Source organism: Hippoglossus stenolepis, chromosome 10 (genome assembly GCF_022539355.2).
Source record: "Hippoglossus stenolepis isolate QCI-W04-F060 chromosome 10, HSTE1.2, whole genome shotgun sequence".
NCBI lineage: Eukaryota > Metazoa > Chordata > Actinopteri > Pleuronectiformes > Pleuronectidae > Hippoglossus > Hippoglossus stenolepis.
Window position 1 is genome coordinate 2,510,454 of NC_061492.1, and position 255,000 is coordinate 2,765,453.

Sequence of the window (255,000 nt, forward strand, 5' to 3'; positions counted from 1 at the left end):
AAGAAAAATGTCCACCGCGAACCGAACGGCTTCATCTTTCTCTGTCACTTGTGGTAAAAACTGCATCAAAGCTATTTGTTCATTTTCTGATCGTCATTGTCTCACTTTACATTTGTGGAGCGTTCATCAGAGAACCTGAGCTGTAAAAGACACCAGAAGGAACAACGTCCAAAAGTCCAAAACACAGATTGTGCTGTTCTGTGGTTTGTTTCTAATTCTCAGGTCACATGTCAAATTCACATCAGTCCTCTAAATATGTCTGATTTGCTGAAACACCTTATTCCGCAATGTTAAAGAAACAATCCTGGATTTCTTGACTATGAAAAGCTGGACTATTTCTGGCATGTGGAGTAATTCTGTGAAATCCAACCGTCTGAGTCAGTGTGTGTGTGTGTGTGTGTGTGTGTGTGTGTGTGTGTGTGTGTGTGTGTGTGTGTGTGTGTGTGTGTGTGTGCGTGCGTGTTGTTACATCGAGATCTGAACCGTAGCCGTCTGAATGCAAACTGTTGCAGAATGAACACGACTACGATTCCCACACTTTCCTCCCAGTACAGATGCATCAGATGCATCAGATGAGGAAGAGGGAACTTGTAACGATGCATTTAGCAAAGTTGACTTTTTATTACCGCAGCTAAGAAGGTTATGTTTTGTCTGTTATTTAGCAGGATTACACAAAAACTACAGAACAGATTGTTATGATTCCCCTGTGCTTCAGGAAAGAGTCCATTACATTTTGGTTGCAGATCCGAATTAACCGGCCGATCCAGGAGTTTAGTTTCACTTTCTCTGCAGCGTTTCCCTCAGAGTTCATTCTTTTTATTTCATTAATGGAAAACACTGATTTGATGCAGTGATATAGGACATTAGCAAAGAATCAATACTAAATCAAATGTAGGGGACTGATACCGAGGAGTTTGTGCAAGCTGGTAATGGGACCGTTGGGCCTTGGTGCTGGTCTGTGTGTTACAAACACAAAACAAAGACTGAACGATGTGTAATTATTCTTTCATCATCATGAGACTCTTCAGGTCATTTCATCAGATAAAACTAAATACTGAAAACATCTGTGCTTGACTGTGACAGATTCCGTTTAGTATTTAAAATGGTAAATAAACTATTTGCAATTAAAATCAACTTTCCCCTGGTAGATGTGCAGCTGAATCAGAGCAAGAAGAGAGAACAGTGGCCCGTCTCGGTTCTAACGGTTTAAAAGAGTTTATACCTTGTGTTTTAAAATGGTTCTGATGGATTTGTTGCAGTTCCGCTGATGTGAGAGAAGGTGCACGACTTCAGTTCCCAGAGAAATTCCACCTGACGAGCGTTTCACACTGTGAACAGAAAACCTGACGATTCCCAAGAGCCAGAGTCACATGGTGCCGTACAGTACACACACACACACACACACACACACACACACACACACACACACACACACACACACACACACACACACACACACACACAGACTGTAAGATTTGATTCCAGATCTTCGTACTTGAGGTTCCTGGGGGAAAGTGTGTGAATAGATCCTGACCCGTGTTGCAGAGTAGCAGTCGAGTGTGATGAAGAAAACACCTCATGTTCATCAGTGGAGAACACACACACACACACACACACACACACACACACACACACACACACACACACACACACACACACACACACACACACACACACACATTCAGTCTTGGATTTTTGAATTTCAAAGCATCTCTGTTCGTTACCATAAATATTAATAATAAGACACTTTATTTACATTTAAATGGGAATAGAGAGTTAACTGTGATGACACGGTGTCCTGGTTCTGGTTCTGGTCCTGGTCCTGGTCCTCGGCGACGCCCTCGTGATTCCATCAGTTGAACCTTCTGCATGTTTCTATGTGTGACTCCTCCCATCGAGCACAGAGGGAAAAGAGAAGCGTCCGGACGATGTGACTAAAGCAAACATGTTGGAACTTTATCTTCGCCATCGTAATAACTGGAGATGTGGTCACGTCCCGACTTTGAGGTTTTGTCGAGTTCACCAAAGCGAATTAGTTGTGTTAAACATTCCAGTAGTAGCGAGTTGTGTAAGAAGCTTAACAGCGAACGTGGACGTCACGCTTTCCTCTCGGCAGCGTCGGAATTCTGTGTTCGTGCATCGAGCATCGTTTCATTCTCCACGGAAGCCGGACAGAAGACGGCTGCAGCGACATTCTGTCACTTCACAACATCTGAGCTGCATTGATCTACTATCAGGGTCTGAATGTGTGTTTGTGTTGTTTTGTGTGTCTCTTGTTCTGTGTTGATGCTGCAGAGATACTTATTCATCATCATTAGTGAGTCGTCCTCAAACACTTCTACAAGGAAATGTCACTTTTTAGTGTTTGTGTGCCGGACGTCGCGTGCAGAGCTTCATGTGCACGTCAAGGTTAAGCTTAGGTTTAGGATAAGGTCAGGATTAGGATAGGGTTAAGGTTAAGTTAAGGTTAAGTTAAGGTTTATGTTTAGGTTGAGATAAACTATTATTTTAGGGACAATAATTAAATTGAAATTTAAAAGGTCACAAGGTCGGCAAGGCCGAGGGAAAGATTTGGGTTAAATTGGGTTTAGGCTTAGACGTGTGTGTGTGTGTGTGTGTGTGTGTGTGTGTGTGTGTGTGTGTGTGTGTGTGTGTGTGTGTGTGTGTGTGTGTGTGTGTGTGTGTGTGTGTGTGTGTGTGTCTTGCCATCATTCCAGTTGCAGCACTCAATGTACTGCTGTATTGCAGTGAATTGATATTGTTGACCTGAAGGTGTGTAACTAAAATCAGTGATGAAGGTGATTACAGTTTGCTGCTCATCATGTGACGACCACATGAACGACCTCTAATTACCTCTGCAGCTTTAATTATAATTAATTTGAGAGAAAATTAGATTCCACCGCCGGCCGCTCGGCCACAGTGTCGCTCTTGTTCCTGAACTTTAATTCGTTTTCAGCCAAGACTCACAATCATCACAATCATCATCATCATCATCATCATCATCAACAATTTATCATGTGAAAACCAACTAACATAAGTTTTTTATATTCTCAAATCCTGCAACGCTTCGACTCATTCCTTTCTGAAACAACTGAAATGTGGAAAACAACCTTGAGCTGAAATATTATTAATAAAATAATGAAGTTAATTATCAACAGTTTTGATGATCGATTAATCACGTATGAAGTTTAAAGTTTCCTGCTTTTCTCACGTCATCATAAACTGAATATTTTGGTGCTTTGGACAATTCAGTGAGATATTTCCCAGCACCGGCACCAGTGAGTTCAGATTAATGTTTGATTTTGAATAGAGTTGATTTTGAAGTGAACCAGAGAAGAACCTGTTTCCGTTTAGTGCCGATTATTAGGTTATGTTTTGATTCCTGTTTATTAGTCAGCAGGATTACTCAAAAATGACTCAACTGATTTCCATTAAACTTCAATGGCGGAGTGGAGCATGACCCGAGAAGGAAGTGATTAGAGTTCAGGATGGATCCAGTAAATGTCTAGAGTCTAAAGTCTCTGAGTTTCCGTTTAGTTTCTTTATTAATATTTAATCATTTCATTAATCCATTATTTGACCATGGGACCCAGGATTGTTCCAGTTCATCATTATGAGTCTTTCAGCAGTGATAACTTTTGAATTTGTTCCTCGTTGCGTTCGGTATTTTGTTCTGTCGCCGAGGAGACGAGATCGTGGATGTAATGGTCGAAGTGAACCGAGCGGATTCCCCAATATTTCAGATATTTTCACACCAGACTGGGTTTTACTATAATATCTGACCACACATGATCTTCAGTGTTGATTGCAAAGTCCAATAACGTTAAGACCTTGGTGCAGAAATACTCATGTGGCATAGTTTGGTGACGGTTTGTTGTTTGGTGATGGTTTGTTTCTTTGCTCTGCTGCCAAAATAGTCGTTTTTCTAAATGTCTCCACGAGTTCTTTCCATGATTTTCCATCTTTAATTAGTTTCTCTGTACGACGAGTTTTGTTTCGAATTGACCCGACCTCTAACTTCCCCCGTGTTTCCCCTTCCAATTAGCGGGTCCACGTGGTCGAGGGGTCACGGCCTCTGCAAGAACGCCGCGCTACAATCCATCACGTCGGCCGGTCTGTCCCTCTGTCCATCTGTCCATCTGTCCGTCCTCCAGTCAGTCAGCAGGTCTCGTCACGAAAAACAACATACCAGCAGATAATTTGTCTCCCTGTGAAGAATGAATGATGCCGCTTCCAATCGGTTTCTACGTGAGCGCGGGTGTTTGGGTCAGTTCTCGGACCTGCACTGGAATCTGCACTGATCTGAGCGGAGCTTGTAAATCACTTACAGATCATCGCACAAACAGGAATGTGTTCTTCAGTCTCGTAGCCTGTCGGACACATTCCTGCATCGGCCTTCATCAGGAGAGAAATTACCCACAGTCACAGGACAGGAAGTCCTGTTTTTAACCCTGTGTCACTTACACACACATGTTGTTTAATTCTCTCCAGTTTAAAATTAGGCCTTTTCCTACTTTTTGACATTTTGATTCATCTTTTGCCTTAAAAATCGTCTGTTTACATCAATGAATCAGTGCTAAACTCACTTTATATTTCTATAGCAACTAAAAAAAAACATAAAACTTCACATGAAATACAGAATTTTAGGAGGAAGTTGTCGAGAAATAAAAAACTAAATAACATAAAATAGTCCTGGAACGATTTGACAATTAATCAATTAGCCAATTACCAGAAAATGTATTTATTGGTCAGATAATTTCATTAAAATATTTCTCATTTAAATAATTTTTAAAGCAAAAATACGGAATGATCGTTTGTTTCCAGCGTCTTAATTTAGAGGATTCAGTGTTTGTCTTTTTATATTTATATTATCATATTTATATTGTTTGTGATCATGAATCCTCGGTTTTTATTGGACAAATCCGTCTGTTTGTACTTGATGTTCAATGTTTTCTGATATTTTCAAGGCCAAACAATTGATTAATTGACGTGTTTGCATGATGGACATAGTTTGTACTGTCGCTGTCGAAATACTGACGTTTTAGCAGATTGTTTATAAAGGCAATTATTTATTCTATGAATTAGTAATTTACACTGCACACTAACTAGTACTAGTAGTGTGCTGCTGTATCCATCCCTCCGTCCGTCCCTTTGTTTTGCAGCAGCTCTCCGTTGTTGTTCTGTGAGTTTTTGCTGAGTCAGCCTGGTGGACGGAGGCTTCCTGAGCCAAACACCGGTTTTACTGCGCCGCAGAAAACCAACGTCTGCCTGCAGAGAAACATTAAACCCAGACTGAGGCTCCACAGGATTCATACTGTCCCCACAGCTTCAGGTTCACCTTCACTGAGTGCTGTGTCATCTGAGGGTGATGGATGGATAGATAGATAGACAGATGCTCTCCTCTCGTGTTTAAGTGGAAGCTGTAGCAGTGGTTGTGTGCAGACGTGCACGTGTTGCTCCTCCTCATGTGAGGCCACTCCCTGAACTCGTCTCACCGACATCGACTGTAACTCTGCTCCCATGGAATGAGATCGATCTATCTATCTATCTATCTATCTATCTATCTCTCCGTCTATCTGTCTCTCAATCTATCTGTCTGTCTCTATCTTCTGTCTATCTATCTATCTATCTGTCTGTCTGTCTGTCTGTCTGTCTGTCTATCTATCTATCTATCTGTCTCTCCACCCATTCGTCTCTCTGTCTATCTGTCTCTCTGTCTATCTATCTATCTATCTGTCTCTCAATCTATCTGTCTCTATCTATCTGTCTCTCTATCTATCTATCTATCTATCTATCTATCTATCTGTCTCTCCGTCTATCTGTCTCTGTCTATCTGTCTCTCTGTCTATCTATCTATCTATCTGTCTGTCTATCTATCTATCTATCTATCTATCTGTCTCTCAATCTATCTATCGTCTATCTGTCTCTCTATCTATCTATCTGTCTCTCTGTCTATCTGTCTTATCTATCTGTCCCTCATTCTCTATCTCCGTCTCCGTCTCTATCTGTCTCTCTGTCTATCTTATCTATCTATCTGTCTGTCTATCTATCTGTCTATCTCTCTGTCCTCTATCTCTCTGTCTCTCTATCTATCTGTCTCTCTGTCTCTCTCTCCATCTATCTATCTGTCTCTCCGTCTATCTGTCTCTCCGTCTATCTGTCTCTCTGTCTATCTATCTCTCTGTCTGTCTATCTATCTGTCTCTCCGTCTATCTGTCTCTCCGTCTATCTGTCTCTCTATCTATCTATCTATCTATCTATCTATCTATCTATCTATCTGTCTATCTCTCTGTCTCTCTATCTCTCTGTCTCTCTGTCTCTCTCTCCATCTATCTATCTGTCTGTCTATCTCTCTGTCCCTCTATCTCTCTGTCTCTCTATCTCTCCGTCTGTCTCTCTCTCCATCTATCTATCTCTCCGTCTGTCTCTCTGTCTATCTGTCTCTCTGTCTCTCTGTCTGTCTGTCAGACCCACACAGATGAACACAGAGGAAATGCAGTAAAAACAACAACTCATGCCTTGTCATGTTTTATCTGTGGTTCTATCCCTACATGTGAAGTCTAACCAGGGTTGATGTGTGTAAATATCTCCCTGTGTCCTGGAGCTCGTATCTGATACGTTTCTTTTCCTACTTACCAGTGTTTATCTTTGCAGTTTCCTAAATCAACTAACATGTAAACACACAAATAAATAGTAAAAGGCATGATTGAGTCTCCATGGAGACTCCGTTAATTGAGTTTTCCACGGAGCAGCCATGTGGGAAGCTTTGTGTTGTTGTTAATTAGACTAATTACAGACAGTAAATGACATTAAATGGTATTTTATTAGATTATTTCCATTTAGTGAGACTTTTACATCTCAGCGTTTTTCTGACAACACAAGTAACTAGAGTTCAAACGGCCAAACTGCTCCCTGAGCATCTTCTGAATTACATCAGGTTCATAGTTTGATAATTTGCACTTTTAACATTCGAGAACATTTTGCAGATAATATCAGTTTTTTTTGTCACAGATCATTTTTCCATCGGTTCTTTTAAAGTAGAGCTTTTTATGCAGCTGCAGATCTGCAGCAGAGGAGAAGGTGAAACACGAGGTGCAGCTTCTCTCTCAACACTTTCCTCGACTGGGACGGTTTCCAGTGAACTAAGTGACTCTCGGAGGAACCGTGTTGACCCACTGGAACAACCTGTGGCTCTTATTTCAGCAGGAAGTGCACAGATCAGATCAGATTCCCTGCATCCGACTCCGGCTCCTAGTGATGCAGCTGCAGAGACGCCACACGACATCATCAACAAGCACCACAGGACACAATCTGCACAGTCATGCTCACCACCAGCACACTCCTGTCTTTACTCAAAACCTCCTGCAGGGGGCAGCCTCTGCTTTCGTTTGACTCCTCTGTCTTAAGTGTAAAAAACACAACAAAGGGCTCGTTGTTGCCCTGAGCTGAGACTCGCAGGCTGAGCCCGGCCTGTAAGGACCTCTCCTGGTCAAATGCTGCAGGTTTTACATGTTGAATGATGCGTCCACATGACGTCGGAATAGAGAAAATGACTTCACGACAATTCACTCGTAGTCGGAACAACAGCTCTGACCTCATCACATATTAACCATTAAACAGCATTAGCTCTAAATTGTAGATTTTAATGTCGGATGTTTCACTTTTGTCATTTACAAACTACTGTCTATGTTTATAAGCCATTCAGATGTTTTTTATGAACAACATGCTCATTATTATGCATATTTCTTTAAAGGGGAGTTAAGGTTTTGTTTAAACACATAAATACAACACGTTTTGTTTACAGCCTCCGTGTTTTTTACACATTCCGACATTACAGCAAATGAAATGAAGCCGTCAGAGGTTAAAGCTTGGGTTGGTAATCTCAGACAAGAAGGCAAGAGCCGGCTACAATGAAAAATTAAACCGAAACATCCCACCTCCTCCTCTTCGTAGCTAATTCTCCAGATTTTACCCACAGGTCATGTCTGAAAACGGCCGATCAATTTATCCGGACTTAATAAAGTGATTGGTCGTGTTTGTTACATTCCTGTGAGGCCGCTGGCTTTTTATCTCTTCACCTAAAGCCCTGGAATCTCCTCGTCTTTCCAAGTTGACGTCTTCGTTTTCTGCGTGTACGGCTCCTCTTCTTCATCCTGAGATAATTGTGTTCGTCCAGTTTCACGTCCTCTCGCTCACTGGGAAGCTTCCAGACATTGTCCTGCTGTTTTCTCACATGGACTCACGCTGACATTTTACAAGGGGGCTGACACTTCTCACATTCAGACCCTCTGGATGATTTCAGGAAAACGTACAGTGCAGGTCTGAAAGCAGCATCAGGTTCAGTCCGGGGGTTAAGCCTTTCAGAGAAGGCAGGATTTTACTGAAGCCTGAGAGGAATGTTTGCCTGTGAGGCAACACTCAGGGCAGAAAACAACAGAGCACCTCATTGTTTATGCATGGCTGCGGCACAGGCATGTTTTTATATGTTTTAAGAGGTTTGCCGGAATATTAAACGTGTAATTATTAGTTTTATTGTTTGTCTTCTTTTATATCTTTGACCCAACAAACGACACAAACCAGTTCAGAGTGTTGTTGCGTAAATGGAATGAAGACTCACACCGTGAATTCATTTTCTTTTACTGTGTCATTGAATAAAATCTATAAAATATTCCACAGAAAAATACAATACATTATTAATTATCCTCTCATTACCCAGCATCCTTCAGTTACATGTACATCATCGTCGTCAACAACACATAGCTTGTGCTTTAAAGACCCAAACAATTATAAATAACTCTGCAGCTTTCTGCTGGTTCGATTCTTTCTGTCTGATAGATTATGTAAGTGGGGGAAAAAAACAGCAGGTCTTTATTTCGCAGGCTGAAATGCAGCTGATCCACACACTGTCTGTGCATCAGGAGCGAAAAACAAGTTGTTGTTGAGGCAGCAGCCCGCTCCTCCCACGCCTCGTGTGATTGGACCCTGGTCCGAGTTCGGGGCAAAACAAGCTTGAAACTCCTCCCACTGAGCGAGTGACGCAAGTCTCCACCTCCTCCGCCTCCTCTTCCTCCCACCTCCTCCTCCACCACTGCTTATTTTTCCCTCCTGGCCCGGGCTGCCACCTCCTCCCTCAGCTAGTTCACTGTCAGCCTGTCAGGATGCGTTAAGCTCATACGCCGGCAGTGTTCAGTGAGCGCAGAGAAAAAACAAAAAGGGCCGAGAAGAGGCAGGAAACAATGACGGTTCTGAGGCTCGGTGCTTTTACATAACACCCCCCCCACTGTTCTTAGGTTGGTTTATCAATGAGGCTGGAGCCCAGACGGCCACAAACGGCCCAACACAAATAATTAAAAAACAGTAGTAAGGCACATTGTGGACATGAGACCAGAGACGAAGACGAGGACGGATTACTTTGGTCGTCCAGCGTGGCGTTGGATTATCGGCCCAGTTCACAAACAATGAATTAAACAGCTGTAGATGGTGTCCACCAGTAACACAGAGTCACAGGAGTGTCCAGGTCAACTGACATACGGAGGTAGAACAGGAGTAAACCACAGGAAGTGAAGGTCGAGCATCTTGACTCGTCGCGACCTTCTGATCTCTTCATCTCCTCTGCCGGACAGGAGACGTGAGTTTCAGGTAGAAACACATATAAAAACATTGAACAATAAAAATTCACATCACCAAGGCCATAAAAAGACATAGGCATCTGTTGTCATTTACAATTCTGAGACATGGCGAGCTCGTGGTTGACTCGAGGCGATCGTCTCCTCGGTCAGAAGCAGACATTTGAAATACACGTTTTACGCTGCGTTGGATTTAAACACCAGCTGCCGACGAGGAGTAACTGTTCACGTGGCGTCGTCATGGTGACAGGATATTACTTGTACAGTTTGTCCCGAGCGGTGCCACAGGAGGGGTCACCAAAAGCAAAATGGCCGCCATCACGCCGCGTAAACGATAGGTTACAGTCGCACCCAAAGCACAAATAAAATCTGCTGCGGTTTTTCATTCATAAATAAGGATGAGAATAAAGCCAGTCCAGGTCCTCTTGTGATTGGACGTGAGCGTGGCGTTCGGTGGTTTGAGTAGACGGTCGTTTCTGCTTTAAAGATCCTACACGGTGCATTAAAGTCCCCGAGCTGAAGGGAAACCCAGGCCTTTGCCCCCCCGTCCGGCTGAAGCACACCCTCTTCAAGTAATTGAAGGGATTTCAATTAATAATCAACCCGGGGCCGGTCTCACAGCCGGAGTGACGCACACACACACACCACGGCTTCTCAGGTTCCTTCTTCCTGAGCAGCGGATTCACTCACTAACACAAAAACTTAATTTAAAAAAACAAACAAACAGAGAAAAGTGACATTAACACTTGAGACGTTTCAGTTTCAACCTGCGTTTGTTGATTTAGGGGGAAAAATCCACTTTTGACATTTTAACACTGTCAAATGGCTTCGAGCCGACGTTACGACACTTCCCTCACGAGTGCTGCAATACTCCTTTTTCACAGATTACTCAAAAGACAACCTGAAGCCGGACTTTCTGTCTGCTGCTGTAAAGTGACAATTATAGAATATTTTCTTAAATAACTGATTCATAATTTGGTCCAGAAAATATCAGAAGAAAGTGTAAAACAGTATAATACAGAGAAAAGCAGCAGATTCTCTCGTTTGTCTGATTATTCTGGATTTTCCACCTGAATGTTTGTTCTGTTTCCACCGTTTGACGCCACAACCACAGTGCAACGTGTTTTAAAGTGGATGTTTCCTTCACAACAGATGAAGCTTAAAACTCATTTTCATGTAAAATGTCAAATGGAGCCTTGGATGGACCGTCATCGACCCTCACACCAGTGTTTGAGAAGCTGCTCGTCCTTGATCGGTCAAGTGTCGTAAACGTCCACGACTTCATCCTGGTGGTCAAGACTTCACCAGGATCTCCATGATGTGGTCCAGCTCATTCAGGTCCATCCGACACGACTGCAGACTCCCAGGTGAGACGTGGCCTGGCGAGCGCATTTTCACGTCCTCGTCCGCCCATAGCGACACGCTGACGGGCCACAAGGAGCCCGTCGCCCAGGCAGAAGGCAGATCTGAAGTCTCGTACATTGACGTGTCAATGTCCTCAAAGATGTCGTCCAGGGTGAGGTCGCCGAGGTAGCCCATGGCGTTTACTGCATCACTAAAAGCACTGATCGTGGCGGCGGGCGGCGGTTTCTGCTGGTCGGCCGAGCTGTTTGCCTCCTGAGAGGGGAACTCGGGGGACAGCGGTGGAGACAGGGGCAGGTCGTCCCTGTCATCCTCTGCACACCCCGGGCATGTGACCGGCACGTCCTCCCTGATGTCGTCCCTGAGAAGACGAGACTCAGGGTGGACGCCGTGGAGGGGAGCGTCCGGGCTGCAGGCTCCAGCCCCGTCGCTCTGTATGTCCTCCTGGATCTGCCGGAGCGTGTTGATGAGCAGCACCGAGCGGCGGAGGCTGAGCTCCATCCCGGCCTGGTACCGCTGCAGCTTCTCCAGACAGAGGCCGAGCACCAGCTGACGCTGCTGCAGGTGGTTCATCTCGGATTTGGACGGCGCCACAACGAGCTCCACCTCCCCATGCTGCTCCTTCTCCTCCGTCACTGCAGCGGGGACCATCTCCGCCTCCAGCTCCTCCAGGCAGCTCCACTTTCGCTTCACGCCACGACCCAACATCGACCTTCATCAGAGAGAGTCCATCAGTTAGAATGGGATCAAAATACCATATGAAGACTGATGTAAAGCAGCTGATACCACAACTAATATTAAACTTGTCAGAATAAAACTTGAGTAGTGAAATAAACTCTTTAAGACAAACTGACTCATTTGAACTTAATCAGAAGAGAAACATCAGCTCAACTTAACAAGATTAGTTTTAGTTTAGTTTATTTCACACAACTTAAATACAAAATACATAAATGAAAAGTTAAAATACGTTTTGGGGGGTCGGAACATAACACAAAGCTGGGGACACAATTATTTTCATGATCAATTTCTTTGTAGATAATTTCTTCCTTTATTCATTTTGTGCGTGCGTATTAAAACTGTAGGTAATAGGATGTATTTATTAGACTAAACCTTGAATCCCCTTTAAATCCGAGCACCAACCTTTCAAACTTCGACTCTCCCATTCACTTTAAATACTAACCAACCAAGTACTAACATTAAAGTACAGTTTCACACAGATATTCATATGACACAGACGTTTAGAAGGTGGGTGTGAAGATCTGAGTCACAGTCAGAGACAGACTGGCTTTACTCATCTATGACACATCACTGTCTCACACACTTTACTCATGACAAACACAATTAAACCCTTTTAATGACAGTTTCTCACGTGAGCAGAATCAAGCTGTGACTTCATATCACGACACATTCAAATGTATGAAGAACAAACTCAGTCCTTCACTTTAAAGCCTTTTTAAATGAAACGATAAGATAATAATTCAACTCTTACTTATATATAAACTTAAATACAATATTACTTATTGTACTCAGGATCCCACAGAGCGACCCCTGACGCCTGAAACAGACTTCAGCTCAGAGTAAAGCTCCAGGAGGAGAAACTACTTTCAGATGATAAGAAAATAAGAATAAGGTGTAAAGTATTATCAGGTGTAAAGTATTATCAGGTGTAAAGTATCTTCATGTGTAAAGTATTATCATGTGTATAGTATCCTCAGTTGTAAAGTATTATCAGCTGTAAAGTATCATCAGCTGTAAAGTATCATCAGCTGTAAAGTATTATGTGTATAGTACCTTCAGATGTAAAGTATCCTCAGATGTAAAGTATATTCAGTTGTAAAGCATCTTAAGATGTATAGTATACTCAGATGTAAAGTATCATCAGCTGTAAAGTATTATCATGTGTAAAGTACCTTCAGGTGTAAAGTACCTTCAGATGTAAAGTATCCTCATGTGTAAATATCCTCAGGAAGTATCTTCATGTGTAAAGTATCTTCGGATGTAAAGTGTCCTCGTGTATGAAGTCTCCTCATGTATGAAGTATAATAAAGTATAATCATGTACAGAGTACACAGTCCCGTGTCTCCTCCGTCTCGTCTTCTCTTCTTCTCTGAGAGGAATGTACTGTACACATCGAGGGGGCGGGGCCTGAGCGCAGGGCCGCCGCTGATTGGTGGACTCTGACGCTGATCAAGCCTCCGCCCCCGCATCTCACGGGGCAGCGAATGTGCGGCCGCTGCGTTCAGGGGCGTCCCGGAAAAACCAGCATCGCATCTTCACAGAACACGTGAGCGGCCTGAGTGGAGGAATATGATGCAGGGAAATGTTGGTGTTTCTTGCATTGCCTGTGTTAAAAAACAGACTTAAACATATGTATGATAGGTTTGGTTTAAGGTCATTTAAATAATAGTTCGGCCCGACATTCAAATCCAACTGAAACAGAAACAGCATCATGTTTTTAGACTAAATGACCTTTAAAATTACATTTTAAATGCTTTTCTTGCCCTGTTGGTGTGTTTGAAGCTACTGGTGCACACATTTCCTTTGGGATCAATGAAATATTGATCTGTCTGTCTGTCTGTCTGGTTTAATCTTTAACTGTGCTTCATATTTTATAACCTGATTTCTGTTTTGCATGCAAAACCATGATCTAAAGAGAAACTTATATATCTTAGTGACGTAAATAGTGGATTCAAACGTGTAATATTTACCCCTGGAGTGTAAATAAATAGAGATATAGAGCAGCAGGAAATAGAAATAGTCAAGTTAAGTAAAGTAAATATAATCACAATACCAAAGCGATTTTGGATTGAGCAGAAATTCTAAGTGAAATGTGTTGGAATCCTCGTGTTTTTCAAATGTGTTCAGGCTTTAAAGCAACATCAGACACGAGCTGAAGTGTCAGTGAGTCCCTGAACGCAGCGTTTTAAAGAGACAGATGACTCAGAGGGCCGGATGTGACGGAGGAGCGGGGGAAGGCAATGACCATATATGGAAACTGTTCATTCACAGTTTTTCTTCCTCTTCCTCTTGAACCTGCCACAGACTCGAACTTCTTCTTTCCTCTTCTCCTCAACAGAAAGTAAATGTTCAGCTGCTGCTTCGTCGTCTGCTGAGCGACAGTTACACACGTTGTAGGAACACGACTGCAGGGCCACTCAAATACACCCTGAAAAACAGAAACACAAAATACTAAATGTGCCAAAAATACAGAATTATGATAATTTCACTTGTCTTTAAAACTGCTGCTTTTCTTGTATTGTCTTTTAACTGGTTGTGCAAACAGGTCTTGATAAACACATTTCTTTGCACTGTTTGTTTTACAGATATGGCTCGAATGATATAATCAATAAACTTGAATCTTGAAACCGCACGTTTTCCAATATTTCTCACACACGAACAAATAATAAAATGGATGTTGTGTCGAGGTTTGACTGCAAAGAAACTACAGAGTCATCCTGGAGACACAGCTTCTTAGTAGCATCAATTCATTATTGGCTTCACAGAATTACAGGCTATCACCACTTTAATGTGTCACTGAAGAGCTGGATCATAACTTGTGTTACGTCTCATTCAGAGCAATCGATCACTCACTGAGGTAATTCATCGGAAATAATGAGAGTAACTTGGCAGTTGTGTGGAGAGAAATTCAAAGTGTGCTGTATTTATCTACCACCACAGAAAAGTTTCTCTGTTAACTCCCACTGAGTGAATACTGATTAACTGAACAGTCGATTAGTCAAACACGTTTTACTGATACTAACCTGATTAAGACAATAGTCTCAATAAGACACTGATAACAGTAAACAGCATTTTCTGATTAACTGAATAAGATCATGTTTGGAATATTCCGACCTTAGTCACATGTATACGTCTTAAATTAATTAGAACGTCCTGTCGGAGTTTTCATGGCTTTTCACAACATTGACAATTCTGGCAAGAACGACGAACGTATGACGTAGTGGATGTAATTTTCATGAATATTGTCCATTTAAAAAGGAACCATTGCCTTTGATTAGTAACATTATTGTATTGATCAGAAGGTATTTGATAAAACAAATGTATTATTATATTTCAATATTCCAAGGCCACCTTCATATCCACAGCTATGTCTGCAGTCCCAGATCAGTTGGATTGGAGTTGTCCCTCCAACATGTGAGTGATGTCAAACTCCTGAAAGTGAGTCGTGCCTCGGCTGCAGTGAGACCTTTGTCCTCCTGCTCCCTCACGTGTTGACGCTGGACCGTGAGATTCTGCATTAGATATGCAGAGTCACAATGGATTCAACCGAACGGGACTATTGTCTGTGGGGCTAGTGCGCACAGACAACCTGTTCACAGCAGAGCAACACTAAACCCATTTTAAACATGGTCTTAGTAATGAATGGCCCGGTTCAGGAGAGCAGAGAGAGGCTCTTCATATTCTCAAACATGTTGCAATGAAATAATTTTTCGCATAAACTCTTGTCTGAATCAGTCAAAAAGGTATTTGTGCATAAAATTGTGGCTTACTCTGCATGTTGGCCGGCCGCCTGGTCTTGGTTAGACTATAGTTAAAGATTAATGGCCCCTTAGTGAGTCAGCAAAACGGCAGCCGGAGGGAAAAGACTCGAGAGAGAGAGAGAGAGAGAGAGAGAGAGAGAGAGAGAGAGAGAGAGAGAGAGAGAGAGAGAGAGAGATTGAAGAAGCAGCACCGGTGAAAACAGGGTGAACGTGATGCAGAGGATCCGTGCAGGGTTTGAAAATGTGCACTAGAAACACAACTGTTCCACCATGTGATGTCCCAGTGGGCGTGTTTCTGGACTTCTGACATGTCTGCAAGCGATTCACTCTGAGCTGCATGATAATAAGAACATGCTCTGCTCACAGCACGTGTGTTGTCTGTTTGTCAGAGGACGAACCTGCGTAGAAAACGTGAGTCTTCAGGGTTAATGAGTAGTGACAGGCTGCTGCTCTCGTGGTGCCTTCAGGTGCTTCTCAAAAACTAGAGATCTGAAGTCCACACGACCGTTTGTCACATTCAAAACGAAAACAGTTTGGTTGAAAATAAAATACTCACAAGTAAAATGTTTGAGTACTTCCTTCCCCACTGCTTATTTCCAACTTGTTTACCTGCGAGCTTAAAAGGTGTAGATCTGATTTACAAATCAGATCTACAGTTGTTTCAGGAAAAGAACGCAATTTAAAAAGTTCAGTATATATTTGTGACCCCATTTCTAAAACTGTTCTGCAGGTTTAATACTTTTTAAGTAGGACAGATATGAAGGAATAGTTGGGTCACGAAATAACTCACACTTCCTCTTAACTGAAGATAAGGTGAAGGAGAGAAAACCCTGGAAACACCACCTTCAATAAACATACTTTAGTACGTGCACATTTTGTACGAGAGGTTTTAAGACACTGCAGCAGTAGAAAGGAATCGGCCCGAGTGTTTTAAGACGAGTTAACTCATTGATTTGGGGATTTTGGTGACAAAAGTATATTATCAGCTTCAGCTCTCGAAGCTCACTCACATTAATTGCAGATTAAAATCACACCACACAGTCTATAGTTGCACCTTTTATTATAAAAAATATTTACAAAGATGCTACAATGTTTTTTCCTTAATATAAAAAAATGCATACATTTTACAACGGTAATTAGTCTTTGAAGTTCTAGCTCCCATTCAGACCAGAGTGACATCCTTCAGGAGTGTTGCGGTAAGGTATTAAGCGTGTCGTAATACTGTATTTTATTCAATACATTTTGTTTGCCTGAGTTAATCTCTTCATCACGATAAGGAACAATTTTGAAAAATGCATTTGATTTTCCACATCTTTAGGAGAAAGGCAACTGTTTGCATAAAGGAATTAAAGGACATTTGAGTCGTATACAATCATTTTGAAACACGTATGACAGAGCTGCATAGTGATTTGAATAGAAACCCGGTTGTTGTTATTACTAATAAAAAAAAAAATGTGAGGAATAAATAGGTACTGCATTCAAAGCGGAGGGCGAAATTTGGATAAATATAATTTCATCGGGCCAATGACGTCAATATGGCATGTCTGTACCTAGATATAATAAATACAATAAATAAAACAATAAATTAGATGGGTTAACACAAAGAATTCTTCATTTGTTGTAATTCGAACAAATGAGAGAAAGAAATATGGCTTCTTGATGCAGTTATCACCCGGGGTTTCTCCAAGCGCTTCAGAAAAAAAGCTGCTATTATTATTGTTATTAGATCTGTGAAGAAAAAAAAAAAAGGGCAGGAAACCACCTTTCATTCGTCCTCTGACTCTGACGTCAGCCAGCGTCTGGTTGGCCGGCCGACGGTAAATCCCCTGCCCCGCGTAAAGCTTTAGAGAAAATGAAAGAACAGCGCCTATAAAGTGTGACCACGACACCTGTTGCAGTTGACTTGTTATACCAAACCATGGGAAGACACTGTCTCGAGTCTGGCTACATTAAAATTTTAAAAATCCTGGGAGGGAAAAAAATAATAATATCAAATGATACTTGCAAAATCCCCCAGCTGTATAATGCAAAAAATATATTTCTATATACACATACGTACATATACATATATTCCATTCATAATTGCTCAAATCTTTAGGAAAATATGCATTGATTCATAGATTTGGATTTACAATTTGTTCTGGTTTCTGATGCATGTAGTGTGATGAATTGTTCCTCAGTCCATGTAACAATAAATAGAAATGGACAAAATGGCAGAGAGTACGACCAGAGGGAGGAGCTAGTATGACAGAATGAATGACAGACGTAAACATGGAAAATACGTAAATAAGAATGCATCATGGTATAGGTAATTATCTTTGCCCTCTCACAGGTGTTGCAGAGTTTTGGATTTCATCAACAGAGTAGGAAACTAACTGCGTCGCCCACAGGCCAGGGAGGCTTGTGAATCCCCAAATTTATTGATTTCACCCTCAGCTCCTCAAGCGCCAATTGTTTTTGTTTTTTTGTTCAGTAAAAGACGAAGGCCCCAACCCGCAGCTGCCGACTTGTCTAAGTGGCCGTCAGAGGAGACTGACTACGTCTCCAACAGCCGGTCCCCCATTCTACTTGGCTTGCTGTTAATTTCCCAATTTGTCCCAAAACCCCCAACAAAGTCTGTGTGTAACAACACCACATACAGAACATGCACGTGTAATGTGCATAGTCTGTTAAGAGTCTGTGGGATCAGTACAGGCCGGAGGAATGTTCGGTTTCAGGATCCCACTATGATCTCCATGATGTGGTCCAGTTCGTTCAGGTCTGACCTGCAGCTCGAGCTGGAGCTCAGGGCCGTGGGCCCGTGAGAGGAAAGGCTCTCCAGCAGATCGTAAGGCCCCATCTTGGGGGAGCTCTGCATGCCTGTCAGCACCGTATCGAGGTCATAGTAGGACGGGTCCACATCGGAAAACAGTTCCTCGAGTGCGGGGTCAGGGGGCGGCGCCGGGTGCTTGATCTCAAAAGTCCCAAAAACCTGCTCCCCTGTCCTGGAGTCTGCGTTCAGGGTGTCCCGGTCCCCCTCCTCTCCCTCCGACACACACTCCTCGCTGTCCTCCTCCTCGTCCTCCTCGCACTCACCATCGTCGTCTTCCTCCTCCCAGCAGGGCCCCATGCCAAAGGGTCCGGCCAGGTAAGAGGCCGAGGACAGCTGAGGGGAGACTGGCGACAAGGTGGACATGGTGACCTCTGTCTCCACGTCTCCCTCCATCACCACCTCCTCGGCGTGGTAGCCCTCCTCGAGACCAACCACCGAGAAGGGCTTGGGGCTCTGGCCGGCCTGAGCTGCTGCGTCAGTCTGCCGGCACAACACCTCTGTGGCCACCAGGCGGTCGGCGGGACACTGGGCAGCTGCCAGGGCCTGGGTCATTATCTGCCAGGTGCCGTCCTGGGTCATCTCTTCCTGGATTTGCCGCACCGTGTTGGCGATGAGCACCGAGCGGCACAGGTTTGGCTCCACCAGCATGTGGCAGAGCTGCAGCTTGATCAGCGACATGTCAAGCAGCGACTGCCGCTGCAGGCTGTACGAGGACGTCAACGTCCGAACCGCTGCTGCAGATGATGCCGCCTGGCTCTGGTCGGCGCTGGAGACTGGCTCCTCCCCGGGGTCGGAGAACTTGCGCTTGGTGCCCTTTGGGAACATGTTGTCTCTCTGATGATGTGAGGAGACAGAAACACAGTCAGACACACAACCACGACACTCAGCGACAAATTGATCACACTGAAAAACACATTAATGCCTAATGTACTGAATTTTCACTAGCTAGGGTCAGAGTGAAAGAAATAAGTACCATGTAATTAATAATGTAAATGTGTGATGTAATGAGGCTATGTGGTGTGATATTTGTGTATGGACGTGAGGGAGCTAGCTCTACAATCTGCTCAACAGCAGCTGTGACTGTATAAATAAGCTCTACAGGTTTTAACTCTTTGTAAACTACAGTAAACAGTACATTGTTTGTTGTAGTTGTTTTTTGCTTAAAGTTTGCTATACCTTTCCTGTTGAGAGGCACAGGCAATAGCAATGCAGCTTGGTCCCGGCTGCAACGCTTCAAGTACTTTTGTACGAGCGACAAGCAGCTTTTGTTCAGCACCAGTTCTGCCCATTTTAGGCCAGTCTGAAGCAAGACTCCTGCTGGGCGGAACAACCACACTTTTAACAGACCACTGAGCCACCGAAAATAGCATGGTTACCAACTAAATACGGACGCTGCATCAAAGTAAGCACAGACCAGAGAGACCTTTGTCAGAAAACAAAAAAACAGCACTCAAGTTACATGATCAGTGCACTCACTCTCTCCACTGCCACCTGTGATCAAGAAAATCAAAAAGAGATCCTAATCAATAAAGTGCTTTTAAGGGGGTAAAGGGGAAAATATGAAAAATAAATAGCATTCAAAACATTCACAATACATTGTACCACCGTGAACCGCTAATATGTACAAGGGACATCAGGCTTCCAGGTCTACACACACACACTCACACACCAAGCTTCAAAAACTAGTAGAACGAGATTTTCACTTTCTCTTCACTGAGGAGGGGAAGAAAAGCGGAGTCAACTTCCTTGTTACACACCACTTCGAACACACAGATGTCTTACAGGAACACAACAACACTCGTGCTAGCGGTAAAGCCCTCGGACTCCCAAAATAAATGGGATGCAAGTGAAACTGGGCGACGGGGCTCTGAACGGCAGCCTGTGGCATTTAATTTTCCATCAGACAGAAAAATAGCGTGCAGTGTCCGGCTGCGTCTCCTCAGTGTAAAACCTGTGGGCCGGGCAGTCAACGTGAGGGACTCCACTTTCTTTCGCTGATAAATTTGAAAGACAAATCACAAAAAGTGTCATCAAAAGGTACAATGAAAATATCTGTCACACATGTTGGACTCTAAAGCATCTGGGTTTACAAAGTAGAAAATAAATAAAGAGTTGTTAACAGTTTCACAAAAAACCATCCAAACGTCTGTGGAAACCAGGAAGAAGCTAAATACACTCGACACTGAGGTTATTGTCACAAATCATCTGCAAACCAACAAGGAAGAATTTGTTTTTCTTTAAATTTTAATCTCATGACACCAGACAAAACGAATGCCAATAAATCGAAAGCATGTTAAAATTAACACATTTAAGAGTTTATGGCCAGAAAACAACACCATATTCTTAAACATTTACACAACATAATCAAACGTGAAATCAAAAAGTGATTTCTAATCATTAGGAACAAACTAGACACTAGAGTTGTTTCTCTGAATGAGAGAGAAGGATTAAATTACTGTCTTCACCTGACTGATCAGATGATTTGACTAAATCAGCAGCACATTTTCAACAAGTCACAATCCATACCAAATCGAGAGAGGAGAATCTAACGGACACTTGGGAGTCGGGAGGTCTTTGAGTCCCCGCTTGCATAGAATTACATTTCCTGACAGTGGACAGAATAGGAAAAAAAATAGAAGTCATTTATGAAGGTGCCCGGACATCTAAAATACAAAGAGTGAGAGAACAATTGAAAATGGACATGTGTCGTCTTCTTGTGTTGTGCATGTGGTGCTGGCCCCTGTCAAGTAAGAGTCACACTAGAGAGCACTATCTCCCTAAAGGAAAAACAACTTGTAAAAAGTGTGATATGAAAGCAGCAGGAAGAGCGACATCCTGAGAGAAAACACACTGCACACAGAAGAGAAAACAGTTTGTGGACATGAGATTTGTTTGACAGGTATATTGATCAATGCTTCTGAACACCCCCCCCCCCCGATATTTCAGCATTCTGGGGTTAAATCTCAAAAACTGGAAATTACTTCTAAATACCATAAATCGACAGAGTATTGGCCAGTGTTTTTAAATTATCTTTATTGTAAGAAATAAGACTCAAAATGGCTTTTTATTTGGATCGCTGCCATCAAACATCTGTAGGAGACGAGTGTTACATCATACAACTCACACACGCTGCTTTCCAGACAGTGGAGATCTGCTAGAGATACTCCAACTATGTGGAAGGACATTAATATCCAAAAATCACACGGATACTGCTTCTTTACTCTGTTTATCAATCCTTACATGTGTTTTTCTTGTTTTTTTAATACAAAATATTAAGGGAAAACTGTCAAATGTGATAAAGTTCCAGCCTCTAACACGAGACGAGTTGTTGCTTCTCTGTGTGTTTCACTTTTACGTTTCATGTATTTATCATTAACAACTGAATCTTTGTGGGTGTCTTGACAGAAGACATCTGAGTGCATCACTTTGATCCCTGGGACGTCCCCATGAATCATGGACATTTAACAGACTAACGTGTAATCAACAGAATTATTTGCACGTCGATCAATAAGGAAAAGGATAAAAAAAAAAAAATGACAAGCGTTAGTTGCAGCTCTGTATTTCGCAACGAATTAAGAATAATTTGCAGCAAATTCCCAAAACTGATGGAGACATTAAAATGAACAAAATGTCAATAACAAAACACCAATAACCTGAAATAACAACAAAACCAGAAAGTGTAGGAAAAACCCCCCCATTAGACATTACAAACTTTAATTGTACTTTTCTGTGTATATATACAACTTGTACTATTCAAGCTCCAGACGCTGAATTGTAGTGACTGAAGTTTCCTGCTCATTAAACTCATCCTTCATCTGAACCTCACTTTGCTGCTGTGTCCTCGGCAGGGAACTAAAAAACTTCAGATATCAGGAAATGAGGGATCGAGTGTGAGAAGAGGAAGAGGAAGAGGAAGCTGGTTGAGTTCTCACACACACACACAACCAGATGTTCCACTGATAAAGGAGTGAATACAGATGTTCATGTGTGAATATGTCGGATCCAGAGTTGGGATTTGAACCGAACACTTGTCCTGTTCCATGCTAGGAGCCTCGCTTTACGTCAATGGCTGCTAGCATGACCCATCCCCCACTGCACTGAAAACCAGCACTTCCACAGCTAGCCGGGCTAAATTAACAATTCAGCCCAAAAACACGGCGGCTCGGACAAACCCGAGTCCTCCCTCCGGTACCGACGTGTGTGTGCGGTGGGCGGTGTGGCCGGGGGAGTGTGGCCGGGGCCCGGGGAGGCTCGGCCCGGGGCTGCTGGCCGTGACTGCCGCATGCTTTGTCTTTTCAGCATCGGAGCCACCGAGCGACAATGAGGCCATTTTGCGCTAGTAGCTAACAGCTAGCCGGCTAGCTAGGCTACGAGCCGCCGCTGGCTAACCGGGCTGAACGTGCTCCCTGAAACGGGGAAATCGGCGCCTCGGCGGGGCGAGCAAACGTCTGGCAGCCGGTTCACTTCGGTTATTTCCTCCCGCTCCGCTCGCTTGTTAAAAACACCACATGCTAACAGGCTAATTAGCCCAAAGAAGCGCCCTCCCACCTCCTCCTCCACCGCCACCCATCCTCCGCGGTCCTTCCTCCCTTCGAGCCTAAAAACAAGAGTTTTCGCCGCGGCTCGTCTCCGTAAGTTCCCCCGAAAAACAACAGCCCGCCGCCCGCGGGAGGAGCGGCCGCCGGCGGACGTGTCGTGTGGCCGCACTCACCTCGTGTTTTGCGTTATTCGGGTCCCGTCTCGCTCATAGGATCGACGGCAGGGAAAGCGGAGATCAGGTTCAGATGAGATCATTCATGCCACGGCTCCAGAAACTGAAGTGGCTGCTGTGTCCTGCTGCTGCTGCGGAGCGGACGGCAGGAGGGACGGCTCTGAGGGGGGAGGGGAGCCGACACCAGCAGCCATATGCCCGGGATTCCTCCCTAATGATTCCTGCCTGCTCCGCGCACATCCGACGGACAAGTGGAAACCTGCGGTCCGCTCGGCGAACACAGAGAAAATGGCTGAAATCATTACGGATGTTACAGAGTATTTGTAACATGGGGCACGTGTACTTTTACACACACACAAAAAATCTTCACTATTTCTTACAGAACATTTACTTTTAACACTGTATATTTCTACACTGTAATAATACTTCTTTATACAATTTAAATAATAAAGTACAATAATCCTACAATTACCTCAAAAGTATGCTTTAGTACAGTGAGTTACTTTGGATTGTACTACACTTATTCAAGTAATTTACTTTGGTATTTCCTTTTTATGATACTTCTCACTTCAACTATTTGCATTACTACTACTAAAGAGTATTTCTTCAGCTAAAGGCACATTACATTTTTACTCCAATTTATGTAAAAATAGAATTAGAACAATAAAAATTAGTACTTTTTGTACAAGTAATAATACTACTACACTATAGAAATACTCAGTTAGAATACTTTATGTTATATGCTATTACACTACAAGTGGTAGTTGAAGAAGTACCCAGGTCTTTATTAGTAATGGTCGAAAACGTGTGCAGTTACATAACATTTAAGTACTCAAGTACCTTACAAGTTGAGTATAGTACTTATATAAGTTTACGTAGTAGGCTAAGTACCACACAAGTACTCTGCTGAGGCAGCCTTTGAGGTAATTGTACTTGACTTGAGTATTTCGATTTTATACTATACTTTATACTACTTTATAGCATACTAAACTATACTATACTTTAATACTATATACTTCTACTCTTTTACATGTATTTAATATTCAATAGTTACATGCTCCTTGTTTTTCTTGATGAAGATTAAATCACTGGTTCCAAACTGTTTTTGTATAAGTAGTAATAACAATGTGTATAAATACTTTGTTTCAAGTATTATATTGAAAATTAGTATCAGATTTCTTTATAATTTTCATATGTTGAAGCAATAGTGGAAGAAGTACCGTGTTCTACTGGCAGTAGAAGTGTGAATTAGCATAAAATTGAAATACTCAAGTGTATTACAAGTTTCATTATTGTACATAATTATAGTACTTGAAAAGAAGTTAACTTAGTGAGTTCAATCACTCACAGTACTGTACTTAAGCAGACCTTTGCAGTAATTGTGCTTTACTTTAGAACATCATTTTTTAAATATAATTTCTTATAATACACTTCAAACCTAGTACATTTATCCAGTTATACATAAGTCACATGCTCCTTCCCACATTAAGATTACTCCTCTGAACTACTTTGTAAAAGTGGTAATACTACAGTGTATAAGAATACATTTTTAAAAAGAGTGGTGCTGGAATTATTGATCCTTTACATCAGTATAACAGTACACTACAACAGTTGTGGAAGAAGTACTCAGGTTTTTAACTTCAATTAATGACTACTACTACTACTACTACCAATAATAATAACAATAATAATAATAATACACCAATCATAATAAACAAGTGAATGTGTTTTATGCATCATTGTAGGATTATGTATTTTAGGTGTTGGTTAAATTATGTTTATGCCCCTTTATGTTTGTAAATTGCAGTTGAAATAATGAATCAGTAAATACTGTTAATCAAGGCCTTCTGTATCAGTCGTCTTATTTCTCTCTAACACCACGACCCCCCCACACAGCACTCTTCACTCTGACTGCTGTGATTATCAGTAATTATCAGTGCTGGTGATGGTAATTACCTCTGTCACGGAGGTTTTTGTTTTCAGTCCCGGTAATTAATCTAATCAGCCCTCCTATTAATGATTTATTTCAAACATAACAACCGATTGAAAAATTTGTTGGAAAACAAAAAAAGAGCTCATTAGTCTTCACTGTTGTGAAATCCAACGGGTTCCGTAATTATGCTTGACACCAGCCCTGCAGGGGGCGCTGTTTAGGGTCAGATATTTGATTTCACTCAGTTTAAATTATCAAAATGATATCGAGCACGTTTTATCCATCACAGGTAACTTAAGTTAGTTTTATTGACAAACTGAAACACAATCCTCCCTGACCAGTACCAGGGATTAATGACATGATCCCAAAGTTTTTTAACAGTGTATTTTACCTTGAGCCCTTCAAATTGATTGATTGATTGATTGGATGACTGATTGATTTATTGATTGATTGATTGATTGATTAATCATATGTCTGTGATAAGAACTACTTAAAATGAAAAAAGAATGTATTTAAATAAAATGTATTTGACGTGTACTTTGACTTTTTTTTATTCAAGTCTCATCTGCTAACATGGAGGAGGTGGGGTTTCTGGAATGTACTGCAGCCTTCAAGGTACTTTTTAGATGTCATCATTGTTCTTACTAAAATGAATGTATCTGAAATAACAACACCTCTCTAACTTTCTTACCTTTGTTATTGAACATACACATAATACTCACAGAGAGGGTTAGGGGTTACCGACCTGTAACATTTCCCATATTCTTTTTTATTTGGACAGTCTAGATTCATCTGAAGGTTGACATGATAATCCTAATGGGTAAATATCATAGTCTCTCTCACTCTGATCCCGCGAAGGTCATCCATGCTTTTATTTCATGTTGTTCAGATGATTGTAGTTCATTGTATTCAGGGGTGAGCCAAAAATAAATGTCACGCCCTCAGCTGGTTCAGAGCGCAGCTGCTCGGCTTTTAACAAACGCTGGAAGACAAGATCATGTCAGGCCCGTTTTAGCCTCTCTTCCCTGGTTAGCTGCTAGTTTTAGAATTGATTTTAAGGTTTTACTGATGACTTTTAAAGCACTTCAGCTCCCAGCTACATTTCTGAACTGCTGCTCAGGAGCCTCAGATCCTAGTCAGGGCCGTGCTGACTGTCCCTAGGTCCCGGCTCAAGGCTAATGGTGATTTGACATCTTTTAAATCACTTCTCAAAACATCTTGTTGGGGGTCTTATTTGTTGTTATATTGTTCTTTATTTATTTTTTTAAATAATTGACAGATTATATTTGAATCTGTCCTGTAAAGCACTTTGTAACGTTTTGAAAAGTGCTGTATAAAGTTAGTTTTTTAAAAAGAAAACAGGTAAATAAGGGCTTTGCAGCACTTTTCTTAATATGCATGTGTTGTAACCTTTTTGCAGCGCATGTCATCAAATTGATAAAGTAGTTTTCTTAATTTTCAGTGCGCTGAGAACTCTCGGCTTACGGAATTATTATTCTTATTTTCCTTGTTATTCGTATTTTTCTAATTATCCTTTCAAGCCTTTATACTCGGTCTGTGATTAAAGCCACAGACTGCGAGCCCGCTTCAAAGGACTTCCGGTTTGACGCGGAACCTTTCTTCGGCAGAGGAAAGAGGACATTTTCTCCCCCTTCCACAAGGTTCCGGTTCCAGCACTTTCTGCGCACGGCCTACTAACGCGGGAGCACCGCCCCATAGCGCCCGCAGCCACCGGAGGCTTCTAGAAACAACGTGCACCGGGACACTCACCGGCGAACTCACCGGCTCCCTGCTCCGTTACTGTTCAAAGCGTCGCTGACCGGGCTCGATGGCGAAGTGGGGAGAAGGGGACCCTCGCTGGATCGTGGAGGAAAGAGCCGATGCTACTAATGTCAACAACTGGCACTGGTGAGATGTGATGAGAGGACACCGACTGCTAGCTAGCAGGCTAATGCTAACACACACACACACACACACACACTGAGCTGGTTTTATTCTCACACTGCAGCTGCTGTTGCCTCCAACTCGTCCCGCTGCTCAGACCTGATGGTGTCACCACCTCCTCAGCGTCACACGTTCGATACCCGTGAATCAAAGCGCCTCGGTGGAAGCTGTTAGCCGCGATTAGCTCACCGTAGCATCCCTTTCAAGTTAGCTTCGCGTGTGGCTAGCTGCTTTAGCTTCTTGTGCATGCACCGAGGCGGTGGAGCCTTCGGTCGTGAGTTCAGGACACAACAGACGTGTCTGTGCCTCACGCAACACGTGTGTTCGTGTGTCACCACGTGTGGAACGAGCCTCGTGTTGATGTCAGTAGGTTTTCATATAGAATGTGTGGAGAACACGTGAGGAAGCCCCATGCACAACGTGACTGGCGGGTTCTGACTCGCAGCTCGCGGGATGCGATCAACTATTTTACTGCTTCAATAGTTTGAACAGTTCTAAGACTCATCTGCAAATGAGTCATGATGTTTGTTTCAGTGACTGAAGCAAAACGGGCTGGATAAGATATAATTTATTCATTTTGATTTACATAAGTTTATTTCATTCATTAAAAGCAAACGCATAATTTCAAATGTTGAATGAAGACAACTACATCATCCTGATGTGGTTCATTCATTACATTTGATGTAATGTCCAACATTGTGTAGTTTCACCTTAAGTATCATATCTACGTGCACAGCATTAAACTGAATGGAGATGAAGTGAGACTGACAGCTAATCAACATGATTCACCTTTTAAAGAAGGAAAGAAAGCTGTGTTTGTGCTGTTTACCTGTTTGGATCTGTGTGTGTTCATCACTGTGAATCTCTGCCGGACTTTTCAGGACCGAACGAGATGCAACAAACTGGTCGTCGGACAAGTTAAAATCGCTGCTCCTGGGTCTGAGCGTGGAGAACGACGAGGGGATGTGCGAGGTGACCGAGGTCAGCAAGGTGGAGGGCGAGGCCTCGATCAACAACCGCAAAGGGAAACTCATCTTCTTCTACGAGTGGAACCTGAAAGCTACTTGGACTGGTGAGGGCGCTGGTTCCTGTTAGGATGTTCAGTTTGAGTCATGAAGTGGATCGTTATTCTAACAATGGAAGGAAACTAACCTCATCACCCGTCTACTGCAGTTGGTCGTGTCTTTATATCTCACTTTTTAAAATGCATCAGTGGCTCGTACAGGAAAGCAGCGGATCCAAAACATGCGTCTTCACATCTTTGTCGCGCTCGGTATGAAATAAAAAGAAGCAGCTTTGATTCTGTGCTGACGCTTCTTCCCTTTGTTTCACCAGGAGAGTCGAAGTCAGGAGTCAAATATAAAGGAGCGATTGAAGTTCCCAACCTGTCGGATGAAAACGACATGGAGGATCTGGATGTGAGTTCCACAGCATTGTGTGTGTGCAGTGACTGACTGACAGCGGGGGTGTGCGCACCGTGTGCTGATGCTTGTCATGTGACCTTTGTCCAGATTTCTGTGTCGTTGAACAAAGACGAGCCCGACACGCCTCTGACCAACCTGATGAAAACAAACGGAGCTGAGAAGATCCGTGAAGTCCTGGGAAGCTACGTGGGTTTCTTAAAAACCGGTGAGTGAAATCAGACGTGGAGTTTTGCTTCCATCTTTAAAATTCATGTGATGTTTGTATAAACTTGTAATTAATGATTGGAAAAGTCAGTGATCATTGATATTGGTCTTGATAACCCTGTATTTTCACATTATCATCTTTTTTCATTGTGATATAAAGTTTTATAATTAAACTCTTTGTATTTGATTGAAGTTGAGTTGATGGAGACGAACTTGCTGTGAAGCTGAAGTGTTTATCTCCTGTTATTACAGAGTTCACACAGGGGATGATCCTGCCGACAGCCAACGGAGTGACCAAGCTGCAGACCACGTCCCAGTCTAAAGCCAAGCTGAACAAAACTCAGGTTCGTGCCGAAACAAAAGACAAACAAACAAGTGTAACAGAAACCTCGTGGTGTTTTACAGTCTGTGGTGCTGCAGATCTTCACCTGACCTTTTACTTCTGGTTCCGTCAAACAGATTTCCTCCTCGAGCGGCACAGCTGCCCCAGTCAACACCGGCGTCAAGATCCCCACCTGTAAATTCAGCATGAGAGAAAAGTTCCTCACGTCTCCACCGGACCTCTACAGGGTCTTCCTCCACCAGGAGGTGAGCGTCACCTGCGAGTCCTCAGGCTGCAGCCATGCTTTAAAACTAAAACTAACCTCCATCCACACCAGCCTCTTAGCTCCACATCAGAAGTAATACTAACACCTGAAAGCATGAAACACAGCCCCCCCCCCCAGTTTTCAGACTGAAACAAGGTCAGCTGGTTCAAAAACTTCTGTTTCAGGAGCTTGAAAACTCCTCTAGTGTGGACAGCAGGTGTAACCATAGCAACAGGGATGAGTTTTTAAAACTAGTATATAGTGATGTGGATGTAGCCTCAGTTTCTCCTCCTGCACTGGTTCAGTTTTCAACAAATGTTCACTTCATTCTCTCGGACAATGAAAGAAGTTAACGGATACAAATCTGAAAGTTACACAAACTCAACACGGATCTGATTTGACTTCCTCCGACCAGCAGCTGTTTGATTTCAGCCGTGTGATTACATGTGTGTGTGATTACATGTGTGTGTGCTCACAGATGGTCCAGGCGTTCACACACGCTCCAGCCTCCGTGGACGGAGAGAAGGGAGGAAAGTTCCGTCTGCTAGAAGGAAACGTGTTCGGTGAATTCACGCAGCTGGTGAGAACAAACGTCCACTTCTAAACATGAGAATAAAGAGGATTAGTCAGTGTCACAGATCATTTAATTAAGAAGCTTTTTATTTCATATTGGTTGACTTGAAAATGTGTTTTGCCACCAGGTCCCTGATGAGAAAATAGTCATGAAGTGGAGGTATAACAACTGGCCCTCTGGTATGTTCACTCTGTTTTATATTTAGGAGACTTTTTCTAATGCAATCACTGTTTTCTCTCTTTTATTTAAACAAACAGAACTTAATGAATATTTAATAAGTGACTAATGCTTAATTAAGCAATTAATCATTTTACTGACCATTTCAATTTGCAGGTTTTATTTGCTTTGGTTATCTTTGATATTCTTATTTATAATTTGGATATTTTGGGAGTCTTTGACAGAATATATATTTTAATCGTACTAATCCAGTGAATGTTCTGAACGGGCTGTTCTTTTCTCTTGTGGTGACGCTTGTGGCAGCTTTTCTTTCTGAAACAGTCGAAGTGACCTGCAGTAATTGAGCCGCTGCAAATAAAGAGCTGCTCAGTGAAGCTCACTCAGTATTTAATGTCCAAATCAAACCAAATTCAACTCTTACTTCCTCTTGCCCGTAGCAATACACATGAGAAGTGAGAAGCTGATAAGATAAAGACAGATTATTATTAGTAGACAGACGCGTTGAGGCAATTTTTGAAATATTATTTGCACATTTTATATATTTGACAATGATTCTACAATTTTAAAATAAGAAATGACCTCGACTGCTGAGTCATGAATCAGTGTTCTGTAACAAAAATAAAAACTTTGAATCAACTGAAATAAAAAATGTTTCCTGTCTCAGTGCCGAGGTTTTTAATAGATTCTATTTATGTTGTATTTGATATTTAACGTCCTTGGCTGCTTATTAATAGTCTTTACCACAACGTTAGTCACTGACGGTGGAGTGACTGGTTTTCTCCACAGAGCATTACGCCACAATCACGATGACCTTCTTGGACCGGAGCAGCGAGACGGAGCTGAAGGTGGATTGTCGAGGCGTCCCGGACAACGAGGAGGAGCGGACGAAAGAGGGCTGGAAGAGATACTACTTCGAAGCTATCAAACAGACTTTTGGCTACGGAGCGCGGCTCTTCTGAAGACGGTCGGCTGTTTGTCTTCTGTCCTCGTGTCCTCAAACCTCTTGATTCTCTCTGGCACCAGGCGTCCCATTTTAAAGTCGAGCAAACGAAAGAGACGGAGCTAAGGTGAGACCAAACGCGTGTCGCCTGTCTGTGAGTGTAGATGTTTTTAATTTCTGAACTTATTTAAATTTAGGGTTTTTCGTTTCCCTCTTCAGTATTTGGGTCAGTTCGTCATAGGAGTGTAAATGGACTGTGCCTTTGGATTGAAAATGATTTGAATAAAGCAAAGAAGAATTTATTGAACCACTAATGCAAATTGGCCTCCACTTCTATAAATATGTAATTATCGCAAGAGTGACAAATTAAATGTTTTTTTCTTTTATTTGAAGTAAAAAAAAACAACAAAAAAATGTTGCTTTGAAAATGAACTTATTTTACTCTTTAAGTGTAACTGTAGTGAAGATGCTTTCAGCCACGATGCATGTTAGACGGAGGAATCACCGCCGGATCTGAGCCGTACTCGTCAAGTCCGTCACCTCTAGATCAGTACTGTACTTTCTGTTATTTCATTCACGCCTGATTTCATGCACGTTGTCGTCAGTCTGTGATCGGAGCAGCTTGGTCCTTCAGCAGGAAATTCAAATGTTAAAAGTGTCAGAACATCCACAGTTTCGGTTCCTTATGCAGCAGGTAGCTAGCGTAGCAACTAAAGAGACGTTTCACTTTATTTGGCATCAAAATGTACATTTCCATTTTATAAAATGCTTTTAGTACGAAGTGCATCTATTTATTCCTCATTTCATCCGATCATGATGTAAAAAGATTCGTTTCTGGGAATAAACCGACTCCTGTATGTTTGTTTTTATTTATGTGAGCACATCTTTTAACTTCTCATTAAATCTGTTCAATCAGGAAAAGTTGAAATGAAGTTATTTATTTAGACTTTTTTTTTTTTTTACATTTCATCTTCAAACGTTTCCTGCCTTTTTTAAAACATTAATTTACAAGCGCTTTAAAAATCAAACGCTCAAAATGGAAACCACAAGAGGGCGCTATACAGCTAAACAAGCACTTTGCCTAGTGTCGCTGCAGGTCACATGTTTGCATCTTCCACAACTGGAAAACAATAAGATAAGTAAAGAAGAAAAAAATATCTCAATATGATCAATCACATGAAAATATCAAACATAAATAACTTAAATATTTTATACCCAAAAAAATAACGTTAATGTTGACGTCAACAGCTTCCTCTTGTTTTCTCACAGTCATAAACAGATGTAGAGCTCCGACTCCTGCAAGAGGAGGAGGAGGAGGTCAGTCACAGTCCATAAATAATAATACATTTTGTTTGAACGGTGCTTTTAGAGGAAAAGGATTGAAAGATTACAAAGAATGACTAAAAGATAAAAACATGTCGCACATTGAAAGCTGTTGTGAAGAGGTGAGTTTTGAGAAGGGATTTAAAAGTCTGTGCACTGACGGACTGGGGGAGAGAATATAATAATGATAATAAAATATAAAACACAAACATTGAAGTTAAACAACATGACTTTTCTTTGATGCTCAGAAAGTAAAAATAGTGTTTTCTGGAGTGTAATGAACATTTTAGCCTCATGGGGGCGCCACACACAAACAACCTAATGCTGAAGTGTTTGATCTGTGATCTTATATTAATGTAAAAAGATAAAACATCTTATTGTTTGGTTTGTGTGTGTGTGGGGGGGGGGACAATGAGGATACGTACACTGGAGCTGGAGTCGAGGCTCCTTCTCGTCACCGTGTCGACCACATCCGGCTTTTTCTTAACAGAAAGTTCACTTTGTTTGGTCCTGGAAACAATAAGAATAAAATGGTTTAACAGAAAATCATGTTGATAATAATTCTCAACTAATTGATAATTGATTAGTAATTAAAAGCTGCAGATGAATCAATAATGAAAATAATTATCAGTTAATATGATAAAGCTTTATCCCCAGTGTCCAGTCTCTACCTGTATAACGGCCACATGCTCAGGCCTCTGTTGTCCCTCTGAGCCGTCGTAGACGTCGCTTGCTCCGCCAGCTCCTTCAGGAAGTGGAAGAGCTTCTCTGACTCGATGCACTGCTTCCTGAAAAATAACATCATGTTCTTCATATACACACGACTCAAGTTCCATATTCTGAAAAAACAGATGCTGCTCCTGATTCTTACTACAAACTAAAATAAAAGACAGAAGTAAGTTAATTCATTTGTAGATTGTAAGAAATGTTGATTCTGTTGATTTTGGGTTTTGTGACAATCCAGTCAGCACAGCTGCAAGGGCAGAGCAGAAACACACAGGAACAGTCAGTCAGTGTATATATGTAAACACTGCATGAGGTGAAGTAAACTCACGGAGCTGCAGGGGACGGAGCTTCGTCTTGTGCTCAGCTGCACATGATAATAAACAGGCACAGCAGTGTGACGGTGGAGCAGCGGACGTACTCACATGTGAGCCACAGACACCACGGTGCTGTGCTTGGACTGAGTTATCAGACAGGTCTTGGTCAACAGGGACTTCAGGAACATCTCCAACGCCCGAGCTGATCTCTGAGGTTCAGGACGCCACCGCTGCACGACTGAGGCCACACACACACACACACACACACACACACACCACACCACAGGGTCACACCACACAACAGATTCTATCGCCTGCAGGGACGTTTTTACCGTTTTTGGTGCTAAGGCAGATTAAACAGCAGATCCAGGACTTTTACTATATTTTATGGAAAATAAGTAATTTAGGTTATCAGACCACTTCATGTTTTCTTCTATATTTTTACTATAAAAATGCGTTTTATTAAATTGCTGATTGTGAGGTCTTTCTTTTAATTTAAGTCTCATTTAAGATGTTGTATTTTACTGAGTGAGGACGGAACTTTCACTGCTTCACAGAGCGACAAAAACTGGGAAAAAGAAGAGTTAGTGAGACTTTTAGTTGCCAATAATAATTCCTCACAAATGTTTAACTGTAAAATATGAAAACAAACAAGTAGACTAATAATCGTACATTCAGCAAACCGTTCAGAATAAGCTTTGATTGGGTTTATATTGAATATTAGAAGATGTTGCACGCCGACTACAACTCCCAGCATGCCTAGAGGTGCTGAACCTGCAGGTCTGAAAGGATACAGATGATCACGGGAACCGCCGACGCAATCCTCCCCACCTCTGTGTCCTTCTGCATGATCTTCTTGATGCGACTCTGCGACAAATAACAAAAACACAGATTCTCACACCCACCTTAAAAACAAGTTAAGATGCTGCATTTGTGTGCTCCTCGTAAACTCCTGAACTCTGTTTGAATTGTCTCATTTAGTTTGTTCCTAACTGAGTGAAACGACCCAGAAGGAATTCAGCAGCCGCCATAACAAGAGCTGTTTGAATTCTCTAAATAAAGTTTTATTCTCCTGACATGATCCATAGATCCTCCTCCTAAATAATTACAAATATAAAAGTTACTTCAATCCCCCTGATTGGAGAATGCACACAAAGATTAATCCTCTCCACTTATTTAAGGTTTTCTCCACATATACTCCTCACATTATTATATTATTTCCACATGTCAGTCCTGTTTGTTATTTCCTGTGAGTAGCTGATGGTTAAATGTTCCCTCAGGACGTGTGCTTGTGTTCTGACTCTTCTCTGAGGAGCCGGACTCAACGTGTCGGACCTCCAGCTGTGAACAGATTCATAAAGTGAAGCTATTATTACTAATCAGTCCATTTTGCCTGATTTTAATATGAACGCATGAAGCTGGAGGAGATGATGAACATGACGAGACAGAAGTTAAGTATAAAAGACTTCAGATCACTTCTCTTCAACGCTGGAGGTAACAACACGAGCAGCATCAGTGAATCTGTGACAAACACCGAACCTCCCTCCGCTGCTGATGTGGATTCACCTCATTGACTCAATAAAGTAAAAGACTGTCTCCACCACCACTGACATGTTTTTACTTTGCTTTGTCTGGTCAACAATCAAGACTTCCCACTGTCCCTGAACGCAGCATGAGCTCCCTCACTCGGTGCTAGCGTCAGTTAGCATGTTAGCATGTAGCCGGTTAGCATGTAGCCGGTTAGCTCCGGCGGTTTTCTTCCGCTGTAACGCAGGAAGGAAACAAACACTCACCGGGGGGAATCGAACGTTGTACTTCCGCTTGTGTCCGGGCATCTCGGTCGCTTCAGTCCGAACCGGACCATCGCATTTCTCATGTTTTCACCGAGAAGCTCCGCGGAGGCCATTTGTTTACCTGCGGCAGGAAGACACGTGACGAGGGGTGACACCTGAGGTCAAGGCCCGTGACCCCCGACGTGACCCCGTGACCCCGGGAGCTGTTTGCATTGTATATTTCATACACACATGGTTTTTAACACTGTATATATGTGGTTCACATCCCATTTACTTTGTTTATATCCTGTTCACATTGTACATATATATTTTATATGGTATAGATATCATGTTTACGTGGTGTATATATGTTTTTTATGATTGTATTTATCATATTTACATATTTCTTTACTTATTACTCTTTTACCAACTCATCTTATTTCCACTGTCCCCTTCACTGCTGCTGTGAAGTTTGTGAGACATAAAAACGGATTTTGAGATTAAAGATTTATCTCATCTTGAAATATTTTAGATAATGTAGCGTTTTTAAGTTTTGATAAATGCTTTTACATTTAAATGAATTGTGTTTGAACAGTAACTGAGTTAATTTGATTAAATAAATAATCTTTTTATTTGTTTAACGGCCTCTTTAACGACTTGTTCTATTTGCACAAGCAGGAATAAGGAGGTAGAATCCGGTGCAGATATTGTTTGCACTTGAAATCCTGATAATCTGCAGTTTATTACTCTGTCAACTCGTTTTCTTTTGCTTGCGGCTTCAAAGGTCAAAGATAAGACTCATAATTATTCACTGCAAAGGTCACACGACATTAAACCGACCCGACCAAAGTCTCTATTATTATCCCTCTTTTTCTGTGATTGGGAGAAAGACGCAGTCATGCTGCTCTGGCTTCTGTGTGTTTTCTGTGTGTTTGCCACTCGTCATGTGAACGGTAGGTGATTAAATACACGTGTGACTGTTTATGTATTTTCTTGTTCCTGCCGGTGAAACTCACTTTTAATGACTTCACCGTGGATTTAAACCAGTTTTTGAACAGAATCTGTATCTAAATGTGTAATTTCTCTCTCACAGGCCAAACGCTGAGCGGAGGAGAAGACGTCCTCAACCAGGTATTCTGATGCGTCTCCATCCAAACCGCCGCTGCTGCGAGTCAGTGTGGACACGTTAGATAAAACCAGTCGAGTTGGTAGAGGACACAGGTTTCATTCCATTAGAAGGTCGACTATTTCACTGGTGGGCCGATAAAAATCTGACGATATGAGTCTTTCGGTATCAGCGTCTGTGTTCGCAGATATGAAAACGTTTTTATTTTACAAAATAGATGATGCAGAAAAGATATTTTAAGTAAAAAATATGTTTATTTTCCTGATTCGAGTTCTATATGTTTGTTTGCTTTTGTGTTTACTTTTTTATTTTGAATTAGGTTCATGGTTAAATTGTAGTTCCTGTAAATCCCAGTCGTAGAGCTGAACAATCTGTGCAACGTCCTCTGCTCTTCTTTGTTTGGTTTGATAACAAACTCTCAGGAATCATTGCCAACGTTTTTAAAAATACATAAATCTACAAGTATACGAGTATAAGAATTTAGTTTACTCCTGAATATTGGTGTCGTCATTTGCCTCAAACATCCAGACCTGAAGTGAGCTCCAGACATCACAACGATAAACAACACAACTAATTAATGTAAAATCATGAATGATATTTCACATAGAAGGATTTTATCTCCTAAAAACTATTTTTTCTTTTGGTCTTTTTCCTGCAGGATGTTTCTGGATCAGATTTCCTCCGGCGTCGTCTTCATCCTCTGTTTCACTGCGCTGACGTGAGTCCGTCTCCAACCGTCCCCTCCTCAGGTACCTGTCTCCTCTTATAACATCTGTGGGGTCGAATCCCTTTAAAGTGAGAACAGCTGCACTGCAGGTTTACATCCGCTGAGAAAAGTGACTCCATTGTTTTATGTCTGTTTTTTAATAATTTATGTGTGAGTGTGAAAAAAGCGCAAAAGAATCTCTGAAATTCAGATAAAAATAGAAATATAAACCTTTGTTTTTATTCCCTACAGACACCTCATGCTGGATTTTTATCAGGAGAATAACTCTGCTTTATTTTTTAGGATTTATTCTATAATGTTTTTAGTGCCTTTGAAGTTTTTTCCTTCTGTTTCAGTGGAATTTGTCAAAGCTGCAGACGTGAAAGTCATCGCTGCTCTGGGAGACTCTTTAACTGTGAGTGAACAGACAAATGTATATGATGTTCAATCATTTTAATGGGAGATATATAATTCTAATTTGTATTTGCATAATAATATTTCTCTCTCTTGTTGCAGACGGCTATTGGAGCTAATGGCTCCACAATTGCCTCGGTACCTTTTGAATTTCGCCAAGTTTCCTGGAGGTAAATCTGAGATCTCTGTGTTTTTCTACCTGTGAAACCAACAACTCCTCCTTTCACTTGAATATCCTGTCAGAGGTCAGAGGTCAGAGGTCAGAGGTTATAGTGACATAACTCAAACGAATCCAGTTTGTTTTACAACTGTGTTCAAGTTCATTTCCCTTCATCTTATCTAATCAGTCAGATTAGAAATACTGTTAATTAGAAAATTTGTTTTCTATTATTAGGACTCTTGTTATGGTTCCGATTTACAATCCCTGTCGCTTTCTCTTCTTTCTCTGCAGCATCGGAGGTTATGGGACTTTTCAAAATGTCATTACACTGGCAAGTAAGTTGTAGTGAGTGTGTGTTTAGTGGTTTACAGAATGAACAACTCAAAGGTTCACCAGAGCAGAAGTAATCAAGGTTCCAGTGTCTGAAGCCCACAGACCACAGGAAGTCATCTTTATCCTGAAATCTGTTTTCCCTCGTCTCTGTTTCCAGACATTTTTAAACTCTTCAATCCCAAACTGTTGGGTCCGGCCCCGATGATGACGATGCACAGTCGACCCACGACCGTCAACGAGACCGGCTTCAACTTCGCCGTCACCGGCCACAACACGCTGTGAGATCTGTTTTTACCTGTTTCTCTCTTTTTGATATATATATATAATATAATATGAGCCTCACTGAGGATATATACTTATTTTTATTACAAATTTTTTAGACCAATGTTTCAGCTGGATATACTTTTTAACATATCCTTATTCTTCTTCTTTCTATATATATTGTATTTTTTTTCTTCATATTTCTTATATTTCTATTCATAATTCTCTAGGTCTTTATATATTTCTATTTTTGGTTGAAGCGTCTGTAAGAATCCCAAATTCCCACACAGTGATAAATAAAGTATTTCTGATTCTGATTGTTGAGTTAATTCAAATCAAGTCTGAATTAAAAGAATAAGTAAATAATTCTGTGAAAGTTGCAGAGAATAGGATTAAAAAAATATTCTAAAATAGAAAATGTTAACATTAAATTAGATCTAAACTGATGGATGGTGGGACAGGATCTAACGTGGGGCAGCAATTGGGTTAAATCCCAAAACATTGAAAGTGAGCTGGAGGAAAATAAAGGATTTATTTTGCAGCATTGTTTTAGTTGCAGTTGAGAAAATCCTTCAAGATATTTTAGCTGAGACTAATTACAGCTGCAAATCATTTGATAAATACATGATAGAGTTTTATTGACGTGAATAAAGCTGGTGACTCATCACCGTGTGTCTACAGGAACGTCTCCGATCAGATAAGACACATGATTCACACGTTCAAGTCGTATCCAGTGAGTATCAAGGTTCAGACGTTTTTAATTTGACGATTAATATCTCGTAAACGTGAAAATGAGAAGTTTCTCCTTCAGGGTCTGAACTTCCTCGAGGACTGGAAGGTGGTGACGATGCTGATCGGCATGAACGACATCTGTGATTACTGTAAAAACAAGGTGCTGACAGTTTGACCTGAAATATATGATTATTATTATTATTAATCTCCTCTTCTACTCCTCTTTATTCTTGTGAAACTAAATATGATAAAAATGTTTATTTAAATAGAGGCAGGAGACAGAAAATGGGATATTTATTAAATGTTATAAATTAAAAGATGTGTTTTAAGAAAAGTTCCCGATGTGTTCGATCTCTCCACAGATTTTATTCTCACCCGACAATTTCATCCGCCACATAACAGAAGCTCTGGACATGATGATGAATGAGGTGAGATTTAATAAAGATATCAGTAAGAAATCAAAAGCATCAGAGGGACGATATTAACCCTTCACGTACACTTCGCTGTACACGCAACAATCAGACTTATTTACTATGGAATAAAACAAAAAAGCTTTAATTTGGTCAGAAGGAGGTTTTCCGAGATACAAGGGAAAGATAACAAAGCTTTAATCAGTATAATTCAGCCTCGTAGTCACAGCATTCAATTACCATAATTAATAACTATAACAGCTGAGCAATGTATTTGGAGTTTATTTAGCAAATGAAGCCAGATACTGGGCGGCTGTGGCTCGGAGGTTGATATATAATAATATTGATAATGATGATGATGATAAGAAAGATAATATGAAAGAAATGATCAAAAACAAACAACATCCAGTTAGAAATCAGGCATCAAGAGGCTTTTAATGCTTAAATTATGTTTGAAGAAATGATTTAAAGAAAAGTAAAGAGCTGGAAAGTAGTTCCAGAGTCTAATGGCACAAACTCGTTACCAGTCTTGACTTTAGGACTAGTTAGTGTTGGTTAAAGATCTTGGTTTATGGTTTGGAGCCCTACAGAGTTAGTGTCTCTGGGGTCCCGACCTTGCTGGGAGAGCAGCTGGTACGTCAACTGGAGGGTCGGTAGATCCCAGCTCGTCCAGTCCCCAGTTCCCGAGATTCCCTGGGCAAGAAACTGGAGCCCAAGTTTTACGGCCGAGCCTGAAGCTCTGTGTGAATGAGTGAGTTACAACTGTACTGGGAAGAGCTTTAAATACCTTCCACTCAGTGGGAGAGACGGCCGCTCTGAGAAACTCCCGATATCTCCATTTCAACACGAGCATAACAACATGCTTTTGTGCTCTTTTGGAGGCAGCGAGTGAAAAGGTCGGGAGGTCGACGACACGTTTAGGATCCAGCCTCGGGGGATCACTGACGTCTGCAGCAAATGTCAAGTCAGCACGGCTCATATTTGTCAGGATATTTTCAGGCTGGACCAACGACCTCGACTCTAAACTGACTAAAAATACACAAATTAACAGATTCATTCAGCCGGTGTCACAAATCAAACACACACACACACGAGGTTCTGTGGAGGATCTCTTTACTCACTCTCTATGGTTCAGATCTTACACTTTGTTCAGTCTCTTACCTGGTTCAATACACACTCTCTATGGTTCAGATCTCTTTACATCTGGTTCAGATCACATCTATGGTTCAGACTCTTACACACTCTATGGTTCAGATCTCTTTACACACTCTATGGTTCAGATCTCTTTACACACTCTCTATGTTTCAGATCTCTTTCACACACACTCTCTATGGTTCAGATCTCTTTACCACACTCTATGGTTCAGACTTTCACACTCTCTATGGTTCAGATCTCTTTACACACTCTCTATGGTTCAGATCTCTTTACACACTCTCTATGGTTCAGATCTCTTTACACACTCTCTATGGTTCAGATCTCTTTACACACTCTCTATGGTTCAGATCTCTTTACACACACTCTATGGTTCAGATCTCTTTACACACTCTATGGTTCAGATCTCTTTACACACTCTCTATGGTTCAGATCTCTTTACACACTCTATGGTTCAGATCTCTTTACTCACACTCTATGGTTCAGATCTCTTTACACACTCTCTATGGTTCAGATCTCTTTACACACACTCTATGGTTCAGATCTCTTTACACACTCTCTATGGTTCAGATCTCTTTACCACACTCTCTATGGTTCAGATCTCTTTACTCACACTCTCTATGGTTCAGATCTCTTTACACACACTCTATGTTTCAGATCTCTTTACACACACACTCTATGGTTCAGACTCTACACACATCTCTATGGTTCAGATCTCTTTACACACTTCTATGGTTCAGATCTCTTACTTACACTCTCTATGGTTCAGATCTCTTTACACACTCTCTATGGTTCAGATCTCTTTCACACCTCTATGTTTCAGATCTTCCTCTCAACACCATGGTTCAGATCTTTACTCTATGGTTCAGATCTCTTTACACACTCTCTATGGTTCAGATCTCTTTACACACTCTCTATGGTTCAGATCTCTTTACACACTCTCTATGGTTCAGATATCTTTACACACTCTCTATGGTTCAGATCCCCAGAACCATCGTGAACGTGGTGCAGATTCTCCCCATGAAGCCTCTGAGAGACGTCCAGAGACCGACGCTGGGATGTCAGCTTCAAAAGTTACGAACAAAACAAACATTCTCTTCTTCTGGTTCAACCTGCTAATCTTGATTCAATTATTATATCATGTTAATAAGGTTTGACTAGCTCCCTTATAAAGATTGTTATTATAGATAAGTCTCTGTTTAATCACTCAAGCAGCCGCTTAGCTTCATTTCCCTCAAACTTAAAATCCTATAATCTTATTCATGTTCATATTCAACCAGAACCAGCAGGAAATCATATTTACCTTTTTAAGAGAGTTTTTTAAATAAAATATTTTAGAATATACTGAATTGTATAGCATGTATTTACGTATTTAGATGGTATTATTTCATTGTATCCATATTGTAGTATTTATATTTATTCTTATATTTATGTCCATTTTAACCGCATTTCATTATTTCATCTTTATACTACTATTTGTATATATCATATAATATTTATGTATTTATATTGTATTATATACATCCTGTAGAATTTAATCATATACATGCTGTAGTATTTAATCACACAGTGGTATATATTCAGTATTGTAGTGTCCAGGATCTTTACTTCACCGGCTTCATGTCAGAGTCGAAGACGACAGCTCATACCTGATAATCTGATAATCTGATAATGTGACAACCTGATGAAATGATAATCCAGTCGTGTGATAATCTGATGAAGTGTTAATCTGATGAAGTTATGATCCAGTCATGTGATAATCTGATTATCTGATCACAGGAGATTCTGCTCGTGTCTCGTTCAACCTGAAGAAAACTCCACTGAGCTGAAGGAGCTGGTTGAGATTAACTATGAATTCCAGGTGAGTCTCTGTTCAGTGACGTGTGAGGAGCCGCTGCAGTGAAACGTTTGATAAATATGATCAAATCTCGAGCAGGAGAGTGGAGCAGAAATATTAATACTATCCATAATCTGTCATTGTGAACCAATAAGATGAATTCATATATTAGATTCATGACATGTTGCCTTTTTTAACATTGATTCTTTCCAGAGACGATTAGAGAAGCTTCTGCACAGCGATCGCTTCTTTAAAAACGACTTTGCTGCTGTTCTGCAGCCGTACTTAGAGAACGCAGAACCACCCAGACTTCCTGTACGTCTCACACAAACACACTAAGTTTTCTCTTTTTAAAATAACCACCTTTATGAACTAAAAACCTTCTGTCTTGACTTCAGGACGGGACAATTGACTTGAGCTTCTTCACGGCAGATTGTTTCCACTTCACTGTGAAGGGACACGAGGAGCTGGCGAAGGGACTGTGGAACAACATGGTGACGCTTAAAGATTTTATATATATTTATATTATACTGTGAAAGTAACGTTTATTTAGTACAGCACCTTTCACAGAGCTAAAAAAAAAGTACAGCTGTTAAGATTAAACTAGAAAAGAGTGAGACAGGCCCAACAGTCTTATTATGAAATCCACATTTAAATCCACTAGATCCAGATTTTTATTTGGATGCAAACTGAATCTCACACTCTGATAAATATCAAGTTTATTTGTCATATTAAAGTTGACACAGGGTCAATGGTGCAATGAAAAGTGATGGACAGGTCAGCTGGGACTGTAATGACCTCTCAACTCCATGTGAGGTCACCTGGAACAAACATGAGACCACAGCAGGTTGCTCAGACTAATATATCCATGTTTGCATCAGAGGTTGTTTTAAAGGTGAATTTAAAATCACACAAACTGTTTAACTATATAAAAACTCAACATGAATTGTTATGACACTGACTGTTTCCTTAGTTCCAGCCTGAAGGAGCCAAAGAGACGATCGAGACGTTTACAGACCCGTTGAAACTCATCTGTCCACCAGAAGTACGAGACACATGAGGAGTTTTTCACGTCTGTTCGTGAAACACGTTGATGTGAGCATGTTTTTATTTATATTTGTATTTCTCACTCTTCTGCAGGATCATCCTTACATCTACACCAGACCCACAGGTGCATCGTCTGCTGCGGCCCTGAGTCGTGTCTCCGTGATGCTGATGTCTCTGCTGTCTGTGTCCCTCATGTTTTATTTACTGTAATTCAATATAATACCTGGATTAAAGATTTAAGATCCATAAGAGCCTCTGACCCTAAATCATAAACACTCAGGGACGTTTAAAAGGGAAATATCTGATTTATCTTTTAGAAATAAGACATAAGAAAAACAAAAGTCAAGTAATACTATATTTATAATGCAGATTTATTTTGAAATGAGTAAATTCTGTGGTCATGATCTGATCTTTGCTGACAATTTAAATTTTAAATTAAATAAAGAAGTTTCACTCCACAGTGAGACAGATGTGTCCAAACATCCACATCCTGTTATTAACCTGAAAACCTTATTTCAGAATAACTGAATCTTCTCGTTTACAAGCTGCTGCTGTTGATCAAATCTCTAAAATATAATTTTTTATCCTTTAATATCTTGTCAATGTTGTTGTGTATACGTGCGGCTGAGTTGTGTGTCTGCCGTCATTGTAACCAGGACAAACTTGACATTGGAATATTCTGTGGTGCAAATGATCTGAATAAACTCAAAGTGAAATACAACCGTGAGGATCAATTGGTATAAGAAGCAAAAAAACGTATTTTTAACTAATGATACAGTTTAACTGTAAATAAAATACAATAATCAGTTAGAACTTTTAACTTTATACCTTTTCATCAGTATTTCAAATTCATTTTATTTCAGCACATTTTATGTTTCTTTCAACTTTTTTTTCTGACAAACTTATGAGAAAATAAATCTATAGATAGATAGACAGACAGAGAGACAGAGAGAGACACAGAGATAGAGACAGACAGAGACAGAGCGACAGACAGAGACAGACAAACATATAGACATATAAATAGACAGAGAGACAGAGATATAGATACATAGATAGACAGAGAGAGAGAGAGAGAGAGAGAGAGAGAGAGAGAGAGACACAGACAGACACAGCCAGACAGGAGAGACAGACAGACAGACAGAAGAGAGAGAGAGAGAGAGAGAGACAGACAGACAGAAAGATCAAAAGACAGAGAGACAGACAGACAGACAGATAGAAAGATCAAAAGACAGAGAGACAGACAGATAGAAAGATCAAAAGACAGAGAGAGACAGACAGAAAGATCAAAAGACAGAGAGACAGACGACAGACAGACAGACAGAGAGACAGACAGAGACAGACAGAGGACAGACAGAGAGACAGACAGAGAGAGAGAGACAGAGAGACAGACAGAGTGACAGACAGACAGACAGACAGACAGAGAGAGACAGAGAGACAGACAGACAGACTAGAAAAACAAACCTCTAAACACACATGATTTAGAGTGTGGGCTGTAGTAGCGCGGTGTGGCCGCCGGCGGCAGCAGAGCCACTGTTTACAGGCAGAGAGCAGCAGGCTGCACGAGCTGTGGACGCGTGGAAACCGGAGGTCGCAGGAGAAGCTCGTGTAAAGTTGGTGAAACTCGCGGGTGAAGCGGTTCGGGTCGTGCGGGTCTCATGGTGACACTCTACCGGCTCCCTGGTAACGACTCGCCGGCTTCAGAGCGTCGATCCGGGCGGTAAATCGCCACATTCCGCCCGCGGACTCCTGCACGCTCGCTAGCTAGCTAACAGCTAGCTGCAGGAGCTACTCGGCTAGCTGGCTAGCGAGGTCCAGCCCCAGAGAGGAGTTGTTTACCCCAAGTTGTGGATGCGGTCGCCCCCCGAGCTGCCCACGACTTTTCTCCGGGACCAGAGGGCCAGGACCCCCGCGGCACACTGGATTTAACACCGCGAGCTGTTAGGAGACCAGCAGGATGTCCGCAGAGGTCGAGAGCAGCCAGGTCGACTCCGGTCTGACAGCGGAGAAGAACCAAAACAAGTCCGAGGCGCAGAGGGAGCCGCCGGGGCAGAGGGGCTCCGACAAGCCGCTGCAGGGCGGCTCCGAGGCGGACCGGAGCCCCGCGGACACCCACAGGAAGTGCAAGGAGAACGACAAGGAGAACGACCAGAGCGGCGACGCGGACGCGGCTGTGGAGGCGGCGAAGAGGAACGTTGTGGAGGCGCCTCCGCCGAAAGTCAACCCGTGGACGAAGAGGACCACGGGCAGGGTCGCCATCAACACCATCAGCTCCCAGGACAAAGGTGAGGAGGAGGGGAGAGGGGGGGGGCTTTATCCCATACACGTTACAGTGGAGCAGAGTGAAACTTTGTACAATGTTCGGACGGTCCGGGTCGCGGCGGCCGGAGCTGAGCACGTTGCTGCCGCAGCGTGTGACAGCTTCTCTGCGGGGGTGGGGGTCCTCCTGAACCCACCCGGGCCTGTCCCACTTCGGCCCGGGTTCATTTCCACCACAGCCCCGTGCACTCATTCGACTGTCAGCTCGGTGCTGAGGTGTAGCTGGTGCCATGTTCGCCCCATCCCCCTGCTCGGATTGCTCCCTGAGCACCACGTGTTGATTGCTGACAACTGCTACTTCTTTAGCCTGCGAGCTCCCACCAGCTACCCCCACCCCCCCACTCGGCTCCACACAGGAGCTCATCGGCGTTAAAAGCAGCACATGGTGGGGGGGGTGTGGGGGGGTTATTCTCGTGGAGTGCTGTGTTAGTGCTGCAGGGCTCGTGTAGCCGTGTGGAAGCTAGTCAGGCTAACGGCTGCTGCTGTAGAGACACGTTGTGCATGTCCAATGGCCTGGCTGCCTGCAGGTCCTCCCACCAGCCTGCTCCCACCAGCCTGCTCCCACCAGCCTGCTCCCACTGTCACCAGTTCAGAGAGCGTGGGCGAAGTGGCCGGACAGGTGGAGAGGTGCTGCAGGAGCTGGTTCAGTGGTCATCAGACACAGTGGATGCACTTTAGATTACTCTTATTATTTAGTTAATTGTTTAGTTGGATTAAGTCTCCACCATGACACACTTTGCAATTAAGACAAACCAGTGGCAAAGCAAATAATGACTCTCGAAGGGATAGTTCAGGGAAAAGTGAAACTGTTTACACTTTTTGTAAACAGTGTTACAGCCAAATACAATTGAAGTAGCTGGGGACAGATAAAAACACAACGTTTCTCCATATATTAGATATTATATATTAGATATATTGACATATATTCCGTTACATAACAGAGAAAATTACCAAAGTGATTAATTTACAGTTGAAATGGCGACGAATCCATTAATTTCCTCTGATTAACAACCGAAAACTTAAATACATTAAATTTGCACTGGTGCAAAATGGAGAAAAACAACAAATCTTCCCATTTGAAAAACTGCAACTAATAAGTATTTATTTAGTTTTATTTAATTAAAATGAGTTGTTTGTTATTAGTTTATAACTTAAATCTTTGTATTGAAGATCTACTCAATCGATAATAGTTTAAAAGTTAATTATTTAAAATGTATTTGTACTTTTTTAAACTTAACCAGTAACAAAACTTAAAGGACCACATGAAGTTCTGTGAAAGTGTCCCTGGCATCATCAGAGTTAGCTTAGTTTCAACTCCAGGCTTTAAAGCAGTAACTGAAGACCTGTGTTACAAAATGTACAGTTTGGGCGATGGTAAAGTAAAACATTGGGGGGGGGGTGGAATCCTAATGGTAGGTGCTGTTGCATTGTGGGTAATGTAATAGGATCCATGGTTTTTGGTTTGTGACTCATACTTGGGAGTAAAATCCCGGACGCTGCCCGTCTCTCCTGCTTCGTGTTTTCTCTTTCGCTGCAGCCTCAACTTGAAGTTTGCCTGAACTTGGGAGTTTGATGTTGACAAACTTCAGATTGATTAAACTTTCAGTGTGTCTGATTAACCCATTTATTCAACACCTCATCGTTTCCCCTGCCAGTTTAAATGTTGAAACAATTCCCCCGGATACGTCCACTCGTTCAGATGTAAAAACTGTCAAAACTGTGGTGGTGTTGAATTGAGCCTGAATCTGAGTTGTGAATGTGTGGCAGAGCACATAGCGACCGGAGGAGCTATATTTGAAGCGTTCCACTCTGGCAGGAGAGCAGGCATCGTTTTACAGCGCTACTGTACAGGCAGCTCTGTGGGTGGACGTCTGCGGGCTCGCTCATGCATACACCCAATTTGTATGGAAGCCCCGGCCCCTGCGTCGCTTATCAATCCGACCATCCCCTGCCGAGCGATAGGGACTGTCAGGCTGCAGCGGGCCACTCCCAGCGTGCAGCTGCCTGCAGAGACGCAGCCGCATACCGCTGCTGGCTACACACAAAACACCCTCGACTCGTTCAGTCGCTCAGTCCCTTGGGGGGAGGAGGATATTTATTCGTTCTGTACTGACAGAAATTCCCTGCGCTACACACACACACACACACACACACACACACACACACACACACACACACACACACACACGACGCACTGAGCAGGGCAATAGTACATGACTCAACTTTCTGACTCCAGCGTGGAGCAACCTGCTCACCTGCGCCAAGACTGGAAAAAAGGGGGATTTAGATTTGACTCTGTTCTGGTAAATATGATGATGTCACTTTCACTCACTGACTCTGTGTCTGCAGATCAACAAAACGCTCTGAAAGTCGTCCGAGCCAGCAAACCCAGGACGAGAAAGTCCAGCAAGGTAACGAGGATCTTTATTCTTTTGTTATTTATTCCTTTTTCCAAATCTGTTTGACATTAAAGTTGTCACAAGCCGGAGCCTCCAGAAGCTGCAGTCAGGAGTCGTGGAGGCGTTGGAGCGGCTCCTGTCACCCACTTGTAAATAAACCACCATGTTTGAAGTGATCACATGTTCCTATATCACCAGGCTTAAGTTCTGCCTGCTGGTGAAATGCAGGATGGGAAATCAACATCTGCTGCTGGCGGCTTGTTTTGTTTGCTTTTCTTTGTCATTTCAGATAATCATGTTTCTCAGAAAGTTTTCACAGGTTTTTCGTCCCTGGCGCTACGACAGCCTTGACACAACAGCACAATTACCACAATATTAATTCATGTTTTATAAATGTATATCACAGTATTTGCAATATCAACATTTAAAAACAAATTGTTTTCTATATGTGAAGCAGAAACTTATTATTGATGGTTTGTAAGATTGTGAAAAAATTATCAACATAGTTTCCCAGAATCTAAATTAAACTCTTCAACTGTCTTAGTTCAGAAACCAAAAGACTTTCAGTGTAGAGCTGAAGCTAATAATTAAATTGATTAATTTTGCTTCTCGCTTCAGAATCATTGATTTGGATGAAAAAGAAAAGTTCACAAAGTCAAGAAAGAAAGACAAAATATGAGTAAAACATATAATCATCTGATTTTTGCAGTAAATACAACTTGAGTAAGTTAAGTTTACACTTTCTAAAATATATTTTTTTAAATTGTAGCACATGTTTTGCAACACATCACTGACTGCACAATGTTCCACTGACCAGCAGGTGGCAGTAATGTGCCACCATCTGCAGCAGTGCACCAGCAAAGAAGCTGAAGAACAAAGTTACTTTTAAACATGGACATAAACAAAGCTGGATTTAATAAACCTTTCAAATATGATATATAACCAAATAGTTTAGGTAGAAGGAAGTTAAACTATGTTCCAACTTAAGGTTCAACACACGAGTTCTGGTGAGAAACAGTGAACGATAACGAGCTTTGTTTGTTGTAAGTAAACTTTACATGCAGCTTTACTAACCAGTGAACTGATTGTAAACAAAACTCAACTTAACACATGAAGCAAGACTCTGCCTTTTCAATTTAAAGGTCTTTTAACGCATAATCATGAATATATAGAAGTTATTAAGATTCACCGATGCTGGTTTTATTTGTTTGGAATGAAAAATGGTCTGTAAAAGATTCCTATGGTTTCTGTTGTTATTTGACGATCACATACATTTAATTCTCAATTTGTGTGAACTAACCTTTTGATTAAGTTACTTCCAAGTGAAGGAAAACTTCTGTCACTTCACCTGCATCAGTTAAGAGTTTTTAAAAAGCCAAAATACCCTTTAAACATCCTTCTTGTTTCCAAAACCACTTTCCTCCCTCTACTAGAGCAGCTGTGATCAGAATATATCAGGATTATTATTTTTCTGACCCTCGTCCTTCTGACCCTGATCTCGTATCAGATTTCCCAAATTTACATCATCCACGTTGCTGGAAAGTGGCTCGGCCTGTTTATCGGTGTTTGCAGTTCCTCCGCAGACGGAGCACTGACCTCTTCCCTCTCCTCCTCCTCCTCCTCCTCCTCCTCCTCCACCTGCTCCACACGCAATGTTGATCTAACCAGTGGAGGTGACAGGGGTCGACTTGTGAAAACTAAAATATCGATCTGTTGTCATTAATGCATGTGTTCATTTCTCTTCATTTTACAGTCGAGTGACTTCAGCGATATCACAAACTGGCCCACACCCGGGGAACTGGCCAAAGAGGTGCGTCGTGTGTGTGTCTGTGATCACGTGTGTGGCCGATGTTAGTTCAATACAACGTTGTGTTAGTTCCCTGCTGCTTTTCTACCAAACACACTGGTTGACTGACACACAGGCTTTTCTGATATGTGCTCACCAGACGGAGCATCAAAAAACACGCAGCCATGTTTTAACAGTCCTCGGTGCTTATTTGTCTCTAAAGACAAATACGAATTTGAAAAATCGTGGTAGTAAATATCCATTAGACTCTTTAAATGAATCCAAGTCCAACAGAAACAACTTATGTTCAGTAGTTAAACTAAATCATTCACAAGAAAAAGGCAAAAGTATGAGTAAAGAATAAAAAAAATGTATACTATACAAGAAATGTTCTTTTATTACTTTATTTTTTTGCGATTTGTCAGATTTTACTTTCCTGATACATTACATTACGTTGTTGGGAAGTTCTACATGAAGTAAATTCACTTTTTAAGTTTCAGAAAAGTTAAAAAAATATATCATATCTACATCTGGTAATCAATCTTTAGTACTGGATTTTACCGTCCAAGCAGATGTTTAATATTTGGCGTAGGAACCAAAAATGTAAAGGCAAAATTAGATTTTTACAAAGGACACAGAACAAACAGATGCAACCAAATTAAAAAAGGGAAATATTAAAGAATACAAAGTTGAATTGTTATTGAATAAAGCACAAATATAACCTGGTGCCTGTCCGTCTCCGCAGCAGCAGCAGAATGTCCTCAACAACGGAAAGAAGCCCAGCTCCTCTCGCGGGGAGAAGGAGAAGACGAGCGAGCGACCGGACAGGAAATCTGAGAGCAGCCACGACGGGGGTGAGAGCAAAGAGAACCAGGAGGCTCAGCCCGACCCGCTGGGAGAGCTGCCCAAAGACGGAGAGTCCAAGACGGCACCGGACGCCAAGAGCGCCAGCCTGAAGAAGAGAGGAGGTGAGGGTGAGGAGGCTTTTCTTTCTCTTTTGGGTTCAGCGGGTTCAGCTGCTGCGGTCCTGGTTTGATTCATTCACGTTTCGTCGCTGTGTCGTGAAGATAAATCTCCAGAAGAAACAACCTTGATCTAAACTTTGTGGTAGAAAGTGTAATGTACGTAGTTCTTGTATTGATGCTGCACGTCTTCCACCGCACAGCGACGACTCAGATCTCTTCTGCATTGAGGGAGCATGTCAATAACTGTATCGATCATGATTGGTTGCATGTTCTGCTGTAATCACCTATTTGCTGCACTTCCACTGATTCACTCCCACTTCATCAAGTCTGAAGCAGAGATAAAGTTAGGATACTGAAAAATACTACAAAACTCCCTTTTAAACCTCTTTTTGAATATTGGACGACTTCATTAATATCAGTTCATGATGTATTTAGACAGTTGGGGCTATTTATTAAGCTCTATATGCTTAATAGATAAAAGGGTTAATATCATATGTGCATATACTTGTACTGTGTATATATAGATATAGACAGCAGCTACTTGTTTTAGTTTTGCATGAAGTCAGGAAACAGGAGGAAGCTGCTGATCTGGTTCAGTCACCAGCAAAACTGATGTTCACAAATTTACATGTTACATCTCGTGTAATCTTTACCGTGTTAATTAAACACACAAAAATATCCATAAATACACATCTTTTCTACATTTTCTATCCTTTGAATATAAGTCATATTGGCAAACATACAGACTTATTCATAAATCTGTCAGGCTCCAATGATTCATCAAGCATATTCCTTCATTTTATATCCAGTTGAGTTGCATTAAGAAGAAGTTTCCTCATCGATTTGATCTTTATATTCGAGTCACACTGAGTTTTATTTCAATTTCAATTTGTTCCAAAATGAAAATCCATTTGGGAACAACCCTCTTGAAGCTCTTGTTTCCGGTTGTGCAATCATCGCTAGGTAACAAACGTAAGTGGGTTTCTCTGCCGCTGGAGGAAGGGTCCCGGGACGACGGCGGCCGCGGCGACAAGACGCCCAGTGGGGCCCACACACGCTCGGACACGGAGCCCAACAGCGACTCCCCCGACCCCACGTCGCCCAATCACACGCTCCATAATAACAGGCCGCATGATAGCAGCAGGAGTAAGTGGCCAGCGGCTCCATGTTTTCTGTGCACGCCTCAGTCTCTGTTTTGCTTCTTCACTCGTGGGTTTGCAGCGTCTCTGTGTTTCTGGGTGTTCGAGCTTTTCTTTTCTTCAAACTAACACGTGGCAGAATGAGAGCATGGTGTAGAAACACAGCGGAGATCAAACTGACAATTCAAACTCCGGTTCAGAGCCTGTGACGTCTCGCTGCTCGTATCACTCTGGAGGTTTTCTATTAAAACTCCAAAAGGCACCAAAATAAATTGACCTTTTTTAAATCCAGTAACCTGGGTTTTTATTGTCATAGTTTTATTTATTTCTATTGGTTATCATAGCATTTGAAACACCCAACTTTATATCTGAGGTTTAAGGAAGTCAGATATTCACTCACGTTGTAAATTAACAAAACTAAATCATTAAGATAATACCTGATGGGGGGGGGTACGTGCGGACAGTGGACTTGAACGTTTTGTGGTCCGCAGGTTGGAGAAGTGGGCCGCGGGACTTCGGCGACGAGGCCGCCAGCGTCCGAAGTGACAGTGGGAGCGTTCGTGGTGGAGTACGAGGCCGAGGGAAAGGTCGTGGGCGCGGGAGAGGTCGTGGACGAGGTTTGTTTTTTAAATACTTTTACACTGGTTTACGTACAAGTCCCACAGTCATAGTGATGGTGCTATGTTTTGTTTCGTATAGAGAAGCTTTGAGTTTTATTTCGGCAGCTTTCCAGAAAGTTTTTCATCACTTTCTTTTCCATAAAACAACGTTTCAAAGCTCTCTTGTTATAATCACTGCACAGATGAGTTAACCATCTAAAAACTTTTCGTTTCTTCTGTTTCTCCTCTGCTCTCTCAGGTCGTTATGAATTCTCCCAGAGCTTCAGAGACTCTCAGTCGTCCGACGGCTCTGCTCAGGCCGACTTCGGCTCCAACATGGTTTACTATTACGACGACGGCAGCAAGGTCCAGATGTACACGGTGGATGAAAAGCTCCTCAAGGAATACATCAAACGTCAAATGTAAGAAAATGACAACTCTCTCCTTCCCTGTTCTTTTAAATCGTGCAGGTTTCAGTACGTTTACCTAAACAACCGACTGGGCGACATGGGAGCAGAAAGACGCTGAACGCAGATCGGAGGAATTGATTCAGATTCTTTTTTTCTTGCCACCATCACCTCCTGAAATGTCCAGAACCTAAATGAGACCTGTTAAAACACAGCTAGCGCACGTTATTGAATAAATAGCTTTCTATCATTTTGAGTGATTCTCACTGTAGGTTTCATTGACTCTCCAATTCTAAAAATAAATAAATGGATCCTAATCTTTGTAATACCACTTATTAGAATGAGACATTCACATTATTTATGTTTGGTTGTATTTTTACAGCTGTTGAGGGATGAATGAGTCACTCAATTGTAATTGGCTCTTGGAAGCTGTGATTAAAGTTGTGCTCCACTTTCTGCTGTGGTTTTAATCAAAACAGGGAAAATACCCTTTGAATCAATAAGTAATGAAAATAATCATATGTAAGAAACAAAAATTAACCTCTTGTCCTTAAAATGTGACTTTTCATAATCCACTTACATTGTTTAAGCTGCTAAAACAGGATGTGCATCAGCTGCAAAAGGTCAAACTCTGGAAATGTAAAAATACTGTGACTAAAAAGAATCTCCTCCAAGCGTCAGTTTCAGAAACGAGTATTTATGGACGTGAGAAGCTCTGAAGTGAAGCGAGTCACAACACGTTGGCCTCAGTTTTATCAGTACGATGGAAAATTATACCTGCAAAGGTCAAGGTGGGAATATTTTTAACCGCCGGAGAAGATTGTGTTTGTGCAGCGCAGCTCCGAGGTGTGAGCGAGTGAAAGAGCGATAACAGAAGTGCAGCGTCGTAAATCTCCCCTGCAGGTCTCCCTGTGACCTGCAGGGGGCAGCGTGCACTGCCCGTCTGACTGACAGCTCTGGCCTCATTACTGAAGCAGACTCAGAATAGTGGAGGGTGAGGTGCGTCCTAAATATAGTCTGAGTGCTGCTGGGGGGATGGGGGGTGAATTATATGCAGGCCTGTGCAAGGAAATGTAGAAAAACTTTTAGGGAGGAGGGAGAGGAGAGAGGTATAAGGGGGGGCATTCTTGTCTTCTCCTCTCTCGTCTCCTTCATGTTATTCAGGCTGCTCACTCAGCCGGCGTTACTCCACATGAAGCAGCCCCTGCTCATCGCCTGCGGGCCGAGCCTGACCTCCGTGCTCGTGTTTGTACGTGCACGCGAATGCGGGGGGGGGGGACTTAAAGTGCTGTGACAAGTAAAGGAGATTTCCGAGATTTCCCCGTCTACAGATTCTGGTTCACAACTCACGAGTCGACGTGTAGAATAGATGAGAGAAATCCTTCAAATGATGAATTATGAAAATAGTTTGATTAACTTTAAATCGATTGACAACGTGGTTGATGTCCAGATTGTTTCAATTTAAGCACTATTCATATATTTAGGAGTGCTCGTATTTAACTGTGCTTCCTTCCTCCAGCGAGTACTACTTCAGCCTCCACAACCTGGAGCGAGACTTTTTCCTGAGGAGAAAGATGGACGTGCAGGGCTTCCTCCCCATCTCCCTGATCGCCAGCTTCCACCGAGTCCAGGCCCTGACCACCGAAGTCAGCCTCATCGTGGAGGTAACGTCACATCGTCCGTCTCCGAGACACAAACTCTGCAATCGTGCGTTGCTCTGCTGCGTCTGGGGATTAGTTTAATTTCATCGTGGCTTCAGGTCAGAAGGAAATCGAGGACGACATCTACAGTCGTGTATTAAGCTTTTAATCCCATTTTGAGAAAAATCAGGTGGAGAACATTTGTAGCGATGCTTGGTTTGGAAGAACCACCCGTGTTAGAGAAAGTGATAAAAACTCCTGGATCCACATCCTGATCCCCTCTCTTGGGTCCTGCCCCCCCCCCTCCACAGAACTTGATGGAAATGGGTTCAGTAGTTTTTAAATATTCCTCCTGATGAAAACGTGACCTCCTCTGTGGAGGTTACAAACACAATAAGACAATTGAAGGCAGTGAAAATGCTGCCACACAATTCATGGATACGAGTGTGAACGTCCTTGTACTAACGCTTCCTGCTCCCCAGGCCCTGAAGAGCAGCACGGAGGTGGAGCTGGTGGACGACAAAGTTCGCTGTAAAATTGAGCCGGAGCGCTGGCCCATCCCCACCCCCCCCGTCGGGGGCTCCCCCCGAACCGACTTCTCTCAGCTCATCAACTGCCCCGAGTTCGTTCCTCGTCAGACTCTCAGCTCCACAAACTCCGGTCAGTGTTCAACTCCGTCCAGCACCAACGTGAAGTCTCTTCATGTTTCTTTATTACGTGTTTGTGTCTTTATTCCTCTGAGCTGCTTCTATTAAAACACATGAATGAGCTGCTCCATTCACCTTCAGCACTATAAACACACACTGTGGTTTGTTTTAACTCACACACACCGTCCGGCCTCCTGAAAACTGATAAAGATCCACTGCTGGAAACAGTCTGATGGTTTAATGTTCATAGTTATGAATGACTCTCTTTGTGGAGGATGAATTAGTGCTAAATCAATTATTAGTGGTTTATTATTCAAGCAGTTGAACAATGAAATTAATTGCTCACAATTTTGACACAAGGAGAATCTGTCACATCATATTTTAAAGCAAAACAGCTAAAAGGGGTTCCATCTTTAATGTAAAGATTTGCTGCTTTTCCCTAAAATCACTGTCAATTAAATATATTTGGGATTTGAAGCAGCGTTCCCTCTTTGACTTGTCACGGTTGTTGTTGATCGACTTTAACGATGAAGAGTTGAGATTCCAGACGTTAGCACCTTGTGGCGCAAATGAGAACTGACAGTGTGAGGTGTGATGTATTTATTTTAAGTGTCGCTAAAGGTCGTCTCCAGTGTTTTTACGATGCCTTTATTCTTTCAGCTTCATCGCCCGTGAAGGAGACTCCTCCTGAGTCTGCCGAGTCTCAGGACTCAGCCGAGGCCGACTCCTCGAGCCAAGAGGAGCTCCCCACCACAGACGTCTTTGAAGACGCCGCCGCCCCCAAGCCGGACCCTGACGCCTGGATCCAGGTGGAGAAACGCCACAAGCAGCCGTCAGCAAAGGCAAAGGTACTGAAAGGGAAAGAGCACTTGGGCATCTTCAGCCCCTCAACACGAGCCGTCACATGCTCAGACAGGTCGTAAACAAACCCTCAGAAAGGACAACTTGGAAAATAATGTTAAAACGTACAGGCTGATCTTCTGCTCGAACTTGAGAACAATGTTAAAATATACCTTAGCTATTTTGAAAAACAAGACGACACTTGAGAAACTAGAAAACGGTTTTGACCGTAGTTGCGATGCAGAGCCACTGTTGAGCGTTTATTTCCTGGTTTCCTGTCGATGTAGTGAACCGTGGTGCAAGAACAGGAAATGACCAAATACTGCCCAAAGGAATCTTGGTTTTGCGTCAGGAAGTGAGTTGGTGCTGCAACAGGAAATCTGAAATTCCTGGATCGTCTTGTCAGCAGGAAACCAAACCACAATAAAATACTTATCACAACTCCGAGAATATTACATTTCAAAGCAAAACACAACCAGGAGAAAAATTAAACACATTTAAACCTCACATGTCTATTTTCCATCCCTTCCATCATCACTGTGTGTTTCCATTTGCCTGTTTCCTGTCTTCTCTCCTTCATCATGTCTCCTCCTCTCCGTCTGTCCCCTCTGTTTTTTCCTCCTCCATCTTTCCACCGGCAGCATGTCAGTGATGATGTGTGTGTTGTAGCCTCCTCTCCTCCCTCAGCGCTCCCACCCGATCTCCTCCCCTCCTCAGTTGAGTACTTCCCTCCTCACTCGCCCCCTCTCAGACTTTCCTCCCCCCCCCCGTTCTTCTCATTTATGTCTTGTCTCGTATTAACTCAACTAAAACAGCCTCGTTCATAATGTGCTGTAATAATTCAGTCATGTTTAGTAAGTCACCAGACCTTTGCTTCAATGTTTAACTTCATTTACAGACTCACACTATCCAAAGTACAACAACTGAGCCGTCACTAATATAATAACATGAGCAGCTCAACAAATGTGTCACGTTACTTCATTATAACTGACGTCGGCTGATTTATTTTTGGAACAGTTCTGTTGGTGCAGTTTTTTTTATTTCTGCAATCTCACATCCTGATTCTTCTCCTGTAGAAACAGGGCGAATAACATAACACTTCAAGTTACATACCAGTGATGTTGTTGTTATTATGGATCTTCTGGTCCTTTTTATTATAACAATATACAGGTTGAACAGGTTTAATTGCTTTTCATTAGTGGTTTTGTGACAGAACCAGGATCTTCACATTGATTTATGAACCAGAATTTGCTCTCAGGAGTTTTGGACATCATCATCGTGCGGTTTAATAAACGTCGTCACACCCTGAATTTAAAATGTGCTTCTGTGTGTTCGCTGTCTCATCCAGGGCGACAGTAAGACGCCTCCCAGCAACCAAGCTCCTGCACCGGCCGTGCCCGACCAGGAGGAGCTGGACTTCCTATTCGACGAGGAAATGGAGCAGATGGCGCCCAGGAAAAACCAATTCACCGACTGGTCAGACGAGGACAACTCGGACTACGAGCTGGACGACCAAGACGTCAACAAGATCCTCATCGTCACCCAGACTCCTCCCCACATGCGTAAACACCCCAGTGGCGACCGGACGGGCAACCACGAGTCCCGTGCCAAGCTCACTACCGACCTCGCCAAAGCCATCAATGACGGGCTGTACTACTATGAACAGGACCTATGGACGGGAGAGGAACAGATCGAGGTCATCAAGGTAAGAAAAACATAGATGCAGATCAGTCACAAAAAGATGAACTCTGACGGCAGCAAAAACACGACCAGGACGAGTGTTTCCTTCCAACGTCTGATTTGTTCTGCCACAGTTTCCTACTGATCTCAAATCGAGAGTCTTTCTCACTCTCGCTGCGTCCGTGGTCTGTAAAAACATCCAAAAGGTTTTCACCGTCCTCTGCAGACGGGCAGAATCCTGCATTAGTTTGGTTGATACGATGAAAACACAAAGGATTTGAAGTTGTTGGAGAACACTTGCTGCTCGGCTTATTGAAATTCAAATACCCTCAACTTCATTGTTTCATGAAGGGAAATCTGCAGATGAGCTGCACAAATAAAACCTGGTGAAATATTTATATATATTTATAAAAACCGTCACGCCACAAGATTAGTTTTAACGTTTCTGGAGCTTACACTTGTATTCACTGGATTTTAATTGTTAAAATGTCAAAACAGAGCTGTTAAACCTCACAGTGAACAGGAGGACAAAAATAAACTGTTCATCGCCCACGATCCTCCAGACGACACACGTGTCACACAGCTGCTTCCAGAGCTCAGCGTCCCACACGGGGCGCGAGGGCCCGGGGCCGGGGAACCTCGTGTGGAGTCACTGGTCTTCTGCTTAGTAAGAGACAGACGCTCTGCTCTCTGTGAGGTCAAAGGTCAATTTCAGTTCAGAAGTCAGAACAAATACAGATGTTGTGATTCTCTATCAGATGATGAATGAGGATTTCAGCTTTAACTCGAAAGAACTGTGACGTCAACATGAGCAGTTATTATTATTATGTAGTGTTTGATCTTTCCCCTGAAACACAGACCACGGAGTTAAGAAATAAACAGAGAGAAGAATTTCAAAAATGTTCCTGTCCAGTGAGAAAAGTTAAAGTCCTGCTGTCGACATTAATATATAATAGAAACAATACGTTTTGAAATCTGCTCTGTATCGTCCTCTGAAAATTTCATATCGACTCTGACCTTCAGTCAATATTTCAAGTCTCAAGAGTAAATATCTTTCAAATAACATTATTTACTCCGTGTAAAATCTTAAAATGTCAGCGGACGTCTTTTTTCTTTTTTTCTTGGATGTTTTTTCAGTGTGTTCAGCTCATTCTGGGCTCAAAGGTCGTCAGCGATGTCGCCACATGTGGGAAACGTCACGCCTGAACACACACACACACACACACACACACCCCCAAGGTCGCCTGTGTTTTTCCTCCTCCTGTTGCTGATGTGTAAAGTTCGAAGTCCGACTCACGGCTGCTGAGTGTCACACCGGCTGCAGCCGCTGCCAACATCATGTATTTTTACCACCATGTCTCACTGTTATCAGTTTAAACAGCATATTTCAAATATTACATAAGTGTGGCGCAGGAATACGGTGATTGTTATTGTCGATTATATACTTTTTTTTCTTCACAATTACAGAGAAAAACTAATTAAAACTCTCAGTAAACATTATAATTTTACCATAAATTGCTTTTGTCCAATTAAAAGTTAGATTCAAAAATATAAATTTCACTATATTGTACAACAAAGAAAAGCACAAATTCCTCACGTTTGAGAAGCTGGAATCAGCAAAATATAGTTTTTTCTTAAACAAATTACTTAAATCATAAATTTATTTATTTTTCTAAAGTTGGCTTATTATAGGAAATCAAATCAGAACCTTGTGAATTGTAATTCAACCGATTTTACTCGTGTTTCTGTGTCTCCGCAGCAGGAAGCGGAGAATTTCAAGAAGCTGAGCGTCATCACTAAAGACGAGTTTGACACTCTCGCCCCCAAAGTGCCTGTTGACCCGAACCAGGAAGTGCCACCTCCTCCGATGCCAGGTGGGTTGACAATCCACTCAGGAGCAGAACTTTACATGTCACATGTAACTTAACAAATGTCCCAGTATTCCCAGTGACAACGATCAGTGGACGATAATCAAGATGTGTGACTAAGATCTTCTCTGGTAACGTGTGTTCTCAGTGGACAGCGCCGCAGAACTGTCCCACTCTCTGCCCACAACGGTCCCAGAGTCGCCCAGCACTCACGAGCCCCGAACCCCCAGAACGCCTCGCACCCCCGGACGCCAGGACCCTAACAAGGCGCCGCGCTTCTTCCCCGTGATGAAGGAGAGCGGCACCGTCGACGGACAGGTGAGCCGGTTTCAGGTCACACGGGGTTTACCTGATTTAAACAAAGGTTTAACAATATGAACGTACGATTATCATGAATGTGTTGTTTTCCTTCCAGATGTCGAGGAAGAAGAAGACACGCCACAGCTCCAACCCTCCACAGGAGGCGCACATCGGCTGGGTGATGGACTCCCGTGAACACCGGCCGCGCTCCACATCCATCAGGTCCGACTGTTGACTTGTTTCTGTTTAACGATGAGATGGAAAAGAAGAACACGGACCAGCCACTGCCGTCTTTCACTGTCTTTGTCTTCTATAAAGAATATAAAAATAAAGATGTGTTTTTAGAGAATAAAGGAGAGAGGTTTTTAAACATGACACTCACTCGATTCTTCTTCGTCCTTCCACAGCAGCTCCAACGCGTCTCCATCAGAAGCGGCGCCGCTGTCGGGAAGCTACGGCTGCACCCCCCAGTCTCTGCCCAAATTCTGGCATCCATCCCACGAGCTGCTGAGGGACAACGGCTTCACCCAGCAGGGTTACCACAAGTACCGCCGACGGTGCCTTAACGGTACAGAACCAGAACCCCCCCCCCCACTCAGTCACGTTTTATTTGATTGTTGCTGGAGATGAGAAGGCGTTTCTGACATGTCTGATGTTTTCCCAGAGAGGAAACGGTTGGGAGTCGGTCAGTCACAGGAGATGAACACCCTGTTCAGATTCTGGTCCTTTTTCCTGAGGGACAACTTCAACAGGAAGATGTACGAGGAGTTCAAACAGTGTTCAGTGGAGGACGCCAAAGACAACTACAGGTGAGGTGGTGGGAGGAAGTCGCTGATTAGAAACTGAGATTCCTTGCAAACATGTTTCTGATGATTAATAAAGGCTCCGATAGTTACACTGAGCAAACGTCTTAAAGCTCTGAAGCTTTTTGTTTTCCGTTCCCTTGTGAACACAATATCTAGAGAACGGCTTGAGGGAAATTCTTCAAATTTTGTTCAAATGTTCACTTGGACTCAAAGATCGCCTGATTAGATTTTGGAGGTCAAAGGTTGAGGTGACTTCACAAAAAAACTGTTCGCCTCATGAAGACAAAGTGGAATTTATAGACTCATTAAGTTCCAGAGAATCCTTTTACAAGTGGCACAAATGTTCACATGAGCTGCTTTCAGACATGAACTGAACCCTGAGATCCTCAACAGACACAAATATAAAAAACAAACAAATGGAACAAATATCTCGGGATGCCGTCATTCGACATGTAGAAGAAATCCAAAACATCAACGAGAGCTGTTTGTGTTGTGTAAACGCGTCTAAGTGGAGAATCTCCTGCCGCGTTGTTAACGTGTAAAAGAGACAAACTCTGGAGAAAGTCCAGACTCGATTCTGGGAACATTCTCCAGAGTTCATGTGTAGAAACATCCCATAATCTCCCTGATATGAAGAGAAGCTCGTCCCCTGTGGTGTGTGTGTGTGTGTGTGTGCAGACAGCACAGGGTTAACAGCAGGCGGCCTCCCTGCTGCAGCGTTCGCCAGAAGCACATTCGCACATCTGCCAAACCCACATTCTTCTCTGGATAAGTTGACAGCAGTTGATGTAGGAGCAACTGCAGTTTCAGGGTGTGTGAGCTGACGCGGTGACTCCCCCATCAGCTGATGGTGCAGCCGCTGGTATGGACTCCGTCTAACCGAGGACTCGTCCGTCCGGTTCCCCCGTCGGCTTTATTAGACTCATTAATAACCCCCGACACAAAGCAGCTCCTGTTTGGAGACGCGTGTGAGAACAGACGACCTCCCTGTGCAGACACCACACATCTGTCTGTGTAAAGATTCCCGTGTCCAGGAGCCAGATGTGCAGCCGAGTGTCACTGTTTATTTGTCAGTGAGGTCAGAATGCAGGTAAACATTTGTTTCTCTCTCTCCCCCCCCCCCGCAGGTATGGACTGGAGTGTCTGTTCAGATACTACAGCTACGGTTTAGAGAGGAGATTCAGGTTAGATCTGTTCAAGGACTTTCAAGAGGAGACGCTCAGAGACTTTGAGAAAGGTAAAGAAGTCCCCGAGTCAAACGTCACCTCACTTCCCCTGGAGGAAACAAACTGACTTCACACATTTCATCTTTCACTCGTCAGCTGATTCAAGAAAAACACTTTACACCTTACACTTCAATCAACAGAAAAATACAAGATTAACATATAATTTAGTCACATGTTTTATGACAGAACAATCTCATCACATTATTATATATGTTGACCTTTTATATACAAATATATTATAAATATTTGGGTATGGAAGAACCACACAGATTCACTGATCAAGCCAAAAATAAAATAAAATTACATTTCAACTGATTTTAATAGTAATAATATTTGAGTAACCTTTATTTAGTGTTTATAAGCAGATTCAAAACAGTGAAATAATGTTTATAAGAATATTAGATTGTAGTTTTAATCAGATGTAAGGACTTTAAGTGTTTTTATTATGTGATAGCTAATAAATTTATTTTATAATAGCTGATGAATGATTTTGTCTTCAATTTTACAACTACGCAGTAAAACTTAAATGATTGACAAATGATACATGACTAAACTTTGCAGAATTTAACTTTAATAAATGTTTAAAAAGTAATTTGATCCTTTTACAGCTACATTACAAATAGTTTATATATTGTATATGAAAAGCAGAATTCAAATTGAGTGTTAATTCCTCTTTAAACCTGCTTTACCCGACTAAAGCTCCTCTAGGCTGAATGTGCAGTTGAGTAAAAAAAGAACAAGACACGATTCCTCAACCCGTTGAACACTGAGCGAGTCAGTGAAGCAGAACGGACGATTCTCAGTCCTGACATGAGACACTTATTTCCAGTTAAGTTACTTTGGTGTTCGGTCAGAAACGTTTTGAAACTCCCTCAGACTGGAGATCTGAGTTCTGTGCAGACGCAGACAAAACCAGAACAAACTGTCTCCACCTCTTACTGGTGCATGAGCCTCTAATCTCATCAGACGAGTTCATGGATCAGTGGTGAAGTGTTAAATAACTTCTAAATGACATAAGCTTAATATTTGACTTTTAAAATTATCTTCCTGAGTTTATGGCCTGAATTCCCTCAGCATATGTAAATGTTTTACTGTTCACACATTTAGATAAAATCATAAACAATATTCACAACTGAAATGTAGAATGAGAGAGAAGGTTCTGGTTTATCAAGTCAGATAGAAACTTTCAGAGGAAACACTGAGCTGTAGATGATGTTCCTCTCCGTGTTCTGGTGAAACCTCCAAGTCCTCGTGTTGAACCCGTCTCTTCCTCCAGGTCAGCTCTACGGTCTGGAGAAGTTCTGGGCCTTCCTGAAATATTCAAAGATGAAGAACCAGCCCATTGACCCCAAGCTGCAGGAACACCTCTCCCAGTTCAAGAACCTGGAGGACTTCAGGGTTGTGGTGAGTGAAAACCAGTTAATACGTGAAGCTTATAATGGTTAAATGATTAAAAGGCAATGATTTAGAATAAGAGCCAGAGTTTTCAGCTCTGGTGGTTTTTATTTCTGTTTCTGCTTCATAGACATTTTAGTGAACGTTAGGTTTTTCATTCAGGAGGTTGTTTTTAAACCATGTTTAGTTTTTAGGAAACTTCATTCGAGGACGCCTCAGGTCTCTGTGATAAACCTCCGTGTTTCTGTTTTCTCATGTTAATCCTGACCTTTGACCTGTGTCTGCAGCCCCCGATGGGAGAGGAGGGAGGCAGGAGGAGACGCCACTCGTCCTCGGCCGGGGACGAAGGGAGGCGTCGGCGACATCCTTCCAACACTACCTCAAAGCCCACGCAGGCCTCCAAATCCTCCAGTGCTGCTGCTCCACCTGCCGCCGCCGCCGCCACCGCTGCTGCTGCTGCACAGAACGCACCCAAAGACAACGCCCAGAAATCCACCGCAGGAGCGAGCGCCCAGGCGAAGAAGACGGAGTCCGGGGCCGGGAAGAAGCAGAGCGCTGCACCAAATAAATGAAGCTCCCTCCCTGGAGGCGTGGGTTTGGACAGAAGAGAAGCGGCGCGGCTCTGAGCTGCGGAGTTTGCTCTTGTCAGCGGGCAAACCGTTAGGGTATGAAGAGAGACTGAGCGTGGTTGACTTCATTTGATTGTTTTTATCAGTGCATTTCATTTTAAAGCAAGCAAGCATAGGCAGTGAGCTTGAATTTGTGCAGCTCGTTTATGTTTACAGAAAGAAAAAAAAAATGCATTCCCTGCATTTTGCCTTTTGTTCTCTCAGATGCCAAACTCTTCAACAAGTGTGTCGATCTGCACGACCTGTCGACCGCTGTGGTCTGTGACGAGGTGTTGAACTGTGATTCTAGTTTGCCAAGATAAGAGACGCTGCAGATTGTCTTGTGTGCCTTAAATCTGACTCACCAGGACGACTGGAGGACGATTGGTGACAACAAAAAAAAAAAGTCCAAATTCTGCTTTTTAAAGTCTTCCCAGCTGATTATTTTTGGGGTTTTAATGTTTTTTCAAAGTGACACCACTCACATTTTTCTATTTTTTATTTTTGTCATGAGGCATAAATATCTTCATCGTCTTCATCGTGACAATCAAAGTCGACATCTGCAGTCATACAGTTTCTGGGCAGCCCCTCGAGGCTGCTGCTCCGGGACAGATGTGCCCTGATGTTTTTCAGTCTGACTGACAGACATCACAGCTGAAACCATCACATCGGATTTTAATTAATTTAATTAAAAACCTGGAAAAATGTTAAATTCATCTGGGAAGCTTTACTTACTTTAAGTCCCATTTTACACCCAGAGGTAGAATAATTTATTGTTTTTGTTTTTATTTTTCCTTTTACTTGATTGATGAAATAGTCTTAGGTAATCGATGCAGTTTTAAATAGCTTTTGCTATTGAATATGATATAAAAAATTTAAAAAAAGTTAAATATTTCTGCTGGAACTATGGGTGTGAGCTAGCTTCATAAAAAAACTACAGTATATTTTAGCTTGAAGTTTACTTCATATTATATTTGAGGCTTAGTGCTCTAGAGCACTTTAATCATTAACTTTCCTTTACTTCATCAGTGGACTTAAAGAGGATTTAGAGTTGAATTTAAAGAAAAAAATGTAAATACTATAAAAAATCATTTGCTATTCAGTTATCCTTTTGATTTTAAGAAGTGATTTGTTTTATCGGTAATGTGGTTTTTTTGTTTTGAGTGTGTTTTAGGACAAAGCAATGCATGTCGATGAATTGTAAAATGCAAAAAAATATATAAAATAACACTTGATTGTACGAGCTCGTGTTTGTGTCGTGTGATCTGTTGTTCTGTCGCTCGTCTGTCAAACTCTGCAGATTCTGTCTGTTGCGAAGTGTCGTCAAACCTGATCGGCCGGTGAGCGCCTGAGTGGGAAAGAGCAACTCAGGTGACGCGTGAGCAGAAAAACAAACAACTAATGATGTTAAACAGGAGATGAACATATGTTCTGATCATAAAACGATCAAACGACGTTTTGTTAAGAAGAAAATGACATCAGTTGTTTTAGAAAAGCAGATTTTGAGCCAAAATAGATTTATCGTTGCATCATCTCGTTTTAAAAGAACCTAAGAGGAAGAAATGAGTAAATAAATTCAAGCTGTGTAATAAATAATTAAAGATGTTTGAGTTATTTTAGTTTTAATTGACATTTAATTCGCCTTTTCTGTCTACGGGTCGCGGCAGAGGGACAAAAAGCCCCGGGACTCGAGTCTCGGCTCACAACAGAGGTAGGCGGGTGTTTTGATGCCTTCACGTGTTCCTCGGAAATCCCAGCTTCAAAATACAACGTGGCTCCACAGAAGACTTCCTTCACTGAAGTGCAGCGACTGTAAATGTTAAATGTGTCTCCAAATGCATTTCTATGGGAATTCGTTCACTAACGTTTTCTGTCCGGTCGTCGGTGGATTAAGTTTGTAAGAAGCTTTTATTCAGTTTGGTGCTGCGACAAACTAACAATAACACAAATGAGACATAACAACTGGGGTGTAACACACACGCAAACAGACAATAGTGAAACAATAACAGACAACAGTTAACAACAGACAGTTGTAAAAACACAATGTCAGACGAGATGTGATTGTTGAGAACAAAATGTCCTCACATTCCTGTCCTTAGACTTTTTTTTTTTATTGAATATGTATTCAGTGTTTGTAAAGGCTGAACACACGAGCTCAAAGTAAACATCACTGTGTTGATAACAGTTTTTTATAAAGTTTGTCCTTTTTTACAAAGAGGGCACGAGAACATGAGCACATCTGGGCAGAGGCAAGTGAGAGACCCCTCCCTCCTGAACACAACCTCCAGACTAACACACAGACACATTGGTGTGTGTCTCTTTGTGGTCATTCTGCACCTATTTGTGACACTGTTGTGTTTACTCCTTTTTTAAAGTTTTGTCTCTTCTTGAAAGTTTTGTGTCTCTATATTCTCATTGTGGTCTTTTTCAGGTCTTATTGTGTTATGTCAATAAAAGTGTGTTTTTTTTTACATGGAGGAATGAGGAACTGGCCAGAGGCAAACCAAAGACATCATAAAACCTCCAGACTGAAAGAAACTAAAAAGTTGAAGTTGTTTTGTGTCTCGTTTTGGTATTTTGCAGACGTCATTAACATTTTTGTGTCTCTTTGTTGTTCCTGTGTGTATCGCACATATAAGATAGCAAATGAAAGCAGACACTTGAGTGATGTGTAGATTGTGCAGATTCAGAATTTACTGTTTACTGGTATTTTACCAACAATGATGAACTGATGGAGAATGAAAAGAATGTGATCATCAGTTACATCTCTAGTAGTGGTAGGTTATGGTTTGTTTTTTATCTTGTTGTCATGTTGTGTCATGTCTCATTTCTTTATTGTTGTTTTGTGTCTTTGTTGTCAGGTTGTGCTTCTGTTTCATAGTTCTATAGGAGTTTATTGTCTTGTTTTTGTCTTTTTCATCTCTTAGTTGTTGTTTTTTCTGTCTTTTAAACATATTTGTGTGTCTCTGTTGTTGTTCTGGTCTGTTTTTCACCTATTTCTTGTCATGTTGTTCTTCTTTTTCACAGTTTTACAAAGTGTAGTGTCTTGTTTTTGTCTTCTTCATCTCTAAGTTGTTGTTTTTTTGTGTCTTTTTGACATGTTTGTGTGTCTCTGTTGTTGTTCTGGTCTGTTTTTCACCTATTTCTTGTCATATTTTGTGTTTTTTCTCATCCACTTGTTGGTGCTTTGTTCCAATGTGCATCCCACACATTAGATGAGACTTTTAAATCACCAGCCTGGAACCAGTGATGTGTGGATCTAGCAGATTCTCTGGTGAAAGAACCGGTCTCCTTCCTGGGTGAGTCCACAGGCGGAGGTAGGTTCCTCCCCCTGTCGCTGGAGCGGAGCTGATGGATCAGTTCTCACCGAGAACACGATGTAACAAAGCAGCCGCGGACTCCCCCAGCGAGTGTGTTCTCTCCCACGGTCCGTGGAGGCAGCAGCAGGGGCGTGCAGTATGGCGGACGATGGAGACACTTGGAGCGGACCCGCGGACGCCAGCGGCGGGCAGGGGGCAGCGGAGGAGTCGGACGGGCTCGGCCTCGGCGGGATGTTGCTGAACGTCGGGCTGCTGGTGGCGGTGGCCGCGGTGTGCGTGGCGGTGTACCGGCGGTGGGCCAGGCGGCTCGGCCCCGACGCGGCCCAGGGCGTCGAGGCCTCGGCTCTGCCCAAGATGAGGAGACGGGACTTCACGCTGGAGCAGCTGCGGGAGTACGACGGGCTCCTCAACCCGCGCATCCTCATGGCCGTCAACATGAAGGTGTTCGACGTGACCAGCGGGAGGAAGTTCTACGGGAAAGGTGAGCGGCCGGCGGGGCGAGCCGCGGCCGGGCGGCGGGCTGGGTTAGCGGGCTGAGTTAGCGGACACGTCCCGCACAAGGCGAGCCGTCCCGAGACTCACATTTGGGCGCTAACCGCTGGGGTTAGCTTAGCTCGGATGCTTTTTGCCTGTGTCTTTGAATGGGCTGCGGGGCTGTCAGCTAGCTAGCACGGCTGCGTTCAGCTCCCTACGCGTGCCATGACGTTCACGCACGTTTAAACTTTAACACTCACGCGCGTTTAACCTGTTTTTAAAACTTTAAGTGTCGGAAGTTTACACCTGGGGGTTGAACCCGAGCTAGCTTGTTAGCCAGCTAGCTTGTTGACGTGCACGTAGACGCGCCGGCTGTCCGGACGTGTTTACACGGGTCAGACTCGCCGCGCACGGACACAAGACACATCTTTAACTTCCGATGCTACTTAGCTTAGCACGTCTGCTAACGTGGATGCTAGTTTTGTGCAGAAAACACGTGTTTTTATCCAGCGGGGGGGTCAGCGAGGAGGAAGAGGAAGTCTCGGGCAGGACAAGAAGCACATGGATGGATAAACACACACATATCCACTGTATTCATCCAGCAGCAAACACAACAGCATAATAATAATAATAATAATAATACACAGTCAAAACGAGTCCATGATAAAGTTCACTGCAGGGACATGAAGGTCCAGCAGCCAGATGTCCCACCGAGCTGTCACTGGGGAGACGTCATGGAGCTAATGGAGATATTCACAACACACATATTTTGAAGTATAAAGACACCAGAGTGTTGAAGCCGAATATAAATGCACATGTAAAGCTGAGTAACTGAAGCTGTGCATGAGACAGACAGCCGGTGAAGTGATGGTGACTGCGAAAGTAAAACTGAAAATACAAGACCTGCGATATATAAAAGATATAAAGATAAGTACAGGTGGCAGCCCTGTGACCTGGTTAATGAGTGAACATGTCTGAGAGGAGCTGTACAGTCGGATGATGAAAGACCTCAGTCACCATATAATCATTTTGTGTTTTTTTGATTATGTCCTCCTGTCTGTGCCGAGCGGGGACAGCCGGCTCGTCCACATTGTCTCTGACTCGCACCTCAACATGCAAACATTCTCAGCTGCAGCCTCGTGTGTCACGTCCGCTTTTCCACAGCAGCAGCAGGTCTGAGCCAAGTCGGCCTGAACCTGTGCAGCTACACACACACTCACACTCACACAGACACACACACACACACACACAGCGTATATCTTTATCTGTGGTCGGTCGGTCACATCGACCTCGATCACTGGACATTCAGGTCCAATGAGACTGGTTTGAATAACAAAATCAAATATTTTCGAGGTTTTCCTTCTGGGAAACGAGGATTTGTTGCTTTACCTTGTTTTTAATGTCGTTGTGAATTAAAAACCTCATTCTCAAGTCAAAGTAAACTTACTTGTCAGTTCTGCCACATGTACGGGACCGATGGGATTGAAATGCCGTTTTCCCTGAGCCCAGAATACGGTGGCAGAGAGAGTTCGACTCGCTACGAATTAAGAAAACAACTTCATCGGTTTGACGACACACGTGCTGCAAATAGTCACAAGACATTTAAAGTTCAGCTCCGTCCCCACTGACGAGCAGCGGACTTCACCAACGCCACAAAGCGTCGAACTGCAGCAGCTTCCTCACTTCTCCCCGGGAAACGTTTCCGCTGTCGCTATTTGCAGAACACGTGTCGTCAACTGGATGAAGTTGATTTCTTAATTTGTACGTGGGTTTTTTTCTATTTGCGTGTGTTGTCTTAAATTCGGCCGCCATACACCACAGTAAACAAGTATACAGATGGGTACACGACATGTGATTATGGAGTAGAAAAGGCCCGTGGCTGATGGGATGTGAACTGCAGCGTTTGAAAAAGAGACGAAGCAGTGAAAATACTTAATGTGCAGATAAAGTAGAGTTGTGATGTTTATCCACAGGATGAGTATTAAAGCAGCATTAATAGAAACATAGGAGCAGATGTAGCGACTGGTGCGTGTGCACGTTGTAAAGAGATCAGCCGGGTTTCAGTAAACGTCCTCAAGACAAGAAGCTGAAACTTTAGCATTTCTTGCTCTTTATTTTTGACCCAGTTATGAATTAATAAAGATCGGATCTATTGGCTGCAGCTGGACTGGCAATATGGACAAAAGCATTTTCACATCAGTTATTATCACCGATTATCACGATAAATGTCACATTGTGATGTATTGCTTTTCCTTAGTGAAGTTTGTGGTTTTTAACTCTGTTATAACTCCTCGCTGTTCTTGCACAATGCACAAGAAACATATCGATATAAAACTTCTCCTAATGAATTTTATTTCGCAATAATGGGCGACGTTGTTTTCTTGCTCAGCCTCTGAGCTGCAGCTCTGCTGGTTGGAGAAGAATCTGGAGGAGTTGACTCTCTCGCATGTTTTCAGATATTCAGGTGTAAATCTGGCTCCTGCTTTGTTGTGAAAGTTTCAGGATTAAAAAAAACCCAAACACTATGGCTCCAATAATCAGCATTAAAATAAAAGAATCAATAAGTTGCCTCGTCCTCAGGTGCCCTGCAGGAAGAGCTGTTTATCTGTGAGTTACCGTAAGTAACAGCACATCTAATCTTTGAGGTGATAAGGGGCCTTTGCTTCACGGGCTCTTTAACGTGGCTGTGAAAACCAGACTGAGTTTGTTCTGTTCCCTGTTGCACAATTAAAAGCAGAGAACCTGAGGGCAGCGCGGCGTTCACATGCTCGTCAGATGATTTTCTTATTGGAAGATGACGAAGGATTTAAAGGACTTTGGGGGGGGGGGACCTGTGATAGAGGCATAATATCACCAGTGTCTCTGAGGGGATGTTCAAATATTGTTCATCTGTAACTGGAATTTCCTGAATGTGACGCACGTCGTCTCAATGTGTTGCTCTGTGTGAAACCCTCTTCTGCAGTTTGTGGAAATATTAAAACTATTTGTACAGAGTGTTTCTTGGCAAACGTTTGTCAGGACAGGAACACGTGATGAGCAATGTTGTACAAAAACAAATATCATATTTTTTTTCAATGAATGTCTCAAGATTGATGATCTGATATTTTATCTACAGCTTCAGACTAAAAGAAAACATTTTACTGCAGAGCGAGACGGATAAATGAGGCTGTGTAGATACATGTCACAGTTTGCATCAGTGTGTGTCGGCTGATAACAAACCATAATACTAACATGTCAGTCAGAAGAACACGTGCCTCATACACTCAGAGATATCATCTGATTTTAATCAGAACAGTTCCAAACGCTAAGGGGTTCCTCATGGGCCAACACCCCCGCTTCTGTCACCTTTAAATAATATTCAGTTCAGTCGTGTTTGAGTAAACTTCACAGACAGAGAATGAAAACGAAACATCCACGGCTTGAAATGTTACCTTATTATAAATTAATTTGACTTTCAAATACACACACAATGCATTCTGGGTATTTATTACTATGAGACATTGCAAACAGAATGAATGTTGTAGCTCTTATAGTTTTGTGTCTATGATGGATTTGAACCGGATCCTGTAAACAACTATCTCCTGTGGGCAGTGGAGAGAAATCCCCTGGTGCCACCACCCGCTTTACCACATTCGCACCATTTTGCTAACTCACTTTCTCTGCACTGCATCCAGTGGTTTTACGTATTTGGCGGCTCTGGGAGGTTTTTAATGTGAAGCAGCAGCGTCAGTCACTTGATGTGGGTTTGACTTTTTGAACCACTTATGTTTCTTCTGTAGATCTTTTTAAATCCTTAAAAGAATCGACACCCGGCACAGGAAAGTGACTCGTGTGTCCGCTGGCTCCAAACTCGCTGGCAACACACGACACTTTCAGAACGATTGTGAAGCTGCAGAGTTGAATATGAAAGAAAACAACTACTCTGCTGAACTTTGAGTTAATCCTGACGTTTTGTGTTTTTTTTCCCCAGACGGTCCTTACGGCATTTTCGCAGGCCGGGATTCTTCGAGAGGCCTGGCCACCTTCTGCCTGGAGAAAGACGCCCTGAGGGACGAGTACGACGACTTGTCCGACCTCAACGCTGTACAGATGGAGAGCGTGAGGGAGTGGGAGATGCAGTTCAAGGGTAGGCAGAGTTTCACCAGAGAAAACTCTCCTGAGATATCGATTTGGCTCCGATTTCACATGCGTGGTGTTTTGAACACCTGAACCGCAGCGTCTCCATCTACGTCTCAGTGTGTTTACTCAGACTGAGGATCCAGACACAGACAGCGTTTCTGTTACTGAAATGGAAGAAATCAATAATAATAAAACTTTTATTTCTACAGCACTTATCTAAACAAGGTTAAAAAGGGCTTTACGAATTACATGGGAAGCAAAACAAGACAGGACAAACATTGAATAAAATGAAAGCAGTTAACAAACTATCCTTCAGTTTGCTTTGAATCCAAATATAATTTTGGTGTTTCTTCATCTTCAAAAACAAATCTGCGTCTCGTAGTTGAGAAATAAAAAAAACCTTCCAGATCAACTGCAGGACTTGAACTCACGATTTATCTGCTGATTATTTTCTCCATTGATCCATTGATGGTTTTTTTCCCTGTTCAAAGTTTCCCAGTAGGAGGATGTTTAAAGTGTCGTCATGGTGAGAATCCTTCAGTTACAACAGAGGTTTCAGCCCAGAGACGACTTCAGAAGTATCAAACCTGATTCTAGTTTATTTTACAGATGTGAACACTTTTCTTCAACCGACAAAAGGAGACAAATAAAATGAGGTTTCAGCTGAAATGGTTAATCGATTTAATCAACAGAAACAGAAATATTTAATAACTAATAATTATATTTCAAACTCTTTATCAAACACTTTGTTATAAATGTGTCACAGTGGGTTTGAAAAATTGCTGATGGACTTTTTCCCCTTTTTATAGACTGAAGAAGTAGTAATTCTAAAAACTGTTAATTCAGTTTCATGAGAAAATCAGAAAATATTCACATTTGAACCAGTTAAACTGATCTTTTATCAAAGTAGTTCAGACATATTGATTAACGGAGCTTTGTTAAACATGTGCAGATGAAACGAAGAGCAGCAAGTGAATGTTGGACAGATGAACCCAAACTAATAACTTCTCCTGCCGCCACATCTTCTGTAAAACAGAAACTGAAACCACATGCGTCACGTGTTTAGTTTTCCAGTGCTCTGATGTCAGTCGAGGGTCGTGTGCGTCTAAGTTTGGACCGAATCCCTCTGAGCAGCATCAGGTCGCTGCTTCTTCAGACGCCGACAGTGAGCACAGTGGATGACGCGTGTAAAGCTGGACTGGGCAGCTTTGGAAGTTGGCTGAGCCCAAGCGGTGACGGATTAAATCATGTTCGAAGATGCCAGTGAATTACTCGCTGCGTGTGGTGGCAGTTGGTGAGATGAGAATCGACCTCAAATCAATCTGCAAATTGTTTTTAAACTATTACCGACAGCGACAGCAGCGCGTGTGTCACCGTGTTGAAATGTGGTTCACCTGCCTCAGTGAGGAACCAGCACAGATTTGGTCGTGAGTCATTCGGCAGGTGTTGATCTGTCGGGACAGATTTTTACCCTCAACTAACGTCACAAACCACAAATAGCTTGAGTTCTATGATTAGTTCAATCGTGGATATATAAAGATGGAGAGAACATGAGCATCTTGATGTCCCCCTGGTGGCTGGATGCCATACTGGTTACAAACCCTGCCTCCTCCATGTTTGCAGATGGGACATGGACCAGACACCACATCCTTCCACCAAGTTTCACGGGAATCCGATCTGTAGATTTTGCCTAATCTTGCTTATAAACAAACCAATTAAATAACAGACGGCCGAAAACATAACCTCCTTTATAAGAAAGTGTTAAAAAACAAATTACCAACCCTACCTTTAATTGAGAAAATGGCAGGAAGATTAATCGATAATGAAAATAAGCTCTGGTTGCTGCCTTAATAATCCTTCGATCAGCTTAATTATACAATTACTAATTGTTTCATCTCTAACATAACGTCAGTGTGGATTTTTTTCATTGCCATATTGTTTTTTTAACACATTTTGTCGATGTGTTCCAGAAAAATACGATTACGTCGGGAGGTTGCTGAAGCCGGGGGACGAGCCGTCGGAGTACACGGACGAGGAGGACATCAAGGACCATCTGAAACACGACTGAGCGGTTCCATCACACCGACCAAAGCCAGGAGCCCCAAACAGCTGCGACAGACACCCCCCCCCCCCACCCCAGACCTCCTCCTGCTCCTCTCACTCCATCGACCTACCTGCCGCTGTCTTGACCTGCCCTGCTCCCCGACCTCCTCCTGAATCTGTCCGGTGCCGCGGCTGTTCTCAAAGGACAGGACTCAAGTCTCACCGCCCGGGCCTCCCTCCCTCCCTCATCATCCACCAACAGAAAGCAATTGGAAACCTTTTGAAGAGTGTGGTGGGGGGGGGGGTTTTCTAACGACGGCAGACATGTCTGGGGGCAGAGAGGTTGATCGATTTATTGAAACAAAACCACAAAATATTTAGGGGGGAAGGAAGGAAGGTGATGGGGGTGAATGTGGTTGTTGTGGTCGCCGCTGGGTGGAGGTTGGTCGGAGTCGGTAAGAAACCCATTGGTCGAAGAGGACCAGTGGATCGGGACGGGGAAACGGATTTCTCTCTCTTTTTATCTGTGGTTTAGTCACATTGCAACTGAAACTGCTTCAGCTTCGGACAGCTTATCAATCAATCAAGCGATCGTTCATTTCTGTGTTTTGTTTCAAATCAGTTCCCACCACTTGTTGAGAGGGCAGTGTTGTGGCCTAACCAAAGGTAATTGACGGGGATGGCGCATTTTCCTGTTGTGTTTGTAGTGTATGCACTACTAGTTTTCTTCGTTTGTCACCATGTGATTGTATTTGTTGCGTAGCATAGAGGGAGGGGGGGGAGGAAGGAAGGAAAGCTTCAATTTTTATTTTTTTGGGATGCGTTTATTGGGGGTGGTCAAAGGTCCTTGCCATATGATACCTGTTTTCAATCACATCGGATGGACTGAATCAGTGATCGGGAATACAAAGGGAAGGTGATAAGGCAGTCCTAATCAATCGACTCAATTGTTTACATGCCTCACAAGCCAGCTGCAAGTCTGTAGATTCCCCTGAAAATGGTCCAAGTATTAATTGTGCCTTATTTTGTTTGTCCTGACTGGTCTGACCGGAGGTGAGCGAAGGGACGGGGGTGTTGGTTTCTCCTCGGCTCGGTTCCCCAGACTTAAAGAAGGCATAAGTTCTGACAGTCGTCCGTGCACAGACTGTAATATTTCCCCCACTTCACCAACTTTGTAAATAGACCGTATGAATTACTCAGTGTTACTGCCATATTTATGTAGTTGATGAACTCCATACACGTATAATGCTATGTCGTATTGGCCAAAACCCCCATGGTTTGTGTTCTTTATATATATTTTTTTTCAGTTCTGAACTTCCTTTTAAACGTGTGTGAATTTCCAAAAAACAATAAAATAAAATTGAAAAAAAAAATGACAAAAGGAGCGTTGCAAAGTGCTGCAGGGCGGGACCGGGAGCTGTTTGTGCGAATTTCTTTCGGAGACGTTGCTTATCCTGTAAATATATCTATCATTTTATTAAAGCATGTGCAACAACAAAGTCAGCTATGCCGAATTCCCACCACGTCATGTATTTAAATGTTGGGTGTGTGTGTGCGTGTGTGTGTGTGTGAGCGTGTGAGTGTGCGATCGAGGCAGGAAGGGATTTGTTCATGCATAATAAATCGATTTGGTTAATAACTGAAGATGTTTGGAATTTATTTGCCTGTGAGAGAAGTTGTGATCCGAGCAGGAAAGTTCATTCGTTCTAAAAGTTAATGTTTAAAGGGCTGTTTTACTCCAAAGTGAAAAAGTTAATATATTAAAGATGTGAACTTGCAAAAGAAAAAACTGCAACATGCAAACTTCTGGCTGACGAATATTATTAAAAGCAGATGTTGAGAAGCACTGAAGCAAATCGACAAGAGAAGAAAGTTTGAAACTAAAATGATTTACCTGATAACGATGAAGACGTTAAGAGCAATGTTATTGTTTAGACGCCTTTTTCTCGTACTATTTACTTTCTGTTCGTCACAATGTGTTTACACAACTGAGTAAATACATACAGAAATTTAATAAAAGCATATAAATAGGAAATACATTGATTGTAAAAATATTAATGGAGTACAGACGAGCGAGAATTCATAATTTTTAAGATTATATATTTGGAAAAGGTTACATTTATGTAGAAAACAATGGTTGCAAATATACAGATGGGCAATGTAATATAGAAATCAAGTAAAGTATAGAACATATTTCAATACAGAGAAATAAGGACCAAAAATACATAAATAAAACATACTTAATAAATAAGTAAATACACGTATAGCCCATTTGTAACCTTTTTTGCCAAATCAAAATTTATGAATTCTTCGTTGTGTGCCACCATGAAATATAGTGAATATTTTGAGGGTTTACATTTTACAAACAGGTGTAGTACAGTTAATGCAGTCTTACTATAAAATGGGAAATAAGTATAAACAAATACTGTTTTTTTTTCATTTATGTTTATTATCAGTTTTTTCCCAATTTATTCTGGTTCCTTATTCATTTCTGTATTCATATTTTTATACTTTTGTAATAATATTTATTTAATTTTCATTAATTTCCATGGTAACAAATGAGTTGAAAGAATTTGTATCTTTATATTTACTGGCTCGTCTCTGATTGGTCAACATGTGGAGACGCCTGCAGCAGCTCGACTGCGCCATCAGGCTGCTCTGGTTGATCCTGGAACTACACCGTCTGGCTGAAGGAGCCCTGTGCGTGTGTGTGTGCGTGCATGTGTGTGCGTGAGTGTATATGTGTGTGTTGCGTGCATGTGAGTGTGCGTGCGCGTGTGTGTGTGCGTGTGTGCAGATCAGCAGCAGCGACCTCCTCCTGGATCACATCGTCTTTTTATCCGCTGAAGATCCGACGTCCATTTCACACGGACACACAACGAACCAGCGACATCTTGGCTCCGGGTTCCGACTGAAAGAAACCAAAACTCACACAAATCAAAAATCACAAAAGGCTGAAACCTTCCGTCTTTTGTCCGGATCCGAACATCTCCGCAGTTCGTCCAGTCTCCGGTGAGTGATGATCCGGGAACATCTGGATTTGTTCCTGTTCTCAGAGTTGAGTTAAAGATGCTGTGTCTCCTCTCAGGAGCAGTGATGGCTGAACATCTGTCCCAGAGCGAGCTCGACTACCCCTTCAAACTTCTGGAGTATTTCAACGGGTTCAGGGTCTCCAAGGTAAAACCTGTTCGTTACTAAGAGTCCCTCAGCAGTGATGGATCCTGGCTCCACGGACTATTCACTCATGTTCCTGCATCTGTCTTCTGTTTACTCTGGTGATGGAGGCTTCTCCACTTCTTCTATATACAGGAATGTTCAGCCACTCACCAGGACCAGTGTCACTTTGAGTTTCACGCTCTGATGGTTGATAAGAAAATGTGTTTTATTTTAAAATACAGGACAAGATGGTGAATATCTCTTGTACGTTCGAAGGTCTTCTGCACAATTTAAATTACCAACCACCAGTAGATGTCCTCAGGTGTTAGCGGTCACCAGCAGATGTTAGGGACAGAACCTCAGTCGTGCACCTTAGTGTCATCAAGTGTTTTAAAACGTGTGTAACCGACGATACAGGTCGACCTCGATGGAACGCTGAGGCTAAAGGTCAACCTGGCTGCTGGCTTGTATGGCAGCACTAATGAATGTTAACGCTTTTTAAATTATTTGACCTTGTTGTCCAAACCAAAGTCTTACTGAGATTCTGACCTGATGGCGCCAGATTCAGAGGGTCACCAAAGTTACGACCCCCTTCCCGTCCACCAACATGGAGGAGGCGGGGGTGTATGACCCGCCGAGGTGCTGATATGTGGTCCAATCCCTCCAGGTGATATTTTCGGCGTGTGAGCTCGGCGTGTTCGACCTCCTGCTGACGTCCCAGGAGCCTCTCAGCGCGCAGCACGTGGCCCGGGAGCTGAGCACCAGCGTGGACGGGATCGAGCGGCTGCTGGACGCCCTGGTGGGCATCGAGATTCTGGAGGTGGAGACCAAAGATGGGACGGGTGAGGAAGAGGAGTAAATGATCTCAGACAGTCTGAACTACCACATTAACGTAGCATTATGAACTTCACGCAAATATTACAACCATGTCACAACAGGACTTTCTCTATTGACACAAATTTGAAATCATGCTGTCGTCTATTATTTAAACCGTAGAATTAGGACATGTCATCACTGGAACTAAGGGACTTTGACTTGACTCAATGAGGACAGCTTCCATTACTTTGACTTCATTCTTGTCTTTGGAAAAAGGAGCTAACGTCCATGTCGTAGCTTTTCTGGAGCTTTCAATTTGATTCGTGTGTTTTTTCGTAAAACAGCTGTTTACAGCAGCACCGATGTGGCAAGCCTTTACTTGGCCAAAGGCAGCGCCAAGTCTCTCCACGACATGATCGCCTACCAGTCCCAGACCATTTACCCTCTGTGGAACAACATGGTGGACGCTGTCAGGTCTGTGGGTTCAAAGGTCACTCAACTGAATACGGAGCCGACATGTAGCTTTCAAAACAGCAAGAGCAGAAGATCTACGATTTTTATGGTGTAATTATTTTTCGATTGAAACTGTGAAAGAGACGAATATGCATGTCTCAACATATTAAAGTTAATATTGTATTATATTAAAGTGAATAGCCTCAAACTCTGTTCTTAGAATTAAACCAACTCTGAATAAACAGAATAAAACTAAGAACAAACTGCATTTGAATGATCCCTTTCATGAGTTGAGTTTTCCAACCACACAGGGAGGGGAAGAACCAGAATGAAAAGACCTTCGGCCTCCCCTCAGGGGATATTTTCAAAGCTATTTACAGGTTTGTTGCTATAGTTACGTCATTCTATAATTTCATCCCTCAGTCGTCGAGTTTAAAAATTCTGTGTTTGATCCTAAAATCTTCCAGATCGGAGGAGGAGATGCTGAAATTCATGGGTCTGATGAACTCCTCGTGGGTTCTCGACGGACACGACATCGTGACAGCGTTCAACCTCTCCGGCTTTCAGACAATCGTAGATCTCGGAGGTAAGAGGCAGCGCCACCGACTGTGGAGTCGAGGCTGCATAATCAGATCTAATCTGTGTCACCGGAGCCGATATGAACTCAACCAGCAGGTTATTAATTTACAACATCAGGAGTCGATCCATTATTCATCTAAAGAAAGTTTTAGTGGAGCTGTAAGTGAATCTTTATCAAATAAGACTATTCAAAGACTAAATGCAGTGAGTATACAGTTAATGTGTATAATGTTACCATGTGCAGCTGATCAGTGGTTCGCATGTTATTTTATGCAAATGTATGAATTCTGGTGTCCCTCAGGGATCCATCCTTGGTCCTCTGCTGTCTTCTACTTTCTAATTCTCTGTATTGTTTCACACTTAGTTAGGATTAAGTCTCCATTGACTTCTATGTAGATGACACCCAACTTAAACATACAATCAAAACATATTCAAAGGATATGAAATATATAAAAGTAATGAATATACAAACATGGAAATATGATTTATTAACGACCATAAATATCTTCATTGGTATTTTCAGCATCTGATCATGTGTTTGAAACATTTTTGATTTAACACCTAGCAACAAAGTGACATTGTTCTGTCTCAACACTTCCCAGGGTGCACCGGGGCTCTGGCTCGAGAGATGGCGAAGGCGTATCCGTCCTCCTCCGTCACCGTGTTCGACCTCCCGCAGGTCGTAGAGACGGCTCAGAAACATTTCTCCCAGGAGGACGATACCGTTGTTTTTCAGACCGGTGAGATTCGTTCAGCCTCATTCATTATATCAATAGTTGAGTTATTACTGAGAGGAGATCAGAAACAGAAAAATGCCTAATTAATCAAAATTGTAACCCTAACCCTAACTAGCAACCAGCAGTGTTGAAAAAAAAAAATCTCACCACAAGGTTCATTTAGCCGTAGCAGTTTTGGTAACTTCTCTCACATCACATCATCGTCATCACTTTGCTCAGTTGTCAACAAAATCTAAGCACAGTTTGTGAAAGGAGGATTTATTGCAACAAAATAAACTGTAAAGTGACGTAAACGCTCTGTTTTGCAGGAGATTTCTTCAGTGGAGAGGTTCCTGCTGCTGACCTGTACGTTCTGGCCAGAATCATTCACGACTGGCCTGAGGAGAAGTGTGTGACGCTGCTGAAGAAGATCTACGACACCTGCAAACCAGGTGAGTTTACTGCACGTTCACTTCTCCACAGGGAATCTTTTATGTGTCTGTTAACTCCACCAAGGTTTAAACAACCATGTGCAGGATTGTTTGGCCTTGGCCGGAGGTATTCGCTCCTATGCTGCCTTTCTAGTTGTGTCTGTATGTAAATCTATGGCCCCATTATTTTATCTTTCCTGTATTAAAATATATTTTCTTTATTCAAGTTACATTTACACTCATCTCTTGTTAGCATTATTTAATATGAGTGCTGTTAATATATTTAGAACTTTTGAAATAGAGGAGATGATGGAGGATTATCGACTTTCTATCACGCTTTGTTTTTCAATTTTCCACCGATCGAAGGAAGCGTAACATTAAGAAAATGCACATTTGACGCTTTTCCCTCCTTGCCAGGTGGGGGCATCCTGTTGGTGGAGGCCATGCTGTTTGAGAACCGACGAGGCCCCATCATGGCTCAGATCTTCTCCCTCAACATGCTGGTGCAGGCGGAGGGCCGCGAGCGCCCCCCGTCCGAGTACACCCACCTGCTGAAGATGAGCGGCTTCCTGAACGTTCAGGTGTGTCGGACCGGGAAGTCCTACGACGCCATCCTGGCCACCAGATGAGCTCGGGCTGGATCAGCCGAGAGAAGCGCTCCTTGAAAGTCGGGGGAAAGTAAAGAACATTTAACTCAAACATTTCAAGGCCTTGAAAATGTATAAAGAATTTCTCAGTGTGACGAGAAAAGTGCGTCTCATGGATGTGTTCGATTATCTCAAACCAAGATTCTGCTGAGTTCAGGTTCCCTCGTAGATCAGACGTAGCAGAACCCTTCCAGACAAACCTCAGTTTACCTCCGTCATGTCTCAGCTGGTGTTCTTATACAGTTCTCTTTATGTTTTCTCTGCCCGTCACAGTGTGAAAAATCTATTTACTACTGTTTAAAACTGGTGCTTGGTGACGTCTGTTCTCATTCTGCTGTTCCGTGTATTTTATTTTTATCCCTGTGGACAACCATGATGCTGCGTTACCTCCAGATTTTGGTGACGTCACACAGACGTCTCACCATCTATCATTCATATCATCTCATGGCTGCTAAGACGTTTGCATATTGATGACTCAGTAGAAAACTGTGTGTGAGAGATCAGTGAGTTTATTTTTGGTTTTTGTGTGATTTGCATGTTATCGATGACGCAATAACTCAAACTGTAGAAACGTATAAAAACTTCTTTCTGTATAAAGCACAGACTGTAAATGAAGATGGACGCCGGGTCTCAGGTGGAGCGATGTCATCAAGATCCTGATAAACACACTTGACCTAGTCTCAGCTGTCAGTCATGATTTGTTTTATACCATCAATTAACTAATTAAAACCAAACTTATCAGAAACACTTGAGCAAACATCAGTGTGATAAGAACTTTATCTACCTTATGACCCATATTGCAACCACCTTTATATACAGTCTGTAAACACATGGTATCATAAGCTTGTTTTCCGTCCTCTGGTCGTTCCACTAAACATCTTTACAGCATGTTTCCCTCAGATTAAATCATAGACACATAATGTTTACTGTCTGCAGATGGTTCATTTTTTATTAAAATGTTTGAACTAAAAGATTTGCATGTGTAAACAACTCTGGTGTGGTGGAGTCTGTTCCAACCTTGTTGTGTCCAGCTGAACAACATTCCTGTGTTTCTCCGTGTTGTAGACGTGATGTGTGTAAACATGTGGTTAACGTGATGTGTGTGAACATGTGGTTAACGTGATGTGTGTGAACATGTGGTTAACGTGATGCACGGAGACGTGATCAGAGAGTTCAGGGGAGACACTGAACAAATGTCAGACGTGGGTGTGAAGCCTTGAAGAATCTGCAGCAGCAGAAAAGATGAGAGAGTCACAGGGACGACAGTGGTCATACATACGTTCTCTCTTCTTTGTATTGCACATGATATTTATTTATTCTGTTTAAAATCAGAGGACAAAGCTCATTAATAATTCTGTAATTGAGGCAGTTTAGCCATTCTTCAACTGTGGTCCCTGGGCAGGTGTGCAAACATCTGTACCTTCTCACTGGTATCACACAACCACCTCCCACCACCTCCCACCACCTCCTAGCACCTCTTACCACCTCCTTCCTCTTCCTACCACCTCCTACCACCTCTTACCACCTCTTCCCACCTCCTTCCTCTTCCGACCACCTCCTTCCTACCACCTCTTACCACCTCCTTCCTCTTCCTACCACCTCCTTCCACCTCCTACCACCTCTTACTGACCTCATGTGTCTATCATCAGTGGTCTTATGCTTGATAAAAGAGGGGGAGGAGCCAATCTGTGAAGAATCCTGTACACAAGACAAGCATCTGAAAATTTGATGATATTGTCTCAGCTCAGTAAATAATGTTTCTATTTTTATCTTGTTTATTTTTGGATTCTTATTCCATTCGTCTTTGTGCTGCTATGTCGGATTTCATTTCTCTACAGGGATCAATGAAGATAGATATCATCTCATCTTATTAACATTGATCATATGTTTGTTGATCATATTATTGTTGATCAGATGTTTGTTGATATGTTTGTTGATCAAATGTTTGTTGACATGTTTGTCCATGTGCATCCTGGCTGATGTAACCATGGAAACATTGGGCTCCGGGAGCTGTGGCGCCCTCCAGCGGGCCTGAGGCGCAGCTGCGGCCGGGGCAGGGTAACCTCCCCCCGGTGTGTGTGTGTGTGGAATGCGGCGGGTCAAGCGGAACTCTCGGCTCAAACTGCGCTTCACATCAAACCCTGACACCTGCTCCACCGGCCCGACGTGCTCTGTACGTACCGCCCGCTTTCTCTCACTCTCTGTCCGGGTTCGAGTCCCGTGTGTGTGCGGCTCCCGACGGGCCTTTAGGTTGTGTGTTCCCGACACCGTCATTTAAAATGGCGCCAAAGATTAACCAGTGGATCTGTGGCGGAGCTGCCTCTCCGTCCCGCCGGGTTAGCTAACCCTGCTCACCGCCCTGCTCCGCACCGTCCGCCCGCGGGTCCTCTCCGGCTCCAGGTAGCTTGTGTGGGTCGATATGTGATCCCTCACCTGTGGAGGAGAGCCGGGGTTGGCCGAGGGGCTCAGCGGGAGTCAACACGGAGTTAGCCCCGCGGGCTAATGCTAAACACAACCGTGGTAGTTTACATTAGCTTAGCCTCCAGCTAACCAGCTAGCCGATGTTGCTAACCACCAACGTCAGGCTAACGCAACGTGCATTCTGTAGGAAACAACCCATGAAGTGATTTTATGAGGGTTTGAGAGAACAGCTCGTCTTCATTTCATAAACATAGTTAATCATTTTTTAAATATACTCGTAACATTTTCACATTTTCGTGGAAGGGCCCGCATGTTGCATAACCAGTGGGAGATTAGCAACCAGGCTAACGTTAGCTAGCCCGAATCTGCATTTTGCTTTTAATAATAAAACCTCAAACATCGTGTTGTGTCGCAGCTTTGGACCGAAACTCTGAGCACATCGTAAACACGCAGCTTCTCGGTTTGGTTTCTCAGCACCGGGGGCTAGTTGCGGTGGCCAGCTGTTAGCTAGGAGCTAGCCGCTACACGGTTAGCTCTCTGCTGCGCTGTTTGCTGGAAGAAAGGGCGTCGCGCTAACTAGCCTGCTGCTAGCCCGCTAAGCCAGAGTTAGCATCGCCCCCTCCACCACCACCCCCCCACCCCATGTGCACGCTGGCTGCAGCGGACTCAGATGTTTCTAGTTCCTGTTGATGTTGGTGTGCACGTTGCATGTGGAGCTCACGTTGTTTCCTGTGTGCGTCGCATGTGCCAACTTGTTGTTGTCATCGCTGGGGACTGTGGAGTGTGTGTCTGTGTGTGTGTGTGCACGCACATCGCTGCAGGGCTCGTGTGCTGTCAGATCAACAAGGAAACATGTGGATCAGTGTGTGGCTTTGTTTTGCACTGAGCTGTTTTTGAAGAAGAGACTCAAACACAGACAGATCCTTGTTTGTAGCACTGTTGGTAAAGACTGTATTTTAAGTTATTTATATTTCTATTTGTTTGCAACTAACTTCATAGTTCCTTGTGTATCGTTAGTGTGTGTTTTAAAGTTGTTGTTATTGTACTTATCCTCAACACAAACTGCTGTACGAACATTGTCTGAGACAGTCTGACTTCTTGTCTCATTTTGAAGTGTGGACATTTTCTAAGTCCCCACTCTTCTCCCTCCTGTCTGGTTGCAGTGTCCTGAGGCCGGAGCTCCGCACACAGACGACCATGAAGAGAAGCCGACTCCCCAGCAGCAGCGATGACTCTGACAATGAAAGTAAGCAAATATATTGTTTCTGCTGACTCCTTCATACCAGGACCAAATTTAGACGTGAATGAGGTCAGCGCAACCCGCCACCATCCTTCCAATTCACAAGTGAAAGTGCAGCGCAGAAACTTGTTTTTTCACAAGTTAAAGGGACATTTTCCGGGGGAATTTGGATTCGCAGTTTCTTTCCATCTTGTAATTGTCGATACGTTTATACTTGAGGTGAAGAAAAGAAACAAAGAGACAGAAAAAGGAGGTCGGGCAGCAGAGGGACAAAGAGAAGCAGGGACAGGGTCAGGCAGACGCTCTCATATCTGAACCCAGCGAAGACTTTCAAAACTGGTTTGTGGCGTTTGTTTCATTGTCCCAGATGCATCAGGTTTTTGCCACATTCAACAAAATGTTGGGGCAAGTTCTCAATTACAGAAATTGCATAACATAACCACAGTCTGTCAGATGTGCTGCTTAATTTCTGCTGATGAAACAAACTAGAAAGTGGACGTGAAGTTTTTTACCGATTAAGTCAGACGAGGGAAACTGTCTTTTACTTCCGTAGATATATTCTGTTATATGTAAAACACATCAAAGATAGATTATACATTGTTCTGCAGCGTCTAAGTAAAGATTTGAAGTAACAATACTTCCGTGTAAATGAAGGCTCTGTGTTTTTTAAATGTTATTACACTGGAGTTGCACCTTCACTGATGTTCTAATAAGACAAAGTCAAACTAGTAATGAAACGGAAAAACCCAAATTGTCATTTGCACAACTTTGTTTATCCAAGTGAGTTACACATGTTTGATTGATGCGGGAAAATCCACACTTGAGTTTGTTCATTAGAGCAGAAACAGACGAAGAAGAAATGCTGCGTCCTTCTTAACTGTGTGGTTTCTCCTGCAGGTAACTCCACCTGCTGGTCCCAGCATTCATCACAGCCGAGGAGGGGCACTGGACAGAAACCCTCCGAGGTACGTCCGTCCAATCAGAATCAGATTTATTGGCGATGTGTCCCTACACATACGAGGAATTTGAAGTTTGTTCGTTGCTCAATGTTCAGAAATAGACAAATAACAGGACAACAAAGCAGAACAAGGTTCAGCATCATCAGGACGGTTAAGGATGATTATGTTTAGATAAACACATAAACAGTTACTGAGTCATAAACAGTGTTCTGCTTTCACTTTGTGTTCTGGTTATTATTTGATTATAGTTTCATATAATGTGTCTTCAAAGATAAAACACTTTAATTTGTTCAATCATTAATAAATATCAGTAAAATTACTCTTTATTTTAAACATTAATTTATGTATTTGGCTGGATGAGTGGAAACTTTTCTCTTATCTGCTGCACAGTCTGCAGGCCGCTGTGCCGTCGCCTCCCTTTTGACCAGGGGCCAATCAAATTAAAGCAAAACAATGACTCTGCCCTTAGCAGCATCCTGATTGGCTGGATCTGGTTCAGCTGACTGCACACAGCCTGGTATCTCTGTGTAAACACTGATATACACAAGCTTTATGGAGACGAGACATTTAAAAACATCTAACTCATTAGTAGTTACATAACTCTCAATTGATTGATTTATAAATTTGGTCTTTGAAACATGTTTGCTTGAGACAAAACGATTGATTGTGATTTATCAGAGTTAAAAGAGTCAGCTTCTCATGCAGCTGCTCCTTGTGTCTGACTGTTCTCAGATCAGCACTGTAGTGACCAGTCGTTGTCACATGCCGTGAATTACAATCATAAATTCAGTGATGTGTTAAACTCATGTGTGAACTACTCTTGTTATTCGCTGCAGGTTTTCAGGACGGACCTGATCACGGCCATGAAGGTTCACGACTCGTACCAGCTGAACACAGAGGACTACTACGTCCTCGCCGACCAGTGGAGGCAGGACTGGGAGAAGGGCGTCCAGGTCCCCGTCAGCCCCCAGTCCATCCCGGAGCCCGTCGCCAGGTAGGACAACAGACGGGTTGTTCAAAGTCTCACAGGCCAGTTCAGCTGCTTTCTTGTACCGTCAGTGTTTAGTAGGTCTCAACATCTCTGTGCTGTGCAGGGCGTTGGCAGAGAAAGGGAAGGAGGTGATGTTTGTGAAGCCAAAGAAGCTCATCCGGACGTCGGGCGCCGAGGCGTTGGGCTATGTCGACATCCGGACGCTGGCGGAAGGGATGTGCCGCTACGACCTGAACGAGGAAGACGTGGCCTGGCTGCAGAACATCAACGAGGAGTTTGCAGAGATGGGTGAGTCGCGGACCAGATGATTCTTAGGTCTGATTCTTCATGTTATTTCTATGTATTTGACAAAATCACATAGAAACCTGTGACGCAGGTCGACTCATGTTTTGTTTTAAGAGGGAACAAGTGGAAAAGATTCGTTCCACTGGTTTTATTTTCATGCTTTGTTCGGCCTCAGTTGGGCGTTGATTTTGAAATTGAATCTGTTCAATGTGAAGCTTGTGAAGCAGAAAAACAAGGTTCCTCAGTTTTAATTTTATCATCATCTCGAGTTACAAAAACAGACGCAGACTTACGCGGTCAGAAAAAGTCATCAACACAATAGTTTGATTCCATAAGGGATCACAGAACTTCAATCTTCTCAAGCTGGAATCACTGTTTGTATCAGGAAGTCTAATGTTCTCAAAGATCAGAGTAGAGACTCCTGATGTTGTTCTGATTCATTTCAGGCTTTGTGTTGCTTTGAACACGTCTTTGTTTAGATGCACGATATCATCTGCAGCGTGGAGCTGGTGTCACAGTGAACTGAACATATAATTAAGTGTTTTGTGGCTAAAAGGATTAACTCCAAACTCGCAGCTGTAAAAGAAAAGAGAAATTATTGTTTTGAGTTTTTAAAGTAAGTTTATTTTTGGTTGAGTTCATTAGTTCAACTCTTAAATGTCGTACTTTAACTCCACAAGTGTGACATTTTCAGAAAAGCACTTGATACTTTCATACAAATAAGATTTAAATGTCAAATATTAAGAAAACCAGACAAATTGTACAACTTTGCCTCCGTCTCTGTGCAGCGATGCCGCTGCTCGACGAGATCACCATGGAGCGGGTGATCGAGGAGTTCGAGCACCGCTGCCACGAAAACATGACGCACGCCACGGAGACGGAGGAGGGTTTGGGTATCGAGTACGACGAGGACGTGGTGTGCGACGTGTGCCGGTCGCCTGACGGGGAGGACAACAACGAGATGGTGTTCTGCGACAAGTGCAACATCTGCGTCCACCAGGTCAGAGGTCAACACACGGACTCCTAAACTCACTCAACACGAGGGAGAAAACAATCTCACTACGATGACACGCTTCCTTTCCCTCTCTGTTCATCTTCTATCGATTTCTGTTTGCTTCATGAAAGTTGAGACGCCGCCTGTTTGCATTTCTCACCAGGCGTGCTACGGCATCCAGAAAGTCCCGAAGGGCAGCTGGCTGTGCCGGATCTGCGCCCTCGGCATCCTGCCCAAATGTCAGCTGTGTCCCAAGAAGGGCGGAGCCATGAAACCGACCCGAAGTGGAACCAAGTGGGTCCACGTCAGCTGTGCCTTGTGGATTCCAGAGGTGAAGACTAATCTTTTATGAAGTCTTCAACATCATGTGTTTTCTTTAGAATCAAAAATAATTATTGTACTTTAGATGCAGTTGCTTCCAAGCAACAGCTCAACACATTAAAATAATGTTGAAAGAAATAAACAATTCAACAAAACAGAAATTTCAACATTTAGATTTTTCTGTGAGACAAAACAATTGTTTTTGCAACTTGAAAGATTTGAAGCTTTGTGTTATTAATGGCTTCAAACACTGATTATTTGTGTTGTAAAAGAGCAAACACAACAGGAAGTCAGATGTCTGGCTCGGCACGTGGAGCAACACGAGTCTTAATCCTGTGTTTAATGTGCAGGTGAGCATCGGGAATCCAGAGAAGATGGAGCCGATCACCAACGTGTCCCACATCCCCAGCAACAGATGGGCTCTGATCTGCTGCCTGTGCAAAGAGAAGAGGGGAGCGTGTATTCAGGTGCAGTCGCTGCTCATGTTTCTCCTTCTCACACACACACACACACACACACACACACACACACACACACACACACACACACACACACACACACACACACACACACACACACACCTAATGAGGCATGAAAAGCAAAGCGTGACCGCGTCCAGTAATTCAGACGCTGCAGTTTGAGATGAGTGTTCACAGCAGGCGATGCTGCGTCTGTTTCCTCTGCAGCCAAACAAATGAACTCATAGATCCTTTTCTTCTCCTCCTCCTCCAACACATCTCACTGAGCCCTGGGTCTGAATCTTGCTGTTTTCATTGTAGTTTTCCTCAATGAAACGCTTCTGTAATCTGCTTTTTTATTTCTATTATATTTCTCTCCTCTCTTAGTTTGTCAGTCATAGTCTAAAACTTTATTAAAAACTTTTTTTTAGGCCAAGACGGCTGACAAACAAAAAAACACAATGCACTTCACCCTTCCTGCCAGTATTTCAGCGAATCACAATGTATTTGAAGTCTTAAACTTGTTTTTGCTGCAGTGCTCAGCAAAAAACTGCCGGACTGCCTTCCACGTGACGTGCGGCCTCCACGCCAGCCTTGAGATGAACACCATCCTCACTGAGGACGACGAGGTCAAGTTCAAGTCGTACTGCCCCAAGCACTCTGGGCTCGAGGGCGCCGAGTCCAGAGACGGAGACTCGGGGGACGAGGAGGAGAAGGAGGGTGCCAGAGACAAGAAGGGCAGGAGGAGAGGCAGGGTGAGAGGGGAGGAAGACGCCGCCTCCTCCTCTTTGTCGTCCTATGTGCCTCCTCAGCTCGTGGACAGAGCGTCCAGCGAGGCGGAGGCCCTCAGCAGCCGCCAGCTGGAGAATAGAGTCAACCTCCGCAAGCTGAAACTGCAGGAGATGGAGGAGGAGTTCTACCAGTTTGTGGAGGTGGAGGAGGTGGCCAGTCACCTGAAGCTGCTGCCGGAGGTGGTGGACTTCCTCTACCAGTACTGGAAGCTGAAGCGCAAAGCCAACTTCAACCAGCCGCTCCTCACGCCCAAGAAGGACGAGGAGGAGAGCCTGGCACGCCGCGAGCAGGAGGTGCTGCTGCGACGCCTGCAGCTCTTCACGCACCTCCGCCAGGACCTGGAGAGGGTAGGTTTCCACTTCACTGGGAGCACTGGGAGGAGGCAGCGACTGAAGACACAGTTCAAATAAAGTCTGAGTGAATTTCAATAAAAACACAACTCAAAGTCATTTGAAGACTAATTGAACAAGTGTATAAATAATACAACGTGGAAAAGAGACAAGTCCGATAAGAAACATGACGACTATCACATCCAGTCTTGGTTTTTCTTTACAAATCAAAGCTTGTGAACAGGGAAGTTGCATCAGTGACTGTGTGTTAAAGTGTTTTTTTTTTTTTAAACTGTGTGTATTGATTTGTGTTTCTGCCGTTGGGCTCGTCAGGTTCGTAACTTGACCTACATGGTGACTCGGAGGGAGAAGATGAAGCGCTCGCTGTGGAGAGTCCAGGAGCAGATCTTCCAGCAGCAGGTGAAGCTGCTGGACCACGAGCTGCTCACAGGTCGGTCCACGAGAACCACAACTGAAGACAAGACACTTTCTATTCAATGTGGACATGCAGATACTTTTCTTTATTAAGTTTGAAGTTTTCCCGCTACAAACTGGATCAGAGTTTTTAATTGTTGTAATTAGGAGCGTATAATCATCCGTACTGTAATAATATTAATCAAACTGTCACATAATGGCAAATATATGCAGGATGAAAGCTTAATGAAAAGGGAAACTTCATAAACTGGACTTTGATTTGAAAGAGAGAAAGTAGGTGAAGTTAAACATTATAGCTTCATACTGTCACACTACGATTCCACTAAAGGTTTAAATGCTGTGTGTTGCAGGAGACCCTTCAGCGAAGGACCTGGAGGAGCTCTTCTCTCTGGGCTGGTTGAACTCTCAGGGCTCCAAGTCTCGCTCCTCCTGGAGCCACTCTGGACTCAAAACCAAACGAGGCTCTTTGAAGCAGGAGAGAAGGAAAAGCACCGACAGGAGGAGCTTCTCTGACTCGCCACACATTCACAAGAAGGAGAATCTGAGCAAACAGCCGGAGACCAAGGACGGTAAAAGCTCCAGAATCAAAGAGGCGGCAGAGGCTGCGAGCGACGCCCACATCCAGAACTCTGAGATCAGTCAGGAGTTTCTTTTCCCAAAGCTTCAGGAGGCCATCGCTGTCAAGCTGCACAAACCTGAGAGCAGGAAAGGGCCCAGGAGAGAGCCCCCGGGGCCCGAACCCGAGGCGCCGCCCAGAGGGAAACGAGACGACCACGAGCAGGAGGAGAGGAGGAGGAAGAGGAGGAGCGAGGTGGCAGAGAACTTCTCCAGTCAGGTCAAGAACAAGTTCGGGTCCAAGCATCTGGAGAAAACCGTTTCCATCCGGCTGGTGGACATCAGAAGCTCCGACACCGACGACTACTTCATCGACGAAGGATTGAGCAGGAGAAGCCCCGCCTCTCTGGATGTGACAACCAACACTAAGTTTAACAGAGCCGGCGTCGGCTCGGACGCCAAAACCAACGGGTGGCTGAGGAGAACCCAGGCGAGCGGCTCCCACTCGTCCCACGGAGCCGTCGGCCACATCAGAGGCTGGGGGAAGTTCAGGATCCCTAAAAGGAGCGAGAGACCTCTGACGATGAAGGAGGAGGAGGAGGAGCAAGGCAAGCCGCTGCTGAGGCCGCTGACCAACACGCCGGAGCCGCCGTACGCCAGAACGCGACTCCGCACGGGGGCGGAGAACGACGGCTACGCCTCCGACTCCAAACCGAGCGACGGCGAGGTGGAGCCCTGTTTGAAACGGTGCCACTCCCACCAGCTGAGGGGCGACTCGTCTCTCAGCCGCCGCTACGGCTCTGACATCATCCGGCGAGGCGTGCTGGCCTCCTGATGGAGGAGAGACACTGAGAATAAGCTGCACTGTTAGTGGAGAGAGAACGACGGTCGCTCTTTGTACCTTTATTTTTCTCGATGAATCCTAAAATGCCTAGATTAAAAACAGAGCTGATATTTATTTTTTATTTGTAACATATGTAAAACTGGGAAATATTTTACTTTCTACTTTATTTTGAGCTAGTTCTTTGACTATTCTTTTCCCCCTTGAAGTAGAAAGATGTCAAGTTGCCACTTAAACGCTCGCTCAGACTTTTACAAGCAAAACCATCAACTGGGAAGAAGTTGTGTTTGTTGCTTGGGACCATAAGCTTGCAATGTTATTTGTTTTTGGCAAAGTATTAAACTCGGCCATGAGTCAGTTGCACTTGATCGATTAAAGCTGAAACAGATAATCCTCATCCCGACACCGGACTGTGTAGGTTTCTTTTTATTGAGCTTCACCTGCGACCAACAGGGAGTCAAACTGCCCTTTTATCCATATTTAAACTCCAGCCGCCATCGTTTGTTCCGTCTCAACGCGACGAGAAGCCACAGAGAAGGAGAGAGGAATCCAGGCGGACGTTTGACTCGTCAGCAGCACTTAAGTGTAATTGAACTGCGATCGTATCGTACCCATCACGTGCCTAACTTTTATTTGAAGCGTTTGCACTACGAGAGGACGGCACAGGCGTGAGGACGGTAGAGTTATTTTTACACTGAAAAATTGAATAAGCATTTTGTACCCTCGGCCACTGCTGTACTACTACTGTTATGCAAAATGAAACTTGTTTTGTCTTTTGTCCTGAAGAGGAATAAACACTCAGCAAGACTTCAGGCTGTGTCCAATTCTGCTTCTACACACAGAGTCAAACTGTCCACATGGGACGTTCAGAGAAGACGCCGGTTGAATGTGTTGTTTTTGAGCTGAACTGATTTATTACATTATATTTCAATCAAAAACAGGTTGTTCCTGTTTGATCAGTTATATTATTAAAAAAAGGAGTTTCAGTCTACAAGTGTTTTCCATATTCAGTTATTGACCTTCGACCTCTGGAATCTAATCCGTTCATGTTTGAGTCCAAATGACAACTGATTAAAACGTAAAGAAATTTCCCTTTAGTCAGATTTGAGACAAGTTCAAAAAGCCACCGTGACCTTTGACCTGCAAATTCTAATCAGTGAGTGTAAGGTTTTGTGCCAAATTTGATAGAAACCAAATCCCAACTTGCATCATCTTAAAGCACGTTCCATTAAAAACGTTTTACAGTTCCCATAACGAGCAAAGTAGAATCCTGAAGGTGAGGTCACAGTGACCTTGAAATTGTTTAAGTTCATCTTTGAATCAAATTGTTAATGTTCATAAAGACCTGAAAACATAACGTCTCCAGACAAGCCAGCACAGAACGTAAAGGACGAGTCACCTCAAGTCAAAATGGTTCAGACGATTGTTTTTGAAAACAATTGTCTTAGTATTTTAGAAGATAGTAAAAAAACTAAGATCCATTTTACTCTAACTAAAAATAAATTCAATTTTAATTATAATCAATAGATTTTCAAAGTAGTTGCCACTTCATTTTTTCCATCAGTTCAAATCAACTTCAGAGATAAGTTTAGTGCAAATTAGTTAAATCAACAAGTTGAACAAACACCCATTTCTTTAAGGCTTCAATGTGAATTTCAAATCCTTTCAATTAATTTAAAAATGGTGATAAAGTAGTTTCATTTGTCACAAGTTAAACACCAGCGTCAGATAAAAGTCCAGTGGATTCGGAGTAGATGCACGTTCCATCACTTTTTATTGCACGAATCAACAGACGAGTGAGATCCTGCACAAAAGTGTTTTTCAGCATCAAGAAAAAAACAAACAAAAAAAAAAAAAACATACGTCAGAGAACTTGTATGATATTTACAATAGATGCATCACTATAACCACTTATACATTATGTACATATTAGTCTCTGGTTTACTATGACAGTAGTTACAGAATGAAACCCCTACGCACACGTTACACTTCAGCTCTACAGGGAATTACAGTGCTTACAAAAACAACTGGCTGGACTACATCCACTCAACACACATTAGGGTTAGGACGACGGTCGGAACGGAGGAAGTCGCAGAACGCGCCTCAGGACGCGTCCCGCTCACGTGACCCGGGAGAAAAAACAAAAATACTCAAGATAAAACCCAAAAGGTGCAGTTAAAACAAAACGAAACCTGCTGTCGTGTGAGTTCAAGTCAAATCCTGCTTTCGGGAGATGTGGAGATCACGGAGAGGAGCAAAGCGACAGCGAGTTAAAAACTAAATGATTCAAGATTCCAACGTTTTTTTTTGTGTTTTTTTTTAAAAACCAAAGTCAAATATGAAATTAAAGATACAAGAAACGTCTGTAGCCTCAATGTTAGAAAATATCTTATAACCGACGAAGAGACAAACAAGTGAAACTGTTCATGATTTGGTTTTTGACACAGGATAAGCACAGTGAGGAATTCTGGGTAACGACGCGGCGTCTCCACATTATTAAACGTGCGTCGCTACGTGCGTGAAACTCCAGAGAAGCTGTGAAAATCCTCTGGTGTTTATGTCTGAAAACTTCTTAACGTCTTTCAGTTTCTTAATTTCCAAATAAACGATTAGAAGATACATGGGTTCAATACTGAAACCAGGAATTAGCCTGAGCCACTGGTCACAGAGGATCTACAGATGTGACGCCGAGCTTCTGTAAACACGGAAGTGGAAAGTGAAGGAGATGAGTTATTTCTGAGTGAAGGAATTAGCCAGTGTGTCGTTAGCTTGTGTTCGAGTATCAAACAACAAGATGCAGTTTAGAGACTAAAAACCTCCTGAGGATTAAAATAACGAAAGGCCGAGGTCTTGAGGCTGTTTTCAGACATTGACTGAGTCCAGGTGAGAAAACAGAGAGACACTGGTCCCAGGAGGAGGAGGAGGAGGAGGAGGAGCCTCACACGGAGAAGACGAAGTGGTCAACATGGAAAAACGAGATTCCAGAGATTTTTGATGTGCTGTAAACAAAACCATGTGATTTCCACTGTCAGGCTCCACCCCCTCATCTGATCATTTTTCCCTGTTGTGAAAAATCAGGAGAAAGTCTGGACCCAGTTGTTCCGGACGTTCTCCAGAGGTCATGTCTGAAAACAGCTTCTCAAAACCTCGGCTCCAGATGAACGACTCAGTGATTACCATGTTGTCTAAGTACCTTGGTTGGTCAGATAAATCAGTGGAAAGCACCTCGATGTTAGCACCAAACGCTCAACGTAGGAAAAAAGGTTCAAGAGCTTCGCTGTCGTTCCTTCATTTTCTCTGTTTTAGTCGTTGAGCAGAAAACGTCAAAAACCTTTAAAACCTCCCAGTAGTGTTTTTTTTTTTTTACATCAGTTTCTGGGTTTCTAACACTTCCTCTGATCCCTCGTTCTCCGGACATGCAGGTAGATAAAAGGTTTCAGGCGCCATCGTTCAGCATCCTGATACAAAAAAAATAATCAAATCTAAAAAGGTGAAACTGAGCTAAAACAAAATAACAGGTTGTAAAAAAATGTCTACGGTTAAATGTAACCTATGGCTACGGTATTAAAGTAAAGAGGTCATCTGAGGCCGATCCATAGTGTCTTGGTGTTTGATATTACATCTGGAATATATATACTATATATAAAAATAAAAGCGCTCCATTTGGCAAACCTGTCTGATGTCTCACAATATTCCAGTAATTATAGTTTTGGTCTTTGATAAACACGTATATAGATATAGCTCTAAAACTCGTTGAAGACGGTCCACGTGGAGTGAGGGGCGGTGGCGGCTGAGATTCAAGTGAGCGACGCCGCTCGCCGCTCCGGGTTCTTTTCAGCAGAAACCAACGGGCTCCTTGTGTTGGTTTGAAAACTCAAGTCAAAACTAAAACAAAATAACAAAAAGGCAGTTTGGTTGGTGGAAGAGTTAGAATCCGCAGCTTCCTGACCTGCGCTCGCTCGGCTGCTTTGTGCCTCAGTGCAGACAAGTTCAAAACAAAACCTGAAAATGGTTAAAGATGAAATGAAGAAACGTTTGAGCGGCGGAGCTGGAGCTCGTTGCCGAGCACGTGAGATATAAGCGGCTTTCCCTGACGACGAAGATGAACAGTGCCTTGGTTCTTGTGATCTTGAAGACGGTATAACGTGGGGTTTATATTTGTTTATAACGAGGGGAGCAAGTGTCAGAGTCTGGTTTGGTCTTTTGGCTCTCGGAGGGGTCAAAGGTCACTCAGGCCTCTGCTGCTTTCCTCTTAGAGCCCTTTGTTTTGGCCTCGGCTCCGTCTGCCTTCCTGGAGCCTTTGGGAGGACGGCCGGCGACGACGACGACGGCGGCGGTGGCGGTCGATGCCGTTGCCTCCGAGTTGATGCCCGGATCCTGGCTGTCGGTTCCCTCCAGCTCCTCGTGCTCCAGACAGCACAGCTGCCCTGTGGGGGGCCACGGGCGCAGCGCCCCCTCATGGTGAGCCTTGCAGAAGGAGTTTGGGCAGAGCTGACAGAAAGCGTCCGAGTTTTTCCCGCAAACGTCGCAATGGTGCCAGGGGCAGTCCCATCGTCCTGCAGGGCGGGTCCAGAGGAAATAGACAATTAGTTAAGAATAGATGGCTTTAACTAACGATTACTGTCATCATCAATTAATCAGCTGATTATTAGTCTATAAAGTAAAACAAAGTAATGTATAAAAACCCAAAGATGAAGAATTTACTCTCATGTCACAAGAAAGCAGGTCTTCACATATGAAAACCAGATTTATAGTCGAAAAACAATTATTTATTTATTAAAATAGTTCCCAGGTAAACGTGGTTATCACCCGTGTTAATAACCTACGTGCTGCAGTGTCTGAGGCGTCTCTTACCGAAGGGCCTCTTGGTGAGGTTCAGACAGGACAGGTGATAAGCTTTGGTGCAGGCCTTCTTGCCGCAGAGCACCAGCTGACCTCCGTCTCCACAGCGGAAACACTCGTCCTCAGACTTTTTCTTTCCCTCGCTCTTCCTCTTCTTATACTTTCTCTTCAACCTCTTTGCTTTAGGATCGGCTGTTTGGCCGTTCGAGTTCTGTGGATCAGATGCAGAGATGGAATCAACGCGAGCAAGAAAACACACATCTGCATCGCTATAAAAATACATACAGAGGTATTCTTTAATTAAGGGTGTAATTATTCTGTGTCTCCATCCATGTTCCAGACTTTAACATGATTGTATCCGTGTCCCATCGTTTGGAAATTGCAGTTGTGATGATAAAGATAAGAAATCTCACCTTAGGCCGATCACCGAGGAAGCCGCTGCAGTTCGGGGCGTCGCAGCGACAGACGGTCTTCTCGTTGCCGAGGCAGTCCAGGTTGTAGTTGAAGGTCAACTCGGTCCCTGGGAACAAAATAAAAAGAATAAAGTGAATGAACGTAAACATGAGCAGGTTAGAGCTGGAATAAATAAAAACAAACACAACAAGCTACATCCACGAACATAAACGCTGATAGAAATCTGTAAAAATCAGATTGTTATATGTGCAATTATTCTCGAAGCTCCACGGATCCTTCACTTGGTTCGGGACTCGTCTCACCTGCTGGGATGTCGCGGACGGCGAACAGGCCGACTCGCGTGTCTCCGTTCACCGTCCACTTCTGCGTCTCGCAGTTGGGCTGACAGCTGTGGTTCATGAAGCGAGAGTAGTTTCCCTTCGGCCCCGCGTCGATGATCCGATCCTGGAAAAGAAACCGTGATTTAGGGTTTAAAGACACCGCAGATACTGGAAAAGATGGTGTGAGGGTCAATCCGCCGGATGTGGTACCAACCTTGTCTATGGTGAGCATGTAGAAGTCAGTGATGTTGTTTTCGTGGGCGTACTTGATCCTCGCCCTGCACTCCTCCTCGTCGACCAGCTCGCCAATGTATTCGTTCACAAACTCGCCCTGTTGGAGAAACGCAACCTTCAGACCAGATTCACACTCCTCGAAACGTTTAAACGTTTTTTAAGAAGAATTCACTATTTGATCGATATCTTTCATGTCCCTCCCTCTCACCTTCTTGATGTCCCGCAGGGCGACCAGGCCCCAGCCCTTGCCGGGTGTCTTGATGATCTTGGTCTCTGGGTAAAGACGTTTGGTGAAGTCCTGGTTACAACAACGCTCGCCGCTGGGACACACCTGAGGGTGGCACTCGTACTGCAGCATGCGGTTCAGACACTCGGACTCGAACCCGCACGGCCTCTCGTCCGTCGGCTTGCAGTTGCACTTGGGGATCTCAGAAATGTCTGCGGTGTAGACCTGAACTTTGCCGAAGGGTTTGTTGACCTGAAGGAGAAACATTGTTCAGTAAAACATCAATAAAAAGGTGAATTTTATATTAAATTTATGCTATAACATCTATTCCAGAAGAAGATAAAAATAGCTTGATACTATTATCAGCAAGATCTTCATACTTTAGAGACAGAAACATGGGATGTCCCACCTTGATAAATTTGTATGGCGGCGGTTTCCGACTGTTCTCTTGCGCTTCCTTCGCCTCTCGTTTTATTTTGATCTCCTTGAATCGAGCTTCAGCCTCCAACAGAGCTGAGGAAACACAAGGTAAAAACGCTCATAAGATTTCATCTCAACATTAAACATTTAGCTCAAGATGATGCTACAAAACTTTTCTATAATGTCAAAACATGATATTTAAATTAGGAAAGCTATACTGGTTCGGTGAACTGTACACAATATTTAAAAAAATCCTGATTCCCGAATGGAGACAGACTGAACTTCTCTCTATCCCAACTTTAAATGGAGAAACAACCTCTTCCATGACTTTCATTGACCAAGGAAGTGACTTAGCAGCTCTACCGTTCTTAAAGACTTTGCCGATTCCGGTCCTCTGGTGCTTGCTGCCTCGGTCTCCCTCCATGTAGGGAAACACGCGGCCCTGGTGAGTCCAGAAGTAATCCTTGGATCCGAAAAAGAAGACGGGAAACTCTCCGATCTCATGGCGAAGGTGCTGGATGTTGGTAGGGATGGTCCTCGGGTTGTAGATCTCTGCAGGCCACCATCTGGCGAGAGGAAGCAGCGGAATGAGAACCAGAGGGTACAGAACATTTTTGAAAAGGAAAAATCTGCATCTCAAGCACTTTCTCTCACCTGTATGTTCCGAGTTTGACCCAGATGATGTCTCTGTACTTGGGTTTCTTCCCAGCTCTGCAGTCGTTGCAGAACCAGCTCCCATCAGGCATTGCGATGTTCAGACAGTCGGGGTGAAAAGCTGCCGGACAGGACTCGCAGCACAGCAGCTGTCCCCCTGCGACACAACGAGAAACCACATGAAACCTTCAAGACGAGGAAGCAGCAGCAGTGAAACTAGCAAGTGAGCTGATTTACAGTCGAGTCTTCTGCACGACGGCGATAAAAACAAACACAATAAAGTGTAAATGTTCAGTCTGACAGCCGAGGGGGAAAAAATCTGCATCATACATTAATCAACACATTGTTTGTGTGTGTTTTTGTCGTTAAGCTGAAAGGAAACACACGACTGCAAAACGTCTAGCAGGTAAACATTCACGTAAACAAGAAACCAGTGATCCTGGCTTTGTTTCTGCGTTTCAGTATCATCTGACACTAATTAAAAAGCCGTCTCTACAGAACTGGCTTTTATTTCAAATGAAAATTGACTCAGGAACTGTTCAGCGTTTCCTCAGCAGCATGTGGGATTTATAGCTCCACACGTGCTTCAGCAACGTGAGGAGACGTTAATCATAGTTAGACTTCACTCTGTTGCTGTCGAAGGAAATCTACAACCTTTGAACTTCACACAACTCTTTCTGTTACATCATATACAGTAGGGACTGTAGCAGTGTTTGACAGAATTGGTCCAATTTGATCTGTTAAAATAATTTGATCAGATCAAGTGTGCAGTTTTTGGGATGTGATCTGGTTATAGCAGCACTATAGAGACTGTTGTGGTTGGATAAGTAGTTAATATATTGTTATTATGTAGCTGCTGGTGATTTCCCTCCTTGTAGGTGAAATAAAAAAGAAGCAGTCTCGAACCTTTGGAGCAGACGAAACACCAGCTGACGTTGACGTGACTGTGGTGGCTGTAGCCCTTCTTGGCGTTGAAGTGGTTGGTGCAGATGATGGCGGTGTTGGTGATCATCTCACTGCCGGCTGCCACACACAGGTCACCAATGTGGTACGCCACGGGGCAGCGCAGGCAACGCATTAACCTACCTGCAACAGGGACAGCGGGACAAACGGGTTACGACAAAACTTTCTACAAGTGAGTTATATTCCATCAGATCACCTCTCTTTCCCAGTTCATGCTTCCAGCTACACTTTTACTATAGAGATCAACTTTTCCATCAGACCAACGGCCAGAACCTGATACTTTATACAGAAAGTCTGACTTTACCGTTTCCATGCACGTAGAAAGTATGTGACCTTGAGCAAAAATATTTCTATAATGCTTATGAATTTGTCCCCAAATGAAAAGGAATCCAACTGTAAACAATAGTGTGTGACGTCCTCACCCTTGGTGGACTTGTGCTTGGCGCGGCAGCCGTAATGGCAGCTCAGGCAGGTGTGGAGTGGGCAGCGGATGCCCTTGTTGTCGAACAGGGTGAGCGAGTTGAGGCGGACGCACGCCTCGTGGTAAAACTTGCCGCAGTGCAGGACGTGGCAGCGAAGCAACTTGCCCTCCGACTGCTTACAGGTGAAACACGAGTGAATTCCTGAGAAGAGCAGCAAGGGAAGGAAATGTCAAACAGCAGCAACTACAAAGTGCAGCAGGAAACATAAAACATCTGCCCAGTGAAAGTTTCTCAGACAGAAAGTGAACTTCTCACCGGTGCTGCACTCCTGACACAGCAGCTTGTCGTCGGGTTTGAACGACAGACCCAGACAGTGGAGGTGAAACATGCCACAACATTGTCCTTCACAGGGAAGCAGGTCCTCACCAGCCTGCTCACACATCTGTAGGAACAAACCAACAAGGACACATCAACACACAATAAAAGAACATGAATATCTCTATCCCACATTATAAAATGATGGAGACTTGATTCAAACAAAACTTTAAATATCTTTTCCATAGAAACAGAACCAGTAGAACATCACACTACTGGCCCCTTCAAATTAAGAGCTTCCCCTTTGCCCAGAAGTACAAGATGATGTTAACGATCTGTTCAGATAAACCTCGTCTGACTGAAAGTTGTGCAGCCATCATAGAGGTAAACTAATGTATGAATGCATCTGATGTTTTATTATCTTAACAAACCTACCTGGCAAACAAATTCTTTCTTCCGTTCGCCCTTTTTTGTCCCGTCCAAGCTGTCGCTCGGAGAATCAGGACGTCCTTCACTCCCAGAGCCCTGCAGCAAACAGCGTGTGATGAACAAGACATTGGGGATTGTGCTTCATGGAGGAAACTGATCACATCTGGAAATGTGGTGTAGTTACTTTAAGAGTTCTGCTAACAAGTGGAAAAAGAAGCCGAGCATTTTAAACCAAACCGGTTCTCTATACTTGTTGAATTAAATTCAGTTGGGGACTTGTAACGTTGATGACAAGCTTGTGTAATTTAAGATGGAAACACCCTGAGGTCATTTCCTCTCACCTCAGGATCAGGACACGGAGAGGCCCTTCTCTTCTTCGTCTTGGCAGGTGTGGCCTGGTTCTCTCCATCCTGTTTCCTTTTCCTCCTGCGCTTTGGTTTCACTGCGTCTTGATCATCTGTGCACAGTCAAAATGTACAACCTATAATTAGCAGGTGCTGCAGTGGCCACGATAAGGTCGCTAAGATGCGAGTGAGGCCACAGGACAGAGCACAGAGGTGTGAATGAAAAAGAGATGCTCGTCGTTTACCAGCCAGAGGATCTTTTGACTTTTTCTGTCGTCTCTTGGTTTCCTTCACTTCTACGTCAGTTTTCTTCGTTCGTCTCCGCTTTTGTTGCGTTCCCTCCGAAGTCGAGGCCTGAGGACGTAATAAACAAGGAAATAATTGAATATCTCCAAAGTGAGGTGTTTTTCAAGCTCAATCATTACTATTCAAGAACCGGTGCAGTTTTGTGTCGGACGTGACATCAAACCAAATTTAAACAAACCTGTTTCTCAGCATCTTTGCTCATTTTGCGTCTCTTAGGCGTCTGCTCCTTGTCGGCTGCGGAGTCCGACAGCTTCCTTTTAGGCGCCTTCTTTCTCTCCCTCTTAACTGGAGACATGGTTGTGAAGAAAAATATTAAATCATCTTAATTCGGTTGAGAATCAGACCATTTCTATTTTAGTCATAACAGCAAATATAAAATCTTCTCTTGTGTTTTAGAATTAGTGAATAAAAGATTTCCTGCCAAATGACTCACCTGAGGAATCGGTCGTCTGCTCTGCAGGAGTCGCTCTCTTTCGCCTTTTCTTCACTTTGTCAACTACGACAACAAAAGGCTCAAATTAAATTAAATGAATTGACATATCTACATGATTGATCACTTCTCAAATGTTACAAGTACTGTTACCAGCTTATTTTAAATATTCTGTAATTTATAAATAGGAAAATAATGAGCAACCAAGGGCCATTCGAATATTGCTTTCCACATGATTATCAAAGCAATTGGGAAACGGCATTATGGGTAAATTCTGTGTCTCTAAGTTCCAGTGCTGTGAAGTACAGCTTTCTTGGATCTTGCATTCTCTCATCATGAAGTTACCATTGCTCACCAACCAGGAATGGCCCCATTAAGTGATGAATTCTACAAGAATCCGCCCACATCACTACTTAATTGGCCACATACGGAAATTTAAAGCATGAGATTCCACCGCACTGTTAAAAACACACACCAGCCACAACCAGATTTAACCAGCCCTCGATTGATGGCTAGAGTTGATCCGCCACCCGGGGTTTTAACTTTCAACCAACCTGGAACTGGAACTGGGGGTGAGACGAGTTCTGAAGCGTCGTCTGTTGGAGACGCCAGCTTTGGTTTCCTCTTCTTCACCGGATCGGCAGAGTTCTCCACTGCAGGTTTTTTCCGTCTCCTCACCGTCTTGGTTGTAGACGGAGTCTGTCTGGGTCGTCTCTTTTTCTTCTGAGGTATGACTGGTTCAACTGGTTCAGAAGAAATGGGACCCTGCAAAGACAACAGATCATCCACTGGTAAAGGTCTGCTCAGGCTGTTTAAGTAAGATCATGGTATTATATTATATGGGTTTTAAAAACATGTTTTACTCCAATTTTTTTTCTTCTTCTATGTTTCTTTGCAGAGTTTAAAAATATTTTGGGCTGTGGGTATTTACCAGCAGGGAGGGAAGATCTGGGCTCAGGCGTGACACAGTTTCCTGGTTCATCTCTTCGCAGAATTTTGGCTTCAGTTTCTCCAGGATCCCGAGGTTCAGGCGAGGCCCGTCTTCGTCATACTGAAATGTAAAGTTCGTCATGCGCTCATCCAGCGACATGCTGAGGGCCTCCTTGGCCTGAATGATGCCCATGTTCCACTGGGCCTGGAGCTTGCGGGGTACGGATGGAGTCGTCTGCAGGACGCAGAGGAAGCAACAAGGTTAAACCGCAAGTTACTGTGGTGGCAATTGTGTTGGCTGAAGAAAAGGGTCAACGCTGCAGGCGGACTCTCAACACATCACGTATATGATGAGAGAACAACACAATACGGTAGAGGTGTCTTGTCATTGTGTTGCCATCAACAGATATTTGTTTTACACTGTTGGCAATATTTAGAAACAAGATTGCAGAAGAGATAAGATTCATGAGGAAGCTGTGTAAGAGAAAATTTGCCAACAAAAAACCTCAAGAGTTACTCGCACAAATCTACAATTATGGTTCCTTAATTGTTTGTTGGTGAAAAGCAGCTAAACTGAGCAAGTTGGCTGAGAGAAATAAAAACTAAAAAAAACAAGTAACATTTGATTGACGAGAGAGAACCTTGTGTAAAACGTTTTGAAGAAGTTCAGTGTTTAAATGCTGAACGGTTTCTTAGCGACAGCAGAAAGACCACATCCCCCACTGAGGCAACATGAAAGAAGCAGATTTTTTACCTTTTTGTGAATGTTGCAGGAGGCTGCTTGTTTGTTGCCCAGGCTGAGCTGCTGGTATTGATCCTCTCCAGTGAACAACACCATGTTCTTCTCAAAGATGTAGCCTCTCTCCGGGGCATCTCCAAAATACTGCACATGGTAAAGGAGGCCTGACCTGCTATTGGCCGCTAAAAAACAAAACAAACCAGAACAATAGAATTAAACAATGGTGTAAAAATCTGACTTTAAAAATTGAAATCTGGCGTTTTTCAACCTTTACAACACATCACTTGAATTTGAATGTAGCAGGCGGTTGTGGGTGTAACTCACCTTTCTGTTTGAAGTGATGGCTGAATTCTGGGTCTGTGGTCACCATGCAAGGCCACCAGGGGTACCCCGACACCTTCGTCCAGACCAAGTCACCAACAGCAAACCGGATCAGCGAGGGAGACTTCTCTGACGCCTCCGCCTTCACCTCAGGGAGGAGATTGAGCTGGAGGAGAGAAAGAAGAATACGTCCATCGATAGATTAGAATTTAAATACATCAAGTTTCATTTCCACGTATAAAAGAAGTTACTTTTCCCACACACTATTTTAGACACAAAATTTGTTCCTGCAAATATTGGTGAATAATTAAACACATCTGATTCTTTGTGGGAGACTCAGCAGCTCGACGTTAACTTGCAAATGTTCAAACTATTTATCAATTTCTACATCTATGGAAATCCTTGCTTAAAATTTTGCGTAAACATTTAAATGTGACTAGATCAAAGTCAAGCGTCACCATGAAATCAGATGTGGATCAGAGGCTTAGTACAGTTTGATCTCATTAGTATGTGTGATCCTTTTGGCTTAATATCATCTGTCAGCAAATAGTACATCATTGTTTTAAACTAGTATTAACTAGACAATGCAGTTTATTGTATTATATTACCACAGGAGAATACAAATTCTAGCTTCTAATTGAAATGAGTTAAAAATTAAAAACCTTGTCGTCTGCTCCGGTTCCATCTGCAGCATTTGTGTGGTCCACTTGCTCCAGAGGGACGAAAGAGGAACTGTGGTTTAGCTGAGGTTTTGGTTTGACAGGTCTCCCTCCTCTCTTCTGCACGTCCTGTCTCTTCTCGGGACCAGATATTGTACCTTCGGTGGCTGTGGCCAAACTGGTCCCGTTGGCACAGCACGGTTCAAACGGCGGCTGCTCTACCGCCTGGGGCACTGTCACCTTCAGTTCAGATTCCGTGTGAGGGCTGCAATTGTGCTGATGGGTGCCGTTGGTGGCCGGGGCCTCGGCACCCTTGAGCATGGGAGGCTCTGGAGCACAAAGCTTGGGCAGCGGGTCTTGGTCGCCGTTCAGCACACGGGAGGTGAGGTCTTTGAGCCTCTCGTGGCTGTGGTTGTTATGACTGTGGCCGGCCATCTTCTGGAGGACGCCGTCTTGTAGTTTGGCGGCCAGCTGGGCAGCGGCTTTGTCCATAAGCAGAGCCGGGTCACTGCTCATGTCCCCCCGACCTTTCCGTACGCCGAGGGACTCCGGCGGCTGCTTCATGCTGATGGGGTTGGCTGGTTCGGGCATCGAAGGCAGAGAGCTACCTTTAGTGTCCATCCCACCTCACCCCCTCCAGGCTCGCTGAGCTGCACAACAGGGGACACAGAAACTTCTCATTCCACAGGTTCAGTCACAAATCATTACCACCAGGCCCCACGCAGTCACTTTCTCACACTGGGATTCGTGGGATGTGAATTCTTTGAGCACAGCGTTGTACAGTTTACAAAATGGCAGAGGGCAGAGAGAGAGAGCTGCACCTGTCACATAACGCTCCAGCCTGGATGTGTTGTAGGAGACAGTGTGAAGCCACAATGGAACAGTCCAGTGAAATAACACTGAGATCCAAACACGCGTGAATGAGGTGAACCCCCGATTGAATCCAATGCGTGCGAGGAAAAGCTCCCCGGCGGGTGGAGAGCATCTTACCCGGACTAGTCGCCTCTCTCCTGGATAAAGGACTAGCTATGGCTGCTAGCTGCAGACCGTGGAGGAGGAGAAAGCAGCCTGCAGCTCCACCGCATGCAGCGAATGCCCGATGAGTGGGTGGCCGCGTAATCACCGCATCACCGGCGAGGAAAGCCGCGGAAATGGAAGCAGCTGACAAGTCGGTGTAATGCAACTGGCGTGCGGATAATTGCTGGAATTGCGTGCATCCTGCTCCGGATAAAAGCTAACACGGTGCATGGTGATTCGTGTTATGTTACTTGGTTTAGTTGCAACGCATCAACAACACGGTTGAACTTACACCCCCCACACCCCCCACCGACATAAGCATCTGTAACATCCGTTTTTAACTCGATCTCTTCTGTTCAGCAACGTAACACATCCAGCTCGCCAGCAGCCGCCCTGTAATGTCATGCATGAAATGGGCTCCGACTATAATCTGAAGCGGAAGCCACGATGTGTGGATTCCAGCTGCGGACAAGCGTTCACCCCGAACCGCATCTCTGTCAGAGCTCCAGTCAGCCATTACGCCGCATTCCAGCAAATAGACAAAGCCGCCACCCAAACGCTAAATTCACTAAACCCACCCGCTAACTAGCCTCCTAGCTTGATGCTACCGGGTAAATAAATAACCGGGATTGTCGCTGGATGACTGCGGCGGCTTGTTTTTAATGTTTTCCTATTCTTTCACTAATATGCTCAGTTTGTAGGCGCCATGACAGCTTGTTTCAAAAAGGCTAGCCGTGCTAGCCAAAGCTAACCATCGTTCCATTGAAGCCCAGTCAAAGGGCACACTCAAAGTTAGCATAGTTAGCTAGCTCACTAGCTAGCAGCTCCTCTCGCTAAAATGGATGATGGGCCCGAACAAGTGTACCCGAGCGGACCCGTGCCGGCTCGAAGCCCCGGGGCGGCCTGCCCCGTGGAGGTTAGTGCGCGGTTACCTGTTGAGGTCCTGTCGGCGGTTAGCGGGAGAAAGTGTCCGGACTCATCCCGTCAAACGGAGCCTTTCATTCAGGTCGAGGCTGAAGCAGCTTGCGGGAAAATCAAACACTGCGGCCAACAGCGCGAAAAATACTCACTTCCGATTGGTCGGGAGCGAAGCGAGGATCCAACCGGTCCGTTCAAAAAACCAACCGCAGGAAGTGAGTGACCCGGAGAGTCTTCATCACCTTCATCATCTTTAACATATTAATCATCACCTTCATCATATTTATCACCTTCATCATCTTCATCATCTTAATCATCGTCTTCATCATCGTCTTCATCATCATCTTCATCATATTTATCACCTTCATCACCTTCATCATTATCATCATCGTCTTCATCATTAACTTCATCACCTTCATCATCTTTATCATATTAATCATCATCTTCATCATATTTATCATCTTCATCATCACCTTCATCATCTTTATCATCATATTCATCATCTTTATTATCATCTTCATCCTCTTCATCATCTTCATCTTTATCCTCTCACCTCTTCATCATCTTTATCATCTTCATCTCCATCTTCCTTATCATCTTCATCCTCTTCATCTTTATCCTCTCCCCTCTTCATCTTCTTCATCTTTATCTTCTTCATCCTCCGTGTTGTATATGGTTATTATTTGTTCATGCTAATCATTAAAGTTTTGAAATGATTATTTTTCTAATCAAAGTCTCAGTAAACACATTTAAAACATAAACATATGAAACAAAAAGTGTAAATATGAATATAACCTCAGTGACCTTGTCTTGTTTCCTTGTATTTAATGATATTATAAATACTTCATAATAAACTCCACTGGAGAACAATATAAAACAATAAAGGACTTAAAACCGGATTTTGACAAAGGAACCTGGGGCTTCTCATGGTTTGGGGGGGCCCTCATGGTTTGGGGGGCCCCTCATGGTTTGGGGCCCCTGTGTAGTTGAGCATTTTGCCTGGAAACAATACAAATACCAGGTTCGATCCACAGTTACACACAGTGTGGACAGAAATACATCAGGTGCCGGTGAAACGTTTTCTGATTGATCATGTGATTGTTTAAAATAATAACACGATAATAACACGTCAAATGAAAAGTGGACAGTAAATTCAAACATGAACCTGCAGTACCAACAAAAGAAGCTAGGAGGTGTAAAACCTACTGGAACAATACAACCCCTATTTCCGGTAGTTACAAAAATATTACTAATGCATTAATAATAATAGATAATCAAAGTAATAAATAATTAAATAATAACAAAAGTCCATGTCCTTAATAAGACATTATTGAAGGATGTGGAACTGGGGACCCTGGAGGGTATTTTAAATAACAAGGGGTCAATTGATTAGAAGTTACTGTGATTTCTTCCCTACTATAGAGTTCATATCTGTGTTTTTTTATTTTGCTGTAGAGTATAACAGTGTAATAGTATATATTTGCCTTACAAACTTTTTCCAAAACTAAGAATGTCATTGCAGTGATAACTTTGTGTCTGCATAATTCAATAAAGCATTTGAATAGAATTGAACTAAATGGAAATAAAGAGACTTGAAGTAAAGTGAATTAAAGTAAAGGGAATTAAAGCAAAGTAAAGAAGAGTAAAGCAAATTAAAGTAAAGTAAAGTAAAGCGAAGTGACGTGACGTGATGGGACATGAATTGAAGTAAAGAAAATTGAATTGAACTCAAACGAACTTGCTTGAATTTGACATCATTTTACTTTATAAGCTCACCGGAAGTGTCTGGTTCCCCCTCACACCTCCGGTCGCTTCACAGAGGCACTGACAGCGGTGTGACGTCACTCCGGAGCCTAGACCCGGCTCGCTGTCACCGCGGAACAGAGAAGAACCTATGGGGAGGATCAAAGACGAGAACCAGAGGATCAAAGACGAGAACCAGAGGATCAAAGACGAGCGCCGGAGAACGACAGAGGAGAACCGTAGAACAATCATAGAACAATAACAGAACAATAACAGAACAATAACGGACAATCATACAACCACCCAACCACCGAGGAGACCCACAGAGGCATGTGATGACAAGGAGTCAGATCTCTCCGTGTTCACGTCCACCTTCCTCGTAGCCCGTTAATTCACCTCACGGGACCTCGGGAGCGTCGTAGCGGCTCAGCAGCGGCTCCTCTCCGGCCTCCAGCGCTCCAACACACCGGTGCTAAGTGGCTAACTAGCCTGTGAGTAAAGTGAAACCATTGAGGACAGAGAGCCTCCCGCATGGCGTTAATCCTGCTCACCAGGTCCCGGGCACCTTTGATGAAAACGTCCCGGTCTTTAAAGAACGAGTTCCGGAAAGGTAACTATGAGTTTGATGTGTTTTGTTTGTTGCTGTGGAGCTTTGTTTATTTTGATGACATTGAGCTAGCCTAGCTTCGGTGTTATTAGCATGCGGGGGTGTCATGTTTTCTCCGGTCAGTGGCTGTGTTGTTGTTTCCAGGAAGATGGTGACGGTTCCCAGCAGATAACTGGATGAAACGGAACCAAACCAGACCTGTCATTCAGTGTTTTAATCCATAAATCAATAACCAACCCGGGTCAATCAATGCTGCTGTCGGTCTGTCCGGGTTTAAGGTCATCATCCCGCATGAATCAGCGTTTTAAGGGCCTCACAGTTCTGAGAGGAGCACAACATGATTTGGGATTCAGGTTATCTGAGGACAGCCATCTTCTGTCCAGCCCCCCCCTCTCTGCTGCAGGATGCTTGTTGCCATGGGAACAGGTTTCCCTGTGTTCATTCAGCATCCCCGTCAGAGCAGTGGGTTTTAAACATGAATGAAGCTGAGCTCAGGCTCTGTCATGTGCACGTTTCTATTTAATTCATCACAATGTCAAAGTGAACTTTATTTGTCATTCAGACCATACAACAACAGGAAGTGCACAGCAGAACGGATTGGGCTACTCCCATGTGCAAATATAAAAAGGCGAGTTCAGTTAACCCAACAAAAACAGACATAATAGACGAGACCCTTTCACAAATAAACATATATGTCTGTGTTTATGTTTGCCGATATGAAAACGTTGTTTTACCGAATAAATAATGCATAAAAGATGTGTATTTATGTTTATATTCTACCTAAAGAATTACAGAACATTTTAAATTACAGTTCTTTATATTTGGTTGTATTTGTGCCTGTTTTATTTAGTTATTATTATTATTATATATATTATTTTAAATCTTTAACATATGGTTAAACTTAAATCATCGATTGGATGGTTGGATCATTGCAGTTACATTGAGTGACAGTAAATGTAAACTTGATCCTGGTGAATATTACTAAGGTGCTTGAGTGATGAAGATATGAGATGTGAGTTTATATATGAGCTGAATGCGTCTGTCTGTGTGTTCATCAGTTTTTCTCAGTCGTCTGTTTGGACAACGTTGTGAAATCATGAGCCGCGGCATAATGGTGATGCATTGTGGGAACTTTGTGCTTCTCCCTTACAAGCTTCTTCTGCTGACATTTTAACTCATTTTTGCTTCAATTAGATTGTTCCATCGATCGATTCATAGTAAAATCCAGATTTTCATAGTTGGGTTAATGGCACTTTAGGATTTTCTATATCAGTCACACTCTAGAATAATCATTACCTTAATGGCTGTAATCTTAAACCAAACTGCACTCATTCTATTAATGTCCACCCTCTTTTAAGAGAAGTGATTTTATTTTTAGTTGAACCATCTTTCCTCTGGTCTTTGCTCAAACAGATTGTGGCTCCAGAACAACTCGCTATCCTGTATTTCCATATCACTGCAAGTTCTTTATTAGCCTCGCACTTTACCTGTTATATAACCAGTGTAGATATGAAGGTGATACGTCTCTTTGCACTTTCATTGTTTGGTTTCTAGGTGTGTCATAGCCGCTCAGGGGCCGTGGAGATTAATGTCTCAGATTTCTTTCTCAGGAAATGTTTGTATTTGAGTTGGTGCGTTATAGCTGTGCTTCTAAATAGATGATTGGCTCATGACGGGGATTTGTCCGTCAGACGGAGACCGTGCTCTTGGCTTTAGGCCCAGATTATCAGACAAATTGCTGTGCTTCCATGAAGAAAGGTCACTGCCTCTTATAACTCCACCTGAGTAAGACTGGAGTTAATTCTCTCATTACTTATTCAGCTGGAAGCAGTCATGATACAAGAGTCTCATGAAAAAACAGAAGCTGGAACATTTACATAATAATCAGTTAATGATAATCCTTGCTCTGATCGAGTAAAATTCAAAAACCCTCGACTCAGGTTGTGACCCTGACCAACCACGGCTGCTGTGACTCCTGAACATTGACCACCATGCCAATGGAAGCACAGCAGTCATCAAACAGGCTGTAGGTCAGTTGTAGTAAAGATAAGAGCGTTATCTAACACAGCATTAAAGAAATACGACAGAAACCTAGTTCCAGTTGTATCGGTGTGTGTGTGAAGGGGAATCTAGAACAACATATGGAGCAATATGTTTAAACACTGCAGCATTTACTGGTTTTATGTGGTTGGTGCAGCTGAGTCCTCTGTTGTTTGGACTCATTTCACACTGAAACGGCTGACAACGTGAGTCTCAGTTGTCTGCACTAATCGTCAGTATGTCTGAGAGCTGAGTCCCAGGGGAAATGAAACTAAAATACCATATTTTACTGGATACAGCTGGAGATGCCTGATACCTCCTGATCTACGTACTCAGAAGGCTCGGCTGTACTCTTTGTCGTTCTGGATTTTACGCTAAGAACCATGTGTGACGGGAGGTGTCCAGTTGATAAACCGATTATGCAGCCCTACCAACTGTCCTGTTCTTGTCTTGCCTCCACGTCAGTCAGATTCAAACACGTGAGCCGACGCTGCTCATAAAACAAAGGGTAATTCACCTAAGATCCAGTATTTTGTTAGATTTTTGGCAATAAATTGAAAAGCAGCATGTTTTGTATGCAAGGCTGCTGCACCGATGTTGAAAAAGCTGAGGCTACAAGGAAAACGGATCTCAGGAGCACGTACAGGAACTGAGCGTCTCTGTGGTTATTTACTGCTCACAAGGTTAATGATGGGAGTTTTATTAGACTTCCATTTTACTATTTTACTGCTGCACGGAGCCCTTTGAGCTGTGGGGTCACTCACAAGTTAGCTGTGGTTTCCAGAAGTCCAGCAGGGCGTGGGGAGCGTGACCTAGTTCTGACCCTCCATGACCAGACCTGGTTTATTCTGGGTCAAGATTAAGATCAAATCAAGTCCATTGTAAAATAAGTCGTATCGAATGTTCAGTAAGTTCAAGTTGACTTTTTCTGTCTTTATTCTCGTAAATGGCTGAAATTTTCAGTATTAATTTCACAGACGTGTTGATCAGAAGTTAGTTCAATACACGCTGTGGTTTCTTTACTTTAGGCTAATTGTTGACTTGTTCTCCAGTGGAAGATGACAAAAATACCAAGTTCCACAGAGAACTGGAAAGGCGGCATTTATCAGTGACTACAGGTTGTAGTTGAAAGCTTTACTTTTACTGAAATCACTGTGAGGACGAAGCAGTTTTAGTTTTGCATGAATGAGGTTTTATGCATTCCACAATAATCCATGAGCACATTACAGATTACACAGAAATGAAAGTCATGTCATGTTTACTTTTCATTTAAAGTAAAGTCTCTGTGTGTAAAACAACAAACACATTGTAGAAATGTCACACAGATTACTTTCGTAATTTTATATATCTGTTCTCTGCCACATTTTCATACCATAACATTCTGTTATATTTGTTATTAAAATTATTTCAACAAACATGCTGACAAAATGTAAATCGTAGTTCCGCCAAAATGAGAAACCTAGTGTAGCATAACTTGGACTGAAAGTGGTTTGAGCATGAAACCAATACTCAAACCCCGGGTGGGGGGTAAATTCACAGAGGAAACCCAGTGTGTAGATGTGTGTAGATGTGTGTAGATGTGTGTAGATGTGTGTACAGTGCAGGAGAACAGTACAGGTCAGGGTCAGGTAATCTGCTGTAGTTCCAGGGATTTCTCTCTGTGCTGCAGTGGCTTCTGCCACAAAGGTGACTCTGTTCCAGTAAACTCTGTGTCGTACTGGCTGCCGGCCACAGCCTGACATGTTCGACCAGGCCTTACTGGATTTACTCCAGCCGGCCATGTGAGGGCCAGAGGAAGGGTGTGGTTACGTCATCTGCTCTCTGATGATTGGCCTGAAGGGTCTCACCACCCCGCCCTCTCTCCGCATGTGCACACTTCGCCCTGACGGGGGCCTCTGGGGCTTTGGAGCCCCACCGTGGGCCTCACTCAGGGAGGGTGGGGGTGTTATGGCCACTGAGGCACAGATACTCTCACAGAAACAATACACTGAATTTATTCTATGGACACGTGAACGACACAGAGTCATTTTAAACATTAGCAAGTTGTAAAAATAACCTGAAGTTCCAGAGATTTGCATGCTAAGAAGTGATAAAGCTACAGAACTCATGAAGCCGGAGAAACGGTGAAAAAGATTAATCAAGATCTATTTTCTACGACAGCAGCAGGGGCTGTATTCTTTTATCATTATTACATAATCACACAGAGTTATAGTTCGGTCATTGAACTCAGAAATAAAATGACATTAAAGAATCAGACCAGACGAGGCCTGTGGATATCTGCTGCTGTTTGATCTGCTCGTCTACTCATCAGCAGCACTTCATGGAATTCCTGAGTAGTCTCTATGTGTGTATATGTGTGTATATGTGTGTATATGTGTGTATATGTGTGTATATGTGTAAACTCTTCCCCTCATATTTTTGTTTCCTTCTTTGCAGGGGCACTTCAAGATGGTGCCTGTTTCAGCTGCACAGCCCTCAGACTCTCCAGTCCGATGTAAGTCGAATAATCACGAGGATTAAACCGAACATCTGAAAACAACTCTTACGATATAAAAACTTCAGTGAAGAACATTTAAACATTTTAAGACGGAAATTCAGTTTCACCGATATTTAAAGATTTGAGGTTTCTGGGTGTTTTTATGTTCGTAAGTGGACTCGGCTCAGACCTGCTTGAGGTTTTGAGCTTAAATGTTAGTTTATTATCTTTTGACATTTATTTCTGAGATTTGACTTGTGCTTCCGTAGCCACATGGATGCTAACATGGTTTTTTGGATGCTATTTTATGTTCAATCAAACCCAAATTCACATTTCTGTGTTGTGTTTTCATTGTATTGCTTTTGGCAAAAATGTTCCAGTGGAGTTTGTTTTGTCCAAAGCCGTCACTGTTTTGTTTAAAGTAGAACTTGTGATTTTCCTTTCTGATGTCCTCACCCTGTTGTTTCCTTAGACTTGATGGGCGACTCGGCAGTTTGACCCAGGTCTCTTCATTCGGTCCTTTCCTCCCTGGGTCAGATGGAAGTGTGGGCCCCTGCCAGAGCTTGGACTCACTGCGGCACTACTGCGCTCTTGTGCCGGGGGCCTCCCCCTCAATACACCCTGCGATCACAACAGGGGCCCAGTGGTCGATAGTGCGGCAGCAGGACATCTCCGGAGTCAGGTGGATACACACTTCAAGGAGGAGATGGGACGATTCGAAGGTGGAGAAGTCACTGCGTTCGATAAAGGACAAGAAGAAGCTGGAGGAGGGAGGGCCGGTGTACAGTCCCACGCTGGATGCAGAACGTGTGAGAAGGACGGTCCGACAGTGGGTCGTGGATGAAGTCAAGCACTACTACCACGGCTTCAGGCTGCTGTGGATCGACACCACCATTGCTGGGCGATTGCTGTGGATGGTGTTGAACGGAAACGTCCTGTCCCGACGTGAGAGGAGACAGGTGAGGCCTGCAGGCAGGAAACGTAGAGGAAGCTTTTCTCTGGAGACCAAATCTGTTCAGATGATTTGTTACTTAAAGGGAATTACAGGACATTTTATTTGAGCAGAAATGGGAAAACTCACCCACCAGCCACTGAGTAAGGAAAGACGTGTTTCCACTATGACTCAGAGTTTACACTGTGCACAACCAGCGTGAGTGTAGACTTCAGGAATGACGGAGTCGGACAGCTCAGACATCTTGTTCTGTAATGTTTAATCCACAGCTTCTCAAACCTAAAGGGATCAATTATAGAAATTGGCGGTGTTGACTCACCAGGCGCCCGCTGCTGCTCTGCTGCCTGATTAAAGCTCTTGAGGTTGATGCTTTTACGTGTGGCTGCTTTGATTAGAAAGGTCCTCAGTTAACTTCGCCCAGTTTGTGTTGTATCGGCTGCGGTGGTTTACAACAGCAACGCTTTTAGTAGAAAAACAATCACAGCTTTTAGTTTTTCTGAGCGACTGATGATGATGATACAGCAGCTGCTTGATTGAATACCCTAAGATATGATACAAACTTAACTTGACTGAAATGTGTTGAAATAGTAAAACTGATAGAAACATGGTTTAACGATCGCTAATTTAAACCAGATGCAGAGTAAACACAGCAGTGAAGTAAACGAGTAGAATAAACATCGTTTCCATGACGGACTCTTCTCGTCTTCTTTGACAAAACCTGCTACTTGCTCTGAATTCACGGCAGCCGCTCGTCCCACATTCAGGGCCGAGCTGTCTGGATGGAGGCCCAGTGCTCGCTGCAGTAATCGGATGCAGGCGCTGGCACACATCAGGTGTCGTTTCAGGGCAGGTGAGCAGGTCAGCTCGGGTCACACTTACTTACTGCTGCCCGGTTCCTGTGCGGTACAGGAGGCTACAGACTTAGTGGAAAAGATTGTGAACGCTCTGCGTCAGGTTGACTTCGCCTCTGCTCATTTCTGGATGGTGGAAGGAAGTGGAGACACATCGTCCATCTTTATTTACAGTCTTTGCTTCGATGCAAAACCAAAAACCTAAATGACCATAATTAACGTTTTGACTGTGTTTAATTGTTATTCTGATAATTTGCAGGATTATGCAAAAGTTCAGAGTGTGTACAATTTGGAGCAGATCCAAATAGAAATCTGAATCTAGTGAATTTAAATCTGGTTTCACAATGGGACTGTGCTCTGTGAGTGCCATCGTAGTTTTAACTATTTACTTGGAATCCTTCATCATTTTTGTGCTCAAACAATATTATAACTTCACAAAATGGTTCTATTGAAAGACAGGAAACGATTTAATTAACTTATTTACGATACATCAAACATGTTCCGTGTGGCTATGCTAAAGAAACAGAGGGAATTAAGGCTCGGTGCTGTGCTAACTAATAGCTGCTGGTCAGTGCTGATGATGACCACGGACTGCCCCCCCCCTCCTCTGCATTAAACCCACACCACCGTCCCATCTGCACCTTTTCAAATGCAGCTGACTCCCTTGGAGCGCATGTCCCGAGCCCATCTACAGCCCATTCATCAAGCCCGGACTGGCTTTGCCTCCTTAATCTCCCCCTTTCATATTCACTTACAATACTCAGGCCTCCGTTTAAGGCTCCTTCCATTTGAATCTGTCACCCCCTCCACCCTGCTTTGATGGTGGAACTCTGGGAGATGATATACATGTCAATGGAACCGCGGACAAAGGCCTTTTCACTCGGGCTGGCCCTAAATCCTTCACCCTACTGGTCCACCGACATGCAGGTGGAAAGGGCCGAGAAAGGAGGACTGGTGCTTTGGCCTTCTCCCCTCAGCGCTGGTTTCTGTAAACGGTTGGTTGGGATTGTGTTGACGGTGAGTGAGCCACAGTCGGACAGCTGTACAATGAAGAAGACCAGTGTCCGCGTGCTCCGTCCACACTCGGAGGATTGTTCAGGTCCACGCTGAACAAATGTACTTCCTGTTGGCTCGAGTGGACGTTTAAAAATCGTCACTTTGGTTTTCAGCTCCGTGCAAATAAACGCACCGGTGAATTGGGAGGTTTCTGCTGCTGGGGGAGTTAAACGTGCTGAGTGTGGAAACTGTTATTAGAGGAGCTGATTGTGCCAAGAGACAAAAGTCCAGGCAGACGTCATCACAGCTTCCTCTGGGGACACTGCTCCCTGGTGGAGGCACGCACACGCTACAGCCTGCCGGAGACATAAGGGCCCTAAATGTTCAAATCAACCATATTCACTGTTCACAAACACAAGCAGACACTTACTTAGATTGGGCTCAAGGTTGTCATGTGTGATCTCGTCCTCATGCCGGTTTTCTGCACTTTCTCCTCAGTTTCTCAGAACGTGTGCCGACGTCTTCAGACTTCTTCCCTTCCTGGTCTTCATCATCGTCCCCTTCATGGAGTTCCTGCTCCCCGTGGCTCTGAAACTCTTCCCCAACATGTTGCCGTCCACCTTTGAGACACAGTCAAAGAAGGTAAAGAAACTCAGGCTCAAGATGCATGAGACTATAACTATTATTTTCAGTGTGATTTGAGACACAGTTTACTATAAAAAAAACAAATAAATCTAATACTCACATTAAAAAAAATTAAAACCTAAGACTTATTATATTATAGTTGTTTCCTGACTAAATGAATATTAGTGTCCCACACACCGTAGGATCAGTGACACTGTACATGTGTTCACGGTTAAATAAGAAGATAAAATTAAAATCTTTATCCCTCTCGTGAACTTTCACCTGAGATCCTGATGAGGTGATCAGAGCACTGTCTCTCCCTGACAGCAGTTAATCCTAATTACAGCCTAATCCAGAGCACAACAGGATCCCTGACCTGTTCCACACTCCTAATGTTGGACATGCTCATAATCAATGCAACGTAAAAATCCTCGTTGGTAGAATAATCATTTGTAATGACGCATTAAGGATCAAGCTACACTGTGAGACATGGTACTGACAGTATAGTACATGTCCTAAATTGTTTTCAGGAGGAGAGGTTGAAAAAGGAGCTGAGGGTCAAACTGGAGATGGCCAAGTTCTTGCAGGACACCATCGAGGAGATCGCCCTGAGGAACAAGGCGGCCCAGGGCAACGTGACGGAGGAGTTCTCCACCTTCTTCCAGAAGGTTGGTGTCACTGTTGGTTCAGACCAGAGAGAGAATGGGCTCAGTGCTGCCCCCTGGTAGTGGAAACAGTACAATGTCGCTTGTTGGTTGGTCTGGTGTGGTGTGTATATACATATATGCTGAATGATATATATAGATAAGTCAAAATGGCTGTAATATGAATGATAAATGTAAGATTCAGTGATTATGTAGTTTTGAGGATTGAAATGACCAAATGACTCCTGAATCTGGACAAACACAGCGACAGTTTAAGTCTTAATTTGAAGATTCTCCTCAGATGTGATCTACAAGTCTCAACTCCTTCATCTCTGTAGATCCGTGACTCCGGTGAACGTCCCAGTAATGAGCAGATCATAAAGTTCTCCAAGCTGTTTGAGGATGAGCTGACTCTGGACAACCTGACCCGGCCTCAGCTGGTGGCTCTCTGCCGCCTCCTGGAGCTCCAGTCCATCGGGACCAACAACTTCCTCCGCTTCCAGCTCATCATGAAGCTGAGGGCCATCCGTGCAGACGACAAGGTACCAGGCTGTTTCCTTCCTGAACCTAATACGTTTCCTCTGTAAAAGCAGAACTTGGTCTGTGTCAATGGAAGTGAATCATGAAAAACTCTGTGTGACCCCTGTGCTCTGTTTGTGCAGCTCATAGCTGATGAAGGAGTGGAGAGTCTGAACGTGAACGAGGTGCAGGCGGCCTGTCGCGTCCGAGGGATGAGATCTCTCGGAGTCACAGAAGATCGACTGAGAGAGCAACTCATCCAGGTAACGACGACGTCCAGAGACGGAGGACGGGTTTGACTGTCTGCTTCACATTCCACCGTTTGTTCTTCTCTTTGGAATGGGGAAAAACATGCAAAACAAAATCGGGTTATTGAGACTTTAACGATGAAGGTGACTTGTGTTTAAAGAGGTTTTATTCATCTGTTGACCGTCACCTCTGTGTTGTTTGAAGTGGTTGGACCTGCATCTGAACCAGCAGATCCCCACCTCTCTGCTGCTGCTGTCTCGAGCCATGTTCCTGCCCGACACGCTGTCTCCTGCCGACCAGCTGAAGACCACGCTGCAGACGCTGCCCGACATTGTGGTATGTGAACACGACTTATACTCGTAATGAGTGTTTCATTTCAGTTTTACAAAGGCCAGAACTTGATAAAACGAGTGGCTACGCTCATTCGTCACTTCACTCGCTCCTCTCCAGACGAAGGAGGCCCAGTTGAAGGTGGCAGAGATGGAGCTCTCCAAAGTCGACAATAAGACCAAAGTGGAGACGATGCTGCAGGAGGAGGCGGTCATACGCCAGGACAACAAGGACCGTCAGATGGAGAGGTTGGCTGACGCTGCAGAGAAGGTTGCCAGGGTAATGACGCTGCACGTATTTTATTTCCTGGATTAAAGCCTCGGGAGCACGTCCGTGTTATCGTACAGATCATACGTCTTGTACATTTGCTTTATTCGACCCCGTTGTTCTTTGTTTGCCTGACGAGTTGCTCCGTCACTCTCTCGTGCTGCAGGGGGAGCTGGAGATGGAGGCAGAGCGGAGCAAGGCAGCGGCAGCAATGTCCAAGGCTGACATGGCCGCTCACTCAGAGATCCTGAGGGACACAGCGCCTGTCATAGAGGCAATCAAGGTAACATCTCTACACGTACTGGTGGTGATTGTAAAACACTGGACATGTTTTTTATATTTCACACAACATTTAGCAGCTACTTCAAAATTAAATCTCATGGATTCCGGTAAAACTCTACTTTACCTTTGGCAGTGTCAACATTTTAAAACGAAATGACTAAAGCAACAAACACTGATTAAACACAGAAGAACATACACAGACACACACATATCAATAAGTAATAAATAAATGACGTAGCACATGGAGGGTATAAATGATCAGTAAAACAATATAATGACGCAGGCGTATCAAGCAGAAGAACATAAATGCTAAAACAACACACACATACACAAAACTATTAGTGAAATTAGACAAAATAACACAAGAAAAAGAAGTATAAGAAAATATAAGTTCTGTATTTGATATTCTTTGGGTTAAATTGCGATTTACAGACACAGGAAGCCCAATTCTCCCTTACAGGTAGTTAATGTATTAAAATATTCAACAAATAATATTTTTGGGTAAGATGTAATAGTGACGTCAGAGGATGATAAGACTGTCGGCTCTGTATCTTTGTGAAAAACCCTGAAATGTGATCGCGTGTCTCATTTACTAAGTAATTTATTTATCTCTCCGTCACTTCTTTGTCTTCCGTACTGCACAGTTTGAACAGTGGCAGACTTTCCTGTGCTTCCAGGTCAGGTTCAATGTTGTCTCCTCCCAAACGACCCTCACACCAGTTTATCCCTTCAAACACAGTTTCCCCCGTCTTCCTCTGAGCAGACACAGATGTGGGTTAAACAGCACTTGCACGTAAATTATGGCATTTAGTTTCTTTTGCCCTTTTCAATAACTGTTTGATCTCACGTTCAGAAGGGTTGAAAACTGAATGAAAGGATTTGAACCCGAAATACAAGCTTTTAAGCACGAGATGGTGACGTCAGCCAGAGGAGAGTTGTCTTTGGAAAGCAGAGCAGGAGAAAATGAGGCAAGGGCCGACCACAAATGTTCATATTCAGCTTTCTGTGTTCTGAAGTGGGTTGAAAAACAGAGAAGGTAAATTACAGAACAGAAAACCTACAGATCCCAGATGAGTTAAACCTACTGGGATTAAATCTTTGTAATTTATACCTAAAATACAACTTCTGTCTTTCTTCCATGTGGACAAGCCAGGGTCAGATTTGTTTTTATTGTAGTAAACCTCACTCCTCTGGTTAAACAAATACTACATATGACTTGTGACCTCTGTTCGACCCACATCTGTATGGACTCTTCTGATCCTTGTCAATCCTCCCAGGCAGCGATACTGACCCAGGTTCAACCCCCGTCTAACAACCTTTGTAGCTCCACAGAGTTCCTTCCATGTTGTTGGGTCATGGGGAGTTTCCCACTTTCCTCTCCAACCTTCCTCCTTTTATCCATCCTGTGTGTTTAGGTTGTTCTTATGTGGGTTCATATGAAACCAACATGTGGCTCTTGTTAAGAGAACACGCATTGTGACCTATTTCAATGTAACTGGGTTGTGTAGTGTAAAGGAAAACATGAACATAAGCCTCTGTGTTTATCGTTGTCTTCATCTTTTATCTCGTCTTTATAACAATTTAAATCCAAGTGGTGGATAATCAAATATTTGGGATTGTATGTTTATCTTTCAGGACGAGGAGATCACCAAAGAGGAGATTGACATGTTGGGCGACGCCTGCTCAAAGCTGAAGGAGCAGAGGAGGCTGTTGACTCTGGAGAAAGAGGAGCTGGAGGAGCTGAAGGATGACGTCCAAGAATACAACGAGGTGCCTTTTTCTCACAGGAGTTACTGTAGAGACGAGCTTTACATTCGAATCAAAGGTTTCTCTTCAGCCGATCTCAGGGAAACTCAGAGCAGCAGCAGGCAGGGCATGACGTGTAACTTCTGCAGTGGAAAGATCAGGGTTATTGTTTACAGCTCATTGAAGATGGTGGGTGGAGAAGCTACTCTCCGCCAGAATGTTTATTTATTTGTCGTTCAGCGCCTCACACATGTATAGCTCCTAATTTTCATCCTGATTTACACTTTACCTGTTTCTGTAAAAGTTCTGTAAAAGTTCTGCATTTCATCTGTGATCTCGTCGTGCGTTCTCCAGGATCTGGAGGAAATAAAGATGGAGCTCTTTAAGAGCGGCCAGGAGAAGACGGTGGAGGAGTCCAAGGCGAGCCAGCGCCTGACGAAGAGAGTGAACCGAATGATCGGCCGCATCGGCCACATCATCGTGGAGCTGGAGAAGGACAAGGTCATCCTGGACGGACGGGTGGAGAGTGGAAGCACCCCACCTGTTGGGTAAGAGCTGAACTGCAACTGAAGCACAATGTAGGGATGGCAGCGAGAAGCCTGAGCAGATTCCTCTGATTTCCACAACCGGAGGCATTTCGATGGGTTCACCCTTCAAAGGAATAGTTCAGTATTGTTCGATATTCTTTCTCAGCGTGAGACAAGAAGATCGATGTCAAACTCATGTATGCGAGTTCTCCAGTGAACTCCTATGACGTTGATACATCCATACATAACTTTATATTTTATACTTTAACCTAAAACCTCATTATAAAGAACTGTTCATGAAGAGAAAATACAGATGCAGCCAAATATAATGAGTTTTAATTAAGAAAATGAATATTTTTACATAAAAGCTGCATTGTTTATTCTCATATATCTGCAAACAGATACAGAAAGACAGTACATCAGTCAGGCTCTATAATATTTAATAAATATATCTCTCTCTCTAATACATTTGATAAGATTGTCATCAGTCTCATTATCTCACATTTGGAAAGAAAACCATTTCCCTCGATGTTGAACTGTTCCTTTCAGAACAAAGCTTTGCTCTGTCTCACGGCTTTTGCATCATTTCACCAGCGATGGTGTTTGTGTCTGTGAAGAACATGAACTCTGTGTTACCATCCGTCCTGAGAGATCCAATCACACGTCTCTAAGTTCGTCTGGTCAAACCTGGCGTCAGAATGCGTCTGCTGTGATTGGATCTCACTTCATGACCCGTTACTTGTGTTCCTGAAGAGCTAATACTGTTGTTTTTAGCCAATCGGTGTTAACAGATAATGGAGAGAGGCAGAGCGAGCGGAGCTGTCGGGGGCTGTGTGGATCGATATGTGTAACTTCGAAAGCTTAGAATGTGTCGATATGTGGCGGTCAGTGTTAATGTTGTGGCTGCGGCTGCAAATAGATCAACGTTTGGGCTCTGAGAAGTGTAGCAGGTCAGAGGGCGTCAGCGGAGTCGGCCTTTAACCCGGGAGGGATCAACCACAGAATATGACCACATGACCTCCTCTGAATGTGGTGTGAGGGATCAGATCTCTGGACTTAGAGCGGACCTCTAGTGATCGTATCCCTCAGGACGGATGTTAATACCAAGTCTGAACAGAGTGAACGATGAAAAGGCAGCTGTTTGATGCAGCGGCGTAAACAGAGCGTTTTGTAGCTTCTCTCTCAAACGTTGCCTGTGCATCATTTTCTCTGCTTGACAAAAAAAAACGGTTTATCTTTAAATTCTTGTGGATTGAGAATTTGATTTTGTGCTTTTCAGTCTTTATATATTTTTTGGTATCAATCATCATCTGTTGTCATCTGTTGTCATCTTCCTCATCATCATTACCTTCATTGTAAAATGGTGGTGGAGATAAAACAAGGAACAAAAAGGTTTCCCAGAAAAAAACAAAAAAGATAATTGTTTTAGTTTAAAACCAAATCCTAATTTATTTGACATTCTACAGATTATTCTTTGCCACAAGGTAAGAGTTTGTGGTGAACCACCATTCGCTTGCTTCCCATGTGCTGACCTTGTAATAAGGTTGTTGCCCATCAGCTGCTGGAATCACTGCTTATCCATAGCTTCCATTTCTCCTCCCTACATCAAGGTGCTGCCAACAGTTCTGATCCCTTAATGAATAACATCACCTTGAATAGAAGTATCTGCTTGATTTGATTTATTGACCATGTATTAACATCTGTGACCCTTTTTGAGCTCAAAGTATTATGAGTTCTGTGTAAATTCAGATTTATAAATGCAACCGTAACACAAACTGATTCTTGCTATTTGAAGCTGCACACACCTGCTTTAAATACAATATATATGTTTAAAATAATATATATGTATCAGCTTTGAAAACAAATCAGTGAAATTGAAAGTGTGCTGCACTGCATTTCAGCCTGATTTTAATGTTTGGCCTAAATTGAACCTGTTGTGAATTTAAAAATCAGTTTGATTGGTGTGATCTGGGAACCTCGCGTGCAGCATGTTGACCTCGGACTTCTCCACCGCATTTTACGTCCGGTCAAATCTTTTAACCGTTTCCTGTATGCAGTCTGTTCTACACCCTCAGGGAGAACCTCATCAGCATCGACGAGCTGATCAACATCATGCGGCAGATCCAGAACATTCCGGAGCACAAGCTGCAGAGCATCGCCGAGGCCCTGGACGACAACAAGGACGGGAAGATCGACATCGACGACGTCATTAAAGTGCGTCGACTGTAAACGAGGCTTTACTGGTAACCTCATGGTGGAGTTTAGAACTAAGTCTTTCTGTGCCTCAGGTGGTGGAGCTGATCGACAAGGAGGACATCGACATCTCCACCTCTCAGGTGACCGACATCATGGTGATGCTGCAGAAGGAGGACAAGCTGGTGGAGAAGGAAAAGGCCAAAGAGAAGGTGGAGAAGGAGCAGGCAGCCACGCTCAACAACTAATTTCAGTTTCCACAAAAGAGAGACTTGTGAAAAATGATGTTGAGACGATTGGGGGTGATCCCCGGTCAAACCCTGGACACCAGGTGGATCTGGACCAGTCGAGAGAAAGAGTCACAAGGTAACAGCTGACTTCTAAAAAGGTCTTTTCACCATAAATTGAGCTCCTGCTAAAATGTCTAAAAATGTAAAAAGAAGGCGTTTTAAATTTATGAACCGAGGGAACAGAATGACATGACACCACAGTTGTTCTCCAAACATTAAAGGAAGGAAATGATCAAAAGTCATGTGTGTATATATATATATATATATATATATATTCTAAGATAAAGATATTAGCTGATACTTCGATATTGGAATATTTTACCCCCTAAAACCGGCCCCAGACACACTGCATTAGTCGGGCTTTAATATATGAACTAAACTTTGTGGTGGACCGTCTTGCCTTTCATTTCACTCATGTCATCAGCACAGAGAAATGAGATGAGCTCATTTCTAAAGTTTGCACAGTAAAAATCATTGTCGTCATTCCACTCAGTTTATTCCCTTATTGATTTTTGTTCATCCATCATAATCCCGTGTTGTAACCTGTTGTTTTCTCTGAATTGTACATGGACAGGCAGATTGTTGCTGGATATACGATGTTTAAATGGTGGCTGCAACCAAAGACCTCTTTAGATACGACATCCAAATATATTAAAGTTCATTCACAAACATCAAATTATAGGTGTAAGCTAAAGCAATTAAAGTAAAAAATGCTAATTATCCATTTTAAGAATAAGTAGCTGGAGGTTTCATCATTCCCTCCAAAATAAAGTGTTGAAGTTTTGTCTACAATAAGCCAAGGACTGAAGTTAGAAACAACCACATCAATGATAAAAAATGACTGTACTGTAATTTCTTTTGAATTTGTACTTATGACGTGATGATATTTTGTCTGAGCTCTTCGTGTTTAGTCCTGTGTTCCACGTTAAGCTCTTTAAAATGCCAAAGTTGGACTGTGGCACATAAAATAATCAGATTTGGATTATTCCTAAAAAAATCCACAAAACAAGCTGAGACTGTTTTTGTGATGGGATGGAAACATCGGTACTCGTGGGTCAGACCACTCACTCACACACGCATCTCATCACGCACACTCTCAACTACACAACTGGAAGGTTTGGTGACTGCATCTTGCACAGTTGTGATGCTTTCGCGGTAAAAGAGAGACACACAAACACCTGCTGAAGTAACCGCAGCTCGTTGTCTCCAGGACCTTATTGACTGATATTAAATCGCGGTGAGGATCACAGTCAGGGTCACGAACACAACAAACCAAATATCGGGGATTTGATGCCGCGGCCCGTAGAGTTCCATGTTTTTCTAGTTCCAGAGACTAGTTGTGAGTTGTTTGGCGTCCGTCTGCTCGGAGCGTGACTGTTGTTAAATCCGAGTGTTACGACCACCGTCATTCGTCAAAGTGACCTTCTCTTGACACAGATATTAAGGATTATATTCTGCTGTATGTGTATTTTTTTTTTTAGCTTTGATTCTCTTTAAACTTGATGTAATATTAGTATTTTGGGTTGAAGACGACTGGATGAATTGATTCCTAGGCACACGACGAGTCCGCTCTTGTGTTGTATTTTTTGCACCGTTGCCATGAACGTGTGTCGAGTGGAGACACGTTTTCCTCCGGAGGAAGATTTCAGATCATATTTGATTCGGCTGCTCTGCGTTAAATTCATTTCCTCATCGGTGTTCACACTGCAAACAGCTCGACTGTTGCATCACTTACAGCAAACTTCAACTAACGAGTGTTTTCAGATGTACTTTCAACTGATCATCCTTTTGAGTATATTTACAGTTGTAATGGTACGAGAAACTTTGATCATTTTTCATGTGCACAGCAGAAGTTTGGTTTATAAAGGTGAAATAGTTGTGAAGGAGATGCTGTTTGTCTTGTCGGCTGCAGTGTGAGGGTCGGTTCACCTTTTATCTGCTGAGGTGAATTGGCTGTTCCCGAGTTTTATGGTCCTGGCCGACGCTCTGTTATTCCTCCACACTAACTAGAGCTCAGGTGTAAACATGGACGACAGAGTGGTACGAGAGATAACGCCCAGCGGACGACCCGCCGCTTAATCTGTTCCCGGAATCCGCCGTCGTGCGCGTTGGTGATGAAGAGCTTGTTCGTCTTCCATCAGACACTGTCCCGGTTCAGACCGGGCGAGGGCTCTGCTCCGCCTGCGACCAGTCAGACTGATGGGCGCAGGGTAAACACTCGCCCCATACATGGGCCACAGCCAGCTCCACTGGAGGGTTGTGTTTGGATTGGAGACGCTGCGGCGGGACATGCCATGTTCTCTGCTGCATAAATCAGCCGCCAGTGTAAACACGTCGGGGGAACGTTGTGACAACTTCTCGATTACACTCGGCAGAGGACAGGGGTATTCGTGTCCGTCTGACAGGTCGCGCTCGGGGGAAGCTTCGTGCACACGAGCAGCACTGCCACTGTTTGTCGGCATGGGGGGGGGTAACGTAACAGGGTAACTAAGGCTGATGGAGATCAGTGCTCAGGGCTGTCGGAGAAGAAGGGTTTGAAATGAACTGACTGCATCATCGTTCTTTAAGCTGCTTTGTCGGACAATCAAATACATGCGTTAAAAAAATATACGCATTCAAATAATCTTGTGTAATTTAACGTGTGTGGCGACAGATACAGTTATTGTTTCCGTGACAGTTTTCCAGTCAAAGAGTAAAATCTTCCTCATACGACTACAAACGAGTTCATGAGTTAAGATGTTTAAATATTCTTCAAACCCCTTTAGTCACCTGATCCTGATTCCTTCAGAGGAAAGTTAGTCGGCACCGATTGAGTAATTGTTTTAAAGTTAGTTGAAATATATATTTTTAACTCTAGAAAGCCAGAACTCCACATTAATTATTTTTATATTTTCTCAAAATGTAAATATACAGTTATAGATTATTTCAGCTGCACAGTTGGTGATTTTTAGTCCTTTTTCCCCCCAGATTCTACCAGGATATGATTATTAAATATGAGTAACTCCAAATGCATTCAGGAAATCATCGAGGGAAAGATCTCATTTTGAAATAAATATGCAACAAGCCAGTAACTGATTAGAGACACAAAGAAAAGTTTGCTTAAACTTCTCAGAAATGTCTCGACCTGATTGTGCTGCAGCGAGGGAGTCGAGTTCACGGCTCACCACTGGGAGCAGTGTTGCACTGTGTCGTTAGAGCTGCTGCTGCCTTTAAAAAGAAGAAGAGGATGGAGCTGGCAGAAGAAGCATTTGGACAGTGAGATTAAATCATGTTTCATCCATGTTCTAGTCCAGCAGGAGGAAAAGCGTTGATCCGAGCTCACTGTCCGTATTTTGCCACTTGGTAGATGCACTATTTGATTTATTTTTGATACCGTGGGTGTGTGTGTGTGTGTGTTGAAGGTGATGGACTCGGTCCGTGTTGTGATCGACGACAACAAACCGTCCTGAAAGATTCCTGTCGAGTTGTGGAGCTTGTGGAGCTTGTGCACTAGAAGAACAGATATTTAAAGCAATAAGTTGTGTATGCATCGTTTCTGAGTTTCCTTTCTGTCTTTTTGAGTCAGGAGAGGAATTGAATTTGTCAAAATATATATTGTAATACATGTGATTTAGAAAACGAAAAAGCCTGCTGTGGGTCGTGGAAGTGGAAAACCAAGCACAGAGGGTTTCTTGTTCTGCTTCTCGTCTTGATATCGGGTCGATATTCTGCTGATTTGGGAGCTGACGGGCTTGTAGTTGATTGTATGGACTTTTATTTCTTCGAGGACAGATGAATCCCACTTTTTCCCTTTTTTAAATACTTTGCACTCGTCCTTTTTATCCCAAGAGAAATGCTTTAGTTTTGTAGAATATCTGAAAAAGAGGAGGAGTGTCGTTGCAGTTAAGGATCAGTGACGTTAAAGAAGAACCACAGAGTTTCTCTCAGGCTCGAAATAAGTTCCCTCGAAACTGAAAATGTAATCGTTGTAGAAAACCTACGAACGAAGACATGAGACATTTAGCTGAATCTTAAATAAAAGTGCAGCCACCATCATTTCACAGAAAAGCTGTTGTAACGGCGTGTTCAGACCAGAGACTGTAAATGAAGATGGACGACCCGTCTCCACTCCCGTTCCACGATCGAGAACTGAAGCCACGATATCCCGGATTCGAACTCGAGCTTCTTTTGCGAACACTTGAACAAACATCAGTGTGATCGTCCATCTTTACTCACGGTCTATGATTCAGACAGAAAGCTATAGGTGTTCGCTATATCAACCACACGTGCGAGTTTCCATGGACTGTGTTCAACGTGTGGGAGTTTCTGTCTGAATCAGTGTCTGAGGAATTCTGAGCGTAGAAATGTTGTAAAAGTTTGTTTGTGTGATATTAAACTCAAATTTATCAAATAACAAATCGGTTTCCTAAATCAGGAGAAGTCTCTCGCAGTTTAAAAGGTGAAGCGACTTGTTGCAGTTTAATCTCTTCATTGTTCAAAAATTGTTCAAAAAATTTAAAATATTAGTCATTGACTTAATATTAGATTTATTCTATTGGGAGTTTTTGTTTTGTTTTGAGATAATTGTCGTGTTATTTATTTATTTATTTTAAATCCGATCTTTCCAAAGTTTTGAGCAGCTGCACAGGAAACAACAGGAACTGGATTTAATCTCAGTTTGAACTTGAATCTCATCCTTTTTCTTTTGTGTTCATGTAACGAAAAAACATTGACAAAAATTAATCCTACGTGTTGAATAAAAAAAAACGATTGATCCTGAGTTTCTTTGGTTTGGTTTTTGTTCTGTTCCACCATCACTCATCATGCGTGTCGTCACACACAACCTCAGACGCTGTGTGTGTGTGTATATGTGTGTGTTTGTGTATTCATGTGTGTGTTTGTGTATTCATGTGTGTGTTTGTGTGTCTTCCTCTGTTATTTCTGTTATTTCTCATCCCACTCCCTGATTCCAGCCTCACCACTTCATGTTTCCTGGGATTAATTCATGGATTCTTGATGAAAAGCAAACCGGTATGTTTAGAGGAGTGATATCGATGAGGGTGTTGGACTGTTTAATGAGTGTTGTTTCCTGTAAACCAGCCTCACGAGGCCAAAACAAATCTAAATTTTCAAAGATTTTCGATTAGTTAGTTGTGTGATGTTTCAGCAGTTTTCCAAGGACGATCAAATATTCTCATAAAACTTGCAGAAAGTGAAAATCCACATGCAAATTGAACGTGTTCCTGTCCCTCAGTAAGTTTGGTAGAACTTGCTTTAGTAGTTTTTTTTTGCTTTAATGCTTAATGCAACTTTAAAAATAAACCTCGAACAGTCCTCAGCTGAAGATTAAACCCAGTACGACAGGAAATGTTTCACCCGCCACCAACAGAGGATTTAAAGTGAAAAACCTGAACCCGTTTAAAGCTGCAGGCTGTAACAGTCGGTTAAATGTTTGTTCCCCCGCTTCTCGCTCTCATCCGTCATCGCGTCTCCGCGGGGATCCACGAGGTATTTACACCTCGCCGGGCTCATCAGGCAGGTGTCAGCCGTTTGTGTGGGAGGCCTGTCAGGATGGTGAAGTGTGTCTGTGGCCCGCTCGCAGCCTCGAACGCTGAACACCGATCTCAGGAAGTGTGTGAAGTGTGTCTGCTTCAGGGAGGTTTGCTGTGTTTGATGTTTGCTGATGAGGAGGTGATGATTACAGCGGGAAAATAAAAGGCCCGGGAGGATGTGAGCTGCGTCGACGAGACAGAGAGACGATGGTAACGGTTTTATGTGCAGTTACTTTTCTTTTAAAGCTTTTCAAACACATCGCTTTGTGATGTCGGAGGTCAGGTGTCGTCTGATTCCATCACCGTGGTTTAGTAATGTGAGAAATCAGAGGTTTTACCCTGAAACTGAATTAATGAACGTGTTTTTATATGAATGATATTTGTAGAGATTTAGGGTTAAAGGCTCTAAAGTATTTTCACAACGTGGAAGAAACTATTTTTAAGGCAGCACATCACAGGAGGAGGCTGACGGCTGAAAATGGATTTCAGAAAAGGGAAATGTTTGTATTTGTAAATACTACGCTGAGAGGTACTATTGTATTTAAAGTCAAATCGTCGGCACAGACGAGTCCCATTACAATAGAAATAAAGAAACAAAAACCCTGCGTCAAAAGAGACGGGAGCTAAAACCAAGTGTTTGAGACAGAGGCTGAAAAGAGGAGCTGCAGCGAAGGACAGTTTTTGGAAAGTGAACATAAGAGCATGTGAACATTTTACATTCATAACACGAATTAAACTTATCAACCTGAATATGTCTCATTTAAACGCTCTTCCTGTGTTAGCATTTGTTTTTCCTCTCATTTGTCATCTCTCCATAAATCATAAATATCAAAGATTCACAACGAATTAAACAAACATTTTCTAAACTTTGAAATAATCAAAAGTTCTCTTGACTCACGAAGGTGTCGCCTTAAACAGAGATCCATAGAAATCCTATAAGATGACGATTTGATCACGATGGTGAAAGTGAAGTTACTAAACTGGTCAAAAAGAAAAAGTGATAATAAGAATAATAAGAATGATAAGGAGCTGAACAGCAGATGGATCATTTCGTTCCTTATTTCTATATAAACTGTACAGGCCTTCGCTTAAAGTCCGTATTTAGTGTAAATACGTTCAGGAGCTCACTCTGTGTCTCGTGTTCAGCTTGTTTAGCTTCGCTGACGCTGCATGAAGTAGTGACACAAACAGTCGTGTGTAGAGATGCATGTCACTTCACAGTGTAACCGGCACTATATGAAAACTTGTGTAACGCTCTGTACACACACACACACACACACACACACACACACACACACACACGCCCCTTCAAGTTAAAAGCACAAACAGAAACACAGGATGTGATTTGTTTCCACACAGATGAGCTTTTATTTTCACGGCGTCTCATCCCTGCTGCTTCCTGCTGATCTGTGACTGTCGTGTTTTAATCAAGCGTCTCATTTCCTCTGGAGGTTCAGTGTTTCTCTAATATTCATGTTCTGTAAAAACATCATCATCATCATCATCATCATCATCATCAGTGCCTGAGGATCATTTGAGCTTTGGTGCGACAGACGTCCTTTGTCAAAGTTACTGTTCCTCTGTTTTAAACACACTAATTGGTTTAATATTTGGTAACTGTGGTGTCTGTTCTCTTATTGCTTATTTCTCATTCCCTGTTTTGAACAGGAAGTACATTATTTGTGTGTATTGATGGGAAAATGTTCAGATTTCACCAGACAAAGGGCAACGATTACCAGAAAATCACCACGATTTCCTTCTGTAAAGTTTCCCACGTTTAAATCTCATGTTTCGTTGAACACTTACATGATCTATCTGTTGATTAATGCAGCTTTAACATTTTTCAATAATTAATTTAATACTTTTTTAGTACTTTAATTTAATAGTATCCAGATGTGATGCTGCTGCAGTGGAAACATCCTGATAGACAGTTTCTAAAGAGGATTTAATTTAAGTGATGTGAAACCAGATGTTGTCTTTAAAACGTCCATGTGATGCTTTGAAAAGGGACAAAATCTGTTAATATTCAATATTTCCTTTAACAACAACAACCCTTAATTACACCATGAGGGCTTCAACATATTTTTTATTAAGTCATGAATGTTTTTATCGATGTGATTTCTCATAAAAAGGTTTAAAGAATGTACATGATCTTATAAGTTCTTGTCGAATCATGATTTACAAACAGTTTATGCAGATTATTGTACCAACACAATGTTTTATGAAAATCCTCATTGTTTCATTTTGAGGTTTTATTGTGTTTCTGCATCGTCCTGTAATTTGAGTGACTTTGCTTCAGGCTTCTTCGTTTCCTGTCGTGAAGTCACTGCTGTTCCTCTGTCAGTCTCGACTCCTGAATGTTCGGACAAACTCAAAGCTTCGTACGCGACTTCAGAGAGAAACGATTAGTTCGGAAAAGAAAATAAAAAACACGTGGTGGAGGTTTTAGTCCCTGAAATAGTTTTTTTTTTATTGTGACAGAAAAGGAAAAGTCGTCTGGAACATCAACAATTCTGTAAATCTGCTCAAAGTAAACACACAGTGGAGTTTATGAAACGAGAAACTGTTCAGGACTGATGGGGAAACCACTTTGTTGTCTGCTGCAGTATAAACCACACAGCTCTGTCTGTCTGTGCCTGTGTCTGTGTCTGTCTCTGTCTCTCTCTCTGTCTCTCTCTCTGTCTCTCTCTCTCTGTCTCTCTCGTCTCTGTCTCTCGCTGGCTCTCTCTCTTCTCTCTGTCGCTCTGTCTCTCTCTCTGTCTGTCTGTCTCTCTCTCTCTCTCTCTCTCTGTGTCTCTCTCTCTCTGTCTCTCTCTGTTTCTCTCTCTGTCTGTCTGTCTGTGTCTGTGTCTCTCTCTTGCTCTCTGTCTCTCTCTGTCTGTCTGTCTCTCTCTGTCTCTCTCTCTCTGTCTCTCTCTTCTCTGTCTGTCTCTCTCTCTCTCTCTCTCTCTCTGTCTCTCTCTGTCGGTCGGTCTGTCTGTCTGTCTCTCTCTCTCTCTTTCTCTGTCGCTCTGTCTGTCTCTCTCTGTCTCTCTGTCTGTCTCTCTCTCTCTCTGTCTCTCTCTGTCGGTCTGTCTCTGTCTGTCTCTCTGTCTGTCTCTCTCTCTCTCTCTGTCTCTCTCTGTCGGTCTGTCTCTCTCTCTGTCTCTCTGTCTCTCTCTCTGTCTCTCTCCGCTCTCTCTCTCTCTCTCTGTCTCTCTGTCTCTCTGTCTCTCTCTCTCTCTTCTCTCTGTCGGTCTGTCTCTGTCTGTCTCTCTCTCTCTCTCTCTTTCTCTGTCGCTCTCTCTCTCTCTCTCTGTCTCTCTGCTCTCTCTCTGTCTGTCTCTCTCTCTCTCTCTGTCTCTCTCTCTGTCGGTCTGTCTCTGTCTGTCTCTGTCCTGCTTGAAACAAAGACGAACTGAGAACACGTTGTCCTCAGACGCTGCTGTTAATCACATGGCTTCAAACAAACTGTAATAAATCTGTGAACAGCTTCTCTCTGCGGTTCTGTCTTTTCTGTCTTTTCACATCATGGACGTATAAGAAGACACTGATTTGCTTTGTGTTGATACGTAATCGTTTATGAAATGTCAAGATTCTTCCCCTGGATGTAATTAGTGCCAATTACATTTTCCCACATTCGTTTGTTTCTGTTCGTCGAATCCGTCAATGAAGCTTTTATGGAAATGAATCGTCTCATTTCAGGGCAGAGGATCATCTGGAAATCCAACGTTTCTTCAAGTTTATGAAGTTTATTTACTCTGAAGAACTGATCACTTTGAAACAATGAAATTACTCAGACGCTCTTAGTTTGTTAAATACTTATTATCAATCATTAAATCAATTAACCGACCATTGTCTCAAGACTTCTAACAGTTTCATTTATTAATCCATTGCATTGTTCAACCAACACAACATGTTTTTCACATAAAAAGGATAAAAAAAACCCCCAAATAAACTAATGTCAGGCTGTAGAAACTTTTCTTTTCTGTCAATCTTCAGAAAGACAGACTGAACGAATGCCTTGCTCATGGTCCAGCTGTCAGTTGAGTGGTGTTCGCACCGTGGCCACTAGATGTCAGTGTGGGACGGCGTTTCAGTAGATCCTCTCACTCTGTGACGTCATTATCCCGAGTGACGGACGTGCACTGAAAATCCAATCAAGTCATTTCTGTGCTCGCGCTGAGCCTCAGGTCAGAGTTCACCGTCTCAGGTGGGATGATGGTGACAGAAGAACCGAATCCATCCACTTCCACGTGATTGTGAAATCTGCTCTGGTTGAGTTTCCTCCTCAGTGAAACTCCGCCTCCTTCACTTCTGAGCCGAGTAATGAAAACAAACCATAAAAAGTGGTTTGAGCACTTTATGAACTGGAATGAAATGAATTCAAACTGGATACCGAGTCTTTTATGATTAAACTGGCAAACACATGTTGTTTTTCTTCTTCTGCAGTTAGAACGGCGGCTCCTTATTTAAAGGATAAGTTCACAAGTATATTAAAATTAATCTCTGTTGCTTTTATATTACTATCATGTATTTTTATTATTATATTGTACTTTCTGTCCATACTGACACATCTCTATATCAATGTACTTGTTAGTGATACTGTTGGATGGTTTACAGTCACATTTCTGTGTATTAGTACATATTAGTGTTTCTCTCAAGCTGCTTTCAGACGTGCACTGAATATTTCTGAAACGTCTCCTGCCTGTCCCCGTGTGAGAATGGAAACTTCTAGAAAAGTCACAGTGTTGACGACACCACACACAACGGACGTGAAACTGGACGAATACAAATATCACAGGATGAAAAAAGTCGTCAGTCTCCTGCTGCTTCTTCAAGTATGAAACACAAACTCTGACACACTTTTCCAGAGTTCATGTGTGAAAGCAGCTTGAATGTGTGCGGACGACTCGTGTGAGACACTTTCCTGTTTGAATGTGAGATGACTTTTTTCCAGTTTGGTGTCAGAGAACTTCCTCAAACCTCAAACCGCGTCCAGCCCCCTTTTGGAACCCTGACTGCGGCTTAGACCTAATCGCCCGTCGTCAGTGTTGTGTGTCACTAATGCTCTCGTGACTCTGTGCAGCCAAGTTCCGTGCACGCTGCTAAAGGAGCAGACTGATGCCCATGTTTGGGTGTCCACATACTTTTGGCCGTGCAGTGTGTGTATCCCTGCATCCCGATGTAGAGCGTCTCAGACGAGTGGAAACTCCAGCCGAGAGCTGCAGAGCGGTTTCTCCCAGTCGAAGCTCCTTGTGCCCGACTCAGCTAGTGGGCGAGCTACACTGAGCTCCCTGTAGGAGAGAGAGAGAGAGAGACTCCCATCCAGACCAAACACGAATCCAGATCCGTTTCCCCCGGCCGGCGGTGACCTCTGCCCTCTGGCGTCTGCACGCAGCCTCGTCACAGGAGGCCACCCAGCGCCTGTGGTCGCAGGAATCAGTGTCAGCGGGAGACCACGATGATGGAGAACGTCCTGGAAGCGTCTCCGTCACCTCCAGAAGTTTTATCGCGGCTTTCAAAACTTCAGATCCTTCGTTTGATGGACAGAGTGGAACTTTTATTTCAGATTTTATCTGGGAGCTGCTCAAACCATTGAAACTTTAGCCTTTAATAAGCAGCTTGGTGCCATTCATCATCTTATTACTCTGCATATATTTATAAAATATATATATATAAAAATAAAAGGAGGAGTGGGGGGTGGAGCCTGACTGAGATCTTGAGGACACTGCCCGCCCACCTACACCTGCACAGTACTAGCTGTCAATCACACAGTATTAAAGATGTAATCTCCCCAAATATGAAGCCAAAGTCTTTAGATCGCCCCCTGGTGGCTGGCTGCAGTATAGGTCATAAACCTCTTCCATGTTAGCAGACGGGACATCAAATAAAGGTTTCTATCATTTCAGGTAGGTCTTCTTCATGTCGCTGATAAGTTTGGTTTTATTTAATTATTTGATGATATAAAAATGGGCTGAGACGTCATGATTGACAGCTGAGACTGACTCATGATTGGTCGAACGCGAGTATCAAGGGAAACTCGATACTTTGGCTCCACCCCCCGATCACTACGGCGCAGACTCCTCGTATCCAGGACCTTTTGACTCTGGATGCTTTGAGGAAGACGCGTCGTCCATCTTTATTTATCTATCCACTGCAAACCTCACTTCTTCCCGTCTCTTGTCCTTTTAATTCCATTCGTCGTGGATATCCAGCCAAGGACGACAACATCTCTTCATCTATTCATCACGAGCCTCCGTGATTCAAAGAAAAAATATTTACAACGACTCTTTACTCTCCTGCGTTCGGATCCTCTTCATGAAACTCACACTGCGGCGAGAATGAGTCACCACAGTGAGAGTTTTCATTTAAATGCAAATCATGTTTTCAGGTGACTGAAGGCCGAGCGTGGGGCCGGCTGTCCAGGTTCAGGGTTTGGGGCAGAGAGGGATGGAGGGATGGAGGGATGGAGGGATGGAGGGAGGGATGGAGGGATGGAGGGAGGGATGGAGGGATGAGACGGCAGCACGCTCTGGCAGGTGGTGAGGCCTGATGCAGGTTGCAGTGTTGGCGTGTCTGGAAGGGGAGCGGCTGAGCAGCAGGGATGAAATTAGAGCTTTTAAAACGGGCTTTCCTGGCCGACGCTCCGCCGGCCGGTCCTCAGAGACTCATTAAGAGATCCAGTGGGTCCCGGTGTCTGGTGGCTTCACCGAGTTCAGCCGACTAACACCGGAGAAACAGAATCAAACCCCCGACTGCTGCTGCTTTGCTGGCAGGAAAACAGCTCTGTGTGCACGAGAGTGTGCACGAGAGTGAGGAGAGAAAGTGAAGATATCTTTGGTAAAGTAAAGAAATAAACAAACTCAAGATGTTATTTCTGGAGAAGAGAGAAATGTCTTCAGTCTGATCACGATACAGGAATTCTGATATTTTACACGTCTGAAAAATGCTGGTTAACATTAAATATCTTTGTCTCATATCGCTCATTGGCACAGTGGAGGTAAATGAACCCTGCTGGAGAGGGCGCCTGAAGGGGGCGCTGTAGGGGGATCCACCTGGCATCATACAAGAACTGCCACCGTCATTCATTATTCGTTAAGTTCTGTTCCCCAACTCCTGAGAAAGGGTTCTGACTGGGTACCAGTGAAGTTCACCAGCTTGTTGTTCACCGTGTCTGTGGCCGGCAGCAGAACAGACGCCTGCTGGAGCCGAGAGACGAGTCTGTGAGTGGAGAGAGTGAACCAGAGCAGAGAAGTGGAGCTGAAAGACAACATGCAGCTCCACAGAGCCGAGGTGGAACCTGCAGAACCTGCTGATCAGTCACTTTATTCACTTAGTTTGAGATATTCTCGGGTCATTGAGCCTTTTAACGATCGGACAGAGTTGAAGCGTAAAAGGGAAGAGAGCGGAGAAGACATGTGGGAATCAAACCTGCGGCTGCTGCAGGAGAACTCAAACCATTTTATACATCTTTGATCAAATATTGATTAAAGTCACATTGATTCACCATATTCACCATATCAGTGAAACTTCTTGGGATATTTGGCTGTTTCAGGGTTAACGTGAGGTTTTGAGAAGCATCGTGTAAATCGGGTTAGGGTCCAAATGCATGAGTTTGTTTATGTGTGTAAGAAGATGCAGATTGTGTGTGTGTGTGTGTGTGTGTGTGTGTGTGTGTGTGTGTGTGTGTGTGTGTGTGCGTGTGTGTGTGTGTGTGTGTGTGTGTGTGAAGCTGTATTGTTCCCGTCTCATCACCATCCTCCCTCTAATTGGCAGCTCTCTCTCTCTGAGGACTTTTTAAGGGCCATCATCAGCATTTCATCACCATTACGGCTGATTCCCAGTCGTTCTGTGCTCCGCCTGCAGTCACACACTCTGAGTCAGTACAGGAGAGGACGTCTGCGTTCGTAAATCCTCTCTCAGGTGAAGTGAGGGAGTTTGTGTCCCGTGCAGGAACCAGCGAAGACATTTCATCTGTCTCCGTCTCTTTTAGTGTCTGAGTACAGGTAGGAAACCAATCTGATAATTCAGGGTGGGTCGCAGGAGATTTGTGGCACCGACCAGGAAGCGTGCCGTGGCTCCAGTTCCTTCTCTCCCCCCCCCCCCGCCCCTTCCTCCCTCTGCAAAAAGTCCTGAGCTCCCTGAAGCCGTCTCCAGGCTGATAACACGCTTCTTATTTTCCTCAGTGCTGATGCAGTCTCATCGTGCATCTTGAAGACGTCTCTCCAGGTAATCAGGGGACATGTGATGGAGTTTGATGCAGAGCTGGAGGACTCAGATTGCTTTCTCAACAACCCTCCCTCCCTCACACACACACACACACACACACACACACACACACACACACACACACACACACACACACACACACACACACACCTCCTCTCTCTCTCTCCCTCCATCCCTCCCTCCTTCCTTCACAAACCAAACCACAGCACAGATGTGGTGGGAGCTCAGCTGTGGGAGGAGGGAAAAATAAAACCCAGCTAAATAAGACGGCTTGAAAGAGGAAGAGCGACGCGACGCGCTGCCAAGAGGATATTTCCACATTTCTTGAAAGCGTCTCAGTTAAATGGAAAAACAAATGTGTGATTGATGTGTTCGACTTTGGCATCGACGGAGGAGGAGGAGAGAGGCCGTCCCATCTCCGAACGACGGCTTTGAAATGAGACGCCAGCGAAAGGAAAGTGAAAAGTTACATGAAGTAACAGGGATGCAGAGGAATGTTCGATGCTGAAATACTAAGATTTCACCTAAAGGACGATTTAATTAGTTTCATTTAAAGCACTTGAAAACAATAAAATACCAAAGATGTGACCTTGATGGAATCACAGAGACATTCAGGTCGAGGGGAGGCCAGAGCAGACACCCGGCGGACCGGAGGACACGGAAATTATGAATTTGTCTTCACATCTTCTCCAAAAGCTTCTCAATGGCCGCGCCTGCAGGCAGGTGACCAAAACTAACACACACACACACACACACACACACACACACACACACACACACACACACACACACACACACACACACACACACACACACACACACACACACACACACACACACACAGTGTTCTGGACGGCTAAGGGCCTGGCACGGTGTGGCTGGACGACCTGCCGCCACCTTGGCATCCAAACAGACAGGGCCCTTCTGAGTGCTGGGGGAGTGAGGCAGATGTGGAGCCCTCCCAACTCCCCCCCACACACACAGTCTGGCTGGGTGAGCAGAAGGATGGTGGGAGGAGGAGAGAGGTGAAGCTCCCTTTGTGACTCCCCCTCGTCACTCGTCCTCACCCCCCCCTCACTCCCTGCAGTCACCTGTTCTGATTTAAAAGATGTGGCACGATGAAGGACAGCAAGGAGAGAGAGAGGGAGTCAGACTGGAGGAGGTGGAGGGGTGAGGGGAGGAGGGAGAGAGGGAGTCAGACTGGAGGTGGAGGGGGAGAGGGAGAGAGGGAGAAGAGAGGAGGAGAGAGGAGTCAGACTGGAGGAGGTGGAGGGGAGGAGGGGTGAGGGAGGAGGGAGAGAGGAGTCAGACTGGAGGAGGTGGAGGGTGAGGGAGGAGGGAGAGAGGAGTCAGACTGAGGAGGTGGAGGGTAGGGAGGAGGAGAGAGGAGTCAGACTGGAGGAGGTGGAGGGTGAGGGAGGAGAGAGAGGGAGTCAGACTGGAGGAGGTGGAGGGTGAGGGAGGAGGGAGAGAGGAGTCAGACGGGAGGAGGAGGGGTGAGGGAGGAGGGAGAGAGGGAGTCAGACTGAGGAGGTGGAGGGTGAGGGAGGAGGGAGAGAGGAGTCAGACTGGAGGAGGTGGAGGGTGAGGGAGGAGGAGAGAGGGAGTCAGACTGAGGAGGTGGAGGGGTGAGGGAGGAGGGAGAGAGGAGTCAGACTGGAGGAGGTGGAGGGTGAGGGAGGAGGAGAGAGGAGTCAGACTGGAGGAGGTGGAGGGGGAGGAGGAGGGAGAGAGGAGTCAGACTGAGGAGGAGAGGGGTGAGGGGAGGAGGGAGAGAGGAGTCAGACTGGAGGAGGTGGAGGGTGAGAAGGAGAGAGAGGAGTCAGACTGGGAGGAGGAGGTGAGGGGAGAGAGAGGGAGACGAGTGGAGGGGTGAGGGAGGAGGGAGAGAGGGAGTCAGACTGGAGGAGGTGGAGGGTGAGGGGAGGAGGGAGAGAGGGAGTCAGACTGGAGGAGGTGGAGGGTGAGGGAGGAGGGAGAGAGGAGTCAGACTAGAGGAGGTGGGGGGTGAGGGAGGAGGAGAGAGGGAGTCAGACTGGAGGAGGAGGAGGCTGAGGAGGAGGAGAGAGGAGTCAGACTGGAGGAGGTGGAGGGGGAGGGAGGAGGGAGAGAGGAGTCAGACTGGAGGAGGTGGACGGGTGAAGGGAGGAGGGAGAGGGAGTCAGACTGGAGGAGGTGGAGGGGTGAGGGAGGAGGGAGAGGGAGTCAGACTGGAGGAGGTGGAGGGTGAGGGAGGAGGGAGAGAGGAGTCAGACTGGAGGAGGAGGGGTGAGGAGGGAGGGAGAGAGGGAGTCAGACTGGAGGAGGTGGAGGGGAGGGGAGGAGGGAGAGAGGGAGTCAGACTGGAGGAGGTGGAGGGTGAGGAGGGAGGGAGAGAGGGAGTCAGACTGGGGAGGTGGACGGTGAAGGAGGAGGGAGAGAGGAGTCAGACTGGAGGAGGTGGACGGGTGAGGGAAGGAGGAGAGAGGAGTCAGACTGGAAGAGGTGGAGGGGTGAGGGAGGAGGGAGAGGGAGTCAGACTGGAGGAGGTGGAGGGGGAGGGAGGAGGGAGAGAGGGAGTCAGATGAGGAGGTGGAGGGTGAGGGAGGAGGAGAGAGGGAGTCAGACTGGAGGAGGTGGAGGGGTGAGGAAGGAGGGAGAGAGGAGTCAGACTGGAGGAGGTGGTGGGGTGAGGAGGAGAGAGAGGGAGTCAGACTGGAGGAGGTGGAGGGTGAGGAGGAGGGAGAGGGAGTCAGACTGGAGGAGGTGGAGTGAGGGAGGAGAGAGGTCAGACTGGAGGAGGTGGAGGGTGAGGGGAGGAGAGAGAGGAGTCAGACTGGAGGAGGTGGAGGGTGAAGGGAGGAGGAGAGAGGGAGTCAGACTGGAGGAGGAGGGAGGAGGGAGAGGGAGTCAGACTGGAGAGGGGGAGGGAAGGAGGGAGAGAGAGTCAGACTGGAGGAGGTGGAGGGGTGAGGGAGGAGGGAGAGAGGAGTCAGACTGGAGGAGGTGGAGGGGTGAGGGAGGAGAGAGAGAGGGAGTCAGACTGGAGGAGGTGGAGGGTGAGGGAGGAGGGAGGAGGAGAGAGGGAGTCAGACTGGAGGAGGTGGAGGGTGAGGGAGGAGGGAGAGAGGAGTCAGACGAGGAGGTGGAGGGTGAGGGAGGAGGGAGAGAGGAGTCAGACTGGAGGAGGTGGAGGTAGGGAGGAGGAGAGAGGAGTCAGACTGGAGGAGGAGGGGTGAGGGAGGAGGAGAGAGGAGTCAGACTGGAGGAGGTGGAGGGTGAGGAGGAGGGAGAGAGGGAGTCAGACTGGAGGAGGAGGAGGTGAGGGAGGAGGGAGAGAGGAGTCAGACTGAGGAGGTGGAGGGTGAGGGAGGAGGAGAGAGGAGTCAGACTGAGGAGGTGGAGGTGAGGGGAGGAGGGAGAGGGAGTCAGACTGGAGGAGGAGGAGGGGTGGGGAGGAGGGAGAGAGGAGTCAGACTGGAGGAGGTGGAGGGTGAGGGAGGAGGGAGAGAGGGAGTCAGACTGGAGGAGGTGGAGGGGTGAGGGGAGGAGGGAGAGAGGGAGTCAGACTGGAGGAGGTGGAGGGGTGAGGGGAGGAGGGAGAGAGGGAGTCAGACTGGAGGAGGTGGAGGGGTGAGGGGAGGAGGGAGAGAGGGAGTCAGACTGGAGGAGGAGGAGGGGTGAGGGGAGGAGGGAGAGAGGGAGTCAGACTGGAGGAGGTGGAGGGGTGAGGGAGGAGGGAGAGAGGAGTCAGACTGGAGGAGGTGGAGGGTGAGGGAAGGAGGGAGAGAGGGAGTCAGACTGGAGGAGGTGGAGGGTGAGGGGAGGAGGGAGAGAGGGAGTCAGACTGGAGGAGGAGGAGGGAGGAGGGAGAGAGGAGTCAGACTGGAGGAGGTGGAGGGTGAGGGGAGGAGGGAGAGGAGTCAGACTGAGGAGGTGGAGGAGGGAGAGGAGAGAGGGAGTCAGACTGGAGGAGGTGGAGGGTGAGGGGAGGAGAGGAGAGGGAGTCAGACTAGGAGGAGGAGGGTGAGGGAGGAGGGAGAGAGGAGTCAGACTGGAGGAGGTGGAGGGCTGAGGAAGGGGAGAGAGGGACTGGAGAGGAGGTGGAGGGTGAGGAGGAGGAGAGAGGAGTCAGACTGGAGTGGAGGAGGGAGGGAGGAGGGGAGAGAGTCAACTGAGGAGGTGGAGGAGGGAAGGAGGGAGAGAGTCGAGGAGGAGAGGTGAGGGAGAGGGAGAGAGAGTCAGACTGGAGGAGGTGGAGGGTGAGGGGAGGAGAGAGAGAGGAGTCAGACTGGAAGAGGTGGAGGGTGAGGGAGGAGGGAGATAGGGAGTCAGACTGGAGGAGGTGGAGGGTGAGGAGGAGGGAGAGAGGGAGTCAGACTGGAGGAGGTGGAGGGGTGAGGGAGGAGGGAGGAGTCAGACTGGAGGAGGTGGACGGGTGAGGAAGGAGGGAGAGAGGAGTCAGACTGGAGGAGGGAGGGGTGAGGGAGGAGGGAGAGAGGAGTCAGACTGGAGGAGGTGGAGGGGTGAGGGGGAGAGAGAGAGGAGTCAGACTGGAGGAGGTGGAGGGTGAGGAGAGAGAGGAGAGAGGAGTCAGACTGGAGGAGGTGGAGGGTGAGGGAGGAGGGAGAGAGGAGTCAGAGGAGGAGGTGAGGGGAGGAGGGAGAGAGGAGTCAGACTGGAGGAGGTGGAGGGTGAGGGAGGAGGGAGAGAGGAGTCAGACTGGAGGAGGTGGAGGGGTGAGGGGAGGAGGGAGATAGGAGTCAGACTGGAGGAGGTGGAGGTGAGGGGAGGAGGGAGAGAGGAGTCAGACTGGAGGAGGAGGGTGAGGGAGGAGGGAGAGAGGATGGGAGGAGGAGGAAGGAGGGAGAGAGGGAGTCAGACTGGAGGAGGAGGAGGGTGAGGGAGGAGGAGATAGGAGTCAGACTGGAGGAGGTGGAGGGTGAGGGAGGAGGAGAGAGGGAGTCAGACTGGAGGAGGTGGGGGTGAGGGAGGAGGAGGAGAGGGAGTCAGACTGGAGGAGGTGGGGGGGAGGGAAGGAGGGAGAGAGGGAGTCAGACTGGAGGAGGTGGAGGGGTGAGGGAGGAGGAGAGAGGAGTCAGACTAGAGGTGGAGGTGAGGAGAGAGAGAGGAGTCAGACTGGAGGAGGTGGAGGGTGAGGGGGAGGGAGGAGGGAGAGAGGGAGTCAGACTGGAGGAGGTGGAGGGGTGAGGGAGGAGGGAGAGAGGGAGCAGACTGGGGAGGAGGGTGAGGAGGAGGGAGAGAGGGAGTCAGACTGGAGGAGGTGGAGGGTGAGGGAGGAGGGAGAGAGGAGTCAGACTGGAGGAGGTGGAGGAGGGAGGAGGAGAGAGGGAGTCAGACTGAGGAGGTGGAGGTGAGGGAGGAGGGAGAGAGGAGTCAGACTGGAGGAGGTGGAGGAGGGAGGAGGGAGAGAGGAGTCAGACTGGAGGGTGAGGGAGGAGGGAGAGAGGGAGAGAGGGAGTCAGACTGGAGGAGGTGGAGGGGTGAGGGAGGAGGGAGAGAGAGTCAGACTGAGGAGGAGGTGGGGTGAGGGAGGAGGGAGAGAGGAGTCAGACTGGAGGAGGTGGAGGGGTGAGGGGAGGAGGAGAGAGGAGTCAGACTGGAGGAGGTGGGGTGGGAGGAGGAGAGAGGAGTCAGACTGGAGGAGGTGGAGGGTGAGGGGAGGAGGGAGAGAGGGAGTCAGACTGGAGGAGGTGGAGGGGTGAGGGAGGAGGAGCCTCTCTCCCTTCACCTACGTACCCACACACACCCTGGCGGGGGGAGACAGGTGCATCCACCTCCTCCCTCTACTGCATCTTCATTAGTACGAGTTCAGAGTGTTTGAAGGGCACAAACACACACACGCACAAACACACACACACACACACACACACACACACACACACACACACACACACACACACACACACACACACACACACACACACACACACACACACACACAGTGAGTGATGCAGCTCTGATTCACACCCACCAACATCCGCTCTGCTCTTTGTTTGCTGCCTCCAACCAGCAGCAGAACAAAGTTCCAACTTCTGAATTAAAGAATAAACGGAAACAGAAAACTAATTGTTGGTTTTATTTTAATGTTTCTGTTTTTACACTGACCCCCTGTCGCTTACTAGATCATCCAAAAACTACATTTCAACATTTTCATCCTTTTCCCAGAGATCAACTCTTGGATTTTGGTATAAAACAAATCAGGCATATTTAGGGGCGTGGTTTCTGTCCGAGTAATATTTTGACTTTGTCTGTGTTCATCTACTGTGATGGAGATCGAATGAATTCACCAATTTGTCATTAATTCATTGACACATTCATATACATTCATAACAGAGTCCAGAAAAATGAACAAAAAGAAAACAGGAGCAAAAGTCAAAGCCTGAGGAATAAATACAGAACATAACATATAATTTAATTTAAAGCAAATGAGATGTGAAATAAGTAAAACCAACTAAACATAAAAACTAAATTATATAACATTTGCAATATAAAATGTTCAAAAATACTATTATATACACACCAAGGGAAATCGCATTTCTTAAAATTATATACAAAATGAGCAAATTAGCAAATAACAAAAAATTTAAAAATGTGTAGCCATTAGATAAACATAATTTTTCCGGATAAACTTTTACAGAAAATAACCAATATATCATAAAATAATTAGGATGAATCTAGAGAGAACAACAACAACTACTAACAACTAACTCCTTAATCCAAGCCGATCAAGATGGTGACTTCATGGAAAAAGTCATGTATCTGTAACATACTAATATACTTGTACTCTGTGCGTCTCATACTGTGATTCAGTGTCTGTGAGCCTGTGTCCAGACTCTCAGTGTGTCTGTCTCCGTCTTTTTGTTTTTCCTCTGACGTCGGTTTTGCATGAGCGAGCTCCGCCAGCCGGTTGATTGGTAATTCTCAGGCCTCGGCAGGTGAAGGTCCCGAAGCAGAAGCAGCAAATGAACCGATTCATACGACTGCTCCGGCTGGACTCAGATAACCACACTGCAGAGAAGCTCAATATCACATCCAGTTCGGAATGAACTTCACAAGTTAACTTTTCTGCTGTTTTACGATTACAATTACACAACCTATATTTTATATTTAATGCAATATTATATATATAACATTAAATTCATATTCAATGCTCACTCACAGTAACTTTATGGGGTAATTACTTTGCTGAAACCTGATTTGTTCCATCTGCTGTTTTAAGTCTATTCAGTTTATTCTTTTTTGCCAATCATGGTACTTTTTACTGTGATTATACATATAAGTGTGTACAAAGCACCTTAATCTGTAGTAATTTTATGCAATATCTTGAGTCCTGTTTAATGTACAAATACTTTGTAAGAGGTGGAACGGCAAAAAAAGTGAACTTGAAACTTATTTGAACACGTGACCTTTGCTGACATCTTTCTGTTGAGGCCCTTCCTCTAACAAACATCTCAAAGTAGAAGACGTTGACACACAAACCTCCTCGCTCTGTATTTGACTTCACGTGGTTTGGATTCTCTGCTGCTGCTCGGAGCTTTAGTGCAAAGTCCTCAGATCAATTCCATTAAACACATTTCGGAAGCTGGGCCCGGGGAGGAGGTGGAACTGCAGTGACAGCTCTGGGAACTCGGTGTCCTCCCTCCGTGATGGCGAATAGATCTCATTTAGATGTGGATGGATGAGGCTGCGGTCGGAGCTGCTGCAGCGCCACTACATCACCATTTGTTTTCATTACGCAGCCAGAAACAACCTCGCCGGATGGAGCGACAGCGGACGACCACGGTATAGATTTTGTGGAGTGCGTCATTGTTCGCGTGCAGCAGAAACTTTTAGTGAAACACAGCCGCTGCAGCTCTCTCCGTTTGTCTGACCAGTTGATTCATGTGTTTGTGATGTAAAGAGAGGAGGAATAATTGGCACGACTCCCTGAACACTCGCATGCACGACGTGTTATTTTCTCTGCCATCAAACCGTCTCAGGAGCTTCCTGAAGGTCGATGTTAGCGGCAGACTGTCCTCACAGTAAAGTGTGTGTGTGTGTGTGTGTGTGTGTGTACATTTCTATTCTCAGGGCATGGATCTGCTTTTCTGATCCTGTCACATGCGTAAAATATGGAAAACACATGAATATGTGAATATATAAAATGTCTAAATACGATCTCTGTGCACAGTATGATAGTAGAAACTTCTTGTTCGATTAGTGAGATATTACAGGAAGTAAATCTGAGATCAAAATGTAAAAGCTGAAGACAAACCCTGCAGCAGATTATATAAATGTAAAAAGACAAATCACATGATTAAAGTTTCTCTCTTCATAATGTTTTAGAGGAAAATGAATGAAAATAAATAAACCCAAACACAGACAGATGAACATTTGCTGAATATCCTTTAACTGCAGTTGTACAAAACCTTTATCAACAAAATAACAACAAAAACAACTTTTAAATAACCTGATTCAAATTTATTTTGTCCATTCAAACATGAATTAAACCTTTTATTGAAAATTGTATTGAAGTGTCCAGTTGATTTATTCACTTGAATGAAAACACCAGACTCAGAAGATTCCAGCTGAAATAAGAATTAAAGCCAGAGGCCCCAGCTCCTTCTTTGCTCTGGCATTAAGCAGAAGCTCTGGGATAAATGTGATTGATTGACTCGGGTTCATCCCTTCGAGTGCGCGGCCACTTATGAATCTCAAATATCGGTGGATTTCACGGGTAACCCCCCCCCGCCCCCCCGCGTCACGCTCAGCTCCGTCTCGCCTCCGTGGAATTTGTGCCACTACAGGTCAGAAACCCTCAAGAGCAGCGAGGAGTTAGTCACGCTTCTATACTGGGACACGTGGGAAAGTGGATGTGCTCATACTGTCTCAGTGCGAGAGAGACCCCCCAGATGTCTCATTAGCTATATCATTAGGGAGACAGCTGGAAGGGGGTGCGGACAGCTGACGTGGGGCTGCAATGACGGGATACACTCACATCTCATGTCCAGTGTTTCAGGGTCTCATGATAACACACAGAGGAGCTACCCCACTCATTCTGTTTTGCACGTTACCCGGCGCATGCACATCAACATTTCTCAGACTTCCTGCAGCATAATCCACTTTCACAAGGTCGATTCAAACAGAACTTTCAAGAAAATCCCAACACGTCAACGTCGTCGTGTTTCTGCCTCCTCGTGGTTTAACACATTCTCCAACACAAGTAGCACATTTACAGCTCGTTGGTGAAGAAATCATCTTCTGCTGATCATTTTCAAATCCAGCCTTGTGGAATATTTCGATATTCATTGAATTATCTCTGAAACCTGGCGCCGCTGAGGACGGTAAAAACATTATGGATGTTTTAACGGGCCACCGACACGGGAAGGATTTCACCCGCTGCTGCTGATGTTTTGTCCGACTGTTACAAATGGGTCATTGTGTGTGTAAGAGAATAGTCTACGATCTTATAAGTAAGATACAAGTTTTTAATGACATTATGAAACCATGGGACAAATTTGACTGTAGCGAGTCGTCACAGTCGAAGTATCTAATGCGAAACACTGCAGAAGAAGTCAGGGTCGAGGTATCTCTGCATCCTGTAGGAACATAAACACGACCTGAGGCTTATGTAGATAAGAAAATAATAATCACACAGTAGGAAATTGCATTGTTACAATATACTCATTTCCTTTTGGTTTGAAAATCAAACAGCAGAAGCTTAAAACTCGTTAGAGATGATGATTGATTATTATCATCAATCGATCAAGTTGCATTAATCTCTCCGTGTTTACATGACGACTGTGGAGCTGTGGTTTAAAAAAAGACACTTGATAAAACACAATCATAGAAATGGTTTATTCACAGACGTAACAGTATTAACATTACGCTTTAGGCTGATCACACGTTGCACATGTACAATTTTGAATCTGCAAAGTTACTGCTAACGTCAACTGTCAGATGATCTATGTTGTAAACTTAAAAAAAACCCTGCATGAGCGCGGTGGCGTCACGGCTCCTGAAGAAGCAGAAGCTGCTCTGTCGCAGTCAGGATGCTTCTCAGAAGAAGCTGAGAATAAAGCTTCCATTCACAGACAGAACAAACGACGCAGTGAGGAGTCGCTGCAGAGTCACGATGCACAGGGCCGGCAGTTAGAAGTCGGGTGTGATAGATGAAGGAGGGTAAACATTTGCAGCAGGGTCGTGCTGAACGGGCTCTGGCTCTTTAATACTCTCTCATTAATGCACCGTGCATTGACTCACGGATCACTCACGGCTAAATTACAGCTCTGCCTTTGCTTATTCACTCGATTGGGGAAATTAATGATGTGGCGAGACACAGTTAAAACGCTTTCCTTTTTTCTACCGTTGATCCGTTTACCGTTTATTATGGTTTTCACATTAGATGATGAAAAGTTTCTCTATTGCGACTTTGGCAGCGAACCACAGGGATAAAAGCTTTGCTGTGAATAAAGTGCGTCATGTTGGGTGACGTGTGCTGAAGCTGAGGTTCTGCCGCCGGCCACGGTTTGATTCTAGGTTCACAGAACTCGATGCTATCAGGAAATAAAAAGGTCAGAAATGTAGCAGAGTAAAACAATGAAAGAGCAAAGAAAGGAAATGGAATAAAAGTAGGTTTCACATGAGCAGCAAGACGAGGAGGTAACTCAAGAGTGTATAAATACACAACTAAATACATGTACATAGATAGTGTTTTGGATCTGCATCAGTTTTAATCTCCGTCCAACACGTCTCACACGCCTTCAGAGATCATGTGACCACTCACATGCACTGGACATGCACGTCCCCCTGGACACAGGTTGTTGGAATAACATCTGTAAACAGTTGGTTCTGCAGATTTGAAGTTTATTAAAATTCAAGTGTCCATTTTGTTCTTCATGATTCAAGGACCCTGGTGTTTCCTTCACTTCTGTTTGAGTTACAATGCAGAAGATGTGTTATCCCGTCACCGCAGAGAGGGGGCGCTGCAGCAGTCAGCTGGAGTCTCGGAGAAGAAGAAGCGGTGGCGGAAATGAGGCAGTTGTGTTTTGAAAGAGGGAAATTTAAAACTCGACGGTGTGAAACAGAAATGAATAAAACCATCGAGAGCCAGAGGAACATGAGCTGAACGGAGCCGAACTTAAAGTGGGTTCATGGACGTTTTCTCACTTACACGTTGTTTGAATCCGATAAAAAACAAGTGAAGCTAGTTTCTTGTGTTTTGAATCGAATCTCTCGGTCGCGTTCACTTCACTTAAATCTCTGTTTCCCACAAACACCAGTGTTACATCTGTAGATCTTTGTTATTTGTGAATAATCATTTATTTTCACTCTCGTTCTATAAATTCACCTCGTACACTTTTATCATGTACGTGTGTCACAGAGGCAGCCATCACTTCCTCCAGCAGATAATCAACCTGTGATGTTGGAGAAAGACACGAGGTCACGTTGAAGCTTCCCTCGTTTCTTGTGAAACCAAACTCCGAGTTCCTCCATCTTTGTTTGCGGCTCATTCACACGTGTGTATTCCGTGCTGCTGCGTTTGGGATGCGAAACATTTCTACTGTGAATCTGCGTCTGTGTTGGAACACGTTGATGAAACATTCAGTCAGTAGATCGATGTGCAGTCACACACTGGGGACGACCCCATGAGGACGGAGCGGTCAGAAACAAGATGGCTGCACACACTTTACTACTGAACGTGTGTGTGTCACAGCAGGAGACGGTTCAACATGAAGCAGAACATGAACCACAACATGTTTTATGATGTTGCTCACAAACAGGAGTCGATGCACCTTCAGCATTTAGGAGGAATTCAAATGTTGAAGCTGAACTAAACCTCTGTTGTTTTGTTGTTGAGGAATGAATGAAAACACTTTGACAGACACAATCATTTTGGCTTCATATTTACATCTCAACTTAAAAAAGGTCAGAACTCTGTTTCTGTTTCATAGTTTTTATTATTTTGATCACAATATTAAAATCACATCACTAGGCTGCTGTTGAATAAACACTTTTACAGACAGAATCATTTTGGCTTCATCACATCAAACAGACAAATGTTCATATATGTTGGATTATTTCATATGTGAACAGACTTTATGTGATTAAACATGAATCATGTCTCATGTGTGAGTTTTAATAAAGTTTGTTGAATGTGAACAATGATCAGCTGTTATTGATAATGTGTTTTTATGTGGATCTTCATCAGTTTGCTCGACTTCATGGATCCACACAAAATCTAAATGACAGAAAACATTTTCACCAAGTAAAAAAAAACAAAGATAAAGATCAGAAAATAATGAAATCTTTTTACACACGGGAAAAGTCGACAGTAGAAATAAAAACGAGTGAGAAGTAAAAGGAGAAATGAACAAAGGTTTAGAATAACGAGTTTAACATTTAGATTCAGCAGATTTCTCTTGAAGAAATAAACATGATGAATAAAATCTTTATCTCTAACTGCTCTGATCCAGCGTCACAGAGACATTCACAGGTAACAGCTTCACTGGATGATGATGATCTCCAGTGAAAAAGTATGGAAACATCTTCTGAGTGAAAGTGTGTGTGAAGGTGTGAATGTGTTTGTTAGTATCAGGATCAGAGAACGACAGTTTTCCTCTGTTCCAGTCCAGTTTCACTCTGATCCTCTGGATCTTCTGCACAGAGATCAGATGATGCTGATGGTGACAATGCTGAGTATTTACCTTCATGGAACCATATTCCCCAGTATCCAGACTGTTTGTTTCCCTTCCTCTGGAGAGGCTCTGCTCTTACACCCAGTTCCCAGCGTGTACTGTCTCCAACCAGGACGTCCCAGATGTGAGTCCCTGAGTTAAAACCCTCAGATCCCAGGACTATGATGTAATTATCAAACCTCTCTGGATTGTCAGGAAGCTTCTGTCTCTCTCCTCCTCTCAAACTGGTCAGATCTTCAGACAGGACGAGTACTGGATTAGCAGAGTTTGGGTCCAGAACCACAGGACTGTAGGAGACCACGTCCTTCATGTTGTTCCAGATGTTGAAGCTCAGGTTGCCCAGATGTTTGGCCTTGTCTATCAGAGCTCCCGAGGCCAGCTGTGGATCATCCAGCAGGAGGCGCTGCTGGACTCGTTCCACTGCAGCCTTGTAGTTGAGCAGGAACGAGACGTCTTCAGCTCTCAGCTCGTCCTCTGTGGTTCTGATTGTGTCTGAAAGAGCCGTTATGTCTCTGCTCAGAGACTCAATCTTCTCCTTCATCATCCGACTCTTCTGCTCCTCTTCCTCCCTCAGTGCAGCCATCCTGGCCTCCTCTTCCTCCTCCAGAAACTGATGAAGCTTATTAAACTGCTCCTTGATCTGCGTCTCTGTGAGTCCGGCCTGGACCTTAATGTGTTTTGCTGTTTGTTCAAACTCTACTTTAACACGTTCAAAACACTGTAACTTCTTCTTCAAGGGCTCCAGAGTTTCCTGAAGCTGCTTCTTGTGTTGTTGTGCAGCTTCATCGATGGGTCTGAATCTGTGGCCGGTGTGTTTTTCTGAATCTCTGCAGACGAGACACACTGGCTGCTGATGGTGCAGACAGAAGAGTCTGAGTTTCTCTGAGTGCTGACTGCAGAGATCATGTGAAGAGCTCTTATCTCTCTCCTGTAAGAAGGTCTCACACAGCTTCTTTAACACCAGGCTAACAGGTGGTTCTGACCTTGAAGATCTTCTCTTACAAAGTGGACACACTTTTACTTCTTTGTCTTTCCACCAGCTCTTCACACAGTCTTTACAGAAGCTGTGGCTACATGACAGAAGAACAGGATCTCTGAAGACATCATGGCAGACGGGACAGCAGAGATCCTCTTCTGATCTGGAAGCCATTGAGTCTCCAGGTGAAGCTGAAAACAGACAGTCAGTCAGTCACAGCTCCACGAACTTCACTGAGGTTCACTTCCTGTCTGAGTCGAGGTGTTTGTTAAACTCACGGTCAGTGTGTGGAGCGTCGGCAGGTTGTAGTTTGACTCTTCTCTCCTGTAGCTGGACTCACTCAGGACGTTTGGTCTGGTTTGGTTTAGTTTGGTTTGGAAGGTGAATGTGATCGTCTGGTTTTCAGCCTGCGTCTCTTCCGGGAGGAACAGATGTTTCCTGGTTTCTCAGGTGAGTCAGGAGAGGGTGGAGCTTGAGATGCTGGATGATGAAACCTGTAAAACCTGAAACAAATGTACAAGCAGCTCTGCTGCCAGTACAAACTATGCACCTCCCTTATGGACTGCACTCTAACACTTTAACTCTTAACTGTGCCTGATTCATCTGCCTGTGAAATATCAACGGTGCATGTGAAATACATTCACTGTACATATTCTCACACTGCACATATCTTTACTGTCTATACACTGTAAACATTAGTTAACTTACATTCATAAGTCAGACTGCAGGTCAGACCTTCACGCTCGTCCAGGATCTGAAGTGATAGTTTCAACTTCCGGACTCGTTCATTTCACACAAATCTGTATCAGCATCACTCTGATAATTATTATGAACAATATATTTGTCATATATAACATTATAAATAATCTCATTATAATAGAATATTCATTTGCTGTTCTCCACAATATGTTTAACATCTAACACTAAATATATAGAAAATAATATCAGTGATACTTGTGATTGTGTTTAATTAATCATACTATAACACTTGGCCTGTTTGTAGATGAAACATGGAGAACGTCACTAATTCAGCATGTACTTTATAATTTGTTGAATTGTGTGTCGGCCATGACCTTCACTTTAACGGCCTCAAGAATGGTGGCTAGTGGGTAATGTTAGCTAACGTAGCTAATGCTAGCGCGGTAATGCTACCTAGCAAGCGATGCTTAGTTTGCTCTTTAACCAAACGATGTGAGACCAGAAACATGACAATGAGGTAAAGTGTGATTCTGTGTGAAATGTAATCACAGTTAACTGAGACTCCCCCACAGAGTCATGATGTCATCACATTGTTTGACTGAATTTACCCTGAATGTAGATCTCAGCTCCAGACCAGAGTTTGTGACTGCAGCATTTCTACTGACCCCCCGGCTCGGCTCGGCTTGGCTCGGCTTGGTACACATCAGCTCCTCGTGTGTCACAGAGGCAGCCATCACTTCCTCCAGCAGATAATCAACCTGTGATGTTGGAGAAAGACACGAGGTCACGTTGAAGCTTCCTCGTTTCTTTGAAACCAAACTCCGAGTTCCTCCATCTTTGTTTGCGCTCATTCACACGTGTGTATTCCGTGCTGCTGCGTTTGGGATGCGAAACATTTCTACTGTGAATCTGCGTCTGTGTTGGAACACGTTGATGAAACATTCAGTCAGTAGATCGATGTGCAGTCACACACTGGGGACGACCCCATGAGGACGGAGCGGTCAGAAACAAGATGGCTGCAGACACTTTACTACTGAACGTGTGTGTGTCACAGCAGCAGGAGACGGTTCAACATGAAGCAGAACATGAACCAGAACATGTTTTATGATGTTGCTCACAAACAGGAGTCGATGCACCTTCAGCATTTAGGAGGAATTTAAATGTTGAAGCTGAACTAAACCTCTGTTGTTTTGTTGTTGAGGAATGAATGAAAACACTTTGACAGACACAATCATTTTGGCTTCATATTTACATCTCAACTTAAAAAAGGTCAGAACTCTGTTTCTGTTTCATAGTTTTTATTATTTTGATCACAATATTAAAATCACATCACTAGGCTGCTGTTGAATAAACACTTTTACAGACAGAATCATTTTGGCTTCATCACATCAAACAGACAAATGTTCATATATGTTGGATTATTTCATATGTGAACAGACTTTATGTGATTAAACATGAATCATGTCTCATGTGTGAGTTTTAATAAAGTTTGTTGAATGTGAACAATGATCAGCTGTTATTGATAAATGTGTTTTTATGTGGATCTTCATCAGTTTGCTCGACTTCATGGATCCACACAAAATCTAAATGATAGAAAACATTTTCCATGAAAGTAAAAAACAAACCAAAGATAAAGATCAGAAAATAATGAAATCTTTTTACACACGTGGAAAAGTCGACAGGAGAAATAAAAACGAGTGAGAAGTAAAAGGAGAAATAAACAAAGCTTTAGAATAACGAGTTTAACTTTTAGATTCAGCAGATTTCTCTTGAAGAAATAAACATGATGAATAAAATCTTTCTCTCTAACTGCTCTGATCCAGCGTCACAGAGACATTCACAGGTAACAGCTTCACTGGGTGATGATGATCTAAAATGCTAAAGTATGGAAACATCTTCTGAGTGAAAGTGTGTGTGAAGGTGTGAATGTGTTTGTTAGTATCAGGATCAGAGAACGACAGTTCTCCTCTGTTCCAGTCCAGTTTCACTCTGATCCTCTGGATCTTCTGCACAGAGAGACGAGATGATGCTGATGGTGACTCTGCTGAGTATTTACCTTCATTGAACCTTATTCTCCATAATCCAGACGGATTGATTCCCTTCCTCTGGACAGACTCTGCTCTTACACCCAGTAACCAGTGTGTACTGTCTCCAACCAGGACGTCCCAGCTGTGAGTCCCTGAGTTAAAACCCTCAGATCCCAGGACTAATGGATAATGATCAAACCTCTCTGGATTGTCAGGAAGCTTCTGTCTCTTTCCTCCTCTCAAACTGGTCAGAGCTTCAGACAGGACAAGTCCTGGATGAGCAGAGTTTGGGTCCAGAACCACAGGACTGTAGGAGACCACGTCCTTCATGTTGTTCCAGATGTTGAACCTCAGGTTGCCCAGATGTTTGGCCTCGTCTATCAGAGCTCCCGAGGCCAGCTGTGGATCATCCAGCAGGGGGCGCTGCTGGACTCGTTCCACTGCAGCCTTGTAGTTGAGCAGGAACCGAGACGTCTTCAGCTCTCAGCTCGGCCTCTGTGGTTCTGATTGTGTCTGAAAGAGCCGTTATGTCTCTGCTCAGAGACTCAATCTTCTCCTTCATCATCCGACTCTTCTGCTCCTCTTCCTCCCTCAGTGCAGCCATCCTGGCCTCCTCTTCCTCCTCCAGAAACTGATGAAGCTTTTTAAACTGCTCCTTGATCTGCGTCTCTCTGAGTCCGGCCTGGACCTTAATGTGTTCTGCTGTTTGTTCACACTTTACTTTAACACGTTCAAAACACTGTAACTTCTCCTTCAAGGGCTCCAGAGTTTCCTGAAGCTGCTTCTTGTGTTGTTGTGCAGCTTCATCGATGGGTCTGAATCTGTGGTCGCTGTGTTTTTCTGAATCTCTGCAGACGAGACACACTGGCTGCTGATGGTCCAGACAGAAGAATGTGAGTTTCTCTGAGTGCAGACTGCAGAGAGCATGTGAAGAGCTCTGATCTCTCTCCTGTAAGAAGGTCTCACACAGGTTCTTTAACACCAGGTTACAAGGTGGTTTACGCTTTGAAGATCTTCTCTTACAAACTGGACACTCTTTTACTTCTTCGTCTTTCCACCAGCTCTTCAAACAGTCTTTACAGAAGCTGTGGCTACATGACAGAATGACAGGATCTCTGAAGACATCTTGGCAGACGGGACAGCAGAGATCCTCTTCTGATCTGGAAGCCATTGAGTCTGCAGGTGAAGCTGAAAACAGACAGTCAGTCAGTCACAGCTCCACGTGGTTCACTGAGGTTTACTTCCTCTCTCAGTCGAGGTGTTTGTTAAACTCACGGTCAGTGTGTGGAGCGTCGGCAGGTTGTAGTTTGACTCTTCTCTCCTGTAGCTGGACTCACTCAGGACGTTTGGTCCGGTTTGGTTTAGTTTGGTTTGGAAGGTGAATGTGATCGTCTGGTTTTCAGCCTGCGTCTCTTCAGGGAGGAACAGACGTTTCTCAGGTGAGTCAGGAGAGGGTGGAGCTTGAGATGCTGGATGATAAAACCGGTAAAACCTGAATCAAATGTACAAGCAGCTCTGCTGCCAGTACAAACTATGCACCTCCCTTATGGACTGCACTCTAACACTTTAACTCTTAACTGTGCCAGATTCATCTGCCTGTGCAATATCAACGGTTCATGTGCAATACATTCACTGTACATATTCTCACACTGCACATATCTTTACTGTCTATACACTGTAAACATTAGTTAACTTACATTCATAAGTCAGACTGCAGGTCAGACCTTCACGCTCGTCCAGGATCTGAAGTGATAGTTTCAACTTCCGGACTCGTTCATTTCACACAAATCTGTATCAGCATCACTCTGATAATTATTATGAACAATATATTTGTCATATATAACATTATAAATAATCTCATTATAATAGAATATTCATTTGCTGTTCTCCCACAATATGTTTAACATCTAACACTAAATATATAGAAAATAATATCAGTGATACTTGTGATTGTGTTTAATTAATCATACTATAACACTTGGCCTGTTTGTAGATGAAACATGGAGAACGTCACTAATTCAGCATGTACTTTATAATTTGTTGAATTGTGTGTCGGCCATGACCTTCACTTTAACGGCCTCAAGAATGGTGGCTAGTGGGTAATGTTAGCTAACGTAGCTAATGCTAGCGCGGCTAATGCTACCTAGCAAGCGGATGCTTAGTTTGCTCTTTAACCAAACGATGTGAGACCAGAAACATGACAATGAGGTAAAAGTGTGATTCTGTGTGAAATGTAATCACAGTTAACTGAGACTCCCCCACAGAGTCATGATGTCATCACATTGTTTGACTGAATTTACCCTGAAAGTAGATCTCCAGCTCCAGACCAGAGTTTGTGACTGCAGCATTTCTACTGACCCCCCGGCTCGGCTCGGCTTGGCTCGGCTTGGTACACATCAGCTCCTCGTGTGTCACAGAGGCAGCCATCACTTCCTCCAGCAGATAATCAACCTGTGATGTTGGAGAAAGACACGAGGTCACGTTGAAGCTTCCCTCGTTTCTTTTGAAACCAAACTCCGAGTTCCTCCATCTTTGTTTGCGGCTCATTCACACGTGTGTATTCCGTGCTGCTGCGTTTGGGATGCGAAACATTTCTACTGTGAATCTGCGTCTGTGTTGGAACACGTTGATGAAACATTCAGTCAGTAGATCGATGTGCAGTCACACACTGGGGACGACCCCATGAGGACGGAGCGGTCAGAAACAAGATGGCTGCAGACACTTTACTACTGAACGTGTGTGTGTCACAGCAGGAGACGGTTCAACATGAAGCAGAACATGAACCACAACATGTTTTATGATGTTGCTCACAAACAGGAGTCGATGCACCTTCAGCATTTAGGAGGAATTTAAATGTTGAAGCTGAACTAAACCTCTGTTGTTTTGTTGTTGAGGAATGAATGAAAACACTTTGACAGACACAATCATTTTGGCTTCATATTTACATCTCAACTTAAAAAAGGTCAGAACTCTGTTTCTGTTTCATAGTTTTTATTATTTTGATCACAATATTAAAATCACATCACTAGGCTGCTGTTGAATAAACACTTTTACAGACAGAATCATTTTGGCTTCATCACATCAAACAGACAAATGTTCATATATGTTGAATTATTTCATATGTGAACAGACTTTATGTGATTAAACATGAATCATGTCTCATGTGTGAGTTTTAATAAAGTTTGTTGAATGTGAACAATGATCAGCTGTTATTGATGAATGTGTTTTTATGTGGATCTTCATCAGTTTGCTCGACTTCATGGATCCACACAAAATCTAAATGATAGAAAACATTTTCCATGTGTAGTGGTCAAAAGTTTAGTGTGACAGTTGAATGCCAATCGGGTTCACCACATATATCCAGAATAAACGGGACGTGAGGCTGATGATTCCAGAAATAGACAATTTATTCAAGTTGGACAAAGGATTTAAAAAGACTGATCAAACAGCACAGGATCATGTGCAAAGTATGGATTACTGGCCTGTACTTGATATAAATAACAGATTAACAAGAGAGAAGTTAAAGGCTCCAGACCCAATTTAACAAAGCTAAAATATCATGCATAAAACAAGCACAGCACACTTTAAGAATCCCAACACTGGTGTGATTGCACCAGTGGATTATCACTGCAAGCGATATTATACAATGAAATAACAGAAGAGGGCCTCTAGTTTACAGAGCCAATAACTCACCAATATTCAAGCCATTAAACCAGGATTTCACAGTACCCGTCAACCATATTGCACATTACCCATAGAACAAAGAACAAAATAAAATATAACAAAGAAACCAGAAATCAAACCAATTAATCAGAAAGAAACTAAATCTAAACAAGGCCAAATAATGTAAATGAAATCTAAATGTGGGAAAAAACAGTGACCGTAAATATTCTGCCTGAAGGCAGCCCTTCAATTCATTAAAATAAAGCAGAGACCCACGCCGTCCTTATTGTCTTGACGACAAGTAAAGTATCGTTCCCATTAGTTTGTGTGTACACGCTGACTGGAGATTATTACAGCGTGCCTGTATGGCGACGCTGATACCGTCTCTCACACACACACAGCTGTACGCTGGGCTCACAACAAACAATTGGCGTCCACACCTGCTGCGCCCACGCTACACTTCCTCACAGGACCGGCAGTGGAGAGAGAGAGAGAGGGCGACTACGGTGTCCCTGAATAAACTTCGCCAACTCCCCTCATCCAATAGGCATCGCCGTCCTGTCAGGTTAATTAGAGCTGTGATTTTATATCTACAATGACATGTAAGCATAACTGGGAAAGTGACACTGCTAAAACTATCCTGTTTTAGCTAAACCTTTTTATTAAGGATTGACCCCATTACACATGAAAATAAAAAAAAAACCAAAGATAAAGATCAGAAAATAATGAAATCTTTTTACACACGTGGAAAAGTCGACAGGAGAAATAAAAATGAGTGAGAAGTAAAAGGAGAAATAAACAAAGCTTTAGAATAACGAGTTTAACATTTAAATTCAGCAGATTTCTCTTGAAGAAATAAACATGATGAATAAAATCTTTCTCTCTAACTGCTCTGATCCAGCGTCACAGAGACATTCACAGGTAACAGCTTCAAGTGATCTCCAGTGTTAAAGTATGGAAACATCTTCTGAGTGAAAGTGTGTGTGAAGGTGTGAATGTGTTTGTTAGTATCAAGATCAGAGAACGACAGTTCTCCTCTGTTCCAGTCCAGTTTCACTCTGATCCTCTGGATCTTCTGCACAGAGAGAACAGATAATGCTGATGGTGACCATGCTGAGTATTTACCTGCATAGAACCCTATTCTCCAGTATCCAGATAGATTCTCTCCCTTCCTCTGGACAGACTCTGCTCTTACACCCAGTGACCAGCGTGTACTGTCTCCAACCAGGACGTCCCAGCTGTGAGTCCCTGAGTTAAAACCCTCAGATCCCAGGACTAAGGCGTATTGATCAAACCTCTCTGGATTGTCAGGAAGCTTCTGTTTCTTTCCTCCTCTCAAACTGGTCAGATCTTCAGACAGGACGAATACAGGATGAGCAGAGTTTGGGTCCAGAACCACAGGACTGTAGGAGACCACGTCCTTCATCTTGTTCCAGATGTTGAAGCTCAGGTTGCCCAGATGTTTGGCCTCGTCTATCAGAGCTCCTGAGGCCAGCTGTGGATCATCCAGCAGGGGGCGCTGCTGGACTCGTTCCACTGCAGCCTTGTAGTTGAGCAGGAACGAGACGTCTTCAGCTCTCAGCTCGTCCTCTGTGGTTCTGATTGTGTCTGAAAGAGCCGTAATGTCTCTGCTCAGAGACTCAATCTTCTCCTTCATCATCCGACTCTTCTGCTCCTCTTCCTCCCTCAGTGCAGCCATCCTGGCCTCCTCTTCCTCCTCCAGAAACTGATGAAGCTTTTTAAACTGCTCCTTGATCTGCGTCTCTGTGAGTCCGGCCTGGACCTTAATGTGTTCTGCTGTTTGTTCAAACTCTACTTTAACACGTTCAAAACACTGTAACTTCTTCTTCAAGGGCTCCAGAGTTTCCTGAAGCTGCTTCTTGTGTTGTGGTGCAGCTTCATCGATGGGTCTGATTCTGTGGTCGGTGTGTTTTTCTGAATCTCTGCAGACGAGACACACTGGCTGATGATGGTCAAGACAGAAGAGTCTGAGTTTCTCTGAGTGCTGACTGCAGAGATCATGTGAAGAGCTCTTATCTCTCTCCTGTAAGAAGGTCTCACACACGTTCTTCAACACCAGGTTACCAGGTGGTTTACGCTTTAAAGATCGTCTCTTACAAAGTGGACACACTTTTACTTCTTTGTCTTTCCACCAGCTCTTCAAACAGTCTTTACAGAAGCTGTGGCTACATAACAGAATGACAGGATCTCTGAAGACATCACGGCAGACGGCACAGCAGAGATCCTCTTCTAATCTGGAAGCCATTGAGTCTCCAGGTGAAGCTGAAAACAGACAGTCAGTCAGTCACAGCTCCACGTGGTTCACTGAGGTTTACTTCCTCTCTCAGTCGAGGTGTTTGTTAAACTCACGGTCAGTGTGTGGAGCGTCGGCAGGTTGTAGTTTGACTCTTCTCTCCTGTAGCTGGACTCACTCAGGACGTTTGGTCTGGTTTGGTTTAGTTTGGTCTGGAAGGTGAATGTGATCGTCTGGTTTTCAGCCTGCGTCTCTTCAGGGAGGAACAGATGTTTCCTGGTTTCTCTGGTGTGTCAGGACACAATTTTAAAAAGTAATTCAAGCCTTGGATTTGATAACTGGTCAAAAGTCATTTGGCAGCAACAAGCTCACACAGACAAGAGACTTAGTTGTAAAATAGCTGCTTGAATATGTTTGTGATCTGCTGAGTGTTCAAAGTTCAGAGATCGTTCTGCTAGAGAGTGAAAGTGAAAGTTAAATATTAACAGGAAGTGCAGAGGAGGGAGTCTGTGACGTAACTGCAGAGCTGAAGTCACATTAAAAAGACAGAAGCAAAGTGCAAACAAATGGTCACAATGTCAGAAAATTAAAAGATGGTTTCATAAATTCAAATCAGCTCAAGTTTGCTCATTAATTTGTTTGTGAGTGAAGTAAAAAGTATGACATCATCAAATGATTGTACATTTTGTTGTGATTATTATACCTTAAGTGTGACAGCATTATATGGTGTGACTTTGGGCATTCAATAAATGTGGCTATCAGAAACATATTTAATATTAATATTAAATAATAACTTTAGTTTACATTAAATCTACCTCAGGGCACCAGCCTTCAAAGAAGGAAAAGAGACAATTTATTGATTAAGTCTCATTAAAGTATTAACTACAAATTTGGAACTTTGATGAATAATTAAATTATTAACTTTAACCAAAATGACCACGTCAGTAGCAAAGATGAAGGATATGGTGTTCAGAGGTTGGAAAACTTCACACTTATGCAACATTAATGAAGACAACATTTGTGTTTAAGAAAAACATTTATTATGAAAATAATAAAAATATAAACACACAAACTAACGAGGTGAACTTACTATATACATGTGAATTTGTGTGTGTGTGTGAGTGTGTGTGTGTGTGTGTGTGAGTGTGTGTGTGTGTGTGTGTGTGTGTGTGTGTGTGTGTGTGAGTGTGTGTGAGTGTGTGTGTGAGTGTGTGTGTGTGTGTGTGTGTGTGTGTGTGTGTGTGTGTGTGTGTGTGTGTGTGTGTGTGAGTGAGTTACAAAGTGTGGTTTCAAAATGGCGGCTGGCCACTATGAAGACAAAAGACCCCCTGGAGTGTTGGGATCAAGGGGCTGAGATCACATGTGTGTGTTGGGGAGAGGACTGTGTGAGGTGTTGGTGCCGGGTCAGAGGAAGTAGTTAGTTACATGTGCAGCCAGATGCGCGCTCCCTCCCTGCCGCTGCGCGGCACTTTACCTGTTCTAATGGCGCGCTGGTCGCTAGGCGACGTCAGGCGCCCCGTATTTAAGGAGGCGGCCTTGCTTGGCTCGCCCTCCTTCCGTTTCCGCTCCTCTCCGGTGGGTCTTGGATAGCGTGGAAGAGCTACTTCTGTAGCCGCGGCGGAGTTTGGCGTGTTTGTGCAACAGCCAGCGCCTCCCTGTGCTGTTGCACTTACAATATTTTTGTTATTTCCTGGAGGTGAAACTCCCCAGGTGGCATTGTGGCAACTTCTCACTATCCCCGCTTTCCCTCACGCTACACATGTAAAGAAAGAGTCTGATTCTATGTTATGTTTCCAGTTCATGAAACGGGGGAAATGTCCTTTTTGAGGTGCTGTTTAAAGTCCAGTGAACTGGTCTTGCTGGTTGTGGCTCCTGTTGTTGTGTATCTGATGGTCAGACTTTGTGTCGTGGCCAATTGCTTGTGCTGAAGTTCTTAGGCAGGCTCTCGTGTCCCTGCCTTTTGGAAGGTTTCAGCAGTCTGCTTCAGGCAGGCCTGCTCGGAGGTCAAAGGAGCTGGAGCAGGGAGAGGAACCTACTCCTCCTGCAGAGGTCAGTAGAAAACAGGGGGAACTGGGCTGTTATTGTCCTGGTGACCTCATGGGTCGGGGGGGCACACAGTGACCAATAGGGGTTGAAAGCTGTGTCCAGGGGCAGGTTCACACCGAGGTGTGAAGTTGAAGCACCCTGGGAGACTGAGTTCTGGAAGCTCATCTTTGTCCCCAGAACAAAGAAGACATGTGGTCTCAGGCTTTGTCTTCACATGTAGGCCCAACTATTGTTCACAACTATTAGCTCCCAACATTTAAATAAGTAATAATTCATGAATAAACGTATATATAACTCAATTTAAAAACCTGAAACTATCTGAGTGTTAAATCCTACTTAATGACAGATAATGTTATATTTACATTTCAACTTAAAAAAGGTCAGAACTCTGTTTCGGTTTCATAGTTTTTATTATTTTGATCACAATATTAAAATCACATCACTAGGCTGCTGTTGAATAAACACTTTTACAGACAGAATCATTTTGGCTTCATCACATCAAACAGACAAATGTTCATATATGTTGAATTATTTCATGTGAACAGACTTTATGTGATTAAACATGAATCATGTCTCATGTGTGAGTTTTAATAAAGTTTGTTGAATGTGAACAATGATCAGCTGTTATTGATAAATGTGTTTTTATGTGGATCTTCATCAGTTTGCTCGACTTCATGGATCCACACAAAATCTAAATGATAGAAAACATTTTCCATGAAAGTAAAAAACAAACCAAAGATAAAGATCAGAAAATAATGAAATCTTTTTACACATGTGGAAAAGTCGACAGGAGAAATAAAAATGAGTGAGAAGTAAAAGGAGAAATAAACAAAGCTTTAGAATAACGAGTTTAACTTTTAAATTCAGCAGATTTCTCTTGAAGAAATAAACATGATGAATAAAATCTTTATCTCTAACTGCTCTGATCCAGCATCACAGAGACATTCACAGGTAACAGCTTCAAGTGATCTCCAGTGTTAAAGTATGGAAACATCTTCTGAGTGAAAGTGTGTGTGAAGGTGTGAATGTGTTTGTTAGTATCAGGATCAGAGAACGACAGTTCTCCTCTGTTCCAGTCCAGTTTCACTCTGATCCTCTGGATCTTCTGCACAGAGAGAACAGATGATGCTGATGGTGACTCTGCAAAGTATATACCTGCAAAGAACCTTATTCTCCATGATTCAGACAGTTTGTCTCCCTTCCTCTGGGCAGACTCTGCTCTTACACCCAGTGACCAGCGTGTACTGTCTCCAACCAGGACGTCCCAGCTGTGAGTCCCTGAGTTAAAACCCTCAGATCCCAGGACTGAGATGTATTGATCAAACCTCTCTGGATTGTCAGGAAGCTTCTGTTTCTCTCCTCCTCTCAAACTGGTCAGATCTTCAGACAGGACGAGTCCTGGATGAGCAGAGTTTGGGTCCAGAACCACAGGACTGTAGGAGACCACGTCCTTCATCTTGTTCCAGATGTTGCAGCTCAGGTTGCCCAGATGTTTGGCCTCATCTATCAGAGCTCCTGAGGCCAGCTGTGGATCATCCAGCAGGGGGCGCTGCTGGACTCGTTCCACTGCAGCCTTGTAGTTGAGCAGGAACGAGACGTCTTCAGCTCTCAGCTCGTCCTCTGTGGTTCTGATTGTGTCTGAAAGAGTCGTTATGTCTCTGCTCAGAGACTCAATCTTCTCCTTCATCATCTGACTCTTCTGCTCCTCTTCCTCCCTCAGTGCAGCCATCCTGGCCTCCTCTTCCTCCTCCAGAAACTGATGAAGCTTTTTAAACTGCTCCTTGATCTGCGTCTCTGTGAGTCCGGCCTGGACCTTAATGTGTTCTGCTGTTTGTTCAAACTCTACTTTAACACGTTCAAAACACTGTAACTTCTTCTTCAAGGGCTCCAGAGTTTCCTGAAGCTGCTTCTTGTGTTGTTGTGCAGCTTCATCGATGGGTCTGAATCTGTGGTCGGTGTGTTTTTCTGAATCTCTGCAGACGAGACACACTGGCTGCTGATGGTCCAGACAGAAGAGTCTGAGTTTCTTTGAGTGCAGATTGCAGAGAGCATGATCTCTCTCCTGTAAGAAGGTCTCAGACACATTCTTCAACACCAGGTTACCAGGTGGTTTACGCTTTAAAGATCGTCTCTTACAAAGTGGACACACTTTTACTTCTTTGTCTTTCCACCAGCTCTTCACACAGTCTTTACAGAAGCTGTGGCTACATGACAGAATGACAGGATCTCTGAAGACATCTTGGCAGACGGCACAGCAGAGATCCTCTTCTAATCTGGAAGCCATTGAGTCTCCAGGTGAAGCTGAAAACAGACAGTCAGTCAGTCACAGCTCCACGTGGTTCACTGAGGTTTACTTCCTCTCTGAGTCGAGGTGTTTGTTAAACTCACGGTCAGTGTGTGGAGCGTCGGCAGGTTGTAGTTTGACTCTTCTCTCCTGTAGCTGGAGTCACTCAGGACGTTTGGTCTGGTTTGGTTCAGTTTGGTTTGGAAGGTGAATGTGATCGTCTGGTTTTCAGCCTGCGTCTCTTCAGGGAGGAACAGATGCTTCCTGGTTTCTCTGGTGTGTCAGGACACGATTGTAAAAAGTAATTCAAGCCTTGGATTTGATAACTGGTCAAAAGTCCTTTGGCAGCAACAAGCTCACACAGACAAGAGACTTGTTGTAAAATAGCTGCTTGAATATGATTGTGATCTGCTGAGTGTTCAAAATTCAGAGATCGTTCTGCTAGAGAGTGAAAGTGAAAGTTAAATATTAACAGGAAGTGCGGGGGGGAGTCTGTGACGTAACTGCAGAGCTGAAGTCTCATTAAAGAGACAGAAGCAAAGTGCAAACAAATGTTCACAATGTCAGAAAATTAAAAGATGGTTTTATAAAATTCAAATCAGCTCAAGTTTGCTCATTAATTTGTTTGTGAGTGCAGTAAAAAGTATGACATCATCAAATGATTGTACATTTTGTTGTGATTATTATACCTTAAGTGTGACAGCATTATATGGTGTGACTTTGGGCATTCAATAAATGTGGCTATCAGAAACATATTTAATATTAATATTAAATAATAACTTTAGTTTACATTAAAGCTACCTCAGGGCACCAGCCTTCAAAGAAGGAAAAGAGACAATTTATTGATTAAGTCTCATGAAAGTACTAACTACAAATTTGGAACTTTGATGAATAATTAAATTATTAACTTTAACCAAAATGACCACGTCAGTAGTTAGTAAAGATGAAGGATATGGTGTTCAGAGGTTGGAAAACTTCACACTTATGCAACATTAATGAAGACAACATTTATGCTTAAGAAAAACATTTATTCTGAAAAAAATAAAAATATAAACACACAAACTAACGAGGTGAACTTACCATATACGTGTGTGTGTGTGTGTGTGTGTGTGTGTGTGTGTGTGTGTGTGTGTGTGTGTGTGTGTGTGTGTGTGTGTGTGTGTGTGTGTGTTACAAAGTGTGGTTTCAAAATGGCGGCTGGCCACTATGAAGACAAAAGACCCCCTGGAGTGTTGGGATCAAGGGGCTGAGATCACATGTGTGTGTTGGGGAGAGGACTGTGTGAGGTGTTGGTGCCGGGTCAGAGGAAGTAGTTAGTTACATGTGCAGCCAGATGCGCGCTCCCTCCCTGCCGCTGCGCGGCACTTTACCTGTTCTAATGGCGCACTGGTCGCTAGGCGACGTCAGGCGCCCCGTATTTAAGGAGGCGGCCTTGCTTGGCTCGCCCTCCTTCCGTTTCCGCTCCTCTCTGGTGGGTCTTGGATAGCGTGGAAGAGCTACTTCTGTAGCCGCGGCAGAGTTTGGTGTGTTTGTGCAACAGCCAGCGCCTCCCTTAAATATCCCCCCCATACGCAGTGTGACTGACCGCTGGCGTGGGATCGCTCCGCCAGGGGACCTTCGGGGTGCAGTTGCGGGTCTGCTTGCTGGATTCAGCTACGGCTGGGGAGACTCCTACCCTCCGGGTTGCTGTGACTGTGCCTTGGCTTGACAGGGTGAGGCCCTGCTCCTTCGTCGGCCGTCATTGGCCACCATGCCTTGGACGGACCTGCTGTTTTGGCTTTACTGGAACTGTGTTCTGGCTTTACTGGAACTGTGTTCTGGCTTTACTGGAACTGTGTTCTGGCTTTACTGGAACTGTGTTCTGGCTTTACTGGAACTGTGTTCTGGCTTTACTGGAACCGTGTTCTGGCTTTACTGGAAATTGCACTGTCTTAACGTAGCGTGGAGAGCCACGGTGAACGAGACGATACTTTTAAAAATGACACACTTCCTTGGTCCGAGCCATAAAAGTGTGTCGTTTTTAAAAGTATCGTCGTTCACCGTGGCTCTCCACACTACACCTTCACGGCGCGTGGAGTGACCACCACGGAGGGACGCCCTGATTTTAGTAACATTTAATCCCACTTACATTGTGTTTATATTGGTTTGTATTTGTTTTGTTGTTTTCAACCCTGACATGTTTTAATTATCTTTTTATTGTTGGTCAGGTGCTGTGGGCCTGAGGCAGCCACCCAATTCCTGGTGGTGGTGTTTTCTTCACAACCCATTTTGTTGGTTTGCTGTGTCACGGGTGGCTAGTTTATTAATCCTTCCCTTCTTTCTTTGGTTCTCGTCGCCGTGGTAAGTCCCAGCCCTGTCCATGTAGTTGCTCTTGTCAGAAGTGTTGTATTTCATATGTTAATTGGTATTCTGTTTGTTTCATTGTGCTTTTGTTCGTATTTATTCTGTTATATTAAAGTTCTTTTCCATTAGTACAACACGTCTCTTGCCCCGTGATTCAAACGAACCTGTGCTGTTGCACTTACAATATTTTTGTTATTTCCTGGAGGTGAAACTCCCCAGGTGGCTTGTGGCAACTTCTCACTATCCCGCTTTCCCTCACGCTACACATGTAAAGAAAGAGTCTGATTCTATGTTATGTTACCAGTTCATGAAAAGGGGGAAAGGTCCTTTTTGAGGTGCTGTTTAAAGTCCAGTGAACTGGTCTTACTGGTTGTGGTTCCTGTTGTTGTGCATCTGCTGGTCAGACTTTGTGTCGTGGCCAATTGCTTGTGCTGAAGTTCTTAGGCAGGCTCTCGTGTCCCTGCCTTTTGGAAGGTTTTAGCAGTCTGCTTCAGGCAGGCCTGCTCGGAGGTCAAAGGAGCTGGAGCAGGGAGAGGAACCTACTCCTCCTGCAGAGGTCAGTAGAAAAGAGGGGGAACTGGGCTTTTATTGTCCTGGTGACCTCATGGGTCGGGGGGGCACACAGTGACCAATAGGGGTTGAAAGCTGTGTCCAGGGGCAGGTTCACACCTAGGTGTGAAGTTGAAGCACCCTGGGAGACTGAGTTCTGGAAGCTCGTCTTTGTCTCCAGAACAAAGAAGACATGTGGTCTCAGGCTTTGTCTTCACATGTCGGCCCAACTATTGTTCACAACGATTAGGTCCCAACATTTAAATAAGTAATAATTCATGAATAAACGTAAATATAACTCAATTTAAAAACCTGAAACTATCTGAGTGTTAAATCCTACTTAATGACAGATAATGTTATATTTACATTTCAACTTAAAAAAGGTCAGAACTCTGTTTCTGTTTCATAGTTTTTATTATTTTGATCACAATATTAAAATCACATCACTAGGCTGCTGTTGAATAAACACTTTTACAGACAGAATAATTTTGGCTTCATCACATCAAACAGACAAATGTTCATATATGTTGGATTATTTCATATGTGAACAGACTTTATGTGATTAAACATGAATCATGTCTCATGTGTGAGTTTTAATAAAGTTTGTTGAATGTGAACAATGATCAGCTGTTATTGATAAATGTGTTTTTATGTGGATCTTCATCAGTTTGCTGGACTTCATGGATCCACACAAAATCTAAATGATAGAAAACATTTTCCATGAAAGTAAAAAACAAACCAAAGATAAAGATCAGAAAATAATGAAATCTTTTACACACGTGGAAAAGTCGACAGGAGAAATAAAAACGAGTGAGAAGTAAAAGGAGAAATAAACAAAGCTTTAGAATAACGAGTTTAACATTTAAATTCAGCAGATTTCTCTTGAAGAAATAAACATGATGAATAAAATCTTTATCTCTAACTGCTCTGATCCAGCGTCACAGAGACATTCACAGGTAACAGCTTCAAGTGATCTCCAGTGTTAAAGTATGGAAACATCTTCTGAGTGAAAGTGTGTGTGAAGGTGTGAATGTGTTTGTTAGTATCAGGATCAGAGAACGACAGTTCTCCTCTGTTCCAGTCCAGTTTCACTCTGATCCTCTGGATCTTCTGCACAGAGAGAACAGATGATGCTGATGGTGACAATGCTGAGTATTTACCTTCATAGAACCTTATTCCCCATAATCCAGACGGTTTGTCTCCTTCCTCTGGAGAGGCTCTGCTCTTACACCCAGTGTCCAGTAAGTACTGTCTCCAACCAGGACGTCCCAGCTGTGAGTCCCTGAGTTAAAACCCTCAGATCCCAGGACTAAGGTGTAATAATCAAACCTCTCTGGATTGTCAGGAAGCTTCTGTTTCTTTCCTCGTCTCAAACTGGTCAGATCTTCAGACAGGAGGAGTACTGGATGAGCAGAGTTTGGGTCCAGAACCACAGGACTGTAGGAGACCACGTCCTTCATCTTGTTCCAGATGTTGAAGCTCAGGTTGCCCAGATGTTTGGCCTCGTCTATCAGAGCTCCTGAGGCCAGCTGTGGATCATCCAGCAGGGCGCTGCTGGACTCGTTCCACTGCAGCCTTGTAGTTGAGCAGGAACGAGACGTCTTCAGCTCTCAGCTCGTCCTCTGTGGTTCTGATTGTGTCTGAAAGAGCCGTTATGTCTCTGCTCAGAGACTCAATCTTCTCCTTCATCATCTGACTCTTCTGCTCCTCTTCCTCCCTCAGTGCAGCCATCCTGGCCTCCTCTTCCTCCTCCAGAAACTGATGAAGCTTTTTAAACTGCTCCTTGATCTGCGTCTCTGTGAGTCCGGCCTGGACCTTAATGTGTTCTGCTGTTTGTTCAAACTCTACTTTAACACGTTCAAAACACTGTAACTTCTCCTTCAAGGGCTCCAGAGTTTCCTGAAGCTGCTTCTTGTGTTGTGGTGCAGCTTCATCGATGGGTCTGAATCTGTGGCGGTGTGTTTTCTGAATCTCTGCAGACGAGACACACTGGCTGCTGATGGTCCAGACAGAAGAGTCTGAGTTTCTTTGAGTGCAGATTGCAGAGATCATGATCTCTCTCCTGTAAGAAGGTCTCACACACGTTCTTCAACACCAGGTTACCAGGTGGTTTACGCTTTAAAGATCTTCTCTTACAAAGTGGACACACTTTTACTTCTTTGTCTTTCCACCAGCTGTTCACACAGTCTTTACAGAAGCTGTGGCAACATAACAGAATGACAGGATCTCTGAAGACATCTTGGCAGACGGGACAGCAGAGATCCTCTTCTAATCTGGAAGCCATTGAGTCTCCAGGTGAAGCTGAAAACAGACAGTCAGTCAGTCACAGCTCCACGAACTTCACTGAGGTTCACTTCTTGTTTACCCTTATCAATGCTGCTAAAACCTTTATCTTGATGATGTTCTCATTTACATTTGACATCTATTGCACTTCTGTCCGTCCTGGGGAGGGATCCTCACATGTGGCTCTCTGAGGTTTCTACGTTCTTTTACCCTGTTAAAAGGTTTTTTGTAGTTTTCCTTACTCTTGTTGAGGTTAAGGGCAGAGGATGTCACACCATGTTAAAGCCCTATGAGACAAGTTGTGATTTGTGAATAATGGCTATACAAATAAAATTTGATCGATTGATTGATTGACTTCCACTCTGAGTCGAGGTGTTTGTTAAACTCACGGTCAGTGTGTGGAGCGTCGGCAGGTTGTAGTTTGACTCTTCTCTCCTGCAGCTGGACTCACTCATGACGTTTGGTCCGGTTTGGTTCAGTTTGGTTTGGAAGGTGAATGTGATCGTCTGGTTTTCAGCCTGCGTCTCTTCAGGGAGGAACAGATGCTTCCTGGTTTCTCTGGTGTGTCAGGACACGATTGAAAAAGTAATTCAAGCCTTGGATTTGATAACTGGTCAAAGTCCTTTGGCAGCAACAAGCTCACACAGACAAGAGACTTGTTGTAAAATAGCTGCTTGAATATGATTGTGATCTGCTGAGTGTTCAAAATTCAGAGATCGTTCTGCTAGAGAGTGAAAGTGAAAGTTAAATATTAACAGGAAGTGCGGGGGAGTCTGTGACGTAACTGCAGAGCTGAAGTCTTATTAAAGAGACAGAAGCAAAGTGCAAACAAATGTTCACAATGTCAGAAAATTAAAAGATGGTTTTATAAAATTTGTTTGTCAGTGAAGTAAAAAGTATGACATCATCAAATGATTGTACATTTTGTTGTGATTATTATACCTTAAGTGTGACAGCATTATATGGTGTGACTTTGGGCATTCAATAAATGTGGCTATCAGAAACATATTTAATATTAATATTAAATAATAACTTTAGTTTACATTAAAGCTACCTCAGGGCACCAGCCTTCAAAGAAGGAAAAGAGACAATTTATTGATTAAGTCTCATGAAAGTACTAACTACAAATTTGGAACTTTGATGAATAATTAAATTATTAACTTTAACCAAAATGACCACGTCAGTAGTTAGTAAAGATGAAGGATATGGTGTTCAGAGGTTGGAAAACTTCACACTTATGCAACATTAATGAAGACAACATTTGTGCTTAAGAAAAACATTTATTCTGAAAATAATAAAAATATAAACACACAAACTAACGAGGTGAACTTACCATGTGTGTGTGTGTGTGTGTGTGTGTGTGTGTGTGTGTGTGTGTGTGTGTGTGTGTGTGTGTGTGTGTGTGTGTGTGTGTGTTACAAAGTGTGGTTTCGAAATGGCGGCTGGCCACTATGAAGACAAAAGACCCCTGGAGTGTTGGGATCATGGGGCTGAGATCACATGTGTGTGTTGGGGAGAGGACTGTGTGAGGTGTTGGTGCGGGTCAGAGGAAGTAGTTAGTTACATGTGCAGCCAGATGCGCGCTCCTCCCTGCCGCTGCGCGTCACTTTACCTGTTCAAATGGCGCGCTGGTCGCTAGGCGCGTCAGGCGCCCGTATTTAAGGAGGCGGCCGTGCTTGGCTCGCCCTCCCTCCGTTTCCGCTCCTCTCCGGTGGGTCTTGGATAGCGTGGAAGAGCTACTTCTGTAGCCGCGGCGGAGTTTGGTGTGTTTGTGCAACAGCCAGCGCCTCCTTAAATATCCCCCATACGCAGTGTGACTGACCGCTGGCGTGGATCGCTCCGCCAGGGACCTTGGGTGCAGTTGCGGGTCTGCTTGCTGGATTCAGCTACGGCTGGGAGACTCCTACCCTCCGGGTTGCTGTGACTGTGCCTTGGCTTGACAGGGTGAGGCCCTGCTCCTTCGTCGGCCGTCATTGGCCACCATGCCTTGGACGGACCTGCTGTTTATTACGGAACTGTGTTCTGGCTTTACTGGAATTGCTTTACTGAAATTGCACTGTCTTAAACGTAGCGTGGAAACCACGGTGAGCGAGACGATACTTTTAAAAATGACACACTTCCTTGGTCCGAGCCATAAAAGTGTGTAGTTTTTAAAAGTATCGTCTCGTTCACCGTGGCTCTCCACACTACACCTTCACGGCGCGTGGAGTGACCACCACGGAGGGACGCCCTGATTTTAGTAACATTTAATCCCACTTACATTGTGTTTATATTGGTTTGTATTTGTTTTGTTGTTTTCAACCCTGACATGTTTTAATTATCTTTTTATTGTTGGTCAGGTGCTGTGGGCCTGAGGCAGCGACCCAATTCCTGGTGGTGGTGTTTTCTTCACAACCCATTTTGTTGGTTTGCTGTGTCACGGGTGGCTAGTTTATTAATCCTTCCCTTCTTTCTTTGGTTCTCGTCGCCGTGGTAAGTCCCAGCCCTGTCCATGTAGTTGCTCTTGTCAGAAGTGTTGTATTTCATATGTTAATTGGTATTCTGTTTGTTTCATTGTGCTTTTGTTCGTATTTATTCTGTTATATTAAAGTTCTTTTCCATTAGTACAACACGTCTCTTGCCCCGTGATTCAAACGAACCTGTGCTGTTGCACTTACAATATTTTTGTTATTTCCTGGAGGTGAAACTCCCCAGGTGGCTTGTGGCAACTTCTCACTATCCCCGCTTTCCCTCACGCTACACATGTAAAGAAAGAGTCTGATTCTATGTTATGTTACCAGTTCATGAAAAGGGGGAAAGGTCCTTTTTGAGGTGCTGTTTAAAGTCCAGTGAACTGGTCTTACTGGTCGTGGCTCCTGTTGTTGTGCATCTGCTGGTCAGACTTTGTGTCGTGGCCAATTGCTTGTGCTGAAGTTCTTAGGCAGGCTCTCGTGTCCCTGCCTTTTGGAAGGTTTCAGCAGTCTGCTTCAGGCAGGCCTGCTCGGAGGTCAAAGGAGCTGGAGCAGGGAGAGGAACCTACTCCTCCTGCAGAGGTCAGTAGAAAAGAGGGGGAACTGGGCTGTTATTGTCCTGGTGACCTCATGGGTCGGGGGGGCACACAGTGACCAATAGGGGTTGAAAGCTGTGTCCAGGGGCAGGTTCACACCTAGGTGTGAAGTTGAAGCACCCTGGGAGACTGAGTTCTGGAAGCTCGTCTTTGTCTCCAGAACAAAGAAGACATGTGGTCTCAGGCTTTGGCTTCACATGTAGGCCCAACTATTATTCAACTATTAGGTCACAACATTTAAAAAGTAATAATTCATGAATAAATATAACTCAATTTAAAAACCTGAAACTATCTGAGTGTTAAATCCTACTTAATGACAGATAATGTTATATTTACATCTCAACTTAAAAAAGGTCAGAACTCTGTTTCTGTTTCATAGTTTTTATTATTTTGATCACAATATTAAAATCACATCACTAGGCTGCTGTTGAATAAACACTTTTACAGACAGAATCATTTTGGCTTCATCACATCAAACAGACAAATGTTCATATATGTTGGATTATTTCATATGTGAACAGACTTTATGTGATTAAACATGAATCATGTCTCATGTGTGAGTTTTAATAAAGTTTGTTGAATGTGAACAATGATCAGCTGTTATTGATAAATGTGTTTTTATGTGGATCTTCATCAGTTTGCTCGACTTCATGGATCCACACAAAATCTAAATGATAGAAAACATTTTCCATGAAAGTAAAAAACAAACCAAAGATAAAGATCAGAAAATAATGAAATCTTTTTACACACGTGGAAAAGTCGACAGGAGAAATAAAAACGAGTGAGAAGTAAAAGGAGAAATAAACAAAGCTTTAGAATAACGAGTTTAACATTTAAATTCAGCAGATTTCTCTTGAAGAAATAAACATGATGAATAAAATCTTTATCTCTAACTGCTCTGATCCAGCGTCACAGAGACATTCACAGGTAACAGCTTCAAGTGATCTCCAGTGTTAAAGTATGGAAACATCTTCTGAGTGAAAGTGTGTGTGAAGGTGTGAATGTGTTTGTTAGTATCAGGATCAGAGAACGACAGTTCTCCTCTGTTCCAGTCCAGTTTCACTCTGATCCTCTGGATCTTCTGCACAGAGAGAACAGATGATGCTGATGGTGACAATGCTGAGTATTTACCTTCATAGAACCTTATTCCCCATAATCCAGACGGTTTGTCTCCCTTCCTCTGGAGAGGCTCTGCTCTTACACCCAGTGTCCAGTAAGTACTGTCTCCAACCAGGACGTCCCAGCTGTGAGTCCCTGAGTTAAAACCCTCAGATCCCAGGACTAAGGTGTAATAATCAAACCTCTCTGGATTGTCAGGAAGCTTCTGTTTCTTTCCTCGTCTCAAACTGGTCAGATCTTCAGACAGGACGAGTACTGGATGAGCAGAGTTTGGGTCCAGAACCACAGGACTGTAGGAGACCACGTCCTTCATCTTGTTCCAGATGTTGAAGCTCAGGTTGCCCAGATGTTTGGCCTCGTCTATCAGAGCTCCTGAGGCCAGCTGTGGATCATCCAGCAGGGGGCGCTGCTGGACTCGTTCCACTGCAGCCTTGTAGTTGAGCAGGAACGAGACGTCTTCAGCTCTCAGCTCGTCCTCTGTGGTTCTGATTGTGTCTGAAAGAGCCGTTATGTCTCTGCTCAGAGACTCAATCTTCTCCTTCATCATCCGACTCTTCTGCTCCTCTTCCTCCCTCAGTGCAGCCATCCTGGCCTCCTCTTCCTCCTCCAGAAACTGATGAAGCTTTTTAAACTGCTCCTTGATCTGCGTCTCTGTGAGTCCGGCCTGGACCTTAATGTGTTCTGCTGTTTGTTCAAACTCTACTTTAACACGTTCAAAACACTGTAACTTCTCCTTCAAGGGCTCCAGAGTTTCCTGAAGCTGCTTCTTGTGTTGTGGTGCAGCTTCATCGATGGGTCTGAATCTGTGGCCGGTGTGTTTTTCTGAATCTCTGCAGACGAGACACACTGGCTGCTGATGGTCCAGACAGAAGAGTCTGAGTTTCTTTGAGTGCAGATTGCAGAGATCATGATCTCTCTCCTGTAAGAAGGTCTCACACAGGTTCTTCAACACCAGGTTACCAGGTGGTTTACGCTTTAAAGATCTTCTCTTACAAAGTGGACACACTTTTACTTCTTTGTCTTTCCACCAGCTGTTCACACAGTCTTTACAGAAGCTGTGGCAACATAACAGAATGACAGGATCTCTGAAGACATCTTGGCAGACGGGACAGCAGAGATCCTCTTCTAATCTGGAAGCCATTGAGTCTCCAGGTGAAGCTGAAAACAGACAGTCAGTCAGTCACAGCTCCACGAACTTCACTGAGGTTCACTTCTTGTTTACCCTTATCAATGCTGCTAAAACCCTTATCTTGATGATGTTCTCATTTACATTTGACATCTATTGCACTTCTGTCCGTCCTGGGAGAGGGATCCCTCACATGTGGCTCTCTGAGGTTTCTACGTTCTTTTTACCCTGTTAAAAGGTTTTTTTTGTAGTTTTTCCTTACTCTTGTTGAGGGTTAAGGGCAGAGGATGTCACACCATGTTAAAGCCCTATGAGACAAGTTGTGATTTGTGAATATTGGCTATACAAATAAAATTTGATCGATTGATTGATTGACTTCCACTCTGAGTCGAGGTGTTTGTTAAACTCACGGTCAGTGTGTGGAGCGTCGGCAGGTTGTAGTTTGACTCTTCTCTCCTGCAGCTGGACTCACTCATGACGTTTGGTCCGGTTTGGTTCAGTTTGGTTTGGAAGGTGAATGTGATCGTCTGGTTTTCAGCCTGCGTCTCTTCCGGGAGGAACAGATGCTTCCTGGTTTCTCTGGTGTGTCAGGACACGATTGTAAAAAGTAATTCAAGCCTTGGATTTGATAACTGGTCAAAAGTCATTTGGCAGCAACAAGCTCACACACACAAGAGACTTGGTGTAAAATAGCTGCTTGAATATGATTGTGATCTGCTGAGTGTTCAAAATTCAGAGATCGTTCTGCTAGAGAGTGAAAGTGAAAGTTAAATATTAACAGGAAGTGCGGGGGGGAGTCTGTGACGTAACTGCAGAGCTGAAGTCTTATTAAAGAGACAGAAGCAAAGTGCAAACAAATGTTCACAATGTCAGAAAATTAAAAGATGGTTTTATAAAATTTGTTTGTCAGTGAAGTAAAAAGTATGACATCATCAAATGATTGTACATTTTGTTGTGATTATTATACCTTAAGTGTGACAGCATTATATGGTGTGACTTTGGGCATTCAATAAATGTGGCTATCAGAAACATATTTAATATTAATATTAAATAATAACTTTAGTTTACATTAAATCTACCTCAGGGCACCAGCCTTCAAAGAAGGAAAAGAGACAATTTATTGATTAAGTCTCATGAAAGTACTAACTACAAATTTGGAACTTTGATGAATAATTAAATTATTAACTTTAACCAAAATGACCACGTCAGTAGTTAGTAAAGATGAAGGATATGGTGTTCAGAGGTTGGAAAACTTCACACTTATGCAACATTAATGAAGACAACATTTGTGTTTAAGAAAAACATTTATTCTGAAAAAAATAAAAATATAAACACACAAACTAACGAGGTGAACTTACCATATACGTGTGTGTGTGTGTGTGTGTGTGTGTGTGTGTGTGTGTGTGTGTGTGTGTGTGTGTGTGTGTGTGTGTGTGTGTGTGTGTGTGTGTGTGTGTGTGTGTTACAAAGTGTGGTTTCGAAATGGCGGCTGGCCACTATGAAGACAAAAGACCCCCTGGAGTGTTGGGATCATGGGGCTGAGATCACATGTGTGTGTTGGGGAGAGGACTGTGTGAGGTGTTGGTGCCGGGTCAGAGGAAGTAGTTAGTTACATGTGCAGCCAGATGCGCGCTCCCTCCCTGCCGCTGCGCGGCACTTTACCTGTTCTAATGGCGCACTGGTCGCTAGGCGACGTCAGGCGCCCCGTATTTAAGGAGGCGGCCGTGCTTGGCTCGCCCTCCTTCCGTTTCCGCTCCTCTCCGGTGGGTTTTGGATAGCGTGGAAGAGCTACTTCTGTAGCCGCGGCGGAGTTTGGCGTGTTTGTGCAACAGCCAGCGCCTCCCTTAAATATCCCCCCCATACGCAGTGTGACTGACCGCTGGCGTGGGATCGCTCCGCCAGGGGACCTTCGGGGTGCAGTTGCGGGTCTGCTTGCTGGATTCAGCTACGGCTGGGGAGACTCCTACCCTCCGGGTTGCTGTGACTGTGCCTTGGCTTGACAGGGTGAGGCCCTGCTCCTTCGTCGGCCGTCATTGGCCACCATGCCTTGGACGGACCTGCTGTTTTGGCTTTACTGGAACTGTGTTCTGGCTTTACTGGAACGGTGTTCTGGCTTTACTGGAACTGTGTTCTGGCTTTACTGGAAATTGCACTGTCTTAAACGTAGCGTGGAGAGCCACGGTGAACGAGACGATACTTTTAAAAATGACACACTTCCTTGGTCCGAGCCATAAAAGTGTGTCGTTTTTAAAAGTATCGTCTCGTTCACCGTGGCTCTCCACACTACACCTTCACGGCGCGTGGAGTGACCACCACGGAGGGACGCCCTGATTTTAGTAACATTTAATCCCACTTACATTGTGTTTATATTGGTTTGTATTTGTTTTGTTGTTTTCAACCCTGACATGTTTTAATTATCTTTTTATTGTTGGTCAGGTGCTGTGGGCCTGAGGCAGCCACCCAATCCCTGGTGGTGGTGTTTTCTTCACAACCCATTTTGTTGGTTTGCTGTGTCACGGGTGGCTAGTTTATTAATCCTTCCCTTCTTTCTTTGGTTCTCGTCGCCGTGGTAAGTCCCAGCCCTGTCCATGTAGTTGCTCTTGTCATAAGTGTTGTATTTCATATGTTAATTGGTATTCTGTTTGTTTCACTGTGCTTTTGTTCGTATTTATTCTGTTATATTAAAGTTATTTTCCATTAGTACAACACGTCTCTTGCCCCGTGATTCAAACGAACCTGTGCTGTTGCACTTACAATATTTTTGTTATTTCCTGGAAGTGAAACTCCCCAGGTGGCGTTGTGGCAACTTCTCACTATCCCCACTTTCCCTCAGGCTACACATGTAAAGAAAGAGTCTGATTCTATGTTATGTTACCAGTTCATGAAACGGGGGAAAGGTCCTTTTTGAGGTGCTGTTTAAAGTCCAGTGAACTGGTCTTACTGGTCGTGGCTCCTGTTGTTGTGCATCTGCTGGTCAGACTTTGTGTCGTGGCCAATTGCTTGTGCTGAAGTTCTTAGGCAGGCTCTCGTGTCCCTGCCTTTTGGAAGGTTTCAGCAGTCTGCTTCAGGCAGGCCTGCTCGGAGGTCAAAGGAGCTGGAGCAGGGAGAGGAACCTACTCCTCCTGCAGAGGTCAGTAGAAAAGAGGGGGAACTGGGCTGTTATTGTCCTGGTGACCTCATGGGTCGGGGGGGCACACAGTGACCAATAGGGGTTGAAAGCTGTGTCCAGGGGCAGGTTCACACCTAGGTGTGAAGTTGAAGCACCCTGGGAGACTGAGTTCTGGAAGCTCGTCTTTGTCTCCAGAACAAAGAAGACATGTGGTCTCAGGCTTTGTCTTCACATGTAGGCCCAACTATTCACAACTATTAGGTCACAACATTTAAAAAAGTAATAATTCATGAATAAATATAACTCAATTTAAAAACCTGAAACTATCTGAGTGTTAAATCCTACTTAATGACAGATAATGTTATATTTACATCTCAACTTAAAAAAGGTCAGAACTCTGTTTCTGTTTCATAGTTTTTATTATTTTGATCACAATATTAAAATCACATCACTAGGCTGCTGTTAAATAAACACTTTTACATACAGAATCATTTTGGCTTCATCACATCAAACAGACAAATGTTCATATATGTTGAATTATTTCATATGTGAACAGACTTTATGTGATTAAACATGAATCATGTCTCATGTGTGAGTTTTAATAAAGTTTGTTGAATGTGAACAATGATCAGCTGTTATTGATAAATGTGTTTTTATGTGGATCTTCATCAGTTTGCTCGACTTCATGGATCCACACAAAATCTAACTGATAGAAAACATTTTCCATGAAAATGAAAAACAAACCAAAGATAAAGATCAGAAAATAATGAAATCTTTTTACACACGTGGAAAAGTCGACAGGAGAAATAAAAATGAGTGAGAAGTAAAAGGAGAAATAAACAAAGCTTTAGAATAACGAGTTTAACATTTAAATTCAGCAGATTTCTCTTGAAGAAATAAACATGATGAATAAAATCTTTCTCTCTAACTGCTCTGATCCAGCGTCACAGAGACATTCACAGGTAACAGCTTCAAGTGATCTATAGTGATAAAGTATGGAAACATCTTCTGAGTGAAAGTGTGTGTGAAGGTGTGAATGTGTTTGTTAGTATCAGGATCAGAGAACGACAGTTCTCCTCTGTTCCAGTCCAGTTTCACTCTGATCCTCTGGATCTTCTGCACAGAGAGAACAGATGATGCTGATGGTGACAATGCTGAGTATTTACCTTCATAGAACCTTATTCCCCATAATCCAGATGGTTTGTCTCCCTTCCTCTGGAGAGGCTCTGCTCTTACACCCAGTGTCCAGTAAGTACTGTCTCCAACCAGGACGTCCCAGCTGTGAGTCCCTGAGTTAAAACCCTCAGATCCCAGGACTAAGGTGTAATAATCAAACCTCTCTGGATTGTCAGGAAGCTTCTGTTTCTCGCCTCGTCTCAAACTGGTCAGAGTTTCAGACAGGACGAGTACTGGATGAGCAGAGTTTGGGTCCAGAACCACAGGACTGTAGGAGACCACGTCCTTCATCTTGTTCCAGGTGTTGAAGCTCAGGTTGCCCAGATGTTTGGCCTCGTCTATCAGAGCTCCTGAGGCCAGCTGTGGATCATCCAGCAGGGGGCGCTGCTGGACTCGTTCCACTGCAGCCTTGTAGTTGAGCAGGAACGAGACGTCTTCAGCTCTCAGCTCGTCCTCTGTGGTTCTGATTGTGTCTGAAAGAGCCGTAATGTCTCTGCTCAGAGACTCAATCTTCTCCTTCATCATCCGACTCTTCTGCTCCTCTTCCTCCCTCAGTGCAGCCATCCTGGCCTCCTCTTCCTCCTCCAGAAACTGATGAAGCTTTTTAAACTGCTCCTTGATCTGCGTCTCTGTGAGTCCGGCCTGGACCTTAATGTGTTCTCCTGTTTGTTCAAACTTTACTTTAACACGTTCAAAACACTGTAACTTCTCCTTCAAGGGCTCCAGAGTTTCCTGAAGCTGCTTCTTGTGTTGTGGTGCAGCTTCATCGATGGGTCTGAATCTGTGGTCGCTGTGTTTTTCTGAATCTCTGCAGACGAGACACACTGGCTGCTGATGGTCCAGACAGAAGAGTCTGAGTTTCTTTGAGTGCAGATTGCAGAGAGCATGTGAAGAGCTCTGATCTCTCTCCTGTAAGAAGGTCTCACACATGTTCTTCAACACCAGGTTACCAGGTGGTTTACGCTTTAAAGATCTTCTCTTACAAAGTGGACACACTTTTACTTCTTTGTCTTTCCACCAGCTGTTCACACAGTCTTTACAGAAGCTGTGGCTACATAACAGAATGACAGGATCTCTGAAGACATCATGGCAGACGTGACAGCAGAGATCCTCTTCTAATCTGGAAGCCATTGAGTCTCCAGGTGAAGCTGAAAACAGACAGTCAGTCAGTCACAGCTCCACGAACTTCACTGAGGTTCACTTCTTGTTTACCCTTATCAATGCTGCTAAAACCTTTATCTTGATGATGTTCTCATTTACATTTGACATCTATTGCACTTCTGTCCGTCCTGGGAGAGGGATCCCTCACATGTGGCTATCTGAGGTTTCTACGTTCTTTTTACCCTGTTAAAAGGTTTTTTTTGTAGTTTTTCCTTACTCTTGTTGAGGGTTAAGGGCAGAGGATGTCACACCATGTTAAAGTCCTATGAGACAAGTTGTGATTTGTGAATATTGGCTATACAAATAAAATTTGATCGATTGATTGATTGACTTCCTCTCTGAGCCGAGGTGTTTGTTAAACTCACGGTCAGTGTGTGGAGCGTCGGCAGGTTGTAGTTTGACTCTTCTCTCCTGTAGCTGGACTCACTCAGGACGTTTGGTCTAGTTTGGTTTAGTTTGGTTTGGAAGGTGAATGTGATCGTCTGGTTTTCAACCTGCGTCTCTTCAGGGAGGAACAGATGTTTCCTGGTTTCTCAGGTGTCAGGAGAGGGTGGAGCTTGAGATGCTGGATGATGAAACCTGTAAAACCTGAAACAAATGTACAAGCAGCTCTGCTGCCAGTAAAAACTATGCACCTCCCTTATGGACTGGACTTTAACTCTTAACTGTGCCTGATTCATCTGCCTGTGAAATATCAACGGTCCATGTGCAATCTATGTGTTACCGGCGCCAGACCTAGGGGAAATCTGGACCGGCAGCAAGGGTTACACAGGCTAGGGAGCGCTGCGTAACCAATAGATACATAGATATAGTCTCTGTGGATTTAAGAAAGGAGAAGACTAAGTTTAGCGTCTTGCTCAGACTGAACTCATTTATTATCAGCTGCGCATGCGCTGAGCCTGTGCTTACAGTCTCCCTTCAGGACCCACCGCTGTACCAACAGCACCACCTACTGACGTGGAGTATAATTGTCATGTGAAACTGTTAGAATAGTTCAGTTGTCTTTCAAAAAATAGGGGGGGGTATCTGTTAAAATGAAAACTAAATGCATAGCATTTTCAACCTATTACATATGCACTGTACATATCTTTACTGTCTTTACACTGTATGCATTAGTTTCATTACATTCATGTATTTCGATATCTTTATATATTGAAGTATGACCTGGGTTAATGTGAAGTATTTTCTCTTTTGTACATTAAGAGGTCATTTCCTGTGCTTTGACTAGAACTTGAACATTTCAGGTTTCCTTTCCACACGGGTGTCAACACATCGTATTTCGTTTTAATTGAGAAGGTAACTTGCTAAAATTGAATGAGCAGCATAGACATTCATAAACATTCATATGTTAAAGTGCAATAAAGAATATAAATGGAATATAAACACTTCCTCAAGCGGCAGGAACAGTTGAGTAAATATATGTTGGACAAGTTTCCTCAAAACAATGTAAATGAGACATTTTGATACAACCAATAAAATTGAATAGATATAAAAAACCCAGATATTACATGAAAATGGTAAAACTCAAATATTAAAGTCCACTGAATTTTCATTCAGGGACATTTGAGTGAATGTCTTGACATCACTGAACTGATCAAACATTTATAAAGACAAAGTGAGATGATCCTCGTGTGTAAGAACATATCCTGAACCTTTAATCGTATATATTTTTAGGACTCATCTCGTTTCCGTGTGAAAACCTGTGACGAACACGGGGTGTGATAATTGTAAGAACAGCACTGGGGGGGGTCAGGGTTTACATTCTTGGGGTATTGCATTTTGCTGCACTTCTGCTCCCTCAACAATGTCGTGCCTCATCGGGGCCACAATCCTCAGCGACCGCAGGGCCGAGCGGGGCGACAGCTGCCGGGCCGGAAAAACAACGGACGCCACTTTTCCTCCATGCGAACCTCATGAGAAATTCCTGGAATGGCGGCGATTGTAATGTGGCCCTATACAGTTACATAATGAGGGCGCTTCATAAACATAATCTCTGCTTCCCTTTTCCTTCCTCTTCCCTCCACTTCCCCTTCTCATCTCCTGCCTGTGAACCGCCTCTCTTTCTCGCCGCTCTGCATCCGCTTCCCACCTCCCGCCGTCCTTTGCACATTTCACACTGTGACGCTGGACTTTACACAGCTGCGCTTACACAGCTGTTGTTTGATTGCAGATGTGATTTTGCTTATGCACATTGTGTGTGTGTGTGTGTATGTGTGTGTGTGTGTGTGTTTTGTTCCCGGCTGCTTGATAACAGCGTTCTCTGAGCCATGAAACAGTAAATATCCATCATCCCTGACAGGCGGCAGGTTTTCTGACCACATCACGTTTCAGCTTTTGACTCCATGAAATTAGTTCAGGTTCTTTAAATCAGTTTTCATTCATCCCACTGTTCCTGAATCCTTCGTCCATTTTTAATAAGCGTGTATAAAAAAGCACGTGGCTGAAAATCCAGAAAAATGTAAATATTCCAAAGTTTTATCACTTAGCTGAGGTGGAAAACGTTATACGGATTAAATTAATGTGTCAGGAGATGCAAAGGTAACAGAAAAATGAATAGACTGTGATGTAAATGAAGCATGTGACTTAAATTAAGCATCTAAAGTCAGATGTAACAACTCAAGGTGAATGATAATGTTGCTCTGGGACTTCTGGATGTGTCAATTAGCTTTTTTTTCTAAACAAGTTCATTATATGAACTTTTAACAAGGTGATTATCTCACCGTCATGTTTCATAACTTCTATCTGCTGCCCCCAAAACGGCAAAAAGAGTTTTCTGCAGGTTTAAAGTCACAGATTGTAAATAAAGATGGACGACACGTCTTCATTTCCTCCCACTGTACAAAAATTAAGCTAAAATATCTCAGATACAGACGCTGCCATGTTGCACTTTTGACCATATGTGGAGCCACGGTATCGAGGTCCCGCCCAAATCATCCTCAACCAATGTTTCATCCCATTTTAAAGCATCAGACAACTTATTAACCAAAGTTACTGGAGAAATCAACACTTGTGATTCAGCTAAAATGACAAAAACTCAGTGAATGTGTACGTTGACTTCTCCACATCCCATCCACTAACATGGAGGAGGCAGGGCTTATGATCTTTACTGCAGCCAGCCACCAGATGGAGATTGAGAAACTTTGGCTTCACTTTTTGAGAGCCGTCATGGCGTCCGTATTTATTGTTTTGATGCCAGTTTTGTTTTTAACCTTTTATGTGTTTTATTCAACCCACTTTTATTCTGCATTATTAATCCTTGTCTTACACGATATGTCCTCATGTGCAGTTTTTTCTTTGTTTCTTACACAATGTTGTTCTGCAGCTGCTGCAGCACATTTCCCCAAAAGGACAGTAAAGTATATTTGATTTGATTTGATGTGAATCAGGAACGTGAGCCTCAAACTGGTTGAATTGGTCAATGTGGTGTGTAGTTCTTTCTGTGGTTGACACAACTAGTAAAGCACAACATATAAATGACCTCTATTTACCATTTAATAAACACACAGTCTTTTGCCTGTCGTTACCCTGAAGCCTGGAACTTAAAACACAGAGCTTGAAACAGACTGGTCCGTGTGATGTCGTTTAAAAAGACGTCCCAAGAGACGAGAGACACTCGCCTGAGACACGGGGCCCTGCAGGGACAAACTGCTCCTCTAGAGGTCAGTAGTGCAGCTTCAGACCCTGTTGGAGGTTGTAATCAAAATCTTTGCTCGTCTCAAAATGTTATGACTGAACGTTGGAAACAAAAAGAGCTTTTATTTAACCAAGACGTCCAGCGGCGAGAAACACTCTCCCTTCCCATTCGGTCCCGTGTATTGTACAGAAAACCACTTGAAAACCCGCGTTGACAGTTTGAAATAACAAGTCGTGTAACTGAAGAGACTTTTTCCACGACACAGGGAAACACAGTTTACGTCTGCAGCTCGTAAACAACCACGTCGGCTTCTCCACCCCCGAGTTGTTTACGTGCTCCTCGTCCACCGGCTCCTCGCCCTCCTCCTCAGCGCTTGGAGTGGGTGTTGTATGAAGAGGCCTATTTAAAAAGGACCTGAGGGAGCGCCGCCTCTCCCCAACAGCTGCCCAGCTGTTCCACCTTGTTGACCACCCCCACCCGCCAGCCTCCCAGCAGCCCATGACCAACGCAACCACTCAGCGGGGCCTTGACATCACAGCCGAACGAGGACGCCAGCAGCTACTGTGCAGCTGTAATGAAAGGAGGGTTCTCAGGGCGAGGACAGGGTCAGTTTTCAATCCGTCTGATGTTGAATCTGAATCTGATGCAACGAACATCAGTCAGCAGATAAGAACACATCTCCGATCAGAAAGATTAACACAGATTCAACAGCGACGTGTCTCGTCCTGCGAACACTGTGTCGCTCCTGCCTCACCCTGGAGATCCAGCGCCCCCTCACCCACCCTCGTCTTCCTCAGGCAGGAGCAGCAGATGAAAGCGAGAGCGAGCATGAAAGGCAACGTCTTGGCAGTGGAGATGACCTCCGGGCTTTACTCCTCTCGTTTCTTCTATCTGCAGCCTCCTCCCACCTTTTCACCTGCTAAAACCCTCCACTTCCCCCCCCCACTGCCCATCCCCCACACCACAGACCCTCTCCTGTCCGTGGGTGGGATCGAGGAGTTCGGAGACAAGGGCGATTAAGAGTCCATCATCCCATTATTTCCTGTTTTCACACCGGAGGGAGAATCTTAAAACGCAGCCATTAGTTGATTATGTTTCCTCAGTTGTTGTTAATCACGGGGGGGTTGTGTTAAGTGTTAGAGTCATTATGTTGGTCTTATTTCAGCTTTTATCCTTCAGGTTTCGGGGGGAAAGAGATGAGTCTGCAGAGTCAGCAGAAACTCACGGTTTGCAGCTGTGAACGTTATCAAAAGGTCACTTATGGAAAACTGTGTCGTAGATATGAGATGAAACTGAGACACGTTTCATTTACGTGCTTAAACTCTTTCCAGTGCACTGAGGCCTGTTGTTCATCATCTTAGAGGGAAATATAATTTATGCACCAGTATTTTTACACTGAATTATTTCACCAGGATAATTCAGAGTACTTTTTTTTTTTTGCATAGCATTTTATACCCATATTCATTTTGTATATGCTCCCATTTGTTAATGTGGGTTATCAAGATTATCGTCTTGGTTAACACTGATCTGGTGACACAGGACGTGAACCCATGATTCAAAGTTCTGCACTTTGAATGACACCATACCTACGACTAACGAAGAAATCTAAATGTTTCACAGAAATAAAACTGAATTGCAACAGAGAGAAATGTAAATCAGGTTTCATACACAGTCGCGTCGCAGCTTTGTTTCAGAGGTGAAGTTCGGGTTTATTGCTCCTGTGAGATGTTTCTATCTGAGAGCAGCAGATGCCTTCACAAGAAAAATTATTATTAAAAAAGGGGCAAAAAAAAACTCAACTCAAAATCCTTACCCACAAAACATCTGTCAGACCTGCTGGTTGCTAGGCAACAGCTCCCCTCGTCTCTCCGTCACTGCGCTTCTGTTTTTTAAAAATTTTTTTCTCGTCCCTGATAAAACGTACAGTACCTGGCGTTCTGCTTAGCGAAGAGGTTTCATTACCTCGGGGACGGTTATCACTTCACCGTTAGCCACTGTGGCGTGGACAGGTTTAACGCCCGGGCTAATTAGGTTTGTGTCCAAAGAGCTTCTTCTACCCCCCCGCCCTCCCTCTGCCCTCCCTTAGATGAACAGCGAGGCGCTAACAGCCGTGAGAAATCAGCCATGGAATTATTCAAAAAGCAATTCAGCCTAAACAGTAGGGGAGATATGGAGCGGGCCTTTCACCCGAACAGGCAGCAACTGAAAAACAGCCCCGGAATCTCTCTTCATTTCAACCCAGCAGTGATTAAACGTCGGGAGAAACAAGCTCGAGCTCCACGGCTGCACATATTTCACATTTAACAAGCCGTCGTAGGGAGATACAGGAAAACACGCTGCATGGGAAACAGGTTCAGACCAAACTCAAGTCCTATTTTTACTGGTTTTCATTTAAAGTGAAAACATCTTAAAAAGGCCAAACATGGTTTTCCTTGATTTCTCTGATAATATAATTAATGGATCTTGATGAATAAAAAAGAAAATCTGTCTTGTTTAGGGGAGAGTGTGAAATTTGGCGCGGATCCAAACTAAAATCTGGATCTAGTGAATATAAATGTGGTTTCAAAAGGGGACTGTTGGCACCCGACTGAGTCACATCCCTTTTTCATTCATTTGTTTTATTTATGCCTCGTTGATGTGGTTTCTTTTTCTCTTTGTCTGGGACACGACACGACACATAAGACTGGCAGGTGATACTTGCATTATTTTCTAGTTTCAGTCTGTGTAAATGGCCCAGTTCCTGTGTCCTGTGATAGTTTGTGGAAACAGCGGACAGAAACCACTTTGACTTCAAATCGATGAGGTCAAACAGGGGGGGAACAGTCGGAGCAACACGAGGCAGTGGACAGGAGAGCTGACGATGTGACGGGAGCTCGAGAGCAGAGCTGCGTTTATGTCTTCAGCCCGATGAGCCAACGAGCAACAGCTGAGCAGGCGTCAAGGACCAGCTGACGAGAGGCAGATGTGCAGGAGCAGGAAAAACGACCAAACACCAACAATCGGCTTTTTATACACTGTGCACATCTGCCTTTTTAAAACTGACACTTTCCCTTGTTTTTGACCTGTGACTCAAAGCTGAGGATTATTTCATAAAATGTGTCTCATCCAGTTTGTTCAGTGTCATAAATGTGACCAAAAAAAGTTTAACATTGTAAAAGTTTAATATGGTACAAGGTCTGATTCAGAGGAATTGAAGTGAATTGTGAGCAGAATCAGGAAAACGTGCAGGAATCGACACAGAAACTATACGAGAGCTTTAAATGGAACCAGCCCAGTGAGCGTGTTGTGAGTCATTGTAATTACACTGCAGATGTTAACAATCCACATCTGAACATCTGCTACTGTTATCGAGCTGCAGCTGCAAAAGTTAAAAGCACAATGAAGACGTTTCTCACTAAATATGCTTCAATGCTGCTCATTTGATTCATCAAATACGTTTCAGGGAACAGTTTCTGCGGCCTCGGGTTTTTTTTTCCAAGTGCGACATTAAAGACTATGTCTGGAGTTGTTGAAGCTGTTTTCAGACGTGTGTGAAAGGGAACATTTTTATTGACAGTGCTGTTTGTGCACGTTTAAGCACAGAACCCACTGTAACTGTAACAGAGTTTGAATCACAGCCAGAAGCTTCCAGTGATTTTCAGGGATGTTTTCGAATCATCATCGAACACGTCCTGTATCTTGTACCTGCCTCTGTGCTGGTTACAAAGCGCTGTGTCTTGCCGGGAGTCTGCAAACTGCAGATTGACTCAATTTGCAGTTTGTGTTTCCGGAAATGAAACCTCATCCCTGCTGGGTCCGAGCCACGTCTCCCAGAAATCTCTCCTCCTGACTAATACACTCATGCATCCATAGCCTGGTAACTCGCTCTCGTCTGCCAGCGTCTGTAATCCTGGCTGCGTGATTTGAAATATTATTGTTCGTACAGTCAGGGAATCCTAGCATTTAAAATATACTCGAAATATCTTCTTCCCAGACCAGAAAAAAGAAATCGCCGAGGGAAACACACTTTGTTGCAGAAACTCGTGATGCAACAGAGAAAAAACAGCCTCTTAACATTTGTTGTCGACTCTTCAACCAGGAACATTATTTGTTCAAACGTTTTGCACATCGTCCCCATCAGTTAAGCGACATGTTGAGCTTCCAGATGTGGACGTGATGACGCCCCCGCTCAGATGAAAGGTGCAGCAGGTGGTGGATGTTTGTTGATACAGGAGAGGAGACGTCAGGACGCAGGCTCCAGATGTGGTAATTGTTCACAGTCGAAAAGAGAAAAAAGAAGCAGAAAAAGCAACGAGAGGAAAAAACGAGGACGGTGATGAGAGAGCGGAGGAAGAGAAGAAACCTCTGGGTGCTCAGTGGGGGTCAAGAGAGAAAATTACACTTGGCAGTGTGTGTGTGTGTGTGTGTGTGTGTGTGTGTGTGTGTGTGCATCATTGTTACGGGTCGACACTGAATCCCTCCAACCCTCCAACCTCTCTCTTCATCTTTGTTCCCATTGCTTCCTTTTCTTCTTCTCATCTTCTTTCCCTCCGTCTGCTTTCATCTCCCACTTGTCTTCAGGCTATTTACCTCTTTTCCTCCCACTTCACTGTCACCTCTGCCTTTCTTGTCCTCTTTCTGCTGGTCTCTCTCTCTTCTCTTTTCCTCACACTCACCCTCTGGTTGAAGGGGGGGGGGGGTTCGTCTACCTGTTTGGACCAGAAGTGAAATATTTCATCTTCTGTAGAATGGATTGACTCAGAGTTTTATACAGATATTCATTTCTTTGCAGACGATGTTTGTTGATGACTTTGCTGATCCTGAATATTCCTGATATTCCTCTACTCTTCACTGTCCTCCTCCTATTTTCAGTCTGTTTCTTTCTTTCTTTCGCCACCATATCTCCTCAACTTGTTTTCGAATCCTGGAACTTTGCTCCCTCCGTTTGTCTTCTCGTCTCCTCCCTTCTCTTTGACCTCCTCGTCCTTTTCCTCTTCTCCATCTCCATTCCTCTTTTGTCCTTGTGACATCGCTCTCCTCGTCCTTCCTCCTACTCTGTTTCCGTGCTCCCTCTTCTCTTCCTCTCTCTTCTTCTTCACTGGTCATTTCTCTGTCCTCCAGGAAGTGCCTTGTCAATGGCGACCATTGAGCGTCCCCGGCTCTGGCCCAGTTGGGCGTCTCCGGCTGTGTCCACAGTTGTCGTGGAGAGGGACACAAGCCGCCAGAGCTGGTCGTCCTCCCACCGCGCTTCTTTGACCCGGCCCGGCCCCGACCTGCTGGGCAGCCGGCTTCCAGCCCGAACGAGCCAGCGGTGGTGCTGCTGGTGCAGGATGTGTGTGTGTGTGTGTGTGTGTGTGTGTGTGTGTGTGTGTGTGTGTGTGTGTGTGTGTGTGTGTGTGTGTGTGTGTGTGTGTGCTGGTTAGTTGGCTGAACACAGTGTCACAGCACAATAAACCCTCTGGCTGCGACGGAGCATCAGTCACTGGCTGACGGGAGGAAGCAACAAGATCTCAGTGATTTTGCCTCGGTACAGAATCATGTGTTTTACAACGTGTCGTTTCCTCTGACTCTGCAAAAAGATGACAAAACTTTTCATGTTCATATTTAACTTTTTCTCCCCTGATTCCTCAAATCAAGGTTTCTGCTGATTCGGTAAGAAATGTGTTTTCTGAACTGTACATAACTCTGTGGATTATTTTTGCTTTAAAGGTCCATTTATGTAAGATTTATGTGAAAGGATCTTTTGGCAGAAATTGAATATAAAATAATGTGTATTATCTGAATTGTACGAATTGTCTTGTCTACCCTAGAATGAGCCCTTTATATTTAAATACTTATATTTACATCAGAAGTATGTGGCAGTTATTGTGTCCTACTTTTGATCAAGGATAAAATCTAAGTAATACACTATAAAGATTAAGTATGAATACTTTAAACAACAGTTTGTGTTTGTCCCTCTCTCGTTTCAACGTGACGATGCCAGATCCTGCAGACCTGCGAGCGCAGCTCCCCTCAACACCTCCGGGATCAAACGGGCGACTGTGCACCAGATCTTATCCGACTCGTGACGTCACGTCGTGTTTGCACAACACGGACGCAACTGCACTTCAATCTCCGTCGTCTTTGTTCGAATCCGGAGCCCAGAGACAGAGCAGAGAAACACTCACCACAGTCCCACTACATTCTGACTGTAATGTGCCATAATTACACAGTGGATGTATGTATTGTGCTTGATTGCCGCAGCCCTCAGTGACCCTGAGCAGCATAAACAGACGGATGGATCTACTGTATAATTACAGCGTAATGAGTTGCAGCCCGTCTCCGAGAGAAAATAAAAGCCAGAAATATGAGATTTATGTGATTTTATGTTGCTCCGCTTTAAAATGCTCCAGGAAAACAGAGTCTATGTGTAAAAGTGCATCCAGCACAGAAGTTACACCACGTAGAAACTATGCTGTGAGCCACAGCCGAGGCAGAGATGTCTGTGATTCTGCTTGGCTCTCCTTCGGTGTGATGTAGGAAAACACGGTGCAGCAGCGCGGGTGCATGTGATACTGTAATTATGGGATGTACATACTTGTAATTATACAATAAAACCACAGGCCGTGGTTTCTTTCAACAAGAGGCTGCTGTTGAGGGAGACAACGGGGAAAGTCTGAGACTTCGGTGTCTTTACGTTGCTCTTTTTTTTGTTACCGTGCAGCTACGAAGGGAAGAGAGAACTGAGAAGAGTTAAAGGAAACATAGAATTTACAATAAGAGCTTTACTGGAAAGTTACAGACCATATTTAGGTCAGGCAATAAAACCGGAGTTGCAGCCTTTGTTGTAAAGACACAAAGAAAAGCCAGTGATTTTTCCGCTTTTATCTTTGCTCTACTTTAACATCATGTAAAGGAAACACACTGTAAATGTATATGCATGGATGTGAGCTTATAATAACTATGTTTATATATACACTCTATATAATTACACACTACGGCAGCGGTTGTTTAAAAAAAAAGACGCAGAACATATCTGTGCTTTTATTTTGCTCCGCTTTAAAATGGAAAAACCGAGTAAATCGATGAGAGCGTGTAAGAGGACACAGTGTTTACACCACACTGGGATCAGAGTGGACCTCAGCTGCACAGCATCTTTACATCGGAGCTCAATGAGTCAAAAACAACCATTTCTCTGCTTTTGCTTTGTCCTGATCTCAGACGACGTCGGCCAAACAAAAGTGACAGAAAAGTGTCAAACACACGAGAGGGTACAGAACTCGGGTTTGAACTGTGGACGAGCGGAGACACTGAGACGATCCCTTCGTTGGTTCTGTTAGTGGAGAGAATTCAGTGTAATCACTAGAAAACACTGAGCTACAGACAATCTGCGGCTCTTTGAATTATGTAAAAGCAACATCACAGAGAACAGCCGAAACCTGCTGGAGACTTTCTTCTGCTCGTCTTTGACAGAGGATCATTCAGGAAAACAATAAAAACACAAACAAGGGGAAACATTCCCCAAAATACCTTTTAATCACAGGAAGACTGAAGCTCTTTGACAACATGAAACGACCACAGAGGAACCTGCCGCCTGACCGGGGTTAGGACGTTTAGAAAATGGGCCATAAACACTTCTTTGTATGTTGTTGTCTTAACAATAGATGAGAGGATGAAGTCATGTGGATCGCCCCCTGCTGGCTGGCTGCAGTATACATCATGAACCCAGCCTCCTCCATGTTAGTGGATAGTACATGGACTAAAATGTCAAATAAATTTTTCTTAAAAGATGTTTTCTGTCATTTTCGGTAGTTTTTACGATCGTTCAGGTTTCTGGTAGGTTTGGCTTTGATTGGTTATTTGATGCTATAATAAAGGGGTGGAATGTCATGATTGACAGCTGTGACCGACTCGTGATTGGTCGAGCATGTGGTGGAGGCGGGAGCAAGATGGCGCCGTTGATATCCGGGATGTTTTGGATTCATTTCTGGATAGTGGGAGGAAGAGGAGATGCTCTTCATCTTTTTTTACAGTCTATAATCTAAAAATTTGTGTTATACAGAGTCTTATCCATCCTGAAATGTAGACAACCTATTTACAGTTGGAGTAATATCATAACTTAGATATTCAGTCAGTGTGTGTGAGTCTGAATATAAGACAGACACAGTTTGATCAGGCTGTTTTCACGTTTTACACAAAAAATTATTAAATTTAAAGCACCACACGGATCCTGTCTGACATTAGTATTTGTTTCTGAACTAAATTTTATATTTTCATTGTGTGTTAATGTTATTTCCCATATCTCTCTCGGCTGAAACTTTAGACTTCACCTCAGCAAACACGTCATGTAATGTACCGTCACATGTAAAATGTATAAGGCCCTATTGCATCATGTTAATACTTTAAAAGCACCGCGCCGTGATGCACTACAGAGTGTTCCTCCATCATTTTAATTGAACTCCCCTGACAGTGCCGGCGGTGCTTTCTACCGCCGCACCTCCATATTGATCGCGGAGAACAATGGCGAGCTAAAGGGCCTTTGTAGTGCGGCCTCTGACGAAGGGCCCGGTGCCGTCTGGAGACAGACAGAGATGCGGGGCTGCCGGACTCACCTGCCACTGCGCACCGAGCAGCGTTTAATCTCCTGCACGGCTCATCCATCACACGCTGACAGCTCAGGAGACAGCGGCCATGTTTACATGCACGGCGTTCACTCCCTAACCTGGTTACTCCAGCGTTATCGTTTTATTTTGGTCTCTGGCACAAACAACAGACCATTTCATTACAGAAAAAACACTTGAAAAGTATGTGTCTTTATCGCTGATAGGCCAACAGCTTCAAATGTAAAACATCTAAATGCCGAGGAACATTTTCTAGGTCACGTTTCATCGACGTGCACAGAAGCGGCTTTGATCAATGCATGTAAATGTCATAACTGTGAATAACCTTGCTAAGCTCATAATTTAATTATGGGTCATATTTGGACGTCAATAAAACAGCATGGCGAGCGAGCCGTGCCCACGTTCACCGGCTGCAGTGGGAGTTCTCATTTATTTCCCCTGGAGGCGATTAGAGGAAGCCTCGGTCGCTGCGGGAGCTCGCAGCCGAACCCTTTCATATCTTTCAGGGAGGAAAATTCTATTAACTTCTTTTGACAAGAGGGAAACTCAATCCCACAGAATCAAAGGTTCAGGTAAAGGTCTGGTGGCTTCACCTGAATAAAGCTTTAAGTACGACCAATAGCTCGGCGGCTCGGCTCTGTACATGCGTTTCTTTTCCTGCTGTACAGGCTGATACGCTGTATTTTGTGTTGTACTGTACTTGAACTACTGGTTCTATTCTGCTTTTTGTGGTTCCAGATATGTATTTTGATCCTGATTGGCCACTTTCAAAATAGCAGCAGTTGTACCCTGATGCAATTTGCACTTCATTCCCCCTGAAAGCAGAGAAACTCATGTTTTAATGATTTGCCTGCTGCACAGAGGTGGCTTCATGTCCCCCGCTCCACGCTGACCTCTGATTCAGGGACACACGCGACGGGAACATGTTTCAGAGAGCGGCATCACACCCGAGTTTATTGTAAAATGAAGGTTTATCAATTTTATATTAAATCCCTGGATGAGCAGATTGGCCGATGAGGAGTTCTCCGCGGTAGAATACAAACATCACGTCCTCATCGTCCTCTGGTCGCTCCTGAGCAGACTGGCTCCATATAGTTTGGCTTCGTGGGAAGTGGGAGGAAGTAAAGACGTCTCGTCCATTTTTATTAACTTGACTATTTTTCCTTGAGCTTCTGTGTGACTGAACCGTTACGTTTTCTATTTTTTCTATGTGTTGTTATGTTAATGTGAAAGAACAGTGAACAGAAAGAATCGTTACATTGTTTTAAACGTTGTAATGTGTGTTTACCGCTCAGCTTCTCATTCTGCTCTACATTCAAACACCTGATCTCCTGAATATGCATGAAAAACTTTGCCCTGATCAGTCAAAGCTTGTGCTTCACGCGAGTGTGTGATTGAAGAACTCAAAATTACAGTTTTCAAAGTCAACCACTTAACGCACAGATACAAAGAGCCGACTTACAAACATGCAAAAGCAGCATGAACTGGCCGCGCTGTTGAAAAATGCATGAGCGGTTCTTATATTTTGCAGCATATAGAGCGTTTCATCATGCTTACAGTATACGAGCTGATGGCAGCATTGTGTGTGTGTGTGTGTGTGTGTGTGTGGGGGTGGGGGTGATGTTTTCATTCCTTTCTGTCTTCTTCAGCAGGAGAGCTCAGAAAGCTGCTGCCTGATTTGGCTGAATTTTAACAATAGAGGGTCAAAGAATCACAATTAGGTTTAATTTAGCGTCGATGAACAAGATTCTCACTGGAAGTAAAAATAGTATAAATAGCAAAAATAAGCAGTTTTTTTAGACATGGACTCCAGAAAAGAGACGAGCTGCAGGAGGCAGGACATGACGTATAAATAAAAATACATCCACACCGGCCCTCGTCACCAAAAGCTCTGGAATCTCCTCGTCTTTCCAAGTTGACGTCTTCGTCTCAAGTTGGCCGTCTCCGTCCACGCGTTAGAAACCTCATCAACACGCCCACTCGCTCGCTTTCAGTCGTAATAATGTGCAAGTCAGTTAAATCTTGACATATTAACGTAACCACGTAATTTCAATTCACTACATTCAGAATTAACTTCTGCATTTTTATTTCAAAATGTTTCTTCTAGAATTTCCTCTCTGCTCAGCACCTGCATCCTGAGAAAAGGACAAACGATGAAAAAAGCCTAAAATCCAGTTTGTGCCTTTTAACTTGATGTCGTACATTTTTCCCTCGTGACGATCAACAACGCAGAGTCATTTAACCTGTGATGTCATTGTGCGTCAGCCTCTGTGGAAATATCCTCAGTCGCCGTCTGCAGCAGCCGTCAACTTCCTGTTGGCACCTTCTGTCCAACGCGCTCCACCTGGCCCCGAGTACAAGGTCTCTGTCGGTGGCAGCTCAGTCACAGTCACACTTCAAATTCCACATCTAATAATAGACTAATAAATAAAGCAGTAGGACGCGTGTCTGAGCTTTCCTGAGTTTCTCTGTGTTGCCATGTGACATCAAAGCTCAGCTAACGTGAAATGCGAGGGTGAGAAAAAGACGCACTGCTGTTAACGTTGTCACCGTCAGACGTCTGGTGAGAGGGAGATTAGTGCAGAGGGTGAACCTGCAGCTTAAGGTTATAAAAATAAAAGAGTCCCACTCGAGAGAGAGAGAGAGAGAGAGAGAGATGGCGTTCTTTGCCGTTCACCTTGAACGTGAGATGGAAGACGGTTCTCGCATGTGGAACCATTTTGCCCCCGGACCCTTAATGACTCCTAATTTCATGGCAAATAAACCAAACAACGATGCCTTTGAGTCTCACTCCGTTTGTGAAGCAGAAAAACAGCCAAGACAGAATTCACATTCTCTTCCAGTTAAAGTGCAGATTAAATGTTCCTTCCTTATCTGCCCGGCGACCTGTGACTGCACTCCACCGTTTTGTTTTCCAGGTTTTACAGCCAGGTCTGAGGTCGGTTGCTCAGAGTTACATCACAGATTTAACTCTTTAACTTTACCATTAACACTAATTCTAATGGTTTAAATGAGCCTCGGTACAAACCAGCTCTCTGTTGGTGAACTTCAACATAAGTAAGTTGGGCTCACTAGCTTTCCCCTTTCCAGGCTTTATGCTAAGCTACAGAGTGTTATCAACGACTTGAGAAGAAAGAAAACAAGAGGAGTTTTTAATTGAAATATTTACTTTTATTTATATTTTGGAGTTTAAAAAAAGTTAAATTACATTTGTTAATGTTATTTGTTCCCCTGGAAACATGGCCAACGTAGAAAACAACTAAGATAAATTACAGCTTTTATCTACAGCACATACTGTACTTTTTAAATATGTATGTAAATATCTGATCATACATTCGATGGTGAGCTCCCTCTGTCCTGTTCTGTATCTGTCAGAGTTAGTCTTGTATTGAAGTAACGACCATCAGCACACCCGGCCCTCCTCTCCCTGCAATCATCCCGCTGACTGCTATTGAACATTGTGATACCATGACCCACACAGACATTTTTCCCTTATGATCGCACATCATGGGCGGACATGTCAAAACAGCTCAGAGACGACTCTCAACAACCAGGGCCTTCCCGTCACCCTCTAATCCAGCAATTAGAGAAAAGGCCAGAGAGATGGAACAGATGTTCCATAAATGGGGATGGCAGAGGGAGTCCTGGCCACTGATGGTATTCCTAATCTGTCCAAGAAGGACGGCCGAGGAGAGAGGGAGCAGCCACCCCGCTGCAGCTCAGACTGAGGTCACACGATGCTCCGCTAATAATTCAGAAAGCTTGTTTTCAGTAACATCTGTTGCCAGAGGAGTGGGTTTAACTACTTAATAGGTCAGTGTGCTTCAAACGCAGAGCTGAACACAGACCACCGTCTGAATCCCCACCCCTTCACATAGTTCTGATGTGGGGGGGGGGAACAAACAATCCAACAAACATCAGCGGCTGGCACGTTGGTATGTGGGGGTCTGTCGCTCTTAAGTTTAATTGTGTGAACGAACGCATCTTCGAGGACATCGTGTTCCACATGCAAGAGATTATCACTCGTCCCTCCGTAGGACGTTCACCTGTGATTGTTGCTGTGTGAACCAGATATTAGTCTCATCCCTTTGTTTCACGCACATCCCGCCTGACTGGGTACGAACAGTGAGACCAGAGATCTGAGAGCGAAACTAACAGACGGACGGTTTTCTAGCTGCTCAGGAGCAGTTAGAGACGATCTGCTGAACGTAGTGTAACATCCAGCAGCTGAAGGCTGGTGGAGACCAAAGCAGAGCTCAAAAGGAGAGAGCTAAGATCTAAGTGTCTTGCCCAAGGACACTTCAGCACACAAACTAGAGGAGCCAGGGATTGAACCAGCAACCTTCTGCCTAGTGGACGACCCACTCTTCATCGCATCCATGAATATAACATAGATTATGCTAATTTAGATGTTGTTTTGGCATCTTCCTTCCTCCTAGTGGTTAAAATCATCAACTTTAAATACTATTGACAGAACAGTCTTACTCACTAATCACATTCAGTCTTAATTAACATTTAGATCATTTTAATCAACTTTACTTGAACTGTTGTATGTTAATTCTTCATCTAATATTCTTATATTCCAGAATTACGTCACTATTGATGACTCCTGGCATCTTGACAGTTCTTAAGGATTCTTAGCGTGAAAATGATATTATTTATATTATATAAATTGTTTATCGTCACTGCTGACACACAGTAAAAAGCTTATTGACCCATTAAATCCTCGATCACCTGTTTTTCCAAGAACAGTTTTGTTGGATCTGGGTTCGAACCAGTTAAAGAGCTTGTCTGCTCAGCATCGTTCCAGATGGTGTGAAACTGAGTTTTACAGTCAGAGCTACGTCCAAACTCGGTGTTGTGAAGTTGAGTCCAGCAGTTTGACGGTGCGCTGTGTTTGGCTGCAGACTCACAGAGTTTTATGTGATACTTCTGCTGTCCAGAGATACAAATACTACAAAAATCAGTTAGAGCAGTCAGTACGTTATTGTGAAGATGGATAAGGAGGTAGAAATATCCCGGACTCTGCGACGTGTTATTGATGTGATTCTGCGAAACACATTTAAAATGTTCCTGTTGAAAACACTTCAGAATTTTAGCCCTGAAAAACCTAAACTTTCATTAGTTCTCACTTTACTTTATTCCCCCGACACCTACTCATCCATGGTTAACGGCTCCATAGAAACTAAACACAAGAAAGATACTGAGTGTTCTGTTGTAAGAGACATTTTCATCATAAATACCAACGAATTCCCCGGTTCGTCTTCTATGAATCCTCAACCTTGCACTATGAGCATGTACAGCTCATGTAGATCAAACACTTAAACCTCTTACTGAGTGTACAACCTTTACTCCCGGTTATAAACAGGACACACACACAAATACTTGTGAAGTACTCTGTGATGTCTGCCCTTGAGAGGTTGTACATAAATTAACATAATTACTACCAACAGTAAATATGTCAAGATTCTGACATATTTCTGTGAGAAATCAACGAAAATGTTGCTGGTGCTGTTTTCTTGTCTTTTGTTATTGCCTGTACATTATTTTAACTCAACATTTAACTGATTTACTCAGTTACTTCTCCTTGTGTATCCCACACATTGGGATCTGCTGTGAGTGACGCTGCTGTCAGAGCTGCCTCCACAACCCGAGCAGCAGACAGACCCTCGTTGGTCCCTGAACTATCATCGGGTCTATTCCTGCAGCTCACTGGGACCAGAGTTCTCCAAGGAGCCGGAGAGCGGATTGTTTTACACACACCTGCTCCGGAGCGTCACTCGGCTCCACGCCTGTCTCAGAGGGAGCGCAGTTAATCGCTGATTTGGCACACTTACACTGACAACATACCAAGGTCCAGTTTCAGGATCTCTGGATGTGCGCACACACACACACACACACACACACACACACACACACACACACACACACACACACACACACACACACACACACACACACACACACACTGTACTCTATCTTAGTGAGGACACTCATTAACACAATACATTCCCGAGCCCTTTATCCTAAACTTAACAATCCAAACTAAATTCATAACCTAAACCTAATTCCAACACAAATATATAAGTACAAGTACACACACACACACACACACACGTATCGCTTCAGATCTACACACATAAACTCTCACACTTTAACTGAACACACACACACACACACACACACACACACACACACACACACACACACACACACACACACACAATGCACGTCTAACTGGAGACACTGAAACCCCTCCATGAGCCGAACAGTGCGACCTCTCAGCAGCCATCTTTGATTCTCCTCCATGTGTTGCCTCACCAAAATAACTTCAAACTGAGCAGAACACACACGGCTGCAGTTTCAGAGCCAGACTGAAACATGCAATTATTTTCAGTTGTCTGCAGAAAAAGAAAGGAGAAGAAAAAAGAGAGCGACGGTTTGTATGTTCTGGAACGCTTGGCGCTCTGTGGCTTTCGACTGAATGGGAAACAATTAAAGTGCTTCTTGGCAACACATGAAGCCAGACGGCGATAAAAATGGCCGAGCTTCTCAGCGCGGCGGGCGAGGCCTCTCGGCTCGGGCCCGTCTGGAATCATGAGAATCTTCTGGAGAACTTTCCTCCGGGCCTCTGGCTCAGTTTCTGCTCTCTATGTATTCAGGTTTTTCTGAGCAGCGAAATAAGAAAATACAACTTTCCTATCACCGCAAAAACAGAAAATAGGACGTGGACGAGAAAACATTGTTTTTATTTTCTGAAATCTTTGTTGGATTTTAGTTGTCAGAGCTTTCAGAGTTTATTAACATCATATTAAAGGGACTTGAGTTCTCAGGCAGCTTGTTTACTACGAGCATCTGTAACTCATCACTTCTCTCTGTCTCATACGTGGTTCACACTGTCAATCAGTATCACAGAGCGGAGGTAACGATGGACGACGTGACAGCTGCCCAGAAGTGAAGCCAAATCCCCTGGATCGCCCCCTGGTGGCTGGCTGCAGTGTAGGTCATGAACCCCGCCTCCTCCATGTTAGTGGATGGGACACATATACCAAAATAAAAAGTCAAAATATGAGTCAAATACATTTTCCCCAAGAAAGTGTTGCAGTGGAGACGATCTACCGGACCACGTCAAAAACGTTTTTGTGAGTAACATTCATTTATGCTCCCACGTTTATAAATAAAGGGCCCAGGTTGAAAAATACCTGAATTCTCTGAGGGGAATACGTGATAAACCTAAATTATATTATGAGTTTACTACATTTTTACCTCTCGGCCACAGACAGGCTCCTCTGTGTGCTGTTTTTAAAGTTTATTACTAAAAATCTATTTAGAATGAATGGTCTGTCTGTGTCATTGCTTGTGTATATCTCCCAATCTCAACTCCCCCTCTACTTTAAAAGCACCACCCATCACTTAACAGCCACTGTACAGATGATGCCCTCCTCCTCCTCCTCCTCCTCCTCCTCCTCCTCCTCTCCAGCTCCTCCTCCTCTGGGACGCTGCTGGTTGAGAGGTGGATTAAAGGTCATTTAACAACCTGAAGAGGGAGAGTGGGTCTGATGAACGACGGCCGAGGGGATGGTTCATAATGTAGAGAGGAGGAATGGAGGGGGGAAAGAGAAGGAGCACAGGGGGCAATGGGAAGGAGAGAGGAGGAGGAGGAGGAGCAGGAGGAGGACGAGGAGGAGGAGGACGAGGGAGAGGGGAGGGATGGAAAGCGTCCACCAACGTAAACACCTCTGAAACAGAAACATCCATTTAGCAGCGAAAACAAGCCCCCCTCACAAGACCTCCGTGAATGGGCCACTTCAGCCGAGCGAGGAAGTTCCAACGAGGGGCAGGATGTTCCCCTCAGGACGCACTTGAGACCGGCTGAGGGCCAAAAGCCTGAATACATAGACCGCTCTCTCTCTCTCCCTCTGTCACTGTCCAGCTTTGCCCTCCCACCCAGGCCGAGTGGCTTCAGAAACCCCCCCCCCCTCCTCCCCTTCTTCTCCTCCGACCGGCCGTTTACTGAGCTGCAGCCAGCGAGGCGGCGAGGAGGGCGTGGAACTGTATTCAGCAAACAAAGAAGAGGGGGGGGGGGGGCAAAGTCTTTCTGTGATTAAAGAGCATTTAAGATGCGACGAGCGGCTAATTTGTTCACTGTGTGACAGAATCAACAGGAACTGGGGCAGAGATCTGCTGCCTGCGTTCTCTGCTGCAGGTTAAATGATTCAAAGTTCATGAACTAATATCTACTTTCAGTTTGCCCTCGCTGTGTCTGCGTGTTTTCAGATATAAATCAGATTTACTAGTAGTGCACACATGAATGTAATACTGGTTCTATGTATTCATACACACTTCAACAAGTAGAAACCCATTAAAGTGCTTATAACATGACCTAGAAATCAGTTGTTCCAGAAGAAGACGTCTGTCTGGGGCAACTGTGACAACAAATGTCTACTAAAAGTTATGTTTTTCACTTTTTTTCACATTGTTGCCAAATTCTTAGTAAAGATGCAGAACAGCAATTTGACCCTTTTATTGGTGAACGAAGAACTTTTAGTGGACATTACATGGACTGTCGCAGTTGCCCCATAAGATTACACTTCTTACACCTAAATATATATAAATCTTTAGCTCCAAATCTTCAATACAGCTGATGTTCATTTAGTAAATTATGATTATTTAGAGTCAAATACACGGTAAAGCACCGTATGTTTTGGGACATGTTGGAACCATGTGATTGACAGCTCGTACCGTCCAATGGCTCCTACTTCTGGCATCAAAAAACCAAGATGGCGCCGGACACAATGTCAAACTGGCGGCTTCAAAATGTCAGCTCACAAACCGGTGGGTTGATACCTGTTTGTGCCCCGAACAGGAAACTGTGTCTGTTGATGGTACGTTTACTTCCTGTGTTCAGTAACAATGTGTGTTCACCTTCCAGCAGCCGACCCCCCACTCTGCCTGAAGCTGCTGCTCAGACTCTGTGTTCGTCTTGTAACCACGTCCAGACCCGGTTAGAATTCACTTCAACCCGCTGTCAGTTTGTTTTGTGTAAACGAGTCCCGATACCGACACTGTTCAGACTGAACAAACTGAGACTCCAGGAAAAAACAAACGCTCCGACGTGTTTACTCTGCAGCTTCGTCTCATTTACACAAACGTCTACACTTCTGATTCGTTCACTGTGATTCACAAAGTCCGTTTTGGGGATTTTGTTTGGACACATTTTGTTTTTTGCCACTGGAACTGTTTGTTTTGCAAATTCATGCAGTGGGTGACAGACACGGCGTCGACAGCAAACGCTATTATGACATGTTTATTGAAAACCTTTCCAGAGAGAGAGAGAGAGAGAGAGAGAGAGAGAGAGAGAGATATGAATTACAAATAAAGAAATAATCACATAAAGCCAAATGGTTAGTTCAACCTTTCTAATTAATTTTCCTCCCTCACATTCATGTTAGAAACATGAATGTGAGGGAGGAAAATGAATTATGTGGGAGTGAAAAACATGATTTTGTCTCATGATTATTATAAAAGAGAACCTGATGTGGAATGTAATAAAATAAACTGTTGATGAAAATTGCTTCCTCTCTAAGATTCTCATCAAACAGCTCCCACTCAAATTTCACACTATAAATTAATCTGCACTAACATCGAAATGCAGGACAAAATGAAAACGGGATGAATGAGAGTCGTGTGAAAGAAAATACAAAAAATGAAATAACATTTCACCCTGAAAAGTAAAATCAACAAAAACTTGAAAGCAATTTATCTATTTTCTCGATAACTGTGGAAGCAAAGGTTTGTTTCCCAGACACCAGAGGAAGCCGAGATAACGCCGCGCTCCTCCCAGCGTCATCTTCAGTCCTCACTTTCTCTTTGTTTTTACAAAGTAGAGAATAAATGAGTCCGTCAGAGCGGAGACGACAGATGATTAAAGGCCGATGTGCGACTGTACATACAGTAAAAACTCCTCCATGACATTTATTCATTCAATAGCAAAGAAAACACGTTCACAGGAAAAAAGGAGCTGTTGTTTTTAAACATCTAAGATCGAGAGAAATCTATTTGAGATAAACTGGTCCGACATGTTGATATTCTGCATCGGAGCTAATGAAGCTTTTCTGATACAAACACAAAGTTTTCCACTGCCTCTGAAACTTAATTAAGACCAACGTGGGAAATTAAACCTCAGGGTTTGTTTTATTGTTTGTTTGCTCAACATTTTCTGCAATAAAACTTGTATTATTGCTTTTCAATGAAACACATTTATTTTGGTGACTTGTTGAAATACCTCAAATTTCGGGGTCTGAAGTTTGGAGGGCGCCCGGACCAAACTCGGCAAATTGAAGAAACTGAAAAAAGATTCCTGGTTCCGTCTGTTTATCCGGATCCGCTCCAAAATGTAATAGTTTCTTCTTCGGGTCATACCCCACCCCTACACAAAATTGTGTGGAAATTGAGTCAGTAGTTTTTGTGTAATCCTGCTCACAAACAAACACACAAACCCAGATGAAAACGTACCTCTTTGGAGAAGGTTAAGCGCTAACATTAGCAAGCTAGGCTAATTAGCTTCCACTTTGAAAAGTAGTGAGTTAAACAAACAAAACAGAAAAGCAAAATAGATCCTCTAAAAAAGGTTTTAATGCTGAAAATAGAGACGGTAAATGTGACGTGAACTTGTTTAAAAACGGAAAAAATCTGGGACATTTTAAAAAGTTACATCGCTAAATTAGCTTTAGCAGTTTTTGTGAAGTGTTGCTTTGACACTGAAGAGCGAAGGTGTATTTTTATGATTTATGAGCAGATGTATCACGATGGACGTCAGGAATAATGATATTCTCAAAGAACGTCAGTAAAACTAAATTTAAAAGGATAAGAGAATTCCAGCATTTTGCATCATGCAGTTACTCTTCAGTTTAGTCATCAAGCGAATGTTAGAAACAGAGGTCGTTCGTTCCAGAGTTAAAAGCTCGACAAGGACACAGACAAAACAAAGACCAGGGAGGGCGTCCAAATAAGAGGGGGGGGGCATCAGTATAAAAGAACTACTCTGCATCATAATCATCTTCTGGCTCTTTAATGAAAAACAACACTGAAAAGCAGATAGCTATGAATAAAAATACTCTCACCATAGGGAAAGCTTTTACCCAGCATGGACGAATAAATAAAACAGAACACGTTTCATTAGATCCATCCAACCTTTACACAAGTGCCGTTGTTCACTCGACAAAAAACAAAACAAAGAATGAAACAAAAACCAGGGACATAATTAACACAACCTGCTTTTAGTGAGAACTACTTAAAAAAAAAATATGGGTTCTTTTTTTTTTTTTTAATTATACATTCAAAACATGATGAAAGTGAATCAATCAATCTCCTTTTTGTTTGCTCAATTATTCCAGGCACTTCATAGATTCGGGGCCAAAACTACTGAAAACAGAAAAAAACATGAAGTTTGTGCAACCGTTCACTTTACAGGGGCCTTGTTTAGAGTGTAAATACATGACAAGTACACAATCTGGTGCTGAAAAACAAAAAAATCCCATTGTGTTAACAGTAATAGATACATAGAATTCATATAAGTACTTCAAATACTGAGGGGGGGCATTAAGTATTGTATTTACACTGGAAAAAGGCCGTTGCACAGTGAAGCGTTTGCACCGTTTCCATTTAGCAGCGAGTGAATCGTGTGTGAACCCTTCGATACGTCGCTTTCCCGTTCCAGACTTTGCTAAACACAGACTCTGTAAACATTTCAACCCTCGTGCTTTTTTTGGGGGTCAGCTGGAGAGACGACTGCATATAGAAACAAAAGGGGGGTAGATATCCATTTGGCCATCCCATGATCCTTCCCTGCACCATGTGACCTCCGCCCGCCTACATTCGACGGTGCAGTAATTTGGTTCAGGGATCCGGAGAATAAACGATTAAACAGACTTTTAAGACTAATTTGGCACTTTTCTCCTTAAACAAGCTGATATATATATATCTATATATATATATGTCTATATATTTTCTTTTTGCTGTGCAGCTGACGGGTCACACAGCGTGCCTTCATTTCAGTATTAATACTAAAGAGCAGCGATAACATCTCAAGCGTCTGGGCAGGTTTTTTGTTTTTAGTAACACTCAAGCACATAAGGACATAACAGCTTCTGCCGTCAAGCTGATGCTTTTAACCGTGAGTGTGCACGAGAACCGACCGTGTGAACTTTACTGCGACTACAAACGAGCGTGAAGCCTCCAGAAAAACCTCGAGAGGAAAAAATATCGACCAGACAGTAAAAAATACAGAATTTATCCTGTTTGTCATTTGGCGAATTTGATTTATTCTTGTTTCTAAGTCTAAAAATGTCAGATTTTCATGTGAATCCTCTTTTTTTGCCGTATTCTAAATGGAATAAAAAACCCCAGAATGCATTGCTGCTAAAAACAGTACACAAATGCTATTTTCGCTGTTATTTTTTAAAAATGTATTTCCTCTAAAAATCTACCGTTGCAAAAGCCTTTGTAAAAGTTTTCGTCACAGTTTTCTGGATCCAAGAACGTTCCCTGGTAGCTGCCGAAAAGCATTCTGGGAAAAGTAGTTCATCATTTAGCATATTATTTAATGTGTCATGAAGTGTTGCAGCAACTCTTTGTTTTAATTTCCAGGATGGGAAGTGTTGCATTGTGGGATTTGGTGTTTTATCAAAAGGTACACTAGCAAACATGCTATTAACATTTTACACAAATAAAATGTTTGGAATCTGTCCATGTTTCGCACTAAGTAGTGATTAGACATCAAGTCCATCTAATAATCAATTCTGAAAAGCTTCTATTGTTCCTTGAAAACTCAGTTTCTCTGAAGGCTTCTTCTGGTTCACAGTTGTTCTTGGTCGTTGCTCAATATGTCTTTAAGTACTTCAGTTGTACTAAAGGCGTCTGTGGTAGAAAACACGAAGCGCTGCTGTTTCTTGCTCAGCAAGAGTCAATCGCTGCTTTGATATCGCAAAGGTCAACTTTAAAAAAATTAAAACAGAGTTGGAGCTCGGTGGAAACATCCAGCTCTTTTCAGCAGGAGCCTCGAGTTCACCGTCCTCCTGACGACCGAATCCCACCCGCCCTCAAAAATCATCGTCTGTCATACATTCTTATCTTTAAAAACTGTAAACAAACCAAAAAAGAAAACAACCAAATAAAAGATGGATCAAAAACTAGAGGAGTCTGCCAGTTGTGAAAATAACGTCGCAGTTTTGTTGTAAAATAAGTTACAAAAAAGAAAAAGAAATAAAAATCTTTTGCGTACAGTACTAAAATCCCTAAGCTAGACCTTTCGTACTTAAGAACCACATGTTAAGTCTATAAATATCTTTACAAATATACACGTTAATTATTCAAATAAACCTTTTCTGTATCACTTTAAATGATTAAATGTTTTACACGGTCATGACAGTGTCTTCTAGATTGCAATGCTTCCATCCTAAAACAATATCTTAAAAAAAATGTTATTTTTTTGTCTTTTAAGTACACGGCTGTGAACAGCAATATGATACATATTTGCATTTATATATTTACAATAAATCATTTTCTAGATACATTAAAAAAAAAACTCTGAACTTATTACTGAATGGCCCTGAAAGTTCGCCTCACATTCGATGAGGGATTTGTTCCATGATTATCACAAAACTGTGTGGTTGTTTTTCTCCGAATGCTAAAATGTGACATGAGAAGACGCCTGTTTCCGCTCAGCTGATCCCTTCTGCTGCCGATCACCTCGTGGGAACGCTCACGCAACTTGTTGAGGATCTCCGGGAAGAACGAGTTCCATCTTTTGCTGGTTTCAGATTTTCTTGCAGATCGCTAAATTTCATCGCGAGCTCCGCGCAGACGAGTGGAAAAACAAAATCTTGAGGTCCTCGCCCACCGGATCGCCGACTTCCCTTCATTCCTTCCTCTTACATCCTTTTTTTCGTGTTTTGTCCGAGTAGGCACGGAATGGTTTCACCCCACAGATTGTCCGTAACAAAAGACTGGCCTGAGTACAAAAATATAATTTCATTTGTGAAAAGAAGAACACAAACAAGGTTCAACGGCAAAACATAATCCTTCAATGTTTAAAGAGTCACTCGGGGAGGAGGAGGAGGAGGAGGAGGAGGAAGAGCAGGAGGATTCGAAAAGCTGAAGCACTGTGGAAGTATTGCATGCCGAGTTTTTCATTTCCATATCTTGAGGAGCTGGAGTCAGTGGGAGGTGATTATTAGTCACAAACTGCGAGCGGAGGTCAACGTCCACCCTCCGCTCCCAGCTCGGCTCTTATGTCCTGATCACGCCGTTACTGGGAAGCTGTTTGGGGAGACAGGGCTCGTCAGGCAGCGGGTCGTGGGCGAACACCGAGTCGTCCCCTGAGGAGCAGGTGCTGTTGGAGTCCTGACAGGTGGGCGAGTACTGCTCGAAGGGCACCGACAGGTCCAGGTACTCCTGTCAGAGGAGAGGTCAGAGGTCAGACTGGGTGTCACTGTCATGTCCCCCTCTGCGGTCACAGGATCAGGTGAAAAACAAAATACTTTCACTGGTATTATAGCACAACATTACATCTCTGCATGTTCAAAATCCACTTTAATCTCTGTTATAATTGTATTTAAATGTCGGTTAAGTGCATTATTTGTATTTCTTTGATATTCTGAACATTGTTTTATAATAAATAGGAGATGTAGATGTTATACATGAATCTTTTGGGGATTTCCATAACTTTAAATTACCCTTTGTTTGATTTTAACTTGTAGAAATGCAGATAATTGGACAACAAATATATTATCTCACATTAAAAACACATAAAAATGTACGTTTTCAAGTTCAAATACAACTGTGCCTCTGTTTTATCTCGTTATATATATTATAAAAATGTAAAACAAATGTCTTTTGAGGGTTTATGTAACTAAATCCCTCTCTTTTGTCGTCCTATGAAACATTGAAATACTGCTCGTGACTTATCTTGATCTTGTGGGCGAGTGCACGAATGGATCCAATGAAATATAATATGCGGCGACTAGATAACTCTGCCCAGCGTCTGAAGCCGCGTTCAACTGTTTGTGGGCTCTTTCTCAGAAACCGTTTTTTTGGTTGGCGAAAACAAAGAATGTGGTCGAGGTCTAATTTATTCACTCTTGCTTCGCTCTGATCTAACGGAGGACGACGTGCCAGCTTTGTTTCAGTCCAATCAAATCTCAGATCATTGATTTCAGTCCCACTCCGACTAAACACTTTGTGACAAGGCTCGTTAGGTAAAATAAAGGCAGCTCCATTTATCAGTTAATTGATTTTACAAGCGTTCGCCTTTAGAAAAGTCTTTTCCTGCCACACGAGGCCATTTGAAGTTCAGAGTAACGTTAGGGGCCGAGGTGAAATTGAGGGTTTTGTGTTTCCTGCTGTTTCCGTGTTATCAGTGAGGAGCAGCTGAGAGAGAGAGAGGGAGGGAGGGAGGGAGACTTACATCGGTGGAGGTCATTGATAAAACCCGGTCGTGATCTTCTACCAGCTGTCTGAAGGTCGGTCTCTGCGATGGCACCGCATGCCAGCACTCCCTCATGATCATGTACCTGAAACACACACACATCACAGTTTGGTTTTCAAACATCTTCTCAGGACGTTCTGTCTTCGTCTACTTGATCTGCAGCTGGACGGTGGCTTTCCTGCTCTGCTCCTCCAGAGAAGTCTTTGATCCATAGTTTACATTTGATCTGGTTACTTTTGGTTTCACGTTGTGAAAAAACTAAAACTAAAAAATGTTGTCTGACTTACGTACGTCCTGTCCTCATCACCTACGTGGGCGGAGTCTACCTGTACTGGACTCTGATTGGTTTGTTGACGGACGTCAGCGTGTTGTCGGTCTGGTTATTGTGTTCGTTAACTTTTTTTGTTTTGTTTGGTAAAGTGTGTAGAAAAACATGGATCGTTGCCACTATAATGTAATTATGTTTTTCACTAGCAGTAAAATGAACGTCCTCGTCGTTTTAAACTTCATGTCGTCAGAACTTAAACAATCCTGCAGCTGCCTCCTTTTTCTTCTTCTACTGTTTGATGCTGTCTCTACGTCCTGTGATTGGTCAGAAAGTCCAAACTATCCAAAGAGCTCAGCTGTGATCTCCTCCCCTCGCTCGTCTGTGTCAGGTTCAGGTTCACGAGTTCTCTGTAGAGACTCTAACCGATGAAACACCTACAGCTCATGTGTGCAGTTTGCAGGTTTGTCCATCCGATGTCCCTCCTTCAGCAGCTTGAAGAGTTCCTCTACTGGGATTCCTGGGTACGGAGAACCTCCCAGCGTGAAGATCTCCCACAACAACACACCATAGGACCACCTGCACACACACACAGAGGAACAACACAAATCAAACTCAATACACAATGAACACAAATTAGAGGTGAAACAACCTTTTCATCCTCGGGAATAACACAGAGCAGTTTACATTAACACAATGAGTGTCGGGTTTGGGTCAGGCTTGGTTAGTTTACTACATATGGCTGAGAATAAAAGAAAAGTATTGTGAAATAATGCAATCTTCTATCTTTTTAATGTTTGAAAACAATCTGAAAATACTGAAATTCGGGCAGAAATCTGCAGAAATGTAAAGAAGAATAAATCTTTCCCTGTATTTGCATGTAGGTGGCCTTTAATGCAAGTTGCAGGAAGTATTGTTCCTCAAACACGTGCACACCCGGATCTAAAGTGAGAACAAAACCTGAATAGTATTAAAGTGTATCTACAGTAAAAGCCCAGCTGCAGTTCAATCTGGAAACTCCTCTCTCTCTCTCTCTCTCTCTCACTCTGCTTTATTCCTGAAGGTTTAAAAAGACGAGGGAAGGTAATCAGATAATGGGCGGTCTATTAGCCCAGTGTGCTATTGTTGGGCCGTTCGTCCAGTGAATCAGAATCAGACCCCTCCTCTCACTGCGGTGCTCCAGCGAACCTAATCTGATTATCCACGCTCCGGTCCAGAGGGTGGAAAACAGCCGCTACCGGCCGGGCCGGCAAGAGAGAGAGAGGGAGAGAGAGAGAGAGAGAGGGAGACTGTGGTGGAAGAGAGACATCACAAATTCAGAGGGAAAGAAAAGGAAACTGCAGCTAAGGACAGATGTAGCTGAGAAGAAGGTCCCACTCTGAACAGATCCCTGACTCATTATAATCGTCAGGTCTTTAGGGTCCGAACTGGTTCAGGAACGTTTCAGGAAACAATCCGTACCGACGCGTTTTCCTTTTTAAAACCTAAACGATCGCAAAGCGCTTGTGCTCCACATCAGGAATAATCCCCGTCCACACTAACACACCTTCACATCACGTCACCGTTCACTGGGCGTGTGAGCATGAAGCTGATTGTCCACACTGCAGTAGAACTGGAGTAAGAAACTGGTCGTGCTCGAGTAGCGATGATAAGAATCAGGAGGTGAAAGCACGTGCACAATTCAGGGGCTGCATCATTCAGTGGTCGCATTTAAAGACCGACTCTGGGTGCGTGTGCGTAACGCTGCATTTCTGATCTGCTGCGTCACCCGGGAGCGTCTCTGCTGCAGAGCTGCTACGGGAGCTTTCCACTATGACTTCTGTATTTCCTCGAGTAAAACTGGGCCTGTGTACTGGGACTAAATACCAGGAACTGTGCATCTTCCAGTCCTGCGAATAGTTCAGAATTAAAAACCTGAATGGATTCACTCGACAGAAACGCTGGAGTGGTTTTTCCGTTGCTGTGAAACTGAGAATTCACATTCATGAGACGCTGTCGCTGCTCTAACCTGAAAACACGGGCGCCGAAATGAAAAAAGCAACAAGCTCTGCGGCGTTCACGCGTCCAGTGCGGCGCCGGCGTTATATAAAATCCTCCACGATGTTGGCAAAGGGGGAAATTCCACAGTCTGGAGAACTGATGAATTGAAATGACAAGTCACTTCTAGGTGAACTGCTTCTCCAACACAATGTGTGAAACTGCACTGATTGAATCCTGCGAGTTCTCGCTGCCAGTTTCTGCCTCAGAGCTAACAAATGTTTTGAGGAGCTGCAGGAGCTGTGATGTCAGCTTGTGTGGGCTGCAGGAGCTGTGTTCACTTGTTCCTCCTGCTCTGTGCGCGGCGTTCGGCTGCGAGTGCCAGATCGCTTTTAGTGTGTTTCAGTCTGTTTGAGCGTAATCTACTTGATGAAAAACCATCACAGGTCAGAAGTCAGAGTCCCTCGGGGGTGTGAGAGAGTAAACTGGCTGCGGAGCGACTACTGTATGGAGGAGGAGGAGGAGGAGGAGGAGGAGGAGGAGGAGGAGGAGGAGGTTTGGCGGGAGGATTGACTCTGTAATCCAGACCTGCTGAAATAACACAGCGGGCTGATTCTCCTCTCTGCCTGTTCCCAGTCTGCTGTAATCACACCAGTGATCCAGTGTTGACAAGGTCCCGTATTTGGCTTGGATGGCAGAGCTGGGGACACGGCGTCTGGCGCAGCCGCGCGAGGGGGCAGCTACCACAAGACGGACTAACTTTGTGACCTTCTCGCCTCGACTCGCCTTTCTCCTCCTGATCCCAGCCAACATGGGAGCAATCAGAGGTCGTAAAGAGGTGCGTTTGAACGGTGGTGGGATAAGACCCTGAAGGAGCGCCTGATAGATCCTCTGACCCTCTTATCTCCTTCGGTTCTGGGGCAGGTTGGACTTACGCTGATAAAACAACAGTAAGATGCTGCGGCCCCGTCTCTCTCTGATGTCGTGTCGGGAGATTAAAGAACAAACGGGGCGAGGAATGCGGAGCCGGCGATTCACAAGAGGCTCGGGATTATCAGGAGAGCCCAGATGACAGCGAGCGGCGGAGATTTGGAAAGGGAAACGCCACGATTCCATATTCACACGCACAAACGCAGCGTTTGATGCTAACAGGCCCCGTCGTGATATTTCAACACCCGGATTCCTCCGGTGTACAGCAGCTCCACACCAGTGGACAGTTGGCATGTGACGGTTGGTTTGTGCAAACTCACACGTCGCTCTGGTGCGTGTAGACCCGGTCGAACAGAGCCTCCGGAGCCATCCATTTCACGGGCAGACGACCCTGCAACAACACAGACACAGCAGAACCGCACGGGTCAGCAGAACCATCCTGTACAGAGCCGACGGAAAAACATCCACCTCGTCCTGCCACGACTATCCTGAGCTCCAGATGCAGTCTCGTGGTTAAAAAAATCTCCACTAAATAAACAATATAGCTCTAAATATTTAATTATTGATGTAGGAACATATTTAACATTCCAGGCAAACCATCAATATCACTCTGAGCATAAATATAATGCTCTCTGGACGGTTCTCGCTTGGCAATGCATCATTATGACTGATGATTGTTTAATAGCTTTTTTCTCTTGTGTAAAAAAATCGTTATTATTCATCATGGTTTCAGTATCAAAGCCCGAAACAATGTGTTTCCTCCTCTGACCGTTAACGCTGAAAAACAACATCTACTTCTCTAAAGGACGAGAGACTGGAGTCAGAGTTTTCATGTGAAAAGCTGCAGAATATAATCCCAGCTCTCGTCAAGCCGGCCCCTTCATGTTCATGTGTGAGACTCACGTTGGTGGTCTTTTTGTAGTAGTCTATGTTGTGCACGTCTCTGGCGAGGCCGAAGTCTGCGATCTTCATCACGTTGTCCTCCGTCACGAGGACGTTCCTCGCTGCCAGGTCTCTGTGGATGCACTGAGGGAGGAAGGACAAGTGCATCAAACAAACATCAGCAACGCACAAACATTCTCTGATGTGTCGCAGATAACTTTCATTTACCCTCCTCCGACTTTAATACTCGTGCCCACATGGAAAATATTCACCTTGACTCCAAACGTGAAACATTATTCAAACTTGAAATTGAGGGAACATTGAGTCCCGACACGTAAAACTCACTTCAACATTGCAAAGAGTAATTTAAAATCAAGTAAAATAATATTTACTGCATTACACAGTTTGTTGGCCCCCGTCTAACCATCCCCAAAAACATCATAATTGAAAAATGTTTTTTTGGGAAAGTTTAGAAACGGTAAGTTCCTTTCAAAGCTTATTCATGTTGGAGGATTTTCCACATCTATTTATTTAATTCAGCACCTTAATGAAGTTTAAATTGAAGCTGTGAGGATGGTTGGCGCCGTGCACGGACCGAGACTCGGCTAAATAAAACAGTGCATGTGCAGTTCTTGGCGGCGGCGGCGGTACCTTCTGCGAGGCCAGGTACTCCATGCCTCGGGCGACCTGGTAGGCGCAGGACACCAGGTCTTTGAATGTGAGCTGCTCGTCTGGGATCTTGCAGGTGTCGAAGGAGTAGTCCATGCCCGGGGGGCGCCGCGCCCGCAGGTACTCCCTCAGGTTGCATTTGGAAGCGTACTCCACCAGGACGTACAGGGGACCTGCAGCCAACACAAACCACAGCGTCAGGACTCGTTCAGTTACCCACTCATTGATCCTCTCTGCTCCTCCGGGGCCTCACCGTCCTGCGTGCAAGCTCCCAGCAGGTTGATTATGTTTTTGTGTTTCCCAATCATCTTCATCATCTCCATCTCCGACACCAGGTCCGACAAATCTTTATCCGTGGCGTCATCTGAGTGAATAAAAAAACAATTAAGGACAATTAAAGATTTTTCTGCAGAACAACAGAGGAAAATGCAGAAAACAAAGAGAGAAACGGAGTGAGAAAGAAACCTTCTCTGTCACCGTCAAGGTCACACGTTCATTCCTGGAGTGCAAACCCAACAATCACTAACCTTTTAGCATCTTCGCAGCGACAGTGAGCGGCTTGTTGGGTTTCTCCTTGTCGATGCCGATGGCCTCGGCCATCACCACCTGACCGAAGCAGCCCTCGCCCAGAGGTTTACCCAAAGTGAGTCTGGAACACAAACCATTTCATGAGCAGGGATTTCTACATTACATTACATTTAGCTGATGCTTTTATCCAAAGCGACTTACAATAAGGATTTCTGCTGCAATGAGCGTAGAGCAGTGTTATTTAATTTCTCTTTGCATAACCCAGTTAAACGTTAAGTCAGCTGTTTGTGCAATAACCACAGAGGTGTCACGGTGACCTCGATGAATTGTTTTTCACAGCTCATCGCGGCACAAGGACGACAGCACGTTATCTGTCAGCTCGGAAATTCTATGTTGCTTGGCAGCATGAAATAAAAAACAACCCATAGAACACAGTTTTTTTTCTAGAGGAATATTTGATCTTTCTCACCGTGTTCGGGGAAACTCCCACTTGGGGTCGGATGGCAGCTCCAGCTCCGACACGTTGGCGAGCATCGGCCCATCGCTGGACGACAGGCGGGCGATCCGCACCAGTGGCGTGTTGGAGTTCATGGAGGAGTTAGAATCCAAGGACACCTGCTTGGGTGCAAAAGACAAACTGTTATAGACTCTGAAAGGAGGAAGGTGACATGTGTTTGAACAGAGAGACGGAGGGAAAAGAGAAGAGCCTGAACAAAACAAAAGCTTTTATCTCCGTGTTCTCGCAATGAACTTTGGGATAGAATTGAATCCTTTCATTGTAAAGAAAGAGAAAAATGTGAATCTGTACAAATAATTACATAAATATATTAAGAAGTGATTTAAATATAGGTTAAAATAGTTAAAACAAGTATTTTCTTAGATTCTGAAAGTGTGTTGTGAAACTGAAAGGACGAGTGTCGGAGCTCCTCTCAGAGTTTGTCTGAAAAACAGCCCGACTTCTGACACCAGCGGTGACTTTTACAAACAGACGGCCAGCGGCTGCACGCAGGAGGAGGCGGGGGGGTAACAAAGACGAATGGGGGTGCAGAGGCGGGATGGACGTCTGTATCCATCAGCGAGCTTCATTTCCACCTCGGCGGCGCCACCACCTGAAGCCCGTGGGCTCCGCGTTCTCACACCATTTATCTGAGTGCTGGGGCGAGCTGAGGGCCCCCCGCCTGGCTTCTGATGAATGTGTCTGCGTCAGCGTCTGCCAGCTCGGGCCCCTCAGGTGGGGTCCTGAAACAAACATGTCCACTTACCAGACTTCACTCCTCAACTTCCCAACGGAGGGAAAATGAGAAAACCGCTGAGATGTTGAAAAACAAAATAAAACTCCAAACAAACAGCAAAACTAAAAACAAAACCAATTTCTGAGGCATGAAAAGTAATATCTGATAGAACATGCCAGGAGGTTTATGGGAGATTTACTCAGAGTTATGAAAAAGAAAGGAGAGAAGCAGGAGATTATCTTTGGAAAAAAACGAAGCGAAGATTACAGAAAAATGCAATAAGACCTTCCCCTGCGCTGCCTTATACGAGCATGTGTCTGCAGGTAGCAGGAACAGAGCAAGATTTAGAGGATAAATTACAACATCTTCCAAAGAGATGATATTTCTTACCTGACACAACCTGACACGACGGCTTTTGAGTATCAGGGACGAATCAGATAAAAAGGACAGCTGAACCCCCCCAACTTCAGTTCTTAGAAATAAACGACCTTCAAGCAACAGGCAGGGGTGGGGGGCGACTCATCTGCATTTTAAACCTTCATGACATCGTCGGATCCACAGTGAAATCGCCAGATGAACAGTCGTGTGATTACCAGTCTCACATGAAACCAAGGGAATGAAGCCTGGTAGTTGCCAGGTAAGACTCAGAAGGAGAAATCGAAGCTCAGGAGCTCAGAGAGAAGTTTATATATACGAGAGTAAACTGGAGACAGGACCAAGGTTAAGTTAATGAAGGTGGAGAGAATAATGGATAAAATACAAGTTCTTTATTCTGGCCTGAATGAACCTTTATCTCTTCTTGGACACGGTCGGACATTGGTCTGATTCCTGTCCTGGCCACTGGGAGTTAATTAACCCCTTGCAAGAGCCATGCTAGGTGTTTCCCCCTGTTTCCAGTCACTAAGCTAAGCTAACACACTCTCTCTCTTTAAGAAAGCGCATGAGAGTGTTTTCCTCCTGCTGCTGGATCCTGTGTGAACTCGGCGTTGGACTCAGACCTGACTGAGGTTTGAGACGCGAGCAGCTCTGCAGACGACGCAGCTGCTCCACTTTGTGTTCCTCTCCAAACAGTTGAGGGGCGAGTGTGTGTTACACAGAGAGTGAAATCTAAAACTAACACTGACAGTCGCAGGAGGGCATAAATATCCCGGAGCTGAATCCGCTCCAAGATAAATGTGAACACATGTCACCAGCGTGATGCCGTCCAGCGTCCGCACCACGTCACCATAGCAACCGGACGGAGATGCCGGTCAGATAGACGTGCGACAACCTCCTGGTTTTATTTGTGTAACGTTGTCGAGGTTGAAAAGAAGGACCGTGCAAATATAAACTCTTTTGCAGGTTTCTTATTGTGGCACTGATGCAGAATTATGACGCAATTTTTCCATGATCCTCTATAACTAATTCAAAGTTCCTTCCTCAGTTAATAATCTCACTGCCTTCTTGTTGTTTTTCTGGAATAATCTCAATTCGGCTGCAGTTTTATTTTATTTACTTGTGAGAAACACCTAGAAAACCTCTCAAATTATTTTTCCAGAGCTTTGCCCGACTTGAACACACAACTGGAAATTAAAAAGGTGTTCCAGAAACCCAAGGATTCCCGGTAATCCCTGTAATGTCTCCAGACCTCTGGAGGAATGTCCCGCACGTCAGCTGCACCAGATTTGACCAAAATTATTCATACGCTAAAATTTTAAACACACAGCGAGAGAAAGAGAGGAAAAGGGGGGGAAAGTCTTGTGAGAATCTTGTATCTACTTTCTGTTACCTGTCTCTTGAGGGGGAACTTTGACAGCTTTTGCACCGGCGGCGTGGGCAGCGTCTTCTGCGTGGTCATCCTCATGCGGCAGAGGACGACGATGACCACGGCGAGGATGAAGAGCACGCAGCCCGTCACGTAGATGAGGATGTCGACGTAGTAGTCTTCCTTCTCTGGGCTCACTGCTTCGGGAGGAGGAGGAGGAGGAGGAGGAGGAGGAGGTCGCACACATCGAGCGTCAGGTCAAAATATGCACAACGACTTCACGCCAAATAACTCTAGTTTTTCTCAGTAGCACATTTCTTATTTCCACGGAGGCATAAATCAAAACAGAAGCAGATCACAAACTGGCCTTTGAACAATGAGAGAATGCATTAGCTCTCTGCTGAGACAGTAATCAGCTTGTAGTTTATCCTGCAGCAGGTAATTGCACCTGTGATATGCGTCTCCCAGGGGAGGTAATTATTGCGTTTGAATACCGAAAACATAAATGTCTTGAAATTGCCTCGTAGCCTTGAGACTTTTAAACAGGCGATCTGCTCTGATGAAAAAGCCCCTTTCGCTGGAGGCTGGAGTGGATGTTTGATTTGGTAAATTAAAGGGACGACGACATCGCAACGCACTTAAAGTGTGTTAACAAGCACACATTTACAATAATGCTTCATGATTAGGTCTGAGAATGAACGTTAACTGTTGTGCCACTGAGAAAAAACAGGAACAATCAGTTTTATGGACTTTCTAACATTTGAAGTGGTAGAAATAAGAGTTCAGAGATCCACGGAGAGAAGAGGAATATACCTGGAAGCACCGTCAGCCAAGCAGAGTGGTAAGCATAGCCGATAGAGTTCCCTGCCAGACAAGTGTACTCGCCCGCATCCTCAAAAGACACATTGGTCAAGAAGAGAACCTCGAGCTCCTTATCTGTGGTGTTAATACCGGCCGTCTGTGGAGGGTGAGAGACGGAGAAGATGGAGGAGAAAACAGAAAGAAGAGATATGGTGAGGCCAAAGCTTCTTAGAGGAAACACCAAACACACCCTGGAGAGAGAGCACCGAGGATTTAAAGAGGTCAGCAGTGCTGTTTTTCCTCTGACAGCTGACAGCACCACCACCAACACCTGAAAATCACCCAAGCAGCACCGTCACCATGCCGGGAAAGAAGCTTGATGGTTCAGCCTCAGGTCACAGGCGACCCTGACACCTTGGAAACTAAATATCTGTTGTTAAAAGCAAAACTAATTCAACTAATTAAATCAGAGTTTCCTTGATTCATTTGACCAGAATTTGATTCGTGTTGGAAACTCAAAAATAACTTGATAATTGGAAGTTTTTTAGCAGCAGGGTACATTTGTCAGTCACTTGCAGCAGCACCTGTGAATTCAAACTGAACCAGTTTTCTTTGTCTGCAGAAACCACGGGGACAAGAAATGTTCTTTCTTTTTATCCCTCGTAAAAACCCTTTGACGCAGCTTACGACAATATTCTTAGTCGTTGTTTTTTGGGCTGAATATTTTACAGGAAGCCGTTTGCATCGTCTGATCTTTGGGGTTTTTCTTCCAGGGAGACCTCAGGGATCTATTCTGGGTCCGTTGCCTTTTTAAAAAAAAGATCTTTTACCATTATTGTTTGCTGATGAAATACATCAACACTGATTTACTTTCACTATTGTTTCCTGTAATTAACCTTGACATCACTCAAAAGGAGCTCCGCATGATGCCGCCGGGGCTTTTCCCCTTTCGGTTGGTGTGATGATCAGTGGGGGAGTGCGTTTCAAACCCAGTATCTGATGTGGCCTGGTAGGGGGATGAGGTGGTGGTGGTGGTGGGGGGGGACTCTCATTCACCAGACTTCAATAATGAACAGTGACATCAAGACCCAGTCATGAATCAGAGTCCTGCTGCACGCTTTCATGTAAAAGCCGGTCTGTGTGTGAGCTGTATGCTCGGGCTGGTGGGAGGTTTCATGTGGGCGTTTATATGTGTGTGTGTGTGTGTGTGTGTGTGTGTGTGTGTGTGTGTGTGTTGTGTGTGTGTGTGTGTGTGTGTGTGTGTGTGAAGCAGGTTTGTGGGGGAGCGAGGCTTCTGAAGTCGCTGCGGTAATTAAAGGTGTGACATCGTGTTTGTTATCGACCGGTGGGGGAGACAAGGTGGCCCTGGGTGTTTAAATAGATTATATCTACTCGCTAACTGAAGGTGAACATTTAAACTAAGAACCCAGACGAGCTATTCGTCCTGTTAAAAAAAAGACCAGTAAGCCAATGAAACCCACCACCGAGAGGAGCCCTGCAGAGCGGGGGAGACACAGCAGAGGATTGTGGGTAAGGCGGTTGTCGGTCTGCGCTCATTTACCTGTGTGGTGCAACTTAAGCCAGAAAGCGTTCTCTGACTTGCCCACAAAGTTCGAGGCGCGACACCAGTACTTCCCAGCGTCTGTCTCTGTCACGTTGGACAGTCTCAACTTACTGTGGGCCTCAGTGTGTTTACTGACCACACTCTGTGAAAAGCAGAATCAAGAGGCACAGTGAGGCCTTGACAACAAACTCCTGCAGGAACACGTGCAGAGAACAGACTGTTATACATGCAAACCTGCAGAACAAACACAAATACACTCATGCACTGAATGGTTGAATACCTTACTTCTGTACTTTAATCATTCCTCAACCAGAGGCCATGTTATTAGATCGTCAGGATGACGTCAGAGCAGCATCTCTACGGCTCAGACTTTAGAACGATGTGAGTCTTCTCATTAAAACGCGTAAAACGAAAGCAAAGGTGTATTTTGCCAATTTAGGCGAAAGCGTATTTCCTGAAGTAATAAATGATTCTTTAAATGAAAACGTGAAGGCCTGTGACTTTTGTTAATTTACATGAAAACTGGAGAAATAGACGGACGTGTCGAGCGGAACAGATTAAAAGTGTTAAAACCTTAAAGAACACACACGTACTGTACGTTGCAGTAACACACGCTGCCTATTGGTGTCAATCTTCCAGAGTGTGTGTGTGTGTGTGTGTGTGTGTGTGTGTGTGCACGCTACGAGCATTAACACACCATCACGCCCTCTCTCACACACTCTGCCTGTGACGGGCTCTCCAGCAGAGAAGCTGCTGATGAATAATTTAATGGGCAAAGCACATAAAGGGGGAAACATATCATGTTTTATGGTTTCTTAATGAACATCCAGGGCTCGGCTCCAGACGCCTCCCTCTCCCTCCCCACGCCGGCGCGAGTCGCTCATCGTTAACGTTTTTTAAAATATTTTGTAAGCATCAAAAGAGCGATTGAGGCGTTTCTTACACAAAAACATGGCACGGCCCCCTCCCCCCCCCTCCCATCCTCAGCTGTATTTAACTCCTATAGAAAATGCCACACATGAGATGCTGCCAGGAGTCTGAATGAAGTGTGGTGGGGCCAGAAAGACAGACAGGGGAGGGAGGGAGGGAGGGAGGGAGGGAGAGACACATACAGTAGATCTCAGTAAATACTGTTTCAATTATGTGGTAGTCGAAAATAGAGCGTGGAGCCGCGGTCTGGGTCGACAGGCTCGCTCTCCCCCTCTCTCGCTGTCTCTTGGTCTGTGTCTCTCCTCCTCTTTCTGCCCTCCTGCCCGTCTGTTCCCACTCCCTCCTTCATCCCTCCTTCATCCCTCCTTCATCCCTCCTTCATCTCACTCCGCCGCTGCCTTATTCGCTCTTTTGCATCGCACCAGACACGAAACAAAAAAAAATGCTTTAACAAGTTCAAACGCTGGCGTCACGCGTGGATCAGACCTCGAAGTTGGTTGCCTGCAAAAGTCGCGACGGTAATTTGATGAAATCGGACGTTTTGCTGAAATCGAATCACGTGACCATGAATGAATTGAGGTGTTATTTGAAAGGAACAATCTTTAGAGATGCTGATGCGAAGCTGTGCCGCCGGTTGTAGCTTCATATTCACACTTTGTGGAGTCTTTTTTGCAATGTGACATGATTCTTTATGAGTTTTCATTATTTTTTTTTATCTCTTGCACTGTGGCACAAAACAGGGAAACTTCTGAAACCATAATCACAATCATACTGCCCATTTGAATTAGTGAGGATGTAAATATATTGTATTATCTGATTAAATAGTTGCTTGGTGCAGAGCTGAGAGACTGAGAGACACTAATGTGGTTATTAAGCTAATTACATTTTTTCCCGTTTGAGCCTCTCGTGAAAGGAGATTTTTACAAATATCTTCCAAAGGGCAGATTTATTAAAACTCCGGTCTGTAAAACACAACGTTTGGGAATTGGTGACTTCACAGTTTACTTCACTGGCACAAAGTTTGGGCCAGAAACTTTTTGGATGAGGTGACGAGACTGATGTCTAATAACTATGAGCAGAGACATAAGTAAGGAAATGATGAGCTACTAGTGCTTTTATATTTTAATCGTAGCTGTTTTTGTGGTTTTGTCCGGACGGAGATATTTTGTAAAACGAAGGTCGTGTGGACGGAGGTTTTAAAGAAGACCAAAAGTCCAACATTCCAAGAAATAGATGAAGCCGGCATAGTTACAGATTCCATGTCTGAGACGAGCTTCTCTCTCGCCTCTTCGTTTTTCCTCCTCCTCTCTCTCCCTCCCTCCTCAATCTCTAAGTCTCTCGCCCTCCATCTTTACCCACCGCTCTGTCACACATTCTCTCTCTCCCTGCTGACTTTGCCCTTCCTTGTGTTCCTCCACTCATTTTTTCCATGGCTTTCTTGGGTGCCTCTTCCCTCTTTCCCTCTCCTCCTCCTCCTCCTCCTCCTCCTCCAAACCACGCGACGCGGCACATCTGACGGCAGCGGTGGTTAACAGAGCCCGTCTCTCTCCCTGCGTTGCCGCCACCACAGCAGTTAACTTAGTCCAAACCAGATGTTTTTATTCCCTCGCTCTCTATAGAGGCAAATGAAAAATAAAGAAAAGGGGGGGAGGCCAAGTGAGAAAGCAAAAGCCCTTCTCATTTTTTTTTTTTAATGTCTTCCTCTCTTCACTCTAGATAAAAACAACAGGCCTCTCAGTGGGTTCAGGGTGTTGTCCTCTCTGGGCCAGGAATGCTTTCTTCTATTCCCGGGCTCCGTCGCTGTCTGGGGAGCGATGAGACCTCCAGGAGTTGCTCTTTAACGGTAGCTGAGTTTTTCTGACGACTCGCCCGCTGCGTTTACTTAACCTCTCTCTCTCTCTCTCTCTCTCTCAGGGGATTGAGAATTACTTTTTAAAATGTAAAAAAGATGCAGCATCGGTGCATCAGGCTGCAGAAACGGGACAAAACTCACATCTGGACGGTTTGAAACGAATGTGATTGATGCACATCCTCTGATATATGTTTATTATTTTAACTTTATATAAATCTCTCTCTCTTTTTTAATCTTTAAAATATTCACCATGGTGTTTTACGGGTTTGTAAATGCGTATTTCTGCCCACGTCAGGGACATGTCATAGATTTGATGAAATATGTTTCTGTTCTCCTGACATATTAATCAGTTAGATGTCAGATGCTTCCTCCTCCAGAAACTTTGAACATTTTGAAGTATAAACACTTAATAACGATCTAATTAAATTGTATCCATCGCCAGCACTTGTCAATCATTCAGTGCTCACATATAAGAGCAGAAACCCACACTGTGAAATACAGTGATATTATTATTAATGAGTGTTCGTGCCTGTGTGCTGCAGGTGAGGCATTTCCTCCCCATAATGACGCTGGAGTGTTGGAGGAATGAGCTTGTCAATTACACGCTGCAGTGAGAAGAGCCCGAGGGCCCCTGGGGCCCCGCAGACCCACCGACTGAAAAACTCATTAAATAAGACATTTAGGAGAGACTAATTAAGAGAGAAATTATCGTCAGCTGAAGTCGACTCCAGGGAAACGCCGGTGAGACTCATGGCGGCTGAGCGAGCGTCAGGTTGACCCACCTTCAAGATGTTGACGTAGGGGACGCCGTCATGGCCGTAGCGACTCCCGTTGACCTCAATGTGTTTCAGCCACTGGATGTGCGGCTGGGCGTCGCTGTAAACTTTGCAGTGGAACTCCACGTCGCTGCCCAACACCACCGTCTGATTGGCTGGGAGGCCCGCCTGGAGTATGGGCCTGTGAGGGGAGCGCTCTGAGAGAGAGGAGGAGGAGGAGGAGGAGGAGGAGGAGGAGGAGGAGCCATTAGCACAGAATGATGCGCTGCAGGAAATGTCGTTTTTTAAAAATATATTTTCTTCCATTAACAACACTCGTGGGTTTTTCAAACCACTTGCGTATGTTAATTTATTCGCTGTTTACACAGAAGCAGAAGGGAAAGTAAATGTTTCCGTGTTGTTTACCTAGAACATCCAGCTGGTAGGTGTGGGTGATGGTGCCGTACTTGTTCTGAACTACGCAGGTGTAGTTCCCCCGGTCTGATGGCACCGCGCTCTCCATCACCAGACTCCACTGCTGGTGTCTCAGCTGAGGGAGACAGGGGGCAGAGAGAGGACAGTCAGTATCTGAACACATCTCAGGGGGAGTCTGGTTTTATTTGCAGGCTATTTGACAAGCAACACAGTTTTTATTTCATATTTCCTCCATTTGTTAGGAAAAGATCAAATGAAAGTCTCCGAAGGTTTCAGACGGACACTGAGGAAACTAAGGAAGAAATTGCAGATGTGTAAATTAAATTGCAGTTTAAATGTGGATATAATCACAACCTCGTTCTATTTGTCGAGACGAGGTGAGTGAGCGCCCTGGCCAGAGACGACCATCCTCTCCGGCCTCTGATCTGTTCCTGCCTTTGATATAAAACATCACAGAGCGGCCAGGACGGTAAACAAGAGCGTGCTGTGTGCAGCGTGTTTAAATTGAAATACAACCTCAGCTTCCTTTTATCAATTGCAAACCGCTTGATACGGAACAGCCACGAAGAGGAGGAAACCATTTTTTCGACAAGATGGGAAAACGGTTCTGCATTTGCCCACAGCACCAAATAAATGGGCCGGTGATTTTCGCATTGTGAAAAAACAGAACAGCCGAGGTGGATGTGGTTCTGTCGGAGGAGAAGTGTCACGTCTGCCTGGAAAAGGTCGTGGAAGAGACGTGGGCAGGTTGGAAAGACTTCATATTATTTTTTTCAGCTGCCTTGCGTTGTTTAGAAACTCTCTGATGTAGGATTTATTTTTACAGTTTGCATTCATGTTTAATTTCAAATGTTAAAATGCAAAAAAAGCCAGATGACATGCAGAAATATCACAGGACATATACAGGCAAATCTTAAAGATGGAAAATGGCTTGATGATGAGAGAGTGCACACCTCTGCCAAGGCTAACGACCTGTTTTGCCACGAGAAAGAAAGTGAGAAAGAATCTGCTCGATAACAATAACAGGTTCTGTTCTTTTTTCTAAATTTAATGGAAATCGGTTCAGTGGATTTTGAGAAATCCAGCTGACGGACAAACAAACGGCAATGAAAACGACGACAGCATTAAAAACAGCAAAGCCTCCAATGATATAAATAAACGTTTGACTATTTTTATAAGCTCAGCTCGGTCAGTTTTCTCCTCCTGCACCGAGGCAGGGTTTTATTTTGCACCTCTTGGTTCCACTGTGCCAGTCGAGACAAATCCGTCCCTGGAGAGTGGAAGGGTGAGTCTTGCGTAGTGATTCAGACCAGGTGTGTCTGGACGGAGGCAGCGCTCAGACGCTAACGTGACAGATTCAGAAGCTCAGGGGGCGGAGCCAGCGAGCGGCTCGGCCCAGCGAGGCGAGAACCGAGAACCTGCTACGCACTGATGGGCCGTCTCCACGGGTCGAGAGAGGGACGACCCCGGCGGCTTAAGTGGAAACATGCCATGCAGACGCTGCTGCCGCTCGGCTCGGCGCTCTGCTCACGGCTGCCAGACGAGCACGGCGTGAACTCCTCCGAAGGAGGTCAGAATTACTAAAGACGGGAGTGAGTGATGTCAACAAGGAGGCTATTCAGGGTGGAACCCTTCACATCACCTGCGTAGGAAAATGTGCTGGACCCAGAGAGGGCTCAGTGTTTTCACAAACCTTTCACCCCACGTGTTGAGGTAACTGGCCTTTCACACAATGTATACATTTGTAGGTGGAGGATCACACCCTCCTCCTCCTTCTCCTCCTCCTCCTTCTCCCTCTGTCTTGCCGTTTACACTCCTCCACTCTCTCTCACTCCCTCTCTCTCTTGGAGGCGCATGCGGAAAATAATTCAACAGTGTAAATATTATGCCTGTGTGTGCTTTTTGCAGTTGCATGGTAACATAGACCAGGCTGCCCGCTCAGCGCTGGCAAATGGGTTTTCAGAGCGGCTGGCTCCACCCCGTCTACCCCTCTCCGAGCCCAGGAGTCAAACTGAAGTCAATGGCTGCTCTCATGAGCAGATGAGTGACGCCTTGTGCTGTGGTCGCCGAGCTCGAGTTGAGCGGAGAGAGGGGGGGGGAGGGGGGGAGAAAAAACAGCAATGCACAAGGGGCTCAGCTGAAAGGTGGTAAAATACGAGCTAGGAGTCGGTTTGAAGAGGCCGAGACCACCAACAGAAACAGAGGGATTCTGTGAGCAGTTATTTATGTCTTTAAAGAGCCTGAGTTTTATAATAACCAGAGAAAGTTCCCTGTAGTCTGAAGTCTGTTTGTTTATATTTACTTTAAAGTGAGACTATCAGAAAAAACTGTCTCTGAATTCATTCTACTGTTACACTACATTTTAACATTATTAACTCCCCATTCTCCAATAACTGTTATTCGTGGGAACAGTGTTATACTCTCACTAACTATTGTTTCACACGCTCTCACTGAATTGATTGTTTAGTAACTCTAATCTCCGAGTGACATTTCTACTTTAATTTCCCCTCCGTCTTTCCATCGGCACATTTAATTATTTTCTCCGAACATGCCGCCTGCTTTTATTGCCGTGTTGCACCGGCTAACCCCTGTTGAACCTGCGGCATTAGCCCCGAAACGTGATAATCCCATCCATTCCAATCGTGCCAGATTCCAAACAGAATTAAATTATTAAGGAGCTTACAGTAGAGTCATACGAGGCTTTAAAGGTTTTATGGCTTTGGCCGTGGACCTGCAGAAGGGCACCAGCCATGGGAATGGACAGAGAGTCTCACACTGCAAGAAGTGTGCATCCGAGGGAGACGTGTAACCAGCGTATGTCGTCCGTGCATGAAGGGAAGAGGACAAAGGGTTTGGATTCAGAGTTTGGTGCATGAAACATCTTGGGACACATTTAGTGATCGGCCTTGTTTTGAGATGTTTGTACTTTCCTCAGCGAGTCTGCCATGGACAACAGACAAGTTGCTTCACTCTATTGATAGATTCGGTTATTTTAATCCAAACACACAAGTTAAAGTGTCGGGCCGCCAACTCAAACGACTTGTCAAAGACACAGACAGTTTTTTTTTGCAGCGGAGCAGTTGTCTGAGAAAACACAGGAAGCGCCGCTCCCTTTACAGTCCGAACCCGCCGTCTTCACCTCGCAAAATAGCCCCGTCAGAACCAGCGGGGGCCAGTTACCAGAATTTATGGCCGCGTCAGAGCGGACCAGTGGCCCGGATCTGTGCTACCGTCTAATTTGACCCACAGAGAAGGAGGAAGCAGATAGAGGCGGCCCGGAGGACTCGCTATTAAAGCTGGGAAAGTTTGTGGGTCTATTGACTTTGACTTTGGCTCGACACACCACTGCATCAACATGGAGGAGAAAACCAAATCTAAAACCAGTCTTTTGATATGTGTGGTGTGTTTGGGTAGAGCGGCAGGGGAGGGAACGCCAATGACCATAACGGGCCTTAAATTAAAAAGAGTCCAAAAATAATCTTGCAAAGTGTAGAAATTCCTCGGCGGCCGACGGGGAGACTCACAATCCGGGGCCGCGTTAAACTCTGGACGGGAAAAACAAGGATTTAAAGTGCTTAAGGTCTTAAAAAGCAACAGTGTGGAGCCGCTTTAAGGGCCCGGCCTCTGAAACCTGTCAAAACAGGGATTGATAAACCAGTTAAGCTCAGAGCGACCTGGACGGAACGAAACACAATAATTACTTTGTCAACTTTTGTCTCGCTTGTGCCGCCGCAGTTTAGCATGAGCACAATAAAATCCCGTTGGCAGCATACAACAGCATTGGTTTTGCCTGTCAAAGACTCAATGGGCCGGTGACACGCCCATCTCTCCCCACCTCCATCTGATGGCTCAATAGAGAAGGCGACCTTTGACCTCCGAGGCTCCGAGCGCCACCGTTGTCTGGGGGCGGTGCACAATGCTCCGGCACGTCGTCCCTGCTGGAATTTTATTTTCCACTTTACAAATGAGCCACACATCCCATTTACCGTTTCATTTGGTTGCAACGAGCGTACGGTTGAGTTCTCTGTGTTGCATCTCAATGGACTTACAAAGTGCCTGTGAGGTGAGGATCCACAGACCCTCAGGTGAAAAGGACTCGCTCGTCACGGGGGTTTGAGGCCATTTGTACGACGCCATCGATCAAAAGCAGCTTGGGTTTAATTTTTCCCACTTATCTCTCGTCAGAAATGATCTCATCACGCTGCAAAGTGTTCAGGAATATGGAGAATACTCATCTATCTGTGGACTAACTGTCTGTGCGTCCGTGGCTCGTACATCTCGAGAACCGTTCATCTCAGCGGCTTCACACTCGACGTGCTTCCTCTTTAGGGCCCAAGGAAGTGATACGTTCAATATTCATAAACCTTTATTAATCAGGTACTGAGTTGAATAGGTCTTCTTCTACGTCCTACGATAAATTGCCACAGCGGTCGACAACCGGCGGTCCAAGGCCACTAATGTCTGTCCTGCCAGATAATGAGATTATCTTTATTTCATCATATCGGACAGAAACAGACATTTACTGGTGTTGATCTCCGTTATGGCAACGACATTTACAGAATCACTCAGTTTGTCTACAAAGTAAAAGCTTGTCTTTTTTGTTGCAATGCTCTATATGGAGTGTAATTACAGAGCTTTTATTTTGTGAAAACAAACAAGAGCAGCTCAGTAAATCATTCAAACTTAAAGCCAGTTTCACCACAGGCGAAACAAACGGCTCATTCCGAACAGGCAGGTTTCGGACGAACTGCACTAGTTTAACTGGAACTGAAATCTGGATCGATGAGCTGCTGTGATCTCACATCTCCCACTCAAACAACTGTCTCATTGCAGTCCGGTCTCGTGTGGTTATTTCCTCGCAGCCTGGTGTCATCTGCACGTGATTTAATAAAAAGCAAACACAGTGGACAGCCGAGCCTGAAGAGCTCCGGAGCGCAGACTTCTCACATCAGCGTTTCCTGCCGCTCTCACAAAGCTGCAGGGATCTAATCAAACTGTTCAGACACAGAATAATTAAGGGATGAATACAGACTGATTTACTGGGGCTCCTGCTTCACACACAAAAAGAGATCTTCTTTATGTCGATGTAAAAGTCTCCAAATGGTTTGTTTGCATAATTTAACATCATTGCTGCACATTTGCTCTGAGTATTTTCTCTGCTCTTGTTGATAAAGTCACCAAAGTGGTTCTGAGACATCGACAGACACGTTTTCCACCTAAATACCAACAGCTCTCGTTGTGCAGCTTCATTTGAATGAACTCGCAGACGAGCAAAGCAAATTTCAAGGTCAGGGAATTACCGAACTGCTGCGTCCGCTGGCTCCAAGTCCATTTCCTCTTTTCATTTGGTCTATTCTGCCCTGAAGTATCACATTGGGATCTATTTGCCAGAAAAGTACACGTAGCTCTCGTTGAAGTCTTTACACGAATGCTTGAAAAAGCCCATTTGTCTTTGATTACGAGTCGATTTAGAGAACTGAAGTTTTTGTCCTTTCTTCAAGGATAAAAGTAAAAGCTCCATCTCAGCCGGTGCCATTTAATCTCACATTCAGCTTTCAAATAGGTGCAACACTTTGCTCGACTTGGAGAATCCTCTCCACTCGACTGGAACATGTCGGGAACGAGGGAAACGATCTGCCTGAAAGTGCTGTAATCTTCTGTCACATCTCCTGTACATTTGTGAAGACGTGAACCTGATGTCTTGGAGCTTTTGAACACGAATGTGATTTTGTCGCCTTTTTAGAAGATGAAGCCGTGTTTAAGGAACAAAAGGAGAACACGAGACACAAGACTAGAGGCGGGGAAATGTCTCGATTCTTAAATGCATCTGTACTGATCAGCGAGGATCAGTTAGCGAGTCACTTCCCCGTCATGGACACACTCCCAGTCGGAGTAAGACGTGCGACAAAACCATCCCATCACTCGTCCCATAAATCAGACACGGTCGCTTTTCATTCTGTTGAAATTACCCACGGCTGTCAAATCAAAAAATGATCTTGTCAGTTCAGCGCGGACGTGAGAGGAGGGAGGCTTCACCTTGAGGTCCCGCTCGGAGGAATAGAGTCTTTAGAAGGCCATTGTCGGGCTGTCGGGGCTCAGGGCCCCCCCCCCCCACCCGCCACCCATCTACCCCCCGACCCCGCCAGATGAACTCATCACAGGCAGATGTGAGGTCACGGGGGCTGTGACACGAGAGAGACACCGAATGTCTGTGCTGACGACAGCCCTGTGTAATGTGTCTGTCTCCACAACAACGACACAATCCTGTTTCTTATTTTGAAAGATTTAATATTTATTATGCTTTTGCTCTCTGGGATGACTTCTCTTATTTATTTTAATGGAGGCCAACGGGTATTTCAGAGTCAGAATCATGTTTATTTCCAAGTAGGTTTTCACAAACTCACTTATACTATATTTAGCATATTTGCTTTGGTGTTTGGTGCATAACAAACATAGTCAGCAGAAAAACGAGGGGGAAAGATTAAAGCAAATTAAAAAGCAAGTAGTGTAAAGAGAAAGAGAAAGACAGGAACCTTAAGTATGAAATAAGTAAAAAATGTATCAAAGTAAATATATATATATGATGTGCAAAAGGTCACAGATTGTGCAAGAAAAGTTTCTGCTGTATTCCTATTGGATGATATTTACACGTTTGCAGTTGTGGTGCAGCTGCTGATGAAAGTCTATTGAGTGAAATCAAATAAAGTGACCGACAGGTTAATGAGCATGTGGCAACGAACAAAAAGAGCTGAACGGTAACCACGTTAAAAATGAGGCGACGATATAATGATATCAGGCACATCACTCACTTTAATGGAAGTTAATGTGACTTTATTGTCAGTGCACAGATCTGTCAGAGCAGAAGTGGGCCCATGGAAGAATGGTCCCATGGTTAAGAAAAGAGTTAAATCTGTTTCTATAGAAAAGGGGATTATGGAAAATTCTTGTTTTTCAAATATACTAAACCAAAATTACGTTTATGACAAGATACTCGGGTGAGTTGACTCTTTGACAGTTTAATGCAACTCAATAAGTCTCAGTGATTAAAGTTACTGCTAAAAACACTTGTATGTAGACACTTTTTGCAGCGTGCTGGGTCAGCAGAGGCTTTGACATTACGACCGGGTGAAGACGCCCCCCGGCAGTGTCACAGGCTTGTCTGTCACCCAGCGCCCTGACTCTAAAGAGGGTGACCTCTCCGCTCACCTCCCTCAAGGGCGACAGCGGCCACATGGTGATTGGCTAACTGGATTTTAGGACCGCTCCGGGACCGAGGGAGGGAGCGAGGGAGCGAGGGAGGGAGCGAGGGAGCGAGGGAGGGAGCGAGGGAGGGAGGGAGCGAGGGATAACGTCTCAATAAAGACACAGAGAAGAAGTAAAGATGTAATAATCAACAGCTCCATCAGCCTGAATGAATTACACATGTGCTGAAAGTACTTTTTCTTCTCTTGGACCTGGCCCTTCCATCGTCGGTGGTCTTTATTAGGGAATTTAAAGAGTGTCATGTGAAGTTGCACTTGTTCCAAAGGTGAAATCTTAATTACTACAGAAACTCTAACAAAGTTTGGCTGATGGGAATCAAAAGGAGTCGAAGCCTGGAGGAGCCGAGGGTGACAAGAAGACAAACGTCTCCATTAGAGCCAAAGATGAACTCGGTCAAGTCTTTTTATCATAAATATTCACGTACAATAAAAAGTAAAGGGCTTAAAAGGCTTAAAAGAATTAAGTCTGTAAGATACGTGAAGCTGCAGCTACTTGAAAGTGAAATTTAAGGGTCATTTCTTCGTGCCGAGATAAGTTAATCGTACTTTAAGCTGTGTTTTTGTGATTTACGTGGACCGACCCTTTAAAAGTCAATTACAACAAAAACAAAGGAAAGACATCTGCTGCTGGAATGAATCTTTCCAGGACGTCTGCGTAAAAAACAGATACGATGACATTTAAACACTTCACGACTCCGATCGTTCTGCTTTAAAGCATCGTTGCCAAAACGTAACCACCGAGTTAACACACACCACAAACACAACATCTTCCTTTTGGTTGGACACTTACTGCAGCACCACGGCCGCCTGTGCTTTTCAGCCTGGGTGGCCGCGGTGGGAACCAAACCCACAGCGCCGCTCGGTGCCAAGCTCGACCCGCTGAGCTATACGGAGCGGAAAATGTACAGGAATTCGTCCCGGTGGCTTGTTGACAACTTATAGTGTCACATCTCACACCGACAACACAGGACAGGGCCAACAGGACCTCACATACTCTGTCAGGTCTCACTATGGAGAGCCAGCTATACATATCGCTCTAATTATATATGTATCGTCCCATAGGAGCATGTGTGGCACTAAATGGTTCCGTCTAACACGTGGAAACGACGCCAACAACTAACTCTTCTGCACAGAACTCGGAACTCGGACACTGTGGGATTCGGGAGGAGAAGCCGGAGATGTGTTGAACAGATGGAGTAAATATCTACGTGCCCTCGCTGGTCAGTTTGGGATTAATTTGCTGCGGAAAAAACGTTATCTTCGGCGAATCTCAATGCATGTGTACGCTGGAAGTCGGTGGAGGGCCGTTGCAAGTTGGGGCGTCCTGAGGGCTGGTGACAGGTGTGTGTGTGTGTGTGTGTGTGTGTGTGTGTGTGTGTGTGTGTGTGTGTGTGTGTGTGTGTGTGTGTGTGTGGGGGAGAGAGAGAGAGAGAGAGTGGGGACAGAGGGAGGGAGACAACTGCTGTTGGTCTGCTGGGAGCAGATGTTGGAGATCTCTGTAAACTGTTAATAGCTGCAGGATCTCATTACATTTAACCCTTTAAATCCAAAACCTCCACTGGGAGAAATGCCTCCTCCACCACCAGCAACACCAGCAACACCAGCACCACCAGCACCACGAATTCTCAACTTTAACTTCACTCTTTTGCCTCCCGGACGCTCTCTGACATGACGACAGACGCTAACGATTCTTTATAACAGTTAAATTAGATCAGTTTAGCTTTTGGTGGCGGTTTGAGCAGCGAACGACAAGTTTAATTAGTTCTTCTGTGACACAAAAGGTTTAGCAGTTAATTGCCACTCTTGAAGTTGCGATGGCAGCTGCAAGGTTCATTTGTTCTTCTGCGACAGCGTGTTAGTGGTTTGTTTCGAAATCCACACAAAGAAAACACTTTAAATTGAAGGAGAAGTTCGTGGAAACAACAGCACGACCTTAAACTTCAATAAACTTCACAGTGCAAATCAGTAAAAGTGCTCAAATTAGCCTTCGTGCTGTAGATGTATATCTGACGAAATTGGTTTATAAATAAAATAAAACAAGTGTGGTTAAAGTGTTTACAATACACTGTAAAAAGTTACGCTAAAATGGTAATAGTTTGTAAAGTAGTGAGTTTCAAAGGAAGAGAATAGAGTAGAATTACTTTAATGGCGTTGCACAGTTTAAAATCCAGCTAAAGAAACAAACCAATAAATACGAGACTAATTCAACAATAAATACTTTAAAATAGAAAAGAAGGTTCTTATTTGTTATTGGCACAGAATTAATATTTGTTTATATTATTCTGCAAGTCGATGATGACTTTTAATTCCTTCATCGTCACGTCATCAAGACGTCGAGTTCGTGCTGAGATGGAGAGAGAATCAGACACAGGACGGAAAGATCCTGAAACAATTTACATCTCTGGACATAATTTAGCAATTACGATTGTTGTCAAGTTTAAGTTTATCTTGAAGCAAAACACAGGTTTCGAGTTGTTTGAATTCCGAGGTTCTGAGCACAGCCCGTTTGTCTTTTAATCCTCCAGCTCAGGGCTATTAAACCAACACAGGGGTAAACCGGGCCCCATTACCTAAAGCAGCGCCATTCCACATGAGAGCCCAGTGTTCAGAGTCAATCCGATGACAAAACTGAGTCCAGCAGCTGTTTGCTGCGCCGCGTTACTGTCAACACTGAGCCATCACGCGAGTATGCATGTATCTGTGCGCCACTCTGATTTCAGCGCAGCAGTTTGAGCCTCTAAATATATTCCTGAGCGGAGGCCGGTCAGAAAGCCGCCGGGTCCCGAGGCACGATTTCTGACCTTTATTCACCGTGAGAAGAGAATTCACCGGAGGACGAGCACTTCTCACTATTCGCGTTATAGATATTCACACCGGGGAGCATCGCAACAATCAGCCTGATGGACACGCAGCAGCTCCACCCCGCTAGCATGGGATTAAGATGCCTTGCTAAAAGGTTTCTAATGTATAGGACACAGCATCGCCCTCTTCCAGGAAGATCTGGTGTGAGGACATGAATCTGTAAATCACAACCGTTAAAAGTTTGAAGCTCTCTCACCTTGATGCCGCCCATCCTCTGCTCCCCCTTGAACTCTTTGCCGTTCTTCAGCCAGTGGATGGTCGGCGTCGGGTTTCCGGCCGCAGCACAGCGGAACTTGACCGTGTTGGCGGCAGGAACGGCCAGAAGCTTCTTGTCCATCCGGTCGGGACGGGTCCAATAAGGAGCTTCTGTTTAAGAAACACAAAACAGGGCGTTGCGTCAGTCATTGGAAACGAGGTCCAAGTCAAAGTTTCGAGTCAGATCGTGGGACTTTGGGGACGAGACGAGTTTTAAGTCGAGCTTCATGTCATTTGAGACAAACTTGGGTCAAATCTTAAATACGGTATCTCAAGACAAGTGCATATCTCGAATCATTTGATACAAGTCAAGCCCTCTGCAATAAAGTTCAGTCTCAAGACACCTGTCAAACATCACCCGAGATAAGTTCAAGTCAGGACTCGAGTAATGTGAGTGATTCTCAAGCGAAGGAGAGTCGGTCAGAGCGAGTCTCAAATCATTTCACAACACATATCAATTCACTTTCAATCAGCCCAAGTCATTCCAGATAAATACTTGTTGGAGTCAAGTCATCTGAGAAAAGCTCAAGTCTAAAATCAAGTTTGACGTAATTTAAGTCCAAGTCTTTCCCCGTGAACCAGAGTCAAAGCAAGTCTCCAGGTTTAAATCGGTTCTTTGAGAGCAAACTGATAGAAGAGGGCGAGTGGATCAGGTCTGAACAGTGTTCTCATCCTGCTGCCTGACGCTTTGTGTCTTTACGGGGTCACGGCTCAAATAAATCACGTCCCAGGTCGACAGTTTTGTGACTCGGGTCCGACTCGCTCGGCCGAGATGTGACATTTTCTCATCCCAACAGATTTATCCTCTGTTTTCCATTTTTTCTGACGTCTTCTGAGATCATAGAAACGTTGGGACGGACCCTCCAGGATCTTATATGTAATTGCTAAGAGATGGCACAGATGGTCCAGATTGGATGATTTATGGACTTTGCCAGGGCAGATGTGAGGTTCCACTGGAGGCCTCCGCTCACTGCTCCGATAAACAACAACCAACAGTACCTGGGACATTTACAGACAAACTTTCATCCTGTTTCACATTTACAAAGCTGAGAAATGTGACGCCGCCATTGAAAAAGGTGAGTTTGAAGGATTTTCTTGAAATAGGAAAAGAGTTTGGACACATGCAGTATTTTCTGGAGTACGTTTTCTTTGCTACAGTCGGGATGAGACGTTTTTTTAACATTTTACTTACACCGCTGTGCAAAGAGATGCAGGAGAGTTCAAGATGCCCCCAAACGGTGTGAAACGCAGTTTGACGGGTTCTGAAAGAGCACAAAGCGGTTTGCGTGTTCCTCCCTCGCGTCTTCTTCCCTCGCTAACAATGCAAGAGTGGGTTTGGAATCGTTGGATCCTGAGGGTCTGGAAACCCGTCAGGGCGATTTATTGAGTTGCATTGAGAAGAGGACGGACAAAAGGGAGAGTAGCGAGTCAGAGCGGCCTATTGTTCCCGGTGTGTGGGGTGAGGAGGGTGAGGAGGGTGAGGAGGGTGAGGGCAGCGGTGGGAGGCTCACTCTCTCTCTCTCTTTACTGGTCTGTGTGTGTTTCCCAGGACAAAAGCCGGGGAGGTGGCTGACCGGTCATCAGATGTCTCTTTTACACTCTAAATGCAGGAGGAGAGAGGGGAGCTAATTACCATCTCAATGTGTGTGTGTGTGTGTGTGTGTGTGTGTGTGTGTGTGTGTGTGTGTGTGTGTGTGTGTGTGTGTGGGGGTCAAACAAAGAAATCCTCACCCTCAAGCAACACACGGGTGGAGTTTATCTTAGGTGAGATGTCGAACGCAGAAAGTATAAATATACCTGTGTGTGATCATCTCTAAACTACCACGTGTGTGTCTCTGTGTGTGTGTCTGTGTGTGTGTGTGTGTGCGTGTGTGTGTCATAATGCCCGGGGAGCCCTGATATATTTCTGACACACATTGCTTTGGCTCCCGTCATGATACTTTGGCTTCAGCTTCACAGAGTAATTACAACCAGACCGAGAGAGATTGGACGATGAAAGACACAGACGTATCATCTTAGAAAGCAAACAAACACAACTTTGCTTCTATTGTGTGTGTGTGTGTGTGTGTCTGTGTGTGTGTGTGCGACTCCACTTGAGCAGCTGAACACTGCAGCCTGCTTGAGTTAGAGACTCCCCAGCTTGCAAAGACAAACACTCTGCACATGCAACCACACACACACACACACACACACACACACACATACACACAGTCGCCGGGACTTCAGAGGACATTACACTGATTTCCTGATTTACTCTAAATCAAACCTAATCCTAATTTAACCTTTAAACATGTCTTCACCTTGAAATTTAATGATTTACGTTATAGGGACTTGCATTTTGTCCCCACAAGGAAAAACAAGTCCCTGTAATGTGACTGTATAAACAGAGTTAGGTCCCCACAACACGGGTAAAAAATATGGATTTCACACACGCACATAGGTTTGTGCAGCTATCCTTATTAGGACTTTCATCCATTGTGGACAATGCAGCACAACTAACTAACCAACTAATCAAACAACTAACTAACCAACGTCTACTGGTCCGGACAAGGTCAAAGTTAATGCTGGAAATGGTCCCTACAGAGGCAACAAATATGAGTACACACACACACACACACACACACACACACACACACACACACACACACACACACACACACACACACACACACACACACACACACACACACACACACACACCTTAAAAGGGAAATCTCTGTTAGATATCATTAGTTCTCTCTCTCTCTCTCTCTCTCGTCTGTCTCGGTGTATTTAGAGCGACACGCAGTGTGAGACTCTCCGAGGCGCCTGAACACATTGTTTTCTTGGCATCATAATCAGCCACACACACACGCACACACACACACACACACACTCTGTCAAACAAAAACACGCACTGAGTTTTTAAACAGTCTCTCTCCCGATGTGTGGTCCTCTTCCTCCTCCTCCTCCTCCTCCTCATCATCCTCCTTCAGCCACTATGACGTTTCCAACCCAGAATAGACACCTGTGGGGATTCTGTCTCTGTTTCATCGCCATGGTTTTGTCCCAAAAACACTCGGAGACTAATTCCCCGAGCGGTGGCTGCTCGGCACTAGCTCCTCTGCCTCCGCACACGATCACCAGGCAGTGGAACGGACTGGGCCGAGTCGTGATGTCTTCTTTTCAGCTTTTCGAGCAGCTAAGTGGCTCTTGCTTTATTTCTGGCTGCTGAAGGGAAGTGGAAACTGCTGCGTGTGCTACCTGAACTGTCCTGTGCAGGAACTCCCTGCTCGTTATTTCGATAAACAATCGTTCATTCTGCAGAAACAACTGAGCAAGAGCTTTGGATTTCTGTTCTTGGATCGATGACAACGTGTTTAGTACTTGAAGTCGAGTTGTGACTAATAAGAACCAGTCAGAATCAAAATCAAACATAATCAGCACATATATATATATATGAGATTGATTTAATTTGTGTTTTATATCATTGTATTACTGTCAGTTGTAATAAAAGAGCCAGAGTATTTTCATCCAGTGCTTAAATCTGTGTCTGTGATTGGCTCTTCTGAAGCTGACACACAGGAAAGCCTCTTCCAGTTCAGCAGCAGCGCTCGATATTTGATTTCATCGTGTTCTCCGTGCGCTCAGCAGACACAGGAATCCCATCCCATGTCTAATTGGCAGGATGGTATTTCCTCAGCAGAGGGGAGTGGGCTTCTCTGTTTGGTGGTGGTGGTGGTGGTGGGGGCAGATACCCCCGAAACCTCCACAGGGACGTAGTCAGCAGATAACCTGAGCCCGCGAGCTGTCACTACAGCGGAGGCCGCTTCACCATAACATGTTCCCTCGGCTCTGCGGGTACAGTGTCATGCGTGTCCACCTGTCAGCTGCGGAGGTTAACCGAGGAGGGGAATCTCTCCGGGAGCCTAAAAATACTCCAGCGTCTTCCTGCTCCGCTGTTTGTTTGGTTTACGCTCGATAACAGAGCCCGGAGTGTGGCTGCTGAGACCTCTGACACGGAGAGCGAGAGGTCAGTCAGTGGGAGGAGTCATGTGTTACATCACAGCGACTGTGAAGCCTGAATAAAACTCTCTAACATCTCCTGACGACTGTTTTCTCTCCTGAGAGTCGGAAGCTTCATGTGTTTGTTCCATAGCTTCATGTGATCTGGTTAGTTTTGGTTCCACATTGTAATTTAGGGACTAACGAGTTTTGTCTGACATCCTGTCGTCATCACCTACGTGGGCGGAGTCCACCTATACTTGACTCTGATTGGCTACGGCGTGCGTCTGACATCATGATGGTATTACTAGCAGCGTGAAAATGTACTTGGTTGGTTTTTGGATTAGAATTATTGGAAAACTAATTATAAATCATTGGATTTTGGTAAAACTCCAGGAACCTTTAGAATGAACAGGTCCTTCCTTCCTTCCTTCCTTCCTTCCTTCCTTCCTTCCTTCCTTCCTTCCTTCCTTCCTTCCTTCCTTGCATGTGCATTGACTGAAATTCATGCAGATCCAGACTTCAATTTTTAAATACTTTTGTTAATCAAATAACAAATTTAAAGGACCGTCCATTGTCTTTGTATGTGGACTACACAACGTTGTTACACACGTTTCACACACACGACAACACACACCCTGCAGCAGTCTGTTAACTTTCCCGCTGACTTCCTGCTGTGGCTGCGGGTCGGAGGAGCGTGACTGTGTCTCTCTATCTGCCCGACGTCAGTGCACCGGCAATTAGCTGGAGCAGGACACTCCGCGGTGCCAACGGCCACAGCGCACGGGCCGTCAGCGCTCAGACACCGATCAGGGGAAGAAGGAGGAGGAGGGGTGGTGGTCTAATTGTGTAATTGTATAATTTGCCCTCGCTGACGCCTGCGAGCACATAGGCAGATTTCATTACAGATTACACTGGTGCTCTTTGAAGGCGCGCTGCCCCCGAAGGGCCTGCAGGGACTCTGGGCAAACAGAGTCGGAGGAATGGCGGTCGTGGTGCAGCGTAGCGTGCCCCGGCGTCCGGCTCTCTGCTCTCCTGCCAGGGTAAACAAGGAGGCTGCATAGCTCAGGAGCACAGCACAGATTAGGCTCTGTTAACATTCCTCCACACACACACGGACACACGGACACACACACACACACACACACACACACACACACACACACACACACACTGCCCTTTCAATTCACACAGACTGAGTGTGTACACCACTCTCCGCGGTGGAAAAGGTACACACTCTAAATCTTAATCATCGTGTGAGGGCGGACGATAGTTTGATCTCTGACCTTTTATTTTCTTCTGGTGTCAGACCTCCAACACAGTCCATCGGTTTTTGATCTTAAAACTAAACAAACTACGGATAAAACTTCACACTACTCTGCAGTTTGAGAGCCGCTAGAACAAAGAAGTTTGGAAACTCTGCGGAGTCGTCTCAGTCTGGACGTGCAGAAACTGAGATGTTTGGAAACTGTGACGTAGACACTCAGATACCAGTGTTGGGTTAAATTCTGCATTTTCCAATAATACAACCGTTTACATGTGAACGAGACTTCCTGTTTACACTGGCACACGCTTGCCCAGTGTACCTGTGTGGTCACGTGATATTTAAGGACAGGGATTGAAACTGATGCTCATGTGGATGGAGGTGGTTTTAAAACGCAGCCTGAACCTTCACCTGCTCACTCCCTGCCTGAGATTTGAGCGCAGACTGGAAAGACACAGAGGGAACTGACTTCCTCCGCCAGTGAAAACCAAACACTAATTCTCTGTCAGTCTTGCAAACCGGTCGATGATATCGTTTGTGCGCGGCGCGGCCTTCACAGGAATCACTGTGGCGGCCGGGCGGGCGTCTATCTCCTCTGCCTCTCCCCCGAGGGCCTCTGGAGACAGCCCAGTGCGTTCTGGAGTCGTGGAGAATGAGCTCATGACTGCAGAGGCTCGTCTGTCTCTCTGCTCTGGGAACACTCGGCTGTGGCCAGCAGCATCATCTCGACTGGCAGCTCCGAGTGACTCAACTCCTCGAATCCGCTCTTTTCCTCTCGTCTCCTTCTGTCTGGCCGTCGGTCGGGCAAAATGTTTTCTGCTCTCGCTCCCTCATTAATGAACCGACTCTTTCACCGTCTCTGCATGTGGATGTGGAGGTTCTTCCGCTCAGCGACGGGGACTCTCTCTCTCTGGCTGTGTGGCTCGTCACATGGCTCCGTTCTGCTACAGCCAGCTAATTAGTGGTGGCTTAGTGAACATTAAGCAGAGATAGGGGTTTAACGTTTCGGGGCTAATCCCTCTCCTTTTGGCCAGGAAATCGGAGCCTCGTATGTCATGGGGTGGACTTACACCCAGAGATTAAGTCTGGCAGTCTCAGGCTATTTACCGGCATTCAGGACGTCTGCAGTAAGCTGCTGCCGCTCCGGCCTGTTTAGAAAACACTCCAGGAGGAAAGTGAAGCCGCGCATTCAACACGTTCTCAGGTTTTCATACGTCGCAGGTGTCGAGCTCATTCAGAACGTCGACACAAGGGGAAGCTTCTCTGCTGCTTCCTCCTCTCATGTCTCTGGATAAGAGCTGCAGCCACAACATGGTGATAAAAATGAAAGACTACATCTTTAATTCTGCAGCATCTCAAGTGAGCAGAATGAGGGGATTACATGTTGAAAGGGATCTCACATTAACAAAGACTCCTGTGTTTAGTAAACGATTGAGTGTTTGAGCCCCGGAGACGACGACGGGGAGCGAGCTGTTGTTTCTCAGATATCAGAGCAGGGAAATAATAAAAGAAGAGAATCATGAGGTGATTACTTTACTTGTAACTGAGGCTCCACTGTTATTCCTCAAAGCAACAGCCCACAAACACATGTTGGGTGATTTTGACAGCGTGTTGTCAAAGCTGCCTTTGCTTCAGACGACTGCCGAGTGAAAATGTAGATTCTGCTCCCGGCTCAGAACGGTGAGGAAATCCTCAACTTTAAAAAAACATATATTAGAGAGAAAGAGAAAAACTGAAAATGACGACTTTAACACAAAGTCAACCATCTTTTTGGGATCTTTTGTTTATCCTTTAAAAAGCCGTTTTCTATACCATCCCTTAATATTAGTAATGTGATGTAAATGGACAGATTGAGCAGCCGCAGCATCAGCAACAGTCGTCGTCTCAGAGTTTCACTTAAAGTCAAGTGGGAGGATTCGGCTGCAGAACTTCACAGCGACTTTTACAAAAGAACTTTGTCGCATTGCTACTGAAACATTTCAATATTTGGCTTCTGGCACCAATTTAGTTGAGCACTTAAAGTTTAATGTGATTCAGAGAATGTCAAGATGTCGACTTCTTTAGCTCCAGTGAACCGTCAAACTACATTCAAGTAATTATTCTGTATAATTCACTGGAAAGTTAAATGTTTTGCTTTCTATTGGTTCCCTCACTTCTCTTCCATCCCGACATCTCTTCGTCTTTCACCGTATTGCCATCATCTCTCGTTTTTTTTCTCCTCTGTCTTCGACTGTCTCACCTCCAGCTGTCTCCTCCCGCACGTCACAACAGAGGCAGCACAGTGCGGCGTCTGGCTGGTCGAGAGCCCGCTGAGGGGGCGGAGTCGCTCTCTGTCTCTCTGGAGTCGAGCTCGCTGACAGAACAGAGCGTGCAAAGGAGGCGCTCAGCCGGCAGACGCCATCCCTCATCGGTCTTTGTTCACCTGCACCTGAACTCTGCACATCTCCCAACACAGCTCGCGTCCCGACGGAGCACCGAGAGGGATGTGATCTAACGGAGAACCGCCGGCTCCTGTTCTGTGTGATGGCGCCGTTTCGTTAAGTGCTCCAGGGAGAAGCTTTGACGCGAGCGCAGGAAGATGGTTGTCAAATATTAAAAAATGTCTATAGATCGCAGTTCCATTTGTGCTTCCTCCAATTCTACTTAAAGTCAAATCTCATATTAAATCTTGAATTCCAGGAAAGGTTTTTTTTATCACGATGCTCATAAAGCTGTTTATTTGACTCGTTAACTTTCTCTTGTAGCTGGAAAGATAAAATATATCGTTTCACTTGTGTGGTGTGGTTTAAAAAGAATAATTAAGAATTCACCATTTCCATTACCTGCATCTTCTGGATCTTCATCGTAGTCTTCATCATCACCAGACGACAGAGAATCTGAAAAGAGAAGGCAAATCGGGTTTAGACCTAAAAACATGTAGAACTTGAACCATAACAACCATCAGCTAACACCGACATCACATCTGGAACATTTGTACCACTTCATTTATTTTGTGCAACAATAGAGAGAAACTAAGAGGAGGGAAAAATAAATAAAGGAATGAACTTTGTGCACATTAAAGGCCCAGTGGAGATTAAATGGTGTGTGTTCAAAAATGAGCGTGATTACACAAACACACACAAACACACACACACACACGTATGCACATATTCAGACTGACTCTGCTCATTGAGAAACTCATGAATGAGTCCACAGTTCTCCGCTGCGGCGTCCTCAGATATTACAAACATTTCCACAGACGGTACAAATGAGGGGGTCATTAGTGCGACACGCTCGTGTGAGTGTGTGAGCGTGTGGGATACACACACACACACACACACACACACACACACACACACACACACACGCTAACTCTTACAAACAGTTAGTGTGTCAGGTGACGTCTAATTGCTCCTCGACCACAGATACGAGAATCGCTGTCTCACATTTTCACGCCGGCTTTGTAATAATTTTTCGATGTGACCTCGAAGTTTTCTGGTTCAGCTCCACAGGTCTGGTTAATGAGAGCCAGCTGTTACCTTGACAACCCCGGTGAGCTAAAACTACTCCTGAAACACTTCTCTTCTCTCCGGACGCCTCCGTGCATCACTCCACTTTGCCACCGTGCCGCAGCAGAAAAGCCATTTGGATTCCCTTAAGATTGGATGTAAGTTAACTGACCAATAGAACCATGGTGCTTGGCAAATAAAAGCTGCATAATACACTGAACTTAAGCACAAATTGAAATAATTTAATATATTCAGATTTAAGCTTAAACTAATTGGTTTGCTTGTGCATCCAAAGTGTCAACGACCATTATACTTCAACAGACAACGTGAGTTTACAAACGTGATCATTCTAACAATGAGTAAAAGCAAAACTTTGAAATAATTATGTTTTTAGCCGACTATTTGTTTTAATCAAAAGGTGAATTTAACATAATCTGTCAGTAATTTTTGTTCCGTCTGCAAAGTCTCCAAACATTTTTCATTTTCATACAACTGGCAAACAAGCTCTTTCATCTCCTCACGTTACACCTTCTCATTTCCAACATGTGTACTTTGTGTGTGTGTGTGTGTGTGTGTGTGTGTGTGTGTGTGCGTGTACACTATGATCTGGCCGCTCTCTGCTGTCTGGACCCCGTCCAGGTGCTAAATCTGATACTGCTCCTAAATATCTGACACCTTACTCAAATATTTGAGGAAAAACACAATAGTCCGTGTGTGTTTTCGACGGAGCTGAGGCTGTGTTTAGAGAAGAGGGAGGAGAACAGGATATTGCCCTCACATAGTATAACAAGTGTAACTTCATGGGTAATTTTAACATGTACCGAGTGTTGAAATCATATCAAAACGTTGGGTTGTGATAAATCTGCTTCCTGCGGTTTTTTTTTTTTACTTCTGAAACGTGCTGAGCTGGAAGCGAACGCCTTTATTCCACCTCCATGTTGGTTTGAACCGAACAGAAAAATTCTATCTGAAAGCCGAGCGTGACTTGGAAAGATTGATGGTTTGTTCCTTTTTAAATCAGTGATGTGGGGAGTGTATTCGATGGTGTCCTCCTGCCGTCTGGAGCTGATACCAGGGTCCGCGAGGAGAAGCTGTCCAGATCCGATCGGGCCTGGAAAAGGCCATTTTCTCCCCGGCTCGCAGCCAAACACATGCATCTGTGTGTGTGTGTGTGTGTGTGTGTGTGAGATGAGGGGGGGGTTGGGAGGGAGTGAACTCTCATTTCTTGCCACCCCATCTGTTTTCAATGATGAAATGTTTGGAGCTAATTGCTTTCTAATTAGTTGTCGATAACAGTTTCAGCTGGTGTCCATGAGTTTTACGGGAAAAACCGCACGACTTTAAAGCTCCCGCTCGTTCCCCTCTGCCCCCCCACACCCACCTCCTCCCACCTCCTCCCACGTTCGAGCTCATTCTGCATCACTCACTAGTTTAAAACTTTACTCACCCTCGCACGATAATGAATTTCACCTTTGACTGGGCATCAGGGGAGGAAACAGCATGAAACGTACTTGGGTATTAGTGTGAGTGTGTGTGTGTGTGTGTGTGTGTGTGTGTGTGTGTGTGTGTGTGTGTGTGTGTGTGCAGATTGGCAGGGAACCATCGGACGTGCAGCCAAGCAAGAAAAGGAAGTAATAGAAGTTCCCTCCTGTTTTTATTGTGTGGAGACTGTTGGATAATCTTTATTGAAGTAAAACTAAGGTCAGTTTCAAAGTGCCACGCCACTAAAATCTGGTTTACGTCACTTAATCCTTTCCCATATTCAAATTGCATTTGAGAATTGACTACATCTGTATCTACCAGTGTTGTACTCGACCCCCAAGATGCATTATATGTATTTGACGAGGGTCTTGTCACGGTTTGGGTCCGTGTGTCTCGGTTGAAGCAGTTTAGAGAAGAGTGGCTCACGTCCCCACAGCTGCTGGGACATCCACAAAACTTGTAATTTATATATATATATATATATATACATTACATCTTAAAAGGCAGATTTTACAATTTCAGACCAGATGTTAACTGTTCAATCAGTGCTTCCTAACTTTTACTGTCGTGTGACACTTTAAACTGAAGTAATGTGACACCTGCAGGATACGGTGGTAGAGCGGACCGTCCTCTCACCTGTCACCCTGATGGTGTAGTTGCTGAGCAGCGTGTTGCCGTGGGCGAGCCGGCACGAGTAGACGCCCGAGTCCTCGTACGACACGTTGATGATGCGCAACATCCTCTGGCCGAGCCGCGTCCGGTTGCCGGGCACCAGTCCCGCGCCGTCTTTGAACCAGACGACGGGCTGCGAGGGGTCGTCCAGCTCGCACGACATCTCCAGCGGTTCCCCCACGCCCAGGACAAAGTCCTCCAGGAAGGCTGTCTCGCTGGACACGGAGTCTGCACACACAAAGAAGGACACAGGGGATTTTTAGATACAGATTGAACTTGAATGGTTTGAAATCCATGTTTGGCTCCATAATCCAGTTTTAACGTCATTTAAATTCATTGTGTCACGAAAGCCTGAATTGGTCGATTCATATGAGAGTAAATTGAAGTTAAATGTGCCAAACATTCACTGATTTGCTTCTTTATATCTGTGTGGTGCAATACGTTGGATTAAACAAGAAATATTGAGAATGTCAATACGATTAATGAGTTAATTAAAAAGTTGCACGGTGACGTTGTAGAGAAGATTTTGTATAAACACGTATTTCCCTTTTCCACCATGTAATTAAGAGGGATCTGAAACGGGGGACAGTGCTGCAGAGTTAACCGCCGACCCGCTGGCGAGCTATCGGCTAATCTGACTCTGGAACTTTTTACTCCAGCGCGACGACGAAGCAGCAGCAGCAGACAGATCTGTGCTGTGTGGAAACGAACCCCGTCGCCCCCGTCCTGTCAAACACCAGCTCATTGACTCCAGCGGCGCCGCGTGCCAGCCGCGTTCAGCGCCAGGGAAAAAAACCAACATGTTTACTGGCTGCACCGAGGATGCCGGAGGAGACACTGAGGCACACGTCTGGATAAATAAACACTGGGTCCCCTTGTGTCTCCTCCCGTCCTCCCATCAGAGGTGTTCTTCTCAAACGCACCTCGATTACACAAGAGAGACAAACCTCATGCACACTGCGGGCGATCAACCCTTTCAACACGAGGACACACACACAAGGACACGGACGCCTGAATACTTTCTCACATGCAGCTGTAGTCTCTGAATGAGCTGCTTGGGCAACAGGGGACACACAACACGCACTTGTTCGCACACATACATGCACACCCCACCCGCACATGGGAAACACTGAGCGAGGTGTGTTAACAGCGTGATTTATGACGGCAAACACACCCACTGTTGACCGTCCTGGAGGCAGCGGGCGTGAACGCAGCGCTCGCTCACACGGCTTTGAACTCAGATTAGGAAATTGAAGTTGAGAGGTGAAGTTGGAATCAGGAGCGGACGAGACGAGACGATCTTCACGGGGAATACTTAAGAGGGGCTGTAAATTATAGATGCGCTCTTTCATTGTGAGGCTGGAGCAGACGGACAGCGGCCGGGGAGACGAGCGCAGCCTCAAAGAGACACAGAGACGTGGCTGTACTTCAGTCTTTTCAATGAAATGAGTGATATAACATTGGGAAAATACTAATTTTGATGAAATAAATAAATTAAATAAAAGATATTTAACTCGTACACAAAAGTAAATTCTCTTTAATGAGGTAATATGACGTCGTACTTTTACTGAATGGCTGTGACATTATTTTAAATGACGTAATATTTTGCGTCTTGTCTTTGATTTTTTGTTTTCTTGTTTTTATTTGTTCTCTTCTTGAACCACTTTTATATCGTGTGTTTTGAAAGGTGCTGCATAGAAAGTTAGTCTTATATTACTGTTTTTCATCTGAAAGAATCCTGATATTTATTTTTCATACTCAGAAATCTAATTTGTCTTTAATATAAAACGTATTTTAGTATTAACGGGAAAATGTAGAATAACAGAATGAAGTACCAGTAGCTCTACAACAGGATGAAGTACCAGTAGCTCTACAGCAGGATGAAGTACCAGTAGCTCTACAGCAGGATGAAGTACCAGTAGCTCTACAACAGAATGAAGTACCAGTAGCTCTACAGCAGGATGAAGTACCAGTAGCTCTACAGCAGAATGAAGTACCAGTAGCTCTACAACAGGATGAAGTACCAGTAGCTCTACAACAGAAACCAGATGAGTACAGTTAGCTCTACAACAGAATGAAGTACCAGTAGCTCTACAACAGGATGAAGTACCAGTAGCTCTACAGCAGGATGAAGTACCAGTAGCTCTACAGCAGAATGAAGTACCAGTAGCTCTACAACAGAATGAAGTACCAGTAGCTCTACAGCAGGATGAAGTACCAGTAGCTCTACAACAGAATGAAGTACCAGTAGCTCTACAGCAGAATGAAGTACCAGTAGCTCTACAACAGAATGAAGTACCAGTAGCTCTACAGCAGGATGAAGTACCAGTAGCTCTACCAGAATGAATACAACACAATACCAGTAGCTCTACAACAGAATGAAGTACCAGTAGCTCTACAGCAGAATGAAGTACCAGTAGCTCTACAGCAGAATGAAGTACCAGTAGCTCTACAACAGAATGAAGTACCAGTAGCTCTACAACAGAATGAAGTACCAGTAGCTCTACAGCAGAATGAAGTACCAGTAGCTCTACAACAGAATGAAGTACCAGTAGCTCTACAACAGAATGAAGTACCAGTAGCTCTACAACAGAATGAAGTACCAGTAGCTCTACAACAGAATGAAGTACCAGTAGCTCTACAACAGAATGAAGTACCAGTAGCTCTACAGCAGAATGAAGTACCAGTAGCTCTACAACAGAATGAAGTACCAGTAGCTCTACAGCAGGATGAAGTACCAGTAGCTCTACAGCAGGATGAAGTACCAGTAGCTCTACATCAGGATGAGTACCAGTAGCTCTACATCAGGATGAAGTACCGCTCTACAACAGAATGAAGTACCAGTAGCTCAGCGATACAGTAGCTACAGTACCAGTTGCTCTACAACAGGATGAAGTACCAGTAGCTCTACAGCAAAAGTACCAGTAGCTCTACAACAGAATGAAGTACCAGTAGCTCTACAACAGAATGAAGTACCAGTAGCTCTACATCAGAATGAAGTACCAGTAGCTCTACAACAGGATGAGTACCAGTAGCTCACATCTGTACACGGCAGCACAGAATGTATGTAGTGACTCATTAAACTGCCACATTCCTTTGCCTGTTTCTTCTCTGCAGGTCTTAAATAAAGTGAAGTGAGCAGATGAGTTGTGAATTGTTTCCTCTGTCTTACGACTCCCATGAAAACTGAAGTGATTTTAAGTCAATAATATATTTAGCGTGGCCTCCGGCGCTGACAATGATATTTACAACACTTTTTTCTGTAAAAGCACAAAAAGGGTCCATTCAGGAAAAAGAAGGAAAACCCCCCAGAGCATGAAGGACCCGTTACTTCTGTGTGTTATACTTGTGACTCCAGTGGGAGAAAAGGTCTTTAACTGGGCTTTATGAGGTCGATAGAATAATCTCCAGAGACTCGTAGCTCACTTTGGATTCATGGAGCCTGAACACAACCTCCCAGGGCAGCTCCTGAATGAGCAGCAGAACCACGGAGGGTTGACTGGAACTACCTCTTTGTCCATTTGAAACTCATATGGTTACTCACCTGTTTTATATCGTTGTTTTCAGGACAAGGTCAGATTTGTCTAAAGGCTCAAACTTTACGTGTGATGAGATAACTTTACTCATGTCAATGAAATGTTTTGATGCTTTAAATGTGTTCACCAAAGTCTCAGGTTCACAAAAGTTGTGGAATATATACGTGTGGAATAGTAGATAAATAACTTTTAAAAATGGCTTTTTGAGGGATTTCTGTCACTTTCATGTAAAGGTTAGGATTGGTGGATTTCAAAAATGAGATTCTACAGATTCCGATAATCTCTGAACTGTGTCTGGTGGTCGGATTATCGCAGAGATATTGATGGAAAGATGTAGAAATATTGATTTAGACATGCAGACGCATCCCAAATGTCCCACTCACACAAAATAGTATCTAGGTGTGCAGGTCTATTATGTCTTAAATGATCTTATGCAATATCTGCCATAAGATTTGTGGTATTTAACCTTTTAAACGGTTTAACGTTGTCTGTTTTTAGTCTCTACAATTCTACATTTACACAAAACAAAACAAATATGGATCCGACATCGCAGTTGATTAAATTATGATTTTTTAAAACAGAAAAGCGACGCAGCACATTGTTTGTGATCTTGTCGTTAAATCGCACTTTTGCTTTGAAGCAGGGAAACAAACCGGAGCGATGTTGGTGCAGCGCTCGGATTCGAACGAGGCCGGAGGCAAAACAAATGCAATTTACAGAGAGAACAAAACACAACAATGATTATAAACACAGCACCGTTTCTCAGGTGTCACACGAAAGAGCAGAGCCTCTGTTTTCCCGGTCACCGTCGATGACAACATATCTGCGTCAGATCCAACTCTTTGAAATGCAGATTCGAAATGTGGGGGAAAAAAAATCTGTTTTGAATAAAAGTGGATTTGGGTTGAAAGGCTTCACTTTGTGCCACAAGCCGGAGCTTTCAGGAGAGATTTCTCTGAGACTGTAGCCGCCTTGTTAAACCTTTCAGGGGAGAACTCTGCAGCGTGAGGTCACAGGTTTGATCCCCGCGACACCAGACAGTTCTCCGACAGGTCTGCAGGCTCATGTACGTGTGTCACTGAGAAATATGTCCAGAGAGGAATTCCTCATTAGCAACGGAGCACTTTAAATTCCTACAGAAGGACCGTGGTGGTTTTCAGCAGCTCCCAGTCGGGAGCGTGTGGACGTGAATAAAATGTGATTCGGTCACCTTCGCCTGCATGTTAGTAACGGTGAGGGGAGAGGAAAAGAAAACTATCAGGTCGGAATCAAGCTGGACACGTTTCTGAAAGGAATCCTGGAAAAACCTGGAATTAGATCCAGGTTTGACCACAGGAACTTTTCCAGGAACCTTGAATAAACTTGTTTCAGTTTCTGTCCTTGAAAAAGCACCTTGAGGTCAATGAAGTATTTTGCAGACTGAAACTCTTGCTTGTGACGGATCGACGAAATCTCTGCTTATTCTAATGTATTTAAAACAAGAGCCCAACATCGGCCTGATGGATGAAGCAGCAGACGACTGGGTGACACTTCCACTTCCACTGATTTCACAGGGAGAGATTCCGGCCTTTGTTGTGGGATTAAAAACACTTACTCAGATAATTTGTCGTTCTGGTGGCGTCCAACTTGCTGTCGACACATTCCTGCTGTTTCCTCGTCCGGTGCGGCATGTGTGAGCTATCGGCTGCCTGGCACATGTGTGCGTGTGAAAGTGTGTGTGTGTGTGTGTGTGTGTGTGTGTGAGGGGGTGGTAGCACTCTCACCGGAACTCGGGGCCAGCTGGAAGCAATGTGTGATATGTACTTTCTGAATGTGTGTGTAAATGTGTATGTGCGCGTGTGGCCGTGACTGTAAATGAAGAACAGTGCGTGTGCGTGTGCGTGTGCATGTGTGTGCGTGTGACGCTTACTCCATAAATCAAGAGGCCCCTGCCCTGCGAGCCCTTCTTACCCTCCCGGCTCGGTATCTTAACAAATGGCCTTTCAGAATCATATAGAGTCTCCCTTTGAGATGCCGTGGCGTGCTATCTGTTAACGTGCACGCTTCTAGACTCCATCTTTTCTCTGCCTCTGAAGAGGTTTATTTATCCTCCACAAACTTGTGCAGGGGCCGGCGGGCAGACCGCGGCCCCGGGGATGAAAAGGCCTCTTTATGTGCGGAGCCTTTCCACGCCTGGCTCTCTCTCTCTCTCCCTCTCGCTCACACACACTGACGGCCTGAATGAGGGATCGCAGAGGAACAGGAAGTCGCGTAGAGCGGAGCGAGGAGCTGTCGACATGGCTGCTGCCGTATCGGGACACGGGAGGGATGGCGTTTGGCAGCGAAATTCAAACTTTTATTCTGACACGTGTCTTTAGAGATGACTGGAAGTACTTTTACTGCTTTGAAACACAGGGTGACTATTAGCAGGAAGTCAAAAGGGTTGTTATATTAATACAGAATCATGTTTTTGGGGCCAGAAAACTTCCTTTCCTATTATTTTTCTAGGCAAATACAGTTTTTTTAAAGATTCTAAGGCAAATACACTTGGTTTGTGCTTTATTACATCTGCCTGAGGTCGTTGTGTATAGATTTAAAATAAAATATGTAGAAAATGTAGTCCTTAGCCAAGGAACAAGGGATTTTTTGGTAAAGTTAACAAAAAATAATCTAGAATGACATCTGGTAGAGTGCAGACAAGATATATGGAAAGCATGTTGTGCTGTTTTTGTGTAAAGCTTAAAGACAAAGAGGGGGCAACACAACGGGGGTAATTAATCCAACAGGTAAAATCATTTTCTATCAAAAGATTGTGCATCCACATGTTTCTTTCACACGCTCAGTCATTCTTTTCACATCTGCAGTATTCGCCGGTGTGGTCTGTCACCTCGTTTTCAGCTTTGTTAACACATCTTGAACACGTTACTTCAGTCTGACATTACTCAGCCTTCGACACGGAGGTTTGTGAGAAGTACGAATGGGAAAATCGACTCCAAATTGAAGATAAGATGAGAAAACTCTCGATCCGCACTCGCTGTTTAAAAAAAGTTGCTTCACAGTTTGTGTTGTTTCCATGTGTTTCTCTCTTGGAGATTCAGAGCCAGTAGATTATTGTGTGAACACCTGTCAGTAAACAACACAATCGCAGAATCGATATCGTGGCATTTCGATTTATCATTTATCTTTAATCTTCTGCTCTGACGGAGACAAATAGAGTTTTTATCTCTGTTGTGTTGAAACACTAAACTCACTGGCCTCCAACTCCACCTAAAAACTTTTGTGTATTTATGACCGTCCATTAAACTTGAGTCACGGCTGCTGCTGCCTCGTGGTGACGTCTCCTGGGCTGTTTTGCATGAAGCCTGTTCCAACAGGCCAACGAGCCGGAGCATAAACACTAAAGATTACAGGACTCTCTTCACGGGGCTTCACAGGTACTTTTACTAAAGCAGCAACACAAACCTTTTTAACCATATCTGTGTTTAAACTGCGTTTGAAAGTGATGGATTCCAGATGGGCCGGGGGGGACGGGGGGGACGTTGGTCTTTATCAAGCTCCCGTTCTCCAGCCTCCTCCGACCCCGAGCTAATGATACCACAAGGACCACTTTCCCAACATCTGCATCAGCTCCCAAACCAGTGGCAAAACAATTCAGGGACAAATGGCCTTTTTTATTGCAGGTAATTGGTTGTTTGCTTCTCCTGCTGGAAAACTCCAAACGGCTTCTCTTTGAACAGGGAGAGAAAATACTTTCCACATTTTGTTGATCACTCACGGCCAATTGGTTTGCGTGTGTGTGTGTGACGGTGTGTAGCGGTGAACGGTGCGTGTGCGGTGTTTATTTCTGCTGTGAAAACATTTGCTGAGAACTGGGAACACGGCATTAGTTTTTTAAAATGAGTTTTTATAACGTCTGCTGAACTGTGGACGAACAGGTGATGCTGGGTTATTTCAAAAAATTTAGTGTTTCATAAATAATCTGAGCTCAACAATCGTTAAAAGTGTTAAGAAATGATGAAAGGTTGAAAAAGCAAAAGTAAATCTTGCATCAACCAAACAAACCTTTTAGTCCTGGGATATTTTTCAAGGATCTAAACGGTTCCTGCAGAGCGACGTTTGTCTGCGAGTCCACCACAGCCGGAAAATGAGCATGAACACGGAAGTACGGACGGATAAAAGTGAAACTGGATATAAAACGGACACCTCAGGTTTTAATTTGACAGTTTGTTAGATAATCCCACTCGATTTAAATGCTTTTCCAACGCTCTGGTTAAACTCTACACGACGGGGGAAATCACTTCTTCCCATTTAGAGATTTTCAGACTCGCAGATGCACAATCAGAAGAGTTTCTCTGGTCAGTAGAATCTCAGAAGCTGGAAAAAACGAGTCCAAAGCTGGAAACACAGAGAAGCCCTGTTTTCCTGAGGAGCTTCAGACAGACATCAGTGTGGTGCTTCACACCGAGATGTGCTCCACAGCCGGCCGTCTGCTCGCCGCGTCCCACCCACCAACCAGCGCGGCTGCCAACTCGACACCCCCTCAGACAAGCCCAGCATCACATGACCTTCAAACAGGATCTGTACCCCCCACCACCACCACCTCCATAAAGAGCACATTTCTCTTCCTCCATTTCACAGCTATGCCGATTGTAAATCCTGCTCGTCCTGGAAAAGCTCCCTCTTCTTTTCTACCACCTTCGTTTTTCCCTCTTTTTTTTTTTGCAATGTGCAGTGAAAGCCCCTAATCTCTGTTTAATATGGTTTGGCCGGATGTAAATACCTTCGGACAATGCCCTTAATCTGGGCCAGCCTGACAACCTCACACCGTTGCAGAGCAGCCTGCCAGGAGGAGATGGAGAGAAAAGAGGGATGGTTCTGCCGAGATCAAGGCGGAGAGGAGAAAAGAGGAAAGCGGAGGGAGGGAGGGAGGGTTTCCCCAGCTTGTTGCCTCTATTCTTCGCCGAGCTGAGCTGCCCTTTATCAAAAGAGCCCCCCGAAAATAAAGTTAAAGATAGACGTTGCCTCTAAACATCCCGCCCCGGGCCGGTTCCAGCTCGGCCCTCCCTCCCTGCCGCCTCCTTTCTCCTCCCGCCCAGCGCCTGGCCCTCGGCTCGGCCGCGTTAACGAGCATCGGAAGCTACTGTACGTCCAGGGCATGTTGGCAGCGCCCAATCGTCTTTGCTCCTTTCATACCCTCGTCACCACCCCCTCCCTCCATCCCTCCACACTCGGTACAGGGCCTGGGTCTGGTCCATGGTAATTGTCATTCCAAAGACGAACTGGCCTAGTTTCAATTCAGCAGACGAGTGTAAGAAACTCGGCCCACAAAAGCCAGGATGTCTGGCGGAGTGTGTGTGTGTGTGTGTGTGTGTGTGTGGTGGGCGTTGCACTATACAACATAATCACACTTCCCAAAACAACACGGAGGAACCAATCTGATTACAAGGCGGCTTTTCAGAGCTCAGAATTTAGGCATCAAGTCTTTTTTTTTTTTTTTGACACAACAAGTTCTCAACACGCGTAAGTTTCCAAGATGAGTGGAAGAGAGACGATATTTGAAGAGTCAGCTCCACGGAGACTGGAGGGAAAAGTGATGCCGGGTCAGAACCGCTGTGTCCTAAACAAAGAGCCGAATGTAACTTGGTGTCCTCTGTTTCTTTTTCCAATCAACAGCGTTTGTTTTGGTTTCAGAGTCAGTTTCAGGTGAAAGACGATTCCCAAAAGTTAAAAGTGACGTCTTTTATCGGAAAGGAGCAGCTGATGGAAAGACACGGACGCAGCACGAGGAGGCGTCTGATTGAAACGTTAAACTTTGACCCCGACCGGGACCCTGCCCTAACCCCTGTGCCACACCCCCATCCACAAACACACACACACACACACACACACACACACACACACACACACATTATTTATGGGGACAGGTCACCCAAGCTGGAGAGTATCAGAAGTTGTGTGTGTGTGTGTGTGTGTGTGAGATGACAGAGACGTCACTGTCACGGAGTGCGATCGGTCACACTCGTCTCACACTTGCATGCACACTGCGTCTTTGCGTCGCCGTAGCAACGTTGCAAACCTAGACAGCAGCGTTGTGCATTCAGCCCATAAGAAGAAAAAGCTCCAGTAATCGTGTTTGCTCTCTCTCTCTCTCTCTCTCTCTCTCTCTCTCTCTCTCACTGACTCTGTGTTTCACGGGAGTTAACAATGAAGACAAAGAGAAGCTTTGAACGGAAAGTTAAAACCTCATCTAGACTTTGTTAATTAATCTGTCGCGCATTAGTAAGACGGAGGCTTTTATCGAGCTTTTACACGTTTCCCTCACTTTGAAAAGGCCGGAACACGACCAGCACCAGAGACATGCAGCGGGAAACATGCGACGGCCGGTGTGAACGCTGCTGCAGCAAACACAGGGGCGCTGAGGTCGCTGAGGGTTTAGGAGAAAAACTAATGTGTGGACGGTAATTTACAGTTTCATTATATTCAAAAATACTGTTTCAACATAGAATTTAATCAGACGCACAAATAAAGGAAAGCAAAGTCTTTGAAGCAGCATTTAGATCTTCATCAAATCAGATTTTAATTGTATCCCCCATGTTCACAAATTACAGTTTGTCCTTAACCCTCAAGCAGCGAGGAAAAACGTATTTACGACTTTATTGTCGGATCATAAGATTCTCATGTGGTTGATTTGAGTTTGTTTCTGAAACCATGGATTCTCTTCCGTCAGCGTTAAAAACAAACTGAAAAGACAAACCAGCAAAAATCATCACACATCAACTACAATAAGACTTAATGCTGCTAAAATCATTTGAAAAACTAGTTCACCAAATTGCTGAAGTTCAGTTTTAAACCTGCAACCGGTCTGAAACAGAACCAAACACCAAACTCTGAATCTACGTTGCTCTGTGTTCCCTCAATAATCACTTATAAATGTATTAATCATGTCCAACTGTGACTTTGGTCAAATTGAAGGTTAAAAACATGACGATGTCGTCTCCCGCTGATCTCCGTCTGAATGTGGCGAAGCACCTGAGAGCAGGATCGGTGCGCTAAGCGTGTTTATGAGAGCGAGAGAGCAGGAAAGCCTCTAATCCCGTCGTCCCTCCCCCGCGCTTCCCTCCAGGACCTGCCTTCACTTAACGGGCCACAGAGAGGAGCCTCTGTTTGGGAACAACTGGAGCCCAGTTGTCCTGAGACATCTACACCAGACATCTACCCTAACGCAGCCTGAACAATGCACACTGGTGCTCTACAGCCGGGGTCGACGTCAAATAAGTGAAACAAACTTCAAATACCCCCCCCCCCCAAAAAAAAAAAACATCTGCTTTCACTTATGCTTTTTGATTTGAGTTTGTTAGTATTGCTTAACAAGTTCTCTGGGCCCCGCAGGTACCCCGGACATCCCGACATATCTATGGTAACAGCTTCTGTTACCACGGAGACTGTGCCTGTGTTCTACTGTCCTGCTTTGCCATTCATTACAGAGACAACGGGGTTTCCTCAGGAGAACAATGTGACAGTGTAGAGCTGAAAATGTTCACTTGCTTTGCTCTTCAGCGCCAACGTGCCACTGAGCAACGCACTCGTACTCCCATCTGCTCATCAGCCGGTGGAGTTGCACCTGAACTGAGCAGCAAAGTGATGCCTAAGCAGATCTGTTATTGTTGTGATTGTTAAATAGTTAGATTGATGGTTTGGTCTATAACGTATCAGAAAAACAATGGGAAATGTTTAAATGTTTAAATCTAATTCAGAGTGACGTCTTCATGTGGTTTCTTTATTCCAAACAACAGTAGAGACACGAAGACCTTCAATTAAAAGTGATATCAAATAGAGAAAAGTTGGAATTCAGATAATGACACAGATAATCTTTAAATCCCTCTTCTAACCGTCTCATCACTACTTCTCACCCTTCTTTTGATAAAACCCACAGTTAACAAGCTGACTGATGTTTTCTGGTTTTCAAATTGAACTTCTCATTCAATCACGTTTCGACTCCCACACACACTATATTTACATTTTGGACTAAACCTCCATGAATAAAAACTAAACAACTAGGAAGTCGCTCAGTGGAGCTCAAACCTCCACCAAGAGATCCGTGAGTTATTCCCTGAAAGGAATTCGTCCCCTGATCGAGATTAAAACAACCAGACGGGGCTGAAAGCATCACGTCCTCAGCGGGGGTGAAAAATGAACTCTTCAGGTAACAAAAACTTATTTCTCTGTTTTGTTCTCGCTGCAGACGTCTGACTTTAAAGTGAGTTAAAGGCCACAGTGTCGGCAGGAGGAGTTCAGATCTATCACAGTGATTCCAACTGGTTCTTGTCA

At 44.1% G+C, this 255,000-nt stretch overlaps 17 protein-coding genes and 1 pseudogene across 41 annotated transcripts in view; 7 read left to right on the forward strand and 11 right to left on the reverse strand.

The window, feature by feature from the left end:
- Positions 1–8,621: 8,621 nt before the first annotated feature.
- Positions 8,622–13,628, reverse strand: si:dkey-177p2.6 (uncharacterized protein LOC568712 homolog). 2 transcript variants are annotated; one of them, XM_035168959.2, is made up of 2 exons: positions 12,916–13,628; positions 8,622–11,700 (listed from the first exon to the last, which is right to left on the reverse strand). In XM_035168959.2, the coding sequence occupies exon 2, from the start codon at positions 11,694–11,696 to the stop codon at positions 10,920–10,922; it is 777 nt and encodes a 258-aa protein (XP_035024850.2). In that variant the 5' UTR covers positions 11,697–11,700; positions 12,916–13,628; the 3' UTR covers positions 8,622–10,919. The 2 variants fall into 2 exon arrangements, with proteins under 2 accessions (XP_035024850.2, XP_047197749.1); XM_047341793.1 differs by having other exon boundaries at positions 12,899–13,627.
- Positions 13,629–16,530: 2,902 nt separating this feature from the next.
- cdca4 (cell division cycle associated 4) lies at positions 16,531–23,334 on the reverse strand. Of its 2 annotated transcripts, XM_035168130.2 has the most exons (3): positions 23,011–23,334; positions 19,476–19,613; positions 16,531–19,133 (listed from the first exon to the last, which is right to left on the reverse strand). In XM_035168130.2, the coding sequence occupies exon 3, from the start codon at positions 19,122–19,124 to the stop codon at positions 18,201–18,203; it is 924 nt and encodes a 307-aa protein (XP_035024021.1). In that variant the 5' UTR covers positions 19,125–19,133; positions 19,476–19,613; positions 23,011–23,334; the 3' UTR covers positions 16,531–18,200. The 2 variants fall into 2 exon arrangements, with proteins under 2 accessions (XP_035024021.1, XP_035024020.1); XM_035168129.2 differs by lacking the exon at positions 19,476–19,613 and having other exon boundaries at positions 23,011–23,330.
- Positions 23,335–26,582: 3,248 nt separating this feature from the next.
- On the forward strand, positions 26,583–31,650 carry LOC118116509 (activator of 90 kDa heat shock protein ATPase homolog 1). 2 transcript variants are annotated; one of them, XM_035168243.2, is made up of 9 exons: positions 26,583–26,851; positions 27,769–27,959; positions 28,223–28,305; positions 28,399–28,516; positions 28,768–28,859; positions 28,975–29,103; positions 29,581–29,682; positions 29,804–29,855; positions 30,606–31,650. In XM_035168243.2, the coding sequence occupies exons 1-9, from the start codon at positions 26,772–26,774 to the stop codon at positions 30,917–30,919; spliced, it is 1,161 nt and encodes a 386-aa protein (XP_035024134.1). In that variant the 5' UTR covers positions 26,583–26,771; the 3' UTR covers positions 30,920–31,650. The 2 variants fall into 2 exon arrangements, with proteins under 2 accessions (XP_035024134.1, XP_035024135.1); XM_035168244.2 differs by having other exon boundaries at positions 26,588–26,851; positions 30,640–31,650.
- A 60-nt stretch (positions 31,651–31,710) lies between these two features.
- On the reverse strand, positions 31,711–35,097 carry LOC118116511 (dr1-associated corepressor). Its single transcript, XM_035168247.2, has 6 exons — positions 34,950–35,097; positions 33,951–34,023; positions 33,265–33,358; positions 32,788–32,904; positions 32,542–32,626; positions 31,711–32,089 (listed from the first exon to the last, which is right to left on the reverse strand). Exons 1-6 carry the CDS (start codon positions 34,989–34,991, stop codon positions 32,063–32,065), a joined length of 438 nt encoding a protein of 145 aa, XP_035024138.1. The 5' UTR covers positions 34,992–35,097; the 3' UTR covers positions 31,711–32,062.
- Positions 35,098–35,157: 60 nt separating this feature from the next.
- si:dkey-177p2.18 (phospholipase B1, membrane-associated) lies at positions 35,158–43,992 on the forward strand. Its single transcript, XM_035168245.2, has 16 exons — positions 35,158–35,163; positions 36,022–36,059; positions 36,713–36,803; positions 37,117–37,175; positions 37,277–37,344; positions 37,626–37,669; positions 37,825–37,945; positions 38,610–38,661; positions 38,728–38,820; positions 39,023–39,088; positions 41,204–41,295; positions 42,002–42,083; positions 42,273–42,374; positions 42,458–42,553; positions 43,033–43,104; positions 43,200–43,992. Exons 7-16 carry the CDS (start codon positions 37,869–37,871, stop codon positions 43,314–43,316), a joined length of 849 nt encoding a protein of 282 aa, XP_035024136.2. The 5' UTR covers positions 35,158–35,163; positions 36,022–36,059; positions 36,713–36,803; positions 37,117–37,175; positions 37,277–37,344; positions 37,626–37,669; positions 37,825–37,868; the 3' UTR covers positions 43,317–43,992.
- Positions 43,993–44,626: 634 nt separating this feature from the next.
- Positions 44,627–64,967, forward strand: larp1b (La ribonucleoprotein 1B). Of its 10 annotated transcripts, XR_004697720.2 has the most exons (21): positions 44,628–45,388; positions 47,772–47,833; positions 49,575–49,631; positions 50,353–50,581; positions 51,536–51,718; positions 52,203–52,328; positions 52,570–52,732; positions 54,237–54,381; positions 54,840–55,017; positions 55,665–55,852; positions 56,486–56,560; positions 57,193–57,549; positions 59,284–59,398; positions 59,541–59,710; positions 59,808–59,914; positions 60,100–60,260; positions 60,357–60,501; positions 61,626–61,735; positions 63,001–63,128; positions 63,407–63,784; positions 63,953–64,967. XR_004697720.2 is itself a non-coding variant. In XM_035169078.2 (20 exons), exons 1-20 carry the CDS (start codon positions 45,061–45,063, stop codon positions 63,689–63,691), a joined length of 3,309 nt encoding a protein of 1,102 aa, XP_035024969.1. In that variant the 5' UTR covers positions 44,627–45,060; the 3' UTR covers positions 63,692–64,967. The 10 variants fall into 10 exon arrangements, 9 of the variants coding, with proteins under 9 accessions (XP_035024969.1, XP_035024967.1, XP_035024968.1 ...); XM_035169078.2 differs by having other exon boundaries at positions 44,627–45,388; positions 60,103–60,260; positions 63,407–64,967; XM_035169076.2 differs by having other exon boundaries at positions 44,627–45,388; positions 59,287–59,398; positions 63,407–64,967.
- Positions 64,968–67,054: 2,087 nt separating this feature from the next.
- Positions 67,055–75,327, forward strand: pgrmc2 (progesterone receptor membrane component 2). Its single transcript, XM_035169085.2, has 3 exons — positions 67,055–67,528; positions 71,492–71,647; positions 73,611–75,327. Exons 1-3 carry the CDS (start codon positions 67,186–67,188, stop codon positions 73,706–73,708), a joined length of 597 nt encoding a protein of 198 aa, XP_035024976.1. The 5' UTR covers positions 67,055–67,185; the 3' UTR covers positions 73,709–75,327.
- Positions 75,328–76,356: 1,029 nt separating this feature from the next.
- asmt2 (acetylserotonin O-methyltransferase 2) lies at positions 76,357–81,468 on the forward strand. 2 transcript variants are annotated; one of them, XM_035167112.2, is made up of 9 exons: positions 76,357–76,695; positions 76,772–76,860; positions 77,507–77,681; positions 78,000–78,129; positions 78,420–78,488; positions 78,576–78,694; positions 79,290–79,427; positions 79,733–79,855; positions 80,252–81,468. In XM_035167112.2, the coding sequence occupies exons 2-9, from the start codon at positions 76,780–76,782 to the stop codon at positions 80,461–80,463; spliced, it is 1,047 nt and encodes a 348-aa protein (XP_035023003.2). In that variant the 5' UTR covers positions 76,357–76,695; positions 76,772–76,779; the 3' UTR covers positions 80,464–81,468. The 2 variants fall into 2 exon arrangements, with proteins under 2 accessions (XP_035023003.2, XP_035023004.2); XM_035167113.2 differs by having other exon boundaries at positions 76,778–76,860.
- Positions 81,469–82,458: 990 nt separating this feature from the next.
- On the forward strand, positions 82,459–91,914 carry jade1 (jade family PHD finger 1). Of its 3 annotated transcripts, none has more exons than XM_035168436.2 (11): positions 82,459–82,654; positions 84,066–84,148; positions 85,040–85,107; positions 85,938–86,095; positions 86,196–86,380; positions 87,166–87,377; positions 87,535–87,702; positions 88,043–88,159; positions 88,687–89,289; positions 89,605–89,722; positions 90,057–91,914. In XM_035168436.2, the coding sequence occupies exons 2-11, from the start codon at positions 84,100–84,102 to the stop codon at positions 91,094–91,096; spliced, it is 2,718 nt and encodes a 905-aa protein (XP_035024327.1). In that variant the 5' UTR covers positions 82,459–82,654; positions 84,066–84,099; the 3' UTR covers positions 91,097–91,914. The 3 variants fall into 3 exon arrangements, with proteins under 3 accessions (XP_035024327.1, XP_035024328.1, XP_035024329.1); XM_035168437.2 differs by lacking the exon at positions 82,459–82,654 and adding an exon at positions 82,694–82,881; XM_035168438.2 differs by lacking the exon at positions 82,459–82,654 and adding an exon at positions 83,593–83,844.
- Positions 91,915–92,853: 939 nt separating this feature from the next.
- Positions 92,854–106,158, reverse strand: nsd2 (nuclear receptor binding SET domain protein 2). 2 transcript variants are annotated; one of them, XM_035167212.2, is made up of 23 exons: positions 106,020–106,158; positions 104,074–104,720; positions 103,415–103,577; positions 103,106–103,272; positions 102,353–102,586; positions 101,976–102,186; positions 101,425–101,487; positions 101,170–101,276; positions 100,931–101,039; positions 100,683–100,798; positions 100,348–100,437; positions 99,913–100,039; positions 99,598–99,798; positions 99,119–99,298; positions 98,213–98,369; positions 97,922–98,124; positions 97,548–97,651; positions 97,121–97,390; positions 96,893–97,009; positions 96,661–96,802; positions 96,358–96,464; positions 95,957–96,155; positions 92,854–95,658 (listed from the first exon to the last, which is right to left on the reverse strand). In XM_035167212.2, the coding sequence occupies exons 2-23, from the start codon at positions 104,689–104,691 to the stop codon at positions 95,333–95,335; spliced, it is 4,011 nt and encodes a 1,336-aa protein (XP_035023103.1). In that variant the 5' UTR covers positions 104,692–104,720; positions 106,020–106,158; the 3' UTR covers positions 92,854–95,332. The 2 variants fall into 2 exon arrangements, with proteins under 2 accessions (XP_035023103.1, XP_035023104.1); XM_035167213.2 differs by lacking the exon at positions 106,020–106,158 and adding an exon at positions 105,061–105,372.
- A 1,644-nt stretch (positions 106,159–107,802) lies between these two features.
- letm1 (leucine zipper-EF-hand containing transmembrane protein 1) lies at positions 107,803–128,100 on the forward strand. 4 transcript variants are annotated; one of them, XM_035167215.2, is made up of 15 exons: positions 107,803–108,358; positions 112,832–112,889; positions 113,344–113,830; positions 116,169–116,312; positions 116,825–116,962; positions 117,277–117,480; positions 117,601–117,720; positions 117,911–118,042; positions 118,157–118,315; positions 118,470–118,586; positions 119,230–119,262; positions 120,221–120,355; positions 120,686–120,879; positions 122,916–123,072; positions 123,147–128,100. In XM_035167215.2, the coding sequence occupies exons 1-15, from the start codon at positions 108,280–108,282 to the stop codon at positions 123,297–123,299; spliced, it is 2,310 nt and encodes a 769-aa protein (XP_035023106.1). In that variant the 5' UTR covers positions 107,803–108,279; the 3' UTR covers positions 123,300–128,100. The 4 variants fall into 4 exon arrangements, with proteins under 4 accessions (XP_035023106.1, XP_035023107.1, XP_035023108.1 ...); XM_035167216.2 differs by having other exon boundaries at positions 122,934–123,072; XM_035167217.2 differs by lacking the exon at positions 119,230–119,262.
- A 7,045-nt stretch (positions 128,101–135,145) lies between these two features.
- On the reverse strand, positions 135,146–154,636 carry LOC118116594 (zinc-binding protein A33-like). Its single transcript, XM_047341685.1, has 4 exons — positions 154,399–154,636; positions 149,762–150,678; positions 149,575–149,724; positions 135,146–135,184 (listed from the first exon to the last, which is right to left on the reverse strand). The coding sequence occupies exons 1-4, from the start codon at positions 154,634–154,636 to the stop codon at positions 135,146–135,148; spliced, it is 1,344 nt and encodes a 447-aa protein (XP_047197641.1).
- A 3,375-nt stretch (positions 154,637–158,011) lies between these two features.
- Positions 158,012–159,394, reverse strand: LOC118116542 (nuclear factor 7, ovary-like). The gene has a single exon (XM_035168292.2). The coding sequence runs from the start codon at positions 159,392–159,394 to the stop codon at positions 158,012–158,014; it is 1,383 nt and encodes a 460-aa protein (XP_035024183.2).
- A 2,947-nt stretch (positions 159,395–162,341) lies between these two features.
- Positions 162,342–163,712, reverse strand: LOC124852628 (nuclear factor 7, brain-like). The gene has a single exon (XM_047341797.1). The coding sequence runs from the start codon at positions 163,710–163,712 to the stop codon at positions 162,342–162,344; it is 1,371 nt and encodes a 456-aa protein (XP_047197753.1).
- Positions 163,713–167,594: 3,882 nt separating this feature from the next.
- On the reverse strand, positions 167,595–169,490 carry LOC124852629 (annotated as a pseudogene).
- Positions 169,491–172,822: 3,332 nt separating this feature from the next.
- On the reverse strand, positions 172,823–174,938 carry LOC118116647 (nuclear factor 7, brain-like). The gene is made up of 2 exons (XM_035168459.2): positions 174,589–174,938; positions 172,823–174,210 (listed from the first exon to the last, which is right to left on the reverse strand). Exon 2 carries the CDS (start codon positions 174,191–174,193, stop codon positions 172,823–172,825), a length of 1,371 nt encoding a protein of 456 aa, XP_035024350.2. The 5' UTR covers positions 174,194–174,210; positions 174,589–174,938.
- Positions 174,939–178,211: 3,273 nt separating this feature from the next.
- Positions 178,212–179,594, reverse strand: LOC118116517 (nuclear factor 7, brain-like). The gene has a single exon (XM_035168253.2). The coding sequence runs from the start codon at positions 179,592–179,594 to the stop codon at positions 178,212–178,214; it is 1,383 nt and encodes a 460-aa protein (XP_035024144.2).
- A 23,298-nt stretch (positions 179,595–202,892) lies between these two features.
- The window catches only part of fgfr3 (fibroblast growth factor receptor 3), a 66,710-nt gene continuing 14,602 nt past the window's right edge, over positions 202,893–255,000 (reverse strand). Inside the window, exons 3-18 of one of the 6 annotated variants that reach the window (XM_035167870.2) lie at positions 243,122–243,385; positions 240,338–240,391; positions 232,209–232,378; positions 221,880–222,003; positions 221,481–221,671; positions 216,365–216,509; positions 215,576–215,751; positions 213,045–213,193; positions 212,575–212,696; positions 212,301–212,411; positions 212,030–212,220; positions 211,400–211,522; positions 210,817–210,887; positions 208,031–208,168; positions 207,304–207,409; positions 202,893–206,291 (exon numbers count right to left, since the gene is read on the reverse strand). In XM_035167870.2, coding sequence (XP_035023761.2) covers positions 206,127–206,291; positions 207,304–207,409; positions 208,031–208,168; positions 210,817–210,887; positions 211,400–211,522; positions 212,030–212,220; positions 212,301–212,411; positions 212,575–212,696; positions 213,045–213,193; positions 215,576–215,751; positions 216,365–216,509; positions 221,481–221,671; positions 221,880–222,003; positions 232,209–232,378; positions 240,338–240,391; positions 243,122–243,385 — 2,300 coding nt within the window. In that variant the 3' untranslated portion in view covers positions 202,893–206,126. Of the gene's footprint in view, positions 206,292–207,303; positions 207,410–208,030; positions 208,169–210,816; positions 210,888–211,399; positions 211,523–212,029; positions 212,221–212,300; positions 212,412–212,574; positions 212,697–213,044; positions 213,194–215,575; positions 215,752–216,364; positions 216,510–217,913; positions 218,059–221,480; positions 221,672–221,879; positions 222,004–232,208; positions 232,379–240,325; positions 240,392–243,121; positions 243,386–255,000 lie in introns of all 6 variants that reach the window. The other 5 variants (XM_047341625.1, XM_047341624.1, XM_035167868.2 and 2 more) reach the window with 5 other exon arrangements.

Bases quoted from the DNA above. Each gene is read 5' to 3' on its own strand.
- si:dkey-177p2.6 (XM_035168959.2), bottom strand. From the start codon at position 11,696: ATGTTGGGTCGTGGCGTGAAGCGAAAGTGGAGCTGCCTGGAGGAGCTG.
- cdca4 (XM_035168130.2), bottom strand. From the start codon at position 19,124: ATGTTCCCAAAGGGCACCAAGCGCAAGTTCTCCGACCCCGGGGAGGAG.
- LOC118116509 (XM_035168243.2), top strand. From the start codon at position 26,772: ATGGCGAAGTGGGGAGAAGGGGACCCTCGCTGGATCGTGGAGGAAAGA. The intron at 27,960-28,222 runs GTGAGGGCGCTG...TTGTTTCACCAG, and splicing joins CCTGAAAGCTACTTGGACTG to GAGAGTCGAAGTCAGGAGTC. The intron at 29,104-29,580 runs GTGAGCGTCACC...GTGTGCTCACAG, and splicing joins GGGTCTTCCTCCACCAGGAG to ATGGTCCAGGCGTTCACACA.
- LOC118116511 (XM_035168247.2), bottom strand. From the start codon at position 34,991: ATGCCCGGACACAAGCGGAAGTACAACGTTCGATTCCCCCCG. The intron at 32,905-33,264 runs GTGAGTACGTCC...GTTATTTTTCAG, and splicing joins GTGGTGTCTGTGGCTCACAT to GAAGCAGTGCATCGAGTCAG. The intron at 32,627-32,787 runs GTAGAGACTGGA...TATTGTTTCCAG, and splicing joins AGCATGTGGCCGTTATACAG to GACCAAACAAAGTGAACTTT.
- si:dkey-177p2.18 (XM_035168245.2), top strand. From the start codon at position 37,869: ATGATGACGATGCACAGTCGACCCACGACCGTCAACGAGACCGGCTTC. The intron at 38,662-38,727 runs GTGAGTATCAAG...GAAAATGAGAAG, and splicing joins ACACGTTCAAGTCGTATCCA to TTTCTCCTTCAGGGTCTGAA. The intron at 38,821-39,022 runs GTGCTGACAGTT...ATCTCTCCACAG, and splicing joins GTGATTACTGTAAAAACAAG to ATTTTATTCTCACCCGACAA.
- larp1b (XM_035169075.2), top strand. From the start codon at position 45,061: ATGTCCGCAGAGGTCGAGAGCAGCCAGGTCGACTCCGGTCTGACAGCG. The intron at 47,834-49,574 runs GTAACGAGGATC...TTCATTTTACAG, and splicing joins GGACGAGAAAGTCCAGCAAG to TCGAGTGACTTCAGCGATAT. The intron at 55,018-55,664 runs GTCAGTGTTCAA...TTATTCTTTCAG, and splicing joins TCTCAGCTCCACAAACTCCG to CTTCATCGCCCGTGAAGGAG.
- pgrmc2 (XM_035169085.2), top strand. From the start codon at position 67,186: ATGGCGGACGATGGAGACACTTGGAGCGGACCCGCGGACGCCAGCGGC. The intron at 67,529-71,491 runs GTGAGCGGCCGG...TTTTTTCCCCAG, and splicing joins GAGGAAGTTCTACGGGAAAG to ACGGTCCTTACGGCATTTTC. The intron at 71,648-73,610 runs GTAGGCAGAGTT...GATGTGTTCCAG, and splicing joins GTGGGAGATGCAGTTCAAGG to AAAAATACGATTACGTCGGG.
- asmt2 (XM_035167112.2), top strand. From the start codon at position 76,780: ATGGCTGAACATCTGTCCCAGAGCGAGCTCGACTACCCCTTCAAACTT. The intron at 76,861-77,506 runs GTAAAACCTGTT...CAATCCCTCCAG, and splicing joins ACGGGTTCAGGGTCTCCAAG to GTGATATTTTCGGCGTGTGA. The intron at 79,856-80,251 runs GTGAGTTTACTG...CCTCCTTGCCAG, and splicing joins CTACGACACCTGCAAACCAG to GTGGGGGCATCCTGTTGGTG.
- jade1 (XM_035168436.2), top strand. From the start codon at position 84,100: ATGAAGAGAAGCCGACTCCCCAGCAGCAGCGATGACTCTGACAATGAA. The intron at 85,108-85,937 runs GTACGTCCGTCC...TATTCGCTGCAG, and splicing joins CTGGACAGAAACCCTCCGAG to GTTTTCAGGACGGACCTGAT. The intron at 89,723-90,056 runs GTCGGTCCACGA...TGTGTGTTGCAG, and splicing joins GGACCACGAGCTGCTCACAG to GAGACCCTTCAGCGAAGGAC.
- nsd2 (XM_035167212.2), bottom strand. From the start codon at position 104,691: ATGGACACTAAAGGTAGCTCTCTGCCTTCGATGCCCGAACCAGCCAAC. The intron at 101,488-101,975 runs GTTGGTTGAAAG...TTGTTGTCGTAG, and splicing joins ACCCCCAGTTCCAGTTCCAG to TTGACAAAGTGAAGAAAAGG. The intron at 101,040-101,169 runs GTTTGTTTAAAT...TTACGTCCTCAG, and splicing joins GCAAAGATGCTGAGAAACAG to GCCTCGACTTCGGAGGGAAC.
- letm1 (XM_035167215.2), top strand. From the start codon at position 108,280: ATGGCGTTAATCCTGCTCACCAGGTCCCGGGCACCTTTGATGAAAACG. The intron at 118,043-118,156 runs GTATGTGAACAC...GCTCCTCTCCAG, and splicing joins AGACGCTGCCCGACATTGTG to ACGAAGGAGGCCCAGTTGAA. The intron at 119,263-120,220 runs GTCAGGTTCAAT...TTTATCTTTCAG, and splicing joins AGACTTTCCTGTGCTTCCAG to GACGAGGAGATCACCAAAGA.
- LOC118116594 (XM_047341685.1), bottom strand. From the start codon at position 154,636: ATGGCTTCCAGATCAGAAGAGGATCTCTGCTGTCCCGTCTGCCAAGAT. The intron at 150,679-154,398 runs CTTCACATGCTC...AGAGAGATAAGA, and splicing joins ACAGGAGAGAGATCAGAGCT to GCTCTTCACATGATCTCTGC. The intron at 135,185-149,574 runs GTGAAGCTGTTA...TTCTCGCCGCAG, and splicing joins CTGGAGATCATCATCATCCA to TGTGAGTTTCATGAAGAGGA.
- LOC118116542 (XM_035168292.2), bottom strand. From the start codon at position 159,394: ATGGCTTCCAGATTAGAAGAGGATCTCTGCTGTGCCGTCTGCCGTGAT.
- LOC124852628 (XM_047341797.1), bottom strand. From the start codon at position 163,712: ATGGCTTCCAGATTAGAAGAGGATCTCTGCTGTGCCGTCTGCCAAGAT.
- LOC118116647 (XM_035168459.2), bottom strand. From the start codon at position 174,193: ATGGCTTCCAGATTAGAAGAGGATCTCTGCTGTCCCGTCTGCCAAGAT.
- LOC118116517 (XM_035168253.2), bottom strand. From the start codon at position 179,594: ATGGCTTCCAGATTAGAAGAGGATCTCTGCTGTCACGTCTGCCATGAT.